Source organism: Molothrus aeneus, unplaced genomic scaffold (genome assembly GCF_037042795.1).
Source record: "Molothrus aeneus isolate 106 unplaced genomic scaffold, BPBGC_Maene_1.0 scaffold_30, whole genome shotgun sequence".
In the NCBI taxonomy this organism is placed as follows: domain Eukaryota; kingdom Metazoa; phylum Chordata; class Aves; order Passeriformes; family Icteridae; genus Molothrus; species Molothrus aeneus.
In genome coordinates this window covers 2546639-2799335 of record NW_027098964.1, presented here as the reverse complement: position 1 = coordinate 2799335, position 252697 = coordinate 2546639, and the positions used below count along the sequence as shown (strand labels likewise).

Here is a 252697-nt window from a genome sequence, read left to right as displayed (position 1 = left end):
GGGCGGCCAATGGGGCGCGGGGGGCGTGGCCGCAGGGTTCTAGCAGCTTCCAGAGGGCGGCGCGGGAGCGGCGGGAGCGGAGCCGCGGCCATGGAGGAGGTGGGGGGGGGGAGCGGCCCTGAGGGGGTCCCGGGGCGGGCGGAGCGGCCCTGAGGGGGTCCCGGGGCGGGCGGAGGGGCCTGAGGGGAACCGGGACCGGGGCAGCTCCGGGGGCAGGGCTGGGGATCGGCGCTGGGTTTTATGGCGATCCCGAACGGGGCTCGGGGGTCGCTGCCGGGGTCAGAGCGCTCTGAGGGGAGCGCGGGGCCCTGAGGGGGCTCGGGGTGGTTTGGGCTCGTCTGGGGGTCCCTGAGGGAGCTGAGGGGGAACTGACGGGGCCCTGAGAGGGCTCAGGGCGGCTTGGGCTTGTTTGGGGGTCCCTGAGGGGGCTCAGGGCGGTTTGGGTTTGTCTGGGAGTCCCTGAGGGGGCTCAGGGCGGTTTGGGTTTGTCTGGGGGTCCCTGAGGGGGCTCAGGGAGGTTTGGGTTTGTCTGGGGGTCCCTGAGGGGTCCCCGGGAGGTTCAGGGTCCTTGAGGGGGCGAGGGGGTCCTGGAGGGGTTTGGGGTCTCCGGGAAGCGCCTCCTTGCTCACGTTCTTGTTCTTTTTCCTTCCCTCCTCTTCTTCTTCGCTTCTCCTTCATCTTCACCGCCCTCGTCTTCATCCTTCCGGCCTTGCTCACGCTCTTCTGTCTGCCTGTCACTTGCCCTCCCTTGCTTCTTCATCCTTCTCATCTTCCTCGCACCTTCGTTATCTTCATCTTCCTCGCCCCTTTCATCCTCGTTTCTTTTGCGCCTTCATCCTCCTTGTCTTCCTGACACCTTCATCCTCCTCATCTTCCTCGCCCCTTGCTGCTCCCGGCCCTTCGCTGTTTTCCCTCCGTCCCTTTCCCTTCCTCTCCCTCATCCTCTTCCCTTCTCCTTCCCGTGCCTCCTCTTCCTCACCCTCTCCCCGTTCTCCTACTTGCTCTTCTCCCCGTTCCCCTGCCTGCTCTTCCTCCTCTCTTCCCTTTCCCGTGCCTTCTCTTCCTCTCCCCCTCTCCTCATTTCCGTGCCCCTTCTCCCGCTCCCCGTTCCTCCTCTCCCTCTCCCCATTCCCCTGCCTCTTCTTCCTCTCCCTCTCCCGTTCCTCCTTTCCTGCTCCCGTGCCTCCTCTTCCTCTCCTCCTCTCCGGTTCCGTGTGCCCCTCTCCGGTTCCCCTGCCCCTCTCCCGTTCCGTGTGCCCCTCTCCGGTTCCCGGTGCGGCTCGGGCAGGCTCAGGAGCTGAAGGAGCGGGGGAACCGGGCGCTGGCGGCGGGGGACGTGGGGGCGGCCGTGGGGCACTACTCGGCCGCCATCGCCCGGGACCCCAACAACCACGTCCTGTTCAGCAACCGCTCGGCCGCCTACGCGCGGCTCGGCGACTACGGGCGGGCCCTGGCCGATGCGTGCCGCACGCTGGAGCTGCGCCCCGACTGGGCCAAGGTGGGCACGGGGGGCACCGGGGGGCTTGGGGGACTCGGGGGGTGTGGGGAGGATGGGGGGAATGGGGGCTCAGCAATGCCTGGGCACGCTGGAGCTGCGCCCCGACCGGGCCAAGGTGGGCACGGGGGGCACCGGGGGGGTCTGGGGGGGTGAGAGGGGCTCGGGGGGTCTGGGGGAGGGGATGAGGGTGAGGGGTGTGTGCGGAGCTTGGAGGAATGGGGTGGGGGGGGGGGTGGTGTGTGCAGCCCCTATTGGGTCATGGGGGGGTGATCTGGGGGGTACAGCCCCTATAGGATCATGGGGGGCTGATTTTGGGGTGTGTGCAGCCCCTATTGGGTCATGGGGGATGATCTGGGGGGTACAGCCCCTATAGGATCACGAGGAGCTGATTTTGGGGTGTGTGCAGCCCCTATTGGGTCATGGGGGATGATCTGGGGGGTACAGCCCCTATGGGGTTATGGGGGGCTCATCTTGGGGGGGTCTGTACAGCCCCTATGGGGTCATGGGGGGATGATTTGGGGGGGGTCTCAGGGGGTCTGACCATGGGGGATCCCATGGAGGGTCAGGGTGGGGGATCCTAGGGGGACAGAGCAGGGGGAACACCCTGTCCCCATGGGGTCCTTTAGGGGTCAGGGTGGGCTCTGACCATGGAGGGGGGGTCAGGGTGGGGATTAACCATAATGGGGGGGGTCAAGGTTGGGGTCTGACCATGGGTGTGGGGGGGCCAGGGTGGGGTCTGTCCATAATGGGGGGGTCAGGGTGGGGGTCTCTCCTTAGTGGGGGGGTCTGTCCATGAATGTGGGGTGGTCGGGGTGGGGTCTGTCCATAATGGGGGGGTCAGGGTGGGGGTCCCGGGCCCCCCAGAGGCCAGGCCAGGGCTGTGACCCCGCGTCCCCCCCGTGTCCCCCCCGTGTCCCCCAGGGGTACTCGCGCAAGGCGGCGGCTCTGGAGTTCCTGCAGCGCCTGGAGGAGGCCAAGGCCACCTACGAGGAGGGGCTGGCCCGGGAGCCGGGCAATGAGCAGCTCCTGCAGGGCCTGCGCGGGGTGGAGGCCAGGCTGGCGGGTAGGGGGGCCTGGGGGAGCTCCCTGGGACGGGTTTGGGTGGTCTGGGGAGGTTTTGGGTGGCCCTGGAAGGTTTTGGGTGACCTAGAGAGTTTCAGGGTCCTGGGGTGGTTTTGGGTGGCCCTGGAAGGTTTTGGGTGGCCCTGAAAGGTTTTGAGTCGCTCAGAGAAGTTTTAGGGGGCACAGAAATGTTTTAGGTGGTCTGAAGAGGTTTTGGGTGGCCCTGGAGAAGTTTTAGGTGGCCCTGGAGAAGTTTTGGGTGGCCCTGGAGAGGTTTTGGGTGACCCACAGAGGTTTTGGGTGGTCCTGAAAGGTTTTGAGTGACCTTGAAAGGTTTTGGGTGGCCCAGAGAGGTTTTGAGAGGCCCTGGAAGGTTTTGGGTGGCCTTGAAAGTTTTTGGGTAGCCCAGAGAGTTTCAGGGGTCCTGGGGAATGGGAAGGGGTGAGTGTGGGGTGTCAAGAGCAGGATTTGAGCCTCCCTGAGATGATTTTTGGGGTGCCTGAAAGGTTTTGGGTGGCCCTGAAGGATTTTGAGTGACCTGGAGAAGTTTTGGGTGGCTCTGGAGAGATTTTTGGTCTCCCAGAGAGTTTCAGAGTCCTGGGGAGATTTTGGGTGGCCTGGGGAAATCTTGGGTGGCCCTGAAGGATTTTCGACGGCCCTGGAAGGTTTTGGGTGTCCCTGAAAGGTTTTTGGGTAGCCCAGAGAGTTTCAGGGGTCCTGGGGAGGTTTTAAGTGACCTGGAGAAGTTTTGGGTGGCCCTGGAGAGGTTTTGTGAGACTCTGAAAGTTTTTGGGTAGCCCAGAGAGTTTCAGGGGTCCTGGGGAATGGGGAGAGGTGAGTTTGGGGTGTCGAGGGCAGGATTTGAGCCTCCCTGAGATGATTTTTGGGGCGCCTGAGAAGTTTTAGGTGTCCCTGGAAGTTTCTGGGTGTCCCTGAAGGATTTTGAGTGACCTGGAGAGATTTTGGGTGGCCCTGGAGAGGTTTTTGGTCTCCCAGAGAGTTTCAGAGTCCTGGGGAGATTTTGGGTGGCTTGGAGAAATCTTGGGTGGCCCTGAAAGGTTTTGGGTGGCCCTGGAAGTTTTTGGGTAGCCCAGAGAGTTTCAGGGTCCTGGGGAATGGGGAGGGGTGAGTGTGGGGTGTCGAGAGCAGGATTTGAGCCCCCCTGAGATGGTTTCAGCCCCCCTGAGAGGGTTTCAGCCCCCCTGAGAGGGTTTCAGCCCCCCTGAGATGGTTTCAGCCCCCCTGAGATGGTTTCAGCCCCCCTGAGATGGTTTTTGGGGCGCCTGCCCCGCTGTGCCCCCGCTGCAGAGCGGAAGCTGCTGAACCCCTTCAGTGCCCCTGACCTGCTGGCCCGGCTGGAGGCCGATCCCCGCACCCGGGGGCTGCTGGGGGACCCCGAGTACCGGCGGCTGCTGGAGACGCTGCGCAGCGACCCCGGGCAGCTGGGGGCGTCAGTGAGGGGTTTGGGGGGCTCTGGGGGGCTGGGGAGGGGGTTTGGGGGTGTCAGTGAGGGGCTTGGGGGGCTCTGGGGGGCTGGGGAGGGGGTTTGGGGAGCTGGGGAGGGGGTTTGGGGGTGTCAGTGAGGGGTTTGGGGGTGTCAGTGAGGGGGCTCGAGGGCTGGAGAGGGGGTTTGGGTGTGTTAGTGAGGGGTTTGGGGGTGTCAGTGAGGGGTTTGGGGGGCTCTGGGGGGCTGGGGAGGGGGTTTGGGGGGCTGGGGAGGGGGTTTGGGGGCATCACTGAGGGGTTTGGGGGGCTCTGGGGGGCTGGGGAGGGGGTTTGGGGGTGTCAGTGAGGGGGTTTGGGGGCATCACTGAGGGGTTTGGGGGGCTCTGGGGGGCTGGGAGGGGGTTTGGGGGGCTGGGGAGGGGGTTTGGGGGCGTCAGTGAGGGGCTGGGGGGCTCTGGGGGCCTGGGAGGGGGTTTGGGGGTGTCACTGAGGGGTTTGGGGGCATCAGTGAGGGGTTTGGGGGTGTCAGTGAGGGGGTTTGGGGGGCTGGGGAGGGGGTTTGGGGGTGTCAGGGGTTTGAGGGGCTGAGAGGGGGGTTTGGGGGCCTGGGAGCATCAGTGGGGGGCTGGGGAGGGGGTTTGGGGCCTGGGGGCTTTGGGGAGGGGCTCTGGGGGTCTGGGGAGGGGGTTTGGGGGGGTTTTGAGGGGCTGGGACGGGGATTTTGGGGTGCAGGCCCCTCGGGGGAATTTTGGGACAGGAATTTTGGGGTGCAGCCCCCTCGGGACAGTTCTGGGATGGGGATTTCGGGGTGCAGCCCCGTCGGGACAGTTCTGGGATGGGATTTTTGGGGTGCAGCCCCCTCGGGACAGTTCTGGGATGGGAATTTCGGGATGGGGAATTTTGGGACGGGAATTTTGGGGTGCAGCCCCCTCGGGACAGTTCTGGGATGGGGATTTCGGGGTGCAGCCCCCTCGGGACAGTTCTGGGATGGGGATTTCGGGGTGCAGCTCTCTCGGGACAGTTCTGGGATGGGATTTCGGGGTGCAGCCCCCCCAAAGCCCTGGTTCCCCCTGCCAGGAAGCTGCAGGACCCGCGGGTGATGACGACGCTGAGCGTGCTGCTGGGGGTGGAGCTGAGCGGGGCTGAGGAAGAGGAGGAGGCGCCTTCCCCACCCCCCCCGCCCCCACCACCCCCCTCGCAGCCCCCCCCGACCGAGGAGCTCCCCCAGAACAAGCAGGAGGTGAGGGGGGGGGGGGTCCCCAAAATGGGGCTGGGGGGGGGAGGAAGGGGGAATTGGGGAGGGTCTCACCTGGGTTTTGGGGTGAGGGGCTGGTTTTGGGGGATCTCCACAGTGGGAGGAGGAGCTGGGTGTGAAACTTGGGGGGATTTCAGCCGATTTTGGGGTTCCCCCCAGGCCCAGAAGGAGAAGGAGCTGGGCCATGGCAGGAGAAGGATCTGGGTGTGGAATTTGGGGTGATTTAAGCCGATTTTGGGGCGTCCTCCTGCATCAGTCACTGGAGTACAAGGAGTTGGGTCATGGGGGCATTTAGAGGGCAGATTTGGGGGTGTCCCAGCCCAGTTTTTGGGGCTCCCCTCAGGCCCAGAAGGAGAAGGAGCTGGGCCATGGTGGGGATGATCTGGGTGTGGAATTTGGGGCGATTTCAGCCGATTTTGGGGTTCCCCGCAGGCCCAGAAGGAGAAGGAGCTGGGCCATGGCAGGAGAAGGATCTGGGTGTGGAATTTGGGGTGATTTCAGCCGATTTTGGGGTTCCCCCCAGGCCCAGAAGGAGAAGGAGCTGGGTCATGGTGGGGGTGATCTGGGTGTGGAATTTGGGGTGATTTCAGCCGATTTTGGGGTTCCCCCCAGGCCCAGAAGGAGAAGGAGCTGGGTCATGGTGGGGATGATCTGGGTGTGGAGTTTGGGGTGATTTCAGCCGATTTTGGGGCTCCCCCCAGGCCCAGAAGGAGAAGGAGCTGGGCAACGCCGCCTACAAGCGCAAGGAGTTCCCGGCGGCGCTGGAGCACTACACCCGCGCCGAGCAGCTGGACCCCACCAACATGACCTACGTCACCAACCAAGCAGGTTTGTCACCCTAAACCCCTCCCGAACCCCAAACTCCCCTCCCGAACCCCAAATCTCCCCCCCTGAACCCCAAATCTCCCCCAATGCCAGCCGTGTACTTCGAGACGGGCGAGTACGAGCGGTGCCGGGCGCTGTGCGAGCGCGCCATCGAGGTGGGCCGGGAGAACCGCGAGGATTACAGGCAGATTGCCAAGTGAGCTCGGCAGCTTTTGGGGTCTCTGCCGTCCCCCCCAAACCGTCCCTGTCGCCCCCAAACCGTCCCTGTGTCCCCCCCCCAGGGCCTATGCGAGGATTGGGAACTCGTATTTCCGCGAGGAGCGCTACAAGGACGCCGTGCACTTCTACAACAAATCCCTGGCCGAGCACCGCACGCCCGACGTGCTCAAGAAGTGTCAGCAGGTGACTGGGGGGGCTTTGGGAATGGTTTGGAGGGTCCTGGGGGCTGGTTTGGGGGGTTTAGGACTGGTTTGAGGGTCCTGGGGGCTGGTTTGGGGGGTTTAGGACTGGTTTGAGGGTCCTGGGGGCTGGTTTGGGGGGTTTAGGACTGGTTTGAGGATCCTGGGGGTTGGTTTGGGGGCTTTGGGACTGGTTTGGAGGGTTCGGGGGGGTTTGGGACTGGTTTGGGGAGTCCTGGGGCGTTTGGGATGGGTTTGAGTGTCCTGGGGGTGTTTGGGACTTGTTTGAGTGTCCTGGGGGTTGGTTTGGGATTCTGGGCGCTGATTTGGGAGCTTTGGGCCTGGTTTGAGGGGACTGAGGGTGGGTTTGGGACTTTGGGCCTGGTTTGAAGGGTCCTGGGGGGTTTGGGACTGGTTTGAAGGGTCCTGGGGGTTTTGGGACTGGTTTGGAGGGTCCTGGGGGGTTTGGGACTGGTTTGGAGGGTCCTGGGGGGTTTGGGACTGGTTTGGAGGGTTCTGGGGGTTGGTCTGGGGATTTTGGGCTTGGTTTGGAGGGTCCTGGGGGGGTTGGGGCTGGTTTGGGGGGTTTGGGCCTTGTTTGGAGGGTCCTGGGGACTTTGGGCCTGGTTTGAAGGGTCCTGGGGGGTTTGGAACTGGTTTGGAGGGTCCTGGGGACTTTGGGACTGGTTTGGAGGGTCCTGGGGACTTCGGGACTGGTTTGGAGGGTTCTGGGGACTTCGGGACTGGTTTGGAGGGTCCTGGGGTGTTTGGGACTGGTTTGAAGGGTCCTGGGGACTTTGGGACTGGTTTGGAGGGTCCTGGGGGGTTTGGGCCTGGTTTGGGGGGTTTGGGGTGACCCCCTGGCCCCCTCCTGAGCCCCCCAAACCCCTGCAGGCTGAGAAGATCCTGAAGGAGCAGGAGCGCTTGGCCTACATCGACCCCGACCTGGCGCTGGAGGAGAAGAACAAAGGCAACGAGTGCTTCCAGCGAGGTCCGAGGGGCTTTGGGGGCGCTTCCAGGGGACTCGGAGGGGTTTGGGGGCACCCCCTGAGAGCGAGGGGGGCTCTTTTTGTAGGGGATTACCCGCAGGCCATGAAGCACTACAGCGAGGCCATCCGGCGCAACCCGCACGAGGCGCGGCTCTACAGCAACCGCGCCGCCTGCTACACCAAACTGCTCGAGTTCCCCCTGGCCCTCAAGGTCTGGCACCGCTTTGGGGGGTCCTGGGGGCTGCTCTGGGGGGTTTGGGAATGGTTTGGGGGATTTTGGGGGGTTTGGGAATGGTTTGGGGGCTTTGGGGATGGTTTGGGAAGGGTTTGGGGGGTTTGGGACTGGTTTGGAGGGTCCTGGGGGTTGGTTTGGGGGGTTTGGAACTGGTTTGGGGGGTTTGGGAATGGTTTGGGGGGTTTGGGAATGGTTTGGGGGATTTTGGGGGGTTTGGGACTGGTTTGGGGGGTCCTGGGGGGGTTGGGACTGGTTTGGGGGGTCCTGGGTGGTTTAGGAATGGTTTGGGGGGTTTGGGGATGGTTTGGGAAGGGTTTGGGGGGTTTGGGACTGGTTTGGAGGGTCCTGGGGGTTGGTTTGGGGGGTTTGGAACTGGTTTGGGGGGTTTGGGAATGGTTTGGGGGGTTTGGGAATGGTTTGGGGGATTTTGGGGGGTTTGGGACTGGTTTGGGGGGTCCTGGGGGGGTTGGGACTGGTTTGGGGGGTCCTGGGTGGTTTAGGAATGGTTTGGGGGGTTTGGGGATGGTTTGGGAATGGTTTGGAGGGTTTGGGAATGGTTTGGAGGGTCCTGGGGGTTGGTTTGGGGGGTTTGGAACTGGTTTGGGGGGTTTGGAACTGGTTTGGGGGGTTTGGGAATGGTTTGGGGGGTTTGGGGATGGTTTGGGGGATTTTGGGGGGTTTGGGGGATTTTGGAGGGTTCTGGGGGTTGGTTTGGGGGGTTTGGAACTGGTTTGGGGGGTTTGGGAATGGTTTGGGGGGTTTGGGAGGTTTGGGAATGGTTTGGGGTGGTTTGGGGGATTTGGGAATGGTTTGGGGGGTTTGGGACTGGTTTGGAGGATTTTGGGGTGGTTTGGGACTGGTTTGGGGGGTTTGGGACTGGTTTGGGGGATTTGGGACTGGTTTGGGGGGTTTGGGACTGGTTTGGGGGATTTGGGACTGGTTTGGGGGTCCTGGGGGTTGGTTTGGGGGGTTTGGGACTGGTGTGAGGGTCTGGAGATGCTTTGAGGGGTGTAAGAGGGTTCTGGTGGTAGATTTGGGGGTCTGGGGGCTGATTTGGGATTGGTTTGAGGGGTGTGAGAGGGTCCTGAGGGTTGGTTTGGGATTCTGGGGCGGTTTGGGGGCACAGAGGAGGTGCTGGGGTTGTCTGTGGGGTGCAAGGGGCACTTTGGGACCCTCCTGACCCCCCCTTTTTCCCCAGGACTGTGAGGAGTGCATCCGGCTGGAGCCCACCTTCAGTGAGTGGGGACACGAGGGGACAGCAGGGGACAGGCCCTGCCCTTCCTCTGCTGCGCCCTCATCATCCTCACCCTCCTCCTTCTCTGCCTGTGCCTTCCTCGTCCTGTTCTACCTGTCCCTCCACGTGTCCCTGTGTCCCCTCCTGTCCCTGTGTCCCCTCCTGTCCCTGTGTCCATCCTCCTCAACCTGTGTGTCCCTGTGTCCTTCTGCCTGTCCCTTTGTCCCCCATCTGTGCCCACGTCCTCCCTGTCCCTGTGGCCCCACTGTACCAATGTCCCCCGTTGTCCCTGTGTCCCCTTTGTCCCCCTGTCCCCCTCTGTCCCCTCCATGTCCCCCCCATGTCCCCCTGTCCCCTCCATGTCCCCTCTGTCCCCCGCTGTCCCCAGTCAAGGGTTACACGCGGAAGGCGGCGGCGCTCGAGGCCATGCGCGATTACACCAAGGCCATGGAGGTTTATCAGCGCGCCCTGGACCTCGACCCCTCCTGCAAGGTGGGGCTGGCACCCCCGGGACCCCCCCTGTGCCCCCCCTGTGTCCCCCAGGGGGCTGCAGAGGGACAGCGGCACTGAGAGCCCCCTGACCCCTGTGACACCCCAATCCCTGTGACACCCCCTGATCCCTGTGACACCCCAATCCCTGTGACACCCCCTGATCCCTGTGACACCTGTGACACCCCAATCCCTGTGACACCCCAATCCCTGTGACACCCCCTGATCCCTGTGACACCCCAATCCCTGTGACACCCCAATCCCTGTGACACCCCAATTCCTGTGACACCTGTGACACCCCCAATCCCTGTGACCCCTGTGACACCCCAATCCCTGTGACACCCCAATCCCTGTGACACCCCCAATCCCTGTGACACCCCAATCCTTGTGACACCCCCTGATCCCTGCGACACCCCAATCCCTGTGACACCTGTGACACCCCAATCCCTGTGACCCCTGTGACACCCCAATCCCTGTGACACCTGTGACACCCCAATCCCTGTGACACCCCAATCCCTGTGACACCCCGATCCCTGTGACACCCCGATCCCTGTGACACCCGTGTCACCCTGTGACCCCTGTGTCCCCTGTGTCCCCAGGAGGCTGCGGAGGGGCTGCGTCGCTGCGTGCGGGGGCAGCAGCAGCGCTCGGAGCCCCCCGAGGAGCTGCGGCGCCGGGCCCTGGCCGACCCCGAGGTGCAGCAGATCATGGGGGACCCGGCCATGAGGCTGATCCTGGAGCAGATGCAGAAGGACCCGCAGGCCCTGAGCGAGTCAGTGACACCGGGGGGTGGCACCGAGGGTCCCCAAGGGTCACCAGGGCAGGGCAGGGGTGACACTGAGGGTCTCTAAAGGTGGTGGGGGTGGCACTGAGGGTCCCCAAGGGTCACCAGGGCAGGGCAGGGGTGGCACCGAGGGTCCCCAAGGGTCACCAGGGCATGGGGGGAGGTGACACTGAGGGTCTCTGAGGTGGTGGGGGTGGCACTGAGGGTCCCCAAGCCAGTGGCAGCGAGTGTCCCCAAGGTGGGTGGGGATAGCACTGAGGGTCCCCAAGGTGGTGGGGGTGGTACCGAGGGCACTCAGTGTCCCCAGCTGTCCCCAAAGTGTCCCCAACTGTCCCAGAGTGTCCCCACTGTGTCCCCAACATGTCCCCAACTACCCCAGGGTGTCCCCAAAGTATCCCCAAAGTGTCCCCACACTCCCCACACTGTCGCCAACTGTCCCAGAGTGTCCCCAGTGTTCCACGGTGCCCCCAAAGCGTCCCCATGCTGTCCCCACAGTGTTCCCATTGTCCCCACACTGTCCCCAACTGTCCCAGAGTGTCCCCAAACTGTCCCCAGTGTGTCCCCAACTCTCCCATGGTGTCTCCACAGTGTCCCCAACCACCCCAGGGTGTCCCCACAGTGTCCCCAACCATCCCGCGGTGTCCCCAGCTGTCCCCAAAGTGTCCCCAAAATGTCCCCAGCTGGTCCCAAACTGTCCCCAGTGTGTCCCCAACCATCCCAGGGTGTCCCCGAGGTGTCCCCGAGGTGTCCCCGCTGTCCCCACCCCCTGACCCCGCCGTGTCCCCAACCAGGCACCTCAAGAACCCCCTGATAGCGCAGAAGATCCAGAAGCTGATGGACGTGGGGCTCATCGCCATCCGGTGACCCCCCCAAAGCCCCCGGGGACCCCCCTGGGCCCCCCCCGGGGACACCCCCAGCCCTTGGGGGGGGGGGTCTGGGGGTGCCGCCCCTCCCCCCCCCCCCCCCGCACCCCCCGTCGGTTCTGGGGCGCTGCCACCCCCAATAAAGAGCGGAGCAGAGACCGGGCTGGGGGTCTGGGGGTGCTTTGGGGGCGCTTGGGGACATTTTGTGACGGGTTTGGGGACATTTTGTGACGGGTTTGGGGACATTTTGGGGGGGGTTGGGGACATTTTGGGGGGGGTTTGGGGACATTTTGGGGGGGTTTCGGGACGTTTTGGGGGGGTTTCGGGACGTTTTCAGAGGGATTTGGGGACATTTTGGGAGGGATTTGGGGACATTTTGGGGGGGGGTTGGGGAGGCTGGGGAGAGATTTAAGGGCATTTTGAGGGGATTTGGGGGGATTTGGGACATTTTAGGGGGATTTTGGGGGGGATTTGGAGACATTTTGGGGGCATTTAGGGACATTTTTGGGGGCATTTTGGGGGGGATTTGGGGACATTTTTGGGGGCTTTGGGGGTATTTTGGGAGGAATTTCAGACATTTTGGGGGGGGGGTTTGGGGTCCCACTGTGTGAGAGCCCCCCTCGAGGATGGGGTGGGACCCCCATGGGTGGGATTGGGGGGGGGGGCTGAGCCCCTCCCACAATAATTTAGGGACTCCAAACCCCTCCCACAAGGATTTGGGAGACCCCAAACCCCTCCCCACAAATATTTTGGGGCTCCAAGCGCCCCTCCCCAAAAAATTGTGGGGGTCCAAACCCCTCCCAAAAGCATTTGGGGGATTCCAAACACTTCTCCAAAGGATTTGGGGGGGGTCCAGACCCCTTCCACAAAAATTTGGGGGGGTTTAAACCCCTCCCATAAGAATTTGGGGACTCCAAGCCCCTCCCACGAGGATTTGGGGGTTTTTAAGACCCCTCCCATGAGGATTCATGGGGCTCCAAACCCTCCCAAAAAAATTTGGGGACTCCAAGCCCCTCCCACAAAGATTTTGGGGTGTCCGAGCCCCCTCCCCACAATAATTTTGGGGGCTCCAAGCCCCCCCCCCCCCAATCAAAGGCCGATCACCGGGCGCTGTTGAGTTTTTGTGTGTGGGGGGGGGTCGGGGGTGACAATTCGGGGACAGTGACGGTGACAAATGGCGGGTGCCAGCCCCGGGGGGGTCTCAGGGGTCGAGCCCCCCCTCCAGGAGCCGCTGCAGCTCGCGGGGGTCGCGGGGGGGCCCCCCCAGGGCCAGGGCCCCCCCCAGGAACTGGTGCAGGACGCGGGGGGGGGCGGAGAGCACGCGCAGCCCCAGCGTGACGTCACCGCTGAGCCACAGCCGCACCTGGGGAGGGGGCGGGGCAAGGGGCGGGGCGTGAGACCCCGAGACCCCGCCCCCACAATCCCCGAGACCCCGCCCCCAAAATCCTAATGGGGCTGAGACCCCTCCTCAAATCCCAGACAGGGGCTGAGACCCCTCCCCGAGACCCCAGAGGGACCAAGGCCCCTCCCCAAAATCCCGATGGGCTGAGACCCCTCCCCAGAATCCCAGAGGGGCTGCCCGGGGCCTCCCAGTCCCTCCCAGTGCTCCCAGTTCCCATTCCCAGTCCATCCCAGTTACCTGCCCGCTGTCCCAGTCCATTCCCAGTCCATCCCAGTCCATTCCCAGTCCATCCCAGTTACCTGCCCGCTGTCCCAGTCCATTCCCAGTCCATTCCCAGTGTTCCCAGTTACCTGCCCGCTGTCCCAGTCCATCCCAGTCCATTCCCAGTCCATCCCAGTCCATTCCCAGTCCATTCCCAGTGTTCCCAGTTACCTGCCCGCTGTCCCAGTTCACGTCCCACTGTCTCAGCTCCCTCTGGCTCCAGCTCCGGGCGGCGCCGCCCGAGCCCAGCGGGAGCCGCAGCAGCCGCGAGAGCCCCACGGCGAGAGCCTCGTCCCGGGGGGCGCCCCGGAACCTGGGACCCCCAAAAACGGGGATGTGACCCCAAAACCAGCGATGGGAACCCCCCCAAAACCACCCGAGAGCGCCTCGGAACCTGGGACCCCAAATATAACAATGGGAACCCCAAAAACAGCGATGGGAACCCCAAAAACAGCGATGGGAACACCTCAAATACACCTGAGAGCCCCCCGGAACCTGGGACCCCCAAAACCAACAATGGGAACCCCAAAAACACCAATGGGAACCCCCAAAATACCAGAACCGGGGATGGGAACTGCCCGGAACATGCAGGACCCTCCCAAATTCCCGCCCCCAGTCCCTCCCAGTCCATCCCAGTCCCCCCAGTTTGATCCCAGTGCCCCCCAGTTTCCCCCAGTTTGATCCCAGTCGATCCCAGTCCATCCCAGTGCCCCCAGTTTGATCCCAGTCCCTCCCAGTTTGACCCCAGTCCCTCCCAGTTGCCCCAGTACCGCACGATGAAGACTCCGAGGCCGAAGTCGGGCAGGGCCCTCCAGGCCTGCAGGAAGCGCAGCCGGGCCTGGGGGGGGCTCAGGGGCCCCTCCCGGAGCAAAACCCGGAGGAGGAGCTGGGGGAACTGGGGGGGGGGGGGCAAAAATATCGGGGGGGGGGGCAAAAATGGGAGGAGGTTTGAAATGGGGGGGCAAAATATGGGGGGGCAAAAAATGGGGGGGGCAAAATGTAGGGGGGCAAAATGGGGGGGTTAAAATGGGGAGGTAAAATACGGGGGGGTTAAAATGTGGGGAAGGGTCCCTGGGAGGAGCTAAAATATGGGGAGGGGTCCCTTGGTGGGGGGGGGGGGGGGTTAAATGGAGGAGGGAGAGGTTAAAATGTGGGGAGGGGTCTCTGGGGGAAGTTAAAATGGGAGGGGGCTCTGAGAGGTCGAATTGGGGGGGGCTGGGGGGGAGTTTAAATATGAGGAGGGGTCTCTGGATGGGTTTAAATATGAGGAGGGGTCTCTGGATGGGGTTAAATATGAGGAGGGGTCTCTGGATGGGGTCAAATATGAGGAGGGGTCTCTGGATGGGGTTAAATATGAGGAGGGGTCTCCGGGGGGGGGTCCCGTTACCTCCTTGCCTTTGATCCTGCGCTGGAGCCGGGGGGGCAGCAGCAGCCGCGGGTCCGGGGGGGCCCGGGCGGGGGTCCCGGGGGGGTCCCCCCCGTCCGGCTGCACCCCCAGGACCCCCAGGACCCCCCGGAACTGCGCCCGCAGCGCCGCGGGTGATGGGGACCCCCCCCCCGATGATGGGGACCCCCACCCCGAGGCCGCCTGGAGGCTGCAGAGCCAGCGGGAGAATTGGGGGGCCTGCGGAATTGGGGGGGAACAGTGAGGACCCCCCCCAAAAATTCCCATAGAGACCCCCCCCCCATAGGACCCCCTCCCCCCAAAACTCCCTGAAATCCCCAAAATTCCCCCCAAAATCCCCCCTGGATTAATCAACTCCCCCCCCCCCCTCCAAAATTCCCACAGAATTCCCCCAGATCAACCAAAACTGAAATCCCCAAAATCCCCTGGGTTCGTCAAACCTCCCCAGAATTCCCATAGAGAACCCCCCAAAACTCCCTGAAATCCCCAAAATCTCACAGGAATTCTCGAGCCACCCCCCCCCCCCCCCCAAATAAAAAAAAAATTCCCCCAAATTCCCCCAAACCTCCCCAGGACCCTCAAATCCCCATGGGACCCCCCCCAATTCCCAATTCCCCTCCACCCCAGAGTCCCCAGACCCCTCCAGGACCCCCCAGGACCCCTCCCAAACCCCCCCAAACACCCCAGGACCCCCCCCAGAACACCCAAAAATCCACCAAGACCCCCCAGGATCCCCCCAGAACCTCCCAAAAACCCCCAGGACCCCCGAGAATCCCCCCCAAAACCCCCCAGGACCCCCCCAAACCCCCTGTGATCCCCCCAAAAACACCCCAGGACCCCTTCAGGACCCTCCCAGAGCCCCCAAAAACCCCCCCAGGAACCCCCCAAAATCCCCCAAGACCCCTCAGGACCCTCCAGTTCCCCCCCAGGAACCCCCCAAAATCCCCCAAGACCCCCCCGAGACCCCCACCCACATCACGGCAGCGCAGCAGGGTCTCGCTGGCCCCCCCCGGGGAGGGCACCCCGAGTTTGATGTGGAATTTCTGCGCCCCCAAATCCACCTGGGGGATCACCTCACATCCTGGGGGGGGGAAATGGGGGGGTCAGGGGGGGTCCCCGAGGGGTTTGGGGGGGAAAAGGGGGCACAGGAAGGGAAATGGGGGCGCCCCAAATGGGTCTGGGGGGGCTTAAAGGGAGCCCAGGGGGGATTTGGGGGCTCTTGGGGGGGGGGTCCCAGAGGGGATTTGGGGGCCCTGAGGGAGATCCTGGGGGGATTTGGGGGTGCTGAGGGGTCTGGGGGTGATTTGGGGGTCCCTGAGATTCCCAACTGGGGATTTGGGGGTGCTGGGAAGGGTCTGAGGATGATTTGGGGGGGGGGGGTCCTGGGTGGGATCTGGGGGGTCCCGGGGAGGTTTTGGGGGTCAAGGGGGGATTTTTGGGGTCTCTGGGGGGTTTTGGGGGTCTCTGGGGCGGTTTTGGGGGTCTCACCTCGCAGGTTCAGCTGCTGTTGGGGTCCCCCCGAGCCTGGGGGGCTCCAGAGCGACAGCGACGACCCCGAGAGCGCGGCCCGGGCGGGGCGGGACCCCCGGAACGGCCACGGGGACCCCCTGGACACCCCAAAAATGTCAGGGGGGACCCCAGAAATGGGCACAGGGGCCCCAAAATCGGGGAGGGGAGTTTAATGGGGATCCCAAAATTGGGGAGGGGTCGAAGGGAGACCCCAAATTTGGGCCCGGGGAGGGGTCTGGGGGTCCCCAGTTCGGGGGTCCGGGGGTACCTGTGGATCTCCAGCTCCTCGTCCAGCTCGGGGGGGGCTCCGGGCTCCTCCTGGGGACCCCCAGACCCCTCAGTGCCCCCCCAGTGCCCCCAGTCCCATCCCAGTGCCCCCCCCAGTGCCCCCAGTCCCATCCCAGTGCCCCCAGTCCTGCCCTCAGTGTCCCCCAGTTCCTTCCAGTGCCCCCCAGTACCCCCCAGTTCCCCTCCCAGTATCCCCAGTTCCCCTCCCAGTGCCCCCCAATCCCCTTCCCAGGACCCCCAGTGCCCCAGTACCCCCCAGTTCCCCTCCCAGTCCCTCCCAGTATCCCCAATTCCCCTCCCAGTGCTCCCAGTGCTCCCAGTACCCCCCAGTTCCCCTCCCAGTCCCTCCCAGTCCCCCCAGTTCCCCTCCCAGTCCCTCCCAGTATCCCCAATTCCCCTCCCAGTCCCCCCCAGTCCCTCCCAGTCCCTCCCAGTCCCCCCCAGTCCCTCCCAGTCCCCCCCAGTCCCCCCCAGTCCCCCCCAGTCCCCCCCAGTCTCACCCCCTGCCCGGGGGTCTCGGGGCTCGCGCCCCCCCCCAGGCTCAGCTCCAGTTTCTCCAGGGCCTCCTCCAGGTCCGGGGGGGGCTCGGGGGGGTCCTGGGGGTCGCGCCCCTCCCCCCACTCCGGCCCCTCGATCAGGTACTGGGGGGGGGGGGGAGGGGCACGGGGGATTTGGGGAGGGGTCCCGGGGGGATTTGGGTGGATTGGGGGGGGGGTTCCTGGGGCATTTCAGGAGGGGTCCCGGGGGAATTTTGGGGAGGGATTTGGGGGTGTCCTGGGGGGTCCCGGGGGGATTTTGGGGGCTTCAAGGGGGTCCTGGGGATGTTTTGGGGTGATCCCAGGGGGATTTGGGGGGGGGATTTGGGGTCCTGGGGGGGTCCCAAGGGGGGATTTTGGGGGTCCCGGGGGGATTTTGGGGCATTTTTGGGGTTCTCGGGGGGGTTTTGGGGGTTTTTGAGGGGGTCCCGGGGGATCCAGGGAGGGGCTTTGGGAGATTTTTGGGTACTGGGAGATTTTGGGGAGGTTTGGGTGTTCTGGGGTGTTTTGAGATGTTTTGGGGGCGGTTTGGGGTTTTTGCTTTTGGGGTGTTTTGGGGCAGTTTTGGGCTGGTTTGGGGAGTGGTTTTGGGGTATTTTTGGGGTGGTTTTGGTGTGTTCAGTTTTGGTTTTTTGGGAGTGTTTTTGGGCTGGGTTTGGGGATGGTTTTGGGGTGGTTTTGGGTGTTTCTGAGGTGTTTTTAGGGTGTTTGTTTTAGGGGTGTTTTTGGGCTGGTTTTGGGGGCGCTTTGGGGCTGGTTTTGGGGTGTTTTGTGATGTTTCTGGGCTGGTTTTGGGGTGTTTTTAGGGTGGTTGTTTCTGGGCTGGTTTCGGGCTGTTTTAGGAGGGTTTGTTTTTGGGGTGTTTATTTTTGGGTTTTTTAAAAATGTTTTTGGGGTGGTTTTGGGCTGGTTTTTGGGGTGTTTATTTTCATGGTTTTGGGGTGGTTTTTTGGGTATTTTCGGAGCGGTTTTGGGGTGGTTTTGAGCTGCTTTGTGGGTGCTTTTGGGGTGTTTATTTTTGGGGTTTTTTTTGGGGGTGTTTTTGGGCTGGTTTTGGGGGTATTTTTGGGTTATTTTGTGGGGTTTTTTGGGGTACCTGCAGGGCAGCAAAGCGCAGCCCCTGCTCCTCGCTGCACTCGATCTCCTCGGCCAGGATGGACCCCAGCGCCTGCGCCTGCAGCAGCTGCGAGTGCAGCCCCGGCTGGGGGCACCAAGGGGGTTCGGGGGGGCTGAGACTCACAGAGACCCCCAAAACCCACCCAAGAGACCCCCAAAGGGTTCGGGGGGGGCTGAGACCCCCGGGGACCCCAAACCCCTCCCAAGAGACCCCCAAACCCCACCCAGGGACCCCCAAAATATCTGCGGGCGCCGCAACCCCCACGGACCAGCCCCAGGGGGGTTTTGGGGTACCTGGGGTGATTTTGGGGTCCCCTAGGTGGATTTTGGGGTGGTTTTTGGGGTACCTGTGGCTCCCCCATAGCGCAGGGGTATTTGGGGGGTCCCCAGGTGTGTTTTTGGGGTGCCCAGGTGGATTTTGGGGTGTTTTGGGGTGTTTTTGGGGTGTTTTTGGGGTACCTGTGGCTCCCCCATAGCGCAGGGGTATTTGGGGGGTCCCCAGGTGTGTTTTTGGGGTCCCCAGGTGGATTTTGGGGTGTTTTGGGGTGTTTTTGGGGTACCTGTGGCTCCCCCATAGCGCAGGGGTATTTGGGGGGTCCCCAGGTGTGTTTTTGGGGTCCCCAGGTGGATTTTGGGGTGTTTTGGGGTGTTTTTGGGGTGGTTTTGGGGTACCTGTGGCTCCCCCATAGCGCAGGGGTATTTGAAGCGCAGCTCCAGCTCCTGCTCGGCGGCCACGCCCTGCTCCAGCAGGGACCGCCCCACGTCCAACCAGCTGAGGGGGCGGGGCCTGCGCTCGGACACGCCCCGACCACACCCAAACAACAAACCACGCCCCCCCAGCCACACCCAAACAGCAAACCACGCCCCCAAACAACACCCAAACAGCAAACCACGCCCCCAAACAACACCCAAACACCAGACCCTGCCCAGAACCTCAACCCACGCCCCCCAAACCACACCCAAACCCTAAACCACGCCCTTAAACCACACCCTGAACCCCACCCAAACACAAACCACACCCTCAAACCGCAAAAGCCACGCCCCCAAACACAAACCACGCCCCGACCACACCCAACCTACAAACCACCCCCTGCACCACACCCACAGCCAAACCACGCCCCCAGCCACACCCAAATTCAAGCCACGTCCCCAAACTGCATCCAAACCACGCCCCAAGCCCCCGCCCCGGTCAAGCCCCGCCCCCGTCCAGCCCCGCCCCGCCAAGCCCCGCCCCTCACCGCGCGTGCAGCCGCGCCCGTCGCTCCAGGGGGGTCCCGGGGGGGCTCCGGGGGGGTCCTGTGGGGCCCCGCCCCCCAATCCTGAGACTGCACAGGGGGCGGAGCAACTCGGGGGGAGGGGCGGAGCCTGGGGGAGGAGCCAGAGTGCTGGGGGAGGGGCCAGAGGGATGAGGGGGCGGGGCAGGCGCACTGGGGGGGGTCCGGCGCCCTCTCCCCTCCCCCCCCCGCCCCTCCCCCCTCTCACCTGGTCTCAGGTGGGTCAGGTCCAGGTCGGGGGGGGGCGGGGGGGGGGCGCGCCCCTCCCCCACCCGCTCCGGCCACAGCAGCGAGAGCTCCTCGGGGTGGGGGAGCCCTGCGGGACCCCAGACCCAAATCACACCCGGAACCCCCCCCCAGGGACACCCCCCGACCCAAATCACACCCCAGGGACCCCTCCCGAGCCCCCAGACCCAAATCATCCCTGAGACACCCCCAGGGACACCCCCAGACCCCATTGAAGCCCCCAGAACCAAATGTCGGCCCCAGACACTCCGAGGAGCCAGCAGACCCCCAATGGAAGCCCCCAGACCCCCCGAGCAGCCCCCAGACCCCCAATGGAAGCCCATAGACCCCCCCGAGCAGCCCCCAGACCCCCAAATCCCGCCCCCAGACCCCCCGAGCAGCCCCCAGACCCCCAAATCCCGCCCCCAGACCCCCCGAGCAGCCCCCAGACCCCCAATGGAAGCCCCCAGACCCCCCGAGCAGCCCCCAGACCCCCAATGGAAGCCCCCAGACCCCCCGAGCAGCCCCCAGACCCCCAATGGAAGCCCCCAGACCCCCAATGGAAGCCCCCAGACCCCCAAATCCCGCCCCCAGACCCCCCGAGCAGCCCCCAGACCCCCAATGGAAGCCCCCAGACCCACCGAGCAGCGCGCAGAGCGCAGCCACGGCCCGGCCGGGGGTCTCGGCGCAGTCCAGGCGCGTCCTGAGGACCCCCCCGGGGGGGAGGCGCAGGCGCAGGGGGCGGAGCCGGGGGGCGAAGCGGAGCCGGGACCCCCCCCCCACCCCCAGCGCGTCCAGCGTGGGGGAGGGGCTGAGCAGCCACCGGCGCCGCTGCTCCCACCAGAGAGCGCGGCCCGAGCGGGGCCCGGCCCGGGGCGCTGCGGGTACCGGGGTCAGGGGGGGCTCTGGGGAGGGTCCTCATGGGCTTTGGGGGGGTTTGAGGGGTTCCGGGGGGCTTTAATGGGGTTTTGGAGGGGATTTGAGAGGAGTTTATTGGGGTTCTGGGGGTGTCGGGGGGGCTGGGGGGGGCTGGGGGGGGCTGGGGGGGGGCTGGGTGTACCCCTAAAATACAGCGGGGGGGCTGTAATGGGGTTTGGGGGGGCTGTAATGGGGTTCTGGGGGGCTTTAATGGGGTTTTGGAGGGGATTTGAGAGGAGTTTATTGCGGTTCTGGGGGTGTTTGGGGGGGGCTGTAATGGGGTTCCGGGGGTCTCGGGGTGAACTTTTAATGGGGTTTGGCGGGGGGGGGAGTTTGAGGGGGCTGGGGGAGTCTTTAATGGGGTTTGGGGGGATTTGGGGGGCTGTAATAGGGTTTGGGAGGGGTTGGGGAGGTTTGGGGCGGGCCTTTAATGGGGTTCCGGGGGTTTGGAGGGGTCTTGGGAGGCTGTAATGGGATTTGGGGGGGGCTTTGTTGGGGCTCTGGGGGGTATGGGGGGGCTTTAAAGGTGTTTTGGGGGGGTTTTGGGGGGGCTCTAATGGGTTCAGGGGTGTTAGAGGGGGTGGGGGGGGGGTCTTTAATGGGGTTCTGGGGGCACCTCTGAGGGCCCAGGGTGGGTCTGGGGGCTCGGGGGGGGCCCCAAGGGTCTCACCCTGCCCCCCCCCCACCCCCCCCAACCCCACATCCCGGGGGGGGAGGGGCGGTCCCTGAGCTATTTTTAGCCCGCGGGTCCCTTATCAGCCCGGCCTGGGGGGAGGGGGGGAAGTGGGGGCACCCCCGGGACCCCCCGATAAGCGCTGCCCCTCCCCCACCCCCCCCGGGCCGGATTTCCCCCCCTCCCCCCTCAAACCCCAAACCCCAAACGCCGCCCGGGGGGGACGGGGGGGGACAATGACAATTGTCCTGAGGGTCACTGCGGGGGGGGGTCGGGGGTGTGGGGCCGGCCACGGCTCCGGCCAGGGGTCAGGGCTATGGGTCAGTTCCAGGGGTCAGTTCTATTGGTCAGGGCTATTGGTCAGTGGTGTGGCTCCGGCCACTGGTCAGTTCCAGGGGTCAGTTCCAGGGGTCAGTTCTATTGGTCAGTGGTGTGGCTCCGGCCACTGGTCAGTTCCAGGGGTCAGTTCCATGGGTCAGTTCTATTGGTCAGGGCTATTGGTCAGTGGTGTGGCTCCGGCCACAGCTCCAGCCACGGGTCAGGGCTATTGGTCAGTGCTGTGGGTCAGTGGTGTGGTCCAGCCATGGGTCAGTGCTGTGGGTCAGTGGTGTGGCTCTGGCCATGGGTGAGTTCTATTGGTCAGTTCTGTGGGTCAGGGCTATTGGTCAGTGGTGTGGCTCCGGCCATTGGTCAGTTCCAGGGGTCAGTTCTAAGGGTCAGTTCCAGGGGTCAGTTCCAGGGCTCAGTTGCATTGGTCAGTTCTGTGGGTCAGGGCTATGGGTCAGTTCTGTGGCTCCGGCCCTCTCTGGCCATGGGTCAGTTGCATTGGTCAGTCCTATGGGTCATTTCTAGGGGTCAGTGCCATGAGTCAGTGCTGTGGTTCTGGCCACTGGTCAGTTCTATTGGTCAGTCCTGTGGTCAATCCTATGGGTCAGTCCTGTGTATGGGTCACTCCTATGGTCAGTTCTGTGTATGGGTCACTCCTATGGTCAGTTCCGTGTCTCCGGCCATGGTCACTCCTATGGTCAGTCCTGTGTATGGGTCAGTTCTGTGTCTCCGGCCATGGGTCAATCCTATGGGTCAGTCCTCTGGTCACTCCTATGGTCAGTCCTGCGTATGGGTCAGTCCTATGGTCAGTTCCCTGTATGGGTCACTCTTATGGCCACTCCTATGGTCAGTTCTGTGTCTCCGGCCATGGTCACTCCTATGGGTCAGTTCTGTGGTCACTCCTATGGTCACTCCTATGGTCACTCCTGTGGTCAGTCCCGTCTCTCCGGCCATGGTCACTCCTATGGTCACTCCTATGGTCACTCCTATGGTCACTCCTGTGGTCAGTCCCGTCTCTCCGGCCATGGTCACTCCTATGGTCACTCCTATGGTCACTCCTATGGTCACTCCTGTGGTCAGTCCCGTCTCTCCGGCCATGGTCACTCACCGAGCGCGTCCTGGATGCGGCGCAGGAGCTCCCCGATGGTCACGTCCCCGGTCACGCACAGCGCGAGCACGCGCGGCTCCCCTGGCTCCTGTCCCTGTCCCTGTCCCCAATCCTGGCCCTGTCCCTGTCCCCCACATTCCCCGTGTCCCCCATCCCCTCCCTGTCCCTGGCCCTGGCCCTGGCCCTGTCCCCACTCCCGTTCCTCCTCCACCTCCACCCGCAGCTCGAAGGATCCGTCGATCTCCTCGCCCGTGGCCGTTTTCAGCCCCGCCATGGCCCCGAGTGCCACCAAGTGTCCCCTGAATGTCCCTGAGTGTCCTCGAGTGTCTCCAAGTGCCACCAAGTGTCCCCAAATGTCCCCAAGTGTCTCCAAGTGCCCCCAAGTGTCTCCGCGTGGCCGGAGTGTCTGGAGTGTCCTCAAGTGTCCCCGAGTGTCTCTGAGTGTCACCGAGTGTCCCTGAATGTTCCCCAAGTGTCCCCGAGTGTCACCGAGTGTCCGGAGTGTCCTGGAATGTCCCTGAGTGTCCCCAAGTGTCCGGAATGTCCCCAAGGCCACCCCCCGGGGGAGGTCACCCATGGGGAGGAGCCACCAGGGCTGGCCCTGCCCGGCCAGGGGGGTGGGGCTGGGAATTTGGGGCGTCCCCCCCACGTGGGACAATCCCATTGTCACCCCCTGGGTCCCAGTGTCACCTCCCAATCCCATTGTCCCCCATTGTCACCTCCTGTGTCCCGGTATCACCGCCCAGTTCCGGTGTCTCCCATTGTCCCCCACTGTCCACCATTGTCACTCATTGTCCCCCACTGTCCCCCATTGACCCCATTGTCCCCCACTGTCCCCCATTGTCCCCCATTGTCACTCATTGTCACTCATTGTCCCCCATTGTCCCCCATTGACCCCCATTGTCCCCCACTGTCCCCCATTGTCCCTCACTGTCCCCCATTGTCCCCCATTGTCACTCATTGTCCCCCATTGACCCCCACTGTCCCCCACTGTCCCCCATTGTCACTCATTGTCCCCCACTGTCCCCCATTGTCCCCCACTGTCCCCCATTGCCACTCATTGTCCCCCATTGTCCCCCACTGTCCCCCACTGTCCCCCACTGTCCCCCGCAGTCACTGCTGGCGCTGCCGAGGCCGAAGGGTTTTTATTGGGGGGAGGGGTCCAGTGTCACTTTTGGGGTGGGGGGGACACACGGGAGGGGGGGGGTCCAGTGTCACATTGTCACATTGGGGGGGGACATGGGGGTCTTCCAGTGTCACTTTGGAGGGGGGAACGACACATGGGGGGTGGTCCCAGGGTCACAAGGGGGGGGGGGTCCCAGTGTCACTTTTGGGGGGGGTCCCAGTGTCACTTTTGGGGGGGGGGTCCCAGTGTCACTTTTGGGGGGGTCCCAGTGTCACTTTTGGGGAGGGGTCCCAGTGTCACTTTTGGCGGGGGGGGGGACACACATGGGGGTTGGTCCCAGGGTCACACGGGGGGGGGTCCCAGTGTCACTTTTGGGGGGGGTCCCAGTGTCACTTTTGGGGGGGTCCCAGGGTCACACGGGGGGGGGTCCCAGTGTCACTTTTGGGGGGGTCCCAGTGTCACTTTTGGGGAGGGGTCCCAGTGTCACTTTTGGGGGGGGGGTCCCAGTGTCACTTTTGGGGGGGTCCCAGTGTCACTTTTGGGGAGGGGTCCCAGTGTCACTTTTGGGGGGGGTCCCAGTGTCACATCGTCACATTTGAGGGGGGGCCCTGAGGGTGTTCCAGTGTCACATGGAGGGGGAGGGGACACGGGGGGGGTGTCACAGCTTCAGTTTCACAGTTAGCGGGGGGGGGGGGATGGGGAGGGCGTCCCCGAGTCCTGCGGGGTCCCACAGCCCTCGGGGGGGGGGGTTTGGGGGGCACCTCTGGGGGTCCCCAAGGGGGGGGGGGTCTGGGGGTCCTGAGAGATGTCAGGGGGTCCTTGGGGGGGGTTTCAAGGGGTCCTGGGGGGGATCTCAGGGGGCTCTGGGGGGTCAGGGTGGGTTCCCCAAGGGGGGGTGGTCTGGGGGTCGCGGGGATGGGTCAGGGGGGTTCAGGGGGGGCTCTCGGGGGTCCCCGGGGGTCGCAACAACCGCCGGGCGCCGCCACAGAGCCCCCGGAGCCGCTGCTGAGGGTCCTGACCTTGGGGGGAGAGAGAGAGAGAGAGACCCCTGTGAGACCCCCGTGAGACCCCCAAAGCACAGAGACCCCCACCCAGAGACCCCCGTGAGACCCCAACCCAGAGACCCCAACCCAGAGAGACCCCCGTGAGACCCCCTCAGATCAGCCCCCTCTGTTTTCCCTCCCAGTCCCCCCCCCCCAATCCCTCCCAGTTCCCCCCATTTCCCTCCCAGTTCCCCCCAGTCCCTCCCAATCCCTCCCAGTCCCTCCCATTTCCCTCCCAGTCCCCCCCATTTCCCTCCCAGTTCCCCCCAGTTCCCCCCATTTCCCTCCCAGTCCCTCCCAGTCCCTCCCAGTCCCCCCCAGTTCCCCCCATTTCCCCCCCCAGTTCCCCCCACCTCCTGCAGCCGTTTCAGGGCCGTTTCCAGCTGCGCCACCTTCTCCGAGAGCCTCTGGGACCTGCGGGGGCGGGGGGGGTCAGGAGGGGGTGGGACCCTCATGGCGACCCCCCCAGACCCCCCCCCAAATCCCCCCCATTCCCTCCATACTCATCCTCAGCCGGGCTCGGGCTCTGCTGGGGGAGCTCCCGGAGTTGGTGCCCTGGGGAGGGGGAATTTGGGGAGGGGTCCCAAATTAGGGGGTGCCGAGACCCCTCCTCATTGTCACCACACCCCCGGCGACCCCCCCCCCCCAAAAAATACCACAAATCCACCCAAAACCCCCCGAGCTCCAAAAATCCCTCCCGGCGATGGCTCCAGGACCCCCAAATCCCCCCCCCCCCCAAAAATCCCCCCCCAACCCCTCCCAGCCCCCCAAAAGCCCTGGATCCCCCCAAATTCCCCCTCAGCCCCCCAAAATCCCCCCAAATTCCTCCCAAATCCCCCTGAAGCCGCCCCCAAATGCCCCCCTAAACCCCCGAATCCCCCCCAAATGATCTCAAAACCCCCCAAAATCCCCCAAAGCCCCCAAATCCCCTCACCCCCATGGGCGATGGCCTCCAGGACCCTCAAAATCCTCCCCAAAACCCCTTAAAGCCCCCCAAAGTCCCCCAAAACCCCCTCGAAGCTCCCCCAATCCCCTCCAAACCCCCCTAGGACCCCCCAAAACTCTCCCAGCTTCCAGAATCCTCCCCAAATCCCCCCAGATCCCCTCACCCCTGTGGGCGATGGCCTCCAGGACCCTCAAAACCCTCCCAAACCCTCCCAAAACCTCCTCAAATCCCCCCCAAACTCCCTTAAATCCCCCCCAAAGCCCCCGAACCCCCTCACCCCCGCGGGCGATGGCCTCCAGGACCCCGCTGCAGGCCGTGGCCAGGTGCCCGATCAGGTCCCACTCCTCATCCTGGGGGTCCCCGGAGCCCGAGAGCACTGGGGGGGGGAGGGGGGGGGGGGACAGCAGTGGGGACCCCCCCTCTCCTGGGGGGGGTGGAGGGGACAGGGACAACCCCGGTGGGGGGGATGGGAAACAGCCCCAGGGGGTTTGGGGACATCCTGGGGGGGTTTGGGGACATTCCCAGGGGGACACCGGGGGGGAAAAAGGGGGAGAGAAAGGGGGGGACATGGGGGGGACAAAGAGGGCACATGGGGGGCAAAGGGGGGGACAAAAGGGAGGGGACACAGGGGGGGACAAAGGGGGGACAAAAAGGGGACAAAGGGGGATGAAGAGGGGACATGGGAGGGGCAACAAAGGGGGGACATGGGGGGACACTGGGGGACAAAATGGGGGGAGAAAAGGGGGACAAAGAGGGGACATGGGGGGGCACAGAGGGGGAAAAGGGGGGGACATGGGGGGATAAAAAGGAGGAACAAAGAGGGGGACACAGGAGGGGACATAGGGGGGACAAAGCGGGGGACACAGAGGGGTCATGGAGGGGGACAAAGTGGGGACACAGAGGGGACACAGGGGGGACACTGGGGGACAAAAGGGGGACAAAGAGGGGCATGGGGGGATATGGGGGGGACACAAGGGGGACAGAAAGGGGGGGACACGGTGGGGACAAAGGGGGGGTCGGTGCCACTCACGCCTGCCCAGCGACTGCCGCAGAGAGGGGCCCGGGGGGGCCACAGGAGCTCCGGGATCCGGGGGGGGACCCTGGGGACACCACGGGGGGGGGTCAGAGGGGACATCGCAGGGGGGACATTGGGGGACACAGGGGGACACGAGGTGGGGACATTGGGGGATCTTGGGGGACATGGGGGGACACACGGGGACTCACCGGGTCCCCGGATGGGGGGGGGCTGTGGTGTGGCAGCAGCAGGTCCGGGGTGGGGTCAGCCAGGGGGGGGGACCTGGGGTGTCAGAGCGGGTGAGGTGACAATTCTGGGGGTCCCCAGGGGGGGTTTGGGGGTCCCCGAGGCGATTTGGGGGTTCCCGGGTGGGATTAGGGGGTTCCTGGGGGGGATTTTGGGGTTCCCAGACAGGATTTGGGTGTTTCCAGGGGGGATCTGGGGCTTCCAGAAGGGATTTGGGGGTTCCAGAGGGAATTTGGGAGTTCCAAGGGGAACCGGGGGGGGGGGGGGTTCCCAGGGTGGGATTTTGAGGGTTCCCAGGAGGATTTGGGGGTCCCCAGGGTGGGATTTTGAGGGTTCCCAGGGTGGGATTTTGAGGGTTCCCAGGAGGATTTGGGGGCTCTCAGGGTGGGATTTTGGGGGTTCCCAGGAGGATTTGGGGGTTCTGGGCTCACTCACGGGCTGGGGGGGGCTCCGTGGGTGTTTTTGGGGCCGGGGGGGGGTGGGGTTCTCTGCTCATCCAGGGCCAGCAGGGGGTCGGGGCAGAGCCCCCCCAGGCCCCCCCCGCCGTCGCTGTCCCCCCCCCCCGAGTCGCTGTCGCTGTCCCCGATGTCCCCGGGGGGGTCCCCAGGAGGGCCGGGGTCCCCCCCCGAGCCCCCGCCCCGCTCCAGGGCGAGAGCGTAGAGCTCCGAGAAACTCCTGGGGGGGGACAGGTCCTGTCTGTACCCCCAAACCCCCCAAATTCCCCCCTTGGCCCCCATTCCCCCCAAAACCCTCCAGAGCCCTCCCCCAACCCCCCCCCGAGCCCCTAAAACCCCCCCAAACCTCCCCCAAATTCCCCCCATTTTCAAACCCTCCAAACCTCCACAAATTCCCCCCATTTTGAAACCCCCCCTTGTCCCCTCGACACCAGACCCCCATAAATTCCCCCTATTTCCAACTCCCCTTTGCTGCCCATTCCCCCCAAATTCCCCCCAGCCCCCCCCACGCCCCTCCAGCCCCCTCTTGTTTCCCCAACCCCCCTGAGCCCCTAAAACCCCCCAAACTCCCCCAAAATTCCCCCCATTTTCAAACCGCCCAAACTCTCCCAAAATTCCCCCCATATCAAACACCCCTTGTCCCCCCCCAAATCCCCCCATATCAAACCCCCCTTATCCCCCCAAATCCCCCCATTTTCAAACCCCCCCAAATTCCCCCCATTTTCAAACCACCCCAAATCCCCCCCTTTTCAAACCCCCCCAAATTCCCCCCATTTTCAAACCCTCCCAAACCCCCCCCAAATTCCCCCCATATCAAACCCCCCTTGTCCCCCCAAATCCCCCCCTTTTCAAATCCCCCCTTGTCCCCACGACCCCAGACCCCCTCCATTTCCCCCTCCCTCACCGCCGGGGCCGCCCGTCGCGGTCGGGGGGCAGCAGGGTCAGGGGTCCCGAGGGTCTCCGGAGCAGCTCCCGCAGCTTGCGGGGGTCTCCGCGGGGCAGGGGGCGGCGCCCCACGCGCAGCAGCCGCGCCCCCGGCCGCAGCCCCGCGATCTCGGCGAACGAGAACCGGGTCACGGCCGAGACCACCCCCAGAGGGTCCACACGGAACCCGCGGCGACCCCCGGCCCCCCTGGGCAGCGACAGCTCCTGAGCCTCGCAGCCCCTGGTGACTGCCTGGGGACGGGGCGGAAAGGGTTAATGAGACCCCCCCCCACCCACCTTCCCTCCCGGAGACCCCCAAAGATCCCCATGGAGACCCCCAGAGTTCCCCCAAAGATCCCCAGGGAACCCCCAGAGACCCCCGGGTCAGGGACAGAGACCCCCCCCCATGGAGACCCTCAGAGCCCCTCAGAGTCCCCCGGGTCACCGCCTGAGGGGGGGACAGGGACACTGAGACCCCCATGGAGACCCCCATGGAGACCCCCGGCTCAGGGACACCGGGACACCCCCATGGAGATCCCCCCCCAAAACCCCCCAGTGCTGCTCCCCGCTCCCTCCCAGTCCTCCCAGTCCCTCCCAGTGTCCTGTCCCCAGTGTCCCCAACTGTCCCCAGTGTCCCCAGTTGTTCCCCAGTACCTCCCAGTGCTCCCAGTACCTCTCAGTGTCCCTGTCCCCAGGACCCCAATTGTCCCCATTCCCTCCCAATCCCCTCCCAGTCCCCCCCAGTGTCCTGTCCCCAGTGTCCCCAGAGACCCCCGGGTTGTTCCCCAGTCCCTCCCACTCCCTCCCAGTCGCTCCCATTCACCCCCAGTCCCCTCCCAGTCCCCTCCCAGTCGCTCCCAGTCCCTCCCACTCCCTCCCAGTCGCTCCCAGTCCCTCCCAGTCCCTCCCAGTCGCTCCCATTCACCCCCAGTCCCCTCCCAGTCGCTCCCAGTCGCTCCCAGTCTCACCTGCAGCCTCGCCACCACCTGCGTGGCGCTGCCCCGGGGCAGCCTCAGCCCGATCCACTCCCCCCGGCCGTGGAAAATCTCCAGGCGCCCCTCGCTGAAGCCCCAGCCCAGCACGTCCCGGCAGGCGCAGCTGAACAGGGGGCTCGGGGGGGCGACCCCCGACTCGCATTTTGGCGCGGGTGGGGTCTCCTCCCCCCCCACCCCTTGGTTGTTTTGAGGAGGGGGCTGCTCCGAGTTCACCCCACAAGGATTCGAGACCCCCCCTGTTTGGCGGTGGGCGGGGGGCGCCGCGACCACCGCCACCACCACGATGCGTTCGGCGGCCACTCCGAGCAGGCAGGGCAGCTCGGGACCCCCGCCCATTTCAACGCGAGCCCCCCACACCAACGCCCCCGCCACGCCGCCGCCGCCCCCCCCCAACAATTCCGGATTTCCGCAGGGGGAGCCCCCCCCACCCCCACCACCACCGCCGCCACCCCCCCCGCCGCCCCCCACCACCCCCCGGCGGAGCCCCCCGAGGGTGGGGAGGCCCCTGGGGGTCGCGGGGAGCGCGGGACCCCCGGCGTGGGCTCGCAGCAGCTCCTGCAGGTACTGGCGGCGGGTGCGGGCGGCCATGGCCCCCAGGCGCCCCCCCCGCGCCGCCGCGTTCTCGCCGTTGATGGCTTTGGCCAGGAGGAAGGGGCGCAGCCCCAGGCCCCCCAAAAATCGCTGCCCCTCGGCCAGGGGGGGCCCGAACGGGGGGGTGTCATCGGGACGGACCACGGCCACGCTGTGGAGGGGGGGGGGGAAAATGGGGGGGGTTAAAGGATTTAAGGGAGGGCAAAAAAATGCGTGGGGGAGACCCCAAAAATCCAGGAGAGACCCCCCCTAAAATCTGTGGGAGACCCCCCCAGAGAGACCCCAAAAATCCAGGAGAGACCCCAAAGACCCCCCCCCCCCCCCAGAGTGCACAGAAAGCCCCCCCAGCCCTTCAGGAGCCCTTGGGGACCCCCAGACCCCCCCGGAGACCTCCAGACTCCCCCCCCCCAGGGACCCCCAAAACCCCTCGAGGGCGCCCCCCCCCCCATTTGAGACCCTTGGGGACCCCCAGAACCCCCCCAGGGACCTCTCCCCCTCCTGTTTGAGACCCCAGACCCCCCAGGGACCCCCAGAACCCCTCTTGGAAGCCCCCCCTACCCCCATCTGATACCCTCGGGGACCCCCCCCAGCCCCATTTGAGACCCCGGAACCCCTCAGAGACCCCCAAAACCCCATCAGGGACCCCCAAAACCCCTCTTGGAAGCCCCCCCCCACCCCACCTGTAAGCGGTGCGGGGGGTGCCGGGCTCGTGCACGCGCACCACCAGGAACACGTGCTGGAAGTGGCTGCGGAGCGCGCGCGGCGAGAACGGGAGCGCGCCCGGCTCCTGGAACACGATTGTCACGATATCGTTGCCGATATGGCGCTTCCGGAGCAGCTGCGGAGGGGGAAAGGGGGGTCAGAGACCCCAAAATTGGCATTAAATCGTCCCAGGGGGGTCTCCAGAGGGACCCCCAGCTCCCACAACCTCCCTGAGCTCCTGCTGGGGGTGAAGGGCAGCACTGGGGGGACCCCAGACCCTACAGACCCCCCCCTTACCCTCTGGGACCCCTCCCCACGACCCTCAGAACCCCGGACCTGCTGGGGGTTATGGGGGGTGAAGGGCAGCACAAGGACCCCCCTCACCCTCTGTGACCCCTCTGTGACCCCTCTGTGACCCCTCTGTGACCCCGTGACCTCTCTGGGACCCCTCCCACGACCCCTCCTCCCCGCGGTACCTGCTGGGGGTTGCGGGGGGTGAAGGGCAGCATGGTGCTGACGTGGAACATCACCTCGTAGCCGTGGTAGGTGGTGTAGAGCGAGTGCGTGCCCGTGGAGTCGGCTGGGGGGGGGCACGGCCTGAGACCCCTCCCCAAACGGGAGACCCCGACCCGCCGGGGAGACCCCGACCCACCAGGGAGCCCCCTCCCCCTGGCCCTGTGTCCCTGAGGGTCCCCAGGTCCCCCACATCCCCATGTCCCCCCCATGTCCCTGTGTCCCACCATGTCCCCCCCACGTCCCCCATATCCCCATGTCCCCTCCATGTCCCCCTATCCCCGTGTCCTGCCATGTCCCCTCTCTGTCCCCCCCATGTCCCCCACATCCCCATGTGCCTCCATGTCCCTGTGTCCCACCATGTCCCCTCCATATCCCCACATGTCCCCGTGTTCCTCCTGTCCCCGCACTGTCCCCCTGTCCCGGTGTCCCTGTGTGTCCTCATGTCCCCAGGTCCCTTCCATGTCCCCCCGGTTCCTGACACCTCCATGTCCCCCTGTCCCTGTGTCCCCTTGTCCTTGTGTGTCCCCCTGTCCCTGTGTCCCCCCCATGTCCCCCTGTCCCGCTCACTGCGTGTGTCCAGCTGTGCCCGGTAGCCGCTGAAGCCGCGCAGCCTCACGCGGGTGCCCAGCAGGGCCAGGAACTGCTCGAAGGCCGGCCCGGCGCCCTCGTTGTTGTACATCTGCTCCTCGGAGCCCTGCCCCGCCCGGCAGTACAGCACCCCCACCTTGCGCTGACGGCTCACCTGGGGGCGGGGGGCACAGGGACCCCGTGTGGGGGCACAGGGGCCGCACACGGGGGTCCCCGTTCCGTTCCATCCCATCCCCATTATCCCATCCCATCCCCATTATCCCATCCCATCCCCATTATCCCGTTCCCATGGATCCCATCCCATCCCCATTATCCCATTCCCATCCCATGGATCCCATTATTCCATCCTATCCATCCCATTATCCCATCATCTCATTACCCCATCCCATTCCATCCCATCCCATCTCATGGATCCTATGGGTCCCATTATCCCATCCCATTCCCATCCCATCCTATCCCATCCCATGGATCCCATTATCTCATTATCCCATTGATCCCAACACATCGATCCCATTGATCCCATGGATTCCATTCCCATCCCACCCTCTTGATCCAATCTCACTCATCCCATCCCATCCCATCCATTCCATTCCTTCCCATCCCATCGATCCCATTATCCCATCGTTCCCATCCCATTGATCCCAACACATCGATCCCATTGATCCCATCCCATCGATTCCATCCCATCCCATCGATTCCATCCCATTGATCCCAAGGATCCCATGGATCCCATTCACATCCCATGGATCCCCTTATCCCATTGATCCTCTTCCATGGATCCCATCCCATTGATCCCAACACATCGATCCCATTGATCCCATTACATCGATCCCATTGATCCCATCCCATCCCATCCATCCCATCCCATTGATCCCAACACATCGATCCCATTGATCCCATCCCATCCATCCCATCCCATTGATCCCATTACATTGATCCCATTGATCCCATCGATCCCAAGGATCCCATTCCCATCCCATGGATCCCATTGATCCCAAGGATCCCATTCCCATCCCATGGATCCCATTGATCCCATGGATCCCCCTCCCCAAACACACCCCCCCCCCCGTTCCCCCCCTCCCCAGCCCCCTCCTCACCCCCTGCTCGTCCAGTTTGAGGAGGGTCTCCTGCACGGCGGGGGAGGGGGCGAGCCGCAGCCCCCCCACGGCCAGCCCGGGCAGCAGAACTTCCAGAAGCTTCCGCGGGGGCACCGCCCGTGCCCCGGGGGGGCGGCAGCCGGGGGGCAGCGCCTCCTCCAGCACCGATGCCCGCAGCGTCCGCAGCTGGGGAGGGGTTAATTTGGGGTGGGGGGGTTAATCTGGGGAGGGGTCTCATGGTACACCCCCCACTGATGGAGGGGGGGGGTCTCTATGGGGGCTTTTTGGGGTGGGGGCGCTGATTTCGCCTCTCCTCCCCCCCCATCCCCGCCGACCCCTGACCCTCCTCACTCCCTCCCCCCCCCCCCCCGTGACTCCCCTCCCCCCTGAGGCGCCCCCTCCCCACCTGGCCCCCCCAGGACCCCCCCCCCCCCGCTCACCTGGCAGCTGCGCAGGATGATTCTGTGCAGCACCTGCGGCCGCGCCCCCTCCTTCTCCTCCCGCCGCAGGGACACGGCCACGGGCCCCAGCCGGGGGTCCTCGCCCAGCAGGTTGTGGTGCTCTGGGGAGGGGGGGTCGGGATCCTCAGAGCCGCCCCAGAACTGCCCAAACCCCTTCAGAGCCCCCCCAAACCCCCCAGACCCTCCCGGTCCCACCGGAGCTCTCTGGGCGTCCTCACCCGCCAAGTTCCGATGCTTTGGGGCTGGGATCGGGGGTCGGGATCCCCACAGCCCCCCGAGACCCCCCCCCCCCAAACCCCCTAAAGCCCCCCCAGAAAACCCCCCAGGCCCCCCCAGAACCCCCCGATCCCAGCAGAGCTCTGGGCGCCCTCACCCGGCACCTTCTGCTGCTCTGGGGAGGGGTCAGGACCCTCCCGACCCCCCCCAGAACCACTCCCCCGCCCCCTCCCCACCTCTCCCTCGCTGTCCCAGTTGTGCTCCCCGCCTCTGACGCCCCCAGACCCCCTTTTCCCCCCCCCCCCCTCCCCAGCCTCACCTTTCCCATAGAAGTACTTGCGGTAATACTCGGCTCCCTCATCGCTGTGCTCGATGGGGTGCGGGGGTCTCGCCCCCGCCGGGGGCTCCTCCAGCACCGCCACCGCCGCATTCGGCAGCTGCCCCGGCCCGGGGGGGTCCCGGGGGGGTCCCAACCCCGGCTCCAGCTGCTCCCCGCCCGTCTCGCAGCAGAAGCGGGGGCAGCTCAGCACCAGCGCCTCGGGCCCGGCGGCGCAGGGGGACCCGGGGGTCTCCTCGGGTTCCAGGTGCGCGGCCGAAGCCCCCGAGATCAGGCTGGGGGGGCCCGGGGGGGGCTCGTTGGGATCGAACAGGATGCTCTGAACGTCGTAATGGGCGAGGAGGGGGCTCCAGGGTGGGCGGGGGAAGAAATCGGGGTCGGCGCCCCCGGCCTCCGCCAGCCCCAGCAGCAGCAGAGGGTCGCGGAATCGGGGGGACGTGGGGCTGCCCCACACGGCTCCCGCGGCCTCCTCGTGGCTTTGGGCGCGGCTGCGGGGGGGCGCCAACACCGGGGACCCCCCCCCATCTTCCGGGGGTCTCCCTGGGGTGGCCTCGCTGCTGCTGCGCTGCCGGGGGGGGGCGGCGGAGCCCCCCGGGGAAGGGGGAGGAGAGGGGGGGACCCCCCCAACGGCCGGGGAGGGGGGCGGCCGGGCCAAGGGACCCCGCATTTTGCGGAGGAAGAGATCGTCGGACTGCATGGCTCCCCCGACCCCCCGAAAAGCCCCTCCGAAAATCCCTAGGACCCCTCAATCAACCCCTCCGCGACCCCCAAGGGCCGCCCTGAGACACTTCGGGACCCCCAGGGCCCCCCCAGGATCCTCAGGGAACCCCAAGGGACCCTCAGGGACTCCTCAGGGCCCACCCGGGGGTCTCAGCCCCCCCCCGGCCCGCCCCGGTTGTAACGGGGATCCCTCAGGCAGGGATTTTTTTCTCAATGGGAAGAACGTGGGAACGAGCGGCGCGCTCCGATTGGCTGCCCGCGAATTCCCGCCTGCGGGAGGCCCCGCCCCTTTTCCCACGCGCCCCTCTCCGGGCCGGGTCAATGGGGGGGTCCCGGGGTGGGGAGGGGGCTCCGGCCGCGGGGTTCGCTGGGGTGGGGGGCGCCGGTGACACCTGGGGAGGGACACGGGGGGGGTCAGGGGGTTCCGCCCCTTTCTCCGTGTCCGTCTGTCCCTCCGTGTCCGTCCCTCCATCCCAGACACCCCCAGACCCCGTCCCCACCTCCCCCCGACACTTCAGGGACCCCAAAAAGCTCCGGGGGGGGGGGGGGGAGGCACTTGGGACCGACCCCCCCAACCCCGAACACGCGGGTCCTGAAGCCGCGGTGTCCCCAAATGTCCCCAGCAGCTCCGGGGAGGGGGGGGTCCAGGCGGGTCTGGGGGGGTCCGGGGGGTTTGGGGGTGTCCGGGGGGGGTCCTGGGGGAAGTTGCGGACCCGGGGGATGTTTGGGGGGGGCCCGGACGCGCCGCCGCCGGCGGTTTCCTGCCATCCAGGAAGTGTCGGCAGCCGCCAGCCCCCGAAATTCTGCCCCCCAAGAGCTCCCCCCAGTGACCCCCCCCACAGCGAGGGTCTCCCGAACCCCCAGAGACCCCCCCGGACCCCCCCCCGACCACGCCGAGCCCCCGTTGCTGACCTTGCCCCCGCCGTGAACTCGGGCGTCAGTTCCCCCCCCTCCCATCCCCCCCCCAACTTCCCTTCTCCGGCGTCCGGCTCCCCCCCGCCCCCCCCCCACGAAGGAAGCAGCGTCCGGGCCCCCCCGCCCCCCCCCAAATCCTCCCCGCCCCCCCTGACCCCTCCCCAGCTGTTTGAGCCCCGTTAATTTTGGGGAGGGGGTGCGAGATGGGTGAATCCCCTCCCCCCCAGGGACAGGTGGATCGGGGGGGGGGGGGGTCCCCCAAATCTCCTGGGACCCCCCCCATGAAAAGGGGGGACCCTGGGGAAAGGGGTGGTGGGAGTGGGGGGGGCGGTCGGGGACAAAATTTCGGGGTGGTCGCGGGGTTGTGGGGGGACAAGAGACGCCTGAGAAACGCCCCCAACCGAGGGTGAGACCCCCCCCTCAATACAAACCCCCCCAGTTCCTACCTGCGGCCCCTCCCGTCACTGTCACCGTCCCGGGGGGGGTCCCGGGGGGGTCCCGGCCGTGCCGGACCCCCCGTTCCGAGCGGCTCCAGCGGCTCCGAGCGGCCGCGCCCCCCCCGCCCCGCCCCCACCCTTCCCTTCTGCCGCTTCCTCCCAACCGGGGGGGGGGGGGGGGGGCTCAAAGAGTCCCTCAGACCCCCCCCCTCCCCCCCCAGAATCCATTGCAGCCCCCTCCCCATTTTAGGGTCAGGTGTTTGTGTGCCCCCCCCCCGGTTCTGAGAGTGGCGGGAAAAGCAAAAAAATAAAAAATAAAACCAAAAACACCGAAAAAAAGGTTGGAACCGTTAGGAACTTTATTAATTAATTAATTAATTAATTGATTGCTCTTTTATCGCAGCCAGGACTCGGCCCAAAAAAAACGGCCAAAAACGAGGTGGGGAACCCCCAAAATGGCACCCAAAACCCCGCCCCCCTCCGCCCCAACATCCCCGGGTTTAGGGCAGGACCCCTCACCCCCAGCACCCGGGACCCCCCCCAAATCCCAGGGACCCCCCCCAACCTCAGGGAACCCCCCCCCAAGCCCAGCCCCCCTCATTTCTGGGGGATCCGCCCTCCCCAGCCCCCCATTACGGGGCTGGACCCCCCCAAAATGCCCCAGTGACCCCCCCCATTACAGGGCTGGACCCCCCCCTCCCATTTTAGGGTCCCCCCACTGAAATTCCACCGCGGGGGGGGATGGGGGTGTGGGGGTCTCACCTGCCTCACCCTCAGAGCCCCCCCCCAACTCAAGGGGGGGTCCTGGGGGGGTCCCCGGGGAGGGGGGGGGATGGGGGGGGGCTGCCAGGCGGGACCCCCAGCCCCGCAGGAGGGGGGAGGGGGCTCAGTGGGGGGGTCCTGGCATCGCCCCCAGCCCCATCATTGGAGACCCCCCCTTGGGACGCCCCCCCCGAGCGGAGCCAGTCCCGGTCAGCGGCCGTGAGGATGCCCTGGAGCTCTGGGGGGGGACACAGAGGGGGTTTGGGGGGGTCCTGAGGCCCTGGGGGGGTCCCAGAGCCGGGGGGGGGTCCCCGTTGTCGCTCACCCCCAGCCCCATTGGTGGCCGTGTCCAGGTGTGGCAGCAGCTCCTGGGGACAGGTGACACCAGGTGGGTGAAGGGGGGGGGGTCTCTGTGTTTTTGGGGGGGGGGGGGTGTCCCTGTGCCCCCCCCCCACTCACCGAGAGTTGGTTGAAGCCGCAGAGTTGAGGGGGGGTCGCGCTCGGCCACCGCAGCACCGAGAGCTCCAGAGCCCCCCCGGGGGGGCTGTGAGGGGGGGACAGAGGTCGGGGGGGGGACACACACGAGGTGACCCCCAAATCCCCCCAGATCCCTCCCCCAACCCCATCACCACCCCCCAGACCCCTCCCCAAAAAAAGAAGGGGGGGACCCCCAACCCCTCAGACTAACCCGGGGGTCCCTGGAGGCGGGGGGGGAGCACCAAGTGACCCCCAGACCCCTCCCCAGCCTCCCCCAAACACCCTCAGAACCCCCAGAAAAAGGGCCGGGAGACCCTCCCCAACCCCCCCAGCCCCTCAGACTCACGCGGGGGTCCCTGGGGGCTGCCGGGGGCTGCGGGGGGGCAGCAGCGCCGCCGCCCCCCCCTCGGGGTCTCCCCCCCGGTGCTGGTCCCGGTCCCGGTCGAGGCGGGCGTGCAGCCGGAACGTCACGGCCTTGACGGCCCCGAAGAACGCGGCCACCAGGGCACAGTACAGGGCGGGCACGGCCCGGGACGGGGGCAGCGCCTGATCTCGGGCAGGGGGGGGTCAGCAGCACTCAAAGAGCCCCCAGAGAGCCCCCAAGAGCCCCCCAAAGAGCCCCAAATACCCCACCTAAAGATACCCATTAATGCTCCTAAAGACCCCTGTAAAGACCCTCGAGGAACTCCTGAAGACTTCTCTAAAGAACCCCGTAAAGATCCCTCTAAATTCCCCCCAAAGATCCGTCTAAAGACCCCCAAAGAGCTCCCAAAGAGCCCTCCTAAAGTCCCCTCTAAAGACATCCCTAAAGACACCCATAAATACCCCTAAAGACCCTCTAAAGTCCCCTATAAGGACTCCCTAAAGTCTCAATAAACATCCTCTAAAGACCCCTTTAAAGACCCTCAAAGACCTCCTAAAGACTCCCCTAAAGATCCCCCGAAGACGCCCATAAAGGCCCCCAAAGACCCCCATAAACACCCAAAGAGTCCTCCTAAAGTCCCCTCTAATGACACCCATAAAGACCCCTAAATACCCTCTAAAGTCCCCTGTAAAGACTCCCTAAAGTCCCCATAAACATCCTCTAAAGACCCCCCTAACGACCCCTCAAAGATCTCCTCTAAAGACCCTTAAAGATCCTTCTAAAGACCCTTTAAAGACCCCCTAAAATCTCTCCTAAAGACCCCCATAAAGACCCTCAAAGACTCTCCTAAAGACCCCCATAAAGACCCTCAAAGACTCTCCTAAAGACCCCCCTGAATACCCTCAAAGACCCCCCTAAAACCTCCTCCAAAGACTCCCCTAAATACCCTCAAAGACCCCAAATCCCGCCATTTCCACAGAACCCCCCCTCAACTCCTCCCCCTCGCCTCAGAGCCCCCCTGATCCCCCCGAACCCCCTCCCGGACCCCCCGGTGGCCCCGTTCTCACCGAGTAGAGCCCGAGGGGCAGCCCCAGCAGGAAGAGCCACACGTAGAGCCGCACGCAGTTGGCGAACGCTCCCAGCTGCGGCTCCAGGAAGCAGCCGCCGGTCAGCGAGGCCCACACGCCCTGCCGGAGCACCTGCAGCACCGCCTCCCCCGCCATGGCGGCGCCGGGACCCCGCCGGGACCCCCCGAGCCCTCCCCGGGACCCCCCGAGCCCTCCCCGGGACCCCCCGAGCCCTCCCCGGGCTCCCGGCGCCGCTTCCGGGTGCGCGCGATTTTTACGTCACAGAGACAAACCGCGCCCCCTCGCTGTGGACACGCCCCTTTTGTTACCCCGCCCTTTCGGGGATAAGCCACGCCTCTTTCCGGGTGTGGGCGTGGCCAAGCCCCGCCGTGCCCCCGGAGCGCGGAGGGCGCCCCCCAGCGGCTGCGGGCGGCGCCGCACCCCGGCCTTGGTGGAGAGCGGGGAAGGGCGGGGGGCGCGCACGGGACCCCTCCCCACCCCGGGACCCCTCCCCACCCCGGTATCCGGGCCCGGACCCGCCCCTCCGCCCCGCTCACGGTGTCCCGTGAGCCCACCGGGGGCAGCAGCGCCTCCCCCAGCCCCGTGCGGGGGTCCCGGGCTCAGCGCCGCTCCCCCCTCCCCGCTCCGGCCTCTCTCGTCCGGTCCTTCCCCCCCCCACCCCTGCCCCCCACCCACGGCGTCCGGTGCCCCCGGCCCGCCCCGTCCGGCGCTGGTTCCTTTTCCTTTGTCCCGGTGACAATGTCCCGGCTCCGCCTTCCCGGGGCCGCCTCAGCCAGCGCGGGGATCCGCCGGACCCCCGGGAGCCCAGAGCGGCCGGGCCGCCCCCTGCCCCCCCCCCGGGGACGCCGCCGGACGCCGCTTCCTCCTCCCCCCCCCCCGCCCCGGGCCGCGGGGGCTCCGGCGGGACCAGGCGGGGACGGGACGGGGCGAGGGGGGCCCCGGGGGACGGGACGGGGAGGAGGGGACGGGGCACGGGGAGGGAAGGGACCGGGGGGGCTGCGGGGGGTTGTGGTGGGTGGGGAGGGGGCGCGGGGACTCCCGGGGGGGCTGCGGGGACCCTTTGGAGCCACCGGGATCGGGGAGATCCCCGGGGAGCGATAGGAACCGCGAGGAGTAACCGGGACCGCGGGGAGCCCCGGGATCTGTAGGGACCCCCAGGGACCACCGGGATCCATAGGGACCCCCAGGGATCCCGCAGGGACCCCCGGGATCTATAGGGACCCCCAGGATCTATAGGGACCTACCGGGACCCCCAGGGACCACCGGGACCATCGGGATCTATAGGGACCCCCGGGATCTATAGGGACCCCCAGGAATCCATAGGGACCCCCAGGATCTATAGGGACCCCCAGGATCTATAGGGACCTACTGGGACCCCCGGGATCTATAGGGACCCCCAGGAATCCATAGGGACCCCAGGGGATCCATTGGGACCCCCAGGATCTATAGGGAGCCCCGGAATCCATAGGGACCCCCTGGACCCCCCGAGGGGGCTGCACGGGGACCCCCAGAACTGTCAGACCCCACAGGCAGCACCTGCAGGGCTCAGGTGACCCCAGTGACCCCCCCAGGATATAAAAAGGGACCCCATGGGGACCCCCTGGCACCCATAGGACCCCTCTGGGCACCCAGAGACCTCCCCCGGGCACCCCCAGGGGCTCCCTAAGCCCCCCGAGCAGCTTCAGGACCCCCCCCAAGCCCCCCCCAGCGAGCCGGGGCTGGGGGGGGGTCGCACCCCATGGAGTGGGGTCGGGCATCGCCCCCCTCCCCATCCCCCCCGGCGGGGTCTCACTCCCCCTCCCCTCCCCTCTCCCCGTCCCCCTTTTCCCTGTCCCCCCTTTTCCCGCAGCGCTCCCCTTTCCCCCCCTTCCCAAGGGGGGGGTCCCGTTCCCCCTCCCCCGAGGGGGGGTCCCGCTCCCCTTTTCCCCTCTCCCCCCAGGGGTCCCGCTCCCCCTCCCCATCCCCGGGGGGCTCCCGTTCCCCGTCCCCTCCATCCCCGGGGGGCTCCCGTTCCCCGTCCCCTCCCTCCCCGGCCGGTTCCCGTTCCCCGTCGCCACCGGGCGGTTGGGAACCGGCCCGGGCGGCCTTCGGGGAGCTGCGGCTGGAGGAGGTGATCGGTGCCGGGGGTTTCGGCCGCGTTTTCCGGGGTACCTGGCGGGGCCAGGTGGTCGCGGTGAAGGCGGCGAGGGGCGACGCGGGGGCGGCGGGGGCGGCGAGCCTGCGGCGGGAGGCGCGGCTCTACGCCCGCCTGCGACACCCCAACGTGGTGGCGCTGAGAGCCGTGTGCCTGGAGCCCCCCCACCTGTGCCTGGTGATGGAGTTTGCGGCGGGGGGGCCGCTCTCCAGGGCCCTGGCCGGCCGGAGGGTCCCCCCCGCCGTCCTGCTGGACTGGGCTCGCCAGGTGGCTCGGGGGATGCGGTACCTGCACTCCGGGACCCCCGTGCCCCTCATTCACCGAGACCTCAAGTCCAGCAATGGTGAGGTTTGGGGGTGGGGGTGGTTGGGGGTAGCGGGGTGGGAGAGCGGTTATCAGGGTCCTCAAGGGTGGGGGATCCCAGATATTGGGGTCCCCACTGTCTCCAAGGGTGGGGTATCCCAGATGATGGGGTCCACAGGGTAGGGGATCACAGATATTGGGGTCCCCAATGGTGGCAGATCCCAGATATTGGGGTCCCCACAGTGAGGAATCCCAGATATTGGGGTCCTCAAAGGTGGGGGATCTCAGATATTGGGGTCCTCTAAGGTGGGGGATCTCAGATATTGGGGTCCTCAAGGTGGAGAGATCCCAGACATTGGGGTCACCAGGGTGGGGAATCTCAGATATTGGGGTCTCCAGAGGGAGGAATCTCAGACATTGGGGTCGTCAAGGGTGAGGAATCTCAGATATTGGGGTCTCCAAGGTGGGGGATCCCAGATATTGGGGTCCTCAAGGGTGAGGAATCTCAGATAATGGGGTCTCCAAGGTGAGGAATCCCGGATATTGGGGTCCCCAGGGTAGGGAATCCCGGATATTGGGGTCCCCAGAACGAGGAATCCCAAATATTGGTGTCCCCACATCCCCGGGATGGGGCTCCCGCCTGTCCCCACCAGTACAGGGCTGCAGACCCCGCGGTTTCCAGGCTGGGAAGGAGACCCCATATGTGTGGGGGGGTCGGGTCGCACTTTGGGGGTGTCCCTGACCCCGTTCCCCCCCAGTTCTGCTGGCCCAGCCCGTGGTGGGGGACGATGTGAGCGGGAAGACGCTGAAAATCACCGATTTCGGGCTGGCCCGCGAGTGGCAGCGAACGACCAAGATGAGCGCGGCCGGCACCTACGCCTGGATGGCCCCCGAGGTGATCCGGGCATCCACCTTCTCCAAGGGCAGCGACGTCTGGAGGTGGGCAGGGGTCCTGGGGGGTCGTGGGGGGGGGCGGAACTCGGGGTTCGGGGTGGATTTTGGGGTGCCCATAAGGACCCCATAGAGACCTCATGGAGATCCCATAGGTACCCCCTAGGGACCTTATAGAGACCCCACAGGGACCCCATAGAAACCCCATAGAGACCCCACAGGTACCCCCTAGGGACCCTATAGAGACCCCACAGGGACCCCATAGAGATCCCACAGGTACCCCCTAGGGACCCTATAGAGACCCCACAGGGACCCCATAGAAACCCCATAGAGACCCCACAGGTACCCCCTAGGGACCCTATAGAGATCCCACAGGGACCCATAGAAACCCCATAGGGACCCCATAGAAACCCCATAGAGACCCCACAGGGACCCCATAAAAACCCCATAGGGACCCCATAGGTACCCTGCCCCACAGGGACCCCATAGGGACCCTATAGAGACCCCACAGCGATGCCCCAGGTAACTTTAGGGTATCCCTGGCAGCTTTAGGGTGCTGTGGCAGTTTTGGGGATGCCCATGGATGATTTAGGGTGCCCATTTGTGGGGTCACGGAGATGCAGGTTTGGGTACTTTACGGGGGGCACCTGGAGAGTTGTGGGGTGGTTTTAGGGGGTCTGACCCCTTTCTCCTGCCCCCCTAAAGTTATGGGGTGCTGCTGTGGGAGCTGCTGACCGGGGAGGTGCCGTACCGGGGCATTGACGGCTTGGCCGTGGCTTATGGGGTGGCCGTCAACAAACTGACCCTGCCCATCCCGACCACCTGCCCCCCGCCCTTCGCCCAGCTCATGGCAGGTACGGGGGGTCCTGGGGGGCTTGGGGGGGCTGGGGGGGGCTGGGGGGTTCTGTGGGGCCGGGGGGGTTTGGGGTGTCGTGGGCAATCAGAGGGGTTGGGGGGTTGTGGGTCTGCAGGAGTTTGGGGGTGCTGGGATCCCTGGGGTTCTGGGGGTACCTGGGGGGTACCTGTGGGGTACCTGTGGGGTATGGGGGTCCCTCAGGAGCCCCCCCAAGCCCCCCGGTTGCCCCCCCAGCCTGCTGGGAGCAGGACCCCCACCGGCGGCCGGGCTTCGGGACCATCCTGCGGCGCCTGGGGGGGCTGGAGCCGGCCGGGCTGGGGCCCCCCGAGTCCTTCCACTCCCTGCAGGAGTCCTGGCGCCGCGAGATCCAGGGGCTCTTCGACGAGCTCAGGGCCAGGGAGAAGGTGGGGACCCCCCAAAAAACTCCTGGGACCCCCCCAAACTCCTGGGGCACCCCCCTGAGAAGCTGGGACCCATCCTCGACAGCTGGGACCCCACAAACACCTGGGGCACCCCCCCAAAAACTCCTGGGGCACCCCCTTGAGAAGCTGGGACCTGTCCCCAAACTCCTGGGACCCCTCCATGAATATCTGGGAACCCCCCCCTCAACATCTGGGACCCCTCCCCAAATACCTGGGACCCCCCCAAACTCCTGGGGCACCCCTGTTTGCACCTGGGACCCCTCCCCAACACCTGGGACCCCTCCCCAACTCTCAGAGTACCCCCTAAAACCTGCAACACCCCCCAAGCCTTAGCACCCCCCAGAGACGCCCCCAGACCCCCTTGGACCCCTTCACCATCCCAGGACCCCCCAAAACCCCTCTGAGACCCCCAAACCCCTCCCCATTGGCCCTGCCCTGCTTTGCTGCCACTCGGCGCCCCCATGACCCCATTGTCCCCATTGTCCCCATTGTCCCCATGACCCCATTGCCCCCATTGTCCCCATTGTCCCCATTGTCCCCATGACCCCATCGTCCTCATCGTCCCCATTGTCCCCATTGTCCCCATGACCCCATTGTCCCCATTGTCCCCATTGTCCCCATGACCACATTGTCCTCATGACCCCACTGTCCTCATCATCCCCATGACCCCATTGTCCCACTGCCCCCATTGTCCCCATTGTCCCCATTGTCCTCATCGTCCCCATTGTCCCCATTGACCCCATTGCCCCCATGGCCCCCATGACCCCCACGCCCCCGCAGCCCCCACAGCCCCCCGACCCCCCCGGTGTGCGGTGCCCCCCAGGAGCTGCGCAGCCGGGAGGAGGCCGTGGCCAGGGCCTCGCGGGCCCAGCGCTCCCAGGCCGAGGCGCTGCGGCAGCGCGAGGCCGCCGTGGCCCGCAGGGAGCTCGAGGTGCTGGAGCGGGAGCTCAGCCTCATGCTCAGGGGACCCCCCCGGCCCCCCCCGGCCCCCAAGAGACGCAGACCCCCCTTCAGGAGGCCGCGGAAACCGGCGGATCTCATCGGAATGCCCCAGGGTGGGGAAATGGGGCTGGGGGCTTCGGGATGGGGGGAAAGGGAGGGTGGGGAGGATTTGGTGGTGCTGGGGTTTTGGGGGGGGTTTGGGGGAGAAGGGGGGATTTGGGGTTTGGAAGGATGGGGGGTTCTAGGGGGTCTTAGGGGAGATGGAGTGGGCTTGGGGGATTTGGGGGTCTGGAGGAGCTTTGGGGGTGTTTGGGACTTTAGGAGTGTTGCGGGCTTTGGGGGCCCAGGGGATTTGGGGGGTCCTGAGGGAGCCAGGGGGCTTTTGGGGCTCTGGGGATTTTGGGGTGCTGAAGGGTGTGTGGGTGCCTTTTGGGGTGTTTTTTTGGGGGGGGTTTTGGGGCTCTGCTGACCGCGGCGCTCCCCCCTCCCCAGATTTCAAGCACCGCCTGACTGTCCAGGCATCCCCTGGGGGGGACCCCCGGAGCCACGACCCCGAGGATGGGCCGGGGGAATCCCCGCCCTTCCCCCGCCTGCGCGCCATCCAGCGTGAGTGACGTCATCCCCGGGGGGGTGGGGGTGGTGACATCCCCTGTGTGACCCCTCCCCTGTGTGTCCCCCCCCCGTGTGTCCCCAGTGGAGCCCGAGGAGGAGGAGGAGCCGCCGCGGGGCCGCGGGGGGCGGGGCGGTGCCCCCAATGGCAGGTGAGTGTCGTCCCCCCCCACCCCCCGTCCCCCAATCCCTCGTGGGGGTCTGGGGAGGGGTCTCTGAACACCGGAACCCCCCCCCCCTCCCCATCCTCCGGACCCTCGGGTGTTCCCCCCCAGGCGCCGCCTCCGGCCGGACGAGACCACCTGGTACCTGGACACGGAGGAGCTGAGCCCGGGGGACGCCTCCCCCAACGGTGGGTCCGGGTGGGCTCGGGGCTGGGGGGGGGGTCCCACCCCTGAGCACCCTTCCCCCAACACCTGGGACCCCTTGTCAACACCTGGGACCCATCCCCAACACCTGGGACCCATCCCCAAACATCTGGGACCCCCCAAACTCCCCGAGAACCCCACCATGAACACCTGGGATCCCACCAAACACTTGGGACCCCTCCCCACAAACTCCTGGGACCCCTCCCCAACCACCCTGGGAACCCCCCTAAACACCTGGAACATCCCCTATGCACACCTGGGACCCCTCCCCGAGCACCTGGGGCGCCCCCCTGCGCACCCTTCCCCAACACCTCCACCCCCCACCCTCCTCCCGCCCCCTCCCCACGCTGACCCCGCCGTGTCCCGCAGGCGAGGCCGGGCCCCCGGAGGCTGAGGAGGGTCGGGGGTCTCGGGGAGGGACCCCCCGGCTGCTGCGGCGGGCGCTGCTCAAGGGCTCGGCCCTGCTGGCGTCGCTGGGGCTGGGCCGGGAGTTGGCGCCCCCCGAATCCCCCCGAAGCCCCCCGCCCTCCCCCGGCCTCCTGCGCCTCTCCCCCCGCCGCTGGGAGCGCACCCTGGGGTCCCCCGAGTCACCCGGGACCCCCGAGACCGGGCGTGCCTGGAGCCCCGGGACCCCCGAGCCGAGCCAAGCCCGGAGCCCCGGATCCCCCGATCCCAGCGGGCTCCGGACCCCCGGGACCCCCAGGACCCCTGAGCCGAGCCGAGCACGGAGCCCCGGATCCCCCGATCCCAGCGGGCTCCGGACCCCCGGGACCCCCAGGACCCCTGAGCCGAGCCGAGCACGGAGCCCCGGATCCCCCGATCCCAGCGGGCTCCGGACCCCCGGGACCCCCGGGACCCCCGAGCAGGGGCGAGCCCGGATCCCCGGGACCCCGGATCCGAGTGGAGTCCGGACCCCCGGGACCCCCAGGACCCCCGGGACTCCCGAGCAGAGGCCAGCCCGGACCCCCAGGACCCTGGAGCTGAATTGGTCGTGGACCCCCGATCAAGGGGGAGCCAGGACCCCCGGGACCCCCGGGACCCCCGAGCAGGGCCGAGCCCGGACCCCCGGGACCCCCGGGACCCCCGGGACCCCTGAGCCACGTCGTGCCCGGACCCCTGGGACCCCCGAGCTGGGGCTGCAGCCGTCACCCCGGGGGGCTCGGAGACCCCGAGAGCTGAGCCCAGCCGGGACCCCCGAGTGGGGTAAATGGGACTGGGGGGGTGGGGGTCTGGGGGGGATTTGGGGCAGTTCTGGGGGGTCGTGGGGCAGATTTGGGGTTCTGGTGGGCAGTGGGGGCACTGATGGGGTGTTCTGGGGGAGTTTGGGGCAGTTCTGGGGGGGTCGCGGGGCAGTTTTGGGGGGTCTCAGGGGAGTTTTGGGGGTCGCGGGGCAGTTTTGGGGTTCGGGGGTGATCGCCCCGCCCCCAAGCCCCGCCCTTCTCCGCAGGCCCCGCCCGGCCCCGCCCCTCCCCGCTCCGCCCCCGCATCGATCCCTGGAGCTTCGTGTCCGCGGGGCCGCGCCGGGCCCCGGCTCCCTCCGAGCCCCGCCCCCGAGACCCCTTCACCGACCAATGAGAGCGCCCACCGCGCTTTGGACCCGCCCCCGCCACCCTCCGCTGACCAATGAGCGGCCGCGAGGGACGGATTGACAGCAGCAAGCCCCGCCCGCACCGCAGGCTACTCCCCGCCGGGTTGTGATTGACAGCTACGAGGCGGAAGCCCCGCCCACGCCGGCGCGCCATTGGTCAAAGCAAAGGGCATTACAAAAGCCCCGCCCCATCTGGGCGGGGCCTTACGGCAGGAAACCACGCCCCCTCCTGGGGCAAACCAGGAAGCTCCGCCCTGATTGGTGGGCGCGCTGCGGCCCCGCCCCCTGGGCGGAAGCCCCGCCCCCGGGCGGTCCCGACACTGGACGGGGGTCCCGGGAGCTTCGGGGGGCGCCTGTGACCAAATAAAACTCCCGAGACCCCAAAACTGCCGGGGCCGCCTCGTCCTGCCCTGGGGGGCCGAAAATGGGGGGGGTCGCTGTGTTTGGGGGTCCCACCCCCCCTTGGAGGGGCACTCTGGGCGTGGGGGGGGTCCCATCTGCCGCCCCCACCCCATCCTGGGGGTCCCAGCGCTTTTTGGGGGGGGCGGCGGGTCCTTTCCACCCTGGGGGGGTCCCAGTTTGGGGGATCCCATCTCCCCGCCCCCCCCCGTGCGGGGGTTTTGGAGTTTGGGGGGAATTCAGGGGTTTGGGGGGGCTCCATCTTCCCCCAGCAGTTTGAGGGGGGAGTGCCCGTTTCCCTTTTTTGGGGGGGGGGTCTCAGGCGTTCCAGCGGGCCGCACCCCCCGCACGCACGGGTGGGCTCAAGGAGTTTGGGGGGGCCCAGCACCTCCATACCCTATCTCGGGGAGGGGGGGGGGGGCTCCAGGGAATTCCCACCCTCCCCCCCACACGGGACAAACCCCGAGAGTTTTTGTTGGGGGGGGGGGGTCCCGAGAGAGTTTTTGGGGGGGTCCCACCGCTCCCGTCCCGCCGCGCGCCCGACGCTGGAACCGGCGCGGCCATCCGGGCTCCTCCCCTCCCCCCACCTCCCCGCCCCCCCCCCCCCCAATTCCTGGAGCGGCCCCAGGGCCCGGCCCCCGACCCCCCCCCCCCCAATCCAACCCCATCCCATCCCAGCGCCATCCCAGGCGGCCGCGGGACCGCGCGAGCCCGGCGGGATCTCCCCCCCCACCCACCCACCCGGGACACCCCCGCCGAGGGGACCCCGCAACCCGCGACACCCCTGGGCGGGGACCCCCGCGCCCGCCCCCAAAAGGGGAACCCCCCCAAAAGGGACCCCTCGGCCTCTCCGGGCTGGGCGGCGCTGCCGTGGGGGGGGGGGGGGGGAGCGGGGTTTGAGAGGGGACAGACAGACAGACAGACAGACAGACGGGATCCCCCCGCCCCCTCCCCATCCCGAGGGGCGGCCGGGACCCTTGCAAGGCTCCGGGAGCCCCCCCCGAGGGGTCGGCAGCGGCCGGGACCCCCCCGTGCCCCGCGCCGAGGGGTTCGCAGCGGCCGGGCCGGAGCTCGCGGCGGGCGCGGGGTCGGGGCGGGGGGCGCGGGGGTCGCGGGGCTGCGGGGGCAGAATGTGGCGCTGGGGGGGGCTCTGGGCGGCGCTGGCGGCGCTGGCGGCGCTGGGGGGGCGCGGGGGGGGCGCGGCCGTGGCCCGGGAGCGGTTCAAGGTGGTCTTCGCCCCCCTGATCTGCCGGAGGACGTGTCTGAAGGGGCTGTGCCGGGACTCGTGCCAGCCCGGCTCCAACATGACCCTGATCGGAGAGAACGGGCACGCGGCCGACACCCTGACCGGCTCCGGCTTCCGAGTGGGTGAGTGGCACCGGGGGACAGGGACAGGGACATGGGGACAGCCATGGGGACAAGGGGATAGCCATGGGGACACCGGGACAGCCAGGGGGACACCAGGACAGCCAGGGGGACAGGGACACCCTGACCGGCTCCGGCTTCCGAGTGGGTGAGTGGCACTGGGACACGGGGACAGAGACGGGGACACGGGGACAGGGACAGGGACGGGGACAGGGATGGGGACACTGGGACAGGGATGGGGACAGGGACGGGGACACGGGGACAGGGACGGGGACACGGGGACAGGGATGGGGACACAGGGACAGGGATGGCTCAGGTGTGGGGACAGCGCCAGAGCTGTGATGAGGGTGGGACAGGGTTGGGGACAGGGCCAAGGTGGGGACAGCAATGGGGACAGTGGGGACACGGGGGCTGTGATGGCACCGGGGCCGGGCTGGGGAAAAGGGGACAGAGGGACCTGGGGGGGGCGGTGTTTGGGGTGGTCTCGGGGGATTTGGGGGTGCTCCGGGTGACTCGGAGGATTTGGGGACGCTCCGAGGGTCCCCGGGGGAATTTGGGGATGCTCTGGGGGTCTCAGGGGATCTGGGGGCGCTGCGGGGCTCTCAGGGGGGGTCTGGGGGAATTTGGGGACACTCCGGGGGTCTCAGGTGTCTCTCCCCCCACAGTTGTGTGCCCCCTGCCCTGCATGAACGGCGGCCAGTGCAGCTCCCGCTCTCACTGCCTGTGCCCCCCCAACTTCACCGGCCGCTTCTGCCAGGTCCCCGCGGGGGGGGCGCGAACGGGAGGGGCCGGACCCCCCCCTCCGCCCCCCCCCGCGCCCCCCGACGCCCCCCCCGAGCCCGCCCCGGGCTCCAAGGTCGCCGTTTACGCCGTCCAGGTCATCGCCGATGGCCCCGGGGGGGCGGCGGCGCCCCCCGAGCCCCCCCCGCTCGGGGGGGCAGCTCACGGTGGGGGGGGGCACGGGGGGGGGCACGGGGGGGGGCACGTCAGCCACGCCACCTTCGTCGTGCCCCTGGGGCCGGGGCACCACTCGGCTGAAGGTACCGGGGGTTTGGGGAGTTCGGGGATTTGGGGGGCTCGGGGGGTTTGGGGGGCTCGGGGGGTTTGGGGACCATGCGGGGCAGAGAGTTCTGGGGGTGTCCATAATGGCGGGGGGGGGTCCCAGGGGGTTCTACTGGGGTTGGGGGGCTCCCACGTGGCCGTGCTGGGTTTGGAGGGGGGTCCCAGTTCTGGGTCTGGGGGCTCGGGGGGATCCCGGATTTTGGGGTTTTGGGGAGTCCCGGGTTTTGGGGGGTCTCGTGTTTTGGGTTCGGGGGGGGGTCCCTGGTCCCGGATTTTGGGGTTCAGGGGGGTCCCGGGGTGCGGGATTTTGTGGGTGACGGGTTTTGGGGCTCTGGGAGGGTCCCGGATTTTGGGCTTCGGGTGGTCCCTGGTGCTGGGGTTTGGGGTTTGAAGGGGTCCCGGATTTTGTGGGTGCCGGGTTTGGGGGCTCGGGGGGGTCCCGGATTTTGGGTTTTTGGGGTTCGGGAGGTCCCGGATTTCGGGGCTCTGGGGGGGTCCCGGATTTCGTGGTTCGGGGGGGGGTCCCAGGTGCCGCTGCCCCCCCAGCGCAGGTGCCCCCTCCCCTGGTGAACGTGCGAGTCCATCACCCCCCCGAGGCCTCGGTCCAGGTCCATCGCATCGAGCCGCGCCCCCCCGAGGGCGCCCCCCGGGCCGGGGGGGGGCTCCTGGCGCACCCCGCGCAGCCCCCGGCCGGCAGCAAACCCCCCGCGCCCCCCCGGCCCCACACCCACAAACCCCTGGGCCGCTGCTTCCAGGACACCCTGCCCAAGCACTCGGTGAGAGGGGGCGGAAATCTGGGGGCGTCCCGGGACCTTTAGGGGTTCGGGGAGGGCCGGACCCCCCGAGTTTTGGGGGGTTTTAGGGGTGTTTTGGGGGATTTAGGGGTGGAATTTGGGGTCGCTGGGGTGTTTTGGGATGGGGTTTGGGGTTTCGGGGTTGTTTTGGGGTGGTTTTTGGTTCCCTGGGATATTTTGGGATGGATTTGGGTTCCCGGGGGGATTTGGGGAGGGTTTGGGTTCTCAGGGGTATTTTGGGGAGGGTTTGGGTTCCCGGGGATATTTTGGAGTAGGATTTGGGTTCTCAGGGGTATTTTGGGGAGGGTGTGGGTTCCCGGGGATATTTTGGGGTGGATTTGGGTTCTCAGGGGTATTTTGGGGTGGGATTTGGGTTCTCAGGGGTGTTTTGGGATGGATTTGGGTTCTCAGGGGTATTTTGGAGTAGGATTTGGGTTCCCAGGGGTATCTGGGGAGGGATTTGGGTTCTCAGGGGTATTTTGGGGAGGGTTTGAGTTCTCAGGGGTATTTTGGGGTAGGATTTGGGTTCTCAGGGGTATTTTGGGGAGGGATTTGGGTTCCCAGGGGTATTTTGGGGTGGGATTTGGGTTCTCAGGGGTATTTTGGGGAGGGTTTGGGTTCTCAGGGGTATTTTGGGGTGCTGACCCCCCCGTGCCCCCCCAGTGTGGCAGTAACCCCCTGCCCGGGCTCACCAAGCTCGAGGATTGCTGCGGCAGCATCGGCAGCGCCTGGGGACAGAGCAAGTGCCACAAGTGTCCCCACCTGCAGCAGGGTGAGAGGAGACCCCCACCCTGTGACCCCCCCTTGGTCAGGGACACCCCCAGAACCCCTCCAGGAACGCCCCAGAACCCCAAGAATCCACCCCGAATACCCCAGAACCCCCCAAAACTCCCCCAAAACCCTCCCAGATCCCCCCAAAACCTCTCCAAGCACCCCCTAAACCCCCCCAGACTCCTCGAGGATCCCCCAGGAACCTCCCAGGAACTCCCCCCAAAACGCCCCAGAACCCCCCTAAAACCCCTCTAGGACCCCCCCAGAACGCCCCAAGAACCTCCCAACCCCGCCCCAAAAGCCCCCCAGACCCCTCCAGGACCCCCCCCCACAAAACCCACCCTGAACCCCCAAGAATCCCCCAGACCCCCCCCCACCCTTAAACTGGGACCCCCCCTCCCAAAGGGTCCCCTCCCCCCTGAGACCCCCCTGGCCCCTGCTGCCCCCCCCGGTTCTGGGGGTGACCTGGGGGGGTCTCGGGGCTGTTTCAGGGTCGGGGTCCCCGAAGGCGTCGCGGGGGGAGCGCGGGGGGGGCGACTGCCCCCAGGGCTACAAACGCCTCAACAGCTCCCACTGCCAGGGTAGGGGGCTCGGGGGGGTTTTGGGGGGGCTCGGGGGGGTTTTGGGGGGCTCGGGGGGGCTCGGGGGGCTCTGGGGGGGGCTCTGGGGGGTTTTGGGGGGGCTCTGGGGGGCTCTGGGGCATTTTGGGGGGGTCCTAAGAGGGTTCCTGGGGGTTCTTGTGGGGGTCCTGGGGGGTTTGTGTGGGGCTGTGGGGGAATGAGGGGTGGGGGGCATGGGGGGGTACAGGGGGTGTGGGGGCACACGGGTGTGAGTGTGAGTGTGCAACAGGTGTGTGAGGGGCGGGCCCGTGGCCAGGTGTGTGTGTGTGTGGGGGGGTTAAGTGTGTTCTACCTGTGTGAGACCTGCACGCCTGTGTCACACCCATACACCTGTGTCACACCTGTGTCACACCCGTACACCTGTGTCACACCTGTGCCACACCTGTGTCACACCCGTACACCTGTGTCACACCCATACACCTGTGTCACACCTGTGTCACACCTGTGCCACACCTGTGTCACACCCGTACACCTGTGCCAGGTGTGTTCTACCTGTGTCACACCTGTGTCACACCCGTACACCTGTGTCACACCCATACACCTGTGTCACACCCGTACACCTGTGTCACACCTGTGTCACACCTGTGCCAGGTGTGTGCTATCTGTGCCACACCTGTCACAGACATCGAGTGCTCAGGTGTGCCATACCCATCTCAGGTGTGCCATACCCAGCCCAGGTGTGCCATGCCCATCTCAGGTGTGCCATGCCTGGCTCAGGTGTGCCATACCTGGCTCAGGTGTGCCATGCCCAGCCCAGGTGTGCCATGCCCATCCCAGGTGTGCCATACCCAGCCCGGGTGTGCCATACCCATCTCAGGTGTGCCATGCCCAGCCCAGGTGTGCCATGCCCATCTCAGGTGTGCCATGCCTGGCTCAGGTGTGCCATACCTGGCTCAGGTGTGCCATACCAAGCCCGGGTGTGCCATGCCCAGCCCAGGTGTGCCATGCCCATCTCAGGTGTGCCATGCCCAGCCCAGGTGTGCCATGCCCAGCCCAGGTGTGCCATGCCCATCTCAGGTGTGCCATACCCAGCCCGGGTGTGCCATGCCTGGCTCAGGTGTGCCATACCCATACCAGGTGTGCCATACCCAGCCCGGGTGTGCCATCCCCGTGCCACACCCGGCTCAGGTGTGCCCTTACCTGTCGCAGACATTAACGAGTGTGCCCTGCCCGGCGTGTGCCAGCCCGGCGAGTGCCGCAACACCCAGGGCAGCTTCCGCTGCTCCTGCTCGGCCGGGCACGTCCTGGGGCCCTCCCGGAGCCAGTGCCTGCGTACGGGGGGTCCTGGGGGGTCCTGGGGGTCCTGGGGGTCCTGGGGGTCCTGGGGGTCCTGGGCGGGCACGGGGGTGTTGGAAATCCTGGGGGGTTCTGGGGGTCCTGAGGGGTCTGGGCGTCTTGGGGGTCCTGGGGGGTCCTGGGGGTCTTGGGAGTTCTGGGGGGTTTCTGGGGGTCTTGTGGGGGTGTTGGAAATCCTGGGGGATCCTGGAGGGTCCTGGGGGGTTTCTGGAAATCCTGGGGGGTTCTGGGCTTTTGGGGGTCCTGGGGGGTTCTGGGGCTCTTGGGACCCTCGTAGAGGCAGTGCCCGCGTATGGGGATGGCTGAAGGGGGAGGGAGAGGGGGGGTCTCTGGGGTTTTGGGGGTCCCTGGGGAGGGGTCTCTGAGGGTTCTGTCCCCACCCCATGAGAGCAGAGTCTGGGGGTCTCTGTGGGGTTTATGGGGTCTTGGTGAGGTCTGGGAGTTTGGGGTTCTATGGGGGGGTTCTGGGGGATTTTGGGGAGGGGTCTCTGAGGGTCCTGGGGTATTTTGGGGAGGGGTCTCTGGGTATTTTGGGGAGGGGTCTCTGGGTGAGTGTCCCGTGTTGCCCCCAGCGGAGCCGGGCGAGGAGCGGGGTCTGTGTTTCCGGCTGGTTTCGGGCTCCCAGCAGTGCCAGCACCCCCTGCCCACCCGCCTGACGCGCCGCACCTGCTGCTGCAGCGTGGGCAAGGCCTGGGGGGGGCGCTGCCAGCGCTGCCCCCCCGACGGCACCGGTACGGGGGGGTTTGGGGGGGTCTGGGGGGGCTGCAGCCCCCGACAGAACCGGTATGGGGGGGTTTGGGGGGGCTGCACCCCCCAATGGAACCGGTATGGGGGGTTTGGGGGGGCTGCACCCCCCGATGGAACCGGTACGGGGGGTTTGGGGGGGTCTGGGGGGCTGCACCCCGCGATGGAACCGGTCTGGGGGGGTCTGGGGGCGTTTTGGGGGTCGCTGCTGCCCTGACAGTGCTGACCTGTGGGTTTGGGGGGTTTCAGGGTCGCTGGTTTGGGGGTCTGGGGAATTTTTTGGGGGGGGTCACTGCCACCCCGACAGCGCCGTTTTGTGGGGGCGGGAGCAGTTTGGGACCCCCCGCCCCCCCAAATCCTCCCGGTGGGTCGGGGGTCTCTGGGCCCTCCCCACACAGGGGACACGTTCAGGGATTGGGGGGAGCTGGGAGGGTCCCAGCCCGGTTTTGGGGGGTCCCAGCTCGGTCCGGGGGTGCCCCATGACCCCCCCCCCCCCCGTGTCCCCCCAAATCCTCCCGGTGGGTCTGGGGTCTCTGGGCCCTCCCCACGCAGGGAGAGCCGCGGCCACGTTTGGGGGATTGGGGAGAGCTGGGGGGGTCCCAGGGCTGTTTGGGGGGTCCCAACCCGGTTTGGGGGTGGCCCCTCAGCCCCCCCGTGTCCCCCCAAATCCCCTCGATGGGTCTGGGGATGCATTGTGGGGCTGGGGGAAGTCGAGGGGTCCTAGGGCGGTTTAGGGGGGTCCCAACCCGGTTCGGGGGGGTCCAGCTCAGTCTGGGGGTGTCCCCTGACCCCCCCCATTTCCCTCCAAATCCCCTCGATGGGTCTGGGGTCTCTGGGCCCTCCCCACCCCGGGGATGCATTGTGGGGCTGGGGGGAGCTGGGGGTGTCCCAGGGCGGTTTGGGGGGGTCCCAGCCCGGTCCGGGGGTGCCCCCTGACCCCCCCCGTGCCCCCCCAGCCGCGTTCAAGGCCATCTGCCCGGCGGGGAAGGGCTACCACGTGCTGACCTCGCACCAGACGCTGACCATCCAGGGCGAGAGCGACTTCACGCTGCACATCCACCCCGACGGGACCCCCCCCCGGCCGCCCCCGCCCGCCCCCAGCCCCGCGCCGCCCGAGGCGCCCCCGCCGCCAGGTCGGGCACGGCCCCCTCCCCACGCCCGCACCCCAGAATGTGCCCCCTGTGCCCCCTTGGATCCCAAAATGTCCCCAACCCCGAACCCCAAAATGTCCCCCGTCCCCACCCTTGGATCCCAAAATGTGCCCAACCCCGGACCCCAAAATGTCCCCACCCCCGCACCCCAAAATGTCCCCCCTGTCCCCACCCTTGGATCCCAAAATGTCCCCTACCCCGGACCCCAAAATGTCCCCCCTGTCCCCAACCCCGGACCCCAAAATGTCCCCACCCCCGCACCCCAAAATGTCCCCCCTGTCCCCACCCCTGGACCCCAAAATGTCCCCCCGGTCCCCACCCCCGCACCCCAAAATGTGCCCCCTGTCCCCACCCCCGGACCCCAAAATGTGCCCAACCCCGCACCCCAAAATGTGCCCCCCCCCGCACCCCAAAATGTGCCCCCTGTCCCCACCCTTGGACCCCAAAATGTGCCCCCTGTCCCCACCCCCGCACCCCAAAATGTCCCCAACCTCAGGACCCCAAAATGTCCCCCCTGTCCCTACCCTTGGACCCCAAAATGTGCCCAACCCCGCACCCCAAAATGTGCCCCCTGTCCCCACCCCCGGACCCCAAAATGTGCCCCCTTCCCTCCCTCACCCGGTCCTTGTCCCCTTTTTGCCATGTCGTTGTGACCCCCCCTATGTCCCTGTGACCCCACCCTATCCTCTGGGGTCCCCCCCAATGTCCCTGTGCCCCCCCAGTGTCCCTATGACCCCCCCATGTTCCCTGTGCCCCCCCAATGTCCCCAGCCCCCCCTGACCCCCCTGTTTTGTGTGTCCCCCCCCCGCCCCACGGTGGGGGGGTCAGTTTGGGGTCTCAGCGCCCCCTCCCCCCGCAGCTGTGACCCCCCCGGCCATGGTGAGTGGGGAGGGGACATTGGGGGGGGGACATTGGGGGGGACATTGGGGTGGGGACAAGCATGATGGGGAGGGGGCTCAGGGGGGGATGGAGGGGCTGGGGGGGGTTATGGGGGGATGGGAGAGGGGGCACGGGGGGGACAGAGGGAATGGGGGGACAGGGGGACAGAGGGACAGGGGGGACAGACAGACAGAGAGGGACAGAGGGACACGGTGCCCCCCCCCCAGCTGCCGGCGTTCGGGAGCCCCTCGGAGGAGCAGGGCCTGGAGCAGCCCCCGGGGAGCAGCGACCCCCCCCGGTACCCTGGTAAGGGGGGGATAGGGGGGGGACAGGGCGGGGACAGGGGGGGGACAGGGAGGGGACACGTGGCGGGGAGGGGGAGGGCGTTGGGGACATTTTGGGGACAGTTTGGGGATAGTTCGGGGACCATTTGGGGACATTTTGGGAATTATTTGGGAACACTTTGGGGACAGTTTGGGGACACGCACCACTATGAAGAGGGGGACATGCCCATGGTGGCCAGAAGGGGTTGGGGACAGTTTGGGGACAGGACCGGGAGCAGAGATGGGGACAGGGACAGGACGGGGCTGGGCCGGGGGGGGGGCTGTCCCCAACCTGTCCCCATCCCATGCCCCGCTGTCCCCACGCTGTCCCCGCACTGTCCCCGTCCCACTCCCCGCTGTCCCCGCCCTGTCCCTGTCCTGTCCCTGTCCTGTCCCCGCGCTGTCCCCACCCCACGCTCGCTGTCCCCGCTCTGTCCCCGCGCTGTCCCCTCGCTGTCCCCGCTCTGTCCCCGCTCTGTCCCCACCCCACTCCCCGCTGTCCCCGCTCTGTCCCCGCCCTGTCCCTGCCCTGTCCCTGCCCTGTCCCCGCACTGTCCCCGTCCCACTCCCCGCTGTCCCCAGCGCTCCTGGCCCGCCCCACGCCGGCCCCGCTCTGGCAGCTGCCCCCGGAGCAGCTGACGCGCAGCGCCGCCGAGATCGCGCCCACCCAGGTCACCGGTGAGCGACCCCCGGGAGCCCCCCAGGCACCCCCGGGATCCCCCAGCACCCCCAGGACCCCCCAGCACTCCCGGGACCCCCAACATTCCCCGGGACCCTCTTGGGAACCCCCACCCCCCGCCCCCCAGGACCCCCGGGGACCCCCAAAAACCCCCTGGGACTCCCAAACCCCCCTCTGGGACCCTCCTGGGATCCCCCAACTCTGCCTGGGACCCCAAACACTCCCCAGGACCCTCCTGAGATCCCCCCGGGACCCCTGGGACCCCCAAGACCACCCCGAGGCTCCCCTGGCGATCCCTCCCAATGTCCCAGGACTCCCTCAAGACTCCCTGAGACCCCTGGGACCCCCAAATCCCGTTGGGACCCCTCAGATCCCATTGGGACCCCCTCCAGCAGCCCCAAATCCCATTGGGACCCCCAAGATCCCATTGGGACCCCCAAATACCATTGAGGATCCCCAAATCCCATTGGGACCTCCTCCAGCACCCCTAAATCCCATTGGGACCCCCCAAATTCCAGTGGGACCCCCTCCAGCACCCTCGAATCCCATTGGGACCCCCCAAATCCCCTTTGGGACCCCTGAGGGCTCCCGGGGTGACCCCAAAATCCCCCCCAGAGACGGACGAGTGCAAACTGAACCGGAACATCTGCGGGCCCGGGGAGTGCGTGATGGGCCCGGGGGGGTACAGCTGCCTCTGCTTCCCGGGGTACCGCTGGCACCCCCAGCGCCGCTACTGCACCGGTACGGACACACGGACACGGGGACGGACACACGGACACGGGGACAGACACACGGACACATGGACATGGGACGGACAGGGGGACACCGGGACAGACACGAGGACATGGGAGACACTGGGGACACCGGGACACTGGGGACAGGGGGGAGGGGGGTCAGAGGGTCACACACACAGTGACACACCTGTGACACACCTGTGACACACCTGCGCACACCTGTACACACCTGTACACACCTGTACACACCTGTGACACACCTGTACACACCTGTACACACCTGCGCACACCTGCGCACACCTGTACACATCTGTACACTCCTGTACACACCTGTGACACACCTGTGACACACCTGCACACACCTGCGCACACCTGTACACATCTGTACACTCCTGTGACACACCTGTACACTCCTGTACACACCTGTACACACCTGCGCACACCTGTACACATCTGTATACACCTGCACACACCTGTACACACCTGCACACACCTGTACACCCCTGTACACCCCTGCACACACCTGCACACACCTGCACACACCTGTGCACACCTGCACACACCTGCACACACCTGCGCACACCTGTGCACACCTGCACACACCTGTACACCCCTGTACACACCTGTACACACCTGCACACACCCGTACACACCTGCACACACCTGCACACACCCGTACACACCTGTGCACACCTGTACACACCCGTACACACCTGCACACACCTGTACACACCTGTACACACCTGTACACCCCTGTACACACCTGTACACACCTGCACACACCCGTACACACCTGCACACACCTGTACACACCTGTACACACCTGTGCACACCTGTACACACCCGTACACACCTGCACACACCTGTACACACCTGTACACACCTGTACACACCCGTACACACCTGCACACACCTGTACACACCTGCACAAACCTGTACACACCTGCACACACCTGTACACACCTGTACACACCTGTGCACACCTGTACACACCCGTACACACCTGCACACACCTGTACACAACTGTACACACCTGTACATACCTGCGCACACCTGTACACACCTGTACACACCTGCACACACCTGCACACACCTGTACACCCCTGTACACACCTGCACACACCTGTACACCCCTGTACACACCTGTACACCCCTGTGCACACCTGTACACACCTGCACACCCCTGTGCACACCCGTACACACCTGTACACACCTGCACACACCCGTACACACCTGCACACACCTGTACACACCTGCACACACCTGTACACACCTGTACACACCTGTACACCCCTGTGCACACCTGTACACACCTGTACACACCTGTACATACCTGCACACCCCTGTACACACCTGTGCACACCTGCGCAGACGTGAACGAGTGCGAGGCGGAGCCGTGCGGGGCCGGGCGCGGGGTGTGCATGAACACCGGGGGCTCCTACACCTGTCACTGTCACCGCGGCTTCCAGCTGCGCCTGCACAAGGGACTGCGCACCTGCGCAGGTACCGGGGGACAGGGGGACAGGGGGACAGGGGGGGGACACGAGGATGGGGGCACGGGGGACATGGGGAGGGCGTGGGGACGAGGGACACGGCCCGGGGCGGGGGGACATAGAATGGGAGGTTGGGGACAGGGGACACGGCTGGGGACGGGGCTGGGGACAGTGCCCAGGATGGTGGACAGGGGACACGCTTGGGGACAGGGTTGGGGACGAGTTTGGGGAGAGGGGACAGGGCTGGGGACGTGAGATGGGTTTGGAGATGCAGGACAGGCTTGGGGACAAGGGACAGGCTTGGGGATGGGGTTGGGGACAGGGGACAGGCTTGGGGATGGGGTTGGGGACAGGGCTGGGGACAGGGGACGGGGTTGGGGACATAGGATGGGGTTGGGGACGAGTTTGTGAATGTAGGACAGGGCTGGGGACACTGCCCGGGGTTGGGGATGGGGTTGGGGACATGGGATGGGTTTGGAGATGCAGGACAGGGCTGGGGACACTGCCCGGGGTTGGGGACAGGGCCGGTGACCCCCGCGTGTCCCCGCAGACATCGACGAGTGCGCCAAGGGTGACGTGTGCGGGGACGGTGGCACCTGCTCCAATGTGCCCGGCCACTACAAGTGCGAGTGTCACCCGGGCTACCGGCGCAAGGGCTCCCGGCCACCGCTCTGCGAAGGTGACACCGGGGCGGGGACACCGGGGCCAGGACAGGGATGGGGACAGGGATGGGGACAGGACACCCTGGAGGGGGTGGGGACACCAGGGAGCGGACACAAAGCCACCAGGGATGGGGACACGGGGATGGGGACACGAAGCCACCAGGGATGGGGACAGGACACCTTGGAGGGGCCAGGGGGTGCTGTGGGGTGTCCCCCTGATGTCCCCAATGTCCCCAATGTCCCCGATGTCCCCGTGCCACCCTCCCCAGACATCAACGAGTGCCTGGACGTGGGGACGTGCCCCGACTCCAAGTGTGAGAATCAGCCCGGGGGCTTCGTGTGCACCCCCTGCCCCCCCGGCTACCGCGGCCTCAACGGCGCCTGCATCGGTCAGCACCCCAAAAACCCCCCCGGGACACCCCAAAACCACCCCAAAACCCCCCCGGGACACCCCAACCCCCCCCCGGGACACCCCAAAAACCCCCAGGACACCCCAAAACCCCCCCAAAAACCCCCGGAACACCTCAAAAACACTGGGACCCCCAAAAAAATCCTCCGGGATCCCCCAAACTCCTCCAGGACCCCTCAAATCCCCCCCGGGACCCCCCCGCGATCCCCCCAAAACCCTTGGGACACCCAAAACCCCCCTGGGACCTCCCCCCCCAAACTCCTCTGGGATCCCCCAAAACGGCTGGGACACCCCAAAAATCCCCGAGATCCCCCCAGACTCCTCCGGGATACCCCAAAACCCCCCTGGGATACCCCAAACCTCTGTGACCCCCCCGGAACCCCCCCAAAATTCCCACCCAGGGCCCCCTCCCCCATACTCCAAACCCCCCCTTGGGCCCCCCAGATGTGAACGAGTGCGAGGCCGGGGGGCTCTGTCCCGGGGGGGGCTGCGTGAACACCCCCGGATCCTACAAGTGCCAGTGCCCCCCCGGGCTGCAGCCGGCGCGGGACCCCCCCCGCTGCCAAGGTACCCCAAAAACGGGGGGGTCTGGGGGGGCTCAGGGGGTTGGGGGTCGGTGGGGTCTGGGGGGGTAAATCTGGGGGGGGGTTATGGGGGTTTGGGGGGTGAATCTGGGGGGGTTATGGGGGTTTGGGGGGTGAATCTGGGGGGGTTATTGGGGTTTGGGGGGGCTCTGGGGGTCTCAGGGGGTTGGGGGTCGGTGGGGTCTGGGGGGTTTTGGGAGGGTATTGGGGTCTAGGGGGCTCTGGGGGGTTTTATGGGTTGGGGGTCGGTGGGGTCTGGGGGGTTCTGGAGGTTTCTGGGTCTGGGGGGCTCTGGGGGGGTTATTGGGGTCTGGGGGTGGATCTGGGGGGGTTTGTGTGGGTTTGGGGGGCTCTGGGGAGGTTGTGGAGTTTGGGGGGGCTCTGGGGGGTTTCTGGCTCTGGGGGAGCTCAGAGGGTTGGGGCTCAGTGGGGTCTGGGGGGCTCTGGGGGTTTATCGGGATTTGGGGGGGGCTCTGAAGGTTTTCAGGTCTGGGGATGGATCTGGGGGGGGTTATGGGGGTTTGGGGGTGTCCCACACACGGGGGTCTCCTCGTGTCCCCCCCCAGACATCGACGAGTGCGAGTTCGCGGCCGCCTGCGTTGGGGGCGACTGCGTGAACACGGCGGGGTCCTACCGGTGCCTGTGCCCGCCCGGGTACGCGCTGCAGCACGGCCGCCGCTGCCAGGGTGAGACCCCCGCCCCAAATAAACCCCAAAAACTCCAAAAACCCACCCCTAAAACAGCCCGAGACCCCCGAGAGACCCCTGCCCCAAATAAACCCCAAAAACCCCCCCAAACCCACCCCAAAACAGCCCGAGACCCCCGAGAGACCACCGCCCCAAATAAACCCCAAAACCCCCCCAAAACGCCCCCAAAACAGCCCGAGACCCCCGAGAGACCCTGCCCCAAATAAACCCCAAAACCCACCCCAAAACAGCCCCCCTCGGGGTATGCGCTGCCAGGGGACCCTCCCCAAAACAAACCCCCCGAAACAACCCCAAAAAAAGCCGCAAAAAAGCCGCAAAAAAGCTGCAAAAAAGCCGCAAAAAAAGCCCTAAAAAAGCCCCAAACAACCCCAAAAAAGCCCCAAAACAGCCCCATAACCCCCCCCCCTCCCCCAGATACGGGGAGCCCCCTCCCCACGGTGCCGGGGGGGTCCTTGGGGGGGTTTTTGAGGGGGTTTCTGAATTTCCCCCCCCATCCCCATCCCCAGACATCGACGAGTGCGCGCTGGACCCGGGGCTGTGCCCCCCCCCCGGCACCTGCACCAACCTCGAGGGCTCCTTCAGCTGCCGCTGCCCCCCCGGGCTCGCCCCCAGCCCCGACGGGCGCCGCTGCCTCCGTGAGGCCCGGGGGGGGCACGGGGGGGGCCCCGGGAAAAATAGAAAAATGGGGGGGGGGGAGAAATGAGGGGGTTTGGGGGATTCGTGGGGATTTGGGGGGTTCTGGGGGGGTTTGGGGGGGTTCTGAGAGGGTTTTGGGGGGTTCTGGGGGGAATTGGGGGGGTTCTGAGAGGGTTTTGGGGGGTTCTGGGGGGGTTTGGGGGGATCTGGGGGGTTCCTGGAGGGTTTAAGGGGGGGGGGGTCTGGGGGGTTTGGGGGGTTCCTGGAGGGGTTCTGGGGGGATTTGGGGGGGTTCTGAGAGGGTTTTGGGGGGCTCTGGGGGGGTTTGGGGGGTTCCTGGAGGGTTTAAGGGGGGCGGGTTCTGAGGGGGTTTTGGGGCATTCCTGGAGATTTGCGGGGTTCCTGGGGGGGTTTTGGGGGGGTTCTGGGGGGTTTGGGGGGTTCCTGAAGGGGGTTTTGGGGCATCCCTGGAGATTTTTGGGGGATTCCTGGGGGGGTTCTGGGTTTTTGAGCTGTTCCCGAGGGGGGGTGTTAGGGAATCCTTGGGGTTCTGGGGGGTTTGGGGGGGGGTTCCTGGGAAGGGTTTTGGGGGGTTCATGGGGGGTTCCTGGGCTTTTGGGGGCTTCCGGGGGGTTTCGGGGGGTGGTCCTGGGGGTGTTTTGGGGGGTTCCTGGAGGGTTCTGGGGTTTTGGGGTGGTCCTGGGGGTGTTTTGGGGGGTTCCTGGAGGGTTTTGGGGTTTCGGGGTGGTCCTGGGGGTGTTTTGGGGGGTTCCTGGAGGGTTTTGAGGTTTTGGGAGGATTCCTGGAGGGTTTTCAGGGATTCTTGGGGGGTTCTGGGGTTTTGGGGGGTTCTCGGGGGGTTTTGAAGGTTTTGAGGGCTTCCTGGGGACTTCTGGGATTTTGGGGGGTGGTCCTGGTTGGGGGTTTCGGGGATTCCTGGAGGGTTCTGGGGTTTTGAGGGGATTCCTGGGGGGTTTTCGGGGATTCTTGGGGGGTTCTGGGGTTTTGCGGGGTTCCTGGAGGGTTTTGAGGTTTTGGGAGGGTTCCTGGGGGGTTCTGGGGGATTCCTGGGGGTGTTTTGGGGGGTTCCTGGAGGGTTTTGAGGTTTTGGGAGGGTTCCTGTGGTGGTTCCTAAGGGGGGGGGGGCGGTTTCCGGGACATCCCCGGAACTTTGTGGGATTTGGGGGTGGTGGGGGGGCTCCGAGGGATCCCCTTTGACGCCCCCTCCCCTTTTCGCAGCCCGGGAGCCCCCCGCCCCACGGAAGGAGTGTTACCTGAGCCTGGAGCTGCCCGCGTTCTGCGACGCCGTGCTGGGCACCAACGTGACGCGGGGCGAGTGCTGCTGCTCCGTGGGCGCGGGCTGGGGGGACCTGTGCGAGGTGTACCCCTGCCCCCTGCCCTCCTCGGGTACGCCCGGGGGTCCCCAGCCCCCCTGAGACCCCCACGGGCTGCTCAGGTTGGGGGAGTTCCGGGGAGGGGCTGGAGCGACCCTTCCCCACCACATCCCCAGCAGAAAAGGGGGGGAACCGGGGGTGGGTCGGGGTCACCAGGGGTGGGTGGGGGTCCCAAGGGTGATCTGGGGGTCCCCAGGGTGGTCTGGGGGTTCAGGACCGCCCGAGACCCCATTTCCAGCCTGTTTTTGGGGGGGTTTGGGGAGATCTGAGGGGGCTGGAGCGACCCTTCCCCACCACATCCCCATAGGGTTTGTGGGGCGCTGATGGGAAAAGGGGGGACACCAGGAGTGAGTGGGGGTCCCGAGGGTGCTCTGGGGGTTCAGGACCCCCCCCTTTGATGGTTTTTTGCCGTCCCCCAGCCGAGTTTGTGGCGCTCTGTCCTGGGAAAAAGGGGGGACACCGGGGGCGACTTGGGGACACCAGGGGTGGTTTGGGAACATTGGGGTGGTTTGGGGTCACCGGGAGCAGTTTGGGGTCACCAGGGGGGTCCCCGGGGATGCTTTGGGGGTCCCGAGGGTGCTCTGGGGTTCGGGACCCCCCTCCTTTGATGCTTTTTGCCCCCCAGCCGAGTTCGTGGCGCTCTGCCCCGACGGGAGGGGCTTCATCCAGGACGACAACGGCCTCGACTACGGGGGGATCCCCGCGCACCGCGGTGAGACCCGGCCCCCGTGTCCCCCCCGTGTCCCTCCGTGTCCCCCCCGTGTCCCCTTGTGTCCCCCCGTGTCCCCCCATGTCCCCCCGTGTCCCTCCGTGTCCCCCCCGTGTCCCCCCCGTGTCCCTCCGTGTCCCCCCCGTGTCCCCTTGTGTCCCCCCATGTCCCCCCCGTGTCCCCTTGTGTCCCCCATGTCCCCCCGTGTCCCCCCCGTGTCCCCCCATGTCCCCCCGTGTCCCCCCGTGTCCCCTCGGTGTCCCCCCGTGTCCCCTTGTGTCCCCCTCGTGTCCCCTTGTGTCCCCCCGTGTCCCCCCGTGTCCCCCCCGTGTCCCCCCGTGTCCCCCCGTGTCCCCTCCGTCCCCCAGGGGGGTTTCTGTCCCCTGCCGCACCCCCTGTCCTGAAGCTCCCCGTTTTTCCAAGGAAAACCCTTTTTTCCCCACTTTTTCCCCCATTTTCCCCCCCATTTCCCCCCTTTTTTCCTCCCGTTTTCCCCCATTTTCCCCCCTTTTTTCCCCATTTTCCCCCCCTTTTTTCCCCCCTTTATTCCCCATTTTTCCCCAATTCTTCCCCCATTTTCCCCCTTGTTTCTCCCCGTTTTTCCCCCTTTCTTCCCCCATTTTCCCCCTCGTTTCTCCCTGTTTTTCCCCCTTTCTTCCCCCATTTTCCCCCTTCCCCCCATTTTTTCCTTGTCTCCCATTTTTTTCCTGTTTCCCCTCCCCTCGATTCCCCCCCGTTTTCCCCCATTTTTCTCCCCATTCTTTCCCTGTTCCCCCCCCATTTCTCCCCCTTTTTTTCCCCATTCCCCCCGTTTTTTTCCTGTTTTCCCCCCATTTCTCCCCCATTTTTTCCCCATTTTTTTCCCAATTTCCCCATTCCCCCCCCATTTCTCCCCCGTTTTTTCCCCTCATTTTCCCCCCATTTTCCCTTATCCCCTTCCCTCCCCTCCCTCCCGTGGGGGGCTCTCCCCGTTCCCTGGGGGTCTCCCTGGCCCTGAGCCCCCTCCCCACCCCGCAGACATCGACGAGTGCAGCCTGGTTTTTTCCCTATTCCCTCCCCCGTGTTTTTCCCCTTTTTCCTCCCTTTTTTCCCCCTTTTTTCCCCATTCCCCACCCATTTTTCCCCTTTTTCCTCCCTTTTCCCCCCCATTTTCCCCCTTTTTTCCCCATTCCCCACCCATTTTTCCCCTTTTTCCTCCCTTTTTTTCCCCCCATTTTCCCCCTTTTTTCCCTATTCCCTCCCCCGTGCTTTTCCCCTTTTTCCTCCCTTTTTTCCCCCCATTTTCCCCCTTTTTTCCCCATTCCCCACCCATTTTTCCCATTTTTCCTCCCTTTTTTCCTCCCGTTTCCCCTCTCTTTTCCCCCTCATTTTCCCCCCATTTTCCCCCCATTTTCCCCCTTTTTTCCCCATCCCTCCCCCGCTTTTCCCCTTTTTTCTCCCTTTTTTGCTCCCATTTCCCCTCTGTTTTTCCCCATTCCTCCCCCCCCCATTTTCCCCCTTTTTTCCCCTTTTTTCTCCCTTTTTTCCTCCCGTTTCCCCTCTCTTTTTCCCCCCATTTTCCCTTATCCCCTTCCCTCCCCTCTCTCCTCTGGGGGGCTCTCCCCGGCCCTGAGCCCCCTCCCCACCCCGCAGACATCGACGAGTGCGGCCTCTTTGGGGACGAGATCTGCAAGGGCGGCAAATGCGTCAACACCCAGCCGGGCTACGAGTGCTACTGCAAGGCGGGCTTCGACTACGACAGCGCCCTGCGCCAGTGCCTGGGTCAGGGGAGGGGGCCCGGGGGTCCCCGGGGCGTGACCGGGGGGTCCCGGGGTCGGGGGGTGCCGGGGGGATCGGGGGGAGCCAAGGGGAGAGAGCGGCCAAGGGGTCCTGGAGCAGCCTGGGGGTGTTTGGGGGGGATTCTGGGGGGTTTTGGGGTCCCTGGGGGGTTTTGGGGGGATTCTGGGGGGTTTGGGGGTCCCTGGGGTGTTGAGGAGGGGGAGCTGGGAGTGCTGGGGGGTCCCTGGGATGTTTGGGGGGGTCTCTGTGTGTGTTCGGGAGTCTGTGGGATGTTTGGGGGGTCTCTGTGTGTATTTAGGGGATCCCTATGTGTGTTTGGGGGTCCCTGTGTATGTTCGGGGGTCTCTGTGTGTGTTTGGGGGTCTCTGTGTGTATTTAGGGTCCCTTTGTATGTTCAGGGGTCTCTGTGTGTATTTAGGGGTTCCCTATGTGTGTTTGGGGGTCTCTGTGTGTATTTAGGGGGTCCCTTTGTATGTTCAGGGGTCTCTGTGTGTATTTAGGGGTTCCCTATGTGTATTTGGGGTTCCCTATGTGTGTTTGGGGGTCCCTGTGTGTACTTAGGGGGTCTCTGGGGTGTTTGGGGGTCCCTGTGTTTGTTCAGGGGTCCCCGGGGTGTTTGGGATCCCCACAATCCCGATGGAATCCCAGGGAGTCCCCGCAGCTCCTGGTGCTGTTGGGGGGTCCCAGGGTTTTTTTGGGGGGTATCTGGGGGTCCCCACCTTGCCGGGGAGTCCCCAGAATCCCCCCCTGGCCCCTCCCCAGACGTGGACGAGTGTCTGGACGAGTCCAACTGCGTGGACGGAGCGTGCGAGAACACGCGCGGCTCCTTCCGCTGCACCTGCGGGCCCGGGGCCCGGTACCACCCCGGGCTGCGGCGCTGCCTGCCCGGCCCCGAGCACGGTGAGGGACCCCCGGGATGGGGAGAGACCCCCAAAGAGGGGAGAGACCCCTGGGGATGGGGAGGGGCTCCTGGGAATGGGGAGAGACCCCTGGGGATGAGGAGAGACCCCTGGGGATGGGGAGAGACCCCTGGAGATGGGGAGAGACCCCCGGGAACAGGAGAGACCCCCGGGGATGGGGAGAGACCCCCGGGAATGGGGAGAGACCCCCGGGAATGGGGAGAGACCCCCGGGATGGGGAGAGACCCCTGGGGATGGGGAGAGACCCCCGGGAATGGGGAGAGACCCCCGGGATGGGGAGAGACCCCTGGGGATGGGGAGAGACCCCCGGGAATGGGGAGAGACCCCCAAAGAGGGGAGAGACCCCCGGGGATGGGGAGAGACCCCCAAAGAGGGGAGAGACCCCCGGGGATGGGAGAGACCCCCGGGATGGGGAGAGACCCCCAGGAATGGGAGAGACCCCCAAAGAGGGGAGAGACCCCTGGGGATGGGGAGAGAACCTGGAATGGGGAGACCCCCAAAGAGGGGAGAGACCCCCGGGAATGGGGAGAGACCCCCAAAGAGGGGAGAGACCCCCGGGAATGGGGAAAGACCCCCGGGAATGGGGAGAGACCCCTGGGAATGGGGGGAGACCCCTGGGGATGGGGAGAGACCCCCAAAGAGGGGAGAGACCCCCGGGGATGGGGAGAGACCCCTGGGAATGGGGGGAGACCCCCGGGGATGGGGAGAGACCCCTGGGGATGGGGAGAGACCCCCGGGAATGGGGAGAGACCCCCGGGATGGGGAGAGACCCCTGGGGATGGGGAGAGACCCCCGGGAATGGGGAGAGACCCCCAAAGAGGGGAGAGACCCCCGGGGATGGGGAGAGACCCCCAAAGAGGGGAGAGACCCCCGGGGATGGGAGAGACCCCCGGGATGGGGAGAGACCCCCAGGAATGGGAGAGACCCCCAAAGAGGGGAGAGACCCCTGGGGATGGGGAGAGAACCTGGAATGGGGAGACCCCCAAAGAGGGGAGAGACCCCCGGGAATGGGGAGAGACCCCCAAAGAGGGGAGAGACCCCCGGGAATGGGGAAAGACCCCCGGGAATGGGGAGAGACCCCTGGGAATGGGGGGAGACCCCTGGGGATGGGGAGAGACCCCCAAAGAGGGGAGAGACCCCCGGGGATGGGGAGAGACCCCTGGGAATGGGGGGAGACCCCCGGGGATGGGGAGAGACCCCCGCATGCTGAGACCCCCCCCACAAAGTGAGACCCCCCCCCCCCACAAGGTGGGACCCCCGGGGGGGACACAGATCCATGCGGGGGGGGTGGGGGTTGTGCAAATGGAGCCCCCCCCCAACCATTACCGGGGGTTTTGGGGTGGATGGGGGGAATTTTGGGGTTTCTTTGGGGTCGGGGGGGGGGTTCGGAGCTCCCTGACCCCCCCCAACCATTACCGGGGTTTTTTGGGGGTGGATGGGGGGAATTTTGGGGTTTCTTTGGGGAAGGATCCGGAGCTCCCTGACCCCCCCCCCCAACCATTACCGGGGTTTTTTTGGGGTGGGTGGGGGGAATTTTGGGGTTTCTTTTGAGGGGGTTCGGAGCTCCCTGACCCCCCCCAACCATTACCGGGGTTTTTTTGGGGTGGGTGGGGAGAATTTTGGGGTTTCTTTTGGGGGGGTTCGGAGCTCCCTGACCCCTCCCCCCTCTCCCATCCCCCCCCCCCCCCAGAGCGCCCCCCCCCGGCGGAGCGCGCCCCCCCCCCGGAGCGCAGGGACGTTTGCTGGCAGCGCCGGGGGGACGAGGGCGTGTGCGGGGCGCCCCTCGGGGGGGGACCCCTGAGCATGGACGAGTGCTGCTGCCGGGGGGGGGCGGGGTGGGGCCCCCACTGCCGGCCCTGCCCCCCCCGGCCGCCAGGTCAGCAAAGGGGGGGCGAGGGAGGGGCTGGGGGGGGGCTTGGGGGGGTTTGAGGGGGGTTTGGGGGGGGCTGTAGGGTCCTAAGGGGGATTTGGGGGGTCCTAAGGGGGGTTTGGGGGGCGGTGGGGGGGGTTCCTAAAGGGGGTTTGGGGGGGATTTGGGAGGATTTGAGGCGGATTTGGGGGTGTTTAGGGGGACTATAGGGTCTTGGGGGGGATTTGGGGGGGCTGTGGGGTCCTAGGGGGTGTTTGGGGGGGGGGGATTTTGGGGGGATCTGGGGGGATTTGAGGGGGATTTGGGAGTGGCTGGGGGGTCCCCTAAGGGAGATTTAGGGGGGATTTGAGGGGGGCTGTAGGATCCTAAGTGGGATTTGGGGGGGCTATAGGGTCCTAGGGGAGATTTGGTGGGGTCCCTATGGGGTCTGGGGTCTCTGTGGGGTCTGGGGGGGTCTCTATGGGATCTGGGGGGGTCCCTATGGGGACTGGGGTCCCTGTGGGGTCTGCAGGAGCTGCCGGGGGTCCGGGGGGGGTTGGGAGGGGCTGATTTTGGGGATTCCCCCCCCCCCCCCCAGGCCTGCCGTGCCCCCCCGTGCAGAGCGAGAGCAATTCCTTCTGGGACACCAGCGCCCTCAGCCTGGGGGGGCCCCGCAGAGGTGGGACCCCAAAACTGACCCCAACCTCAACCCCGGACCCCCAAAACTGACCCCAACCTCAACCCCCAAAACTGACCCCAACCTCAACCCCAACCCCCAAAACTGACCCCAACCTCAACCCCACACCCCCAAAACTGACCCCAACCCCAATCCCAGACCCCCAAAACTGACCCCAACCCCAACCCCCAAAACTGACCCCAACCCCAACCCTGCACCCCCAAAACTGACCCCAACCTCAACCCCAGACCCCCAAAACTGACCCCAACCCCAACCCCCAAAACTGACCCCAACCCCAACCCCAGACCCCCAAAACTGACCCCAACCTCAACCCAGACCCCCAAAACTGACCCCAACCCCAACCTCAGACCCCCAAAACTGACCCCAACCTCAACCCCCAAAACTGACCCCAACCCCAACCCCAGACCCCCCAAACTGACCCCAACCCCAACCTCAGACCCCCAAAACTGACCCCAACCTCAACCCCCCCAAAACCCCTGGGACCCCCAAACCCGCCCCCACCCCCAAATCCCCCTCCCCAAACCCCCTGGGACCCCCCAAATTCACAACTGAGCCCCCAAACCTGGACCTTGAGCCCCTCCAATCTCAACCCCCCCCCCCCCACCAGTTTAGGACCCCGGACCCCTCTGAGCCGGGGTCCCCGTGCCCCCCCAGACCCCTCTGAGCCGGGGTCCCCGTGCCCCCCCAGGTGAGGACAGCTCTGAGGAAGACTCTGCTGAGTGTCCCTGTCCCGGGGGGGTCCCCGGCCGCTGCCTCCGCTCCCCCCGCGGGGGCTGCGAGTGCCCCCCCGGCTTCCAACCAGACCCCACCCGCACCCGCTGCCTCGGTGAGACCCCCCCCGGGGAAAACGGGGACCCCGAAACCCCCTAGGACCCCCAAACCCCCCTGGGACCCCCGAATCCCCCTGGGACCCCCGAATCCCCCTGGGACCCCCCAAACCCCTCTGGGACCCCCCCCAAACACCCCTGGAACCTCACAAGTGACCCCAAATCCCCCGGAACCCCCCCCAGGGACCCCCAAACCCCCTGGGACCCCCCGAGTGACCCCAAACCCCTCTGAGACCCCCAAGGGACCCCCCCAGGGACCCCTGTGTGACCCCAAACCCCAGACCTGGTTCCCCCCGAGGGACCCCCAAATCCCCCCTCGCCTGGACCAAGGGTTTTGGAGCAGTGGGAGGTGGGGATGGGGTCAGGACCCCCTAAATTTTGGGGAGCCCTGGCGGGGTCTGGGGGTCCAGAGCTTTGTAGGAGGGGGCATTTTGGGGGTCCCAGGGGATATTTTTGCCCCCTATTTCTCCCCCCCCACCCATATATCGAGATCCCTGGGCTGGGAATTTTGGGGGTTCCTTTAGGGAATATTGGGGGTTATTTTGGGGCTCCCTGACCTGTTTGTGTGTGTGTGTCCCCCCCTTCCCCAGATATCGACGAGTGTCGGGACCCCCGGGGGGGTCCCCGCTGCCCCCGCGAGCGCTGCATCAACACCAGCGGCTCCTTCCGCTGCGCCTGCAAAGCCGGGACCAGCCGGGCCCGCCCGGGGGGGCTCTGCCTGCCCCAGCGCCGCTGAACCCCCTGGAACCCCCTGGGACCCCCTGGGATCCAGTGGGATCACCCAGGGGGGCTCTGCCTGCCCCAGCGCCGCTGAACCCCCCGGGACCCCCCGGGACCCCCTGGGATCCAATGGGATCCACTGGGACCAGCCGGGGGGGCTCTGCCTGCCCAGGACCACCTGGAACCATCTGGGACCCGCGGGATCCCCCCAGGATCTTCTGGAATCCCCGGGACCGGCCCCAGCCCCACTGAACCCCCCCCGGGATCCTCTGGGACCTCCTGGGATTCACCAGAACCCCCGGGACCACCCAGAATCCACCGGGAACCCCCGGGTCCAGCCCCAGCGCCGCTGAACCCCCCTGGGACCCCCGGGACCACCCTGGGACCACTCAGGCCCAGCCCCAGCCCCATTGAAACCTCCCCCGGGACCCACTGGGATCCCCTGGGACCGCCCGAGACTCACCGGGATCCTCCAGAATCGCCCGGGACCCTCCAGAACCCGCCAGGACCATTCGGGATCCCCCAGGACCCTCTGGGATCTCGTGGGATCGTCTGGGACCCTCCAGAATTCCCCAGAACCCTCCAGGACCCTCCGGGATCCCCCGGGACCCACCGGGACCGGCCCCAGCGTCGCTGAAACCCCCCCGGGAACCCCCCGGACCTCCGGGACCCTTTGGGACCCCCCCGGACCCCAATAAAGGACGTGGGGGAACAGCTCCAGTGGCGCTGCCTGGATGGAGGGAGCTGGACGGGATTTTGGGGTGGGATTTTGGAGGTTTGGGCACTTGGGAGGATTCGGGGGGAATTGTGGCAGTTTGGAGTGCGAGGGAGAGGATTTGGGGGGGATGTGGGGGGATTCGGGGGGAAATCAAGGGACTTTTTAGGTGAAATCGGGGAAAATTTGGGGTGAAATCGGAGTGAATTTGGAGGTGAAAGCTGAGGGCATTTGGGGGTGAAATCAGAGGAGATTTTGGGGGTGAAATCAGAAAGATTTTGGGGTAAAATCAAGGGGATTTTGAGGTGAAATCGGAGGAAATTTGGGGTGAAATCGGGAGGATTTTGGGTGAAATCGGCGGGATTTCGATGAAATTGCGGCGATTCGGAAGGAAGCCGTGACCACGCCTATATCACAAACCACGCCCCCCACCACCACACCCGCAGACACCACGCCCTCAAAGCCACACCCTCCGCGCTCAGCCAATCGTGTGCGGCAGCGCGCGCAGGCCCCGCCCACTCCCGTCGTGCCCCGCGCCGCCCGCGCCGGCGGCGGCCCCGGTGAGGGGAGGGGGGGCCGGTGCCGGGACCGGGTCCGGAGGGGTCAGGACCGGGTTTGAGGGGGGGTCTGGGGGTCCTGGGGGGGCTCCGGCACGGGGGGATTCGTGGGGAGGGTCCCGGATGGTCCCTGAGCGTTTCCGCGGTTTTGGGGGTGCCGGGAAGGGGCGGGTCCGTCCCGGGGGTTTCCTCCAATCCCCCTCGGAGCCCCCCGGGCTTGAGCCCCTCTGTGCCCCCCATAACCCCCCCAGGACCCCCAACCCCTCATTTCCACCCCCTCAGTCCCTCCCGTGGGCTCCGGCCCCGCCTGATGCCGCTGTTCCCCCTCCTCGCTCTATCCCGGCTCTGAGACACCCCCCATAAACCCCAATTGTTCCCCTATAAATTCCCCCTGTAACCCCCTCCCCATTTCCCCTGAGGCCCCACCACCATTTCCCCCCATTTCCCCACCGTGGGGCTGAAACCGCTGCTCCTGCTCCCCTCTGTGGGCAGCTCCCCCGGCCCCTGAGACCCCCAGAACTCCTCCTGAGACCCCCAGAACCCTTCCTGAGACCCCCAGAACCCTTCCTGAGACCCCCATTTCCCCCTGATTCCCCACAAGCCCCAGCACGGGGCTGAGACCTCTGCTCTTGCTCCCCTCTGTGCCTGCTGTGGGCAGCTCCTTCAGCCCCTGAGACGCCCAGAACTCCTTCCAGGACCCCCAAAAGTCCCCTCAAGCCCCTGTTCCCTGACCCCTGGCTCTCCACAGGCCCCAGCATGGGGCTGAAGCCCTGGCAGAAGGCTCTGTTCCCCCTGAGACCCCCAGAACTTCCCCCAAGACCCCCAGAACTCCTCCTGAGACCCCCAGAACCCTTCCTGAGACCCCCAGAACCCTTCCTGAGACCCCCAAAACTCCTCCTGAGACCCCCAGAACTCCTTCTGAGACCCCCAGAACTCCCCCTAACCCCCCATTCCCCTCTGACCCCTGGTTCCCCAGCACAGGACTGAAACTGCTGCTCCTGTTCCTCTTCTGTGGGCAGCTCCCCCAGCCCCTGAGACCCCCAGAACTCCCCACAAGACCCCCCAAAACTCCTCCTGAGACCCCCAGAACTCCTCCTGAGACCCCCAGAACTCCTCCTGAGCCCCTGGCTCCCCACAGGCCGCAGCATGGGGCTGAAGCCCTGGCAGAAGGCTCTGTTCCTCTTCTGTGGGCAGCTCCCCCAGCCCCTGGGACCCCCAAAACTCTTCCTGAGACCCCCAGAACTCCCCCTAACCCCCGTTCCCTGTCCCCTGGCTCCCCACAGGCCGCAGCATGGGGCTGAAGCCCTGGCAGAAGGCTCTGTTCCCCCTGCGCTCCGTGGCCGCCGTGGTTCGGCTCTTCGAGGCCGAGCTGCGGCAGCCCGAGCCCGACCTGGTGCTGCTCTCCTTGGTGCTGGGCTTCGTGGAACATTTCCTGGCCGTCAACCGAGTGCTGCCCACCAACGTGCCCGGGCTCACCTTCGAGTCCCGCCCGGGGCCGGACCCCCAGACCCGGCTGTACTTCCCGGTGGCCGAGCTGTCCATCGTGGCCGCGCTCTACGCCCGCTTCACGGCGCAGATCCGGGGAGCCGTGGACCTGTCCCTGTACCCCCGGCCCGACGGCTGCTCCTCGCGGGAGCTGGTGAGGAAAGTGTCAGATGTCATCTGGAACAGCCTCAGCCGCTCCTACTTCAAGGACAGGGCTCACATCCAGTCCCTCTTCAGCTTCATCACGGGTGAGGAAGGGTCCTGAGGGGGTGAGGAGGGGTCTTGAAGGGGTGAGGAGGGGTCCTGAGGGGGTTGGTGGGGCTGGGGTCTCACCTGGAGCAACCTCAGCTGCTCTTGCTTCAAGGGCAGGGCTCACATCCAGTCCCTGTTCAGCTTCATCACGGGTGAGGAAGGATCCTGAGGGGGTGAGGAGGGGTCCTGAGGGGGTGAGGAGGGGTCTTGAAGGGGTGAGGAGGGGTCCTGAGGGGGTTAGGAGGGGTCCTGAGGGGATAAGAGGGGTCTCATAGGGAGTTGGTGGGGCTGGGGTCTCACCCGGAGCAGCCTCAGTGCTCAGTGGATGTTGTGTCCTTATTCTGGGGGGGTCCCTTGTTTCTGTGTCCCCCCTCCCTTGGGGACAGCTCAGGTGTGGATGGGGGGTTTGGGGGGGTCTCTGTGTGTCCCTGACCCCCCTGTCCCCCCCAGGTACCAAGCTGGACAGCTCAGGCGTGGCCTTTGCCGTGGTTGGCGCCTGCCAGGTGCTGGGGCTCCCCGATGTTCACCTGGCCCTGAGCGAGGACCACGCCTGGGTGGCCTTTGGGGCCGGGGGGTCCCAAACGGCCGAGGTCACCTGGCACGGCAAGGGCAACGAGGACAGGAGGGGACAGCCCGTGCAGGCCGGGGTGGCCGAGAGGGTAGGGGGGACACGGGGGGGTGGGGGGCTCAAAGGGGCAGGAGGGGACATTAGGAGGGGTCATGGGGACAGTGGGGACATGGGGGTGGGGGGGGGTCAAAGTGACAGGGGGAACATTGGGGTGGGCGGGGGGCACAGGTGGATGTGTCCCCATGTGCCCTGTGTCACCTGTGCCCATGTCCCCAGAGCTGTACCTGGGTAGGGAGCACAGGTGGATGTGTCCCCTGTGTGTCCCCATGTCCCCTGTGTCCCTGTGTCCCCAGAGCTGGCTGTACCTGGGCAGGGGGCACAGGTGGATGTGTCCCTGTGTCCCCATGTCCCCTGTGTCCCCAGAGCTGGCTGTACCTGGGCAGGGAGCACAGGTGGGTGTGTCCCTGTGTCCCCATGTCCCCTGTGTCCCCAGAGCTGGCTGTACCTGGGCAGGGAGCACAGGTGGGTGTGTCCCCTGTGTGTCCCCATGTCCCCTGTGTCCCTGTGTCCCCAGAGCTGGCTGTACCTGGGCAGGGAGCACAGGTGGATGTGTCCCTGTGTCCCCTGTGTGTCCCCATGTCCCCTGTGTCCCCAGAGCTGGCTGTACCTGGGCAGGGAGCACAGGTGGATGTGTCCCTGTGTCCCCAGAGCTGGCTGTACCTGGGCAGGGAGCACAGGTGGATGTGTCCCTGTGTCCCCAGAGCTGGCTGTACCTGGGCAGGGAGCACAGGTGGATGTGTCCCTGTGTCCCCATGTCCCCTGTGTCCCCAGAGCTGGCTGTACCTGAAGGGCTCCTACCTGCGCTGCACGCGGCACATGGAGGTGGCGTTCATGGTGTGCGCCATCAACCCCTCCATCGACGGCCACACCGACAGCCTGGAGCTGCTGCAGCTGCAGCAGGTGAGGGACACCTGGGGGGCAGGTGAGGGACAGGTGTGGGACAGGGGAGGCCCAGGTGTGCCCCAGGTGTGCCCCAGGTGTGCCCCAGGTGTGGTGGCCCAGCTGTGCCCCTCCTCCCATCTCTCCCTCCTCTCCCCCCAGCGCCTGCTGTGGCTGCTCTATGACATGGGACACCTGGACAGGTGAGAGGGACCCCCCACCCCAGCACGGGGCTGCCCCCCAAGCTGCCCTGGGACCCCCCCAAACCCACCCCCACCTGCCCCACAGGTACCCCATGGCCCTGGGCAACCTGGCTGACCTGGAGGAGCTGGAGCCCACCCCCGGCAGACCCGACCCCCTCACCCTGTACCACCAGGTGAGCACGGGGGGGCGTTTGGGGTGTGCCCAGGTGTGCCCAGGTGTGCCCAGGTGTGCCCAGGTGTGCGCTGACCCCTCCCTGCCCCCCCCAGGGCATCCATTCTGCCCGCACCTATTACAACAACGAGCACATCTACCCCTACCTGTACCTGGCCGGCTTCCACTGCCGCAACAAGAACGTCAAGGAGGCCCTGCAGGCCTGGGCTGACACGGCCACCGTCATCCAGGAGTGAGTGGGGGGCACGGGGGGCGACCTTGGGGCTCCTGGGGGGTCCTAGGGGGTACCTGGGGTTACCTGTGGGACCCTGGGCTGGGCTGGGCTGGGCTGGGCTGGGCTGGGGGAGCTCCCTCCCTCCCTTCTGTGGGCTGGGGGGGGTCCTTGGGGGTGCCCACCCCCCCCCCCTTTTTATGGGGTCCATATCACCCCTGTGCCCCCCCCACGCCCAGGGTTGGGTTCTTGGGGTCTCCCCTGTCCTTTGTGGGTTCTGTGTCCTCTTTAGGGGTCCCCACATCTGTGGGGCAGCCCCCCCAAGCCCCCCCGTGCCCCCCCAGCTACAATTACTGCCGTGAGGATGAGGAGATCTACAAGGAATTCTTTGACGTGGCCAACGACGTCATCCCCAACCTGCTCAAGGAGGCGGCGGCCGAGCCCCCCCCGGGGGCTGAGGTGGGACCTGGAGCTGGGCACCCCCAAATCTGGGGGCTCCTGGGTGGGCATCCCCAAATCTGGGGGCTCCTGGAGCTGGGCACCCCCAAATTTGGAGGTTCCTGGAGCTGGGCACCCCCAAATCTGGGGGCTCCTGGGTGGGCATCCCCAAATCTGGGGGCTCCTGGAGCTGGGCACCCCCAAATTTGGAGGTTCCTGGAGCTGGGCACCCCCAAATTTGGGGGCTCCTGGAGATGGGGACCCTCAATTCTGGGGGCTCCTGGAGATGGGGACCCCCAAATTTGGAGGCTCCTGGGTGGGGGACCCTCAAATTTGAGAGATCCTGGAGCTATGCACCCCTAAATTTGGAGGTTCCTGCAACTGGGGACCTCCAAATTTGGGGGCTCCTGGGTGGGTTTGTGTGTGGGAGGGGCTCTGTGGGTCCTACCTTGGGGGGAGATTTTGGCTCTAAATTTGGGGCTCCCCACTGGCAAACCCCCCCCCCCCCCATCTCCCCGTACCCCCTTTTATGGGGTTCCCCTCCACTTTTGGGGATCCCTTCTGACTCGGGGGGGTTCTCAGGGGGCCCCCGGGGGTCTCCCAGCCCTGCAGGACCCCGAGTGCTTCGCTCACCTGCTGCGATTCTACGACGGCATCTGCAGGTGGGAGGAGGGGAGCCCCACGCCGGTGCTGCACGTGGGCTGGGCCACCTTCCTCGTGCAGTCCCTGGGCCGCTTCGACGGCCAGGTGAGCTTTTGGGGCGTCCCCAATGCTCTTTTTGGGGTATCCTTGGGGCTTTGAAGGATTCCTGAGTGGGTTCTGGAGTCCCCATGTCCTCTTTGGGGGGTCCTGAGTAGGTTCTGGGTTCCCCCACCTCTTTTTTGGGGCATCCATGGGGGTCTGGGGGGGTCTTGAGTTGGGTCTGGGGTCTCCAATGTTCTTTTTGGGGCATCTCTTGGGGTTTGGGGGATTCCTGAGTGGGGTCTGGGGTCCCCCTTGGGGGGTCCTGAGCAGCTTCTGTGGTCCCCCATCTCTTTTTTGGGACATCTCCAGAGATTTGGGGGATTCCTGGGTGGGTTCTGGAGTCCCCATGTCCTCTTTGGGGGGGTCCTGAGCAGGTTCTGGGGTCCCCATCTCTTTTTTGAGACATCTCCAGAGATTTGGGGGGGTCTGAATGGGGTCTGGGGTCCCCCTTGGGGGGGTCCTGAGCAGATTCTGGAGTCTCCCATCTCTTTTTTGGGTCATCCCTGGGGGTTTGGGGGTGTCCTGACTGGAGTCTGGAGTCTCCCTTGGAGAGTCCTGAGCAGATCCTGGGTTCCCCCATCTCTTTTCTGGGACGTCCCCAGAGATTCGGGGGGGTCCTGAATATGCTCTGGGACCCCAAAAAATCTCTTGGTGCGGGTCTCTAAATCCCCTCCGTGTCCCCCCCAGGTGCGCCAACAGGTGACCCTCCTCTCCGAGGACCCCACCCCTCCCGAGGCAGATCTGGGGGGTCCCGAAGACCCCCGCGATTGCCGCCGCCGGGGTCCCCGCCGCGAATCCAAACCCGAGGAGCCCCCGACCCCCAAAAAACCCTCGGAGCGCCGCCCCCCTCCCCGCGCCCCCCGGGCCGAGGAGACCCCGCCGCCCCCTCCCCCTGTCCCTGCCCCTCCCCCTGCCCCCCCCACCGCCCCTCCCCCGGCCCCCCCCGCGACCCCCGCGACCCCCGGGCCGGGCCCGGCCGCGCCCCCCGCGCCCCCGGGGCCGGTGCTGCGGTTCAGGTCCCAGAAGATGAGGGGGATGAAGGAGCTGCTGAGGGCGGCCAAGGTGAACTCGAGCGCCATCAAACTGCAGCTCACGGCCCAGAGCCAGGTGCAGCCGCGGCGGCCCCGAGCCCCGCCCGGCGCGTACCCCCTGCCCTTCCTCAAGAGACCCCGGAAAGGCTCCTAGGGAGCCCAGAAAACCCCGAAAAGGATCCTAGGGAGACACAAAAGCCCTCAAAAATGGTCCTAGGGAGCCCCAAAAACCTCAGGGAGGTGCAGCCGCGCCGGCCCTGAGCTCCACCCAGAGCCTACGCCTTGTCCTTGCTCAAGAGACCCCTAAAAGGCTCCTAGGGAGCCCAAAAAACCACAAACGGACCCAAAAATGGTCCTAGGGAGCCCCAAAAACCCCAGGGAGGTGCAGTGCCCCCCCTGCCCTTCCTAAAGAGACCCCTAAAAGGCTTCTAGGGAGCCCTAAAAACCCCAAAATTCCAGTCTGGGCCTGCCCCAACCCTTTCTCAACAGGTTCCAGAAAAAAAATCTCTCCCCAGAATGGGGGTGGAGGAATTTGGGGTTCAATTTGTGGAGAAATTTGAGGTGGAATTTTTGGAGAAATTTGAGGCGGAATTTATGAAGAAATTTGTGGAGGAGGGGCTGGGGTGTCCAATGGGCTGGGGATGGAATGTTTGAAGGGGTTTGGATTTGGGGGTGCAGGGGCTTTAAAGGTGGATTTGGGGAGCAGGGGAGGAGTTCAGGCTGAGCATTTTTTGGGGGGGGGGGCACAGGTCAGTTTTGGGGTGCACAACACGAGGCCTCTGGGGGGCCCGGATCTGGGGAAACCGGGGGGGATTCCAAGAGCCCGGGTGAGGGGGAGGCCATGGAATAATTGATAATAACATCAAATAAAAGTGCCGCTGTTTCACCGAGCGCCTCCGTCTCCGTTTCTGGGGGGCGCGGGGGGAGCGGACCCTCATGAGGGGGCGGCTCCCATGATCCTCCGCGCGCGGGCGAGCTCCCACCATACTTCGCGAGAGGTTTTGGCGGGCCGCTCTCTCGCCCGCCCTCCACCCATGTTTCCACCAATCAGCGCGCAGTTTCGCTGAGCGACAAAGGAAGCAGCCAATCAACTGCGCCCGGCCAAAGTCTGCTGCGCACGTCACTCATGCTCGGCACGGGGTTTCCCGCCGTCCCCGTCCGGGGGTGCGGGGCGGGGCGTGGCGCTGCCAATGGTGGCAGAGTCTCCGCGGTGGGTCCCGCCCTCCGCCACGCCACCCAATCACTGCTCGTCCTTCTGGCCCCCCCTCCCCCACGCTCCGTCTGAGTGACAGCCCCACCGACCAATCCCCGCCGCCAGCGCCTCAGCGTCCACCTCCGCCCCCCCGTCCGCCTGCCGGCCAATCCCCGCAGGCTTCTCCTTGACAGACATCTCCTTCAACCAATCGCGGTGTGCTCTCTCGTTGATCGACGCGTGGCGCGGCCAATCACGGCGGCGCGCGCGGCGCGGCGGCGTGGAAGGTTCGCGAAGGCCGCGCGGGGGCCGTTCTATGGCGACCGGGGCGAGCGCGGCCCAGCCCGGCCCCGCTCCCGGCCCCGCCGCCCCCCGCGCCCCCATGGCCGCCGCCGCTTTCCCTTTCGCGGCTCTGCCGCCTCCTCCGCCTCCTCCTCCGCCGCCTCCGCCACCTCCGCAGCCGCAGCCACCGGCGCAGCCGCCGCCGCCGCCGCCTCCGCCTTCGCAGGCCCCAGGCGGCCCCGCGGCCCCGCAGCCTCCGGGCGGCCCCGCGGCCCCTCAGCCGCCGCCCGCCGCTCCCTACGGGCAATTCCGCTTCCCGTCGCCGCCGCCCGGCCATGACCCGCCCGCGGCCCCCGCGGGGGCTCCGCCGGCCGCCCCCGCCGCTCCCCCCCAGCCCGCGGGGGCTCCGCAGCAGCCGCGGCCCGAGGAGGGCGCGGGGGGCGCGGGCACCGGGCCGGGAGATGCGGGCGGACGGGCGGGAGCCGCGCACAAGCCCCGGAGGGCAGGTACGGCCCGGGGCAGGGGAATACCGGGAGGTGGGGGTGGTTTTTGGGACCCCCGGGAGGGGTCGTGGGGAGCTTCTGGGGGGCGTCCCCGGGTATAACCCCCCAACTCTGGGGGTCTCCGGGACTTTAATCCTCCCGACTTGTGTGTCCCCGGGTTGTAGTCCCCGGGTTTGGGGGTCCCCGGGTTATAACATCTCGGTTTGGGGGTCCTGGGCTCTGATACCCCCGATTTGGGGTTTTCCGGGCTCTGATCCCCTTGATTTGGGGGTTTCCGGGAGTTGTAACCCCCCGATTTGGGGGTCCCTGGGCTCTGATTCTCCCAGTTTGAGGGTGTCTGGCATCTGATCCCCCCAATTCGGGGGTCCCCGGGAACTGATCCCCCCCATTTTGGGGGTTTCCGGAGGTTGTAACTCCCCAATTTGTGGGTCCCTGGGCTCTGATCCTCCCAGTTTGAAGGTCCCTGGGATCTGATCCCCCCATTTGGGGGTTTCCGGGGGTTGGAGCCCCCGAATTCAGGGGTCCCGGGCTCCGATCCCCCCATTTTGGGGGTTCTGGGCTCTGATCCTCCCGATTCGGGGGTCCCTGTGCTCTGATCCCCCAATTTGAGGATCCCTGCGATCTGATCCCAGTCGGTTTGGGGGTCCCCAAGCTCTGATCCCCCCATTTCGAGGATCCTCAGGCTCTGATCCCCACCATTTGGAGCTTTCCGGGGGTTGTAACCCCCCCAATTTGGGGTTCCCCGGGCTCTGATCCCCCCCAATTTGGGGGTCCCTCCACCCCACCTTGTCCCCCCTTGCCAGGACACGTGTCAGGCCAAGGTGGAACCCTCAGAACGGGACCCCCGTAAAACCCCATAAAAAGTCCTTTTATCCCCCAAAACTCCCGCACCCCCCCAGAACGCACCCCCTGTGCCCCAGGGAGGCTCAGCCCGGCGGGTTTGCCCGAATCGCGGCCTTTTCCCCCCAGACTTCCCGCGGAAGCGGAAGCGCAGCCGCTGGAACCAGGACTCGCTGGAGCAGAAGACGGTGATCCCGGGGATGCCCACGGTGATCCCGCCCGGGCTGACGCGCGAGCAGGAGCGCGCCTACATCGGTAACGCTTTGGGGCCAGAAAGCGCGGCTTTGGGGTCACCGGCCTGCGGGCGGGCTCTGAGCTCGGGTTTAGGGGCCAAGTTTGAGGTTTGGGGTCAGAACTCAAAATGTGGGCTCAGAGTTTTGGGTTTAGGGTCAGAGCTGTGGGTTTAGGGCCAGAGTTTGAGGTTTAGGGGCAGAGTTTGGGGTCAGAACTCAAAATGTGGGCTCAGAGCTCAGAGGGGTTTAGGGTCAGAGCTTTGGGTTCAGGGGCAGAGTTTGGGGTTTGGGGTCAGAGTTTGGGGTCAGAACTCAAAATGTGGGCTCTAAACTCAGGTTTAGGGGCAGAGCTTTGGGTTTGGGGTCAGAACTCAAAATGTGGGCTCTGAGCTCAGGGTTTAGGGTCAGAGCTCAGGGTTTAGGGTCAGAGTTTGGGGTTTGGGGTCAGAACTCAAAATGTGGGCTCAGAGCTTTGGGTTTTAGGGTCAGAGCTTTGGGTTTGGGGTCAGAGTTCAGGATGGGGGCTCAGCTCGCGGTGTGGGCTCAGAGCTTTGGGTTTAGGGTCAGAACTCAGGATGTGGGCTCACAATTTAGGGTGTGGGGTCAGAACTCAGGGTTTAGGGTCAGAGCTCAGTGTTTGGGCTCAGAGCTTTGGGTTTAGGGTCAGAGCTCAGGATTTAGGATTAGATCTTGGGGTTTGGCGTTAGAACTTCAAATGTGGGGTCAGAATTTAGGGTTTAGGGTCAGAGTTTGGGGTTCAGGCTCAGAACTCAGGATTTAGAGTCAGAACTGAGAGTTTGGGCTCAGAGCTCTGGGTTTAGGGTCAGAGCTTGGTATTTAGGGTCAGATCCCTGGGTTTGGGCTCAGAGCTCTGGGTTTAGGGTCAGAATTTGGGGTGTGGGCTCTGAACTTGGGGTTTAGTGTCAGAGCTCAGGATTTGGGGTCAGAACTCAGGGTTTAGGGTCAGAGTTTGGGGTTTAGGGTCAGAGTTTGGGGTTTAGGGTCAGAATTTGGGGTTTGGGCTCAGATTTCTGTGCCCACCCCCCCGAGGCTGAGGTGTGAGTAAGAGCACACCCACATTGGTAAAGATTTGGGGGAAAAAAATAGGATTTTAGGGTCAGAACCTAGAGGTTTTTGGGTTCAAATCCCCCTGGAATTGGGGTTAGAACCCCCTGAGATTCTGGGGCTAAACCAGAAATAGCCTCCAAATTTCGGATTAAATCTGGGGAATTTGGGGTCAGAACCCCTCAGGATCTGGGATCAGAGCCCCCCTGGGACATGGGGGAAATGAATTACCCCAAAACTTGCAATTTTGGGCAATAATGTGGGGTTTAGGTGAAAATGTGTCATTAATGCAACAATCTCTTGGTTAACCACGTTCATTTGTTGACAATAACGCATTTTGAGCTGGTTTTGTGTGTTTTAAGGTAACAATCTTCCTCTGATAACCTTTATCTTTAGTGACAATCAGGTCTTTTAGGCAATAATGACTGTGTTTAATTACATCTCCTGTTCTAGGTAATAACAGTTGCTTTTTTTAGTAGTAGTCATGTGTTTTGGGTTAATAATGTGGTTATTTTAGGCAATGTGTATTTTTTTAGGAATAATCTCTCGTTTTAGGTAAAATTGTGGTTGTTTTAGATAAAACTGTGGTTGTTTTAGGTAATAACTTTTACCTTCCGTAGTAATAATCTCACATTTTAGGTAACAGTGTGCTATTTTAGGAAATAATGTCTTTTTTTTTGACTGATAATCTTCTATTTTAGGTAATAATCTCTGGTTTTATGATAACAATCTCTAGATTTTCCATAAGAATGCAGGAGGTTTGGTAATAATGTGCTTTTTTTGGGTAATCCTGTGAAGTTTTTGATAACAATGTGATTATTTTTCTTTTGTGATAACCTGCTTTTTTTGGTAATAACACGTTTTTTGGGATAACAATGTGGTTTTTGGGGTAATAACCTGCTGTTATCGTTAAGAAGGTGTATTTTTCTGCTAATAATGTCAATTTTAGGTAACAACACCTGCTTTTTCTCACCCTAACCATTTGGTTTTAGGGCATTAATGCCTGGTTTTGGTGCCATGGAGCCGGTGTAGGTAGAAAAAAAAAAAAAAATTAAAAAAAAATTAAATTCAAACCCAGCCAAGAGCTGGCTTGGGACAGGATAATTTTGGGGGAGGAATGTTTTTATTTTTATTTTTATTTTTTTTCTGGGGGGGTAAAATGTGGGTGTTTTGTAACTGTGTCTCTCTCACCTCTCCGGGACCGGGTTCCTTCCAGTGCAACTGCAGATCGAAGACCTGACCCGCAAACTGCGCACGGGAGACCTGGGCATCCCCCCTAACCCCGAGGACAGGTCGGGACCTCCCCCCCCTGCCCCCCCAGACCTGGGCACCCCCCCCGGGGCCCCCCCAGACCTGGGCACCCCCCCCCGGGCCCCCCCCGTGAGCCGCAAGCAGCGCACGGGAGACCCTCGGCTGTGCCCCCTCCCCTAAGCCAGGACAGGTCGGGACCCCCCCCCCCCCTCCCCATTTCCCTCCTGGATTTGGGGGTGCTGACCCCCCCCCCACACACCCCCCCTGCGCTGATCCAGGGCCCCCCCAGTCTGGGGTGTTCCCCCTGAGTTTGGGGGTGCTGCTCTGGAACCCCCCCAGTTTGGGGTCTTGTTCCCCCTGAGCCCGGCCTGGGGCTCGTTAGGTGCGGATTAATGACCTGCAGTGGTGGCTTAATGAGCTCTGGGGGCTTAACGAGGCCCCAGCCCCACTGCACCCCCTTTTCCCTCTCCTTTCCCCCCCTTTTCACCCCAATTTTTCTCTGGGGGGTGGGGGCAGAGCTGCCGTTGCCCCTGCAAAGAGCCAAATTCCCCCCTCCACTCCCTCTCTTCACCTTTTCCTCCTGTTTTGGCCCCATTTTTCTGTGGCAGGGCAGGACGGGGGTCCCTCACCCCTTAGGGACCCCTGCTCTGGGGGGGTCCCCAGCTCTGTGGGGGTCCCCAACCCCGGGGGGGGGTCCCTGTGTCCTCAGGGATCCCTCACCTTTCGGGGGTCCCTCACCTTTGGGGGTCCCTCACCCCGTGGTGGCCGGGGGGGCTCTCCTGAGTCCCAGGACCGGGGGGAGGGGGACCCCCTCTGCCCCACCCCCCCAGGTTTTGGGGGGGGGGTCTCACCCCCCCCCAGCACACACAGCCCCAGGTTTTGGGGGTCTCCCAGGTTTGGGGGGGCGCAGGCCCCCCGCGCTAACCCAGCCTTGCTCCTGCAGCGCCCCGGGCCGAGGCCGCTCCCCCGCTGCGGCGTCGTTAGCGCTGGTTGGGGGGGGAATTAATTAATGAATTAACGATTAATCACGAGCGGGGACAGTGACGTCGCAGTTCCACCGAGGACCCGGCTGCTGCCAACCCCGAAAAGTCGCTTTTTCCCCCCAAACCGGGGGCAGGTTCGACTGTCGCCCGCGCCGGCTGTTTTTGGAGGATCCGCCTTAATCTCTTCCCTTCTTGCAGCCGCTGCCAAAATTCGCTATTTTGGGGGGGGAGGGGAGCCAAGATTTAACCAAACCCGAGCGATTCTGACTCTTTTTTTTATTTTTTATTTTTTTTTCCTTCCTCGCTGATAATTCTGATTTTTAATCATAATCTGATTTTCTCACCCCGACACGGCTCAGCTCAAGCGACCTTGACTCTTCCCTCCGGGGCTGCCAAAGCCGCGCGGCCCCCCCAGACAGGGACCTTTTCCTCCTAGAAACTGGGAAATTGGGCAAAAAAAAAAAAAACAAACAAAAAACGGGGAGAACTGGGCACAACCTGGGAGAAAAGGAGCAGGAATGGGGCAAAGCCAGGGAAAAACAACAAAACCGGACACAAAAGGGCCAAACCCTGACCCAGCAAAGGCCAAAGCGCAGAGAAACGGGCAGAGAGGGGCCGCTGGTTTGGGGAGTGGGAGGGCTGTGCTCTGCTGGCCTTAATTGGGCGCTAATTAATGCTCCCCCCCCCAATTATCCCCTCCTGGGGGTGGGTGGGGGCAGTGGCACAGGGTGGCCATGGGGGGGGGGGGGGTTTGTGGTGGTTTGAGGAGGGGGGGTCCTGACCCCTCCCCACCCCTCCACGTCCCCCTCCCCATCGCCAACAGCGAGGGGAGGGAAGAGCCCCCACACCCGGGGGTTGGGAGGGTTGGGGAGGGGGTTCTGGGGGTACAGCCCCTCCCCCCCCGAGGGGTCTGGGGGCCTCCCAGTGACCCCCCCACCCCCCGGAGCAGGTCCCCCTCCCCGGAGCCCATCTACAACAGCGAGGGGAAGCGCCTGAACACGCGGGAGTTCCGCACGCGCAAGAAGCTGGAGGAGGAGAGGCACAACCTCATCACTGAGATGGTGGCCCTGAACCCCGACTTCAAGCCCCCAGCTGACTACAAGTGAGGAGGGACCTCCCCCCCACACCCCGATTTGGGGCTGGTTCTGCCCACTTTGGGGGTTCCCCCAAGGGTTTGAGCCCTGATTTTTGTCCTTCCCCCAGGCCACCGGCGACGCGGGTGAGCGACAAGGTGATGATCCCGCAGGATGAGTACCCCGAGATCAACTTCGTGGGGCTCCTCATCGGGCCCAGGTGGGCACCCCGAGATCCTGGGGGGGGTGGGAGGGCTCTGGGGCTGGGGGCTTCACCCCAGGAATGTGGGGAGTTCCTGCAAACACTGAGGTGCTGCTGGGTCCCCGTCCCAACACCTGCAGAGTCCCGGTATGGGTGACCCCCCTCACTCCCCTCTAATTAACACAGGGTTAGTTAATGTTTAATGACAGACCCATGTCCATAACGAGCCTGAGCTCCTGATGAGCCCGTTCCCCACTCCCCCCAGTGTGGCTGCCCTGAGGGACCTGTGGGGTCCCCCAAAATTCCCAAGCAGAGCACAGAGAGGGAACCCAACCCAGGGCAAGGGTGAAGGAGGACGGGTGGGCTCTGAGAGTGTCCCCCAGCCAACCCCTGTGTGACCTGCGTGTCCTGGCGGCCCGTTCTCAGGGGGAACACTCTGAAGAACATCGAGAAGGAGTGCAATGCCAAGATCATGATCAGGGGCAAGGGCTCGGTCAAGGAGGGCAAGGTCGGCCGCAAGGACGGGCAGATGCTGCCGGGCGAGGACGAGCCCCTGCACGCCCTCGTCACCGCCAACACCATGGAGAACGTCAAGAAAGCCGTGGAGCAGGTTTGGGGGCGTCCCCGAGGGGCTTTGGGGGTGGTTTGGAGGTGCAGCCCCCCCATCTGACACCCTCTGTGCCCCCTCCCCAGATCAGGAACATCCTGAAGCAGGGCATCGAGACCCCCGAGGACCAGAACGATCTGCGCAAGATGCAGCTGCGGGAGCTGGCGCGGCTCAACGGGACCCTGCGGGAGGATGACAATCGGTCAGAGGGGTCCCACCACCCCTAATTCCTTTTAAATTAACCCCTCAGAGTCCCTGAATAAACCCTCGTTCCCTCCCCAGCATCCTGAGGCCGTGGCAGAGCACTGAGACTCGCAGCATCACCAACACCACGGTGTGCACCAAGTGCGGCGGGGCCGGGCACATCGCCTCCGACTGCAAGTTTGCCAGGTGACCCCCAAAATAAACCCCCAGATCCTTGTGGGAGTCCATAAATGTCCCCCAAAAGCCCACCAGATCCTCCTGAGATCCTCCCAAACTTCTTGAGATCTCCTTGAGATTCCCCCTGAACTCTCTGCAAATGCTCCTTAAATCTCTGAGAGCTCAATTATTCCCAAGCCTTGAGATTGCCTAAATCAGCCTCGAGATCTTCTCAAATCCTCCCCAGATCCCTCAAAATCCCCTCTAAACTTCACTGGGATTCCACCAAGTCCTCAGAACCCCTTTGGGATCCATCTCCCTGAGATCTCCCCAAAACCCCACCAAATACCCTTAAATCCTCTCCATCCCCTCTGAAATCCCCCAGAGCTTTTCCTTGGCCGTGCACGGGGGACACCCCTGCGCCCAGAGTTGGGCTGGGGGGGGATTTGGGGGTGCAGCACCCCCAGGCTCACCATCCCACCATGCCTGCCAGGCCTGGGGACCCCCAGTCTGCACAGGACAAGGCTCGGATGGACAAGGAGTACCTGTCCCTGATGGCCGAGCTGGGCGAGGCCCCGGTGTCCGTGAGCTCCAACGCCGCCCACAACAACAGCCCCTTGTCCAGCAGCCACCGTGCAGCCAGCCAGGCTGGGGGGCAGCCCCCCCCGGTGAGTGACCCCCAAAAACCCCCTGTGAGCCCCCAGAGCCCCCTAACCCACCCCTGAACTGCTGCCCCAAAACCAGACCCTGGTTGGGTGCGGGAGCAGGGAGTGACCCCCCAAAAATCCCTATGGGAACCCCCGGAGCCCCCTAACCCCACCCCTGAACTGCTGCCCCAAAAGCAGCCCCATGTCAGGTGTGGGATCAGTGAGTGACCCCCCAAAAATCCCTCTGGGAACCCCCAGAATCCTCACACCCACCCCTGAACTGCTGCCTCAAAAGCAGCCCCTGCTCAGGTGTGGGATCAGTGAGTGACCCCCCAAAACCCCTATAACTCCCCCCAAAACACCCCTGACACAGCCCAAAACCCCTATAACTCCCCCAAAACCCCTATAACCCCCCCAAAAACCCCTATAACCCCCCCAAACCCCTATAACCGCCCCCAATACCCTTATAGCCCCCCCAAAACCCCCCTATAACTGCCCCCCCAAAACCCCCCTGACCACCCCCAAAACCCTTATAACCCCCCTAAAACTTTTATAACTCCCCCCAAACCCCCCCTATAACTCCCCCCAAACCCCTATAACCCCCCCCAAACCCCCCTATAACTCCCCCAAACCCCCCCTGACCCCCCATTTTCCCCCCCAGAGCCGCCCCCCCTGGATGAGCTCAGCGCCCTCCGAGAACCGTCCCTACCATGGGCTGCACGGGGGGGGCCCGGGGGGGCCCGGGGGTCCCCACAGCTTCCCCCACCCCATGGCTGGCATGGGGGGGGGGCACGGGGGGCACCCCCTGCAGCACACCCCGAACGGGCCCCCCCCGTGGATGCAGCCCCACCACCCCCCCATGGGGGGGGGGCCGCACCCCCCCGGCCACCCCGGCCCCCACCACATGGGTACGGACGATCCTGGCTGGGGAGGGGGGAAAAAAGGGGGGAAAAAAGGGTTTTTTTGGGGTGAAAAAAGGGGGATTTGAGAGTTTATTTGGGGTGGGAAAAATGGGAGGGTTTGGGAGTTTATTTGGGGTGAAAAAAGGGATTTTTTGGGTGAAAAAGGGGGTTTTGGGGGGTTTATTTGGGGTGTAAGAAGGGATTTTTTTGGGGTGAAAAAATGGAGGGGTTTGGGTTTTTTTTTTTTTGGGGGGTGAAAAAAGGAAATTTTGGGGGTGAGAAAAGGGGTTTTTGGGGGTGAAAAAAGGGGGTTTTAGGGTTTTTTTGGGGGGTGAAAAATGGGGTTTTGGGGTGAAAAAACGGGGTGTTTGGGAGTTTATTTGGGTGAAAAAATGGATTTTTTTGGGTGAAAAAATGGGGGGTTTGGGGGTTTTTTGGGGGATGAAAAGGGGTTTTGGGGTGAAAAGGGGTTTTTTGGGGGGTGAAAAATAGGGGTTTTTGGGGTGAAAAAAGGGACTTTTTCAGGGGAAAAAAGGGGATTTTTTGGGGTGAAAAGGGGTTTTTGGGGTGAAAAAAGAGGGTTTTGGGGGTTTTTTTTGGTGAAAAAACGGGGGGCTTGGGGTTTTTGGGGGGGTGAAAAAAGGGATTTTTTGGTGAAAGGGGGTTTTTGGGGTGAAAAAAGGTCATTTTAGGGTTTTTTTTGAGGGGTGAAAAATAGGGGTTTTGGGGGTGAAAAAAGGGATTTTTTCGGGTGAATAAAGGGGTTTTGGGGGTGAAAAAGGATTTTTTCGGGGGTGAAAAAGGGGGTTTTGGGGTGGAAAAAGGGGTTGTTTGGGGGATTTTTTGGGGTGAAAAAAGGGGGGTTTGGGGTTTTTTTGGGGGGTGAAAAAAGGAAAATTTTGGGGTGAGAAAAGGGATTTTTTTTTGGTGAATAAAAGGGATTTTGGGGTGAAAAGGGGGGAGTTGGGTACTCCCACCCTCCCCTTACGTGGGGAGCTGAGTGAGAAATTGGGGTGGGGGGGGTTGGGGGTGCTCGGGGAATTTTGGGGCTGAAAAAGAGGATTTGGCCACCTTTGTTCATTTTTAAAACTTTTGGGGTGGTGGGGGGAGGATTTTGGGGTGAGAAGTGGGAATTTATGTTGTGGGGGGGGAATTGGGGATTGGGAGGATTTTGGGGTTAAACCAGGGAGTTTAACCCTTCTTTTCCCAAGCATGATTTTGGATGTGAACCTGGGGGAGGAAAGGGGGGTTTTGGGGAGCTGATTTTTGGGGGGTGTGGGTGTTTTTGGGGGGTTGGGGGTGTTTTTTTGGGGGGTGGGAGGGGGTCCCCCCCATCCCTAAGGCCACGGTCTCTCATTCCCTCAAGATCAGTACCTGGGAAATGCGCCGGTGGGCTCTGGGGTCTATCGCCTGCACCAGGGAAAAGGTGAGACCCTCACCCCAAAAAAACCCCCCCCAAAACCCCTCCCCACATCTCCCTGAGCCCCCCAGTTCCCCTTGACACCCCCCCCCCATAAAGTACTGCTGTCACTGGGGGGCTTGGGACCCCCAAATCCTTCTGACCCCCCTCAATTTCCCCCTCCCCAATACAATCCCAGTACCCCTGGCTGTCCTGACACCCCAATTTCCCCCTCCCCAATATCTCTGGCTGTCCTGACACCCCAATTTCCCCCTGAACCCCCCAATTTCCCCCTCCTCAATACAATCCCAGTACCCCTGGCTGTCCTGGCACCCCCAATTTCCCCCTCCCCAATACTGACACCCCCTGACACCCCCAATTTCCTCCACCTTTAAGGATATCTCTGTCACTGCTCGTCCTGACACCCCAATTTCCCCCTGAACCCCCCAATTTCCCCTTTCCTCAATATGATCCCAATACCCCTGGCTGTCCTGACACCCCCAATTTCCCCCTCCCCAATATCTCTGGCTGTCCTGACACCCCCAATTTCCCCCTCCCCCATAAGGATATCTCTCTCAATGGCTCTCCTGACACCCCAAATTCCCCCTGAATCCCCCCAATTTCCCCCTCCCCAATACCCCTGGCTGTCCTTACACCCCCCCTGACACCCCAGTTTCCCCCTCCCCAATACAATCCCAGTACCCCTGGCTGTCCTGGCACCCCAATTTCCCCCTGAACCCCCCAATTTCCCCCTCCTCAATATGATCCCAATACCCCTGACACCCCCAATTTCCCCCTCCCCAATATGATATCTCTATTACTGCCTGTCCTGCCACCCCAAATTCCCCCTGACCCCCTCAATTTCCCCCTCCCCAGTACCCCTGGCTTTCCTTACACCCCCGTGACACCCCCAATTTCCCCCTCCCCTATAAGGATATCTCTCTGAATGGCTCTCCTGACACCCCAGATTCTCCATGACCCCCCCAATTTCCCCCTCCCCAGTACAATCCCAGTCCCCCTGTCTCTCCTGGCACCCCCTGACCCCCCAATTTCCCCCTCCCCAGTACAATCCCAGTGCCCCTGTCTCTCCTGACCCCCCAATTTCCCCCTCCCCAATATCTCTGTCTCTCCTGACCCCCCAATTTCCCCTTCCCCATCACAATCCCAGTGCCCCTGTCTCTCCTGACCCCCCAATTTCCCCTTCCCCATCACAATCCCAGTGCCCCTGTCTCTCCCAACACCCCCTGACCCCCCAATTTCCCCCTCCCCATCACAATCCCAGTGCCCCTGTCTCTCCTGACCCCCCAATTTCCCCTTCCCCAATACAATCCCAGTGCCCCTGTCTGTCCTGGCGCCCCCTGACCCCCCCATTTCGTGCCCCCCCCAGGTATGATGCCACCACCGCTGGGTATGCTGCCCCCGCCGCCCCCCCCGCCCGGTGGGCAGCCGCCCCCCCCCTCCGGGCCCCTCCCTCCCTGGCAGCAGCAGCCGCCGCCGCCCCCCAGCAGCAGCAGCACCCCCTTGCCCTGGCAGCAAAGTGAGTCTGGGGGGGCCCCGGTGGGGCAGGGGGGGGCGATTTTGGGGTTATTTCCTGGCTTTGGGTCAGTTCCCGTTATCCTGAGGGATGGGGGGGGGTGGGGTTGTGTCCCCCAGAAATGAGTTTTTCCTTTAATTAACACCCCACTAATTAACCCAAATCCCAAATGAGTGCTCTGGGGCTGGGCTGTGGTGATGGTGGGGGGGGGGTCTTGTTCCTTTTGGGGGTTCCGTGTCCCCCAATTACCCCTCTACCCTTAATTAACCCCCACCATTAATTACCCCAGCCTACTCAGGCTCCCTTAGCATGATTTACCCCCTCCTCCAATTAACCCCCAGCGCTAATTAACCCTAATCCCAATGAGCCTCTCTGGAGTGTGGGATGTCTTGTTCCTTTTGGGGGTTCCCTGTCCCCCAATTACCCCTCTCCCCTCAATTAACCCCCACCTTTAATTACCCCAGCCTACTCAGGCTCCCTTAGCATGACTTACCCCCTCCTTTAATTAACCCCCAGCGCTAATTAACCCTTTCTTTCCCCCCCATAAAACAGATACGACGACCACCACGAGCGCTGGCAGCGCCTCCCTCCCTCCCTGGCAGCAGCAGGCGGGGGGGGGTGCGGCGGGGGGGGGGGCGGCTTCTTCGGGGGCCCCCCCGCTCCCCGGCAGCCCCTCCATGGTGCCTTTGCCCCCCGGGGTTCAGCCCCCGCTGCCCCCCGGGGCCCCCCCGCCCCCCCCGCCCCCTCCTGGCTCCGGGGGCCTGATGTACGCGCCCCCCCCCCCCCCCGCCGCCCCCCCCCATGGACCCTTCTAATTTCGTCACCATGATGGGCATGGGGGTGCCCGCCCTGCCCCCCTTCGGCATGCCCCCCGCGCCCCCCCCGCCGCCCCCCCAGAACTGAGCCTCGGACACTGCCGCTGCGGGGACCCCCCCCCAAAAAACACAACATCGGGGGATCCCCCCCTCATAAAACACCATGGGGATCCCCCCGTCAAGGACTGATCCATTGTGGGGACCCCCCCTCAAAAAACACATCAGGGGATCCCCCCCTCAAAAAACACAACATCGGGGACCCCCCCCTCAAAACACACCATGGGGATCCCCCTGTCAAGGACTGATCCATTGTGGGGACCCCCCCTCAAAAAACACCATGGGGATCCCCCCCTCAAAAAACACCATGGGGATCCCCCCCAGGACTGATCCATTGTGGGGACTCCCCCTCAAAAACGCCATCAGGGGATCCCCCCCAGGACTGATTCGTTGTGGGGACCCCCCCCCTCAAAAAACACAACATCAGGGGTTCCCCCCCCTCGAGGACTGATCCATCATAAGGAGCTCCCCCTCCCCAAAAGTCGATCAGGAGCCCCCCCACGACTGATGGATTGTGGGGACCCCCCGTCCCCAAAAGACCAGGGTGCCCCCCCCCCCATGGGCTGTTCCATAGCAGGGAGCCCCCTCCCCTCCACCCTTCTTGAACTGAGGAATTTTGGGGTGCCCCCCCCCCCCCCGGTCCCACATCCATGGGACCCCCCCAAACGCCCCCGGGACCACCTTGTGAACTGGTTTACCCTCCCCCCCCCCCAAAAAAAACACCCCAAAATCAGGGGCGGCCCTGAATTGAGGGGGGGGGTCGGGGGACAGGGATGGGATGGGGGGCGGGGTCTGCAAAAGGGGGGGGGGGGCACTGCAGCGACACAAACCTGAGCCCCCTCCCCCCCCAAAAAAAATCTCGGGGTCCCCCTCTCTTGTGTTTCTTCCTCTTCGTTCTGGGCCCTCCCACCCCCCCCCCAAAAAAAATTCCCCTTGTAGAGCCCCCCCCCCCCAGCCCCTCCCCCGCGCTTTTTTTGTGTATGAATAAAGGAGCGGGACCCCCGTTGGGCCCCCCCCTCATTTCGTGTCCCGTTTTCCCCCCTCCCCTCCCCGCGTCACCGGGCTCGGGTTTCGCCGTGCGCCCCCCCCCGCCTCCCCCCCCGCCATGAAACCGGAGCCGGTGTCGCGGGGGTCGCGCCCCCCCCACCCCCTGCGGCCGTCACTCAGCGCCGAGGTCACCGCGAATGTCGCGACCTTCATGGGGGGGGGATCCGGTTACCGCGGGGGGGGGGGGGGGCGAAAAGGGGGGGGGCAGCACATCCTGACCCCCCCCCCCCCCCCCCGGAGCGGGGACACACCCAGGGACCCCCCCCGGGACATTCGGGACCCCCCGGGTTTGGGGAGGGGTCGCAGGGGGCGCGCGGCCCGCAGGGGGCGCTGTGGGACCAGGAAGGGCTCAAGCTCCGCCCCTTCATGAATATTAACGAGCAGTGGGCATTGCCCGCCTTGAGCTCCGCCTCTTTATGAATAATTAGCGGATCATTACCCTGAATGCCGGGATGGGGGCGTGGCACCATTCAGGCTCCTCCCCCCTCATGAATATTGAAGCAGCCGCGCGCTCAAAGCGGCCGGGGCGCCGCTGCTGCCGCCGCCCCCGGCCCGGAGCCCCCCAAGTCCTAAACCCCCAAAACCCGGAGCCCTCCGGACCCCCCCCCAAAATTCCGAGCCCTCCGGACCCCTCCAAAACCCCGAATACCCCAGGACCCCCCAAAACGCGGAGCCCTCCGGAGCTCTCCCAACCCGGATTCCTGCGGACCCCCCAAAGCCGGACCCCTCGGAGGTTCTCATCCCTTCAAGCCCCCCTGACTCTCCAGAGACCCCCACCCCCATTTCTGTCGCCATGTCGCGACCGCTGACGGACGCGGATCGGCGGCGGCAAATCAGCGTGCGGGGCCTGGCGGGGCCCGAGAACGTGGGGGAGCTGAAGAAAAACTTCAACCGGCACCTGCACTTCACCCTCGTCAAGGATCGCAATGTCGCGACATCGCGCGACTACTACATGGCGCTGGCACACACCGTGCGCGACCACCTGGTGGGGCGCTGGCTGCGGACACAGCAGTACTACTACGAGAAAGACCCCAAGGTGGGCGTTTGGGGGGTCCTGGGGGGCTTTGGGGGGTCCTAGAGGGGTCTGGGGGCTTCAGAACCAACAGTGCCACCGTGAGGAAGAGGCCAAAGTGGGGGTTTGGGGGGTTTGGGGGAGTCCTGGGAGGGTCTGGGGGCTGCACAGGCAGCAGTGCCACCATGAGAAGACCCCAAGGTGGGGGTTTGGGGGGTCCTGAGGGGTTTGGGGGTCCTCAGAGGGGTCTGGGGGCTGCAGTTCCATGATGAAGAAGAGGCCAAAGTGGGGATTTGGGGGGGTCCGGGGGCGTTTGGGGGTCCTGGAGGGGTTTGGGGGTCCTAGAGGGGTCTGGGGGCTGCACACGCAGCAGGGCTATAAAGAGAAGAAACCCAAAGTGGGGGTTTGGGGGGTCCTGGGGGGGTTTGGGGGTCCTCGAGGGGTTTGGGGGCTGCAGATCCAGCAATGCTATAACAGAAGAACCCCAAAGTGGGGGAAAATGGGGTCCTGGAGGCATTTGGGGGGTCTTGAGGGTCCCCATGCCCACCCATGCTACTGTGACAACCCCAGTGAGGGGGAGATTGTGGGGGTCTCAGCTCTGGGAGGGGGAGATTTTGGGGGTGCATTTCGGGGAGGATCAGGACTGAGGGGGGGTCCTGGGGGTGCATTTCGGGGGGGATCAGGACTGGGGGGGAGATTTTGGGGGTGCATTTTGGGGGGGGATCAGGAGTGAGGGGGGGTTCTGGGGGTGCATTTCGGGGGGGGGTTCTGGGGGTGCATTTCGGGGGGGATCAGGACTGGGGGGGGTTTTGGGGGGGACCAGGACTGGGGGGGTTCCTTTCCCCCCCCATACCCGGTTAAATTTATCCTGACCTTTCCCGCTACCCCGGGCGCTGCCATTTAATCCCGACACCGGATAGCGGGGGGGCGGCGGGGCCAGGGGGAGGAACCCGGGGGCGCGGGGGTGTCCGTGACCCCCCAGTGACCCCCCAGTGACCCCCCCTGACCCCCCCTGACCCCCCGAACCCCCTTTTAGCGCATCTATTACCTGTCCCTGGAGTTCTACATGGGGCGCACCTTGACCAACACCATGGTGAATCTGGGGCTCCAGAGCGGCTGCGACGAGGCGCTCTACCAGGTGAGGGGGGGGCACGGGGGGTTTGGGGGGGTTTGGGGGGGCTGGGGGGGGCTGGGGAGGGGTCGCGGGGGGCCGCAGAGGGGCCGCAATGCGGGGCTGTCCCCGGGATTTGGGGAGGTGGGATTGGGGGGACACGGGAAGGGCAGGGAGGGAACAGCGGGGGGAGGGAGGGAGGAGGATGGGGACATTTTGAGGTGTCCCCCCACAAGTTTTGGGGTGTCCCCTCCAAGTTTTGGGGTCCCTCCCCAAGTTCTGGGGTCCTTCCCCAACCCCTGCTCTGTTGTCCCCGTCCCCAGCTCGGGCTGGACATGGAGGAGCTGCAGGAGATCGAGGAGGACGCGGGGCTGGGCAATGGTGGCCTGGGGCGGCTGGCAGGTGCGGGGGGGTCCCCGAGGGGCTGGAGGGGACCCCACAATGTCCCCGTTGTCCTCCCCGACCCCCGGGATGTCTCTGATTGTCCCCAGAATTGTCCCCCGTGTCCCACTCCCCCCTCGGTGACAGCCCCGGTCACCGGGATCCCCCCAGGATGCTCCTGTCCCCCCGCCCATGTCCCCGTGGTGTCCCCAATGTCCCTGCGTCATCCCAGTGTCCCCCCAGTGTCGCTGACCCCCACTGTCCCTGTGTCCCCACAGTGTCCCCCGTGTCCCTGTGTCCCCAATCCGTGTCCCCGTGTCCCCCCAGTATCCCAGTGTCCCCAACCCGTGTCCCCATGTCCCTGTGTCCCCAGTGTCCCTGACCCTGTCCGTGTCCCCAGCCCCTGTCCCCAATGTCCCCAGTGTCCCTGACCCTGACCCTGTCCCCAGCCCCTGCCCCCCGTGTCCCCAATGTCCCTGACTGTGTCCCCGTGTCCCCGTGTCCCCAGCCCCTGTCCCTGATGTCCCCAATGTCCCTGACCCTGTCCCCAGCCCCTGTCCCCAATGTCCCCAATGTCCCTGACCGTGTCCCCGACCGTGTCCCTGTGTCCCCAGCCCCTGTCCCCAATGTCCCCAATGTCCCTGACCCTGTCCCCAGCCCCTGTCCCCAATGTCCCTGACCGTGTCCCCAATGTCCCCAGCCCCTGTCCCCAATGTCCCCAATGTCCCTGACCCTGTCCCCAATGTCCCCAGCCCCTGTCCCCCGTGTCCCCAATGTCCCTGACCGTGTCCCCGATGTCCCCAATGTCCCTGACCATGTCCCCGTGTCCCTGACCGTGTCCCCGTGTCCCCAGCCTGTTTCCTGGACTCCATGGCCACCCTGGGTCTCGCCGCCTACGGTTACGGGATCCGCTACGAGTTCGGCATCTTCAACCAGCGCATCGCGGGGGGGTGGCAGGTGCGGGGGGGTCCCGGGGGGGGGTCCTGGGGAACCCCAGGGGTCGTCAAATCCCCCCGGGGATTTTGGGGGGTGGCGCTTTTGGGGTTCCCTCCCTGTGCTTGAGAACAAAGAGGGGAGGGGGTGGAACTTGGGGGGGGGGGGGGTCTCTCTGTGGGTTTTGGGGGGGGGTCTCTGTGTGGGTTTGGGGAGGGCGGTCTCTGTGTGTTTTGGGGTTTTGGGGGGGGTCTGTGTGGTTTTGGGGTTTTGGAGGGGGGGGTCTCTGTGTGGGTTTGGGGTTTGGGGGGGTCTCTGTGTGGGTTTGGGGTTTTGGGGTGGGGGTCCCTGTGTGGGTTTTGGGCGGGGTCTCTGTGTGGGTTTGGGGTTTTGGGCGGGTCTCTTTGTGGGTTTGGGGTTTTGGGGGGGTCTCTTTGTGGGTTTGGGGTTTTGGGGGGGTCTCAGGTGTCTTGGCCCCCCCAGGTGGAGGAAGCCGATGATTGGCTGCGCTTCGGGAACCCCTGGGAGAAGGCCCGGCCCGAGTACACGATCCCCGTGCACTTCTACGGGCGCGTGGAGCACGGCCCTGAGGGGGCCCGGTGGCTGGACACGCAGGTGAGGGCACACCTGGGCACACCTGGGCACACCTGGGCATGGGGGGCACACCTGGGCACACCTGGGCACACCTGGGCACACCTGGCCATGGGGGGCACACCTGGGCACACCTGGGCACGGGTGACAGTTCCAGGTGTGTGAGGGGACAGGGAGAGCACAGAGCAGGTGGCTGCACGCTCAGGTGAGGGTGATGAGGAGGTGCCGAGGTGTCAGGGGCCTTGCACAGGTGTCACACACGCACAGGTGTCACACACACACAGATGTCACACAGGTGTCACACACGCACAGGTGTCACACACACACACACAGGTGTCACACACACACACAGGTGTCACACAGGTGTCACACACACACAGGTGTCACACACACACAGGTGTCACACAGATGTCACACAGGTGTCACACACAGGTGTCACACACACACACAGGTGTCACACACACACAGGTGTCACACACACAGGTGTCACACACAGGTGTCACACACAGGTGTCACACAGATGTCACACAGGTGTCACACACACAGGTGTCACACACACACACAGGTGTCACACACACACAGGTGTCACACAGGTGTCACACACACACAGGTGTCACACAGGTGTCACACAGGTGTCACACACAGGTGTCACACACACACAGGTGTCACACAGGTGTCACACACACACACAGGTGTCACACAGGTGTCACACAGGTGTCACACACACAGGTGTCACACAGGTGTCACACACAGGTGTCACACACACACACAGGTGTCACACACACACAGATGTCACACAGGTGTCACACACACACAGGTGTCACACACACATAGGTGTCACACAGATGTCACACAGGTGTCACACACAGGTGTCACACACACACACAGGTGTCACACACACACAGGTGTCACACACACAGGTGTCACACACACACACAGGTGTCACACACACACAGGTGTCACACAGGTGTCACACACACACACAGGTGTCACACAGGTGTCACACAGGTGTCACACACAGGTGTCACACACACAGGTGTCACACACACAGACAGGTGTCACACAGATGTCACACAGGTGTCACACACACAGGTGTCACACAGATGTCACACACAGGTGTCACACACAGGTGTCACACACACACAGGTGTCACACACACAGACAGGTGTCACACACACACAGGTGTCACACACACAGGTGTCACACAGATGTCACACAGGTGTCACACACAGGTGTCACACACACATAGGTGTCACACAGGTGTCACACAGGTGTCACACAGGTGTCACACCTGAGCCCAGGTGAGGATGTGCTGAGGTGCTGCCGCTCAGGGGGGGTCTCTCGGTGTTCGGGGGGTCCCTTGCACACGCGCGTGTCACACGCAGGTGGTGCTGGCCCTGCCCTATGACACACCTGTCCCCGGCTACCGCAACAACACCGTCAACACCCTGCGCCTGTGGTCAGCGCGCGCCCCCAACGACTTCAACCTCAAGGACTGTGAGTGCCCCGACCCCAAATCCACCCCCGAACCCCAAAATCCACCCCAAAATCCACCCCAAACCCCAAATCCACCCCCGAACCCCAAACCCACCCCCTGAGCTGCTCTGTCCCCCCCAGTCAATGTCGGGGGCTACGTCCAGGCCGTGCTGGACCGAAACCTGGCCGAGAACATCTCCCGAGTGCTGTACCCCAATGACAACGTGAGAAATGGGGGGGCTGGGGGGTCCTGGGGGGTCCTGAGGGGGTCTTGAGGGGGCCTGGGGGTGCTGGGAATCCCAGGGGACCCCAAACCTGGCCGAGAACATCTCCCGAGTGCTGTACCCCAATGACAACGTGAGAAATGGGGGGGCTGGGGAGGTCCTGGGGGGGTCAGGGGGAGCTGGGAACCCCGGGGCACCCCCAAATCTGGCTGAGAACATTAAAAATATCCCCAAAAATAACATAGGGAGGGTCCTGGGGATCCCTAGGGGGGGTCTCATGGGGGGGTTACCCCCAGTTTCTCGAGGGGTCTGGGGGGGCTGTTCAGGGGTCTCATGGGGGGACACCCCCAGTTTTTCGAGGGGAAGGTGGGGGGGCTGTTTTGGGGACACCCCCAGTTTCTCGAGGGTTTGGGGGTGCTGTTTCGGGGTCTCACGGCGGGGACACCCCCAGTTTTTCGAGGGCAAGGAGCTGCGGCTGAAGCAGGAATATTTCGTGGTGGCGGCCACGCTCCACGACATCATCCGGCGCTTCAAATCCGCCAAGTTCGGCAGCCGCGACCCCGTGCGCAAATCCTTCGAGAGCTTCCCCGACAAGGTGAACCCCGAAACCCCCCGGGGACCCCCCCAAAACCCCCCGGGGACCCCCCAAATCCCCTTCTCAGACCCCATCTGACCCCTGCCCTCTGCACAGGTGGCGATCCAGCTGAACGACACCCACCCCTCTCTGGCCATCCCGGAGCTGATGCGGATCCTGGTGGACGAGGAGCACCTGGGATGGGACCAGGTGGGTGCAGGGGGGGTCCCCAAAACCTTTCCTCCCCCCCTGCTCACATTGAGCTCCGTGTTCTGTGTCCCATGGGTTCCGTGTCCCGCGGGTTCCGTGTTCCGTGTCCCGTGGGTTCCGTGTTCCGTGTCCCCTGGGTTCCGTGTCCCGTGGGTTCCGTGTCCCGCGGGTTCTGTGTTCCGTGTCCCGTGGGTTCTGTGTTCTGTGTCCCATGGGTTCCATGTCCCATGGGTTCCGTGTCCCGTGGGTTCCGTGTTCCGTGTCCCCTGGGTTCCGTGTCCCATGGGTTCCGTGTCCCATGGGTTCCGTGTTCCGTGTCCCGTGGGTTCCGTGTCCCGTGGGTTCCGTGTTCCATGTCCCGTGAGTTCCGTGTTCCGTGTCCCGTGGGTTCCGTGTCCCATGGGTTCCGTGTTCCGTGTCCCGTGGGTTCCGTGTTCTGTGTCCCCGATGGGAGCAGGGATGGGGGGGGTGGTCCTGGTGACCCTGGGGGGCTGCGGGGTCACTCTGGGGGTGTCCCCTGGTGTCCCCCCCCCCGTTTGCGTTCAGGAACACAAAATCACGGGAACGATTCTGTGCCGGTGCTTTTATTGAAGAGCTCTGCGTGTCAGGGGTGCCAACCCAAATCTGACTCTGCCATGGGCTCGGGGTGAACGTGTTTTTAAATTCTATCCTTATATAACCTTCATGTTAATTATTAAACTTATATTGTTCTATTGTATACATAAATTTCATCCAAGCATGGGCTCCTTGTGGTCCCCCTCAAACTTCTAGCATGGTTCCTCATGATTAAACAATAATTATATTTAATTCCTAAACAATCATCCTATCTAACAATTGTATCATTTATCACACGCCGCTTACGCCGGTGCAATTTCACACGATCCGGCAAACACAACACCGAACATTTTCAGGGTCTATTCCTAACGTTTTTCCAGGGCCCCACTAAGCCTAGCCTCTTCCTAATTCCCCGAATTTCATGAATTTCGTGAATTTTAAACCTTTACTGTCACGGGTGTCCCCCCGCCGCAGGCCTGGGACATCACGGTGCGCACCTGCGCCTACACCAACCACACGGTGCTGCCCGAGGCGCTGGAGCGCTGGCCCGTTCACCTGCTCGAGTCGCTGCTGCCGCGGCACCTGCAGCTCATCTACGAGATCAACCAGCGCTTCCTCGATGTGAGCTGGGCTGGGCACGGGGGGCAGCAAAATGGGGGGGGGCCCGGGGGTCGTGAAGGGTGGGGGACCCCCGGGGTTTGGGGATAGAGAGAGCGCGGATAGGCGGGATGGCTGGGGGGGGTGCTGGGGATAACATGGGGACAACATGGGGATAACATGGGGACAACATGGGGACAACATGGGGACACCTGGGGGGCGTCTGGGGGGAAATTCCTGCGTGGTTTGGGGGTGGGGGGGGGGGAGGATCGGGGGTCCCCCCCAACAGCCTGTGCCCCCTTCCCCCCCCATTCTCCTCCAGCAGGGTGATTTTTGGGGGGGTCTCAGGGGGGTTTCTGGGGGTCTGGTGACCCTGCGGTGGCACTGGCGGGGTTGCTGTGGTGTCCCTGGGGGTGTCCTTGGGGGGGTCTCAGGGGTCCCAATATCCCCGAGGGGGGGTCTCAAGGGGTCTGATGTCTCTGGGGGGGGAGTCCCAGGGGTCCCAATATCCCTGAGGCGGGGGGGGGGGGTCTCAGGGGTCCCGATGTCCCTGAGGGTGTCCCAGAGGTTCCCATATCCCTGAGGGGGGGGGGGTGGTGTCTCAGGGGTCCCGGTGTCCCTGGGGGGGTCCCAGGGGTCCCGGTGTCCCTGGGGGGGTCCCAGGGGTCCCGGTGTCCCTGAGGGGGGGTCTCAGGGACGTCCCCCCGCCCCCCCAGCGCGTGTACTCCCTGTTCCCCGGGGACCTGGACCGGCTCCGCCGGATGTCGCTGGTGGAGGAGGGCGCGGTCAAGCGCATCAACATGGCGCACCTGTGCATCGTGGGCGCGCACGCCGTCAACGGCGTGGCCGAGATCCACTCCCAGATCCTCAAGGACAGCGTGTACGACCCCACCCGGGCCGCCCCTCAACCCCCCACATCCCCCCAGACACGTCCTGGCCACCCCCAGGACCCCAAATCCATCCCAGTCCCCCCAGACCCCCAAATCTCTCTTGGCTCCCCCAGACCCCAAATCCCTCCTGTCCCCAAATTCTCCTCCTGTCTCCCCAGACCCCAAAATCCACTCCCAGATCCTCAAGGACAGCGTGTACGACCCCCCTGGGCCGCCCCAAATCTCCCCAAATCTCCCCAAATCACCCCAACCACGTCCTGGCCACCCCCAGGACCCCAAATCTCCCTTGGCTCCCCCAGACCCCAAATCCCTCCTGTCCCCAAATTCCCCCCCCTGTCCCTCCAGACCCCAAAAATCCCTCTGGTCCCAGCTGGTCCCCAAATCCCCCCAGCCTCCCCGGGTGTCCCCACCCCTGGCTGTCCCCGTGTCCCCCAGGTGTCCCCCAGGTGTCCCCATGCCCCCCCCCCCCCCATGTCCCTGTGTCCCCCCGGTGTCCCCGTGTCCCCATCCCTGGGTGTCCCCATGTCCCCCAGTGTCCCCCTGGTGTCCCCCAGGTGTCCCCATGGCCCCTCCCCATGTCCCTGTGTCCCCCCGGTGTCCCCGTGTCCCCGTCCCTGGGTGTCCCCATGTCCCCCAGTGTCCCCCTGGTGTCCCCCAGGTGTCCCCATGTCCCCCCCGGTGTCCCCCCCCAGGTTTAAGGATTTCTATGAGCTGGAGCCGCACAAGTTCCAGAACAAAACCAACGGCATCACCCCGAGGCGCTGGCTGGTGATGTGCAACCCCGGCCTGGCCGAGGTCATCGCGCAGGTGAGCTCACCTGGGCGGACTGGGACGGACTGGGATGGACTGGGATGGACTGGGATGGACTGGGACGGACTGGGACGGACTGGGATGGACTGGGATGGACTGGGACGGACTGGGATGGACTGGGATAGACTGGGATGGACTGGGATGGACTGGGATGGACTGGGACAGATTGGGGCTCACCTGGGACAGACTGGGACCACTGGTGTCACCTGCTCTCACCTGCTCTCACCTGTTCTCACCTGTACTCACCTGTGCTCACCTGTACTCACCTGTACTCACCTGCTCTCCCCTGTACTCACCTGTACTCACCTGCTCTCACTTGCTCTCACCTGTGCTCACCTGCTCTCCCCTGTACTCACCTGTACTCACCTGCTCTCACCTGCTCTCACCTGTACTCACCTGTGCTCACCTGCTCTCCCCTGTACTCACCTGTACTCACCTGCCCTCTCCAGCGCATCGGGGAGGATTTCGTGTCCGACCTGGACCAGCTCCAGCGGCTCCGCGACTTCGTGGACGACGAGAGCTTCATCCGGGACGTGGCCAACGTCAAGCAGGTATGGGGGGGGCGGGCTTGGGGGGTCCCGGGGGGTCCTGAGGGCTGGGGTGGGGGGTCCGGGGGTGGGGGTGTCCCAAGGGGCTCGGGGGGGTCTCAGCAGCCCCTCCCTCTCTCAGCTGACCAAGGAGACGCTCAGGGCACACCTGGACCAGGTGTGGGGGGGGGGGGTGCGGCCGGAGCCGCTCGTGGGGGGAGTTTGGGGGCGGGGAGGGGGCTCTGGGGGTCCCGGCTGCGCCCCCAGCCCCTCTTTGCCCCCTCCCCAAACGCCAGGAGAACAAGGTGAAGTTCGCGGCGTACCTGGAGAAGATGTCGGGGGTGCGGGTGAACCCCGCCTCGCTCTTCGACGTGCAGGTGAAGCGGATCCACGAGTACAAGCGGCAGCTGCTCAACTGCCTGCACATCATCACCCTCTACAACCGTGAGTGGGGGTCCCCAAAACCCCCCCGGACCCCTCCCCATTCTGGGAGGGTCCCCCAAAATCCCCTGACCACCCAAAATCCACCAAACCCCCCAAATTCCCCAAAAAACCTGCACTGGGACCCCCCAGAACCCCCAAATTCCTGCACATCATCACCCTCTGCAACCGTGAGTGGGGGTCCCTGAACCCCCCCGGACCCCTCCCCATTTGGAGAGATCCCCCCAAAATCCCCCAAATCCCCAAAATTCCCCAATCCCGCCTGAGAAAACTCAGACTGGGATCCCTAAAAATCCCTCAAATCCCGCTGGGACCCCCCAAAATCCCCCAAATCCCCCTGGGACCCCCTCAAATCAGCCTGGGACCCCCTAAAAATCCGTCTGGGACCCCCCCCCCCCAAAATCCCTGGATCACCCTGGGACCCCCCCCCCCAAAATCCCCTAAACCCCCCAAAACCCCCAATTTCCCCCAAGAAAACCCACACTGGGATCCCCTAAAATCCCCCAAATCCCCCTGGGACCCCCCCAAATCCCCTTTGGCCCCCCAAAAATCCTCCTGGGACCCCCCAAAAATCCCCAGTTCACTCTGGGACCCCCCCAAAAACCCCACAATCCTCCTCCCCCACCATGTACAACCCTCCTGGACCCTCCCCCAAACTTCCCCCAAACCCCTCGGGGACCCCTCCCCGATTTTGGGGGATCTCCCTTGACTCGTGGCCTCCCCATTTTGGGGTCCCCCCCCCACAATTTCAGGAATCAAGAAGGACCCCGGGAAACCTTTCGTGCCCCGAACCATCATGATCGGGGGCAAGGTCAGGGGGATTTGGGGTTTTTGGGGTTTTAGGATTTTGTGATTTGGGGTTTTTTAGATTTTGGGGTTTTGGGTTTTTGGAGGATTTTGGGGTTTTTGGGATTTTGGGGGTTTGAGGGTTTTGGGGTTTTAGGAGTTTGGGGATTTGGGGGTTTTTGTGATTTTGGGGTTTGGAGTTCGGGGTTTTTGGGATTTTGGGGGTTTTGGGGTTTAGAGTTTTTTGGGTTTCGGGGGCTCCATTTGTGCTCAGAGTGAGAATTTGAGGGGCTCCTAAGGGGGCTCCATTTGGGTTTGGGGTTTTGGGGTTCCTGGTGGGTGCAAGAGCTCTCTGGGGGGGGGGTCCCTGAAGGTTTTTAGGGTCACTGAGAGTTGTTTTAGGGTCGCTGAGAGTTGTTTTGGGGTCGCTGAGTGTGGTTTTGGGGTCGCTGAGTGTTTTGGGGTCGCTGAGAGTTGTTTTGGGGTTGCTGAGTGTTGTTTTGGGGTCGCTGAGAGTTGTTTTGGGGTCGCTGAGTGTTGTTTTGGGGTCGCTGAGTGTGGTTTTGGGGTCGCTGAGTGTTGTTTTGGGGTCGCTGAGTGTTTTGGGGTGCCCCCAGGCTGCCCCCGGGTACCACATGGCCAAGATGATCATCAGGCTGGTGACGGCCATCGGGGACGTGGTCAACCAGGACCCGGCCGTGGGCGACCGGCTGCGGGTGCTGTTCCTGGAGAATTACCGGGTGTCGCTGGCCGAGAAGGGTGGGCACCCCAAAATAACCCCAAACCCCCCCGGAATCACCCCAAAAACCTCCCTGAACCAACCCCAAAAACCCTGAAATCACCCCAAAATCCGCCACCCCCCCCGCGGGTGCTGTTCCTGGAGAAATACCGGGCACCCCAAAGAAACCCCCCTGAACCCACCCCAAAACCTCCTGAACCCACCCCAAAAACATCCCCTGAACCCCAAAACCTCCTGAACCCACGCCAAAAACATCCCCTGAACCCCAAAACCTCCTGAACCCACCCCAAAAACATCCCCTGAACCCCAAAACCTCCTGAACCCACCCCAAAAACATCCCCTGAACCCCAAAACCTCATGAATCCACCCCAAAAACATCCCCTGAACCCCAAAACCTCCTGAACCCACCCCAAAAACATCCCCTGAACCCCAAAACCTCCTGAACCCACCCCAAAAACATCCCCTGAACCCCAAAACCTCCTGAACCCACCCCAAAAGCCCTGACCCCACCCCAAAATCCCCAATCCCTCCTGCAGAATCCCCAGCATCCCCTGATATCACCTCAATGTCACCAAATATCCCGATTGTCACCTGGTGTCACCCCAATATCCCCCAATATCCCCCGATAACCCCGATATCCCCTCAATATCCCACAATATAACCCAAATAAACCCCAGTACCCCCTGATATAACCCCAATATCCCCCGAAATAACCCCAATGCACCCCGATATCCCCCGGTAACCCTGATACCCCCGATATAACCCCAATACCCCCCAATATAACCCCAATACCCCCCAATATCACCCCAATATCACCCCAATATCCCCCAATATAACCCAAATTCACTCCAATATCCCCCAATATTCCCTGATATAACCCAAATACACCCCAATACCCCCTGATATAACCCCAATATCCCCCGAAATCCCGATATTCCCTTCTATCACCCCAATATCGCCCAATATCCCCTGATATAACCCCAATATCACCCGATATCCTCCGCTATCACCCCGATATCCCCCGATATCTCCTGATATCCCCCGATATAAACCTGGTATCACCCCAATATCCCCTGATACCCCCTGATACAACCCGATATAACCCCAATATCCGCCGGTATCACCCCATATAACCCCGATATCCCCCGATATCACCCCAATATAACCTGAATATCCCCCGTTATCACCCAATATCCCCCGTTATCACCCAATATCCCCCGATATCACCCCAATGTAACTTGAATATCTCCCGATACCTCCCGATATAACCCCGATAGCCCCCGATATCACCCCAATATCCCCCCAATACCCCTCAATATCCCCCGATATAACTGCGATATCCCCCGATATCACCCCAATATAACCTGAATATCCCCCGTTATCACCCAATATCCCCCGGTATAACCCCGATATCCCCCGACATCGCCCACTATCGCCCCGCTGACCCCCCTGCCGGCGCCCCCGCAGTGATCCCGGCCGCGGACCTGTCGGAGCAGATCTCCACGGCGGGCACGGAGGCCTCGGGCACCGGGAACATGAAGTTCATGCTGAACGGGGCGCTGACCATCGGCACCATGGACGGCGCCAACGTGGAGATGGCGGAGGAGGCGGGCGAGCAGAACCTCTTCATCTTCGGCATGAGGGTGCCCGACGTGGAGGAGCTCGACAGGAAGGGGTGCGGGCCTGGGGGGACCCGGGCTGTGCCCCCAGAGTGACCACGGCAGAGTGACCACTGCAGGGTGACCGGTGCAGGGTGACCAGTGCAGGGTGACCGGTGCACAGAGTGACCAGTGCAGGGTGACCGGTGCAGGGTGACCAGTGTAGGGTGACCAGTGCCCCCAGAGTGACCACGGCAGAGTGACCACTGCAGTGACCAGTGCAGGGTGACCGGTGCAGGGTGACCAGTGCAGGGTGACCAGTGCCCCCAGAGTGACCACGGCAGAGTGACCAGTGCAGGGTGACCAGTGCAGGGTGACCAGTGCAGGGTGACCAGTACAGAGTGACCGGTGCACAGAGTGACCAGTGCAGGGTGACCGGTGCAGGGTGACCAGTGTAGGGTGACCAGTGCAGAGTGACCAGTGCAGGGTGACCAGTGCAGGGTGACCAGTGCCCCCAGAGTGACCAGTGCACAGAGTGACCAGTGCAGAGTGACCAGTGCAGGGTGACCACTGCACAGACTGACCAGTGCAGAGTGACCAGTGCAGGGTGACCAGTGCAGGGTGACCACTGCACAGAGTGACCAGTGCAGGGTGACCGGTGCAGGGTGACCACTGCAGTGACCAGTGCAGGGTGACCAGTGCAGGGTGACCAGTGCAGGGTGACCAGTGTCCCCAGAGTGACCAGTGCAGAGTGACCAGTGCAGGGTGACCAGTGCAGGGTGACCAGTGCCCCCAGAGTGACCAGAGCAGAGTGACCAGTGCACAGGGTGACCAGTGCAGAGTGACCGGTGCAGAGTGACCAGTGCACAGAGTGACCAGTGCACAGGGTGACCAGTGCAGAGTGACCAGTGCAGAGTGACCAGTGCACAGAGTGACCAGTGCAGGGTGACCAGTGCAGAGTGACCAGTGCACAGAGTGACCAGTGCACAGAGTGACCAGTGCAGAGTGACCAGTGCAGGGTGACCAGTGCACAGAGTGACCAGTGCCCCCAGAGTGACCAGTGCAGAGTGACCACCCCATGGCATACAATGACCAACCCATGGTGACCCACTGACCACCCCGTGGCACAGAGTGACAACTGCAGAGTGACCAGTGCACAGAGTGACCGGTGCAGAGTGACCACTGCAGGGTGACCAGTGCAGAGTGACCAGTGCCCCCAGAGTGACCAGTGCAGGGTGACCACTGCAGAGTGACCACTACACAGAGTGGCCACTGCACAAGTGACCACCCTGTGGCACAGAGTGACCACCTCGTGGTGACCCACTGACCACCCCCATGGTCACTCAGGACACCCAGAGACCCCATGGGCACAAAGCTGAGCAGGGAGGGAAGTCCAGAGGATTTGGGGGAGACCCCCTGAACCTCCAAAACCCCCCCAAAACCTCCCCTGAAACCCCCCAGGACCCCCCCAAAACCTCCTGAAGAACACCTGAAGACCCCCCCCCCAAAACTTTCTCATATCCCCCCAAGACCCCCAAAAACCTCCTCAAACCCCCCAGAACCTCCCCAAAACCTCCCTCAAACCTCCCTAAAGTCTCCCCAAGACCCCCCAAAACCTCCCCAAAAATCTCCCCATAAACCCCCAAGACTCCCCAAAACCTCCCCAAGCCTCCCTGAACTTCCTCAAACCTCCCAAAACCTCCCCAAAACTTCCTCATAATCCCCCAAGACCCCCTAAAACCTCCCCAAAATCCCTCCAAAACCTCCCCAAAACCCCCCAGGACCACCCCCAAACCTCCCCAAAACCCCCCAAAATCCCCCAAAATCACACCTGCCCCCCAGGTACCGGGCTCAGGAGTACTATGACCGCCTGCCCGAGCTCCGCCAGGCCGTGGACCAGCTCAGCTCCGGCTTCTTCAGCCCCCGGCAGCCCGACCTGTTCCGCGACATCGTCAACATGCTGATGAATCACGACAGGTCGCGACAGGAGCCCTGCGGGGCCGGGGAATCGCGATTGGGGGTGGGGAGGAGAGGGGAGGGGGCGGCACCAAGGAAGGGGGTGGGGGTCAGCAGGGAGGGGGGATTGGGGTTGGGGGCGGGGTTTGATGGGGGATGTCGGGGTTTATATCGCGATAGGGGGGGCTCACGGACACCATTCCCCCCCCCCCCTCAGGTTTAAGGTGTTCGCGGATTACGAGGCCTACGTGAAGTGCCAGGAGAAAGTCAGCGCCCTCTACAAGGTGGGGACCCCTCCCCTCCCCAAAAGCCACGCGACCCCCTCCCCTCAAAAAACACCCCCAAAGTGACCCCCAAAGGGACCCCCCAACAAAGGGACACCCCCCAAAACGGGACCCCCCCCCAAAACCCCGGTGAGGTTTGGGGGGTCCCAAAAACCCCCGAGGGGGCACAGAGGGGTTGGGGAGGGGCGGGGGTCGCTAAACCCAAGGGAGGTCCTGGGGGGGTTCCCCAAAACTCCGTGAGGAGGAAAGGGGGGGGCACTGAGAGGGTCCCCAAATGTTCATGGGGGGGTGAACAGGCGGGGGGACCCCAAAACCCCATGGGGACACACAAGGAGTGGGGGGGGTCTGGGTGGGGGTGTCTGGGAGAGAACGGGCGGGGCTCTGGGGGTGCATTTGGGGGTCCCCCCGCCCCCCTGATCCCCCCCCCCCCTTCCCCTCGGGACACCCCAGAACCAACGCGAGTGGACCCGGACCGTGATCCGGAACGTGGCGGCCGCGGGGAAGTTCTCCAGTGACCGCACGATCGCTCAGTACGCGCGGGAGATCTGGGGCTGCGAGCCCAGCCGGCAGCGCATCCCCGCCCCCGACGACCCCCGAGAATAACGGGGACCCCCCCCCCACTTGGAACCCCCCCCCCCACACACACACCTCGGAACCCCCCCTTTGGAATCCCCCCCCCCCGAATCCCGCACCCAAAATCCCCCAAATTCACCCCAGAGCAAGCCCGGGAATTGTCGGGAACCACCCCCCCCCCCTCTCCGGGGACCCCCCAAAATGCGGACCCCAAACCCCCCCCCTCCAGCCCCCCAAATCCTCCCCCAAATGATAATAGTTGGGGGGGGGGGGGGTCCCAACTGTCCCGACCACCTGGGACCCCCCCCAAAATCTCCCCCCGGGGGGTTCAGAGGAGCCCCCGAGATTTGGGGCAGTTTCGGGGCAGTTTCGGGGCAGTTTTGGGGCAGTTTCAGTGCGAATTTGGGGCAGTTTTGAGGCTCCTTTTGTTGTTTTCGATTGGGTTTTGTGGGGGGGTCTCCCCTCTCCCTCCCCAGCGCTGCGGGATTTGGGGTGGGGGCTCTGCGGCATCACTGAGGTGGGAGGGGGGGGGGGGAAATGGGGGATCCCCCCCGAAAAGGAATTTAAAAAAGAATTAAAGGAAATTAAATGAAGGGACAAAAAACAGAAATAACGGCAGAAATTCGGTGTTTGTCGTGTTGTGGGTTTTTTTGGGGGGTCGGGGGCGAATTTGGGGTGCCCGAGGAGGTTGAGGAGGGGTTTTGGGGGGGGTTGGGGGTCCAGAGGGTCTGGGGGCGCCTTTGCGGCCTCGCCCCCTCCCCAGGGCGGTGCCGCCGTTCTGTTGAACCACAAACCACTTCCCCCCTCCCCCCCAGCCCCGCCCAGGAACCCCCAAAACCGCCCGGATCCGCCCCAAACCCCGGCTCCGCCCCCCCTCCCCACCATTCCCCTGGGGCACCCCAAAAAACTCCCCCCGACCCCCAAATTCCGGCCCCGCCCCTCGCCGTGTCCGGCCCGGCAGAACCGCGGCCGCCGGAGCAGGTGGGGCTGGAATGGGGGGTCCGGGGGGTCCCGAGGGGTCCTGGGGGCTCCTGGGGGGGTCCTGGGGGGTCCTGGGGGGTCTCGGGGTCGGGGGCAGTCGGAGGGAGGTGTGGGAGAGCGCGGGACCCCCCGAGTGTCCCCCAGAGCCCCATCCCAGTGCTCCCAGTTGCTCCCAGTTTCTCCACACCCCGCATTCCAACGCTCCCAGTTCCCCTCAGGCCAGGAGCAGCTCGCTCCCAGTATCCCCCAGTCCCTCCCAGTATCCCCCAGTATCCCCCAGTCCCTCCCAGTATCCCCCAGTATCCCCCAGTATCCCCCAGTATCCCCCAGTCCCTCCCAGTATCCCCCAGTCCCTCCCAGTATCCCCCAGTATCCCCCAGTCCCTCCCAGTATCCCCCAGTATCCCCCAGTATCCCCCAGTATCACCCAGTCCCTCCCAGTATCACCCAGTATCCCCCAGCCCCCCAGCCCCAGTATCCCCCAGTATCCCCCAGTATCCTCCAGTATCCCCAGCCCCAGTATCCCACAGTATCCCCAGTCCCTATCAGTATCCCCCAGTATCTCCCAGTATCCCCCAGTCCCTCCCAGTATCCCCCAGTATCCCCAGTCCCTCCCAGTCCTGGGGCGCTCCGGAACTGGGGCTCAGGAAGCGCCGCTCCCTTATCGGGGTGTGCAGCACCCGGGGGGGGGAATTTGGGGGGTCCGGGGGGGCTTTGAGGCCCCCAACCCCCCAAAAATTGCCCTAAAGGAGACCCCTGGGACCCCCAGTCCCCAAATGAGACCCCCCAGACCCGCCCCCCCCCAAACTGGGACCCCCTGACCCCTCCAGGACCCCCAGACCCCTCCAGGACCCCCCAGGACCCTCCAGCCCCCCCAAACTGGGACCCCCTGACCCCTCCCAGCCCCCTCAACTCCCCCCCAAAGGGACCCTCAGGACTTGGGGACCCCCCCCAGCTCCACTTTGGGGGGGGGGCTCCCGGCCGGTCTCTGGTGCTGACCCCCCCCCCCCAAATTCCCCCCCCAGTTTTGGGGTCCCACCATGAGCAGCTCCCTGGATCTGGACCGAGCCCCCACCCTGGACGAGCTCCTGAGGGGCTGCGTCGATGCCTTCGGTGGGGGGGAGACACCCCAAATTTGGGGGGGTCTGGGGGGGGGGTCCGGGGGTTTTGGTGAGTCCCTGAGCTCTGGGAGGGGGGGGAGTCTGGGGTTTGGGGACCCCTCGGATTTTGGGGCGTTCCTGAAGTTTTGGGGTTCTTGGGTTTGTGGGGGGGAAGGTTTGGGGGAGGCTGGAGGGGATTTGGGGGGATTTGGGGGGGATTTGGGGAGGATTGGGGGGGATTTGGGGGGGGTTCAGAGCTCTGAGGTGTCCCTGAATTCTGGGGAGCCCCAGAGGGGAGGGGTCGATGTTTTGGGGGGACGTTGGGGCTCTCAGGGAGGGTTTTGGGGGGGGGTCTCTCTCTCTGTGTTTTTGGGGTGACCCCCCCCCCCCCCCTCCCCAGACGCACAGGGGAAGGTTCGGGACCCCCAACTCGTCCGACTCTTCCTGGCCACGCACCCCTGGTACCTGCCCCAGGCCGAGGTGGCCGGGAAGCTGCTGACCCTGTATCCTTGGGGACCCCCCCGCGACCACCCCAAAACCCCGCGGGACCCCCAAAACCCCGCGGGACTCCCCAAAACCCCGCGGGACTCCCCAAAACCCCCCGGGTCCCCCAAATCCCTTCCACTGACCCCTTGGGACCCCCTGAACTTTTGGGGACTCCCTGGAACGCCCCCAACACTCCAGACCCTCCCTCCCCCAAATCCCCCCAAATCCCAGGACCCCCCCGAAATCCCAGGACCCCCCCAAAGCCCCGCGCAGGCTCCTTGACCCCCCCGCAGGGTGCAGGAGTCGGGGGGCTCGGCCGAGGGTCCCTCCCTGCGCCTCAAGATCGGACACTTGGTCCGGTGAGTGACCCCAAAACCCCCCTGGGACCCCAAAACCTCCCTGGGATCCCCGGATCCCACTGGGGACCCCCCAATCTCCAGGGACCCCCCAAACCTTTCCTGAGGACCCCCAGATCCCCCTGAGGACCCCCAGACCCCCTTAGGGACCCCTGGATCCCACTGGGGACCCCCCAATCTCCAGGGACCCCCCAAACCTTTCCTGGGGACCCCTTGGGGACCCCAAGATCCTTTCTGGGGACCCCCCCGAGTTTTGGGGTCCCCCCTGAGTCCCCCCATTTCCCCTCCCCCCCACAGGTACTGGGTCCGGGCGTTCCCGCGGGAGCTCTCGGGGGACCCCCAAGTTTTGGGGCGGCTGCGGGAATTGGGGGCGGCGCTGGGGGGGGACCCCCAAAACGCCCCCCTGGGGCTCGAGAGCCTGTAGGTGAAATGGGGGGGGGGGGCACGGGGGGGGTTGGGGGGCTCCGGGGGGTGAAATGGGGGGGTCACGGGGTTTTGGGGGTCACAGGGGGATTTTGGGGGGGTCACAGGGTTTGGGGGGAGGCACGGGGGGTTTGGGGGGCTCCAGAAGGTGAAATGGGGGGGTCACAGGGTTTGGGGGCACACAGGGAGGGAAATTTGGGGTGGGGGGGGTACAGTGACACATGGGGGGGACACATGGGGGGTCCCAGCGTGTCCCCCTTTGCACACACGTGTGTGTCCCCCCACCCCCGGCACTGCACAGCCCGGAGGAAGGTGACGATGAGGCCGAAGGTGACGATGACGATGATGAGGCCGGAGGTGTCCCCAGGGGGGGTCCCCCCGGGGGGGTCGTGGCCCCCCCCCGCCCGCGGTTCTCGATGCTCCTGGAGCCGCTGGAGCCGCCCGAGCTGGCGCTGCTGCTGACGCACCTGGAGCACCGCGGGTTCGGGCGGCTGCGCGTGAGTCACACCTGGGGACACCTGGGGACAGATGGGGACACACCTGGGGACACACCTGGGGACAGATGGGGACACACCTGGGGACAGATGGGGACACCTGGGGACACCTGGGTACACACCTGGGGACACACCTGGGGACACCTGGGTACACACCTGGGGACACACCTGGGAACACACCTGGGGACAGATGGGGACACACCTGGGGACAGAAGGGGACACACCTGGGGACAGATGGGGACAGATGGGGACACACCTGGGGACAGATGGGGACAGATGGGGACACACCTGTGTAAAACACACCTGTGGGACACCCGCCCCCCCTCGGCCCCTGCACCTCTGGAGCACAATGTCCCCACTGTCCCCAATGTCTCCAATGTCCCCGCTGTTCCCAATGTCCCCGGTGTCCCTAAATGTCCCCAAATGTCCCTGCTCTCACTGATATCTCCAATGTCCCTGATGTCCCCCAATGTTCCCCATGTCCCGATGTCCCTGCTTTCCCCAATCTCCCACGTGACCCCCAATGTCCCCACTGTCCCCAAATGTCCCTCAATGTCCCCAATGTCCCCAGTGTCCCAAATCCCTCCGATATCCCCAATGTCCCCATGTGCCAAATCCCCCCGCTGTCCCCAGTCCCCCAATCTCCCTGCTGTCCCCAATGTCCCTGATGTCCCTCAATGTCCCCCAATGTCCCCGCTGTCCCCTCAGCTCCGGGACATTCGCGTCTTCGCGCGCTCCGCGGGCACCTCGAGCTCTCCCGCTCTCCGCCGCTTGGTGGCGCTGTCCAACGGCCTCTCGCGCTGGGTGCAGCTGCGCGTGCTGCGCCCCCTGGCGGCGCCGCAGAGAGCGGCAGCGCTGGGGCAGTGCCTGCACCTGGCCCAGGTGAGAGCCGGGAATGACCCCGGAACTGACCCCCGACCCCTGAACTGACCCCCGGAAATGACCCCTGAACTGACCCCTAAACCTGAACTGACCCCTGAACTGACCCCTGACCCCCAGAACTGACCCCCTGACCCATAGCCCTGGGGCAGTGCCTGCACCTGGCCCAGGTGAGAGCCCTGGGAATGACCCCTGAACTGACCCCCTGACCCCTGAACTGACCCCCCTAAACCTGAACTGACCCCCTGACCCACAGCCCTGGGGCAGTGCCCACACCTGGCCCAGGTGAGACCCCCAACCCATAAACCCGAACTAACCCCCAGAACTGACCCCCAGACCCACAAAACTGTTCCACAGCCCCCAACCCTGCACCGAGGCCCCAGAACCCCACCCCATGGACCCCCCCCCCCCATAGCCCTGCCCCCCCTCAGCAACGCCCCCCCCACCCACCCCACATCTCCCCCTCCCTCCCCCAGAGCCTCCTGGAGCTCCGCAATTTCAATTCCCTCCTGGCCGTGGTCGGGGGGCTCGGCCATGGCTCCATCGCGCGCCTGCGCCGGACCCTGGCGCTGCTGGACCCCCCCCTCATCCAGGTGGGGGTCCTGGGGGGGTCCCCAAGGGGGTCACATGGGGGTACAAAGGAGTTTTGGGGCATTTGTGGGTTCTGAGGTGTCTTGGGGGTGTCCTGGGGGTGTTCTGGGGCACCTGGGGGTGTTGAGGAGCATTTGGGGGGTACTGGGGGATCCTGGGGGGGTCCTGGGGGTGTTTTGGGTCACCTGGGGGTGTTGAGGGATATTTTGGGTGTCCTGGGGGTGTCATAGGGGGCACAGGAAGGTCTGGGAGGGTCCTTGTGGGGTTTTGAGGGGGCACAGGGGGGACATCACCCCCTGGCTCTGCTCAGTTCTAAAATCTCCCCCCCTCCCTGTGTCTCCCCCCCCATTCTTGTGTCCCCGCTCTGTCCCTGTGTCCCCTTTGTACCCCCCCGGTGTCCCCCCCCCCAGCTGTGGGCACAGCTGGCCGAGGCCGTGGGCTCGGGGGGGAATTACCGGGGCTACCGGGCGCTGCTGGGGGGCGCGGGGGGCGCGGGGGGGTTCCGGGTGCCGGCGCTCGGGGTTCACCTGCGGGACCTGGTGTCGCTGGAGGCGGCGCTGCCCGACTGGGGGGGCCCGGGACGCCCCCACCCCAACAAACTGCGAGCCCGATTCGCCCTGCAAGGGGCGCTGCTGGCGGGGCGGGAGCAGGGACCCCCCGGGACCCCCCACCCCGACCTGCTCCGGCTGCTGGAGGTGAGGCCCCAGAATCCCTCCGGGGACCCCCAAAATCCCTCCTGAGACCCCAAAGCCCCTCCTGGGACCCCCAAAATCCCTCCCTGGACCCCCAAACCCCCTCCTGGGACCCCCCACCCCAGTCTGCTCTGGCTGCTGGAGGTCAAACCCCACTGCACAGACCCGAATCACCCTCAACCCTCCCCAAAACCCCTCTCAGAACCCCCAGACTCCCTCCTGGGACCCTCCAGGATCCCCCACCCTGACCTGCTCCACTCCGCACCCCCAAACTCCCCTCAACCCCCCCCCCAAAACCCCCTAAACCCCAAAACATTCATGAACTCCCCTTCCCCTCCCAAACCTCCCCTGCTCCCCCATACCTCCCCAAGCCCCCCAATCCCCCCCAAAGGCCTCTGAGCCGCGAGCGCCCCATCCCAAACCCCCCTGAACGCTCCCGAACGCCCCCAAATCCCCCCCGAGCCCCCCCTGCAGTTCCGCCGCCGTCCCGCAGGTGTCGCTGGCGCTCGGGCCCAGCGAGGAGCAGCTCCACCAGATGTCGCTGCAGCGCGAGCCCCGCGAGAGCGCCCCCGTGAGGCCGGGCGGGGAATAACGGGAACGGCGGGGAATAACGGGAACGGGGAATAACGGGAACGGGGAGGGAATAATGGGAACGGGGAATAACGGGAACGGGGAATAACGGGAACGGGGAACGGGGGACAGGGGGGAATAACGGGAACGGGGGGGAATAACGGGAACGGGGAATAACGGGAACGGGGGACAGGGGGGAATAACGGGAACGGGGAATAACGGGAACGGGGAGGGAATAACGGGAACAGGGAGGGAATAACGGGAACGGGGAATAACGGGAACGGGGAACGGGGGAACGGGGGGGAATAACGGGAACGGCGGGGAATAATGGGAACGGGGAATAACGGGAACGGGGGGGAATAACGGGAACGGGGAATAACGGGGACGGGGGGGAATAACGGGAACGGGGAATAACGGGGACGGGGGGGAATAACGGGAACGGCGGGGAATAACGGGAACGGGGAATAACGGGAACGGGGAGGGAATAACGGGAACGGGGAATAACGGGAACGGGGGGGGGGATAACGGGAACGGCGGGGAATAACGGGAACGGGGAATAACGGGAACGGGGGGGGGAATAACGGGAACGGGGAGGGAATAACGGGAACGGGGGCGAGCGCGGGGAACGGGGGGGGAATGCAGGCAGTTGGGGGGGAGTGTGGGAAATGGGGGGGGGGAGTTGGGGAATTGGGCGAGTGGGAAATGGGGCAAGTGTGGAAAAAGGGGGGCAAGTGTGGGAAAATGTGGGGCGAGTGGGAAAATGGGGGGCGAGTGTGGGGAAGAGGCGGGTGGGAAATGGGGGGGGTGAGTGTGGGGAATTGGGGCGAGTGTGGGGAAGGGGAGTGGGTGTGAAAAAGGGGGGGACGAATGTGGAAAGTGAGGGGCGAGTTTGTAAAGGGGAATGAGTGTGGAAGGGGGGCGAGTGTGCGAGAGGCGGTGGGGACAACGGGAGGGCAAGTGTGGAAGGGGGGATCGAGCGTGGAACGGGTGTGGAACGGGTGTGGAACGGATGGCGAGTGAGAAAAAGAGCGGGGCGAGTGTGAAACAGGAGCGTGGAGTGGGGCCGAGTGTGCAAATGGGGCGCCCCCAGGTGTGTGTGCAATGACCGGGGGCTGTGAGTGTGCAAGGGAGGATTTCCCTATGGGGGGGGGGTCTGAGGGGGTCTGACCCCCCCCTCCCCTCCCCCCCAGGCCGGGCCCCCCCCGGAGCTGCCCCCCGCCCTCCCCCCCGAGCGCTGGGTCCTGCCCGAGCCCCCCCGGCCCGACCCCGAGGGGCTCCGGCCCCGCCTCGAGCAGCTCGTGGAGGTGCGGGGGGGGGGCCTGGGGGGGTCGTGGGGGTGACTCTGGGGGGGCTCGGGGGGGTTGGGGGGATCAGGGGAGGGGGGACTTGGAGGAATTGAGGGGTTCGAGGGGCTGGGGGGGTGTGGGGAGGGGGCCCTGGGGGGAGTTTTGGGGTTCGAGGGGTCCGGGGGGGTGAGGGGTGGGGGGGTTTTGAGGGGGGGTCTTGGAGGGCTCCGCGGTGATTTTTGGTTTTTTTGGGCGGGTGGGGGTCCTCAGTCCATTTTCCGGAATTTCGACGTGGACGGGGACGGGCGGATCTCGGTGGAGGAATTTGGGATCGTGAGGGAAAATTTCCCCCACCTGCCCCCCCTGGGGGAGCTGGACACCGACATGTGAGACCCCCAAAACCCGCAAATCCCCCCCGGGACACCCCCAAAACACCCCTGGGACCCCCAAACCCTCCCTGGATCCCCCAAAACCCCTCAGTGACCCCCAAACCCCCCCAGAATCCCCAAATCCCCCCTGAGCCCCCACCTGCCCCTCCTGGTCGGGGGATCTGAGACCCCCCCCCCACCCCCCCGAGGACCCCCAAAATGGGGGGGACCCCCACCCCCCCCTCCCCTCCGTGACCCCTTTGTGACCCCCCCAGGGACGGGGGGCTCAGCCGGGGGGAGGTCCTGGATTATTTCCTGCGCTGCAGCCAAGGACCCCCCCCGGAACCCCCCCATAATTTTCGGGGGCTGCGGGGGCTTCGCACGGGGCCCTGCGAGACCTGCGGGAAACTGGTGAGTGCGGGGGGGGGGGGCGTGACCCCAAAATCTCCCCCAAAATCCCCCCCAAAATCCCCCCAAAATCCCCCCCCAAAATCTCCCCCAAAATCCCCCCCAAAATCCCCCCCCAAAATCCCCCCCAAAATCCCCCCAAAATCCTCCCAAAATCCTCCCAAAATCTCCCCCAAAATCCCCCCCAAAATCCCCCCCAAAATCCCCCCCAAAATCCCCCCAAAATCCTCCCAAAATCTCCCCCAAAATCCCCCCCAAAATCCCCCCCAAAATCCTCCCAAAATCCCCCCCAAAATCCTCCCAAAGCCCCCCCCAAAATCCCCCAGATTCACCCATAACCACCCCAGGTCCCTTCAAAGCCCCCCAAAGTCCCCCAGACCCCCCCAGATCCTCCCAAAACTCCCCTAAATCTCCCCAAACCCCCCTCAAACCACCCCGGATCCCCCCAAAATCTCCCAGCTTCCCCCACCCCTACCAAGCACAGCTCGGGGGGGGCACCGGGACCCCCCCTGAGCCTCCCCCCCCTGCCCCCCCCCCAGATTTGGGGTCTGCACAAGGATGGGATCGAGTGCAGCGGTGAGTGGGGGGGCTGGGGGGTCCTGGGGGAGGTTTTAGGGGGGATTTTGGGGGGTTTTGGGGGGGTCTCTGGTGTTGGGGGAGTTTTGGGGGAGCATTTGGGGGATTTTGGGGGTGGTCTCTGGGTGCGATTCAGTTTTAGGGGGGTTTTTGGAGGGGGGGTCTCGGTGTGAGGTGGTTTTGGGGGGGTCTCTGGGTATGAGGGGGTTTTTGGGGGGGGGGTCTCTGTGTGTGATGTGGTTTTTTGGGGGGCGTCACGATGTGAGGTGGTTTTGGGGGGTCTTTGGGTATGAGGGGGTTTTTGGGGGAGCATTTTGGGGTTTTTGGGGGGTCTCTGGGTGTGATGGGCTTTTTGGAGGGGGGGGTCTCTGGGTATGAGGGGTTTTTGGGGAGGTCTCTGTGTGTGATGGGGATTTTGGGGAGGGGTCTCTGTGTATGAGGGGTTTTTGGGGGGGGTCTCTGGGTATGATGAGGTTTTTGGGGGGGTCTCTGGGTATGAGGGGGTTTTTTGGGGGGGTCTCTATGTGTGACGGGGATTTTGGGGGTGGTCTCGATGTGAGGAGGTTTTGGGGGGAGTCTCTGGGTATGAGGGGGTTTTTGGGGGGGGTCTCTGTGTGTGACGGGGATTTTGGGGAGGGGTCTCTGTGTATGAGGGGATTTTGGGGGTGGTCTCGATGTGAGGAGGTTTTGGGGGGAGTCTCTGGATATGAGGGGTTTTTCGGGGGGGGGTTTCTGTGTGTGACGGGGATTTTGGGGAGGGGTCTCTGTGTGTGACGGGGATTTTGGGGAGGGGTCTCGGTGCGAGGGGGTCCCCGTGCCGCCCCCCAGGCTGCGGCCTGCGCTGTCACATCGCCTGTCGGGGGCGCCTCCGTCCCGAGTGTCGCCGCCGCCGGGCCCAAAGCGTCGCCTCCGCCGCGCCCCCCCCGGAGCCCCCCGGGCCCCCCAAATCCCGGCCCCGCTCCTTCAGCCTCTCCCTGCCCTGGCCCCGCCGCCCCTCGCTGCGCCCCTCAGGTGGGACCCCCAAAAATCGCCCCCCTTCCCCATCCCCCCCACTCGGGACCCCCACGGATGGGGACCCTCAGGTGGTCGAGACCCCAAAAATGACCCCAAAAATGACCCCAAAAATGACCCCAAAAATGACCCCCCCAGGCCCCCCCGAGGAGAATGACGAGGATGATGATGGAGTTTTTGACACCCACCTGTGACAGGTGACCCCCCCCGAAAGGGCTGGGCACCCCCAAATTGGGTGTCCTGGTTGTTGGGGACCCTCAAATTTGGGGGGTTCAGACACCTGGGACCCCCACGTCTCCCCCAGTTTGGGGGTCCTGGACATTGGGGTCTCATATTGAACCCCCCCCAATTTCCACAGGGTCCTGAAGGCTCCGGACCCCCCTGACCCCCCCTGACCCCGAGGATTTGGGGGGTCCTGACCCCCCTCCGGGATTTTAGGGGGGATTTGGGCGACCCCGACCCCCGCCGGGATTTTGGGGAAGGTTTGGGGGCACCCCGACCCCCCCTCCCCCGGGATTTTGGGGGGTTTTGGGGGGCTCAGAGTTGGAATAAACTCAATAAACTCCGTGTCCGACTGTGGGGTCTCTGTGGGGTCTTTGGGGGAAAGGACCCTCGAGGGTCTCTGGGGGGTCCCTGGGGGTCCCTGTGGGGTCTTTGTGGGGTCTTTGGGGATGTTTTGGGGGGGGGGGGGGTTGGGGCGATTTTGGGGTTTGGGGGATGTTTTAGGGAGGTTTTGGATGATGTTTTTGGGGGGGTTTGGGTGATGGTTTTGTGGGGGGCTTGGAGCGATTTTTTGGGGGGAGTTTGGGGGATGTTTTGGGGGGGTTTGGATGATGTTTTTGGGGGGAGTTTGGGGCGATATTTTGGGGGATTTGGGGTGATATTTTGGGGGGGTTTGGGGTGATATTTTGGGGGGGTTGGGGGGATGTTTTAGGGGGGTTTGGGGTGATATTTTGGGGGGATTTGGGGCGATATTTGGGGGGATTTGGGGCGATATTTGGGGGGATTTGGGGTGATATTTGGGGGGATTTGGGGTGATATTTTGGGGGGGTTTGGGGCGATATTTGGGGGGATTTGGGGCGATATTTTGGGGGGATTTGGGGTGATATTTGGGGGCGTTTGGGGCGATATTTGGGGGGATTTGGGGTGATATTTTGGGGGGGTTTGGGGCGATATTTGGGGGGATTTGGGGTGATATTTTGGGGGGGTTTGGGGCGATATTTGGGGGGATTTGGGGTGATATTTTGGGGGGATTTGAGGTGATATTTTGGGGGGGTTTGGGGCGATATTTGGGGGGATTTGGGGCGATATTTTGGGGGGATTTGGGGTGATATTTTGGGGGGGTTTGGGGCGATATTTAGGGGGATTTGGGGCGATATTTAGGGGGATTTGGGGTGATATTTTGGGGGGGTTTGGGGCGATATTTGGGGGGATTTGGGGTGATATTTTGGGGGGATTTGAGGTGATATTTTGGGGGGGTTTGGGGCGATATTTGGGGGGATTTGGGGTGATATTTTGGGGGGGGTTGGGGCGATCGCGGAGCCGGTACCGAAGGGCGGGGGTTGGGCTGGGGGGGGGTTTGTGTGTGCGTGTAAGGTTTTTGGGGGGGCGGAGGGGTCGATGCGGGGCTGAGGGGGGGGGGTTGCAGGGGGGGTTGCGGGGAGGATGATCCGGGGGGGGTTGGGGGGGGGGGGGTTGCGGGCGCGCGCCGCTCCGGAGCCGTGCGCGTGCCCGGGGCGGGCGGGGGCTGCGGGAGCGGCGGGAGCGGCGGGAGCGGGGCCGCGGCCGGGACCGCCCGGGGCAGGTACCGGAGATCGGGGGGGGAGGGAGGGAGCGGGGGGGGGGCGCAGAACCGGGGGAGGGGGCGGCGGGGGTGGGGGGGGGACAGGGAGGGGACATTGAGGGGTTTGGGGGGCGCGGGGAGTGAGCAGGGAGGGGGGTGCGGGTGCGGGGATGGGGGGGGTGGGGGGGATGCGGGGGGGGTTTGGGGGGTTCAGGGATGGGGGGGATGTGGGGAGGGGGGAGGTTGGGGGGGAGAGGGGCAGGGGGGATGCGGGGGGGGTACGGAGATGTGGGGGGAGGGGGAGGATGATGAGGGGTCTGGAGGAGGGGGAGGGGGGGTTAGGAATGGGGGGGGAATTTTGGGGGGCTCAGGGAAGGATTGGGGGGGGATGGGGGGTGCGGGGTTGGGGGGACAGGAGGGGTCACATCCCTTCCCCCCCCCCTCCCCTCCCCATCGCCGGGCGGGGTTTTGGGGGGCTCTGGAGATGGGGGGGAGGGGAAGAGCCGGGGCTCCCCCACCCTGGGGAGGGGCCGCATCGCCCCTCCCCCACTGCAGGGTCTGGGGGCCGCATCCCCCCCTCCCCTCCCCCTCCCTTCCCCCCCACCCCTTTGCGCGTCCTCCGAGCCCCCCCCGGAATTTCGGGGCGCTCATCCCGCCCCTCCCCCACTGCGGGGGGCTCACCCAACCCCCCCAAAACCCCCCCAAAACCCCCCCGGGCCCCCCCCGGCCGCGGGGCCTGCGCTGCACACGCGTGTGAACCGGGCCCGGCCCCACGGGCGGCGTCACGCGGGGCACACGCGTGTGAAACGGGGGGGGGGGGGGGGTCCGGGGCCATCTGGGGGTGCAAAGGGTCTGGGGGGGCCCGTGCTGAGGGGGGGCGGCGGGGTCCGGGGTGAGAAAATGGGGGGGGGACGTGGGGGTCTGAGGGGTTTGGGGTGCGCACGGGTGTGGAAGGGGCGTGTGTGGAATTTTGGGGTGCACACGAGCGTGCAGAGTGTGTGTGAGCAATTTTGGGGGGCACAGGAGTGTGGAAAGGGGGTGTGTGTGGTTTTGGGGTGCACACGGGTGTGTAAGGGGCGTGTGTGGTTTTGGGGTGCACACGAGCGTGCAGAGTGTGTGTGAGCAATTTTGGGGGGCAACAGGAGTGTGGAAAGGGGTGTGTGTGGTTTTGGGGTGCACACCGGGTGTGTAAGGCTGTGTCCGTGCAGTTTTGGGTGTGTGTGTAGGGAGGGGTGTTAAACTGGGGGCACACGAGCGTGCAGGGGGGTGTGTGAGGTTTGGGGGTGCAAACCAGGGTGTGAGGGAGCTGTACCCACTTTTGTGGTGCACACGAGCGTGCAGGGGGTGTGCGTGTTTAATTTTGGGGGCACACGAGTGTGGACCGGGGGTGTGTGAGGTTTGGGGGTGCACAGGTGTGCAAGGGCTGCGTGGGTGCGGTTTTTGGGACGCAAAACCGATGTGTGAGGGAGCTGTGCCCACTTTTGGGGTGCACACGAGCGCGCAGGGTGTGTGTGAGCAATCTTGGGGTGCACACGAGTGTGGAAGGGGGAGGTGTGTGATTTTGGGGTGCACACGAGCGTGCAAGGGCTGTGTCCGTGCAGCTTTGGGGTGTGTGTGTAGGGAGGGGTGTTAAACTGGGGGCACACGAGTGTGCGGAGGAATTTTGGGGTGCACACACGTGTGGAAGGGCGTGGGTGTGGTTTTGGGGTGCAAAGCCGTGTGTGAGGGAGTTGTGCCAAATTTTGGGTGCACACGAGCGTGCAGTGTGTGTGTGTGCAGATTTGGGGTGTGCACGAGTGTGCAAGGCGGGGTGTGTGTGGAATTTTGGGGTGCACACGAGCGTGCAGGGTGTGTGTGTGTGTGTGCAGATTTGGGGTGCACACGAGCCTGGCCGTGGTTTGGGGTGCGCGTGTGCAAACCCGGGGCGCACACGCGTGTGCAAGGTGTGTGTGTGTGTGTGTGGGTGGGGGGGTTCCGGCCAGGCTGGGGTGTTTTGTGGGGGGCACCTGAGCGCGTTCAGGCTGCGGGGGGTGCGGGTGAGCGTGCAAGGTGTGCACACCTGGGCGGGGGTGGGGGGGCCGCGTGTGCAAGGCGGGTGCACGTGGGGAGGGGCGGGGGCGCGTGCCCAGGCGCGAGGGGCCGCTCACACCTGTGGGGGGGGGGGGGAAGGGGGGGTTGGGGCACGCGCGTGTGCAAGGGGGGCGTGTCCGTCACCTGCGCGAGGCCGCGCTCACACCGGGGGGGAAGGGGGGGGTTTGAGGGGGTCCTTTTGAGGGGGGGGGGGCTGGGGAGTCCCCGCACCCCTGGGTGCCCCCCCGGCCCCGCCCTGCCACGCCCCCCGCCCGTCTCCTCCCCGTGACCTTCAGGGGGACACGGGGGGGGGACACACGTGCCCCTCCCCCACCCACAGCCCCCCCCCGGGGGGGGTCTCAGAGGGTGGGGGGGAGGGGATCCCTCTGTAACCCCCCCCCCCATAGACCCCTCTGACCCCGTCCGGGGTGTCCCATGGGTCTGGGGGCTCCTCAGTTCTCCCAGAGCCCCCCCAAGTCCCCCCCCAGACCCCTCCCCCCCTTTATCAACAATCAGCGATCGATAATTGATTAATTAATTAATTAATGACCCCCCGGGGGGTACGGACACCCGTGGAGGGGGAGGGGGCGCTCCCGGGCCCGGGTCCCTCCCCCTGAGGGTCCCTGGGGGTCTCTGGGGTTCCCCCCCCCAGCCTGGGCCCCCCCACGGGATGGGGGTGGGGGGGGTCGCTGTCATTCCCCCCCCCCTTCCAGGTGCAGCAGTTAATGTGATTGGCTAATTATGCGCTGCATGTTAATGAGCCCCATTAGCCAACAAGGGGGGGGTGGTTATAAATAACCTGGGGGCTCATTTGCATAATGCCAGGGCCGGGGTTGCCGCGGTGACCGACCCCCCCCCTTCCCCCCCCCCCCATCACGGGGTTAATTAACGTGCTGATAACGAAGGGGGGGGGGGGGCCCTGCTTGCCCATCCCCCCATACCTGCCTGTCACCCCCCCTCCCCCCCTCCTTCCAGAGCCCCCCCTGATTGTGTTCCCCCCCCCCCACAGGTGCCTCCGGACCCCCCCGGCCAGGCCGACGCCGCCCGCTGGGGCCACCCATGTGGCTGTGAGAGGACGGGGGGTGGCCGGGCCCCCCAGGGCCCCCCCAGGGCCCCCCCAAAGCGCCCAGGCTCCGCAGCCAGCCCAGGCACCATGACCTGTCCGGCCGCCGAGGGACACCCGGCTCCCGGGGGCCGCCAAGAGACCAAAGCCCACCTGGGCTCCGTGGCCCACCCGGGCCCCCAGCACGGCTCCATGGCTCCTCAAGGCTCTGAGGGCCACCAAGAGACCAAAGCCCACCCGGGCTCCGTGGCCACCAGAGGATCCGTGGCCAGCTGGACCTCTGCGGTCAGCCAGGACCACCGAGAGACTAAGGCCCACCTGGGCTCTGTCACCCACCTGGGCTCTGTCGCCCACCTGGGCTCTGTCACCCACCTGGGCTTTGTGGCCGACCAAAACTTTGTGGGCAACCAGGACCACCCCCGAGCCCGGTGCTGGTGGTGGCTCCGTGGTGCTGTTGGACTCCAAGATCTCCCAAGGCTCTGAGGAGCACCTGGGGACTCGGGTCAGCCAGGCCTCTGTGACCCACCTGGCGTCTGTGGCCACCCAGGACCGCCTGGAGATGGAGGTGCATCAGGAATCCGTGGCCAACCGAGGTTCTGGGGGCAGCCAGGAGCACCCAGAGCCCGACATCAACGTCTCCTTGGACTCCAAGGTCAATCAGGGCTCCGTGGGTCATTTAAACCTGAAGGGCCACCAAGACCCTGCCCCCTCCCAGGCCTCCGAGGACCCCCAAGAGCCCAAGGTCACCCAGGGTCCTGTGGCCAACCAAAAGACCAAGGTCAACCAAAGCCCCATGGCCCCTCTAGAGGCCAAGGTCAACGAAGACCCCGTGGTGCGTTTAGACTTGGGGGTCCACCAAGCCCCTGTGGCCACCCTAGCCCCCGAGGACCCCCGAGCCCCCCTGGCCCACCCGGACAGCCAGGCTGACCAGGCCCTGGTGGCTCTCACAGACTGGGACGTCCACCAAGCCCCCGTGGCCAAGCACAGCCCCACGGACCCCCAAGAGACCGAGGTCAAGCCTGGCCCTCCGGACCCGAGGGTCCCCCTGGAGACCACGACCGAGGGACGCTGCCTGGGCGCCGAGTGCCACCAACCCCACGTGCCCACCTGGGCTGCCCCGGCCCCCCGCCCGTGCGCCCAAATCCCCTCGGGCGCCCGCCTGGGCCTCGTGCTGCTGACGCTGGGCTCCCTCCTGCTGCCCTGCGCCCGGGGCTCGGCGCTGGAGTTCGGGGGCGCGCCGGGGCAGTGGGCGCGCTACGGGCGGTGGGCGCCGGGCGCGGGGGGCCAGCTCAGCTTCCGCTTCAAGACCAACGTGACGCGGGCGCTGCTGCTCTACCTGGACGACGGCGGCAACTGTGACTTCCTGGAGCTGCTGGTGGCCGAGGGGCGGCTGCGGCTGCGCTTCGCCATCGCCTGCGCCGAGCCCGCCACGCTGGAGCCGCCGGCGCCGGTCAGCGACGGCCGCTGGCACGCGGTGCTGCTGACGCGGCAGGCGCGGCACGCGGCGCTGGCCGTGGACGGCGAGGCGCGGGCGGCCGCCGTGCGCTCCAAGCGGCCCGACATGGCCGTGGCCAGCGACCTCTTCGTCGGGGGGATCCCGCCCGACGTGCGGCTCTCGGCGCTGACGCTCAGCACCGTCAAGTACGAGCCGCCCTTCCGCGGGTGGGTGGCCGACCTGCGGGTGGGCGACGCGCCGGCCGCGCTGCTGGGCGCCCAGGGGGTCCGGGGTGACGGGGACGAGCGCTGCGCCCACCACCCGCCCTGCGCCCACGGCGGCCGCTGCACCCTGCGCCGTGGGGAGCCCCGCTGCGACTGCGCCGGCACCGGCCACCGCGGGCCCTTCTGCGAGGAAGGTGAGGGCGCAGCGAGGAAGGAGGGCAGGGGGTGAGGGAGGGGTGGGGTGGGCACAGAATCAGCTCGGGGGTCTCTCGCGCGTCCTTGTGTTTCTCCATGGTGTCACGGCGTTGGGCGCCTCCGTGTCTTGGGGTCATCGTGTCCTTGAGGGTTTCTCCATCTCTGTGGCATTGCTTGTCCTTCTGTTGTCACCTCCTTGTGTCTCTCCGTGGAGTGTTCATCCTCGTGGCTGTGTTTCTCCGTGTCCCCATGTCCTCGTGTCCTCCTTTATGGTGCTGGGTGGCTTTGTGTTTCTCCATCTCTGGTTTTGGGTGTCCTTGTGCTTCTCCGTGTCCTCTTGGCCTTGCACGTCCTCGTGTCATCGTGTCCTTCACATCCCCATGTCCTTCTGTCATCATGTCCCCCCATCCTCGTGTCATCGTGTCCTCCACATCCCCGTGTCCTCCTGGCATTCGGCCTTGGGTGCTCCTTGTCCCTCCATGACTTCCTGGTGTCCTCGTGTCATTTTGTCCTTGATCTCCTCCGTGGCTTTGTGTCCTCGTGGTGTTTGTTGTGTGTCCTTGTATCCTTCCAGTCCTCGTGGCACTGGACACACCCATGGCGTCTAACTGGTCATTGTCACAGTGTCCCCGTGTCACGGTGTCCTTATAGCACAGTGTCCTCGTGCCACTGTGCTCCCGTGTTCTTCCACCCTCGTGGGTTTCTGTGTCCCCTCTGTGTCCTCCTGGCATTGTGTCCTTGAGTTGCTCCGTGTCCTCATGTCCTCCTCATGTCACCCATCCTCGTGTCCCTCGATGTCCTCGTGTCCTCCTGGTGTCACGCGTCCCTCTGTCCTCTTGCCCTTGTGTCACCCCGTGTCCTTTCACACCACTGTGCATGTGCTTCTCCAGGTCATCGTGTCCTCCTCGTGTCACTCGTCCTCGTGTCCCCTGGTGTCCTCGTGTCCTCCTGCCATTTCTTGTGTCCTGGTGCCTCTCCTCACCCTTGAGATGTTGCACATCCACGCATGTCCCCCATGTCCCCCATGTCCTCTTGTCCCCGTGTCCTCACGTCCCTCCATGTCCTCTTGTCCCCCCCGGTGTCCTCAGTGTCCTCCCCCACCCCCATTTTGCACATCCCCGTGCCCTTGTGTGTCCTCGTGTGACACAGGTGACCCTCTGGGGGTGACAGGAGGGTTTGGGGACCCCCACCCATGGTGTCACCGGCCATGTTTACCCCTCCCGGTGTCCCCGCACGCCCCGGTGTCCCTGCCTGTCCCCACCCCCTGGCACGCCCCTGTGTGATGGCACGCCCTGCCGTGGGCTGGGTGTCCCCACAGTGACGGTGACAGCGCCAGCCGGGCGCGGCCCCGGGGGTCTCTTGTGCCATCCCGCCCTCGCACACGGGACCCGGGGACAACCACCAGTGTCACCGTGGTGACAGCATCCCCTGGTGTCACCGTGGTGACAGCATCCTCCGGGCGCGTTGCCAGTGCTGGTTGCCATGGCGCCGCCGGGGCTGGGTACCCGTTGCCATGGAGACGCCCGGGCCTGTCTCCCTGGCGACGGTTGTCACGGCACTGCCGGATGCTCCCGCCACGTCCTTGAGGGGGGACAGGAATGGGGGGGGCTGGAGGGGGACTGGGAGGGCCCTGGGGTGCTGTGGGGTGCCCCATGGGGTGCAGGGGCCCTATAAGGTGCCCTATGGGGTGCAGGGGATCTATAGGGTGCCCTTTTGGGTGCAGGGTCCCTATAGGGTGCCCTGTGGGGTCCATGGTGCCTGTGGGGTGCAGGCAGACCACTACCGGGCGTGCCATGGGGTGCTGGGTCCCTTTGGGGTTCTATGGGGCACCCTGTGGAGTGCTGAGTACCTGTGGGGTGCCCTATAGGGTGTAGGGTCCCTTTGGAGTGCCCTATAAGGTGCTGGGGTGCTATGGGGTGCCCTATAAGATGCTGGGTACCTGTGGGGTGCATTATAAGGTGCTGGGGTGCTATAGGGTGCTGTGGGGTGCCCTATAGGGTGCTGGGGTGCTATGGGGTGCCCTATAGGGTGCAGGGTCCCTTTGGGGTGCCCTATAAGGTGCTGAGGTTCTATGGGATGCCCTATAGGGTGCTGAGGTTCTATGGGATGCCCTATAGGGTGTGGGGTGCTATGGGGTGCCCTATGGGGTGCAGAGACCCTGTGGGGCACCATGAGGGATGCCAGGTGTGCACAGGGTGTGTAAATCCCCCCTCGGGGCGTGCAAACCCCTCCCCCCCCACCCCTCCCCCATTGTGCCCCGCCCCCAAGGTCAACCCGAGGTCACGGGGTGGGGTCACACTGGCGCGGTGGGGGGAGGGGCTTGGGGACACACCTGGGGGGTCCTGGGCACTAATGGCTCTGCCCCTCCCCCCCTGCTGCCCCCCCCGGGACCCCCAGAGGAAGAACCCGCGGTGGAAGGTGAGTGGGGGAGGGGATTTTGGGGGGAGGGGGATTTGGGGGAGGGGATTTGGGGGCGTGGCCGTGCAAAGCCCCGTGTGACGCCTGGGCTGGGCGGGGCCTGCCTCAGGTGTTGTGCAAAGGGGCGTGCCCGGATCCAGGTGTGCAAATCCCGGGGAAATCGGTTCACAGGGGGCGTGGCCTGTGCGGCAGAGGGCGCGGTTTATGCAAAATAGTGGCGAGGGGCGGGGCTTGGCGCTCGTGCGGAGCACGTGGCTCCCGTGACGCTCGCGCAGGGGGCGGAGCCAAGCGAGGGGCGGCACCCCGCAGCTCCCCGGCCATGACGTCACTCCCCTGGGGGCCCAATAGGATGGCGATATGCAAATGAAACCGGCACGGCCGAGCCAATGAAGCGTGTGTGACGGGGTGGGGGGGGGGGGGAGATATGCAAATTATAGCGGCGCCGGCAGCCAATGGGAAGAGGGAGCCATGAGGTTGCCGTGGATTGGCTGAGCTCAGTCCAAGGGGCGGGGCTTGCACGAGGGCTTGAAAGGGGCGGAGCGTTGTGTATTGGAGGGGGCGTGGCCAGCTCGAGGGGCGGGGCTTGCCCCCCACGTGCCCCGCACGAGGCTCCCGGGGTGGGGGAGGGTCCCCGCGCCAGGGGCGGCCCCGCCCCCCCGTGTCTCATCCCCTCCCCCACCCCCGGCTTTTCCCCGAAAAACCTCGGAAAAAGGGGAAAAACCCGCGGGAAAGCGGCGGGGGGGGAAAAAACCGGCAGGGGCGGCGCTTCCCGCGTGGCCCCGCCCCCCCCGCGCTTGTCCCCGCCCCCCGCCCCTCCCCCCCCGGCATCGCCCGATGCCGTCACAAGTTAAAGGAGGTTTAAGTTGTGACGGGGCCCCTCCCCCACCCGGGGCCCCTCCCCCTCCCCTCCCAACCCCCCCGGGGCCGCTCGGGCCTTTCGGTCATTTTGGGTTTTTTGGTTAAGTTTTAATTTTTTTAATTCTGATTTTTTTTTATGTTTGTATTTTTTAAATTAATTTCTCTTTCATTCCCATTTCCCCCTGTTTTTCCCATTTTGCCGCTTTTCCTTTACTATTTCCTTTTTTCCCCCCTTTTTTCTTTCACATTTCCCGTTACTTTGGCTTCTTCATGGTTTTTTAGTTTATTAGATTATTTTCCCTTTTTTATTAATAATTTTTCTTTTAATATTTTTCCTTTTCTCGTGATTTTCCCTTTTTTTTTATCATTTCCCCTTTTTTATGGATTTTCTACTCTTTAAGGTATTTCCCCTTTTTAAGTTATTTCCCAGTTCATTATTTTCCCTTTTTTTATTCTTCTCCATGTTAATTAATATCTTTCTCCTTTTATATCATTATCTCCTTCTAGAATTATTTTTCCTTTTAAAATTATTTTCCCTCTTTCAATAAATTTGGATATTTCCCCCTTTTATATCAGAGTTCTTTTTTCGCCTTCATTTTTTCCCTTCCCTTTGTTGGTCTTTTTCTTCTTTATTTTCCCTCTTTGATAATTTTCCCTTTTAGAATTATTTTAATTTCCCCCACTTTTTCCCCTTTATTTTTTTTTCCTTTTCTCTTTTCCCTTGTGCTGCTGACTTCCCCTTTTTATCAATTTCCTCCTTTCCCTTGCTTTGACCCTTTTCACTTTTTTCCTCTTTTTCCTCCCTTTCCCCGCTTTCATCCCTTTCCCTCCTTTCCTTCCTTTTCCTTTCTTCCTTTTTTCTATTTTTTCTATTTTCCCCCATTTCCCCCCTTTCTCTCATCCCCCTCCCTTTCATTTCCTTTCATTATTTTTATTTCCTCCCCCAATTTCCCATTTCCCTCTCCCCCCCCACCCCGAGTTTTACCACTTTCCCGTTTTTTCCCCCCAAAACTTTCCCTTTTCCCGCCACTTTTGCTTTCGTTCTCCCGCCCCTCCCCCACCTTTCCCACGCCCCTCCCCCTCCCCTCCCCTCCCCCCCAGGTCCCGCCCACCTGCGAGTCACCGGCCAAGGTAAAGACGCGCCCTCGGGCCCCTCCCCCACCCTCATCACCCTCATCATCCTCGCCCCTCCCCCACCCCCCCTCCCCCCATCCCCCCCCCCCATCGTGTCTGTGGCTCGTGCGACACGGGGGGAGGGGCGGCCGCCTCGCACGGGGACTGGGGGGGAGGGGAGGGGGGAGGGGGCGGGGCGGCCCCTCGTGCAAGGGGGGGGGGATGGGGGAGGGGCTGTGACCCCTTGCACGAGGGCCGGGGGGAGGGGTCCGGACCCCTCCCCCCACAGGAGGAGGGGCCAGGGGGTCCCTGCACGGGGTGGGGGAGGGGTCCTTGCACGAGGACCCAGGGTCCCCTTGCACCAACATGGGGGGGGGGTTGGGGAGTGCCTCCCCCTCAGGGGACACACCTGGGCACACCTGGGCACACCTGGGCCCTGCCCTGACACGCCCCTCCCCCAGGGCCCGCTGAGGTCGCCGAGGGGGGGCCCGGCCGCGGCGCCGGTGAGATCCAGCAAGCAGCGAAAGGTCAGTGAGGGTCAGCGGGACCCCCCCACCTGGGCACACCTGGGACCCCCAGAGTCACCTGGGACACCCCAGAACCTCCTAGGAACCCCCAGACCCCGCAACGCACACCTGGAACTCCCAAACCCCACACCTGGGCACACCTGAGACACCTCAGAACCTCCCAGGACCCCCAAACCCACAACGCACACCTGGGACTCCCCCCGAACCTCCCAGGAACCCCCAAACCCCACACCTGTGCACACCTGGGACACCCCAGGACTCAGGAACCTCAAACTCCACACCTGTGCACACCTGGGACACCCCAGGACTCAGGAACCTCAAACTCCACACCTGGGCACACCTGGGACACCCCAGAACCTCCCAGGAACCCCAAAACCCCACACCTATGCACACCTGGAACACCCCAGAACCTCCCATCACGACATCCCCACCACGATGTCCCCATGTAAGGTCTGCTACACGACCCCGCAGTGATGTCCCCACGGTGATGTCCCCACAGCAATGTCCCCATGGTGATGTCCTGGTGCCAGGTCCCTTGTGCAAGGTCCCCATCACAGTGTCCTCATGCTGAAGTCCCCATGGGCGTGTCCTCATTGCAATGTCCCCATGATGACGTCCTCATTGGAAAGTCCCCATTGATGTGTCCCTCGTGCCAGGTGCCCTCTGGGGTGTCCCTACCGCAATGTCCCCATCACAAGGTCCTTTTTGCGATGTCCCCATGATGATGTCCTCGTTGGAAAGTCCCCATGACAACATCCCTGGTTCATGGTCCCCATGATGATGTCCCCATGACGAGGTCCCCATCACAACATCCCCATCACAATGTCCCCATGGCAACATCTCCATGGCAACATCCTCATCACACCCCATCACAACATCCCTATGACAACATCCCCATGACAACGTTCCCATGACAGCGTCCCCACGACGTCCCCATCATAACATCCTCCTCATGACAATGTCCCCATGATAATGTCCCCATCACCATATCCCCATCACAACATCTCCATCACAATGTCCCCTTGACAATGTCTCCATGACAACGTCCCCAAACATAACATCTCCATGACAATGTTCCCATGACAAGGTCCCCATGACGTCCTCATCACAACATCCTCCCAATGACAACGTCCCCATCACAACGTCCCCATCACAATGTCCCCATCACAATGTCCCCATGACAAACATCCTCTTGACAACGTCCCCATCACAACGTCCCTGGGACAACATCCCCATGACACCGTCCCCATGTCAATGTCCCCACCACAACATCCCCATGACAATGACCCCATGACAATGTCCCCATCACAACCTCCCCATGCCCCCTCCTCATCACAGTCCCCCCACCCCCTTGCGCCATCTCCCACCAACCCCCCCCACACACACACCACACCCCCTTTGCCAACCTCCCCATCCAAGGTCCCCACACGGCGTCCCCGCTGTCCCCACCGCCAGGCCGCGCCGAGTATGTGGCCACGTTCCGGGGCAGCGAGTTCTTCTGCTACGACGTGTCGCGGTCGCCGGTGCAGAGCAGCGCGGACGAGCTGGCGCTGGCGTTCCGCACGCGGCAGCGCCACGGGCTCCTGCTGCACACCGGCCGTGCCGCCGACTTCCTCAACCTGTCGCTCAAGGCCGGCGCCGTGTGGCTCGTCATCAACCTGGGCGCCGGCGCCTTCGAGGCGCTGGTGGAGCCCGTCAACGGCAAGTTCCACGACGGCGGCTGGCACCACGTGCGCGTCACGCGCAACCTGCGGCAGGTACGGCGGGGAGGGCGCGGGAGGGGAGGGATGGACGGGGTGGGCGATCGCTCGAGGGGTCAGCTCGGGCAGCTCCCCAACTAGGAGTGATAGTTGGTTTGATCAGCTCCCCAACTGGGAGCACTGGGAGCACTGGGTGGCTCGGGCAGCTCCCCAACTGGGAGCACTGGGAGCCTTGGTCAACTCCCCAGCTGGGAGCACTGGGAGCACTGGGAGCCTTCAGCAGGTCCCCAGCTGGGAGTGATGGTTGGTTTGATCAGGTCCCCAACAGGGAGCACTGGGATCCTTGGTCAACTCCCCAATTGGGAGCACTGGGAGCACTGGGAGCAACGGTTGGCTTGGTCAACTCCCCAACTGGGAGCACTGGGAGCAATGGTTGGTTTCATCAGCTCCCCAACGGGGAGTGATGGTTGGCTTGATCAGCTCCCCAACTGGGAGCACTGGTTGCCTTGGTCAGCTCCCCAACTGGGAGCACTGGGATGGGACTCTTGGCCAACCACCCCAACTGGCACCACCGAGCATTTTGCTGAGCTCCCCAACTGGGAGCACTGGGAGCAATGGGCATCTTGGTCAACTGCCCAACTGGGAGCACTGGTTGTCTTGGCCAACCACCCGACCAGGAAATCCAGTTACCTTGATCAGCTCCCCAACTGGGAGCACTGGGAGCACTGGGCGTCTTCATCAACCACCCAACTGGGAGCACCAGTACCTTGACCAGCTCCCCAACTGGGAGCACTGGGTGTTTGGTTAAACTCGACAACTGGGCATACTGGGATCAATGGGTTCCTCAATCTCCTCCCCAACTGGGAGCACTGGTTGTGCTGGTCAACCACCCAGCTGGGGGTGATGGACACATTGGCCAACCACCCAACTGGGAGCACTGGGTGTCTTTATCAACCACCCAACTGGGAGCACTGGGTGTCTTTATCAACCACCCAACTGGGAGCACTGGGAGCACTGGGTGTCTTCATCAACCACCCAACTGGGAGCACCAGTACCTTGACCACCTCCCCAACTGGGAGCACTGGGAGCACTGGGTGTTTTGCTGGAACACTCAACTGGGAGCACTGGGTGTCTTGCTCGAGCACCCAACTGGGAGCACTGGGAGCACTGGAGATGCTGCTCCACCACCCCGCCGGCAGCACCGACCGCAGGACCTCTCTGTCCCCAACTGGGAGCACTGGTTCCATGGACCCTCCCAAACTGGGAGCACTGGACACACGACTGGGGGAGGGGTCTCTGCCCAACCCCCACAAGGGGGGTGACCGGTGGAGTTTCGGGGGTTCCCCCCCAACCCACCCCCCCCCTTTTTACTGACAACTTTCTGCTTCTCTCCCCCTCCCCTCCCCCAAGGTGGGCGCCGCCCCTCCCCCACCCCCACCCCCCCTCCTCGTGCCACGCCCCTCCCCCCTGTGTGTGCGCGTGCCACTAACACGCTTCCCCCTCCCCCCACCCCTCGGGGCCCCCCCCCACTAACCTCCCGCCCCCCACTAATCCTGGGGGGGCCCCCCCCTTTTAACAAAAACAACCCCAAACCACCCCCCAAGAAAAAAAAACCAAAAAAACCCAAAAACAACCCCAAAACCACCCCCAAAAATAATCCAAAAACAAAAACAAGAACGACCCCAAAAAAAAAAACCCCAAAAAAACCCCAAAAACAACCCCCCCCCAAAACGTCACGTTTGTGTTTTGTCCTTCTCTCGCCGCCAGCACGCAGGGATCGGACACGCTATGGTAAACAAACTGCATTACCTGGTAGTTATCACTCTATTGTTACTCCTTGGCTTCGCCGTGTGGCCCCGACTCCCAACCTTTTGGGGCCGATCCGGGGGATTTTGGGCAAAAAAAAAAAAAAAAAAATTTTCATCCGCCATCTCTGCAGGCCGAGCTTCGGCTGCGCCCCCTCCCGTCATGGCAAAATAAACGAGAGCTGGTTCTACCCCCCACCCTCCTCTTCCTCCCATCCCACCAAAAATCCTTCCTGAGGGGGCGGGTGGTGCTCGATGGGGGCAGAACCCATCTGCCGCCCCGTTTTTGGGGTGAGTTTTAGTGGTTTTGGGCAATTTTCGGCCGTCCGCCATCTTGTGGCTCCCTCGTGCCAAAATGAGCCGATTTCCCCCCCCAAAAAAATCCTTATCCGGGGTCAGGACAGTGATATTTTTTCTCAAGAGGGTTCAACTCCCGCTGTTTTGGGGTGAATTTGAGGGATTTAGGGCAATCTTCACCCGTCCGCCATCTTGTGGCGGAGCATCGCCTCCCCCATGCCAAAAATAGCTGATTTTCCCCCCAAAAAAATCCTTTTTGAGGGTGTGGTTTTGTCCATGAGGACAGTGTGGGGTCGCCCACCCGTTTTGGTGTGAATTAGGGAATTTTTTGGATTTTGGGTGATTGGATAAACCCAACACCTGCACATCCCCAGTGCCAAAACCGACTGATTTCCACTCAAAAAGGTCAGGCCAAGCTCAGAAGTTGCTGATTTTCCCCAAGGGGACGATGTGGGCTCCCACTCCACCATTTTGGGTTGAATTTTAGAAATTTTGGACATTTTTTTGCCCCAGACACCATCCAGGGCACAGCTGGAGCTCCCTGGTCCCCAAACCAGCCGTTTTCACCCCAAAACCCAGCCCGGGGTGGGCTCCTTTTCCCCCAGAAACTTTTATGGAGTCCCAGACCAAATTTTTGGGGTGATTTTCAGGGATTTGGAGCAATTTGATACCAATCCCACCCCCTGAAACAGCCAAGGCTCAGATTCTCCATCACTTCCCCCCAAAAACCCCAGCGTGGGTCAGGACGGAGCCCCCAGACGCCTCATTTTGGGGTGAATTCCTGGAATTTTGAACAATTTGCTCCCATCCTCTCCCTCGTGGCCAAGCACGGCTCCACAAGCCCCAAAACCACCCCAAAATTTGGGCTTCCCCCCAAAATGCACCTGTCACTCCCAGAGGGGCCGTGGGACCCCCACCCCCCTCCCCATTTTGGGGCGATTCCTTTGGATTTTTCCCCATTTTTGCCAAAACCAGCCGCTTTCACCCCAAACCCCGCCCCAGGGGATTTAAAAAGGGGGGGGGGATGGGTGAATTTTTTTTTTGGGGGGGGGTGTTGCCCCCTCCCCAAATCGAGGATGGAAACGGCGTTTTCAGGACAAGCTGCCGCCCCTCCCCCATCCCCGCCCCCTCCCCGCCCCCTCTCCCCCCCCCCGCGCAGGCAGCGGGGCCGCCCCTCCCCCCCCGCCCCCGCCAAAGCCCCTCCCCCCCGGGCTGGGGGCGGGCCCCGCTGCCTGCGCCCCGCCCCCCGCACGCGCCCGGCCACGCCCCCTGCACGGCCTGACTAACACTGACCCCTCCCCCACCCTACCCCAGACCGCCGACCCCCCTCAATCCCCCCCCTCCCCTCCCCCAACCCACCCAGGGGGGCACCGGGGCCGCCCCCGCCGCGGGGGGAGGGGATGGGGGGCGTGAGAGGGTGTGAGGCGCGTGCACAGGTGTGCAAAGGAGTGCACAGGTGTGCAAAGGTGTGCACAGGTGTGCACAGGTGTGTGCAGGTGTGTACAGGTGAGTGTAAGTGCGTGCAGGTGTGTAGGGGTGTGTACAGGTGTGCGCATGTGTGTGCAGGTGTGTGCAGGTGTGTACAGGCGTGCATAGGTGTGCACACGTGTGTTCCGCTGTGCACAGGTGTGTACAAGTGTGTACAGGTGTGCACAGGTGTGTACAGATGTGGACAGGTGTGTGCAGGTGTGTAAAAGTGTTTGCAAGTGTGCACAGGTGTGTACAGGTGTGCACAGGTGTGCAAAGGTGTGCGCAGGTGTGTGCAGGTTTGTACAGGTGTGCACAGTTGTGCAAAGGGTCCATAGGTGTGCACAGGTGTGTACGGGTGTGTGCAGGTGTGTACGGGTGTGTACGGGTGTGTACAGGTGTGTGCAGCTGTGAGCAGGTGTGCAAAGGTGTGCAAAGGTGTGTACAGGTGTGCACGGGTGTGCGCAGGTGTGTACAGGTGTATCACAGGAGTGTACAGGTGTGTACAGGCGTGCACAGGTGTGCACAGGTGTGTACAGGTGTGTACAGGCGTGCACAGGTGTGTACAGGTGTGCGCAGGTGTGTATAGGTGTGTACAGGTGTGCACAGGTGTGTTCAGGTGTGTACAGGTGTGCCCAGGTGTGTACAGGTGTGTTACAGGTGTGTCACAGGTGTGTTCAGGTGTGTACAGGTGTGCGTGCTCACACACGTTCAAGTGGCCGCGGGGCTGCCCCCATCCCCCCAGGGTCCCCCGTTCCCCTGCACGCCCCCCGCCCTGCACGTCCCCCCCACTCCCCTTTGCACGTGCTTGCACACCTGTGCACGCCCCCTGCACACCTGTGCACGCCCCCCGCACACCTGTGCACGCCCCTGGCACACCTGTGCACGCCGCCCCGCCCCCCGCGCGCTGCCCCCACTAACGACCGCGTTTGTGTCTGAGCTTTCTTCTGCCCCGGGACCCCCCAAAACTCGTTACTAACCCCCCCCCTCCCCCCCGTGTCACCCCAGTGTCACCCCCGTGTCACCTCCCCCTCCCCCCTTTGTCACCCCCCCGTGTCACTCCCGTGTCCCCCCGTGTCACCCCCCCTTCCCCATGTCCCACCCCTGTCACCCCCTCATCCTCTCATCACCCGCCCCCTTCTCACCTGGGGGGGCTCCTTGGGGGTCTCACCTGGAGATATGGGGGGGGCTTCACCCCCTCCTTCCACCCCTTGTGACCTCCCCCCCCCAATTTCATATCACCCCCCTCACGTGACCCCAAACCCCACCCACGCCTCACCTCCATCCCCCCATCACCCTCCCAGGTGACCCCAGCCCCACCCAAGTGACCCCAAACCCTTCCAGGTGACCCCAACCCCACCCAAGTGACCCCAAACCCCTCCAGGTGACCCCAGCCCCACCCACCCACCCCTCACCTTCATCCCGCCCCATCACCCCTCACCTTCATCCCCACCCATCACCCCCCACCCCCTCCCCCTTTGTCCCCTTTGTCCCCCCGTGTCCCCCCGTCCCCTCCCCGTCCCCCCTGCCCAGTTTTGGGGTGCCCCGGCCTGGGGGGGTCCCGGCTGAGCGCGGCCGCTCTCCTGCCCAGGTGACCATCTCGGTGGACGGCATCCTGACCACCACGGGCTACACGCAGGAGGATTTCACCATGCTGGGCTCCGACGACTTCTTCTACGTGGGGGGGTCCCCCAACACCGCCGACCTGCCGGGGTCCCCCGTCAGCAACAACTTCATGGGCTGCCTCAAGGACGTGAGTCTGGGGGCTCGGGACCACCCCCCTGCCCTCACCTGGGGAGGGGTGAGCGTGATTGGGATGAGGGGGGGCTCGGGTAGGGGCTCCCCGATTCACCTGTGTGTGTCATGTGGGTGGGGGTGACATTTTGGGGACCCCTGACTCACCTGTGTGTGTCCCCGGGGGTGGGGGTGACATTTTGGGGACCCCCGTCTCACCCGTGGGTGTCTACGTGGGTCACATTTTGGGGACACCTGACTCACCTGTGTGTGTCTCCAGGGACCATGGATCACATTTTGGGGACCCCCCAACTCACCTGTGCGTGTCCACAAGGGCGGGGGTCACATTTTAGGGACCCCAGACTCACCTGTGCGTGTCCCCAGGGCTGCTCCAGGTGACACCTCAGTACAGCAGCATCGGGGGTCCCACCGGGATGTCGAACACCCCCAAACCCCCCCAACCTCACCTGTCCGTCCCCCCCAGGTGGTTTACAAGAACAACGACTTCAAGCTGGAGCTGTCGCGGCTGGCGCAGGAGGGGGACGCGCGGGTGACGCTGCACGGGGCGCTGCTCTTCCACTGCGACCCCCCCCCGGCGCTGGACCCCGTCACCTTCACCACCCCCCAGGCCCACCTGGCGCTGCCCACCTGGCGCCCGGCCCGCGCCGGCTCCGTCTCCTTCGATTTCCGCACCACGGAGCCCAACGGGGTCCTGCTCTTCGGGCAGGGCCCCCCCCGCGACCCCCCGGCCGCAGCCCCCCGGGGGCCGCCCCCGCCGCCCCCCGATTTCCTGGCGCTGGAGCTGCTGGACGGGCACCTGTACCTGCTGCTGGGCATGGGCGCGGCCGGGCTGCGGCTCCGCGCCAGCGCCCGCAAGGTCACCGACGGAGAGTGGTGCCACGTGGACGTGCAGCGCGACGGGCGCAAAGGTGAGGGGGCTCAGGTGTGCAAAGGGTGTGCGGGTGTGCAGAGGTGTGAGGGGAGGGGCAGAAAGGTGTGCACTGGGTGTGCAGGGGGTGTGCAAGTGTGCACTGGGAGTGAAGGGAGGGGTGTACAGGTGTGCAAAGGGCGTGCAGGGAGTGTGCAGGTGTGCACTGGGTGTGCAGGTGTGTGCAAGGGCTGTGTGGGGCAGGGTGTCCCCGTTATTCTCCCCTTTGCCATGCGGCTGCTGTCCCCTGATGTCCCTACGCTGTCCCCTCATTCTCACCCCGCTGCCTCCCCCACTGTCCCCGCTGTCCCCCCATTATCCCCCCCACTGTCCCCCCACTCTCCCCCAGCTGTCCCCGCTGTCCCCTGGTGTCCCCTCGCTGTCCCCCTGATATTCCCCCATTGTCTCCCCCTCTCCCCCCCCGTCCCCTCGCTGTCCCCTCGCTGTCACCGCTGTCCCCTGGTGTCCCCTCACTCTCCCCCCTCTGCCCTCCCCGCCGCTGTCCCCTGAGGTCCCCGCCCGCTGTCCCCAGGCTCGGTGTCGGTGAACAGCCGCAGCACGCCCTTCCTGGCCAGCGGTGACCGGGACGTCCTGGACGTGGGGGCCGAGCTGTACCTGGGGGGGCTCCCCGAGGCCCGGCCGGGCCCCCCCGCGCCCCCCGAGCTCTGGGCCGCGGGGCTGCGCCTCGGCTTCGTGGGCTGCGTGCGGGACCTGTTCGTGGACGGGCGGAGCCGCGACGTGCGGGCGCTCCTGGCCACGGGGGGGGCTCCGGGGGTGGCCCCGCTCTGTGCCAGGGACCCCCCCCGGCTGTGCGCCAGCGCCCCCTGTCGCAACGGGGGCACGTGTCGCGAGGGATGGAACCGATTCGTGTGCGACTGCCGCGGCACCGGGTACCTGGGGCCGCGCTGCGAGACAGGTGAGGGGACACGGGGACGGCGGGGACAGAGGGGGTGGCACCTCCTGAGCACCTCGGAGAGCCGGGGAAGGGGGATGGGGGGGATTTAGGGGATCCCTACCTGGGGCCGCGCTGTGAGACAGGTGAGGGGACACGGGGACGGCGGGGACAGAGGGGGTGGCACCTCCTGAGCACCTCGGAGAGCCGGGGAAGGGGGATGGGGGGGATTTAGGGGATCCCTACCTGGGGCCGCGCTGTGAGACAGGTGAGGGGACACGGGGACGGCGGGGACAGAGGGGGTGGCACCTCCTGAGCACCTGGGTGAGCCGGGGAGGGAGGGCTGGGGGGGACTGAGGGGACCCCGAGGTGACACGGGTGGGACTGGGGGGGGCATGGGGTACCTGGGCCAGCACTGTGGGACAGGTGAGGGGACAGGGGGACAGCAGGGACAGAGGGGGTGGCACCTCCTGAGCACCTGGGAGAGCTGGGGAAGGGGGATGGGGGGGACTGAGGGTGACACTGGACCCCGAGGTGACACGGGGGGGACTTAGGGGGACATGGGGTACCTGGGCCAGCGCTGTGGGACAGGTGAGGAGAGGGGATGGGGGGATTGGGACACCTGGGTCCCCTCTGGGGGGGGAGGGAGGGGTCACACCTGGGGAGGACGTGACTGGATGTCCCCAAGGACACCTGGGAGCACCTGAGCCCCCCCGGGACACCTGGGTGTCCCCTGCACGGGTGACTCCCCCAGAGCTGGGGGTCCCCAGCCACCTCCAGTCCCGGGCGGTGGCACCTGGTGGCAACGTCCCTTGTCCCCCGCACGCTGCGGTGCTCACCTGGGGCGGGGCTCACCTGGCTGCGGGGTCCCAGCTCACTGGGGACACCCTGGGGACACCCTGGGGACACTGGAGGTGGCCGTGCCGAGGGTGACAGCGGCGTCCCCGTCCCCGCAGAGGCGGCGGTGCTGAGCTATGATGGCAGCATGTACCTGAAGGTGCAGGTGCCGGGCGAGCAGACGGAGGCCGAGGACGTGTCCCTGCGCTTCATGTCCCCCCGAGCCTTCGGCCTCGTCCTGGCCACCACCTCGCGCCACTCGGCCGACACCCTGCGCCTCGAGCTGGACGGGGGGCGCATGAAGCTCACCCTCAACCTGGGTGAGCCCCCCGAGACCCCACAGAGACCCCCCAGATAAACCCCGGAACGTCCCTGAAACGTCCCTGAAATCTCCTCGAAATCCTCCCCAAAACGGGGCCCGAGTTGGGTCTGGTCATGCCAGGAGGGCCAAAATAGGGCCTGGGACCCTAAAATGGTTCCTGGGACCCCAAAATGGTGCCTGGGGCCCCAAAATAGAGCCTGGGACCCCAGAATGGTGTCTGGGATCCTAAAATGGTGTCTGGGACCCCAAAATGGTGTCTAAGACCCCAAAATGGTTCCTGGGACTCTAAAATGGTGTCTGGGAACCCCAAAATGGTCAAATTGGTGCCTGGGATGCCACAGTGATGCTCAGGACCCCAGGTTGGTGCCCAAGCCGGTTCTTATGACCCCAAAAATGATTCTTGGGATCTCTAAACATCCCCAAAAATGCTTTTGGCCTCAAAATGGCCCAAAGTTGTTGCCTGGGAGCCCAGAATGATGGTCAGGACCCCAAAGTGGTGCCCAGGTCTGTTCTCCTGTCCCTAAAATCGTCAAGTTCATGCCTGGGACCCCAAAAAGAGTGTTCAGGTCCCAAAATGATGTCGGGGTTAGTTCTTACAATCCCAAAATGGTCAAGTTGGTGCCTGGGTCCCCAAAAACTTCCCCCAGAGGTGCCCAGGACCCAAGAAAGGTGCCCGGGCACCTCCAGAATTGCACCTGTGACCCCCAAACCGGCCCTGGAGCGTCACCAGAGCCACCTCGGTGTCCCCAACTCCCCCCGTGGGATCGGGGCCTTCGTGACCCCCCCGCTGCCACTTAGGGCACAGCGCCGGGACCCCCCCAGGGGCTGAGGGTCCCCCCCAGAGGATTGGGGACCCCCCAGGGTTGGGGACCCCTCCTGCAGCCCCTTCCATTGGGGGGACCCCCTGAGGGGCTGCAGGTCCTCTGTGGGTCGGGGACGCCCCCGTGGAATTGGGGACCCCCCATGGGATTGGGGACCCCCCCCGGGTCCCGGCGTTTGCGCCCCCCCCGCCCCGCAGCGGTTGACGAGGGGGGGCCCAGCCCTGGGTGGGATCCCCCTGGATCCCCCCCGGATCCCCCCAGGCTGGGCCCTCAGGGCGGCCGTGACCCCCACGAGGCGCCAGAGACCCCCGAAACCAGTCCCCCCCAGTCCATCCCAGTCACTTCCAATCACCCCCAGTCTCCTCCCAGTTCCCCTCAGTCCCTCCCATCCCATTCCCAGTTCATTCCCAGTCCCTCCCAGTCCATCCCAGTCCCTCCCAGTTCCCCCTCTCTGGCGCCTCGCCCCCCCCGGCCGCCCCCCCCCGTCCCCGGGGCGCCCCCTGGCGGCGGCTGCGAAGGGCCTGACCCGTGTCTTCTCTCCCCAGACTGTGTCCGCGTGGGCTGTCACCCCAGTAAGTGCCACCCCCGCCCCGGGACACCCCCGGGGACACCCCCGGGACACGCCCAAAACCCCCCAACCCCCCTGGGATATCCAGCCCACAAAACCCCCCCATGAACACCCCCAAAACCCCCCCATGAACACCCCCAAAACTGCCCCAAACATCCCCAAAACTGCCCCAACCCCCCCCGGGGACACCCCCTGGGGACACTCCCAGACCCTCTGGATCACCCCGAAACCTCCACAGGGACCCCCAAACCCCTCCTGACCCCCCCGAAAGGCTGGGACCCCCCCCATGTGTGTATTTGGGATGCACAGGTGGGTTCAGGGGGTCACACCTGGGCCGAGCCCCCGGATTCTCTGCTGGACACTTCCAGCTGTGAACATCTGGTGCCACCCAGTGTGTCCCAGTGCCACCCAGTGCCACCCAGTGCCACCAGCTGCTACGGTGTCACCCGTACTGGTGGCCCAGTGTCCCCAGCACAGTGCTATCCCCCAGTGTCACTGGTGTCACTGGTGTCCCCAAATGCCATGGTGTCCCCAGCACAGCAGTGTCCCCTGGTGTCACTGGTGTCTCTTTGTCCCTGGTGCAGTGATGTCCCCTGGTATCCTCCAGTGTCCCTGATGCCCCCAGTATCCCTGGTGTCCCCGGTGTCCCTGCTGACCTGGTGTCCCTGGTGTCCCCAATGTCACCGGTTGTCTCTAGTGTCACCGCTGTCCCTGGTGTCCTGGTGCCACTGGTTGTCCCTGGTGTCCCTGGTGTCCCCAGTGTCCCCGGTGTCACCACTGTCCCTGGCACCCTCGGTGCCCCTGTATCCCTGGTGTCCCCAATGTCACCAGTGTCCCTGGTGTCCCCGGTGTCACCGCTGTCCCTGGTGCCACCGGTTGTCCCTGGTGTCCCAGTATCCCTGGTGTCCCTGGTGTCCCCAATGTCCCCGGTGTCCCGGTATCCCTGGTGTCCCCGGTGTCCCCAATGTCACCGGTTGTCCCCGGTGTCACCGCTGTCCCCGCTGCCCCCAGGCAAGGGCCCCGAGACGCTGTTTGCGGGGCAGCGGCTGGATGACAACGAGTGGCACTCGGTGCGGGTGGCCCGGCGCGGGCGCAGCCTCCAGCTCGCCGTGGACAACGTCACCGTCGAAGGTGACACCGCAGGGACGGGGCGGGGGGACCTTGGCTTGGGCTCTTGGGGTCACCGGGGTGCTCAGGCCTGTGGGGACGTGGTCAGTGGGGCTGCAGGTCCGTGGGACAGGGATGAAGGTCCATGGGGACAGTGGGGCTTGGGGACATGGTGACCGGGGACATGGGGACAGGGATGAAGGTCCAGGGGACAGGGATGAAGGTCCAGGGGACATGGAACCGTGGGGACAGGGATGAAGGTCCATGAGAACATGGATGAAGGTCCATGGGATGGGGATGAGGGATGAAGGTCCATGGGGACATGTGGTGATGGGTGCACAGATTCTTGGGACATGATGACCATGTCCATGGGGACATGGACAGTGGGGTTGCTAGTCCATGGCAACATGGATGAAGGTCCATGGGGACAGGGATGAAGGTCCATGAGGACAGGGATGAAGGTCCTTGGGGACATGGATGAAGTTCCATAGAAACATGGATGAAGGTCCATTGGGACAGGGCTGAAGGTCTATGGGGACAGGGATGAAGGTCCATGGGAACATGGATGAAGGTCCATGGGGACAGGGATGAAGGTCCATGGGGACAGGGATGAAGGTCCATGGGAACATGGATGAAGGTCCATGGGACAGGGCTGAAGGTCTATGGGGACAGGGATGAAGGTCCTTGGGGACAAGGATGAAGGTCCATGGGAACATGGATGAAGGTCCATGAGAACATGGATGAAGGTCCATGAGACAGGGATGAAGGTCCATGGGACAGGGATCCATGGGGACTGGGATGAAGGTCCATGGGACAGGGATGAAGGTCCATGAGAACACGGATGAAGGTCTTTGGGGACATGGGTGCACAGGGACGAGGTCACCAGCCCTGTGAGGACACCGCCCACAGCCTGGAGGCCCATGAGACCAACAGGCCCACGGCACGGTGGCACCCGCCAGCCCTTGTGCTCCCGGTGCCACCCCCGTGTCCCCCACGCCCCCCAGGACAGCTGTCGGGCTCTCACACCCGCCTGGAGTTCCACAACATCGAGACCGGCATCGTCACCGAGCGCCGCTTCCTGGCCGTGGTCCCGTCCAACTTCCTGGGCCACCTGAGCGGGCTGGTCTTCAACGGGCTGCCCTACCTGGACCTGTGCCGCGACGGCGACATCAGCTCCTGCGAGCTCAACGCCCGCTTCGGCCGCCGCGCCATCGTGGCCGACCCGGTGGCCTTCGGGGGCCGCGGCTCCTACGTGGCGCTGGCCACGCTCCAGGCCTTCTCCTCCTTCCACCTCTTCTTCCAGTTCAAGACCACGGCGCCCGACGGCCTCATCCTCTTCAACGGTGGCAGCGGCTCCGACTTCCTGGTGGTCGAGCTGGTCAAGGGGTGAGGGGACACCGGGGGGACACCACGGGGACGTCCTGGGGAGCTCAGGGACCCTGGGGACATCACAGCCCTGCTGGGGAGCTCAGGGATCTTCCCAGATCTTGGGGACACCTGTGGGGTCCTTGGGGGTCTCAGGGAGCACCTGGGGAGCTCAGAGGCCACTTGGGGGTCCTGGGGATTTTGGGGACATCCTGGGGACCTCCAGGGGATGTCAGAGACCACCTGGGACATGTGGGAGGTCCTGGGGACTTTGGGGACCTCCTGAACCTCCTGGGGACCTCCTGGATGCCCTGGGAGCCCTGGGGACACCAGGAGGGCCCTGGGGACCTTGGGGACCTTCCGAGCCTTTTCAGACCTTGGGACCTGCTCAGCCCTCCCTTAGGCTGACCTCCCGCCACCCACCCTTAGGCTCCACCCCCATGACACAAGCTCCTCCTCCTGGCTCAGGCCACGCCCATAGCGACCACACCCAACCGTGGCCACACCTCCACCATTGGCCCCGCCCCCGGCCCAGTTACACTCCCTGTATTTGGGGGGAGGGGGTTCCCTTTGTCCCTTCCCCAGGTGAGTCCCCCCCCCTCCACCTTCCCCGAGGCCACGCCCAACGAGGCCACGCCCCCTTTTCCAGGTATATCCACTACGTGTTCGACCTGGGCGAGGGCCCCTCGCTCATGAAGGGCAACTCGGAGCAGCCGCTGCACGACGGGCACTGGCACGAGGTGGCCGTGGCACGGGAGGGGGGGGCCCTGCACGGGCTGCGCGTGGACGGGAGACCCGTGACCCAGCACGGGCAGGGCGCCCGCGGGCTGCAGCTCAAGGGTGAGACCTGGGGGACACCTGGGAGACACCTGGGGACACCTGGGACACACCTGAGGGAGGGTACAGGTGTGTGGGTACCCACCTGGGACACACCTGGGGATACACCTGGGGCACACCTGGGATCACCTGAGACACACCTTGGACATACCTGGGACACATCTGGGACACACCTGGGATCACCTGGGACACACCTGGGACACACCTGCGACATACCTGGGATCACCTGGGGCACACCTGGGACACACCTGGGATCACCTGGGACACACCTGCGACATACCTGGGACACACCTGGGGACACCTGGGACACACCTGAGGGAGGGTACAGGAGTGTGGGTACCCACCTGGGGATACACCTGGGGCACACCTGGGATCACCTGAGACACACCTTGGGCATACCTGGGACACATCTGGGACACACCTGGGATCACCTGGGACACACCTGCGACATACCTGGGATCACCTGGGACACACCTGGGATACACCTGGGACACATCTGGGACACACCTGGGACACACCTGCGACATACCTGGGATCACCTGGGACACATCTGGGACACACCTGGGATCACCTGGGACACACCTGCGACATACCTGGGATCACCTGGGACACACCTGGGATACACCTGGGACACATCTGGGACACACCTGGGACACACCTGCGACATACCTGGGATCACCTGGGACACATCTGGGACACACCTGGGATCACCTGGGACACACCTGCGACATACCTGGGATCACCTGGGACACACCTGGGACACACCTGGGACACACCTGGGACACACCTGGGATCACCCGGGACACACCTGGGTGACATCTGGGGAAGGGCAGAGGTGTGGGGATGGTTCCGGGGTGGATGGGAGGGGTCACCCCAGTGGGGTACCCACAGCAGGGCGTCCCCTCAACCCTTTGAATGCCCCCCAGGTGTCCCCCAGGTGCACCTGGACACCGGGCAGGGGTGAGGGACAATGAGATATGGAGGGCGGGGTGGGAGGGGGTCTCCAATGGGTGACCCCCACCAGGCTGGGGGGGCTGTCCCGAGGTGCACAGAGCGCTCGGTGCCCCCCAGGTGACTCCCCCGTGCCCCCCCCCCAGGTGAGCTGTACGTCGGGGGGGTCAGCCCGGGGCTCCTGGGGCGCCTCCCGCGCCTCGTGGCCTCCCGGGGGGGCTTCCGGGGCTGCTTGGCCTCGCTGGACCTGAACGGGCGCCTGCCCGACCTGCTGGGGGACGCCCTGAGACGCGTGGGGGACGTGAGGAGGGGCTGCGACGGTGAGAAATGGGGGGGGGGGGCACTGGGGCTGGGGGGTCTGGGGGCTTTGGGATGTGGGGGACGTGAGGAGGGGTGGGATGGTGACAAGGGGGGGGTCTGGGGGCTTTGGGATATGGGGGACATGAGGAGGGGCGGTGACAGTGAGAAATGGGGGGCGGGTCTGGGGGCTGCAGAGTGGGGGAGATGTACAGGGGGGCTGGAATGGTGAGAATTGGAGAATTGGGGGGCACCTGGGGGGGGCTGAGGGGGCACAGGGGTCTGGGGGTATCCGGGGCTTTTTTTTGGGGGTGTCTGGGACTTTTCCAAAGGGTTGGGGAGGGGGCGCACGGGTGGGCAGGGGGCTCGGGGGGGGGGGGGGCACAATGAGGTGTCCAGGGGGGGCTTTGGGGGACTGGAGGGCACACAAAGGCAGGGGGAGGGAGGGGATTTAGGGCCACAAAAACCCATTGAGAGCCCCCCTCGGGATTTGGGGGAGCTGGGGGGGGTCCCCACGAGCCCGGTGCCCCCCCAGGCCCCAGCACGACGTGCGCCGAGGACTCGTGTGCCCACGGGGGCGTTTGCCTACAGCAGTGGGACGGCTTCACCTGCGACTGCAGCATGACGGCCTTCGGGGGGGCCGGCTGTGCCGAGCGTGAGTGGGGGGCCAGGGAGGGTTTGGGGGGCTCAAGGGGGCATTGGGGGGCTTGGGGGAGTGGCTGTGCCAAGTTTGAGTGGGGGGCCAGGGAGGGCTTGAGGGTCTTGGAGGGCTGGTGGGCTCAGGAGAACTTAGGGGGGGCAACTGTGCCGAGTGTGAGTGGGGGGCTCAGGGAGATTTGGGAGGTTCGGGGGCCTCAGGAAGGCTCGGGGGGGCTCGGAGGAATGGCTGTGCCCAGTTTGAGTGGGGGGCACGAGGGGATTTGGGGGGCTCAGGAGCCTTGGAGGAGCAGCTGTGGCCAGTCTGAGTGGGGGGCTCAGGGGGATTTGGGGGCACAGAGAGGATTTGGGGGGCTCAGGAAGCTCAGAGAGGCAGCTCTGCCCAATTTGAGTGGGGGGCACGAGGGGATTTGGGGGGCTCAGGAGCCTTGGAGGAGCGGCTGTGGCCAGTCTGAGTGGGGGGCACGAGGGGATTTGGGGGCACAGAGAGGATTTGGGGGGCTCAGGAAGGCTCGGGGAGCTCAGAGGGGCAGCTGTGCCCAGTTTGAGTGGGGGGCATGAGGTGATTTGGGGGCACAGAGTGGCACGGGTGGCACAGGGGGACACAAGGGGACACACAAGGAGCTCAGGGCTCCCAGGGTGGGTGGGGGACACCCCACACCGGGGGGAGCCCCCAGGAGCGAGCAGGGGGGGCAGGTGGCCCTTGTCCCCTCGGTGTGTGGCCCTGTGACCCTGGCACGGGCCGTGGTGTCCCCAAACGGGACAAGTGTCCCTGGCTGAGGTGGCTCCGTCACTTCCTTGGTGCCCCCATGGTGGCCCTTAAGGAGGGCAGGTGGCAGCGCGGGTGCCACCTGTGCCACCCCTGTGCCACCTGTGCCTGGCACGAGGGCTCCGGGTCCCCCCAGGGCTCTCGCACCAGGGACACGAGGGACACGAGGGACACGAGGGACACACGTGTCCCTGCCCAGAGGTGGCTCTGTCCCCTGCCCGTGTCCCCACGGGCCCTAACGAGGGGCAGGTGACAGCACGTGCCACACCTGTGTCCCTTTAGGGGGGGAATGAGGACCCCCCCATGTCCCCCCCCATGTTCAAGTTTCCCCATGTCCGGGTGTCCCCCCCATATCCCACTGTCCCCCTTTGTCCCCTGTCCCCCCTGTCGCCCCCTGTCCCCTCCCTCCATGTGAGTCCCAGGCAGCGCCGCCCTCTGCCCCACACCTGGGTGGGGCTCCCGGGGGTGGCTTTGGGGCCGCTCCGTGGGGCAGGACCTGATCCCGGGGTCCCCGTGGGGCTGTGGGGACCCCGGCACGCGGGGGGGTGGCGCTGCCCTGGGTTGCTGTGGGGCTCGCCCGCCGTGGGGCACGGGGACAGCCCCGTGTGGGGCTCTGGGTGTCCCGGGGGGGTTCCCTGAGGCCCCCCCGACCCCCGATTGTCCCCGGTTGTCCCCACGGGCGGCTCCGTGGGTCCGGCGACACCTCCGGGGCTCGCGGTGGGGCTGCGGGGGTGCCCTGGGGGGGCTCTGTGGGGCTCCCCCCGCCTTCCCCACACCGTGGGGTGGGGGGGGTTCGGTCCGTGGGTTCCCCCTCGTGGGTCGCGCGTGGCCCCTCCCCCCCGGCCCCTCCCCCCGCCCCTCCCCCGCCCCCGCCCCTCCCGCTGCAGCAGCCGCCGCCGCCGCCGCCCCACGGCCGCCCGCGCCCACCGCCCCACGGCCCCAGCGGCGCCCCCCGGCCCCGCCGCCCCACGGCCCCAGCGGGCCCCGAGAGCCTCCGGCCCCACCGCGCCGCCGCCGCCGCCGCCGCCGCCCAGGCCAGAGCCCCCCCCGCCCCACGGCACAGCCCCCGCTTCATCCCCACCGCCATCCTCATCCTCATCCTCATCCTCATCCCCCCGTCCTCATCCTCAGCCTCCCGCAGCCCCCGCCCCACATCTCCCATTTCCCCCCCCCATCGCCCCACATCGCCCCCCCCCCACCTCAATCCGCTCCATCTCCCCCCGATCCCGCATCTTCCTCTCCCTCCCCCCCCCGATTTCCCGGCCCCACATCGCCCCCACCCCCGATCCCGCATCCCCCCCCCCCCATTTCCCACCCCCCCAATCGCTCCTGCCCCACATCCCGCACCCCCATCCCCCCCCCATCGCTCCCACCCCACATCCCGCATCCCCCCGCTCCCCCCCCCTCATTTCCCAGCCCCACATCCCCCCCCCCCCCACCCCGAGCCCCCCCCCCGGACCATGCTCGACCCCCTCTGAGCTCCCCCCGCGCCCCCCCCGCCCTGGCCCCCCCCGCCCCGGGGCCCCCCCGCGCCCCCCCCCGCATGCGCTGAGCCCCGGGGGGGGGATCAGAGCCCCCCGCGGGGGGGGCGCTCGGGACCCCCCGGCCCCGCAGCCCAGGGGGGGTCGGGACCCCCGGGGGCCCTTTGGGGGCGCCGCCGCTTTTTTAAGGGGGGGAGCCGCCCCCCCCCCTCCCCCCAGCCCTGATCTAGAGGGAGATTCGGGCCATCCCCCCCCCCCAGCCCCATTTTGGGGGGGATTTGGGTCCCCCCCGGCCTCATTTTAGGGGGTTCAGCCCCCCCTCAGCCCCTCTTGGGGTGATTGCCCCCCCCCCCCCGGTTCTATTTTAGGGGATTTGCCTCCCCCAGCCCCATTTAAGGGGGGTTTGCCCCCCCCGGCGCTATTTTGGGGGGATTTGGGGTTTCTCAGGGCCTCCCCCAGCCCCATTTTAGGGGTGATCGGCCCCCCCCCCCCCCCCCCAGCCCCGTGGGTGGATTTTGGGCTCATTGAGCTCCAAGGGTGGGGGAGATTCGGGGACCCCCCCGGCCCTTTTGGGGTGACCCAGGGCCCAGGTCTAGGGGGGATTTGGGGTTTCCCCAACTTCAGGTTGGGTTGAACTGGGACTGCCCCCCCCTCCCCATTTTTGAGCTGATTTGAAGCCCCCCTCATCCCAGTTTTGGGCTCGCCGTCCCCCCCAGCCCCATTTCGGGGTTCAGCACCCCCCAGACCCTCTTTTGGGGCACAACCCCCCCTCAAACCCCATTTTAGGGTTCAAGAACCCCCCCCGGGGCCTCATTTTGGGGCACAACCCCTCCCCTCACCGCCTGCCCCCCATTTTGGGGTTCAGTCCTTCCCAGACCCCCCTTTTGGGGTTCTCAATCCCCCCACCCCCCTTTTGGGGGCTCCCCCTCTCCCTTCTCCCCCCATTTTGGGGTCTCACCCTCCTCCCTCCCCCCTTTTGGGGACGCCCCCCTCCCTTCACCCCCAGCCCCTCATTTTGGGGTCCCCCCCTGCTCTCACCCCCCTCTTTAACTGGGGGCTCCCCCTCTCCTTCTCCCACCCCCCAATTTGGGAGCCCCCCACCTCCTCCCTCCCCATTTTGGGGTTCAATCCCCCCTAGACCCCATTTGGGGGCTCTCACCCTCTCTCTTCACCCCCTCCCCTCATTTGGAGTCTCCCCCCCTCCTTTCAACCCCCCCCCCCTTTTTTGGGGGTCTCCCCCCCCCCACCTCCACCCCCTCATTTGGGAACCGCCCCCTTCATTTGGGGGCTCCCCCCCCCTCATTTGGGGACTCCCCCATCCCCTCCTCCATCCATTTCAGGGGTCCCCTTTCCCTCCCCACCCTCACCCCCCCAGTTTGGGGTTCCTCTCTCTTCTCCCCCCGCCAATTTGGGCGCTCTCCCCTCTCTTTCCACCCCCCCAATTTGGGGTTCCCCCCTCTTTTCACCCCCCCCGAATTTGGGGGTTCCCCCCTCTCCTTCCCCCCCCCAAATTCGGGGGCTGCCCCCTCTCTCCCCCTCCCCTCCATCTCCATCCGGGGGCTCCTCCCCCCATTTGGGGTCCCCCTCGCTGGGGTCCCCCCGGCGCTGCCGGATGGGGGGGGGTCGCTGAGGGGCCGATGGGGGGCCGGGGGGGCCCCGGGGCGCTGGGGGTGCTGGCGCTGGGGGCGCTGGGGGTGCTGGGGGTGCTGGGGGTGCTGGTGCCCCCCGCCCGCCCCGCCCGCGTCTCCTCCAGCCTCTCGACCACCCACCACGTGCACCACTTCCACGGGCGGCACGGCACGGCGCCCATCGCCATCAACCGCGCGCCCTTCCTCACCCGCGGCCACCACGGTGAGCCTTCCTCACCATCATCATCATCATCATCATCATCATCATCATCATCATCATCATCATCATCATCATCATCTTCACCTTCCTCATCATCCTTATCATCCTTATCATCCTCATCATCCTCCCCATCGCCATCAACCGCGCGCCCTTCCTCACCCGCGGCCACCACGGTGAGCCTTCCTCCTCACCCTCACCATCACCTTCATCATCATCATCATCATCAGCACCTTCCTCATCATCCTTATCATCCTTATCATCCTCCTCATCCTCCCCATCGCCATCAACCGCACGCCCTTCCTCACCCGCGGCCACCACGGTGAGCCTTCCTCACCATCATCATCATCATCATCTTCACCTTCCTCATCATCCTTATCATCCTTATCATCCTCCTCATCCTCCCCATTGCCTTCAACCGCGCGCCCTTCCTCACCCGCGGCCACCACGGTGAGCCTTCCTCACCATCATCATCATCATCATCATCATCATCATCATCATCATCATCATCATCATCATCTTCACCTTCCTCATCATCCTTATCATCCTTATCATCCTCCTCATCCTCCCCATTGCCTTCAACCGCGCGCCCTTCCTCACCCGCGGCCACCACGGTGAGCCCTCCTCACCCTCACCATCACCTTCATCATCATCATCATCATCATCATCTTCACCTTCCTCATCATCCTTATCATCCTTATCATCCTCCTCATCCTCCCCATCGCCATGAACCGCGCGCCCTTCCTCACCCGCAGCCACCACGGTGAGCCCTCCTCACCCTCACCATCATCATCCTCACCCTCATCATCACCTTCATCATCATCCTCATCATCATCCCCATCGCCATCAACCGCGTGCCTTTCCTCACCCGCGGCCACCACGGTGAGCCTTCCTCATCATCCTCACCATCATCATCATCATCATCATCTTCACCTTCATCATCATCCTCATCATCATCATCATCCTCATTCTCCTCATCCTCCCCATCGCCATCAACCGCGCGCCCTTCCTCACCCGCAGCCACCACGGTGAGCCTTCCTCATCATCATCATCACCTTCATCATCATCATCATCATCATCTTCATCCTCACCTTCCTTATCATCCTCACCTTCCTTATCATCACCTTCCTCATCATCTTCCTCATCCTCCCCATGGCCATCAACCGCACGCCCTTCCTCACCCGTGGCCACCACAATGAGCCTTCCTCATCATCATCATCATCATCACCTTCATCATCATCATCATCACCTTCATCATCATCATCATCTTCATCCTCACCTTCCTTATCATCCTCACCTTCCTTATCATCACCTTCCTCATCATCCTCCTCATCCTCCCCATCATCGTCAACCGTGCGCCCTTCCTCACCTGCGGCCAACATGGCGAGCCTTCATCGTCCCCGTCATCATCCTCACCATCATCCTCACCTTCCTTATCATTCTCAACATCCCCATCCTCATCCTCCTCATCCTCGCCTTCCTTATCCTCATCTTCACCTTCCTCATCATCCTCATCCTCATCCTTTTTTACCCCCCCATTGCCACCAACCACGTGCGCCATGGTGAGCCTTCATCGTCACCCACATCATTGTCCACATCATCCTCTTCATCCTCCTCATCATTCTCATCTTCATCCTCATCCCACTCACCATCATCCTCCTCATCCTCCCCATCGCCATCACCTGTGCGCCCTTCTTCACCCATGGGCACCACGATGAGCCTTCATCACCCTCGCCACCATCACCTTCATCCTCCTCCTCCTCCCCATGGCCATCCTCCGGCCCTTCCTCACCCACAGCCAGCTCAGTGAGCCTTCATCACCCTCCTCATCAGCCTTCATCCTCCTCCTCCTCACAGGGACCCCAAAACCCTCATCAGCATCATCAGCATCATCATCCTCTTCCTCAGCCTCAGGCTCCCTCAACTTCCTCTTCACCATGACAGGGACACAGATGGCCTTCCTCCCCCTCTTCCTCCTCCTTCTCCTTCACCTCCTCCTCCTCCTCCCCCTCTTTCCTCTTCCTCCTCCCCCTCCTCCTCCTCACTGCCTTGGGAAGGTGGGACAGCCTTCATCCTCCTCCTCCCCCTCCTCCTCCTCCTCCTCTTCCTCCTTCTCCTCCTCCTGTTTCTCACCCTCCTCCTCCTCCCCAGCTGCTCGCGGGTACTTCAGCCTGGCCTTCCTCCCCCTCCTCCTCCTCCTCCCCTGTCACCGCCTCTTCCTCCTCTTCCTCCTCCTCCTTGCTGCCTTGGGAACCTGGAACAGCCTTCCTCCCCCTCTTCCTCTTCCTCCTCCTCCTCCTCCTCTTCCTCCTGCCAGGCCCGGGTCAGGGTTTAGGGGGGCCCTGTGGGGTCTGTGCCCCCCCCATGTGTCCATGCTGTGTCACGCGTGGGTTTTGGGTGGTTTTGGGTGTTTTGCGATGGTTTTGGGGTGCGTTCAGGTGATTTTGAGGTGTTTGGGTGGTTTTGCCCTATTTTGGGGTGGTTTGGAGGTTTTTGGGTGTGTTTGGGTGTTTTGCGGTGGTTTCGGGTGTGTTTGGCGTTTTTTGGGGTGTGTTTGGCTGTTTTGGGGTGTGTTTGGCGTTTTTTGGGGTGTGTTTGGCTGTTTTGGGGTGTGTTTGGCTGGTTTTGGCTGGTTTTGGGGTGTTTTGGGCGGTTTTGTCTATTTTTCGATGTATTCTGGATGTATTTGTGCATCCTGAGCCCTCCTGCAAGGCCATGGAGGGAGGGGGGGCACAAGAGCGACCCCCAGACATTGGGGGGGGTCCTGATGGCCCCACAGCCCCTCCCCCAAATTCAGACGTTCTCCCCCCCCCCAGCTCTCAGACCCCTCCCCATTCCTCAGGGCCTCCCCTGGATGTCATGGACCCCCCAAATCCAGGGTTCCCCATAAACCCTGGGGTCCCCCCCCCCCAAAAAAAAATTCCAGTTCACCCCAAACTCCGAGGGTCCCTCCTGCAGTGCCCAAATTCCAGGGGGTCCCCCTGCACTCAGGGACCCCCAAATCCCCCAACCCCCTGAGCCCCCCTGCCCTGAGCTCCCCCCAGACCTGGCTCCCCCCAGCCCCCCCTTTTCTTTCCCCCATGACCCCCCCGTTTTTCTCTCTCCCCCCCCCCAGCGGGCACCACGTACATTTTCGGCAAGGGGGGGGCCCTGATCACCTACACGTGGCCCCCCAATGACCGGCCCAGCACCCGCGCTGACCGCCTGGCCCTGGGCTTCAGCACCCGGCAGCGCGACGCGGTGCTGCTGCGCGTGGAGAGCGCGGCCGGCCTCGGCGACTTCCTGCAGCTCCACATTGTAAGGGGGGCTCAGAAACTGGGGTACGGGGGTGCTGGGGGGGCTGGGAGGGGCTGGAGGTATAGAGGAGTTTAGGGGTCTGGGGGTGCCGGGGGTTTTAGGGGGGTCTGGGGGTGCTGCTGTGCATGGAGAGCATGGCCAGGCTTGGTGACTTCCAAAATTGAGGTCTGGGGGTGCTGGGAGGGTCTGGGAGGGTCTCCTCAGGGAATCTTGAGGAGATCTCCAGGGTTTTTTCCTGGACTTGGTGATTTCCTGCAGTTCTGCATCATAAATGAGGGGTTGGGGGGTTTCATGGGGGTCCTGGGGGGATTTAGGGGCTCTGGGGACTCCTGGTCAAGGCTGGGTTTGGTAACTTCCCTCAGCTCCACAGCATAAGAGGGGACAAATTTGGGGTGCAGGGGGCTTAATGGGGGTCCTGGGGGGCTCCAGGGCTTCCTGCTGGATTTGGTGACATCCTGGAGCTCCACGTGAAGTGAAAAGAAATGGGGGTCTGGGGGTCCTGTGGGGGTTTTGGGGGGGCTCTGTGGGTTCTTGTTAAAAGCCAGCTTTGGCGATTTCCTGCATCATAAAAGCGGCCAAAACTGGGGTGCGGGGGGGGGGGGCTGGGGGGAAGTGGGACAGGCACCCACCGGTGCCCCCGTGCCCACCCCGCAGGTGCAGGGGGCCGTGGGGGTCCTGTTCAACGTGGGCACCGAGGACATCGCGCTGGAGGAGCGGGGGGCGGCCGTCAGCGATGGGCGCTTCCACGTCGTCCGCTTCACGCGCAGCGGCGGCAACGCCACGCTCCAGGTGGACGGCGGCCCCCTGCACGAGCGCTACCCGCCAGGTACCCCCCGCCGCGCCCCGGGCACCCCAGGGCCCCTAGAGACACCCCCAGGTACGGCCCAGGTGTTCCCCAGGGCTCCTACAGACACTACAGGTGTTCCCCCAGGTACCCTCCAGGGCTCTTACAGACCCCACAGGTACCTCCCAGGTACCCCCAGGTACCCCCCAGGTACCCTCCAGGGCTCTTACAGACCCCACAGGTACCTCCCAGGTACCCCCAGGTACCCCCCAGGTACCCTCCAGGGCTCTTACAGACCCCACAGGTATGCCCCAGGTACCCCCAGGTGTGTTACAGATCCTACAGGTGTTCCCCAGGGCTCCTACAGGTACCTCCCAGGTACCCCCAGGTACCCCTTGGTCTCCTAGAGACCCCCCAGGTACCCCCAGGTACCACTCAGGGCTCCCCCAGACACCCAAGGGACACCCCAGGTGCTTGGGGACACCCCTATGGCATCTTGAGACACCACAGGGACACCCTGGGACACCCCAAGGCACCTCAGGGTGCTCAGGGACACCCCTGGGACACCCCTATGGCACCTGTAGGGACCCCAGGGCACCCCCAGAGCCCCTTCAAGCCCCCCATGGCACCTTCGGACACTCCAGGGTCACCCCAGGTGCTTGGGGACACCCCAGGGCCCCCCCTAACGAGGGCACTAACGAGGCAGCGCTAACGAGGGGTCCCACCCCCCCGCCCCTCCCCCGCTAATGCCCCCCTAAAGGCCACATAAACCCCCCGAGGGCCAACCCCACCCCCCCACCCCGGTGACACCGCGGCCAGGGCTGGGGACATCAGCAGGGGCGTCATGGCTGTGGGGACACCGATGGTCACACCGTGGTCACAGCGTGGTGGCACCACCGGTGACACCTGTGGTGGCACTAAAGGTGACGTGATGGTTGTGCCACCGTCCCACCATGGTGGCACAGGTGGTGACATCTTGATCCCATCATGGTTGACACTGATGGTGACGCCGATGGTGCCACCAGTGATGAGATCATGGTCACATCATGGTGACACTGATGGTGACACCAATGGTGCTACTAATGATGATACCACGGTCCCACCATGGTAACATTGATGGTGACACCAGTGGCAAGGTCACGATCCTACAGTGGTGACACCAATGATCCCACTAACAATGAGACCATGGTCCCACTATGGTGACATTGATGGTGACACCAATGGCCAGGCCAGTGCCATCATGGTGACACTGATGGTCACACCAATGGCAGGCCCACGGTCCCATAATGGTGACATTGATGGTGACACCAAGAGTGCCGCTAATGATGACACCATGGTCCCATCTTGGTGACACTAATGATGCCACTAATGATGAGGCCACAGTCCCACCATGGTGACGCTGATGGTGACACCAATGGCAAGGCCATGGTCCCACAGTGGTGACACCAACGATGCCACTTAGACCACGGTCCCATCATTGTGACACCAATGATGCCATTGGGACCACGGTCCCATCTTGGTGACACCAATGATGCCCTGAGACCACGTTCCCCTCTTGGTGACATTGATGGCGACACCAGCGATGACACTAACAGTGAGATCGTGGTCCCATCATGGTGACATCAATGACAAGGCCATAGTCCCACCATGGTGACACCAAGAGTGCCACTAACAATGAGACCATGGTCCCATCAGGGTGACATTGATGGTGACATCAAGAGTGCCACTAACTGGTCACTAACCGATGACACCATGGTGCCATCTTGGTGACACTAAAAATGTCACTGAGACCACGGTCCCATCTTGGTGACACCAACGATGCCATTGGGACCACGGTCCCATCATGGTGACATTGATGGTGACACCAAGAGTGCCACTAACTGGTCACTACCGATGACACCATGGTGCCATCTTGGTGACACTAAAAATGTCACTGAGACCACGGTCCCATCTTGGTGACACCAACGATGCCATTGGGACCACGGTCCCATCATGGTGACATTGATGGTGACACCAAGAGTGCCACTAACTGGTCATTAACTGATGACACCACGGTCCCATCTTAGTGACACCAATGATGCCACTGAGACCATTGTCCCATCTTGGTGGGATGCCATTGGGAACACAGTCCCATCATGGTGACATCAATGGTGACACCAACGATGCCACTGACAATGACACCACGGTCCCATCTTGGTGACACCAATGCCACTGACACCACGGTCCCATCTTGGTGACACCAACAATGCCACTGACACCACGGTCCCACCACAGCGCCGCCGCCGATGCCGCGGTGCCACCGTGCCATGACACGGTGACACGGCCGTGATGCCACCGCCGATGCCCCCGCCGGTGCCACCCCGTGCCGGTGTCCCCGTGCCCTGCCCCGTGTCCCCGTAACGCTCTTCTCCTCCCTCCGAAGGCAGCGGGGACAGCGAGCGGCTGGCGCTGGCGCGGCAGCGCATCCCCTTCCGCCTGGGGCGGGTGGTCGATGAGTGGCTGCTCGACAAAGGTAACGGCAGCGAGCGCCCCCCACACCTGGGCACCCCCCACACCTGGGCACCCCCCCACACCTGGGCGCTCCCCACACCTGGGCACACCCGCTTGTGGCCGGGACCCAGAGATTTTGGGGTCCCAGGTGTCTGGAAGCCACTGATTTGGGGAGTGTCTGGGATCCCCCAACACCTGGAGGCTCCCACACCTGGGCACCGCCACACCTGGGCACCCCAGAATGTGGGGACTCAGGTGGGCGGGGCCCACCTGTTTGGGGTCCCAGGTGTTCGGGGATCCCGGCATTTTGGACCCCGATATTTGGGGGTCGCAGCACCTGGGCCCCACAGGTGTCCAGGAGCCACGTCCCAGAGGACCCCGTTGTCCAGGGACCCCCCCAGGTGTTCGGGGAGGGAGCCCAGGTGTTGGGGGAGGGGCCAGCCCCTGCCCCGCCCCCTCATTACCTGGTTAAAGGGATGCTAACGCACCTAACGGCCCCCCTAAACCGCGCTGAGCCCAGAGCCCCCCTAAAGCCACATAAACCCGCTAAACCCCCTAACCCACACCTGCCCAGCACTGCCCGGGGCCGGGGCTGCGCCAGGTGTGCGCAGGACAGGCGTGCGCCAGGTGTGCACCACGGCTGGGGCGTGCTCCAGGTGTGCGCCAGGTGTGCACCAGGTGTGCGCAGGACAGGTGTGCACCAGGTGTGCGCCAGGTGTGCACCATAGCTGGGTCGAGCACCAGGTGTGTGCCGTGACTGGGATGTGCACCAGGTGTGCCCCAGGTGCGCACCAGGTGTGTGCCAGGTGTGCACAGGACAGGTGTGCATGAGGACAGGTGCGCACCAGAGCAGGTGTGTACCAGGTGTGCACCAGGTGTGCAGCAAGGCCAGGTGTGCGTGAGGAAGGTGCACAGGTGTGTCCGCCCTGCAGCCCCAGGTGTGCACAGGAGCCGCCCCAGCCTCGCACGCCCCGGCCCCGCCCAGGCAGGGCCCCTGCCCCTCCCCCCCGCCCCAAATGACCCAAAATTGGCCGAATTGAGCCCGAGCGGAGCCGGGGGCCGGGGGGGGCGTTGGGGTCCCTTTAACTGCCCGAGGGGGGAGGGGGGTGGGGGTGGAAGGGGGGGCGGGGCTGCTCCTCGTGCGAGGCACACCCAGGTGTGCCCAGGTGTGCGGTGCAGGGGATGGGGGACGGGGGACGGGGGTGGCAGGGAGGGGCAGTGTGGGGACGTGCCAGGTGTGGGGTAAGGCCATGCCAGGTGTGCCAGGTGTGGGGATAAGGCTGTGCCAGGTGTGGGGGGAGGCTGTGCCAGGTGTGCCAGCTGTGAGATAAGGCCATGCCAGGTGTGCCAGGTGTGGGGATAAGGCAGTGCCAGGTGTGCAGCTGCCGTGTCCATCCATGGGACAGTGTCAGGCTGAGCCAGGTGAGCCGGTACCTGGTGTTCCAGGTGTGCCAGGTGTGCAAGCCCCCCCTCTCCATCCATGGCGGGGGGGGTGTGTGAGTGTGGGGTGACAGTGTCAGGGTGATGGCATTGAGGTCACAGTGTTGGGGTGACATTGTTGGGGTAGCACAGGTGACCCAGGTGACACAGGTGCGCCGCTGCCAGGTGTGCCAGGTGTGCGAGCCCCCCCTCTCCCCCCCAGGCCGGCAGCTGACCATCTTCAACAGCCAGGCGCGCGTGCGGGTGGGGGGCCGGGACCGCGGCCGCCCCTTCCAGGGGCAGCTCTCGGGGCTCTACTACAACGGGCTGAAGCTGCTGGCGCTGGCGGCCGAGGGACACCCCCGCGTGCGGCTTGAGGGGGACCTGCGGCTCGTGGGGGACCCCCCCCCGCCCCCCGCGCCCCCCGGCGCCACCCCCGCGCCCCCCGACATGGCCACCACCATCATGGAGACCACCACCACCATGGCCACGACCACCACCCGCCGCGGGCGCTCGCCCACCCTGCGCGACACCGTCGCCCAGGTAAAGCGGGGAGGGGGCAAAATGGGGGGCTGGGGTCTGGGGAGGGGGTAGGGAGGGGGGTTTAGGGGAGGGGGGAGCAGTGGGACAGGTAAATGGGGAGTGGGGAATTGGGGGGGGGGGGCTATGGATTAAGGGAGGGTCCTACCAAGGTCAGGGTATGGGGGGTAAAGGGGGAAGGGTCTGCAGGGAATTTGGGGGAGGATGGGGGGTCCCAAGGGCTGGATGGGGGGCAGGGGCGCTGTGGGAGGGGCAGGTATGGGGAGACCCCAGAAAGGGGCTGGATCCCGCACACCTGGGTGCGCTCAGGTGACCCCTGACACCCCTCCCTGGATCCTGGGGGGGCTCTGGGGCGGTTTGGGGGTCCCCGGGCTGACCCCCTCCCCAATGTCCCCCCAGAACACGGACGATCTCCTGGTGGCCTCGGCCGAGTGTCCGAGCGATGACGAGGACCTGGAGGAGTGTGAGCCGGGCACAGGTGGGTGCTGCTCCGGGGCCCCGGGCACACGCGTGTGGCACGGCCTGGCACGCACGTGTGGCACGGCCGCAGAGCCCGGGGCTCTTCCCCAACCCCCCGGCGGGGCTGAGACCCCCACACAGGTGTCGGGGTGTGCACACGCACAGGTGTGGGAGGCTGGGGGTGTTGCACACGCGTGTGAGCAGGGAACGAGCCAGGCTGTTCACTGCAGGGAACACGCGGGTACGGGAGCTGCTCACACACCTGGACAGGTGCACACAGACACCTGGACAGGTGTGCACACACAGATACACACACACCTGGACAGGTGCACACAGACACCTGGACAGGTGTGCACACACAGATACACACACACCTGGACAGGTGCACACAGACACCTGGACAGGTGTGCACACACAGATACACACACACCTGGACAGGTGCACACGCACACACCTGGACAGGTGTGCACACACAGATACACACACACGTGGACAGGTGCACACGCACACACCTGGACAGGTGTGCACACACAGCTACACACACACGTGGACAGGTGTGCACACACCTGAACTATTCACACACATCTGCACAGGTGTGCACATACACACACACACACACACACACCTGCACAGGTGTAGACATGTGAACTGTGCACACACACCTGGACAGGAGCTGCTCACACACACACAGACACAGGTGTGCATACACACCTGAGCTCACATGCACCTGAGCTCACACGCACCTGAGCTCACACCTGCCCCACAAACTCAGCCCCCCCGCACACCAAGGTGCCCACCTTTGCACACTCAGGTGCCCCCCCTTTGCACACTCAGGTGCCTCCCTTTGCACATGCCCTCCCACCTGTGGCCCCGCCCCCCACCTGCACAGGTGTTCCCGCCCATTCCGAGCACACACCTGAGCCCAGGGGCTGTGCAAGCCCCGCCCCTACCTCCTGCTTCCCCTGACGGACGGACACTTGGACACTTGGACACTTGGACACTTGGACATTCGGACACTTGGACAGACAGGGAGGACCCCCCAGTCTGGGGTCAGCCCATGTGACACCTGCGCTGTCACACCTGCACTGTCACACCTGTGCTGCCACCAGGACCTCAGTGAGGACCCTCCCCCACCCCCAGTGTCACACAGTGACACCCCCTGGACACCCCCGGGTGTCACCTGGACACTGGAGACCCCCCCGGACACCTGGGGCCTCAGCTGGTACCCACAGGTGTCACCTGGACAGCCGGGTGTGTCCCACACAGGTGTCCCCAGGACACTCTGGTCCCCCAAAACCCCACTTGTGGGGGAGGGGTGGCAGCAGTCAGGGGAAGGGAGGAGGAGTGGGGGACAGACAGATGGACAGTGGACGGACAGTGGACAGACAATGGATGGACAATGGATGGACAATTGACCGTGGATGGATGATGGACAGTGGTCCGTGGATGGATAGGATGGACGGACGGATGGACGGACGGACGGACGGACGGACGGACGGACGGACGGATGGATGGATGGATGGATGGATGGACAGATGGATGGACGGATGGATGGGTTGAAGGATGGATGGACGGACAGGGGGACAGATGGATGGATGGACGGACACAGAGATGGATGGATGGGTTGAAGGATGGATGGATGGACAGCGGGGCAGATGGATGGACACATGGATGGATGGATGGATGGATGGATGGATGGATGGATGGATGGATGGATGGATGGATGGATGGACACATGGATGGACGGATGGATGGATGGATGGATGGATGGATGGATGGATGGATGGATGGATGGATGGATGGATGGATGGATGGATGGATGGACGGACACAAGGATGGATGGATGGACAGGGGGGCAGATGGATGGACACATGGATGGATGGATGGATGGATGGATGGATGGATGGATGGATGGATGGATGGATGGATGGATGGATGGATGGATGGATGGATGGTCACACAGATGGATAGATGGACATACAGATGGATGGACAGACACAAGGATGGATGGATGAGCAGATTTGATGTCAGATGCTGGATTTGAGTGTGGACAGACATGTGGCCAGGTGGCTGCAGGGGTGGATTTAGGGATGGATGGATGGATGGATGGATGGATGGATGGATGGATGGAATCAAAGACAGATGGACACATGGATCAGGATTGGATGGACACAGCTGGGTTTAGGGATGGCTGGATGGACTCAAGGATGGATTCAAGGATCCATGAATGGATTTAGGGGTGGACAGATGGTTCATGGATGGATGGATGGATGGACAGATGGATGGGTGGATGGATTCAAGGATGGACTCAGGGATCCATGGATGGATTTAGGGATGGACAGATGGTTCATGGACGGATGGATGGATGGATTCAAGGATGGATTCAGGAATCCATGGATGGATTTCGGGGTGACAGATGGTTCACAGATGGATGGACGGATGGATGGACGGATGGATCCGAGGCTGATGGTCAATGGCCGGTGGCTGATGGCCGGGGGCCGGTGGCCAGTGGTGGCCGGCGGTGGCCGGGGCCGGCCGGGGCCGGGCGCTGGCGCCGCAGGGGTGGCCGCGGCACCTTCTCACCGAGTGTCTCTTCTCTTCTTTTCTTTTTGTTCTTTTTTTCTCTTTTTTCTCTTTCTCTCGTTTTTTGTGTGCTTTCCCTTCCTTCCTGCAATTTCTTTTTCCTCCACGCTAAAATCACCCGGCCCCATCCCGCGATGTAAGTTGACGGCAGCGCCGCGGTTTGCTCTTAAAAAAAAAAAAAAAAAACAAAAAACCGAGAAAAAAAAAAAAGTAGAGGAATTAGCTAAAAACGCAAAAAAAAAAAAAAAAAAAAAAGAAATAAGTAACCTAGAGCGGAGCTGGCGCGGAGGCGGCCGGAGGCGGCGGGGGGGGGTCGGGGGGCGCAGCGGGGCGCGGCGGCGGGGGCTGACGGGGGTCTCCCCGTCCCCTTTCTGTCTCCGCAGGCGGGGAGCTGGTGCTGCCGGCGTCCCCGGGCCCCCCCGCGCCCCCCGCCGCCCCCCGCGCCCCCCCGGGCTGCGGCCCCGACTGCGACGAGCCCTCGGGCTTCGCCTCGGGGGAGGCGGCGGACCCCGACCCCGACCCCGGCCACGCTCCCGGCCCCGAGCAGCCGCCGGCCGACGACGAGGACTTCGCGGGGCTGGGGGGCGGGGGGAGCCCCGAGGCCGCCGCCCCCCCGGCGGCCACGGCCGCGCCCCGCGGCGCCGGGACCGAGCCCACGGTGGCGGGCGCGGCTCCGCCCGGGCTGGTGCCGGCGGGCGAGCGGCACCCGCGGGAGGGCGGCGCGGGCGGGGGGCGGCGCGGGGGGGGTTCGGCTCCTCCCGTGACCCGGCGCCCCCCCGTGCCCCCCACAGCCGCGCCCGGAGCGGTGGAGGTGGTGCGGGAGGCGGGCGGCACCACCGGCATGGTGGTGGGCATCGTGGCGGCCGCCGCGCTCTGCATCCTCATCCTCCTCTACGCCATGTACAAGTACCGCAACCGCGACGAGGGCTCCTACCAGGTGGACCAGAGCCGCCACTACATCGGGGCCGCCCCCGCCGCGCCCGGGGGGGGCCCGGGAGGGGCTCCCGGGGCCGCGTCCCCGACCCCGCCCGCCGGGACCCCCAAGGAGAAGGCGGCGGCCGCGCCCCCCAAGGCGCCGGGCAAAGGGCGGCGCAACAAGGACAAGGAGTATTACGTGTGAGGGGGGGGGGTCTCCACGCGTGTCCCCCGACCCCCCCCCGGCCCCCGCCGCCATCCCCGGGGGGATGTCACCTGCCCGCCCCCCCGACCCCGCCGCAGCGGGGGCGCCTCTGTGGTCTCTCTCTCTGTGTGTGTGTCCCCCCTCCCGCCCCCGACCCCGCCGCGGGAACCGGGGAGCGGCGCGCGTGGGGGGGGGCGCGGGGGGCGCGCGGGACCCCCCCCCTCCCTCCCGAGAGGGGCGCGGGAACCCCCCCCCTCAAACCGCTCCCCTTCCCAACCTCGGATCGGTTTTTTACCGCCCCCCCCCCCTCGCCCCCCTTCCCCGGGTATTTCTTTGGGTTTATTTTTTAATTTCGAGAGCCCCGATTGGCGTCGGGACCCTCCGGGGTCCTGCCGGGACCCCCCAAAAGCCGCCCCGAATCCCTCCGAGCCCCCCCGGGCCGCCCCCCCCGCCGCGCACAGAGGAATACACGGTTCTATACTTCGTACAGCGGCTCCGCCTCTTCCTGCGCCGCCCCCGGGACCCCCCGAATGCGCCGGGACCCCCCAACCTCCCCCCAGGGAGGGGTCCCAGTCCTCCCCTCCGCCAGGGGGCGCCTCCCCGCCTCTCCCGGGGCCCCGCCCTCACAATGACGTCATCCTGTCGGCCCCGCCCCCTCCGCCCACCCGTGGCGCTTCCGCCCCGCGCGCGGGACCGGCGCGAGGAGCGCGCGGAGCCGTGACCCCACGGTGACCCCACGGTGACCCCTCCGTGACCCCGCTCATGGACGGGGAGGGGGAGGCGGAGGGGGAGGGCGCGTCCGCCCCGCCGGGCGCCGCCGGTGAGGGGGCGGGGCCACGGGAGGGGGCGGGGCCGCGAGTCCGGGTATGGGCGTGGCCGTGGGACCCCCATGGGTGGGGGTCGTGGGGAGCTTTGGGGGCCGTGAGACCCCCGGGGCACCGTGGGACACTTTGGGGGGGGTGGTCTGGGGGAGGGCGTGGCCGTGGGACCCCCGTGCGTCCTTTGGGCGTGTCCCGGGGGTGTGTCAGTCTGGGGGGTGGGGGGTCCCGAGTGGGTTTGGGGTTCCCTGGGTGGGGGTCTCAAGGGCCTCGGCGCCCCCAGCCCTGCTGCACCTGCCGGACGGGTCGGGGCTGTGTCAGTGCGGCGGGGGTGCTTGTTGGGAGTTGTGGGGGTCCCGGGGGATGTGCGGGGGTCCCGGGGGATCCCGTGGGTTATGTGGGGGTCCCGACGGGGTCTGACGCCCCCCGGCGCCCCCAGCCCTGCTGTACCTGCCGGACGGGTCGGCGCTGCCGCTGCCGCTGGAGCCGCCCCCGGGCCCCACGGCCGCGGAGCTGCTGCGCCGCCTGCAGGGGGCGCTGCGCCTCCCGCCCGCCGCCGGCGACGCCCTCGCGCTGTGGTTGGGGTCGGAGCTGCTCGGTGAGGGGGGGACAGGGGGACATGGGGGGACATGGGGACATTGGGGGGCCAGGGGGACATGGGGGGACAGGGGGACATGGGGGGGCCAGGGGGACATGGGGGGACATGGGGACATGGAGGGATAGGGGGACATGGGGGAGAGGGGGACACATGGGGACATGGGGGGACACAGGGACATTGCGAGACACGGGGACATGAACATGGCGTGGTCACAGCTCGCGCTGTGGTTGGGGTTGGAACTGCTCGGTGAGGGGGGACAGAGGGACATTGGGGGCCCAGGGGGACATGAGGGGCCAGGGGACATGGGGGGACACGGGGACATTGCGGGGACAGGAGGACACAGAGGGGAAGTGGGACCATGGGGATATGGGGAGGTCGTGGGGTTGCAGCTCGGTTCTGAGCAGAGCTGCTCGCTGAGGAGGGGACATTGGAGGGTCCCATGAGGGACAGGGAGACGGGAGGATCCCTCTGGAGGATGGGGGGGGGGGGTCCCTATGCCCGCGAGGGTCCCTGTGGGGGTCTCTGGGGGTCCCCAGGTGGGTGCCAGCCCTGCGTCCCCCCCCAGAGGTGCAGCTGAAGCCGCGGCACCGACCCCTGCGCCTGGTCCGGCACTGGCCGGAGCTGCTGCTGCGCTTCAGCCTCGGCTCGCCCGCGGCCATCGCCCAAGGTGAGGGCTGGGGGGTCAGGGGAGGACCCTTTGGGGACGGGAGGGTCCCCTCGAGGGTCCCACTGACCCCCTGCCCCCCCAGATGAGCCGTGTCTGCAGCTACGCAGGAACGTGTTCTTCCCTAAGAGCCGTGAGCTGGAGGTGAGGGGGGACAGGGGGGTCCCCGGTGTGGGGGGATCTATGGCGGGGGACACGGGGGAGTTCAGGGAGGGGTCTGCGGTGGTTCAGGGGTCTCTCTGGGTGACCTGGGGGTGTCTGTGGCTCCCAGCTGCAGGAGGAGGAGCTGCTGCGGTTGCTCTATGAGGAGGCGCGGGAGCAGCTGAAGGGGGGGCGCTACCCCGTGGACCCCCCCGAGGCGGCCGAGCTGGGGGGGCTCAGCTGCCGCCTGCGCCTGGGGCCCTTCGAGCCCGACCGGCACACGGAGCTCAGCCTGCGGTCAGCACCGGCCGGACCCTGCCCATGGGACCCCCACCCATGGGAACCCCTGGCACTCCCTTTGGGTCCCCACCCAGGACCACCCCCGTGATCCCCCACCTGGGACGCGACCACCCACGGGATCCCCTCCACCTGGGACCCCCCACACCTGGGACCCACCCATGGGATCCCCTCCGGGACCTCCCCACCCCACGGGACCTCCATCCCCCGGCCACACGGTACCCCCTGACCCACATGTTCCGCCCGTGCCCCTCCCGGTCCCCTCCTGAGCCCCCGGTGTCCCCCCAGGCCGCTGCTGGGGGAGCTGCTGCCGCCGGGTCCTCCTGCCCGCTGGGGGGCGCTGTTCCGGCGCTCGCGGGAGCCGGGCCCCGCCCAGCGGCTGCTCGAGGCGTTCGCGCGTGCGCCGGGCCCCGAGGCGCCCCCTGCCGGATTGTACCGGGACTTCCTGCGCCGCTGCCACGCCCTGCCCGGCTACGGGTGAGGGGGGGGACCCCGATTAGAGACCCCCAGGGGACACCCCCCAGTTAGAGACCCCCAGAGGACATCCCAAATGAGACACATCAATGGGACACCCCCCATGGGACACCCCCCACTGATGCCCCCAAGACCCTCAGGGAACCTCACCAAGACCCCTGCCAGGGACCCCTGAAGATCCCAGGGACACCCCCAGATTGACGGGGACCCCCCCAGATCAGCAGGGAACCCCAAAAGAACCCCCCCTCCACCCGCCCTGCCCCCCAGAGACATCCAATGTGCCCCACAGACCCCCAGGGAGCTCTCCCAGGGACCCCCCCAATATCTGAGCCCCACAGACTCCCCCAGACCCACAGTGACCCCCCCCAGGACTCCTTCTAGACTCCCAAGTTCCTCCATATCCAGGCCCTCAGGTATCCCCCCCCAGCATCTTCACCCCAAACTGCACCTGGGGACCCCATGAATTTGGGGGGGACCCAGAATTTGGGGTTTGGGGGTGACCCAGGTATGTGTCCCCCCCCGCTCCAGGTGTGCCTTTTTCCCAGGAGCCATTGAGCGGCCGTCGGGGGGGCTGCTGGCCCGGGGGGGGTTGCGCCCCGTCAGCGTGGCCGTGGGGCTCGAGGGGGTCACCATCATTGACCCCCGCCAGAAGGTATTGGGGGGGTCTGGGGGGCGCAGGATGGGGCTCAGGGGGGCTCTGTGGGGGCAGGATGGGGGTCAGGGGGGCTCTGTGGGTGACCCCCCCCCCCGTGCACCCCCCAGCATGTGCTGCTTTCCCTGACGTACCCCGAGCTGTGCTGGGAGCTGGTGGGGGCCGTGGGGCAGGACGGGGACCCCGTGGGGCAGGAGGGGGACCCCACGGAGCCCCCCCAGCTGTGGTTGGAGTTCGATGGGGACCACGAGGGAGCCCCCGTGAACCGACTGCTGCGCGTGTTCTCCCCACAGGTGCGAGTGGGGGGCTCTGGGGAGGAATTTGGGGGGAGCAGGGGGAGGGTTTGGGAGTGCTTTAGGGGCAGCTGGGTGGGGTCCCTGGGGGATCAGTTTGGGGGTGTTTGGGGATCCTGGGAGGGTCGGTTTGGGGGTGTTGAGGGATAGTTTGGAGGCCCCAGGTGTGGGTTTGGGGGTCCTGAGATGATCCCAGGGGTGTGCTTGGGGTTCCCAAGGGGGTCGTGTTGGGGGTCCCGCGGGGGTTCTGGGGGTCCCCGGGGGGGGTTCCCAGAGGGGTTTGGGGTGCCTGGGGTGGGTTTGTGAGTCCCGGGGGGTCTCTAGGGGGGCATCCCGGGGGGGGGGGGAAGGTTGGGGGGTTCCCTGGCGGGTCCCGGGGGGTCTCGGTCTGGTGCTGACAGCGCCCCCAGGCGGAGCTGATGAGCGCCCTCATCGAGTGCTGCATCGAGCTGGGCGGGGCGGCCCCGCCCCCCGAGGAACAGGCCCCGCCCCCCGCTGGCGCTGCGGCCACGCCCCCCGAGGAGGCCGGCGCGCGTGGCGCCCCCTTGCGGCGGCAGGAGAGCGTGACACGGCCCCGCCTGCAGCGCCTCGCGACCATCGACTACGTGCGGGAGGGTGCGACAGGCGACAGCGGGACATGGGGGACAGCAGGGACTTGGGGGGCATTCGGGACATGGGGGACATCGGGGACATTGGGGACATCCGGGATATGGGGGGCATTCAGGACATGGAGGGCATTCGGGACATGGGGGACAGCGAGGACATCGGGGACATCTGAGACATGAGGGGCATTGGGACGGCAGGGACATGGGGGACAGCGGGGACATGGGGGGCGTTCGGAACTTTAGGGACATGGGGTACGTCCGGGACATGGGGGGGGGGACATGGGGGACAAAAGGGAACATGCTGGACATGGGGGACATGGAGACAAGGGGGTATCAGGGACATAGGGGACATCTGGAACATGGGGGACATCAAGAACAGTGGGGGGACATAGGGGGACATGGGGACACACACACATGGGGTGACGCCAGCTTCTGGGGGGGATAGGGGGCATAGAGTTGAGGAGGGGAACACAGGAGCTTCCAGGGGAAAGGGAGGGCAGTCACAGGGACATGGGAAACACAGGGGGGGGACAGGGACCTTGGGGGGAACCTGACAAGCAGGGGACACAGGGTACAGGGTGGTCTGAGGGAACATGGCAGGGAGGGAATTGGGACACTCGGGGGTGGCACAGGGGACCCCGAGGCGATTCCTGCCCTAAATCCCACCCCAATGTCCCCCCCCAGGGCAGGAGCTGCGGCGGGTGAAGCCCCCCCGGCGCTCGGCGTCCTTCTTCAGCCGGGGGGGGGCCGGGGGCGGCTCCTACACCCCCGTGGCGGGGGGCACAGGGGGGGCCGGCTCCGAGCAGGGCTGAGCCCCCCCCGAGCCCCCCAAACCCCTCCCAGTTCAGACTGGGAGCACTGGAAGCGCCCCCCCCCCCTTTGTACTCAACACCCGCCAATAAACTGCACTGCCCCCCCCCGCCCCCTCTCCCCAGGCAGGGTTTGGTGGAATCTGGGGCAAATCGGGATCGATTTGGGGCCAATCCAGAGCAGTTTGAGGCAGTTTGGTTCCAGTTTGGGGATGATTCTGGGTGGTTTGGGGCAGATCAAAACTGATTCAAGGTGGTTTGCAACCTATTTGGGGTGTTTGGGGTTGATTCGTGACAGGTTTGATCTAGTTTGGGATATTTGGAGCTGATTCTGGATCATGCAGAGCATTTTCCAGCCAGTTCCTGGGGGGTCTGGGGCTACTTTCAGTGGAGTTGGGACATTTTGGGGCCAGTTCTGGGGGGTTTGGGGCCTATTCCAGGCAGCTTGGGGTCCATTTAGGGGGGTTTGGGACAAGCTGCAGCGGTTTGGGGCCAATTCTGGGGGGTTTGTGGCCAACGTAGCCAAATGGCTGCCCCACGTGACAGCAGCGGCCATTTCGGGCTGGGGACTCAGGGACACGCGTGTGTCACACTTGTCACGCATGTCACACCTGTCACCTGTGTCAGGGGCTTCTGTGTGAGGGAGGCTTTTCCCTCTCATTAGCACTAACGAGACCTTTGAGACCTTTGGGACAAATTCCACCATTTTTGGGGCAAGTCCTTCTGATTTTGGGGCATCACTCATTGTCAATTTGGGACCTTCACAAATCCACCCAAAATCCCCCTATTTCACTATGTAACCCCATTTTCCTCCCTTTTCCCACCCAGCAGGGCTGCGTTTATCCAAAATATCACATTTTCTACCCTTAAACCCCACACGCCTCCACTCTGCGGCAAAACTGCCTCAGTCCCGAATAATTTCATTTTCTTAAGGTGCTTTTTAGAAATTTAAGGATTTTTTAAGGGAGAACCGGTGAGTTTTGTGCTGTGGGAGGGGTAAGCGTTACCGGGGCCTAAAGAACACAAAGAAACTGCTCTGAAATCCAACATTTAGAAACTAAAAAATGAAGAAAATATAAATATTTGATAGGATAAAGAAATGTTTTGGAATAAATGTTATCTGAGGGAAATCGTGAAGGACGCGGATCCCCCCCCACCCCGCCTCACGGAGCTGTTCCTGTGGGAAAGCGCCATTTTGGTGGGGGGAGCGGGTTATGGCTGAATAAAAATTATATTTTTCTGAGAAAAATAGGACATTTCTGAGGTAAAACTTGACGTTTCTGAGGTAAAATTTGACATTTCTGAGGCAAATCGGGAACTTTCTGAGGGAAATGAGGCATTTTTGATACAAATCAGATACTTGTGAGGGAAGTAAGACACTTTCAAAGTAAATAGGACATTTCTGAAGCAAAACGGACACTTCTTGAGGGAAATCAAATGTTTTTGAGACAAACCAGACGTCTCAAGAGGGAAGCGAGACACTGATGAGGTAAAATCAAACGTTCCTGAGGAAAACCGGACATTTTCTCGGGGAAACCGATCATTTTCTGACGGAAGTCGGCCATTTCTGAGGCAAATGATATTTTCCTGAAGGAACTCGGGCTTTTCTGAGGTAAAACCAAGGAGAAAAGGGTAATTTTTTTTAACCGTTCGGCCTCTGCGGACGCGGCAGAGGTGACTCGGCGCTTCCCCCGCCCAATGCGGAGTGCACGGAGCGATGACGCCGCACTCCCACACCCGGCGCCGCCCCCGCGGCGACTGCGGCAAAGCCAAGGGAGGGGCCTGGTGAGGGGGCGGGGTCTCCGTGTGGACCCGCCCACTGACGCATCACTCTCGGATCCCTCCGCGCGCGGATCCCTCCGCCGGCCACATGGTCGGAGGTCACTTCACACCGGCTCCTCCCCGCGGATCCTTCCGCCGGATCCTTCCGCCGGATCCTTCCGCGGCCGTTCCCGCCCCCAATTTTCTTTTTATTTGCCTGTAAAATGGGCGTGGAGGAGGGGCAGAATGAAAGTCGGGGCTGTGGGGGAGGGGAGGAGCGGGGGGGAGGGGGTTTGTGACCATTTAGCGGCGGCTTGAGGGGCCCCGCGGAGGAGGGGACGCGATGAAGTTCCCCCCCTGTACGTGCCCCTTTTCGTGAGGTAATTTTTGTGCGAAAAGTCGCTAAAAAGGGTCGGGTTTTAAAAAGCTGGGAAGCCTCAAGGAAATGGTGGATTTAGAGTGAAGAATTGAGGTGGTTTTGCATCAAAAACCTACTAAGAAAAGGGGCTAAGGAGACTGGAGGGGCAGCCTCCCGCTTTGGGTTAAAAAGCGGCCATTTGGGTTTAAAAAGCAGCTGAAAAGCTGCAGAGTTTGGTTTAGTGGTGATTTTTGAGAGCAAAACCTGTGTCCTGTGCCCCAAAAATGGCTTAAACTCAACTTAAAGTGATATTGAGGCTCTTTAGAAGCTTTAGTGCTATCCCAGCTTTAAAAAAAATCTGAACCTGATTTTTAGTCTCTTTTTTTTCCTAAGAAACACCCAAGATTTGGTGAAGAGCATCTTTCTAGAGAGAAATGTTTTAAAATGTCCTCTCCAGGCTCAGCTCCTGAGGAAAAAGCAGCTTTTGGAGTATTTTCACGCAGAAAACTTGAAATTTGACTGTGCCAAGAGTTGTGAAAATGATTTAAAATTTTAAATTATGGCTTAAACCAGCTGGAAATGGGCAGATTATTGCTGTAAAAATGATCATTGAGATAAACCTTGCCTAAAATCAGGGTATTTCTGGGGGAGGCCTTTTCCAGCACCTGAAATGGGGGGGGAAATTTACATTTCAGAGCCTTAATGGTGGAATAGCCCAGAAAATAATTAATAACAATAAGGAAATTTTTTCTCCTGCAGGAAACGCCCCAAAAATGTCGGAACAGCTCCTCCCACACCCCCAAAATGCCTCATTGTTTTCGTCAGCAGCTTTAATTAGCCCCAGAACAGCTTTAATAAATGATAATTAAAAGGTTGGGGAGGGGGGTTGTCCCCTCCCTGCCAGCATTCTCGGGGTGTCATTTCCTGCCTGGAAACGCCTCAAAAAGCAAAAAAAAGTGCTTTAAATTGCCTAAAAAATGCCTTAAAATGCCTCAAAATAGTGAGGGTTTATTCCCCTTATTGAAAACAGGGACTTCCATGACTCAGCATGGCCTGAAATGGGGTGAAACACAAAGATTTTGATGCATTTCTGTCGTAGAAAAGGAAATTAAAATGGTGGTTAGGGCTGTGCTGGATCAGGGTAGAAAAAAGGGTTGTTCGGCCTTTTTGGGGAACAAAAACTGGTGAAAATTTGGGCTTTGGGGTCTGTGTTCCCTCAAGAACTTTTTTTTCCTCAAGATTTGTGACCCTTTTGAGGAGAAACGGCGCCTTTTTGGCAGCGGCCCAGCCCCGTGACGCAGCAAAAAAAAAAAAAAAAAAAAAAAAAAAACAGAGTAAAATGAATGAATAAAAAAGAAAATAAAAAACCTCTAAAGCCACCCGGGAAGGTCGAAGCGAGGGATTTTAGGGCAGAATTGGCCAAACCGAACAAAAAAAATCTCTGTTAAATTTAACCATTTTCGTACTGGACCGCGTGGGCCGGCCGAAGGCCCACGGCCTCGGGGGGAGGGGAGGGGGCACAGTTTGTGAGGGGAAAAAATCGAAGAAAATGGTAAAAACAGTGAAATAATAAAAAAGAAGCTTTTTCACACTGCGGGCGGTAGATTTTGGGGGGGATTTTGGGGGTTGCTGTCCTTTTTTGGCGATTTTAGGGACTATTTTGTCGCCCCCGCGGGGGCGGTGCTGGGCCGCTTATAAGGGAGGGCCCCGCGCTAGCTGCGCCCGGCCGAGAACCAGCCCCGATACGGCCCAAATTCGGCTCAAAATCGCTTAGAGCTGCTCGATTTTACACAAAAAAGCTCCTAAAATGGCTTTATTTCTTACCGAGGGCTCCAAAAATGGCTTTATTGCCTACGAGAAGCTCTTAAAGCTGCGATATTTTATAGAAAAAGCTCCTAAGACTGCTTTATTTCATAAAAGCAGCTCTTAAATCTTTATTTAAAGAAAAGCGACAAAAGCTGTTTCCTTTAAGGACAACTGAGCTCTTAAAGCTGCTTGGTTTCTATATAAATCCTTAAATTGCGGCGATTCCACTAATGGGAAAAGCCGGGGCGAGCCGGGGCACTTTTAATTGAAAAAAATGAATTAAAAACCTTAAAAAAGCTCTTAAAGCTGGTTTTTATTCAAACCGAAGCTTCTAGTGCTGGTTTTTAAGAAATCGCTGCTTTCAAAGCCGATTTCTGGGAGAAAATGCAGCTCTCGCAGCTCTTTAATTCTTAAAATATCCTAATGTGATATTTTCAAAAAGCCGGAGCAAAGCTGGGGCGATTTTACTTAAAAAAAGAGCTTTTTAAGCTTCTTTAATTTAAAGAAAGAAAAAGCGCTTGATACGCTGTTTTCTGCTAAAAAAGCTCCTAAATTGAATTTTATTTTTCAAAGCTCCTAAAGCTTTTTAAAAATGTAGATTTGTCCCCAAGTGGGGCCGGGCCGGGCAGCGCAGGCGGGGGCGGCCGGTTTGGGGTGAAATGCGGCATTTTCAGGATCAGGATGGATTGAGAGGAGCCAATTTTGAGGGAAGAGCAGGAAAACTGAAGAGTGAAGATGGAGTCGGCAGGGAAAGGAAAAGTTTTTCTTCGCAGTGGCCCCATCTGGAGGGAAAAAAGGACTTTTTGGTAAAATGGCGGCAGTTGAGCAGGGGAGGAGCAGAGACAAGAGAGGAAAAAAAGGAAAGACAGAAAATAGAACAAAAGAGAGAGAAAATAGAAGAAAATCAGAAAAAAAAGAAAATAGAAAAACTTAGAAAAAAAGAAAACAGAAACAAAACTGAAAAAATAGAAATTGGAAAAAAGAAAATCGAAAAAGCATAGAAAAAATGGAAAAAGAAAATAGAAAATTATAGGAAAAAAAAGAGAAGAAAATTGGAGAATAGAAGAAACTAGAAAAATAATTAGAAAATTTGAGAAAATAGAAGAAATTAGAAAAATGAAAATCGAACAAATAGAAGAATATAGAAAAATAATAGAAAAATGAAAATAGACTGTAAATAAATAGAAAAAATGCAATTAGAAAAATGAAACTAGAAAAAAAGAAAATAGAAAATTGTAGAAAAAAAAAGAAAAACCCAAGTGCTGAAAATTTGAGAAGATGGAAGTGAAAGAAAACAGGGAAAAAATCAGAAGAGAGAAAATAGAAGAGAATAGAAGAGAGGAAAAAGAAAATCAAAGAGGATTTAGAGGAGAAAATAGAAGCGAAAAATAATGAAAAAAAGAAGGATAAAGGGAGAAAAAGGAAGAAAAATCCCGATTTGGGTCCCGGAGCCAGGAAAATTGAGGAATTTGAGGAAAATGCCCCAAACGGAGCCGGAGGCAGCGGCCGGGTGAGGCCCCACCCCCCTCCAGGGGTTTGGGAATTTTGGGGGGATTTGGGGGGTTTTGGGGTTCTGTCGTTTCAGGCGCCGCCGCCGTCGCCCCTTCCCCTTCCCCCTTTTTCTATTAAACTCCCCAGAAATGGGGAAAACCCCCCAAATTCCTCCAGCGCCCTCCGGCTCCGCCGCTCCCGCCGGCGCCGCTCAGTAAGTGTCCAAAATCTTTTGTTTTTATCCCAAAGGCGTCGCGCGGGAGGGGCCGGTGATAAAAAAAAAAAAAAAAGGGAGAGAAATGATCAAAGAAATGTTTTGTATTTTTGTTTTTTGGGAGGGGGTGGGGAAAGAGGGAGGGGGTGTCTCGAGTTTTTTTCCCCCCTCAGGGAAGCAGCAAAACGCAGGGAAAAAAAGGCAAAAAAACGGTGAGAGAAAGCCGAGGAAAGGGAAAGAAAGAAAAAAAAAAAAAAAAAGAGGATTTAACCAGGAAAGGCCAGTCTGCACTCAAAACGCGCTCAGGAGATTCCGGCAGGGATTTGAGGAGAAAACCCCCAGATCTGGGGAATGCAGAGAAGTAAGAGTCGATTTAATTTCATTTTTTGGGGAGGTCGGTTTATTGGTGGGTAGGGGGCGGTTTTGGGGTGTTTTCCGCCCTTTCCGCAGCCGCAAGTGAGAGGAGTCAGCAGCATCAAAAAGAAGCTTTTTTGCCCCAAAGTGAAGCTGGAAGAGCAGGAATGAGGCTCCGGGAGCTTTCCTTAGGAAAACAAAAGTAAAACCCCCCCAAAAACCCCGCGGAGGGAGGGGCTGGAGCAGGCGTGGGGGGAGGGGACAATAATCATGTTTTCAGGTTTTTTCTCCAAAACCAGCAGCAGGAATGCTTAAATTTAGACTTTTGTCCCCAAAACGAGTAAGTGTAGGAGCGAGCAAGGGGCGGGGGAGCCTCAAATTTGAGGCAAAACCCCCCCCCAAAATCGGCGGTGGCAGGTACCGGGTGCGCCCCTCCCCCACCCTGAGCCCCCCCGGGACCCGCGCGGGTGGGGTGGGGGGAGGGGCGGCGGATTTGGGGCGATTTCGGCCGGTTTGGGGCGTCGGGAGGCGGGGGGAGCGCGGGGACCCCCCCCCGGACGTGGCATGCGGGCACCTCCCGACCCCAAATCCCCCCGAAACCGGCGGAAAACCGCGACCTTCGGGCGGTTTGACCGATTCGGCCGCTTTTCCCCCCAAAAATGGATTGTGCTGACAGGGTGTGTGTATGTGGGGGGGGTCTCGTGGGTGTTTTTTGCAGCCCCGCCGGCCCTGCCCCCGCCTGAGGAGCCTCCAAGAGCCAGAATGGGGCAAAAAAACCCCAAATCAGGGTCTGCAGGAACAGTAGGGAGCCAGAAATTGGTATTTGTGCCGCTTTCACCCCAAAATGGGCCACTCCAGGGATGGAAGGGGAGGAGGGGGAGCTTTGGGTTTGGCTGCTTTGCCCCCTCCCCATTAAAAAAATCCAAAATTGCTAAAATTGCCTCAGAATGCGCTGCTCGTAGGGCCTGCCCCCAAGCTGGGAATTTTAACCAAAACCAGGGGTTTTTCCACCCAAAAAAAATGCTTAGTCAGCGCCTTCGCATGGTGCCTTGGGAGGGGGAGGAGCTTTTGAACCTTTTTCCCTGGATTTTCCCCCAAAGCAAAGGGATGGAGGAGCAGGTGTTGGGGACGGGGGGTTGGGTGTTGTCTCTCTCCCCTCCCCACAGTGACAGTGCCAAAACCGCCTTGATTCGCCCTAAAATGGACAAATTGCTCCAAAAAAAGGCTTAAAAACTAGAAATCCCCCCCAAAATAAGAGGCAGGAAAAGGTGAGCCAGCAGAGTAAGTACCGGCGGGGCCCCGGGACGCGCCGACCCCAAAATCCCCCGTTCTCGGCCCAAGCTGCGAGGGGGGCGTGTGATTAACCCCAAAATCCCCGTTTCGGAGCTAATTCTGCGCCGGGGATGCCCGTGGGACCCGAAGTGGCCCTTTCTGAGCCCATTTTGCGCCCGGATCGCGCGTCCGACCCCAAATCCCCGTTCTGACCTCGTTGTGCTCTGGGGGCGCGGGATTAACCCCAAATCCCCCGAGCTGAGCTCATTTTGCGCCCTAAATTCCCCTTTCCAGCCCAATTTTGCGACCGGGACGCGCCTGTGACCCCAAATCCCCGTTTCTGAGTCTCTTTTGCGTCTGGGCCGTGACTCTGACCCAAAATCCCCGTTACTCTGCCCAAATTGCGCTGGGGGCACATGCTGGGCCCCAAACCCCCCAAACCACCCATTTTTGGGTGTGCTCTGGCCCCAAATTCCCCACATTTTGCCCCATATCGCATGGGGCGGGGCCAGAGATGATTTGGGGAGGTTTTTTTGGTTTTTTATTTTTCCCGTTTCGGGAGGTTTTTTCTTTTCCTGAGAAAACTTTTCCTGGTTTTCTCAGGTTTTGCTTTTTCTCCTCTGGACCCAAAAAGGCCGAAAAAAAAGCAAAAGGCGCCGGTGGTGGCACCCCCGGGACCCCCCGGGGCGGGGTTCGACCCCTCGCGGCGCCGCTGCTGCTGGCCTGGGGCCCTATCGTGACAGAGACCCCCTGATATCACAACAGAGAGCCCCATGTCCTGGTGGATACCCCCCCATTTCTCCTCCTTGACTTGGGCATCTCACAATCCACAGAAAAGGGTGACCCCTGTATCCCGACAGGGATCTTACATTGCGACAGGAGCCCCCATATTGTGATAAGGACCTATTATCGTGATGGGAACCCTCCCTTCATTTATTCACATGGCTTTGGGTGACCCATGGTACAGGGAGGTGGTGATTCCATGTCGTGACAGGGACCCCTCTTGGTAACAGGGCCCCTCATATCGTGACAGGGACCCCCTGTTCCCCATTTTCCCAGAGCCGCACACTGGGTGACCCACAGTACCTGGACAGGGGGTGCCCCATATCACGACAGGGATTGTCTATCGCGATAAGAACTCACGTTCTGCAAGGGCTTTGTATCCTGACAGGATCCTGCATCGCTCTGAAGAGGAGTATGGAGACAGGAACCCCCTGTCGTGACAGTGCTCCTGGATCACGACAGGGCCCCTGTGCCAAGGACCCAGGACCATGAGGGGGCGCTGTATCGCTGGGAATCCCCAGTATCGTGACAGGACCCCCCTATCAATAGGGACTTTCAATAAACTGCAGAGTCCTGACCGGCCTTGTGTCGTCATTGGGGCTGGGGGGGGGGGGGCGGGGGGCGGTGACTGTGCATATGACGTCATTGCCTGTTCCCCCTGACATAGCAACGCGGCCTGGGTCCACTTGGTGACGTCACCGCCGCTTCCTGCCGCGTGTCCTTTGCAAGCCCCTCTCCTCCCGCTGGTTTTGGCCTCGCCTCTTTTTCGCCCCGCCCCTCCCTCGGTCCTGGTCCCTCATTGGTTCTTTTAGCCTCTCCCCAGCCCCTTATTGGCTCTTCCATGCCCCGCCCTTCGCTCCTCCCATTTTCCACCCCCGCCCTTTCATTGGCTCATCCAGACCCCACCTTTGGCCTTTCATTGGCTCATTGAGGCCCCGCCCCCCCAGGTCCGTCACCGGATCCTCCCGCCCGGCGCCGCCGCTGCTTCCTCCGGGCCCGCTCCGGCCCCGGGACCCGCTCGGAGCCCCGGGAGCCGCCGGGAGCGCGGCCCCGGCCCCGGCCCCGCCATGTGGCTCTTCTCCCGGGACCCGGTGCGGGACTTCCCCTTCGAGCTGGGCCCTCCTGATGCGGATCCCGAGGCGGAGCCGCTCCCGGACCCAGCGGCCCCGGCCCCGCTCTGGCGGCTGCTGCGGGGCCGTCGCAAGGTGGGGGGGTTGTGTGTGGCGGGGGGGGAGGTCCCCTCGTGTGTCCCCTCCCTGTCCCCTGCATGGCCACGGCCCCGCCATCCCTGCCCCGAGCCCCTCCCCATGTCCCCGCGACCCCCATCCTTGTCCCCCGGTGTCCCCATCCCTTTGTGCCCCAGCTCTCGCTGTCACCTGTCCCACGTCACCGTATGTCCCCCCATGCCCCCCCCCCCCGTGTCCCCCATCGCCAGGTCCCAGGTGTCTCTATCCCCGCTGTCCCCACATCCCCATTTGTCCCCTCGTGTCCCCCTGTCCTGTCGTTACTCCGCCCCCGCGTGTCCCCACAGTGTCCCCCCCTTTTCCCCCTGTGCTGTTCCCCGCGCTGTCCCCTGCCTGTCGCGGTGTCCCCTGACTGTCGCCGTGTCCCCAGGCCGATGGCGCTCCGGTGTCGGTGTTTGCCCACAGCCTGGGCCCGGGGGTGGATCCCGGTGCCACCGCGCTGGCCCGGGCGGGGCTGAAGCGGCTCCGCAGCCTCCGGCACCCCAACATCCTGGGCTACCTGGACAGCCTGGAGGTGACAGGACCGGGGACACCGCGGGGACAATGTGGGGGGGTCATGGACACATGGGAGGACATTGGGGGAGTGAGGAGATGGGAGTGAGTGGGGGGACATGAAGGGATGGGGACATGAAGGGATGGGGACATTGAGGGGGGACATGGGGGGGCATGAAGAGATGGGGACATTGTGGGGGGACAGGGGACAATGGGAGGACAATGGTGACAGGGGGAATGAGCGGTCAGGAGGGGACAGGAGGACACTGGGGGGACACTGGGGGACAGGAATGGTGGGGACAGCGAGGGGACAAAGGAGGGACACAAACAAGGACTTGGGGGGACACGGGGGGTGACAGGGTGAGGTGGGGGTGACCCCGAGTGTCCCCCCCAGACGGAGCAGTGCCTGTACCTGGTGACAGAGGCTGTGACCCCCCTGCGGCGGCACCTGAGGCTGCACCCCCCGAGCGGGGACTCGGGCGAGCAGGAGGTGGCCTGGGGGCTGCAGCGGCTGCTGGTGAGGGGGGGTCTGGGAACAATCTGGGGGGGGGGGGTCCCCTGAGACCTTTGTGGGGACCCTGCAATCAGGGGGTGTGAGGGGGACCCCAATATCTGGATGGGCCCAGGTGTGTGAGGGGATGGATCCCCGGGATTTTGTGGGGGAGGGGGTCTCCAGGATCTTGGGGGATTCTGGGATCCAGGGGAGGTTTCTGAGACGTTTTTGGCTCCTGGGTGGGAGGGGTTCCTTCTGTGAGGGGGGGGTTACCGATTTTGGGGTTCTTTTGCCCCCCCCAGACGGCGCTGGCGTTCCTGGGGGTCTCGGGGCTCGTTCACCACGCGCTGGGACTCGACGCCATCTTCGTGGACCCCGGGGGCGAGTGGAAGCTGGGGGGGCTCGAGAGGGTGGCGGCCACCAGTGAGGGGACCCCCACCCGCCCCCCCAGTGACCCCCCCCGGCCCCAGGACCCCCCCGAGCTCAGCGACCCCTCCCGAGGGAAGGGGGACCCCTGGTGAGTTGGGGAGGGGGGTGGCATTGGGGGGGTTCAGGGGACCACGGGGGTCCCCTGTGCCCCCTCCCCACTGTCACGGCCCCCCCAGGGCAGGGGACATGTGGCGCCTGGGCTGCCTCATCTGGGAGGTCTTCAATGGACCCCTCCCCCGGCCGGGGGCTCTGCGCAGCTTTGGCAAGGTCAGGGACCCCCCACCAAAATCCTGGGGACCCCCTGGGCACCCCCAAACACCTGGGATGCCCCAGGAATTGGGTGGATCCACCCAATTCCTGCTCACCCTCAGAACCTCCCCCAGGCTCAGGGCTTCCCCTGTCCCCCCCAGCCCTTGGGGTGCCCCTGACCCCGTGTCCCCCCTGTGTCCCCCCTGTCCCCCCCAGCCCTTGGGGTGCCCCTGACCCCGTGTCCCCCGTGTCCCCCCAGCTGCCCCCCGGGCTCATCCCGCCCTTCTCCGAGCTGGTGGCAGCGGATCCGGGGGCCCGGCCGGGCCCGGGGCCGCTCCTGGAGCAGCTGCAGCGCCCTGGAGCCTTCCTGGCCTGTGCCCTGGTGCGCACTGGGCTCTTCCTCGAGCACTTCCAGGTGTGGCTTCAGCCTCACTTCCTCCCTGTTCCACCATCCTCACCCTCACGTTCATTCCTGTGCTTTTATCCTCGTCCCTGTCTCCTCATCAATGTGCTCAGTCCTGTTCCTTCTTCCCATCCTCATCATCATCCTCATCCCTATCGCTGTCTCCTGATCCATTCCTTCATCCTCATCCTCATCCTCATCCTCATTCCCATGTTCATTCCTGTTCCTTTATCCTCATCCTTTGATCCCTACTCTTTCATCCTCTTCCCATCCCTGTCCCCTCATCATCATCCTCTTCACTCCTATTCCTTCATCCTCTTCCTCATCTTCATCCCCATCATCCTCCCCATCCTGTGCTGTCCCCCCTGACCCCTCTGGGTGTTTCTGGGACCCCGTGGCAGGTCCGGGACCCCTCGGAGCGCCGGACGTTCCTGCAGGAGCTGCCCCCTCTCCTGGAGTCCCTCCCGGGGCCCTTCCGGAGGCACAAACTGCTCCCGAGGCTGCTCGAGGCCCTGGAGCTGGGCAGTGCCGATGCCAGCGCCCTGCCCCCCCTGCTGCAGGTGGGACCCCCTCAAAACGCCCCCCTAAAACATCCCTGAAACCCAAAATCCCACCCACAACCTCCCCTGCCCCCCCTGCTGCAGGTGGGACCCCCCAAAATCCCCCCCAGTAACCCCCATAGCCCCCTGGTGTCCCCCCTGCCCCTCCAGGTGGCGAAGGTCCTGGACCCCCCCGAGTACCAGGAGCGAATCGTCCCCGTCCTCGTCCGGCTCTTCTCGTCCCCTGAGCGGGGCCTGCGCCTGCGCCTGCTGCAGCTGGTGACTGGGAGCACTGGGATGGGACTGGGATGGGAATGGGATGGGACTGGGAAGGACTGGGAGGGACTGGGATGGGACTGGGATGGGAATGGGATGGGACTGGGAAGGACTGGGAGGGACTGGAGCACTGGGAGGCAGTGGGAAGGACTGGGAGAGTCTGGGATCAGACTGGAAGGGATTGAGGGGGGGCTCTATGGGGTTTGGGGGGTCCATGGGGGGGTGATCCATGGTTTTTGGGGGTGTTCAGGGGGCTCTCACAATCCCCCAGCTCGAGGAGTACATTGAGTTCCTGCCTGAGGCCACGGTGGATTCCCAAATTTTCCCCCACGTTGCCCACGGATTCCTGGACTCCAACCCGGCCATCCGCGAGCAGACGGTCAAGGTGGGCCCCCAAAATCATCTCGGACCCCCCAAATCTCCTGGGAACTCCCCCCAAAAATAGCCCAGGACCCACAGAATCTCCTGGACCCAAATCACCCAGGCCCTCCAGACTTCCTGGGACTCTCCCAAAAGTTACCTGGGGATCCCTCAAAACCACCTGGAAACTTTTCTAAAAATCAAATAACAAACCCCAAACTCACCTGGGGACACCCCCAAATCACCTTGGTAGTCCCTAAATGGGTAGGACTGAGTGGGGACCCCCCAAAAATGGGTGGGACTCAGTGGGGACGCCCCCAAATGGGCAGAACTTTTCAATCACCTGGAGCCCCCTCCCCCAATAACCTGGGAACTTCCTTCCAAATCCACCAAGACGGGTGGGACTCCCCCAACCACCTGGGCACCCCCACATGGGTTGGATTCCCCCCGAAATCCCATCTGGGGGTGCTCCCTGACCCCCCCTCTCTTTCTCTCCCCCCTCCCCCCCAGTCCATGGTGCTGCTGGCGCCCAAGCTGGGGGAGGGGCGCAGGGGGGGGGAGCTGCCCCGGCTGCTGCTGCGGGTGCAGGGGGGGGACGCGCTGGGACCCCTGCGCTGCAACGCCACGCTGTGCCTGGGGCGCCTGGCCCCCCACCTGCCCGCCCAGGTGAGCTCTGAGACCCCCTGAACCCCCCCTGAACCCCCCCTGCTGTGCCTGGGGCGCCTGGCCCCCCACCTGCCCGCCCAGGTGAGCTCTGAGACCCCCTGAACCCCCCCCAAAACCCCTCTATAGTGGACCAGTACCTATTTTCCCCTGTGCCCCCCTCCCACCCCCAGACTCCCTACCTTGGTTTGGGCCACCTGGGACCCCTTTCCCCTGTCCCCTCCCCTCACTGTTCCACCTCACTGTCCCCCTGTCACGCCCCAGATCCTGTCCCCTGTCCCCTCTCACTGAACCCTATTCCATTCCCCCTCTGTGTCCCCCTGACTGTCCCCTTGTACCCCCTCACCCTCCCCTGTCCCCCCTCTCGCTGTCCCCCTGTCCCCCCCTCACCGTTCCCCTGTCCCCCCTCTCTCTGTGTCCCCCTGACTGTCCCCATGTCCCCCCAGACCCGCCGGCGGGTTTTGGCCCCCGCCCTGGCCAGGGCCACCCGGGATCCCTTCCCCCCGGCCCGGGCCGCGGCCGTCGCCGCCTTCGCCGCCACCCACGGCTTCTACCCCCCCCCCGAGGTGGCGGCCCGGGTGCTGCCCCCCCTGTGCGCCCTCACCGTGGACCCCCACCCCGGGGTTCGGCAGCAGGTGAGGGCGGGGAGGGGGCTGGAGGAATTTGGGGAGGGGTCTGGGTGTGGGGGATGGACCCAGAGGAACAGGGGAGGGGGTGGGAGGGACACAGAGGAATTGGGGAGGGGGTGGGAGGGACACAGAGGAATTGGGGAGGGGGTTTGGGTGCTGCAGCTCGCATTGAAATGGGTTGGGGGTCTCACTGAGGGGGGGTCTCAAAGCAGGGGGTGCTGAGGAGGCTCCCACAGCAATTAGGGGGGAGTGCTCATGGTGCTGAGGGGGGGTCCCAGAGCAATTTGAGGGGGGGTCCCGGAGAAATTGAGAGACTCCTCGGTGGGGGCAGGGTGCTATGAAGCAGGGGGGGGGTCCAGGGGGTCTCTCACTGTTGGGGTCCCCCTGCCCCCCCCCCCCAGGCGTTCCGGGCCATTCGCAGCTTCCTGGAGCAGCTGGAGGCAGCGGCCGAGGCCGGGGGGGTCCAGGAGGGCGGTGAGAAACTGCGGGGGGGGGGGGGGGCACAAATTGTGGGGAGGGGGGAAAAAACTGGGGACGGGAGAGACAAAAATTGTGGGGAGGGGGCCTAAAATTGTGGGGAGGGGAAGAAATGAAGGCCTGGGGGAAAGGGAAGGAATTGGGATGGGGTGGAGGAAATGGGGGCGGGGGGGACACAGGGGTGGTTTTGGGGTGTCCCCCCCACCCCGTGACCCCCTCCCCTCCCTCCCGCAGACACCCCCAGCACAGCCGCCGTGCCGGGGGGGGGCGCGGGGGGGCTGGGGGCAGCCGTGTCCTGGGCTGTCACCGGTGTCACCTCCCTGACCGCCCGGCTGATGGGGGGCGAGGGGGGGGCGGCTCCTGCACAGCCCCCCCCCACCCTGGGACCCCCACAGAGCCCGGCCGAGAGCCCTGCGGCCCCCCCAAAAGGTGAGTGACCCGCCCCCTTTAATCCCCCTCCCAAAATTCCTGAAATCCCCAGCCTTGGGGACCCCCCCCAGCCTTGGGGACCCCCCCTGAGTCCCCATTTTGCCCCCCAAGAGCCCCCCAGCGAGGAGACGCCCCCCGAGGAGCCCCCCCTGGAAGACGCCGATGGGTGGGATGATGACTGGGGGAGTCTGGAGGTGAGTTTTGAGGGGATGGGGGTCACATTTTGGCGGGGGGGGGTACAGTGTGACCCCTCCCCATCTCATCACCTCTGTACCCCCTCCCCTCCCTCCCAGGACATGGAGCTGCCCCGGAGCCCCCCCGCCAGCAGCCCAGAGGAATTGGGGACCCCCCCGCAGCCCCCCACCCCCACAGAGCCCCCCCCCAGCGCCCCTCCCCCAGCCGGGGGGGGTGATGAGGGTGAGGGGGGGTGGGGGGTGGGGGGCGAGTGGGGCACTGAGGACGCCTGGGAGGCGCTGCCCAGCCAGCACGGTGAGACCCCCCCCGGGACACCCCCGACCCACTCCAGACTCCCTCTGGAACCCCCAGACCCACCCGGGACACCCAGACCCACCTGGGACCCCCCCCCGAACACCCCCAGACACCCCCTGGAACCTCCAGACCCACCAGGATCCCCACGACATCCCCAGGACCCACCCTGGTCACCCCCAGTCTCCCTCGACCCCCCAGACACCCCCAGAGATCTCCCCAAATCCCCCCCAGGACTGCCTGGGGGTGCCCCCACCACCCCCCGGGACCCCCAAAAACCCCTTGGGATCCTTCCCCAGAACCCCTCAATGCCCCTGAGGGGCTCCCCAGCCTCCCAGGACCCCTCCCCAATGTCCTTGGGACCCCAGACCCCCCCTAAATGGCTCCCCCAACACCCCCTGAACCCCCAGACCCCTCCATCCCCCTGAATCCCCATTCCCTGGGACCCCCTCAGGGCCTCACGCTCCCTGTCCCCCCTTGTGACACACCAGTCCCCCCACTCGTCCCTGCGATCCCCCTGACCCCCGTTTTTCCCTGTCCCCCTCCCCCGGTGACCTCCGTGTCCCCTCAGGGCCCCCCCCGGGCCGGCGGCAGCGGGAGCAGCAGCGGCGCCGGGAGCTCGAGGCCAAGCGCCGGGCGGGTCCCCGGGGCCCCCAAAAACTGGGGGCTCGGAAACTCGACTGAGGGGTGGGGAGGGGGCCCTGGAGGAGGGGACGGGGGCAAAAATCCCCTTTGGGTTTTTTTTTTGTGGGGAGGGGGATCGATAATAAAAACCCCCAAACCCGCAACGACCGCGCTTGGTGAAGTCGGGAATCCGTGAGGGGGACACGTGACAGCGCCGGCACGTGGCGCGGGGGGGGGGAGGAGTCACGCGGCGCGGGAGGGGCGGGGTCATGCGGGGGCGGGGCCGGGAGGTCACGTGGCGCGGGAGCCGCGCGGTCACGTGGCCCGGCATGGCAGGCGGGGAGGGCGCGAGCGCCGCCCAGCGGCGGCGGCGGCGGAAGGAGGAGGTGGGGAGGGGGCGGGGGGACCCCGAAATTTGGGGAGGGGACCCCAGATTTGGGTTGGGGACACTTCACAGGGGGTGGGGACATGGGGGGGGATCGGGGGGGGACACGGGGGAGAGGTGACAAGGACACCACAAGGAGGGGGGAGACACCACGAGGAGGGGGGACATGGGAAGGGGAGAGGGCAAGAATCCCAAAAATGGGGGGGGACACGAATTCTGGGAGGGGAGGTGACAAGGACACCGAGCGGGAGGGGGGACCCAAGGGAAGGACACCCCATGGGTGAGGGGGGGACACGGGGCGGGGGACATCAAAGTGGGGAGGGGGGAACAACACGTTGGGGACCCAGAAATGCGCGGGGGGGATTTAGGGGGGGTCCAGGAATTGGGGAAGGGGGAGGTACTGAAGGGGGAGGGCCATTTGAAGCTTAATTTGGGGAGGGGGTCTAAGATTGGGGGTCTAAGATTGGTGGGGGGGCTGTGGGCTATGCCTAGGGGTGGGTTGGGGTCACCCAGGATGGGTTGGGGGTCTCCAAGGAGGGGTTGGGGTCACCTTTGGGCCCCCCCAGGACCCCGGGGTGCGGCTGTCCAAGGCCCTGAGCTACGTCCTGCGCCACGGGGCCGAGGCCGAGGGGCTGCCCATGGGCCCGGGTGCGTGAGACCCCAAAATCCCCCAAAACTCAGCCCAAAATACCCCAAAACGTTCCTTAAGACACCCCACGAGTCTGGGGGACCCCCAAAACACCCCCTGGGATACCCCAAATACTCTTTTGGACCCCCCAAAATCCCCAAAATGCCCCATGGAACACCCCAAATGCCCCTTGGGACACCCCAAATGCCCCTGGGACCCTCCAAATACCTTTTGGGACCCCAAAACACCCCCTGAGACCCCTAAAACACCCCCTGGAACCCCCCAAACACCCCCAGGGACGCCCCAAACACCCCCAGGGACGCCCTAAATCCCCCCTGAGACCCCCCCAAAGGCCCTGACGGGGGTCCCGGGGGGGATTTTGGGCTCAGATGGATTTGTTGAGGTGGGGGCTCTGCTGCGGCTGCGGCGCTTCGCGGGGGTCTCGGAGAGCGACGTGCGCAGGGTGGTGGCCGCTGACCCCAAGGGTCGCTTCACCCTCCGGCCGGACCCCCTGAGGGTCAGGGCCAACCAGGGGCACTCCCTGCCGGTGAGGGGGGGTCCCCGAGGGGTGTGGGGGGGTCCCCGAGGGGTTTGGGGGGGCTGGAGAGGGCATTTGGGGGGGTTTATGCGGGATTTTGGGGAGTCCCGAGGGGTCTAGGGGGTCCCCGAGGGGTCTGGAGGGGTCCCCGAGGGGTTTGGGGGGCCTGGAGAGGGGATTTTGGGGGGTTTATGGGGGATTTTGGGGAGTCCCGAGGGGTCTAGGGGGTCCCCGAGGGGTCTGGAGGGGTCCCCGAGGGGTTTGGGGGGGCTGGAGAGGGGATTTTGGGGGGTTTATGGGGGATTTGGGGGGGGGGTTATGGGGGATTTTGGGGGACTGGAAAAGGGATTTGAGGAATTTATGGGGGATTTTGGGGGACTGGAGAGGGGATTTGGCGGGAGGTTATGGGGGATTTTGGATTTTGGGGGGTTTATGGGGGACTCGAGGGACTGGAAAAGGGATTTGAGGAATTTATGGGGGATTTTGGGGGTCTCAGAGAGGGCTGGGGGATCTGGAGAGGAGTTTCGGGCATCCCGGGTGGGATTTGTGGAATTTTGGGTGGGATTTTGGGTGTCTCGAGCGAAATTTTGGGAAGCCTGGGTTGGATTTTGAGGATCTGGGAGGGATTTTGGAGGTCCCGGGTTGGATTTTGGAGGTCCCGGGTTGGATTTTAGAGATCTGGGTGGGATTTTGGAGATCCGGGGTTGGATTTTGGAGATCCGGGGTTGGATTTTGGGGATCCGGGGTTGGATTTTGGGGGTCTCAGCTGCTCCGGGGGGCGTGTCCGGGGCTCGCAGGTGCCGGATCTGGAGCTGACCCCCCTGCGCACCCCCGAGGCGCTGCCCCCGACCCTCGCCCACGGCACCCGGCGCCGCCTGTGGGGCCCGATCCGGGCGGGGGGGCTGCGCCCCATGGGGCGGCAACACCTGCACCTGGCGGGGGGGCTGCCGGGGGACCCCGGTGTGCGCAGCGGTGAGTGACCCCCCCCCAAAAAACCTCCCCCGGGACACCCCAAAAACCCCCGAGACCCCCAAACCCCGCAGAGACCCCGCACTCACCTGGCGGGGTGGACCCTGATGTGCGACCCCTCCCCAAAAAGAACCCGCGGCACCCCCAAAAATTCCCCAAAACTCAGCAAGGCCCCCCTAAACCCCCCCAAGGACCCCCCCCCGCCCCAAAGCTCCCAAACTTCTTTGGCACCCCCAAATCCTTCCTGAAGCCTCCCCAAATCCCTTTCTAGGACCCCGCAAACACCTCAAATCCTCCTCGAGATCCCCAAACCTCCCCCCTGAAGCCCCCCAGATCCTCACAAAGCCCCTCAGGACCCCCCAAAACCTCTCAAGACCCCCCAAAACCCCTCAGGACCCCCCAAAACCGCCCAGGAGCCCCCAAAATCCCCCTCCCCACAGGGATGAGGTCGGACTCCGAGATCGCCATCATCATCGACGGCCCCCGGGCGCTGGCGGGTGAGGGAGGGTCCGGATTTTTGGGGGTGTTCCCGATATCTGGGGGGGTCCCCGATGTTTGGGGGACCCCCCGATGTCCGTGTGACCCCCCCCGACCCCTCCCCACAGACGGGATCCCCTTTTTCCGCTCGGTCAATGGGGTGATCCTGACGCCGGGGGACGCCCAGGGCCGGATCCCCCCCAAATATTTCCTGCGTGTTCTGCAGCTGCGGCCGCACCGTGAGAGAGGGGGGGGACCCCAAAATTAGGGGGTGGGGGGGGCTCGGGGGGAGACCCCAAAATTTGGGGGTCAAAGGGTTTGGGGGGATTATTCAGGAATTTGGGGAGGGATCCCTAAATTGGGGGTCTGGGGAGGTCGGGGAGTTTGGGGGGACCCCAAAACTGGGGGGGTCGGGGGGACTCGGAGATTTCAGGAGGACCCCAAAATTGAGGGGGGGGACACAACTCGGGGATTTGAGGGGGACCCCAAAACTGGGGGGAATTGGGGGGGCTGAGGGGGTTTTGGGTGGAGTCAGGGTTTTGGGGGGGGGGGGTTTGGGGGGTCTGGGGTTGGGAGTGGGGGGGTCAGGGGTTTGGGGGGGGGGGGGGGGTATCCCGTTGCCATGGCAACAGCTCCTCTATTCCCCCCCCCCCCCAGGGTGTGAACTGCCCCTGGACGGACCCTGGGACGAGGGAGGGGGAGAGACCCCCGGATGAGGATTTGGGGGGGGTCTGAGCCCCTTCCCCCCCCTCCACGAGGATTTGGGGGTCTGACCTCTCCCCCCATAAGGATTTGGGGGGGGGTCTGAGCCCCCCAGACCCCCCAGACCCAAATAAAACCCCCCTGAGCACCACGAGCGTCTCATGGAGGGGTCAGAGCTCAAACCCCCCCCCCCCAAAATAACACCCGGGGGGACCCAGGACCCCCCAGTCCATCCCAGTCCTCCCCAGTCCATCCCAGTTTCCCAAATCGGATTTCACACAGAAATTCTCCTTTATTGCTGCATCCACCCGGATCTGGGGGGTCCCGGGGGAGGAAGGGGGGGTCCCGGCGGATTTTGGGGGTCCCGGCGGATTTTGGGGGTTCCCGGGGGAGTCCCTCAGCAGATCCCGCACGTTTCCCTGCGGCCGAAGCGGCGCCGCCGGGGCTCGAGGCTCCGCCGCAGCTCCTCATCCTCCTCCAGCGCCCTGCGGGGGTCGGGGGGCGTCGGGCAGGGCGGGACCCCCAAAAAACCCCCAGGACCCCCCCCAGGATCCCCCCGACCCCTCCCCATCCACTCCAAGACCCCCGGACAATCCCAAAGCCCCCCCAGGAGCTCCCCGTGCCACCCATGAACCCCCCAAACCCCTCCCAAACCCGCCGAGACCCCTCCCCGCTGTCCCCACACTGTCCCCCTGGTGTCCCCACGCTGTCCCCCCGGTGACCCCACGGTGTCCCCACACTGTCCCCACGCTGTCCCCACGCTGTCCCCACCTGCTCTCGCGGCGGTGCCGGTCCTGCACAAGCCGGTCCCGCCGGTTCACCAGTGCCACCAGTTCCTCCAGTAAGAGCTGCTCGCGCTCCCGCTGCGCCGGCGGCTTCTGCCACTCTGGGGGGGGTCCCCAAATGTCCCCCAAAAGGTCCCCAAATGTCCCCCAAAAGGTCCCCAAAAGGTCCCCAAAGCTCTTTGTCCTCCTCTCCCATTGCCTCCGTCTGTGCCAGGCACCCGCCGTGTTCATGTCCCCAGATGTCCCCAGGCGTTCCCAATGTCCCCCTGTCCCATCCGATGTCCCCACAAATGTCCTCCCCCATTGCCAGTGTCCCCAAATGTCCTCCTGTCCCCCCAAATGTCCTCCTGCCATCCCCAGTGTCCCCAAATGTCCTCCTGCCATCCCCAATGTCCCCATCCCACCCTTTGGCCCTGATGTCCCCCCATCCTTCTCCTATCCCCGATGTGTCCACAATGTCCCCCCAATGTCCCCTCGATGTCCCCAATGTTCCCCCATCCCCAATGTCCCCTCTGTCCCCAGTGTCCCCTCGATGTCCCAGTGTTCCCCTGTTCGCAGTGTCCCCCTGTTCCCCTGTCCCTCGATGTCCCCAATGTCCCCCCTGTCCCCAGTGTCCCCTCGATGTCCCAATGTCCCGATGTCCCCCCTGTCCCCATTGTCACACCCTCTGTCCCCAGCAGCCCCCGCAGCTCCCGGCTCAGCAGCTCAAAGCGCCGCTCCAGGTCCCGCTCCTGCGCCCTGGGGGTGACACGGGGGGACACAAAAAGGGACAAAAGGGGACAAGGAGGTGTCACCGGGGCTGGCAGAGCCCCCCCCCTGCAGTGTCCCGGACACGGGAGGGGGGCACAGGGAGGGGACACGGGGGGAGGGTGGTGATGTCCCCGCGGTGTCACCGCGATGTCCCCTCACAGCAGCTGCAGCTGGTCCTGGCGCCGCACCAGCAAATTCCGCTGCTGCACCAGCGAGAACCAGGCCCGGAGCAGCCGCTCCTCGCGGGCGGGGTCCGCACCTGGGGACACGGGGACAGCGGGGACGTTGGGGACATTGGGGACGTTGAGAGGACATTGGGGGCATTGGGGATATTGGGGGATACTGGGGGATATTGGGGCATTGGGGACATTGGGGGATATTGGGGCCATCAGGGTCATTGGAGACAGCGAGACATTGGGGACATCGGGGGGATTGGGGACATCGCGGGATTGGGGGATATTGGGGACATCGAGGACATTGAGGGATATTGGGGACATCAGGGCACACAGGGAAATTGGGGACATCAGGAGGACATGAGGGACATTGTGGGCCACGTGCCCCCAATGTTTTGACATCCCCATGATGTCCCCATGATGTCCCCATGATGTCCCCTGCTGTCCCTCTTTTGCCCTTTTCTCAATGCCCAGTGTCCCCAATGCCCCTTTTTTGTCCTCATAACCCCTGTCCCCCTGTCCCCAACGTCCCCCTGTCCTTGCTGTCCCCCCAATGTCCCCATTGTCCCCTCACTGTCCCCTCACCGCTGTCCATCAGCTCCCGCAGTTCCCGCTCCAGCGCCGGGGCCTGAGAGTCCAACCGGGCCTGCTCCTGCTCCAGGGCCAGCAGCTCGGCTGCCACCCACTGTCCCTGTCACCGTGGGGACACTGGGGTCACCCCTGTGCCACCCCTGTGCCACCTGTGGCTGTCCCTGCCCCTCCCGCAATGTTCCCATTGTCCCCAAGGTCCCCCCCGTGTCCCCAGTGGTGTCCCCAGTGTCCCCCTCTATTGTCCCCATGTCCCCCCCATTGTCCCCAAGGTCCCCCCCGTGTCCCCAGTGGTGTCCCCAGTGTCCCCCTCTATTGTCCCCATGTCCCCCCCATTGTCCCCAGTGTCCCCCCTCTATTGTCCCCATGTCCCCCCCATTGTCCCCAGTGTCCCCCCCCGTGTCCCTTACCCCGCTCTCCTCCTCGGGGGTCTCCGGGGGCTCCCTAGGGGTCTCCGGGGGGGGACACGGGGGTGACCCCGACTCCCCCCTGGGCTCACCGGGGGGGGGAGGGGCGGGGGGGGTCCCGATGTCACCCTGGGGACAGAGGGGGGGTCAGGGGGGGTCAGGGGGGGCATTTTGAGCCTTGTCTCTGGTGGGGGGGGAGTCTCACCTTCGGGGGGGGGTCCCGCAGGCGGGGGAAGCTCCTGGAGCGGGGGGGGGGCGTGGGGAGACCCCTCTCCACCCCCGCGGGCCGGGGGGGGCGGGGGGGGGACTCTGGCACAGGCGCCCCCTCCCCAAATGCTGGGGGGGGGTCCCGGGGGGGGCTCCCCCCGTCCTGCAGAGTCTCAGTTTGGGGGTCCCGGGGGGGGCTGGGCGGGGGCCCCCCCTCGGCTCTGGCAGGGGGGGGGTCCTGGGGGGGCTCCCCCTCCATGGGGGGGTCTGGGGGCGCTCCCCCCTCGATGGGGCCGCGCTGGGGGGGGTCTGGGGGGGTCTCCCCCTGCTCAGTGTCCGTCTGGGGGGGCTCTGGGGGGGTCTCTTGGGGCCCCCCCTCAGTGACGCTGATTTGCGGTTCCGGGAGGGGCCCGGTTGGGGTCTCTGGGGGGGTCAGGGGGTCCCGGGGGGGCTCTTGGGGCTCCTCCTCAATGGAGCTGCTCTGGGGGGGAGGGGGCGTCCCCGAGGGGGTCCTTTGGGGCCCCCCCTCGGTGACTTCACTCTGGGAATCTGGGGGGATCCCCGGAGGGCTCGTTTGGGGCCCCCCCTCTGTGACGTCACTCTGGGAATCTGGGGGGATCCCCGGGGGGCTCGTTTGGGGCCCCCCCTCTGTGACGTCACTCTGGGAATCTGGGGGGATCCCCGGGGGGGTCCTTTGGGGTCTCCCCTCGGTGACGTCACTCTGAGAGTCTGGGGGGGTCCCCGGGGGGGTCGTTTGGGGTCTCCCCTCGATGACGTCACTCTGAGAGTCTGGGGGGGTCCCCGGGGGGGTCGTTTGGGGTCCCCCCTCGGTGACGTCACTCGGTGACTCCGGAGGTCTCCCCCCCTCGATGGAGCCGCTCCGGGGGTCCGGGGGGGTCCCCGGGGGGGTCCCCAGGAGCGCTCGGACCTGGCTGAGGAAGGTCATGACCCCCAGGCTGTCGGGGGTCTCCATGTCCGAGGGGTCCAGGAGCCGCGGGACCCCCAGGGCCGCGAAGGCGTCGAAGGCCTGGGGTGGGGGGGGAGGGGGGGGGGTCAAGGTGGGGGGGGACCCCCAGGCTTGGAGCCCCCCCGGGCCCCCCAGCCCCCCCCACGCACCCGTTTGTTGTTGGCCCGGTGGTCCCGGGGGTCCAGAGCGTGGAAATCGCTGCAGGGGGAGGGCATGGAGGGGGGGGGGGGGGCTTTGGTCACTGAGGGGGTCCCCAAGTGACCCCAACCCCCCCCCCCCCCAAAGGGTCCCCCCAACATCCCAGGGGTGCTGTGACCCCCCCATCCATGGGTGCCCCCCCCAATTGCTTCTCAACCCCCCTCCCCAAATTCCCCAGGACCACCCTCAAGGACCCCCCCAAACCCCCAAAGACCCCCCCAGGACCACCCCCAAGGACCCCCCCAAACCCTCAGGACCCCCCTAGGGTCCCTCAAACCCTCCACGATCCCCCCCCCATTTCCCCCACAAACCCTCCAGGACCCACCTGTGACCCCCCCAGGACCCCCTCAGGGTCTCCCTAAACCCCCCAGGATCCAACTGTGACCCCCCCAACCCTCAGGACCCCCCCAGGACCCCCCAAAACCCCTCATGTGCCCCCCAAACCCCCTCCCGTACCCTCCTGCCCCCCCCAGGGTGCCCCCCCAGCCCCTCTCCCCCCCCCACGCCCCCCCCTCACATCTCTCGGGGTCTCAGGCGGTGCAGGAGGGCGCAGAACCCCAACCCGCTGCTCCAGGAGGCCCCGAAATCGGTGATGGAGACCCCCGGGTACCCGGCCGTGACCCCCCGGCACCAGGCCAGGAGCGCCCCGCGACCCCCGGGGGGGTCCTGGGGGGGGCACGGGGGGGGTCAGCACAGAGAGACCCCTCCCAAAACCCAGAGACCCCTCCCAATATAGAGACACCCCCCAGAACCCAGAGCCCCCCCTCCAATACAGAGAGACCCCCCAGAACCCAGAGACCCCCCCCAGCACACAGAGACCCCCCCCCAATACAGAGACCCCCCCCCAGAACCCAGAGACCCCTCCCAATACAGAGAGATCCCCCCAGACCCACAATGGGGGGAGCAGAAGAGCCCCAAACACCCCCCACCCCCATGGGACCTCCCCCCCTCCATTCAGGGGGTCCCCAAATTCCTCCCCCTCTCCCCCCAAATTCAGGGGTCCCCGCCCCCCCCCCCACTCACCGCGGTCATTTCGGGGGGGGTCTCTGGGTCCCCCCCCGGCTCTGGGGGGTCCCTCTGTGTCCCCCAATTGGGGGGGTCCCCTCTGGGGGGGCGCGCTGGGGGGGGAGAGGCCGGTCAGGGACCCCCCCCCCATCCAGGGACAGCCCCGGCATTGGGGGGGACACGGGGGGGGGTGTTGGGGACACCTTGGGAACACCTTGGGGACACATTGGGGACACCTTGGGGACACCTTGGGGACCCACCTCGGGGCGCGGGGGGGGCGCCCCCCGCCCTGTGTGCCCCCCCATCCTCGGGGTCACTCTCGAAGTCCCCCAGGTCGGCCACGTCCCCGGGGGGGCTCAGGCTGGTGACGCTCTGCATGTCCTCGTCCCTGGGGGGGGGACAGGGTCACCAGGGGCGTCCCCAAGGGGTCCCCAAGGCCCCCCCCAGCCCCCATGGGGACCCTCCCTGGACACCAAATGTCCCCAAAGTCCCTCAGTGTCCCCAAGATCACCCCCGCAATGACCCCAAAGTTACTGTGTCCTCTCAATGTCCCCGATGTCCCTTTGATGTCCCCAATGTCCTCCCAGTGTCCCCAATGTCCCCATGATGTACCAAATGTCCCCAACGTCCCTTTGATGTCCCCATTTCCCCGATGTTCCCACGATGTCCTGACTGTCCCCTCAATGTCCCAGCAGCGTCCCCTGTCCCTGATGTCCCCTCAATGTCCCCACTCCTCCCTGATGTCCCCAATGTCCCCTCAATGTCCCCACTCCTCCCTGATGTCCCCACTGTCCCCTCGATGTCTCCCATGTCCCCAGCGTCCCTTCAATGTCCCCAGTGTCCCCAATCCCCCAATGTCCCCTTAATGTCCCCAGTCTCCCCTGTCCCCATTGTCCCTTCGATGTCACCATTCCCCCAATGTCCCCTCAATGTCCCCAGTCCCCCAATGCCCCCCTGTCCCCAATGTCCCCACAATGTCCCCAGTGTCCCCCTCTCCCCAATGTCCCCACAGTGTCCCCCCTGTCCCCGCAGTGTCCCCAGAGCCGTACGTGGGGTGTCCCTCCATCAGGACGAGCCCGCGCAGCCGCAGCCTCAGCGTGGCCGTTGTCACCTTGCGGGTCCGGGGGCGCAGGGACAGGGACAGGGGGGTGTCCCCAACGCCCGCCAGGCGCCCCAGCTCCAGCGGGGCCGCGGCCACCACCGAGCGCCGGCCCCGGGACTCCTGCAGGGACACCGGGGACAGCTGGGGACAGGTGGGGGACACCTGGGGACACCGGGGACAGCTGGGGACAGCTGGGGACAGGTGGGGACAGGTGGGGGACACCTGGGGACACCGGGGACAGCTGGGGACAGCTGGGGACACCAGGGGTCAGGGGCACGGGGACACCTGGGGACACCCCGGGAACAGCCAGGGGACACCCAGAGGATGCCCAAGGACACCCAGGGGCACCCAGGGGACACCTGGGGACATCCCGGGGGACACCCAGGGGACACCGAGGGGACACCCGGGGACCCCAGTGTCAGCCACCCCAGGGGACCCTGATGCCACCCAATGTCACCCAATGACCCCCAGGGGACCCTGATGTCACTGAGGGATCCCCAGGTACCCCCAGGGCACCCCAATATCCCCCACCCAAAGGGACCCCGATGTCACCCCAGGGTCACCCAGGGGACCCACAGGGACCCCCCGGCTTCTCCCCCATTGTTCCTGTTGTGCCCCCCCCCGGCCCCGTTTTTGAGGTGCTCCCCCCGTTTTTGAGGTGCCCCCCCCCGTTTTTGGGGTGGCCCCGCCCTCCCTGACCCCATTTTTGGGGTCCCCCCCCATTTTTGGGGTGGCCCCGCCCCCCTCACGTTGACCACGAGGAAGTTCCAGGTTTTGTCATCGAAGGCGGCGGCCTGGGGGTCCTGGGGGGGGCACGGGGGGGTCACTGGGGGTCGGGGACACCCCAGGGGGGGTTGGGGACACGGGGGGGTCCGGGGGGGTCGCACGTACCCGGTACAGGGTCACGACCACCTCGAGGGTCTCGGGCACCACCCACACCACCATCCCCCGCCGCGGGTCCTGGATGCCCGGCTGCCACCTGCGGGGCTGCACCCCCTGTCAGGGACCCCAAAACCAACCCTGACCCCCCAAAACCAACCCTGATCTCCTGGGATCCCCCAAAACCAACCCTGACCCCCCCCGGGACCCCCAAACCATCCCTGACCCCCCGGCTGCCACCTGCGGGGCTGCACCCCCTGTCAGGGACCCCAAAACCAACCCTGACCCCCCAAAACCAACCCTGACCCCCCCCCCGGACCCCCAAACCAACCCTGAACCCCCAACTCCCACCTGCGGGGCTGCACCCCCTGTCAGGGACCCCCCAAAACCAACCCTGACCCCCCAAAACCAACCCTGACCCCCCCCGGACCCCCAAACCATCCCTGACCCCCCTGCTGCCACCTGCGGGGCTGCACCCCCTGTCAGGGACCCCAAAACCAACCCTGACCCCCCCGGGACCCCCCCAAACCATCCCTGACCCCCAAACTCCCATCTGCAGGGCTGCACCCCCCCATCAGAGACCCCCAAATCCCCCCGGGACCCTCCAAACCCCCCCCAAACCCCCCTAAACCCCACAAACCCACCAGGACCCCCTCAAACCCCCCAAGGACCCCCCTCGGAACCCCCAACCCCCCCTAGGACCCCCCCCTGGAACCCCTCAGGACCCCTGCAAACCCCCCCAAGGCCGCCCCAAACCCCCCCAAATCCTCCCTGGGACCCCCAAAGCCCCCCCCGGGACCCCCCCTCACCTTGGAGCAGACCCTGCGGTGCCGCCGGCTCCACACCACGGTCAGGCGGTCGGGGGTCCTGGGGGGGGGCGGGGGGCAAAGGGGGAGGGGTCAGGACCCCCCCGGGGACCCCCAAACCAACCCCCCCCCAAACCAACACCCCCCCCTCCCCAAACCCACCCCCCCCTCCCCAGGGCCCCCCCAAACTGACCCCCCCAAACCTCCCCCTCCCCCCACTCCCACACCCCCCAAACTGACGCCCCCTCCCCAAACCCCCCCCCAAAACACCCAAATCCGCCCTCCCCCCCCCCTCGGGACCCCCAAAACGCGCCCCCTCCCCTCCCCCACCCACCGAGGGGGGGTCGCGGCTAAATTTGGAATTTGGGGCCGGGGGGGGGAAACCGGACACCCCCGGGGGGGGAGGGGAGGAATGGGGAGGGGAGGGGGGGTTCGCCCCCCCCCCCCCCCCGGTTATTTTTAGCCCGGCCCCATTTATGGAGATTTTAAACTCAAAATGAACCCGCGGGGGGGAAATTTTGGGGGGGTTTTGGTGGTTTTCGGGTGTCCTGGGGGAGGGGCGGATCGTTGATTTTAGGGGTCCTGGGGGGGGGGGGGTTTAGGGTCCCTCCCCCACCTTTGGGGGGGGGTCTCAGGGGATTGGGGGGGGTCCCGTGGGGGTTTTTTTTGGGGGGGTCCCATGAATTTGGGGGGAACCTCGGAAGATTTGGGAATTCGCCGGGATTTTGGGGGGGGCTCCCGAAGGATTTGGGGACTCCCACGGACTTTGGGGGGATCAGGGGGGATCAGGGGGTGTCCCGGGGGGGTTCCCGTGGCTTTTTTGGGCGGCAATCCCACGAATTTGGGGGGAATCCCGGTAGATCTGGGAACTCCTCTGGACTTTGGGGGGGTCCCGGGAGGTCGGGGGTGTCCGGGGGGGATTTGGGGGTGTCCGGGGGGGATTTGGGGGGGGGTCACTCACCAGCTGCCCCCCCCCTCCACCAGCAGCTCCTCCAGGGTGGCCTCGAAGCGAACCTTGGCCGCTCGCTTCCCCGCGCGCTGCAGCCGCTTCCAGACGCTCCCCATGGACCCCCCCGGGACCCCCCAAAAAAACCCCAAAACAAACAACAACAAAAAAACCCAAAAAAACCCCAAAAAAAAACCAACCCGGGGGTCCCCAAAGCCGCCACGGCCCCTCCCCCTCTCGTGACACACCCCTCCCCCCCCCGGCACTGCAGGGATCGCGATCTGTCGCGACAGCTCCGCACCCCCCCCCCCCCACCGCCCCCCCCAAACCCGGCCCCGCCCGCGGGAAACCGGAGAGGGGGAGGGGGGGAGGGGCGGCCCCTCCCCCATGCGGCCCCTCCCCCCCCCGAGAGGATTTGGGGGCGGTTTTGGGGTCAGATCCGGGAGTTTGGGGGTTGGGGTTTGGGTTTGGCTCCGATTTTGGCACCGAATCGACGATTTTAGCCCAAATCCCTTTCACAGAAAATCCCTTTTATAACCAAATTTATTTTATATAAAATTTCTATTAAATCCCTTTTATACCCAATTTATTTTATACCAAATTTATATCAAATCCCTTTTTTACCCAATTTACTTTACATCAAATCCCTTTTATACAAAACTTATTTTATATCAAATTTACTATATATCAAATCCTTTTTATATTGAACTCTCTTATACCTAATTTATTTCTATCAGATCCTTTTATAGCAAATCCCTTTATACCAAATCTATTTATATCAAATTTATTTGATATCAAATCCCTTTTATACCAAATTATTTTCTAAAAAATCTGTTTTATATCAAACCCTTTATCCCAAATTCATTTTATATCAAATCCTTTTATACGAAATCCCTTTTATATCAAATCCTTTTATATAAAATTTGTTTTATACCAAACCCTTTGTCCCAAATTCACTTTATAGCAAACCCTTTAATACAAAATCCCTTTTATACCGAATAATTTTCTATAAAATCCCTTTTACACCAAAACCTTTACCCCAAATTAATTTTACACCAAACTCCATTTCACGCCAAATCCTTTTATACCATATACATCCATTTAATATCAAACCCTTTATCCCAAATCCATTTTATATCAAACCCCTTTCACACCAAACCCTTTAATATAAAATCCCTTTTATACCAAGTTCTTTTCTATAAAGCCCCTTTTACACCAAACCCTTCATCCCAAACCCCTTTCTATATCAAATTATTTTACATAAAACCCCATTTATACCGCACCCGTTTATATAAAATTTATTTTACATCCATCACTTTTAAAACTCCATTACACAGCGAACCCGGGGGTTCAATCCTGAGCCGTGTCCTGGGGGGGGTCTCAGGGTCCTGGGGGTCTCAGGGTGCCCTGGGGGAGGTCCGGGGTGGCTCCCGTGGGGTCTCAAAATGTCCCAAGGGGGGTCAGGGGGGGCTCACGGTGTCCTGGGGGTCTCAGGGTGCCCCAGGGCGGCTCCCGGGGGTCTCAGGGTGTCCCAGGGGAGTCCTGGGGTGGTTCCGGGGGTCTCAGGGTGCCCCGGGGGGGTCTCAGGGTGCCCTGGGGTGACTCGCAGGGGGCTCAGGGTGTCCTGGGGAGTGTCCGGGGTATCCTGGGGGGGGGTCCAGGGCGGCTCCCGGGGGTCTCAGGGTGCCCTGGGGTGGTTCCGGGGCTCTCAGGGTGTCCCGGGGGGGGGTCTCAGGGTGTCCCGGGGGTCTCAGGGTGCCCCAGGGCGGCTCCCGGGGGTCTCAGGGTGCCCTGGGGGAGTCCCGGGGTGGCTCCCGGGGCTCTCAGGGTGCCCTGGGGTGGTTCCGGCGGTCTCAGGGTGCCCCGGGGCGGCTCCCGGGGGTCTCAGAATGTCTCAAACTGCCCCGGAGGGGGTCCGGGGTGGCTCCCGGGGGGCTCCAGGTCCCGCAGCCCCCGCAGGGCCAGGGCGCAGTCCCGCACCAGGCGGCAGAGGCGGGCGCTGCCCTCCACGGAGCCGCTGCGGGGCAGCTCCCGAGCGGCCCAGAGCAGCTTCTGCAGCAGCGCCGCCCGCGCCGCCGCCACCGCGGCTCCGGTGCCGTCATCGGCGCCGGGATCGGCCCCGGGAGGCTCCGGGGCGGCGGGGGGGGAGCCCCGGAACGCGGCGGCCGCGCCCTCGCAGCGCTCGGGGCGGGGAGGGCCGGGGCGGGGGGCGGCAGCTGGGGAAGGGGAGGGAGGGGGTGAGGGGGGAGAGGGCACAAAGTTTGGGGTTCCCCCCCCCCAAACCCGTTCAAGTCCAAAATTCCTAAAAATTTCCAGCCCCTCCCTCAAATTCTGACACCACCGTCCTTCATTCTCAGCCCGTCCCCCCCCCCTAATTCCACATCCTCCAAAATACCCAATTTTCCCCCCAAAAATCTCCAATTCACCCCACTCAAAATCCCCAATCCTCACCCACCCAAAATCCCCAATTCCCCTCCAAAATCCCAAATCCCCTCTCCCCAAAACCCCCAATTCCTGCCCCCCATCCCCCAAAATCCCCAAATCTCCCCCTCTCAAATCCTCCCCCTTCGGTCCCAATCCCATCCCTCAAAATTCCCAATTCTCCACCATCCAATATCCCAAATCCCCCCCTCCCCAAAATCCCCAATTTCCACCCCAAAAATCCCCAGTTCCCCATCCCTCAAAATCCCAAATTCCCACCCCAAAACTCCCAAATACCTCTCCTCCAAATCCCCAAATCCCCGCTCCCCGAAATCCCCAATGCCCCCACCCCAAATTCCCCAATTTTCTCCCCCCAAATTCCCCTTTTCCTCCCAAATTTCTCTTTTTCCCCCCAAATCTCCCGTTTTTCCCCCAAATCCTCCCGCCCGTACCGTGTCCCCCCTCGGGGTCCTGGCAGCTCACGCACAGCAGCCGCTGCTCCTTGTCCTGCAGCAGAATCGTCTGGGGGGGGGGGGGGGCACGGGGGAGTCACGGGGAACCGGGACCCCTCCCCCACCCCTCTCCGGTACCCCCAATTCCCGGGGGGGTTCCGGTGCTCCCCTTCCCCCCCCCGCTCACCCCGCACTGCGGGCAGGAGCTCCCCAGCATTCGGTACCCCCGGAGCAGCAGCGCCCCCATGGCCTGGCTCGCCCGGTCCAGCCGCTCCCGCCGCGCCTCGGCCTCGTCCGTGCCTGGGGGGGGGGGGGACCCGGTTACCGGGGGGGTGGGTCTCGGTTACCGGAGGGGTCCCAAACCGCGGCTGAAGGGGGACTGAGATGAGCTGGGGGGGACTCGGAGAGGCGGAAATGGGCCCGGGGGGGGTCGCAGGGTCACAGGGCAGCCCCGGGATGGCGGGCGGGGGGTCCCCGGGAACGTCCCGGTGGTGGCGGGGGAGGTTCAAGGGAGGATCCTCAAGGCTCGAGGCGGTCCCGGTGGCGGGTGGGGGTTCCGGGGTGGCTCCCGGTGGTGAGGGAGGGTCCCGGGGGGGATCCGCGCCCCGGGGGGGGGGGGGGTCCCGCCGGTGCCTCACCCCCGTTCAGCGCCATGATGGTCACTGCGAGACGGCGTCGCGGAGGAAGTGACGTCACAGAACACACACGTTCGGGCGGAAACAGTGACACGAATTTGTGAAATAAGTTCCGGGCGACAAAATAAGACCCACGGTTCGTGACTGAAATGGGGTCGGGTCCCCCTTTCGGCGTAAATTTGCATAACCCCGCCCCTCTCTTACGGCAATGATTGGCCGCTCGCGCCCTCGATTTGCATTCACTCCGCCCGTTCGCGAACGGAGCTTATTTGCATATTTCGCGCGGGATTTCAAAAATGCCCGATGGCGCTGCGCTCTGATTGGACAGAACCGGCCTCGCCCACGTCAGACTCCGCCCCCCACGCCAGGCCCGGCCCAGGCACGGAAATTCAGTGACAGAAAGCAATCGGTGACAGAAATCGGTGAAAATGTTTATTTTGCTGGAAAAGGGGCGGGTGAGGCCGGGGGTGTCCCCGCCCGGGCAGGGTGGCGGGGGGGACCCTGGGGAAGCTCCGTACAAAAAGGGGGGGCTCAGGCGGGGGGGACACGGCTCCATCCGAGGCCACCGCACCTGGAAGAGAGCAGAGAGGTGAGGGGACATGGGGGACACGGGGACACTCAGGGAGACCTGGGGACACCGGGGACACTCGGGGACACGCGGGCGCTGGGACGTGGCGGCTCTGGCGGCTCCGGCGGGGACGGGGGGTCCCGGTGACAGGGAGGGGACGCGGCGGCAGCGGCGACCCGGGACACGTCTGACCTGGCGCGGCGGCGACATCCGGGGGCTGCAGAGCCACGGCAATGGCGGCGAGTCCCGGGGGGTCCGCAGCGATCCTGGGGGAGAGGAAAGGCCGTTACCAGGCGCTGGCAGCACGGAGACGCCCGGCAGGGCCGAGCCCCCGGCGCTCACCTCAAAAGGCGGAGTATCGCGCCCTCTCCCCGTAGGGATCCCGCTCGAAGCGCTGCAGGTCGTAGAGGGACGCCCGGGCCACCGAGGAGACGGGCGACAGCTGCCCACGCTCGTACGTGTACGCCTCTCCGACGGTGCTGGCCGCGGCGGCCGTGCGGCGCAGGGGGCTCCTGTCCCGGGTGTAATACGTGGAGGACGCGGCGGCGGCCGCGGCGGTGGCGGCGGCGGCGGCGACGGCGGCCGCCGCGCCCGGGGTGGGCAGCAGCGCTCGGTCGTACGCGTCTAAGGTGGTGGGGATGCGGCCGGCCATGGCCGTGGTGGCGGCCATGGCCGAGGACTGGACCTGGGAGTACTGGGCGTACTGGGAGTACTGGGCCATGGTCTGCTCCGCGTAGGCGTCGTACGCCGAGGCCGTGGCGTAGGAGCGGACGCGGTAGCGCTTGTAGTAGTCGGCCATCCCGCCGTAGGCCTCATCGTAATACACGGTCTCCCCATAGCCCGCGGTGTAGGGAGTGCGCACGGCTCCGTACTGCTCGTTATAGGCCTCGGCAAAGTCCGCCACTTGCCCCGGGCGATCGACCGGGCACTCCTTAGACCAGTGCCCCTCCTTCCCGCAGCGGTAGCAGCCGCTCTTGTCTCCCATCCCGGGCGCCGTCCGCAGCCGGCTGGTGGACAGCTGCACGCGCATCCGCTTGCCTTGGGGAGAGGGAGACCCGGTGTCACCCCCGGGCACCGCGCCCAGCCTGACCCGGAGCCCCGGCCATGGGGCTGTGGCTTCCCTGGAGCCACCCAGACAGTGACATCGGGCCATGGGATCCCCCACTGTCACAGGCATTGGGCCACAGGATCCCCCAGAGTCACCTCGACACCGACACTGGGCCATGGGGTCCCCCAGAATTGATCCCAGCACTGGCACAAGGCCGGGGGGACCCCCAGAGCCGCCCTCTCCTCTGGCACTGTGGGGTCACACAGGGCTGGCACCGCACTGCAGGGTCCCCAAGGACCATCCCTGGCACTGGCAATCTGTATGGGTCCCCTCAGTGTTACCCTGGCACCGTTGGCCGTGCCCAGAATCACCCCAGCACTGTGGGGTTCCCCAGAACCACCACCACCCCTTGGGGACCCCTAAGAGCCACCTGTGGCCCAGCCCTGTGAGGGACATTTGGGGACATGACAGGAGGTGATAACCCCCAGACTTTGTGCTCAGCCCTGTGAGGGACATGTGGGGACATGGAGGAGGTGACAACCTCCAAACCTTCCTGCGCGCAGACTGAGGAGATGAAAGCCCAGGAGCTGCTTTGTTTGGGGTCCCTGTCAGAGGCACAAACTCCAGCCATTGTTTTGTAATTCAGTTATTTAATTATTGCACCAAGATTAAATGATATCGAGGATCAGAACATCTGAGACCGTGGTGGGCTGGGGCTGGTGGTCCATGGGACTCCCAGAAATGGCACCAGCACCGTGGGACCCCCAAGAGGTGGCAGCAGCCATGGGGACCCCCGAGAGCCACCCCTGGCACCGATGAGGGTGGGGGGTGACAGGAGCCACCAGGGTGGGCACCAGCCCCCGCAGACAAGGGGGGGTCCCTGCGGTTCCAGGAAGGACTTGGGGACAACAGGAGCCAATGGGACAACGGGAGCCAATGGGACAACAGGAGACAGTGGGACACAGCGCTGGCTCACAGCCCTGTTTGCCCCCAAATTCCAGCAGCAAAGGGACACCACCAATCCCATGAGGTGGCCCCAGAGATGGAACTCACCCTGACCTAACAGTTTGGGGTAAATCCCCCAGAATTCCAACAAACTCCAGCGCTGTGGAGCCACTCTGCCCCAACATGAAGCCATCACGGTGTCCCCAGCCCTGACACCGGACGAGGGCACAGGGACAGCACCTGGCACCATCCCCAGATCCAAATTCCAGCACTCCAGGATGAGAAGAGGCCCCAAACGCAGCACCAACCACAGAGTGGGGCCGGTAACACCAAAAATCAGCCAAAATCCTCCTGGACCAGAACCTCCCCGTGCCCCCAGCCCCACGGCTCACCTTGGAACTCGGTGTTGTCCAGCCCCCGGATGGCCTCCACGGCATCCTCGGCCCGCTCCATGTGCACGAAGGCGTAGTCCTTGACGATGTCACATTCGATGACGGGGCCGTACTCCTCGAACTTGGCGCGCAGCTCTAGGTTGGTGCAGGCGGGGCTGATGTTGCCCACGTGCAGCTTGGTGGAGGCCTTGCTCTTGTTCTTGCTGGCCTCCACATTGATGCAGACACCGTGCAGCTTGTGGTGGTGCAGGTTGCGGATGGCGTCCTCGGCCGCCGTCTTGTCCTCGATGTGCACGAAGCCGTAGTTCTTGATGATGTCGCACTCCAGCACCTTCCCGTACTGCTCGAACAGGGAGCGGATCTCCTGCTCCGTCGCCTCCCGCGGCAGGTTCCCGATGAACAGCTTCACCATCGCGACCCGCCTGAGGGGTGCCAGGGAAGGGGAGCTCGGTGAGACCCTACCCGCAAAACCCCCGGTCCCGCTGAGAGGTCGGAGCCGCTCCGGGGAGGGGGAAGGGGAAGGTTCCCTCCACCTTTCATGGATTCTCCTCCGGCTGATTCTCGATGGGACCCCCCTCACCCCCAGGGCACCCTGAAGCAGAGACTCTCTCAGGAGAGACCCCCAGGCCCGGGCACCCCACAATGAGCCGGGAGACCTTCAAGGTCTCGAGCGGAGTCTCAGCCCCGGGTGTGCTCCGTGAGCACCCAGCCCATGGAGGGGGACCCGGGTCCCCCCCGGAACCTCATCCCGCTCCCGTCCCAGGTCTGAGCCCCTTCCTAGGCGCCTTCCCGAGGCCACGGGACCCCGTGCTATGCTCCCCCATAGACAGCAGGGCCGGGGTCCCTCGCAGCTCCTCCCCAGCCCCTCCCGGTCCCACCCGTGCCCACCCCGGGGCCCCCCGAGTCTCACCGCACCCCCCCTCACCCGGTACTCGATGACGGCAACAAAATGGCGGTAGCCGCCTTACGTGGAGCCACGCCCACCTTGCGCGCTGATTGGCCGAGAGCGGCGGAACGGTGCAACTCGATTGGTCGAGTCACTAAGAGGCCCCGCCCAGCGGCGGCCCAAACAGCGTCTGGCACAAAGCGCTCCCTCCCTCGCGGCGGCCAATGGGGAGCGGCGGCGCGCCGGAAGTGAGGGGGGGAGGCGGGGCTTTTAGGGCACGTGAAAGCAGTGCTGACCAATCAGAGCGCGGGAGAGGGGCGTGGCCTGGCAGCGCCGCCGAACTGGGATCGAGCCGGGGAACCGGGACCGGCAGGAACCGGGACCGAGGCCGGGGAACCGGGACCGAGCCGGGAAACCGGGACCGAGGCCGGGGAACCGGGACCGAACCGTGGGAACCGAGACCGACAGGAACAGGGACCGAGCCGGGGAACCGGGACCGACAGGAACAGGGACCGGCACCGGGACACGAACAGTCCGCCCGTACCGGCATCGAGATCCACCGGTACGGGGACAGGGACAGCGACCAACTGCCCCCACCGGCACCGGGACCGACTGGGACAGACCGGGACCAACCGCTCCCATCGGGATCTATCGGCACCGGGACCAGGATCGGGGCTGACCGCCCCAAGCGGCATCGACCCGTTCAGAAACAGCCACCGCCCGCTCTCACCGGGGTGTCGCGGCCACCGGGACCGGCCGGGTGTGGCTCCGCCCCTCCAGCACTAACCACGCCCCTTCCACCGTAGCCCCGCCCCCGCCATGTCCCACGCGGTGCTGCTGCTGCGGCGGCTCCGGCACCGGCACCGGGAACGGAACCGGGACAGCGACGAGGAACAGGACTGCGACCGAGAGCAGGACTGTGACAGAGATCGGGAGCAGGACTGTGACAGAGACCGGGAGCAGGGCTGTGACAGGGACCGGGAGCAGCACCGGGAGCGGGATGAACCCCACGAACGGGACAGGGATGAACTCCACGAACGGTCCCGCGATCAGTGCCGCGCTCACGACCGGCACCCCGCACCCACCCGGATCTCCCTCCCCGCTCCCTCCGCTGCTCCCCCATCCCCGATCCCCCGCCGCGGCCGCCGCCGCCGCCGCCCGTACCCAGCCCAACGCATTTACCGGGTGCGCTGCTCCTTCCTGGAGCTGAGCGACGAGCAGGCGCTGCGGCGCTGCCGCCTGGACCGTGCGGCCATCGCGGCGCTGTGCCGGGAGCTCGGTGCCGACCTTCAGAGCCTCACGGGCCGCAGCCACGCTCTGCCCGTGGCCGTCAAAGTCACCTCGGCCTTGGCCTTCCTGGCCTCGGGCTCCTTCCAGACGGCGTCGCGCCTCAGCACGGGCATCAGCCAGTCGGCCATGTCCAACTGCCTGGCGCAGTTCCTGGCGGCCTTGCAGCGGCGGGCGGGCCGCTACATCGCCTTCCCCCCGCCGCCCGCGCCTCCCGGGGACGCCCCGGCGCTGCCCGGGGTTCTGGGCTTGGTGGGCGCCATGCACGTGGCGCTGAGGGCACCGGCCGATAACGAGCCCCTGTTCCGGAACGCCGCCAACTTCCACTCCATCAACATGCAGGTGGTGTGCGACCGCCAGGGCCACATCACCAACGTGGTGGCCAAGTTCCCCGGCTCGTGCGCCAACGCCACCGTGCTGGAGAACTCGGCCCTGGCGCGCCTGATGGAGGGCAGCAGGCCCGAGGGGGTCTGGCTGCTGGGTGAGGGGGGTTTGGGGTGGGAAATGGGGAGGTGAGGGATGGGGGAGGGGGTTTGGGGGGTTTTTGGGGTGTTCCAGGGTGGGGGGATCCCAAAGATCATGGCTCATGGAAGGAGGGGGTCTAGGATGGAAGGAGAGGGTCTGGGTGCTGGGGGAGAGGGTTTGGGATGGGAAATGGGGTGGTTGTTGTTGGGTGAGGGGGGGTTGGGATGGGAAATGGGGGGCTGGGGGAGGGGTCCTGGGGATCAGGTGTATCCCTGGTTCTGTGGGCGTCACTCAGGTGTGTCCCCGATGCTGTGGGTGTAACACAGGTGTGTCCCCACCACTCCCGGTGTCACTCAGGTGTGTCCCTGGTTCTGTGGGTGTGGCTCAGGTGTGTCCCTGGTGCCCTGGGGTTTGTTTAGGGATGTCCCTGGTGCTCCAGATGTAACTCAGGTGGGTGCCTGGTGCTCTGGGCTTGGTTTAGGGGTACCCCTGATGCTCCAGGTGTCACTGAGGTGTGTCCCTGCTTCTGTGGGTGTCACTCAGGTGTGTCCCTGGTGCTCCAGGAGCGCGCCCCTGGTGCCCTGGGTGTCACTCAGGTGTGTCCCTGGTTCTGTGGGTGTCACTCAGGTGTATCCCCACCGCTCCAGGTGCAACTCAGGTGTGTCTCTGCCCCTCTCCACGCAGGTGACGGCTCGTACCCGCTGAAGCCGTGGCTGTTGACACCCATCGCGGGCCCGCGGGGCGCGGCCGAGCTGCGCTACAACGCGCTGCACTCGCGCACTCTGGCCCCGCTGCGCCGCACGCTGGGGCTGCTGCGCCGCCGCTTCCGCTGCCTGGCGGGCGGGGGGCTCCAGTACAGCCCCCCCAAGGTCTGCCAGATCTTCCTGGCCTGCTGCATCCTGCACAACATCGCCCTGCGCCGCCGCGTCCCCCTGGAGCCCCCCGAGGGGCTCCCGCCCGCCCCCGGCCACCCCGAGCCCCCCCCGCAGCCGCCGCCGCCCCCGGGGCCGGGGGCTCGAGAGGGGCGGGCGGTGAGGGCCAGGGTGGTGCAGCAGGTCAGGGAGGGGATGGGCTGAGGGGCTGTGAGGGGGGTTTGGGGTCCTAGGGGTGTCTTGAGCCCTCATTTGGGGGTGCTGAGCCCTGATTTGGGGGGTCCTGAGCCATGATTTGGGGGGCTCTGAGCACTTTGGGGGGTGCTGACCTCTAATTGGGGGCTTCTGACCCCTTATTTGGGGGGCTCTGGGTCTCTGGGAGGGGCTGATATCTGGTTTTGGGGGGCTTTGGGCCTCTGGAGGGGCTCTAACCCCTGGTAGGTGGGTCCATCATTTTGGGGGTGTCCTATTTCCACCCCCATGATCCCCAGATTTCATCCTTTAACCATGTCCGTGCTCATTTTGGGACAAATAAATGATTTTTTTCCAACTATTGCTTGACAGCGTTTTTGGGGGGGGTCGGGGGGGTAAAGTGCTGGTCATTTTGAGGACCCCCCAAGGGAATTTTGGGGGTCCTTGCTGTGTGCCCATGGGTGGGATGAGCCCCCTGACCCCTGCAGCCCCCATCCCCCCACAGAAAAACCCAAATTTCCCCCCCCCAAAACCCCCCTGCACCCCACAGGAAGCTGCCATTCCCACTGCCGCCTTCCCAGAACCCTCCTGAGCCACCAAAACCCTTCCGGAGCCCCAAAATCCCCCCCAAACCCTTCATAACCCCCCAAAACCCCGTCGGGCCCATTCCGAACCCCGCGCTGTTGCCATGGCGACAGAACGCCGGAAGTGGCGCAACCTCTAAACCCTTCCCTCATAGTTCGGCCGTATCCGGTCCGGTGCCAGAACGGGTCCGTGGTGCCGCAGTGACGCGAGAGCAGTTCCGGGGTCGGAGTCCGCGGCCATGGCGTCACCGGAGGCCGGCGGGAGCAGCTGCCGGGTCGGGACCCCCGGGACGGGCCGGGGGGTCGGGACCGGGGGCGCGGAGGGGCTCGGGGGGTGGGGGAAGGGCGGGCGGACGGGTTCGAGGGCTGGGCGAACGGAGGCCGGGCGGTTTGGGGGTGAAACGCTCCGGTTTGGGCAGATCTGGGGGTGCCGAATCCCTCCCACGGCGCTTTTGGGGTGCAGGAGCCCTGGCGAGGGGGGTCTGGAGGTTCAGGAGGGCCTGAGAAGCACTTTTGGGGGTGCAGGACCCCCTCTCCGGGGGAATTCGGGGGTTCAGAGCCTCATCCGTGGCAGTTCTGGAGTTGCAGGACCCCTCCCAGAGGGGGTTTCGGGGTTCGGGAGCCCACGAGAAACACTTTTAGGGGTGCAGGACCCCCTGGCAGGACGGGTTTGGGAGTTCAGAGCCTCCGGAACAACTTTTCGAGGTGCACAATCCCTTCCACATCATCTCAGAGCCCTTCCCTGGCAGCCGTGCGGGTTCAGGGCTCCTTTTCCCTCCACTTTTGTGGCTCCACCTCCCTTTTCACCCCCCCATTTTTGAGGTGCTGACACTCCCCCTCTCATTTTCACCCCGTTTTCCCCCTTCCCCCCCAATTTTGCGGTGCAAACCCCCCCGTTTCCCCCCCTCAGCTGGAGTTTGATGTGCAGATGAGCTGCCAGGGCTGTGCCGATGCCGTGCGGGCAGCGCTGGAGGCGGCTCCAGGTGAGACCCCCGACCTTTCCCCCAGACCCCCAAACCCCGGGGACCCCCCCCAAAGGTTTTGGGGGACCCCCCAGAGCCCCTCTGTGTCCCCCCAGAGGTGAAGCTGCTGGAGCTGCGGCTCCAGGAGCAGTCGGTGCTGGTGGAGACCACGGCGGCGGCCGAGCGCGTGCGGGAGCTGCTGGAGAATTCGGGGCGCAGGGCCGTGCTCAAGGGCATGGGGGGCTCCTCCGAGGGTCAGTCGGGGTTTTGGGGGGTCCTGAGGAGGTTTGGGGGGGTCCTGATGGGGTTTGGGGGTGTCCTGAGGGGGTTTGGGTGCTGCTGTGACCAGCACAATCAGGGATTTGGGGGTTTGGGGGTTGTGCTTGAGGCTTTGGGGGGGCTCCTCTGAGGGTGAGAGGGGTTTTGGGGGGTTCTGGAAGGGTTTGGGGGCTCATAGAGGGGTTTAGGGGGCTCACAGAGGAGTTTAGGGGGGTTATATTCGGGTTTTTGGGGGTCACAAGGGGTTTTGGGGGACCACAGTGGGGTTTGGGGGAACTGGGATGGTCTTGGGGAGGGTTTGGGGGCGTCCAGGAGGATTTGCGGGGCTCACAGTGGGTGTGGGTGGTCCTGTGGGGGTTTTTGGGGGGTCACAGGGGGGTTTTGGGGGTGTCCTGGGTGGATTTAACTCCTCCTGGACGGGTTTTGCTGTCCCTGCCTGGGGTTTAGAGTCACTTTTGGGGGGACATTTTGAGCTCCCTGAGGTGATTTTTGTACTGGGGGGGTTTTGGGGGTGCCTGACCCTGCCGTGTCCCCCCCCCCCCCCCAGCTCCCCCCGGGTGGGCGGCAGTGGCGGCGCTGGGGGGTCCCGGGGGGGTCCGGGGGCTGCTCCGGTTCCTGCAGCTCTCCCCCGAGCGCTGCCTCGTGGACGGGGCCGTGTCCGGGCTCCCCCCAGGCCCCCACGGGCTCCACATCCACGAATTCGGGGACCTCTCGGACGCCTCTAACAGGTGAGAGGGATGGGAGGGGGCGTAGGGGGGGTTCAGGGGATGGGGACCCCCAATTTCACCCCCATATCCCATCCAACCCCCCCAAAATCAGCTGTGGGGGCCACTTCAACCCTGACGGGGAGATCCATGGGGGACCCCAGGACCAGCACAGGGTGAGCTGGGGGTCGGGGGGGATTGGGGGGGTTTGGGGGGGGCAGTGAGGGGATTTAGGGGGTCTTTGGGAGGATTCTGGGAGATTTGGGGTGGTCTAGGAGGGGTTTGAGGGGGCAATGAGGGCATTTGAGGGGGTCTCTGGAGGATTTGGGGTGGTCTTAGAGGGGTTTGCAGGGCAGTGAGGGGATTTGGGGGATCTCTGGGAGAATTCTGGGGGGGGTTTGTGGGTGTGGGGGGGAATTTGGGGGGTCTCTGAAGTATTTGGGGTGGTCTTGGAGGGGTTTGGGGGGCAGTGAGGGAATTTGAGGGGTCTTTGGGAGGATTCTGGGGGATCTGGGAGGGGCTAGGGGGCAGTGAGAGGTTTGGGGGGGGGTCATTGTGGGATTTTTGGAGGTTTTTGTGGTGCAGTGAGGGCATTTGGGGGGTCTCTGTGGGGTTGGGGGCTGCTCTGTGAGTTTTGGGGGGATCCTGACCCCCCCTGCCCCCCCCAGCATGCCGGGGACCTGGGGAACATCTGGGCAGATGCCGAGGGCCAGGCCCGGTTCCGAATCGAGGACTCAAAGCTGAAGGTGGGAATTGGGGTCTGGGGGGGTTCCTGGGGGGGTATGTCCCTGTATTTGGGGGGGGGTCTCTATGGGGTTCTGACCCCCCAAATCCCCCTCCCCAGGTCTGGGACATCATCGGCCGTTCCGTGGTGGTGGCCGAGGGCGAGGACGATCTGGGCCGGGGGTCGCACCCGCTGTCTCGTGTCACCGGCAACTCAGGCCCGGGGTGAGCACTTGGGGGGGTATTTTGGGGGGGGGGGGGTCTTTGTGGGGTCACCCCCCCTGACCCTCCCGTGTCCCCAGGCTGGCCTGTGGTGTGGTGGCCCGCGCCGCCGGGCTCTTCCAGAACCCCAAACGCGTCTGTTCCTGCGATGGCGTCACCCTCTGGGAGGAGCGCGACCGCAGCCGTGGGGCTCTCCTGGAGACGCCCGACATGGAGACCCCCAGCTCCCACCTCTAGGAGCCCCCCGGGACCGAATAAAGTGTTCGAACCCCCTCGCTCTGCAGCCGCTGCGGCTCCTTTAAGGGGGCGTGGTTTAATGAGGAGGTGGGCGGGGCTAACACGGCGGGAAAACAGGGGGCGGGGCTCGCGCGCGCGCGGTGCACACGGCACGCAGGCGCGGTGAAGGAGGGCGGTGCGCACGGCACGCAGGCGTGCTGCGCACGGCACCGCCCCCGCCACCCTAAGGAACCGCCGCCATTTTGAAGCCGCCGCCGCCGCTGCCGGTTCTGTCCCCGCCGCGCTCCCCTCAGCGATCCCCGCCGCGATGCGTCCTGGCATCAAACTCTTCGTGGGCAACGTCCCCGAGGAGGCGACGGCGGAGGAGTTGAGCGAGCTGTTCGCAGGCGCCGCGGGGCCGGTGCTGGGCGTCGCCCTCATGAAACAGTTCGCTTTCGTGCACCTGCGGGACGAGGCGGCGGCCGCGCGCGCCATCTCGCAGCTCAACGGGCACCAACTGCACGGCCGCCGCATCGTGGTGGAGCCATCCCGGCCGCGGCCCACCAACACCTGCAAGATCTTCGTGGGGAATGTGTCGGCCGCGTGCACGAGCGGGGAGCTGCGCTCGCTCTTCCAGCAGTACGGCCCCGTGGTGGAGTGCGACGTGGTGAAAGGTACCGGACCCGCCGCCGGGGCCGCGCGGCCCCCGCCGCCCAGCTCGGCCCGCGCCTCCGGGTGATCCGTGGCACCCGAGTTCCGTCCGACTGCGGCGTCGCCCCCGCCCGGACCCCAGCGCGGCCCGGGCTGGTGGAGCGGGGGGATTCCTGCCGCCTCCCCCCTGCCCCGAGCGGGGCCGTGCGAGCCCGAGTGAGCTCCCGTAACCCCCCTTCTGCCAGCCATGTCCGGCTCCATGGCCTCCGCCCGCCCCGGCCGGGGCGGTGCGGGCCTGTGTGGGCGGTCCAGACCCCTTAACCCCCCCCTCTGGCAACCACGTGTCTTCGATCGCCTCCCCCAGGCTAAGGTTGGGCTGTGCCAGCCCCTGTGGGTGCCCCTGACCCCGTAACTCCTCCGATAACCCTCCTCCAGCCGGCCTCGTGCTCTGTAATCGTCTCCCCAAACCCCAGGTGGGGCCACATGAGCCCGTGTGGGCTCCCCAGCCCCCTCAATCTCCACATGATCCCTTCTCTAACCAACCTCCTCATCCTCCCTCAAGTGGCCCAGGTGGGCTCCCCACACTCCTGAACACCCCCATAACTCCTTTCCTGGCAGCTTTGTTCTGTGCCATCACCGCCCCCAGCCCTGGGGGGGCTGACCCCTGCCAGCTGCTGCCACCTCTGTGACTAAATCATCCCCAGGCCACGGTCTGGCCTCCACAGACACGCTCAGCCATGGAGCTGGGACATGCACAGAACACCCCGTGAAACCCCTGAGGGGTTCAATGGCTTCACACTGGGGACCCCCAGCACAGCCTGGTGGGGTCACCCAGCTCCCCCAATTCATTTGTCACCTGTGTCACACTGATGGACTGACAAGTGTCACTCCACATCCCTCTCCTGACCCTGCTGTCATCCTGTCCCTTCTCACCCGGCCCTGGAGTCCCGGTGATGTCCCCACAGTGCCCGCGTGCCCCTGCCCACAGGAGGGGGACGTTGTTCCTCTGGTCTCTCGTCCCAGGTCGCAGCCACCAGCACAGCCTGGCAGAACCTGCCTCGCGTCCCCTCGGGGTTGGGGGTGCCATGGCCACCTCCAGGGGGTGGCAGCAGGGCTGGGGGTGACATGGAGGGGACATGCCCTCTTTGGGCTTCCAGAGTGGGACGTGTGGATTTGGAGCCAGGGGGTGGGATGGTACTGGGGGGACAAAGGAGAGGGTGACGTGGCACTGATGCTCAGAGGTCTGGGATGGGTTTGTTTGGCCAGTGATGCTCCCAGCACACCACACACCCTTGGGTGGGTTCTCACTGGTTCCGGTGGTCTCGGTCTGTGCTGCAGGGAAACACCACGGGGTCGCTGCCCTCCTGCCCTGTGCCGGCACCGGACCCGTCATGCCACGGGGGTGACCCCCTGACCACCATGGGGGCATCCAGCCCCCAAACCTGCTGGGCCAAGAGCCACAGGCGGCCACCAGAGCTGCCACCAGGTCCTGCTTCCCTGCTCCTTGCGGTCCTCAGACGCCTCTGTGCTGCTGAGACATGGTTGTGCTGTGTGGCGCTGGCTCCTCGCCATGGCCGGGCACTCACTGGAGGGGTGCTCAGGCCCTTCCTTCCCTCCCTCCTTCCCTCTTCTCCCTCCTGTTCTTCTCTGTCTGAAGTCCCTGTTCCCTTCTCTGTCCTTGTCTTTTTCTGTCTCCTCTTCCTCTCCCCCCATCCTCTGTCCCTGTCCCGCTCTCTGTGCTGGCGCCGGTTCTCTCAGCTTTGCTCCGCTCACTGCCAGGGCGTCCCACTGAGCCCACGGTGCTGGCACTGCCAGCCCAGGCTGGGCCCTCGGTCCCCAGGTGCCAGGGAGGGGCTGGGAGGGGGCACAGGAGGCAGAGCCTGGGGGGACATGGAGAGAGCCGGGTGGGCTGGGGGAGGCTGTGACCAAACGAGCGCGGGGCAGAGCCGATGGTGGTGGTCGTGTCTCCTCCAGCGAGCGGGGCCAGCAGCGCCCGTCCCGCGCCTGTCCCGCTGCTGCCGCACGGCTCGTTAGCGCCGGCTCCTGTAACGAGTTGTGTTTTCTCCCCTCACTGCTCTCTCTGCTGCTTTGTCAGACTATGCCTTTGTGCACATGGAGAACGAAGCCGATGCTAAAGTTGCCATCGAAAACCTAAATGGGAAGGAGGTGAAGGGGCGCCGGGTGAACGTGGAGCTCTCCACCAACGTGCAGAAGAAGGGCACGGGCCAGGCGCCGCCGCCCGCCCTCGGCGTCGACAAGACCAAGCGCATCGGCCTCGAGTACCGCGAGAAGTTCCAGCCCAAGATCGAGGGCTTCGACCAGCAGCGCCGGGCGGCCGACGCCGCCTTCCCCTCGGCCACGGGCGCCGGCTACGCCGCCGCCCCCTCCCTGTACGATTACCAGCAGCGCTTCGGCGCCAAGTACGACACCTTCGATGCGCAGCCCCGGCCCGCCTCCCCCTCCTACTTTGGCAGGGACCGCAGCCCGCTGCGGCGCTCGCCCACCCGCGCTGGCTACGCAGCGGTGTCGCTCCCCATGACGGCGCAGCCGGCCGCCTACCGCGCCCAGCCCTCGGCCTCGCTGGGGGCCACGTACCGAGCCCAGCCCTCAGCCTCCCTGGGCGTGGCGTACCGCCCGCAGCCCACCACGGGCCAGGCCGCCGCCTACCGCGTGCAGCCCTCGGCCTCGCTGGGCGGCGCCTACCGCCCCCAGCCCTCGGTCGGCTCCCTGGGCGCCGCGGGCGCTCAGCCCGCTGCCGCCAACTCCCTCGGCTCCTACGGCGCCCAGCCCGCCGCTGCCGCTGCGTACGGCGCCCAGCCTGCGGCCGCCAACTCCCTCAGCTCCTACGGCGTCCAGTCCGCTGCCCTGGCCTCCTCCTACAGCACCCAGCCCGCCTCGGGCTACTCGGCCGGCTACGGCGCCCAGCCTGCCATCGCCGCCTACGGCGCCCAGCCCACTGCCGGCTCCGCCGGCTCCTACAGCACCCAGGCCGTGGCTGTGCACGTGGCATCCTACGGAACCCAGCTGGCTGCAGGCTCCTACGGCGCCCAGCCCATGGATGGCCACGCTGGCTCCTACAGTGCCCAGCCCGGTGCCGTGCTGTCTGCCGGCTACAGCGCCCAGGCCGTGGCGGTGCACGCCAGCTCTTACAGCGCCCAGGCTGTGGCAGGTCACGCCGCCGCTGCCTACCAGCCTGTGGCCGGCCACTCTGCCTCCTATGGTGCCCAACCCGCGCTGTCCACCTCGTACGGTGCCCAGCCCACCGTGGGCCACTCGGCCTCGTACGGCGCCCAGCCCGCCACGGGCCTGCCCGCGTCGTACGGCAGCCAGCCCGCGGCCGCCGCGCTCCCCGCCGGCTATGGCGCGCAGACAGGTTCCTCGTTGGCCGCGTCCTACGGCAGCCAGGCCGCCGTCGCCGCCGCTTCCTACAAGGCGCAGGCCTCTGCCCCGCTGACGGCCGCGTACCGGGCGCAGGCCTCCGGCGCCATGGCGGCCTCCTACCCGGCGCAGCAGCCGTCCTCCGCCGCGCTGGCTGCCGCGTACCGAGCCCAGCCAGGCAGCGCCTACGACGGGCCGAGCCAGCTGGGGCAGCCGGCGGGTTCCTACCTGGGCCTGGCGCAGGCCGCCGCCGCACCGCCCTACGAGCGCACCCGCCTCTCCCCGCCTCGCAGCGCCGCCTACGACGACCCGTACAAAAAATCGTCCTCTCTGGCTAAAAGGTACGGTGCCGGGCGGGGCACCGACCCCCGCCCCCGCCTCCCGCTGCTCGCCGGGCTCCGGCGCACCGCTCGCGGCTTGCCCGGCGCCGCGTGGCACCGGCGCGGCTCGCTATCGCCCGGCGCGGTGGGCGCCACGGCTCCGCTCGCGCCGCGCAGATCCCGGGGAGGGGACGGGGCCTGGTGCGGGTGAGGGGAGGTGGTGGCACACAGCGGGGCCTCCGTGGCACCCGATCCCGTCCTGCGCCGGCTTTGCCCATCACGGTGCGTCCCTAGGTGGGACACGGTGCTGCCGCGGCGGATCCGAGCCCCGTCCCCTCCTGGCTGATCCCCCTCTCTTCTCTCGCCCAGGTACGGCTCCGAGCGCCGTCTGTCCGAGCTGGCCGATTACCGGCGCTTAGCGGACTCTCCGCTGGCGTACCGCCGCTCGCCCACCAAGTCCCCGCTGGACTACCGCCGGCTGCCGGACGCGCACTCCGAGTACGCCCGCTACTCGGGCGGCTACAGCGACTACCTGCCCCCTGCCCGCATCCACTCGGGCTACCAGCGCCGCCTCTGAGCTGGCCACGGCCCCACTCGGGCACGGACGGTTCTTTTTCAGCCGATTCTTTCTGGTTTTGCTGTTTGAGTTTTTTAGAAGGTTCCGCGGTTACGGTTGGCGGTGGCCGCACGGTTCATCCCCCGCTGGCGCTCGGTGCCGGTTCATAAACCGCCAGTGGTTGCAGCCACGTGGCTCAGACTCTTTTATACCACGAGTTGTCCCATTTTTTGGGTGAATTCCCCATTTCCAGCATCAGGCCCGGCACGGTGCCGGGGGTTTTTTATGACTGTAAATAAATGCTGGGGTCTGCTCCGGTTCCCGACGCCTCCCGCCTGGTTCTTTCCCAGTCCTGGGGGTCCACTCACACCCCTGGGGACACCATCCAGCCCTGGCTGACGGTGCTGCCAATGCTGGAGCTGCTTTCCCACCACGGAGGAGTGGATTTGGAGGATGAGCAGCTGGCAGCAGGAAGGGCCAGACTCAGCCCTGTCACGACACCACCACGTGTGATCACTGGCACCGACCTGTGCCGGGGCTTGTTTTGGGTGAGAAAAGCTGGTTTTGAGGGGTGGTGCGTGCCACGTCAGGTACCACTGTCACCACCGTGAGAGGCGCTTGCTGTCCCCACCTCTCCCCAGGAACCGGTCACAGCCCAGTCTGGCTGTGCCACAGGAGGGATGGCCAAGGCTCATTAACCACCGCCGTAAAGAGCCAGGCAGGAGGATCTGGCGCTTGTCCCCTCCTTCCCAGGGTGGCCACACACCCCTGGGCCTGGCCCCAAGTCCCCAGGTGTGGCAATGGCAGCACCCGCGAGTGACCCCGGCACCGATCGGCGCTGGCAGGGCAGAACTGGCAGCATCACCAAAGGCGTGGCCTGGGCTTAATGACCTTAATTAATGAACACCGAGAGGCAGGAGCAATCTGGGGACAAACGAGCCACTTTGGGGACATAATGTACCAGTCTGGGGACAAACAAGACAGTCTGCAGATTAATTAGCCCTGGGCAGGTTAATGACAGCCCATGGGAGGAGGAAGAGCTGGGGGTTAAAGCTCCGCTGTCACCCCCGGGTGCCCCTTTGGGGGGCTCAAGGACGGTTTTGGGGGTGTTCCCATTTGCAGCAGCCCCTCACCGGGGGCTCCGGTGTGCATGGGCAGAGCCAGGCAGGGCACAGGCAGCACCGGGGAGTCCAGAAGGTTCCGTGCCGTGTTCTGAGGGGACGTGAGTGCAGAGAAAGAACCGTGGGCAGAGCCAGCGCCGTTAGTTAAAAATTTTGAGTTTTATTTTACCGGAAAGTGGGGTCGGGGGACTCTAAATCACTCGGGGGGTTCCACCCCCGCCGGCGCGGCGCGGCGGCCTCCGGTCAGCTACAGCGTTGGGCTAAAAACCTACCACTGGATTATCCACCCTCTTAAAAAATAAAGGAAAAAAAAAAAACCAAAAAAGGCAAAACGACGACTCGGGAAGAGCTCCGGGGGAGCGAGGGGGCGGCGAAGCAAAGCAAAGCTGGCGCTGGGGGACGGCTGCGGCTGCGCGCTCACACCTGAGCCTGGGGTGGGGACCCAAAACTACCTGGAAAAGCAAAATCCTGCCCAGGGGGGCGGGGGAAGCTGGGGGAGGGGCTGAGCTAATCCTGCCCGGGCTGAGGACGAGCCGCGCGTCCGTAAGGAACGGGCCCGGGAGCGGCACGCGGCGGCGGTGGCACCCGGCGCGGCCCGAGACGCGCGGCGCCGAGTCGGCGTGCGACGGGACCCCGACGTCCAGCCGCACAAATCTTACCTGTAAGAGAAAAGAGGAGTTGGCGCAGGCGCCCCCGGGGCCGATCCGGAACCGTGCCGAGCCCCGGTGCCCTGGGGAGCTGCGGCTTCCTGGCAGCAAGAGAGTCCTGATGTGGAGCAGCGGCGGGGCTCCGGCCCCCTCGGACCCTGGGCCCGCCGGGACCAGGGCACAGCCCGAGCGAGCAGGAGCTGCCCCCGGGCCGGGGGCTCTGCGGGAACCCCCCACCCCGCAGGGACTGTGCCGGGACGGCGCCCGGCCCAGCAGGAACGTGAGTTACAACCACGAGAGTGACACCGGCACCGCTCCGCTCACCGCGGCGCCTCCTCACCGTGGCCGGGCTTTAACGCCCGCGGGGCCTGTCCGTGTCACCGGGACCCGTCACCCGCCTCAACCTCAACTGGCACAACCGGGACCACCGGCAGCGGGGCCCCCCCGCAGTGCCAAGAGCTGCCAACGCGCTCACCTCCGGCTCAAAAGGCGGAGTATCGCGCCCGGTCCGCGTACGGGTCCCGCCCGAAGCGCTGCATGTCGTAGAGGGACGCCCGGGCCACCGAGGAGACGGGCGACAGCTGCCCACGCTCGTACGTGTACGCCTCTCCGACGGTGCTGGCCGCGGCGGCCGTGCGGCGCAGGGGGCTCCTGTCCCGGGTGTAATACGTGGAGGACGCGGCGGCGGCCGCGGCGGTGGCGGCGGCGGCGGCGACGGCGGCCGCCGCGCCCGGGGTGGGCAGCAGCGCTCGGTCGTACGCGTCTAAGGTGGTGGGGATGCGGCCGGCCATGGCCGTGGTGGCGGCCATGGCCGAGGACTGGACCTGGGAGTACTGGGCGTACTGGGAGTACTGGGCCATGGTCTGCTCCGCGTAGGCGTCGTACGCCGAGGCCGTGGCGTAGGAGCGGACGCGGTAGCGCTTGTAGTAGTCGGCCATCCCGCCGTAGGCCTCATCGTAATACACGGTCTCCCCATAGCCCGCGGTGTAGGGAGTGCGCACGGCTCCGTACTGCTCGTTATAGGCCTCGGCAAAGTCCGCCACTTGCCCCGGGCGATCGACCGGGCACTCCTTAGACCAGTGCCCCTCCTTCCCGCAGCGGTAGCAGCCGCTCTTGTCTCCCATCCCGGGCGCCGTCCGCAGCCGGCTGGTGGACAGCTGCACGCGCATCCGCTTGCCTTGGGGAGAGACGCGAGAGGCAGGGTCAGTGCGGCCGTGCCGGGGCACCGGCGGGACAGGACGGCACCGGCTGCCACCCCCCCCAGCCCTCCGCAGCCACCGGCGCGGGAGGAGCCGCCGCGGGACCGAGCGTGAGCCGCCAGATGGACGCTGGACAGCGGCTGACCGGGACGTGCTGCCACGGCCGAGCGCGGCCACGCCGGCCAGCCCGGCAAAGCCCCGGCAGCCCGGGGTCGGAGCCAGCACTGCCGGCCCCGTGTGACGGCAAAGCTTCGCGCCGGAAAACGCCGGAGCGGCGGAGAGAGGGATGTGACACCGGGAAACGCCCCGGAGCGAACGGGGCCTGGCCCGAGCACGGCACGAGGCAAAGCCAAGCGCGGACGCGGCCGGGACAGCTCTGGGTGCAGCTGTGCCAGCCCGGCTGGGTCGCTGTTTTTTGGGGAAGGCCCGGAATGGGGGCGGCGGGACATGTAGAGCCCCGGGAGCGCCCGGTCCGGCCCCGCCGCCACGTGGGTGAAGCGCCGGACGCCGCCCTGAGCACCCGGCCGGGAGACGCGCTCGCCATCACCGCCGCCAGCGCCGCGGCTCGAGTCCGGCCGCTCGGCCCCGTCGAGCGCCCGAGCGACGCCGGGCGCGGGGTCGGGCGCCTCCATCACCCTCTTACCAGGCTGGGCAAGGCTACAAGGGCGGGCGGCAGCCTGGCGTCACCCGCTGCTCCGGCCCGGCACAGGACGTCGCCGTCGGGGTCCTCCTGCGGGGCGGCCGTGCTGGTTAATCAGAGATGGGTCAGTCCCGTCCTCCCCGGCCCAGAGCCCCCGAGCCCGAGCCCTCGCTCCGGCCGCGCCGTGCGGGCGGCCCCGGGAGCTGCGGCGGAGCGGGCACCAACCGACACCAACCCCAGAGCCCCGAGGGCGCTGCACGGCCCCGCAGAGACGGCCGTGGTCACATCCGGGATCGACCCCGGAGCCGGGGCCGGCGGGAGCATCCACCATGGACCCCGGAGCCCTCCCACCACCCAGCCCCACGGCTCACCTTGGAACTCGGTGTTGTCCAGCCCCCGGATGGCCTCCACGGCATCCTCGGCCCGCTCCATGTGCACGAAGGCGTAGTCCTTGACGATGTCACATTCGATGACGGGGCCGTACTCCTCGAACTTGGCGCGCAGCTCTAGGTTGGTGCAGGCGGGGCTGATGTTGCCCACGTGCAGCTTGGTGGAGGCCTTGCTCTTGTTCTTGCTGGCCTCCACATTGATGCAGACGCCGTGCAGCTTGTGGTGGTGCAGGTTGCGGATGGCGTCCTCGGCCGCCGTCTTGTCCTCGATGTGCACGAAGCCGTAGTTCTTGATGATGTCGCACTCCAGCACCTTCCCGTACTGCTCGAACAGGGAGCGGATCTCCTGCTCCGTCGCCTCCCGCGGCAGGTTCCCGATGAACAGCTTCACCATCGCGACCCGCCTGCGCCGGACAGCGCCGCCGTGAGCCCCAAAACCTCCCCGAGAAACAGCCCGAGGAACAGCCCACACACAACCCCAAAACCCCCTGAGGAACAGCCTGAGGAACAGCCCACACACAACCCCAAAACCCCCCGAGCAACAGCCTGAAGAACAGCCCACACACAACCCCACAACACCCCGAGGAACAGCCCACACACAACCCCAAAACCCCCTGAGGAACAGCCTGAGGAACAGCCCACACACAACCCCACAACACCCCGAGGAACAGCCCGAGCCTCTGTGAGTGTGAATTCCCTGAGTCACCCTGAATCTCTCCCTGTGTGCCTGAGGCTGTGCCCCCCAAAACCTGCCAAGAAACAGCTCGAGCCTCTCTCTGTGTGTGCCCAAGGCTGTGCCCCCCAAAAAACAGCTTGAGCTTCTGTGACTGTGCCCACAGCTGTGCTCACAAACAGCCTCAAAACCCCCAAAAAACAGCCCAAGCCTCTGTGTGTGTGTGTCCAAAAATCCCCTAAATCACCCTGAATCTCCCTCTGTGTGCCCGAGGCTGTGCCCCTCAAAACGCCCCAAAAAACAGCTCGAGGTTCTGTGACTGTGGCCAAACCTGTGCACCCCAAAGAACAGCTCGAGCTTCTGTGAATGTGCCCGAAGCTGTGCTCAAAAACAGCCCCAAACCCCCCCAAAAAACTGTCAAAGCCTCTGTGCGTGTGCCCAAGGCTGTACCCAAAACCCCTAAATCACCCTGAACCTCTCTCTGGGTGCCCAGGGCTGTGTCCCCCAGACCCCCCCCCCCAAAAAACAGCCCAAGCCTCTGTGAGTGTGCCCTCAAACACCCTAAATCCTCCTCAAACCTCTAGGGCTGCGCCCCCTAAAACACCAAATAAACATCCTGAATCTCGGTGCGTGTGCCCAGGGTTGTGCCCCCAAAACCCCTGAAACACCCCAATCCCTGGGGCTGTGCCCCCAAACACCCTAAATCCTCCTCAAATACCCCAAACCTACTCTGTGCTCAAGGCTGGACCCCCAAACACCCCTCAAATAAAGCCCACAAACGTCTCTGTGTGTCCCTGGGGCTGTAATCCCAAAGACCCCAAATCTCCTCAAATAAACACCCCAAAACTCTGCCTCTGCTCATTCAAGGCATAGCCCCAAACACCCCAAATCTCCTCAAAAACTCTGAACCTCGTGGTAGCCCCTAAGTGCTGAGGCCTCTCTCACACGATACAGCCCCAAACACCCCAAATCCCCTCCAAATTTTGCTTCTGCTCCTTCAGGGCGGAGCCTCAAACACCTCAAAACCCCCCCAAAATAAACACCCCAAAGCTCTGCTCTCCCCCTCCTACACTGTGCCCACAAACACCCCAAAAACAACGCACCTTAAACCTCTGGCACCCCAAAAACCGCCTTAAACCTCTGAAACTCCAAAATCCACCTAAGTCTGTGACACCCCTTTTCCTGCAGGGCAGAGCCCCCAAACACCCCAAAATCTCTGCACCCCCCAGAGGGCAGAGCCACGCCCCGAATCCCAAAATCCCCCAGGCCTGAGACCCCCCCCCAAACCCCTCTTGTCCTCCCCAGGCCTCAGACCCCGGTCAGGCCTGAGACTCCTCAGATCTGAGACCCCCCCCCAAAAGCCCTCCCCTCCACAGGCCCGAGATCTCCTGCAAACCGTCCCGGATCGCATCCCCCGCGGCCTGCGGGCGCCCCAGCGGGGCGGTGGCCGGGCCTGGCCCTTGTGTCCCCCCCGGCCCCGGTTCCCGGTCCCGAAACCCCCCCAGGCACCCCCCCCGCCCCCACCTGCCCCGTCCGCCGCGCGCTGCTCACAAAATGGCGGCGGCGTCTCCCGGCCCCGCCCCGCCTCCCGCGCGCTCATTGGCCGCCGGTGCTGTCAGTCAAACGCCGCAGCGTGAGGTCATCGATCCGCTAGGTGGGCCCGCCCACAGTGCGGCCGCAGCCAATCACGGGAGGGAAGGGGCGGAGCGAAGGGAGGAGCGGTCCATGAGGCTTCTGCGGGGGCGCGGGGGCGGTCCATTCATGGCGGGGGGGGGGGTGCCAAGTACCGGATGCCGTTCTGGGAGCACTGGGAGCTGCACTGGGAGCGCTGGGAGCTGTAGTGGGAGCACTGGGAGCTGCACTGGGAGCGCTGGGAGCTGTAGTGGGAGCACTGGGAGCTGCACTGGGAGCGCTGGGAGCTGTACTGGGAGCACTGGGAGCTGCACTGGGAGCGCTGGGAGCTGTACTGGGAGCACTGGGCCTGTACTGGGAGCCGTACTGGGGGTATTGGGAGTGCAGGGATTACTGGGGGCGCTGAGGGTATTGGGAGCAGTGGAGGTCCTGGGGGCATTGGGGTCCATATGGGAACGCTGAGGTTCGTACTGCGAGCACTGGGGTGCCCTGCGCCGCCCGTTGGCAAAGCCCCTTCCCAGTCCAAAACTGGCCCAGCCTCATCTGATCCCAATCCCATCCCATCCCAATCCCATCCCATCCATTTCCACCCCAATCCCATTTCCATCTCATCCCAGCCCATTCCCATTTCCATCCCAGCCCATTCTCTCAGTCCCACCCCAATGCCTCCCACATGTGACCCCCATCCTCACCCCATCTCCACCCACACCCCAATTCCAATTTGCATCCCAAACCCACCCCTACTCAAATCCAGTCCCTCCAGTCCATCCCAGTCCCCCCCAATCTCTCCCAGTCCCTCCCAATCCCACCCGCCCCTCTCCCCAGCACACTCAGACCCCCCAGTCTCTGTTTCCAATCACTTTATTGGGGTGGGGGCTGCACGGTGACATCACCGGGACAGGGGAGGGGGACACACACTGAGTCCCCCATGTCCCCCCCGTGTCCCTCTGTGCCTGCGGGACCCCCAAACTCTCCAACTCTACTTGTTCTTCTTGAAGAAGCTGAAGCGTTTCTCCCTCTCCTTGTGCTCGCGGGCCCGGGGGGCTCCCTCGGCCGGGGGGGGCACCGGGGGCAGGCTCAGGGCCCTCGACATCCCCTTGGGGGGACCCCCGGGGACCCCCGAACTCTCCCGGGGCCCCCCCGAGCCCGGCACGGCCCCGGCGGCGGCCTCGATCCCCCGGAGCCACAGGGCCATGTCGGCCTGGGGGGGACACCAAGGGGACAATGGGGACACACGGGGGGGGCAGGGGACATCGGGGGACACCGAGGGGACAGTGGGGAGGGGGGGTCTCACCTCGTCCTTGGCCTGGAACAGGAATTCCTTCCCATCGCTCAGCCTGAGGGGGGCCGGGATCAGCCACCGGGACCCCCCCAGCCCCCCCATTAGGACCCCTTCGTGTGCCCCCATTTTTAACCATTTCCCTGCCCCATTATTCCCACTTTTTTTCCTCTTTTCTCCCCGTTTTTTTCCCATTTCCCCACATTTTTCCCTCAGTTCCCACCCCATTCTCCCCCCATTTTCCTCTGTATTATTACCCCATGTTCTCCCTATTTTTCCCATTTCCCCCCGTCTCCTCAATCTTCCCCCATATTTCCCCCCCCATTTCCTCCATCTCTTCCCCTTTTCCTCCCATTTTCCCCCCAATTTCCCCCTATTCTCCCCCAATTTCCCCCATCTCCCATTTTATTTTTCCCCCTTTTCCTCCCATTTTTTCCCCAACTTCTCCCCCTTTTTACCCCATCTCCCCCAATTTTACCTCTATTCTCCCCCAATTTCCCCCCTCATTTCCCCCCCCAATTTTTCCTCCCATTTTCCCAATTTCCCCCCTATTCTCCCCCTAATTTCCCATTTTTACCTTATGTCCCCCCCATTTTCCCCAATTTTCCCCCCCATTTTCCCCCCATTCTCTCCCCCATTTCCCCCCAATTTCCCACAATTTCCCCCACTTTTTACCTCATCTCCCCCTCAATTTCTCCCATTTTCCCTCCCCATTCTCCCCCCATTTTCCCCCAATTTCCCCCATTCTCCCCCCAATTTCCCCCCTCATTTCCCCCCTCATTTCCCCCCATTTTCCCCCATTCTTTCCCCAAATTTCCCCTCATTTTTCCCCCCAATTCCCCCGTTTCCCCCCTGCCCGTACCCCAGCCTGAAGACGTGTTTCCGTTTGCGGTAGGCGGTGGCGGGCTGGCAGCGGGCGCCGCGCAGGGGCGTGGGGGGCTCGCCGTGGTACGGGACCCCCGCCCCCGCCCCCCGCGCGTCCTTGAACACGCTCAGGACCCCCCCCCGCAGCACGCAGTACAGGCTCTGCCAGGACCTGGGGGGCACGGGGGGCTTTAGGAACGGTTATGGGGGGGGTTTAGGGGACCCCAACCCCCAGGACACAGCCCTGAGTCTGCCAGGACCTGGGGGGCACGGGGGGGTCACGGGAGGGGGTCACAGGGGCTTTTAGGGGATCCCCACATCCCCCAGACACAGCCCTGGGTCTGCCAGGACCTGGGGGGGGTCACAGGGCGGGTTTAGGGGACCCTCACCCCCCCAGACACAGCCCCGGCTCTGCCAGGACCTGGAGGCCGTTGTGACTTTAAGGGAGGGGGGCGTGGCACTTAATGGGCGTGGCCATTGCAGGGCGCAGTCGCGTGGGCGGGGTCAAGCTACCCATATAAGGCTGTGACATGTGGGTGTGCCTCAAGGGGCGTGGCTATGAATGGGGGATGTCCCCAAGGTGTCTCCAGGTGTGTCCCCAAGGCCGGGCGGTGTCCCCAGTGTGTCCCCAGCTGTCCCCAGGTGTCCCCAGGGTGTCCCCAAAGCCAGGCCATGTCCCCAAGAGTCCCCAGGGTATTCCCAAGGTGTCCCCAGGTGTCCCCAGGGTGTCCCCAGGTGTCTCCAGGTGTGTCCCCAAGGCCGGGTGGTGTCCCCAATGTGTCCCCAGCTGTCCCCAGGGTGTCCCGAGGCGTCTCCAGGAGTGTCCCCAAGGCCGGGCGGTGTCCCCAGCCTGTCCCCAAGGTGTCCCCAGGTGTCCCCTGCTCACCTGTTGGTGGCTCTCTTGCCGGGCGCCTCCAGCTCCTGTTTCCGGCACAGCGCCCCCTCCAGGGTCTCGGGCGGGGGGGGGGCGCGGGGGGGCAGCGTGGCCGCCACCCCCGCCGGGCCGGGCCCCCCCTCCTGCGCCCCTTTGGGGACCTGGGGAGGGGGACAGGGCTGAGGGGGGGTCCCACAGCGGGGTCTGGGGTGTCCCCCCCGCATTTGGGGGGGTCAGGGGGGGTTACCTGGCCCGCGGCGCCGTCGGGGCGGATCCCGTTGAGGGCCGGGGGCTCCGGGGGGCGGCTCTGGGGGGTGGGCGTGGCCCTGGGGGGGAGGTGGGGACACCCCCCTGTCACCCCCAGAACCCCCTCCCCATATCCCACACCCCCCCCCCCCCACGCCGAGGGTGTCCCCCCAAACCTGGGGCTCTCCCAACCCCCAAATCTCAATGTTGCCCCCAAATCCCCTCCCCCACCCCGCCCCCCCCTCACCTCGGCCCCTCCCCGCCCCCTCCCCCATCCTGGCTCTCGGGGGGCACCACCGGGGGGGTCCCCCCGACTTCGGCCCGCGCCGGGGGGGGCTCGGGGGGCTGCAGCTTCCTCGCCTCCTCCTCCTCCTGCTCCTGCCGCCGCCGCCGCTCCTTCTCCTCCAGCTGGGGGGGTCGGGGGAGTCAGGGACACCCCGGCAATGGGGGGGGGGACACAGGGATCCCATGGAGACCCCCCCGAGGGCGTGGGGGTGGCACAGGGACCCTCAGCTGTGTCCCCTTGGGGTCACAGTGGCTCCAGTGCCCCCCCTCCCCTTGCCCTTGCTGCGTCCCCTCCTTGTGTCCCCCATTTTCCCCCCGTGCCCCTTCCCCATTTCCCCCTCCTTCCCCCCCATATCTTCATCCCCTCATGTCCCCTCCTTGTGTCCCCTGTGCCCCCTCCCCATTTCCCCCTCCTTCCCCTCTATGTCCCCCTGATGTCCCCATCTCCCTGTGTCCTCATTTTCCCCCATGTCCCCCTACCTATTTCCCCCCCTGTCCCCCCACGTCCGTGTCTCCATTTCCACCCCATTTTTCCCCCATTTTCCCCCCATGTCCCCCTCATGTCCTCGATGTTCCCCTCCCCATTTTACCCGCATGTCCCCCCTGTCCCCCCATGTCCCCCTGTCCCCCCCGTCCACCCCATCCCCATTTTCCCCCCGTGTCCCCTTGTCCCCCCCCGTCCCCCCTGTCCCCGGTGTCCCCACCGTGGTGAGGCGGCTCAGGGCAGCGAATCTCTCCTCCCAGGCGGCCGCTGCCTTCTGGAAGCTCTGGTGCCGTTTCAGGAGGGTCTCGGCCTCGGCCAGGCTGGAGCCCAGCTCGGGGGCGCGGGCCAGGGGCTCCCTGCTGGCCAGCCAGGCCTCGGCCGTGGCCGCATCGCGCCCAAACACCAGCACCTCCAGCACTGGGGACACGGGGACAGTCACCGGGGGACAGGGACACCCCTGAGCCACCCCTGAGCCACCCCTGAGCATTGAGAGGGGACACCAGGGGGCAGGGGGGACACCCTGGAGCCACCCTGAGGCACCCCTGAGCCACCCCTGAGCCACCCCTGGGCACAGCCACCATGGCCAGCCAGGCCTCAGCCATTGTGCCTGAACACCAGCACCTCCAGCACTGGGGACACGGGGACGGTCACCAGGGGACAGGGACACCCCTGAGCCACCCCTGTGCCACCACATGGGGCACAGCCACCATGGCCAGCCAGGCCTCAGCCATCGTGCCTGAACACCAGCACCTCCAGCACTGGGGACACGGGGACAGTCACCAGGGGACAGGGACACCCCTGAGCCACCCCTGAGCCACCCCTGGGCACTGAGAGGGGACACCCAGGGGTCCTCACCAGTCTGCAGCCACTCCAGCTTGTCCTGCCAGCGCTCCCCGATGTCCCTGCGGCGCTCCTGGAGCTCGGCCAGCTCCTGGGACAGCTGGGGGGACACGGGACAGGGGTGGGGACAAAGACTGGGACACGCTGATGGGGACAGGGACAGGGACGAGCTTGGGGACAGGATGGGGACAGAGATACAGGGATGGGGTTGAGACACAGTGACAGTAGCAAGGACATGGGATGGGGACAAGGACACGGGGATAGAGATACAGGGTTGGGACACGGGGACAGTGACGGGGACATGAGGGGATATGGGATGGGGACAGAGATACAGGTGTGGGACACAGTGATGGGGACATGAGGGGATATGGGATGGGGACAGCACCCTGGAGACAAGGATTTGAACGAGGGATGTGGGGCTGGGGACTTGGGGACAGTGCCAAGGACGGGGAGGTGGGTATGGGGGCACGGTGGCAGGGTGACACAGGGATGCGGTGACACGGTGACACAGGGCTGGGGTGACACAGGGATGCGGTGACATGGTGCCAGGCGTGTCCCACCTTGTCGGCGTCATGGTGGCCCCGCTGCAGCAGCGCGGTGGCCGCGGCCACGGTGGCCCCGAAGGAGCCCTCGCGCGCCTCCAGCTCAGCCCGCAGCCCCTGGTGCTGCTGGATCAGCAGCTCGGCCGCGGTGACATCCCTGCCAGGGGACAGGGACACCACGGGGTCACCACGGGGTCACCCCGCCTCCGCCTGGGCACAGCGGGCAGGGCTGGGCCACCAGGGTGGCCGCGGTCACAGCCCCGCGCTGGGGTCACTGCAGTGTCCCTGAGGTGTCCTTGAGATGTCCCCAGGGCTGTCCCCATGTGTGTCCTCATGTCCCTGTGTGTCCCCAGGTGTCCCTGTGTCCCCCCATCCCTGCAGTGTCCCCATGTCCCCCTTGTTTCCACAGTATCCCCACGTCCCAGTGCTGTCACCCCCTATCCCCGCAGTGTCCCCATGTCCCCGCGGTGTCCCCATGTCCCCAGTCCCACCTGGGCCTCTCGCGGGCCTGCAGCTGCAGCTGCACTCCGTCCATCCAGAGCCGCAGGTCGCGGGCGGCGCGCAGGAACCGGAATTGCTCCACGCTGTCCCCGAGCAGGCGGCGCCGGCGCTGGCAGCGCCCGCGGAGCTCGGCCCAGGCCGCGGCCACCGCGCCCTCCTGCGCCCGCAGCTCCTCCGCGCGCGGGCCCGCGTACGCCGCGGCCAGGCGGGCTGCGGACTCCTGGACAGCCGTCACCTGGGGACAGGTGTGACAGGTGTGACATGGGACAGGTGGGACAGGTGGGACAGGTGGGACAGGCGTGACATGGGACAGGTGGGACAGGTGGGACAGGTGGGACAGGCAGCCTGCAGCCTCCTGGACAGCTGTCACCTGGAGACAGGTGTGACATGGTACAGGTGACATATCCCACTACACAGACACCTCCTGCACTGCAGCGTGTCCCTCACCTGCCACTTACCTGTCCCTCCTTGTTCCCTCACCTGTCCCCTCCCCATCCCCATGGCCTCCCCTGTCCCCTGGCAGTCCCTGTGCCCTCACCTGTCCCCGTTCCCTGTCCCCTCCCCATCCCCATGCCCTCAACTCTCCCCATCTCCTCCCTGTCCCCTGGTGGTCCCCATGCCCTCACCTGCACGCTCTGGGCCCTGTTTCCTCCCCTGTCCCTGTCCCCTGTCCCCTTCCCTGTTGTTGCCCTCACCTGCGCGCTCAGGGCCTGCACGTCGTGCTCGAAGGCGCGGTGCTGCCCTCACCTGTCCCTGTCCCTGTCCCTGTCCCCTGTCCCCTGTCCCCTCCCTGTCCCCTCACCTGCGCGCTCAGGGCCTGCACGTCGTGCTCGAAGGCGCGGTGCTGCCCTCACCTGTCCCTGTCCCTGTCCCCTGTCCCCTCCCTGTCCCCTCACCTGCGCGCTCAGGGCCTGCACGTCGTGCTCGAAGGCGCGGTGCTGCCTCTCCAGCCCCTCGGCCCCGCGCAGGTCCCGGCCCAGCTCCTCGGGCACCTGCCGGGCCTTGGCTCGGAGCTGCTCCAGCACCTGCCGGGCGTCGCGGCGGAAGCGCTGCAGGTCGTGGGCGGCCGCCAGCTCCTGCGCCCGCGTGGCCACCAGCTCCAGCAGCTCGGCCCAGGCCTCGTTGAGCCCTGCTTGCCACTGGGCCACGGCCGCGCGCTCGGGGTGGCCCCCGGAGATCAGCGCCGCCGCCGCTGCGTTGGCCGCGTCCACCCGCTCCTGGCCCAGCCCGCCCGTGTCCCGGGAGAACTCGCGGAACTTGTCCCGGAGCAGCTGCGGGGACAGGGGACACGGTCAGGGGACAGGGGACAGGGGACGGGGTCAGGGGGACATGGGATGGGAGTCAGGGGACAGGGGAGGGGGTCAGGGGGACACGGGACAGGGGTCAGGGCACGGGGGACACGGGGACAGGGGATGGGGGACACGGGTTGAGGGTCAGAGGACATGGGGACAGGGGATGGGGGACATAAGGACACAGGGACAAGGGACAGGGGTCAGGGCGGTCAGGGGGTCAAGGAACAGGGGTACACGGGACGGGGTCAGGGGACAGAGGGACACAGGACATGAGGACATGGGATAGGGGACACAGGACAGGGGGACACAGGACAGGGGTCAGGGGGTCAGGGGACATGGGACATGGGGACAAGGGGATGGGGTCAGGGGGACACAGGGGAGTCAGAGGGATATGGGACAGGGGGCTGGGGGGACACTCCTGGGGACAGGGACATCCTGAGGGACAGGGGACATGGGACACCCCCAGTGACAGGGACACAATCACTTATAGGGGGACACAGGACACGCTGGAGTCCGGGGCCACCTGCAGTGACAGGGACACCACTGGTGACAGGGGGACACAAGGACCCACCCCCGTGTCAAGATGACCTGGGGACCACCTGGCACTGAGGGACTCCTCAGTGTCCCCTCAGTGTCCCCTCACCGTGACGTGCTCGAAGTCCTGCCCCAGCTCCCGGGACGCCGCCACCACCTCTCGCTCCGAGATCCACTGCTCCAGGTCATCGAGGTCGCGGCGCAGCTGGCACAGCCGGTGGTGGCCCTGCAGGGTGGCCCTGCGGTCCCCGGCCAGGTGACACAGCCCCGCGTAGAGACGCTGCAGCTGCGCCGCGCGGGCACGGAGCCGCTCGCTGCACGGGACAGGGGACAGCGGTGTCACCAGGGGGGCAGTGATGTCACCTCGGGGGCAGCAGTGTCACCAGGGGGACAGCCGTGTCACCAGGGAATAGCGATGTCACCCAAGGGGCAGGGGACAGCTGTGTCACCAGGGGATAGGGGACAGCAGTGTCACTAGAGGACAGAGGTGTCACTGGGGGGCACAGGGGACAGAGATGTCACCCAGGGGACAGGTATCACCAGGGGACAGGGGACAGCAGTGTCACCAGGTTACAGCGGTGTCACCAGGGCACAGCCGTGTCACCCGGGGATCAGGGGACAGCGACGTCAGGGGACACACAGGGGACATCAGTGACAACGGACACGGTGACAGAGAACACCGGGACCTCAGGGGACAGCGAGCACTGGGACAGGGCTGTCAGGGGCCATGGTGGCCGTGCACAGAGTGGCGGGGGTGTCTCCAGGGTGTCCCCAGGGTGTCCCCAGGGTGTCCCCACCCGTCGGGGTGGCCACTGGCCGCCATGGCCCGGCCCTGCTCCGCCAGCAGCTCCACGGTGCCGCCGTAGTCGCGCAGCTCCTGCTCCAGCCCCAGGTGCCGGCTCAGCATGGCCTGGGCGCCCGGCTCGTCCTGGGGACACCAAGGGGGGGGGGGTCACAGGGGTGTCACCAGCCCCAGCAGGTCCTTTGGGTGCCCCTGGCCCCTCCAGGCCACTCGAAGACCCTTCAGACCCCACAGAGCCCCCCAGAAATCCTCACTGACCCTCCCTGACCCCACAGACCCCCACAAATCCCTCTGACCCTCCAGACCCCCAGAAATCCCCTATAGGCCCCCCATAGACCCCCCAGATCCCTCAGACCACCCTCACAGACCCCTCAACTCCCCCTCTGATCCCACATAGACCCCCCCAGACCCTCCAAAACCCCAATAAACCAATCCCAATCCCCCTGAACCCACCACAGACCCCCCCATAGACCCTCCAGACACCCCAGAGACCCCCCCACAGACACCCCAAACCCCCCACAGACCCTTAACCCCCCCCACATCCCCCCTGCCCCCCTCTCCCATTCCCTGCCCCAAACCCCCTCCCCCCCCCCAAACTGGGGGTGACTCCGCTGTCCCCGAGGGGGGGTCCCGGCCCCTGGGGGGGGTCCCGGCCCTGTCCCCCACCTTGGCCTTGTCCTGGGCCAGCATGTGCAGCTCCCTCTCTCCCAGCCAGGCCTCGGCGGCCGCGGCGTCGCGCAGGAATCGCTGGGCGGCCAGGGCGGCCTCCAGGCGCCGCTGCCTCCGCTCCACCTGCGCCCTCAGCTCCTTCCAGGCCTCCCTCAGAGCCGGGACCCCCCCGGGGACGCCCCCGGGTACCCCCGAGTCCGGGACCCCCGCGCCGGGCGCCCCCCGCTCCAGCAGCTCTGACACGCGGCGCTCGCGGCCCTGCAGCTCCTTCTGCAGCGTCTGAGGGGCCGGATGGGGGGTTATGGGGGAAACTGGGGGTCTAGGGGGGAAACTGGGGGGTCTAGGGGGGTTATGGGGGAAATTGGGGGGTTATGGGGGAAACTGGGGGTCTATGGGGGAAATTGGGGGGTCTGGGGGGGTTTATGGGGGAAATTGGGGGGTCTGGGGTCTATGGGGGAGTTTATGGGTTCATGGTGGAAAGTGTGGGGTCTAGGGGGTCTGGGGGCTTTATGGGGGAAACTGAGGGGTCAGTGGGGTCTGTGGGGGTCATGGAATGAGTCCTGGGGGGTCACAGGGGACACAGGGGGACATTTGGAGACCCTGTGACCCACCTCGTTCTTCTGGAGCAGCAGCTGCACCGAGGGCAGGTCCTTGCCGTGGTCCGTGGACATGGCCAGGGCCTGGCGCTCCTGCACCCACAGCTGGGGACAGTGGGGACATTGGGGTCAGTGGGGACATCAGGGACACTGGGGACATTGGGGTCACTGGGGGTCATTGGGGACATTGGGGCTCACAGGGGGTCCGGGACACTGTGGGGACAGGGATGGGGGAGACTCAAGGACTGGGGGTCAGGAACAGCCATGGGGGGGAGAATTTGGGATTCAGAGATTCGGGGTCCAGGATTTGGGATCAGAAATGGGGTGGGGGTCAGAGATTCGGGGTCAGAGTTTCGGGGTCAGGAATGGGGTGGGGGTCAGAGATTCGGGATCAGGAATGGGGGGGTCACGCACGGGGACCCCAGGGGTCAGCGCCAGCCCCGGGTGGGGTCCCCCCACTTACGAGCTCGTCCTCCAGGTCCCTCCGGAACTGGTGCAGTTCCCTGGCGGCCGCCAGGCTCCGCCCGCGCTCCCGCAGCGGCTCCCGCAGCTCCCGGAACTGCTGCTCCAGCTCCCGCACCTGCTCCTGCACCCCCGCGCTCCGGGGGTGCCCCGGGCTGAGCCCCCCGGCCTGAGCCCGCAGCGCCCCCACCTCCTGCTCCCGCAGCGCCGCCTGCGTCTCCAGCAGCTGAGGGGGATTTGGGGGATGAGAGACCCCCGGGGACCCCCAAAATCTGCACCCCAAAGGGCCCCCAGCTCCTGCTCCCGCAGCGCCGCCTGCGTCTCCAGCAGCTGAGGGGGATTGGGGGATGAGAGACCCCCAGGGAACCCCAAAATCTCCACCCTAAAACTGTAGCCAAATCCTGCATCACAGACTCGCACCCCCAAATCTGCATCGCAAAACCTGAACCCCAGAACCTGCACTCAAAACCTGCACCCCCAAATCTGCATGGCAAAACCTGCGCCCAAAAGCCTGAATCCCAAAACCTGAACCCAAATCCTGCATCAGAAACCTTCACCCCAAAACCTTCACACCCCAAAATCTGCACCCTAAACCTTCACTCCCAAAACCTTCACACCCCAAAATTTGCACCCTAAACCTTCACCCCCAACCTTCCCCACAGCCCCATTTCCCATTTCCCATTTCCCATTTCCCAGCCCTGACCTGGTGCCGGGTCAGCAGGACCCCGACGCTGGTCAGGTCCTGGCCGCAGTGGCCGGAGCGGAGCTGGGCGCGGACCCCGGCCAGCCACGAGCGCAGTCCGGCGCAGGCCTGGGCGCAGCTCTCGGCGCGCGCGGCCTCGGCCAAACCCCGGCCCTTGGCGGCCGCCGCCGCCTCCACCTGAGCCCACAGCGCCCGCAGCTCCTGCCGGGGGGTGGTCACTTGTCCGGCCAGCGCCGGACGTGCCCGTGCCAGCTGCTCGCCGTCCTGCGGGACACGGGAACGGTGGCACCGAGTTACGGGAGACACCCTGGGACCGTCAGGGTTGGACCCAAACACATCACAGGATGGGCAATGTCAAGGTTGGGATTGTGTGGAATTGTTGAGGTTGGACCCGTTGAGTTGTGGGGTGATGAGGAATGGACGTGTGGGGTTGTGGGATCATTGAAACCCATGGAACCATCAAGGTTGGACCCAAAAAGTCACAGAATGGGCAATGTCAAGGTTGGGATTGTGTGGAATTGTTGAGATTGGACCCGTTGAGTTGTGGGGTGATGAGGAATGGGCACGTGTGGTGGTGGGATCATTGAAACCCATGGAACCATCAAGGTTGGACCCAAAAAGACATCACAGAATGGGCAATGTCAAGGTTGGAATTGTTGAGGTTGGACCCATTGAGTTGTGGGGTGATGGGGAATGGACATGTTGGGTTGTGGGATCATTGAAACCCATGGAACCATCAAGGTTGGACCCAAAAAGTCATGTAATTGTCAATGCTACACGGGATCCTTGAGGCTGACCCAGTAAACTGTGGGATTGTGAAGATTGGGCCCATGGAATGGTGAGATCACCAAAACCAGACCCATGGAGCCGTGGAATTATTAAGGCTGGAGCCACAGAACCGTGGAATCACTAAGATTGGACCCGCGGAACCACAGAATTGCTGAGGTTGGACCCACGGAATTTTGTGACTCAACGTATCCCACCTTTCCCAAGGGCTGCCCTTTCCTGGATCCCATTTTCTCCCAGTTTTCCCCCAGTTTTTCCCCCGTTTTCCCCCGTTCCCACCTTCTCCAGCGCCTCCAGCCAGCCCCGGTTGGCCGCGAGCTCGGCGGCGAAGGCCTGGTGCTTCTGCCACTTGCCCTGCAGGTCCCGCGTGCCCTCGTAGGACACGTCCCGGGCCACCGGCAGCTTCTCGTTCAGCCACAGCGTCAGCTGGGAACGGGGACAGGAACGGGAACGGGGACGGGGACGGGGATGGGGATGGGAATGGGGATGGGAATGGGGATGGGGACAGGAACGGGAATGGGGACAGGAACGGGAATGGGAACGGGGATGGGGATGGGGATGGGGATGGGGATGGGGATGGGGACAGGAACGGGAACGGGGATGGGGATGGGAATGGTAATGGGAACGGGGATGGGGACAGGAACGGGAATGGGGATGGGGATGGGGACAGGAACGGGAATGGGAACGGGGATGGGAATGGGGATGGGAATGGGGATGGGAATGGGAATGGGGACAGGGATGGGAACAGGAACGGGGATGGGAACGGGGACAGGGACGGGAATGGGGATGGGGACAGGGACAGGAATGGGATGGCAATGGGGACAGGGATGGGAACAGGAATGGGAACAGGAATGGGAACAGAGATGGGGATGGGAACGGGAATGGGGACAGGGACGGGGATGGGAACGGGAATGGGGACAGGGACACAGATCAGGGTCTCTTCCCACAGTCCCAGCCCAGTTCTCCTCTTCACCCCATCCCCATTTTAACCCCATCCACCCTCAATCTCCACCCTAATCCCATCCCAATCCCGATCCCAATCCCATCCCAATCCCCACCCCGTCTCACCTCCTGCCCATCCTGCAGGAACTTCTGCAGCTCCCAGTTATCCCGCAGCCGCCCCAGCAGCTCCTGGGCTGATTCCCGGATCTTCTGGTGCCTGTGCCAGGGCCAGGAGGGATGAGAGACCCCATTCCCAGGGGATGGGATGGGACTGGGATGGGACTGGGATGGACTGGGACGGACTGGGACGGACTGGGACGGGTCTCTCACCTGCTCTCCACCGACTCCACCGTCTCCCGCACCTTTTCCGCGTGGACGCCGCCCTCGTCCAGCAGCTTCCTCCCGGTGTCCGTGAGCGCCCGGACGCGCTCGGTGCCGGTGTCCAGCGCGGCCAGGAACTCCTCCAGCCTCCTCACGGCCGCCTCCGCCCCCGGCACCGTGCCCGGCATCTCCGTGTGGGCCAGCGTGTGCTCCTGCGGGTCGGGACCGGAACCGGGATCGGGACCGGGATGGCACCGGAGCCCCGGGACCCCCCCCGGAACACCCCGGCTCCCCTCACCTGCTTCCCCAGCGTCCCCTCCACCTGCTTGGCGTCCCGCAGGAACACGTGGAAGGCGACAGCCTGGGCCAGGAGCCGCTGCCGCTTCTCCCAGACCCGGCCCAGCTCCTCCCAGTCCGCATCCAGCGCCTCCAGGCGCTGCAGCAGGGACAGACTCTGCGCGTCCGTCTGTCCCCGCGTCACCTCCCGGCCGGCGGCGCGGGCGCTCCGGTAATCGGCGCCGTAGTGCGAGATCTCGGTGCGGAGGCTCTCGTGCTGCCGCAGGGAGCCCTCGGCCTCGGCCAGGGACGCGGGGACATCCTCGGAGCCCGCGGCCGCGCGGGTGCGGGACAGCCAGGCCTGGAGCGCCGCCAGGTCCCGCAGGAAGCCCTGGAGCCGCCGCGCCTGCCCCAGGGACTCCTCGCGGCTCCGGTGGCACCGGCGCAGCGCCTCCCACTCGGCCTCGAGCCCCGCCAGCTCCTCGCGGATCTCGGCCGCTCGCTCCGGCTGCTCCCCCTGCAGCTTCTCGCCCTCGGCCCGCAGCTCCCGCAGCTTTCCCTGGATGGCGTCCAGGTCGCGCCCCATCCCCGACAGCTTCCCCTGCAGGGCCGTGATCCCGGCCAGGTCCCGGCCCAGCGCCCGCGTGGCCTCGATCGCCGCCGTCTTCTCCCGCATCCAGCCCCGCGTCTCGTGGCATTCCAGGCGGAAATTGTGGATGTTCAGCGCCGCGGTCAGCGCCACCTTCTTGCGCTCGGCCAGCGCCCGGAACCGCTCCCACCTGGCACGGGCGGGATCGGGGCACGGTGGGACAGAGCCCGGGGAGCGCTCGGGGCGTCCCAGCCCAAGAATCCATCCCTGGAGCGTCCCGATCCAGAGAATCCATCCCTGGAGCGTCCCAGCCCCGAGAATCCATCCCTGGAGTGTCCCGATCCAGAGAATCCATCCCTGGAGCGTCCCGGCCCCGAGAATCCATCCCTGGAGCGTCCCGACCCAGAGAATCCATCCCTGGAGCGTCTCAGCCCCGAGAATCCATCCCTGGAGCGTCCCAGCCCCGAGAATCCATCCCTTCCCAGAGCATCCCGGCCGGGAAAATCCCTCCCTGCATCCCTGGAGCATCCCTGACTGCCCGGAGAACCCAGCCCTGCCTGGAACACCTCCCTGAGCCCCTGGAAATTCCATCCCTGCCCGGATCCACCCGCAATCCCAGCCCGGAATGGCCCCGCCGGGGCCGCCCCCACCTGTCCCGGAGCTGCTCCCAGGTGTCCCGGGCGCTCTCCCGGTTCCTGTCCCCGGATCCCTGCAGCTCCTCCGTGACGCGGCCCACGGAGGCCACGCGCGCCGCCAGCGCCGCCAGCTCCGGCTCCAGCGTCTCGAACCTGCGGGAGCGCCGGGAATGACCGGGAATTCCGGGAATTCCGGGAATGCCGAGCCGGAGCCGGGAACGCTGGAAACCCCAGCGACACCGTGCCGGAGGTGGGAGTGCCAGAAATCCTGGGAATGCCACAAACTCTGGGAATACTGCGCTGGAGGTGGGAATTTGGGGAATTTTGGGAGCGCTGGGAATGCGGTGTTGGAGGTGGGAATTTTGGGAATGCTGGGAATATCTCAGGTCGAGGAGAGAATTGAGAGAGTACGGGGAATACTGTGTCGGAAGTGAAAATTCTGGGAAAACGGGAACACCTGGAACACTGGGAATGTTGTGGTGGAGGTAGGAATTCAGGGAACATTGGGAATAACGGGAATACTGGAGACATCCTGAGGAAAAACGGGAATAACGGGGCGATCCTGTGTATTCTTGGGAAAATTCCTGGGGGAATCCCAGTGGGGGCGACCACGGGCACTCCGAGACTTCCCGGGAATAACTCCGGGAATAACTCTGGGATTCGCACGGTGCAGCACGGGGAGCCCCGGGCGCTCACCGCTGCTGCACCACCTCCAGGTCCTCGATGCGCTCGGGAATCTCCATGGAGAGCAGCCACTGCTCCCTCTCGCCCACCCAGAGCGCGCAGGCATCGGCCTCGCTGCGCGCCGCGAACAATCCCAGCGCGTCCCGCAGCTCCAGGCGCCGCAGCTCCGCCCGCTCCTCCAGCTCCCGGTGCCGCCGCTCCAGCTCCGCCAGCCGCTCCGCCAGCCCCGGCACCACGTCGGGAAGGTCGGCGGCATCGCCGGGCATCGCCTGCTCCCGCAGCGCCGCCAGCGCCGGCCCTCGCCGCCGCATCTCGTCCTGCAGCTCCCGCAGACGCCGCTCCAGCATCCCCGCCGAGCGCTCGTCGTGGCCGAGCTCCGGCCCCGCCACTCGCCGGGCGGCGGCCGCCAGCCACGCCTCGGCCTCGGCCGCCTCCGCGTCCAGCTGGAAGCGCCCCGCGGCCGCGCGGAGCCGCCGCTCCCGGGCCCCGGCCAGCGCCGGCAGCGCCGCCCACAGCGACTCCAGCTCCCGGATCCGGCGGGACACGGCGGCCGCGGGGTCCGGGGAGCCGGGAGCGGGGCCCGGGGCTCCTTCGGGGGGTTCTGTGGGGCCCTCGGTGAGTTCCGTGGAGCCGTCGGGGCGTTCCGAGGGTCTGGTGGCGGGCGGCGAGGGTCCCTCCGTGGGTCCAGGGGGGGATCCCAGGGACGCGTTCTTGGATTCCGGGGGTCCCGTGGGTCTGGCGGTGGATCCGGCAGCGGATTCCGCGGGTTTGGAGCTTCCCATTGATCCGGCAGCGGATCCCGCTGATCCAGGTGTGGATTCCACAGATCCCGCGGCTCCGTCGGGGGCTCCCTGCGCCAGCAGCTCCCGGCCCCGCTCCAGCAGCTGCTGCAGCGGCCCCGCGCGTCCCCCCAGCGCCCCTCGGATGGCTTCGAGCTGGCTCAGCATCCTCAGGGCTCCCGGCAGGTCCCGGCCCAGCTCCGGGCAGCGCAGGAGCCGCTCCTGTTCCCGCATCCAGGCCTCCTCCTCGCCCGCGTCCCACAGGAACTTCCAGAGGCGCCGGGAGCGCTCCAGCCGCAGCCGCCGCTGCGCCGACAGCGCCGAGAGCCCCCGGTACCGCAGCTCCAGAGCCGCCACGCGGGACCGCAGCTGCTCCGGGGGGCACGGGCGGTACCCTGGGGGGCACGGGCGGGGGTCAGCGGGGCTTGGGGGTCCGGGGGTCCTGGGGGCTGGAATCCCCCAGGGTTCAGGGGTACGGTGTTCAGGGATGCCGATTTTTGGGGGGGTCCCGGGGTTTGGGATTCAGGGATGCTGAGGATTTGGGAGAGCCAGAGTTTGGGGGTGCTGGGAGTTTGGGATTTGGAGGTTCCCGGGTTCGGGGATTCGGTGGTTTGGGTCTCGGTTTTTGGGGGTTCATTTTGGGGTTTTGCTAGGTCCCGCTTTTGGGGGTCTCAGGTGAGTGGGGGTCCTGGGACTCAGGTGTCCCTGGGTTTGGGGCTTCCAGGGCATCCCGGGGGATCCCAATTTTGGGGTTCCCCGTTTTGGGGGTCACTCACCGCCCCCCTCCCCGAGGAAACGCTCGGCCGCCGCCCCCACACTCCGAACCCTCTCGGCCTGGGCCGCCACGTCCCCCTCGACCAGGGCGTGGATCTGCAGCAGATCGTCCACCTGGCTCAGGTGCTGCCCGAAATCCCGCGACTGCAGCCGCACCTGGGGACACCGAGGGGTCACGCGGGGGGGGGGTCCCACGAGGGGATCCCACCCCCCCGCTAAACCTCCCCTCGCAGCCCCTTCCCCACCTCCATCTCCTCCATCCAGCCCATCAGGTGCTCCAGGTCGCGCAGGAGCCGCTGCAGCTCCAGGTGCGCCCGGAGCCGCTCGCGCCGCGCCGCCACCTGAGCCCGCAGCGCCTCCCAGAGCGACACCACGTGGTCGCGCCGTGTCGCGATGCCGCCCATGTCGTGATAGCGCTCGGCCTCCAGCTCGGCGGCCACGGCGGTGACGGCGCGCACGCGGCTGCCGTAGGCGGCGATGTCGCTCTCGATGGCCTCGTGCTTGCGCAGCGCGGCCTCGACACCACCCAGGGACCCCCCGAAATTGTCCTGGGGGGGGAAAGGGGGGGGTGAGGGAGGGGACACTACAGGGACCCCCCGAATTGTCCTGGGGTGGGGAAAGGGGCAGTGAGGGAGGGGACACTCTGGGGACCCCCAAAATTGTCCTGGAGGAGAGAAAAAGGGCCTGAGAGGTGACAAAGGGTGGGGGGGACACATCCTGAAATTGTCCCGGTGGGGACAAGGGGAAGCCCCCTGGGGTGGGGGCGGTTTCAGGGTCACCTGTGCCACCAGGTTGTCCCTGCCTGGGGGTGGGTTGGGGGTCCCGGTGTCACCGGTGCCACCAGGCGCTGGTTGTCCCTGCCTGGGGGTTGTTTGGGGAGGGGTCTCGGGGGTCCCTGGGGTGTCACCTGTGCCACCAGGCGCTGGTTGTCCCCCAGCCAGGTCTCCCTGAGCGCGGCCTTGCGGTGGAACCTGGCCGCCAGCTGCTCCAGGTGCTGCTGCCGGAGCAGCTCCGAGCGCAGCGCCAGCTCCCGGCCGTGCTCCGCCTTCTCCAGCCGCTCCCACGCCTGCGGGGACAGCGCGGTGTCACCTGGGCACCTGCACACCTGGGGCACCTGGGCACCTGTCACCTGTGTCACCTGGGCACCTGCACACCTGGCACCTGGGCACCTGTCACCTGTGTCACCTGCATACCTGGGGCACCTGGGGCACCTGTCACCTGTGTCACCTGGGCACCTGCACACCTGGGGCACCTGTGTCACCTGGGCACCTGCACAGCTGGCACACCTGGGGCACCTGGGGCACTTGTCACCTGTGTCACCTGGGCACCTGCACAGCTGGCACTGCGTACCTGCACAGCTGGCACACCTGAGCACCTGTGTCACCTGGGCATCTGTGTCACCTGGGCACCTGGGGCACCTGGGCACCGGGCACACCTGGGCACCTGTCACCTGTGTCACCTGGGCACCTGCACACCTGGCACCTGGGGCACCTGGAGCACCTGTCACCTGTGTCACCTGGCACCTGGGCACCGGGCACACCTGGCACTTGTGTCACCTGGCCACTTGCACAACTGGCACCTGGGACACCTGCACACCTGCACAGCTGGCACACCTGTGTCATCTGGGCACCTGCACACCTGGCACCTGGGGCACCTGCACACCTGGTACACTTGGCACTTGTGTTACTGTGGCCTCTCCCATGTCCCCAAAGTCCCCGTGGCTGTCACCCTGTTGATGTCGGCGCTGTGGGGATCCCCTGTGTCCCCCCCATGTCCCAATGTCCCCAGTGTCCCCAGTGTCCCCGTGGCTGTCACCCTGTTGATGTCGGCGCTGTGGGTCCCCTCCCGGGGCACGAACTGTCTCTGGTTGTTGGCGCGGAGGCGGCTCCGGAGCGAGAACAGCAAAACCTCCAGGGAGCCCTTGTCCTCAAACCTGGGGGGACCCCAAAATAATTCACTGAGAGAACCCCAAAATACACTGGGGGGAACCCTAAAACCCACCCTGAGCCCCAGGGATGCCCCAAAACCCCTCAGAGGGAACCTGAAACCCACTGGGGGGACCCCAAACCCCCTCTTGGGGACCCCAAACCCCTCAGGGAGCCCCCAGACACCTCAGGGAGCCCCCGGGCCCCTCAGGTAGCCCCCAGACCCCCAGAGCCACTGGGGGGTTTCTCACCGGGGGGGTTTCTCGGTGGTGCGGTAGGCGCTGAAGGCCTGGAGCTGCCCCTGCAGGCCGGGGATGCCGCGGGGCAGGCGCCGGTCCGTGAGCAGCAGCAGCGAGCGCTGGATCCAGCCCAGCAGCTCGGCCGCCTGCGCCTCGTAGCGCCCGGCCAGGCCCTCGGCCTCGCGCGCCGCCTCCAGCACCTGCCCGGGCACGGACGGACGGACGGACAGACGGGGGCACGGCTGGCTGGCTGTGTCCTCACATCCGTCCATCATCCATCCGTCTGTCCATCCATCCGTCCGTCCGTTTGCCCTCACATCCATCATCCATCTATCCATCCAACATCCACCCATCCGTCTGACTGTCCATCTGTCCATCCATCCATCCTTCAATCCATCCGCCCATCCATCCACCCATCTGTCTGTCCATCCACCCATCCATCCATCCGTCCGTCCGTCCGTCCGTCCGTCCGTCCATCCATCCATCCATCCATCCATCCATCCATCTGCCCGTCCGTCCACCCATCTGTCCATCCATCCCTTTGTCCATCCATCCATCTGTCCCTCCATCCATTCATCCATCCCTTGTCCATCCATCCATCCATCCCCATGCCCCTCTGTCCATCCATCTGTCCATCCATCCCTTTGTCCATCCATCTCTGTGTCCGTCCATCCATCCATCCCTTGTCCATCCATCCATCCATCCATCCCCATGCCCCTCTGTCCATCCATCCCCCCCCTTCCCCGCCCCTTTCTGGTCAATCCATCCCCTCTGTCCATCCCCCACCCGTCCCTCTGTCCGTCCCCCATCTGTCCCTCCCTCCCCCCTGCCCATTCCCGCGGATTCTGTCCAGTCCCCACCCCCCCCGACACCATCTGCCCATCGTCTGTCCGTCCATCTGCCCATCGTCTGTCCGTCCATCTGCCCATCGTCCGTCTGTCCACCCCTTCCTCCTCCCCCCGTTCCCTTTCCGTCCACCTGCGTGTCCATCCCTGTGTCCCCCCATCCTGTGTCCACCCCGTGTCCGTCTGTCCACCCCGTGTCCGTCTGTCCACCCCAGACCTTCCCGACGCGTTTTCCCTCCACGGCCAGCGCCTTCATCCTGGAGAAGTGATGGTAGAGGGCGGCCACGTAGGTCAGCACTGAGCGCTCGTCCGGCTGCTCCACGGCCACATCTGGGGGGCACGGGGGGTCAGACCCCCAAATTCTCCCCAAATCCACCCCCAGGGACCCCCAAATCCCCCCAGGGACCCCCAGGCGCTCACCCTCGGGGTCCAGCAGCCGGGTGACCCCCAGCTCGCGCTCGGCCACGCCAAAGGCGCTCTGCAGGTTGTGGAGGGCGTTGGCTCCGCGCAGGGACCCCACGTCCAGCAGCTCCGGCCTGGGGGAGACCGGACAGCTGAGCACGGACCCGTGACCACTGACCACAGACCCATGACCACTGACCACGGATCCATAACCACTGACCACGGACCCATGACCACTGACCACAGACCCATAACCACTGACCACGGACCCATGACCACTGACCACAGACCCATAACCACTGACCCACAACCACTGACCATGGACCCACAACCACTGACCACGGACCCATGACCACTGACCACAGACCCATAACCACTGACCACGGACCCATGACCACTGACCCACAACCACGGACCCACAACCACTGACCCACAACCACAGACCCACAACCACTGACCCACAACCACGGACCCATGACCACTGACCACAGACCCATAACCACTGACCACAGACCCACAACCACTGACCACGGACCCATGACCACTGACCACGGACCCATGACCACTGACCACAGACCCACAACCACTGACCCACAACCACGGACCCATGACCACTGACCACAGACCCATAACCACTGACCACTGACCCAGATCACCCCATAACCCCTGCCCCTGCCCCATAACCCCACAGACTCCCACCCCATAACCGCTGCCCTAGAACCCCCACATCCCCCCCTCCCCAGCCCCTCCCCAGCCCCTCCCCAGCCCCTCCCCAGCCCCTCGGTCCCGCACCGGTGCCGGTGGATGAGGGCACAGAAGGCCAGCCCGTCCCTCCAGCTCGTGGTGAAGTTCTGCACGTTCACATTGGGGTACCTGGGGGGGGGGCAGGGGGGGTCAGAGCCCCCCCAAAACCCCCCCAGACCCAGCAGGTCCCACATGAGTCCCCTTAGAGCCCCCCCCATGGAGCCCCCAGGAGCCTCCTGAGCCACATGGAGACCACCCAGACCCCCCCCAGGACCCCCAAAACTCCCCCAGAACCCCCTCAGGACCCCCGGGACCCCTCACCCCGCGGTTTTCATCTGGCACCAGGCCAGCAGCGCGTCCTTGGCCGATTTCCTCTCCCGCGTGTCCCCGGTCTCCACGCTGATGTCCTGGATCTGGGGGGGGGCCCAAAAATGGGGTTAAGGACCCCCAAATTGGGGTCAAGGACCCCCAAAAATGGGGCCTGGGACCCTCCCAGTGGGATCAGAACCGCCAAAAGTGGGTCTGAGACCCCCCCTAAAAGGAGCCTGGGGAAGATCTGGGGATTTCTGTGACCAAACTGAGAGCCCAGGAGGGGTTTGGGACCCCCCTAAATGATTCCAAACTCCCTCAGGGCAGCTCCGGGACCCCCCAAAATGACCCCCAAATCCCCCAGGGCGGCTGCAGGACCCCCCTAAATGATCCCAAACACAATAGGGTGGGTTTGGGACCCCCCTAACTGACTCCCAAACCCCCCAGGGTGAGTTCAAGACTTCCCTAAATGACCCCGAACACCCCAGGACCCCCCCTAAATGACCCCAAACACCCCCAGGGCAGCACCAGGACCCCCCTAAATGACTCCCAAACAACCCCCGGGTGGGTCCAGGACCCCCCCTAAATGACCCCAAACACCCCAGGACCCCCCCCTAAATGACCCCAAACACCCCAGGGCAGTTCCAGGACCCCCCTTAATGACCCCAAACACCCCCAGGGTGGGTCCAGGACCCCCCTAAATGACCCCAACCCCCCCCCAGGGCAGCTCCAGCACGGGCACGCCCCCATCGGGGCGGGGTCCGGGCCGCGCCCCCCGCCCCATTTCCCTCGCTCCGGGCGGGGCCGGGGGCGCACCTGGAAGCGCAGGATGATGGTCCAGACCAGGCCGAGGGTCAGGCGGGGGTTGCCGTCCACGATGTCGTGCGAGCCCACGTTCTCCAGGTGCACGCGCTGCTCGCGCAGGAAGCGCAGCGCCTTCTCCACGTTCTCCAGGCAGTGGATCCGCATCCGGCCCCGCGTGGGGCGCGGCTGGGCGGGGGGCGGGGGGGGGCAACGTTAGAGAGACCCCCACAACCCCCCCGGGAACAGGGGCAACGTTAGAGAGACCCCCACACCCCCTCAGGGACTGGGGGTAACGTTAGAGAGACCCCCACACCCCCCCGGGACCGGGGGCAACGTTAGAGAGACCCCCACACCCCCTCAGGGACCGGGGGCAACGTTAGAGAGACCCCCACACCCCCTCAGGGACCGGGGGCAACGTTAGAGAGACCCCCACACCCCCTCAGGGACTGGGGGCAACGTTAGAGAGACCCCCACAACCCCTCAGGGACCGGGGGCAACGTTAGAGAGACCCCCACAACCACCCCCGGGACCGGGGGTAACGTTAGAGAGACCCCCACACCCCTCTCAGGGACTGGGGGTAACGTTAGAGAGACCCCACAATCCCCCCGGGACCGGGGGCAACGTTAGAGAGACCCCCACAAAACCCCCCCCAGGACCGGGGGCAACGTTAGAGAGACCCCACACCCCCCCCGGGACCGGGGGCAACGTTAGAGAGACCCCCACACCCCTCAGGGACCGGGGGCAACGTTAGAGAGACCCCCACACCCCCTCAGGGACCGGGGGCAACGTTAGAGAGACCCCACAACCCCTCAGGGACCGGGGGCAACGTTAGAGAGACCCCCACAACCCCTCAGGGACCGGGGGCAACGTTAGAGAGACCCCCACACCCCCTCAGGGACCGGGGGCAACGTTAGAGAGACCCCCACAACCCCTCAGGGACCGGGGGCAACGTTAGAGAGACCCCCACACCCCCTCAGGGACCGGGGGCAACGTTAGAGAGACCCCCACACCCCCTCAGGGACCGGGGGCAACGTTAGAGAGACCCCCACAACCCCTCAGGGACCGGGGGCAACGTTAGAGAGACCCCCACACCCCCTCAGGGACTGGGGGCAACGTTAGAGAGACCCCCGGGTACGGGGGGCACAGTCAGGGAATCACCCATGAGTTGGGGGGGCACAGTCAGGGACATCCCCAGGGGAGGGGGGCACAGTCAGGGAACCACCCCACGGGTAGGGGGGCACTGTTAGAGACCCCCCCCCAATTCGGGGGACATCGTCAGGGACCCCTCCCAGATAGGGGGGGATGGTCGGGGGACAGTCAGGGAATCACCCACGAGTCGGGGGGCACCGTCAGGGAACCCACCCTGGATAGGGGGACACGGTCAGGGAACCCCCCAGGGTAGGGGGGCGCTGTTAGAGACCCCCCCCAAGGCATGGGGGGCACAGTCAGGGAACCCCCCCAGATAGGGGGGGATCGTCAGGGGAATCACCCACGAATCGGGGGGCACAGTCAGGGACCCCTCTGGGCAGGGGGAGCACAGGCAGGGATTTCCCCAATTTGGGGAGGGTCGGTGCCCATTGGGGGGGATTCCTGTTTTTTGGGGGGGGATTCCTGTTTTTTGGGGGGGGGTTCCCCTTTGAAGGGGGGCGTCCCCAATTTGGGGAGGGGTTGCACTCACCGGGAACCCCCCCCCCCCTCGAGCAGCTGGGGGTCCCTTTTCGGGGGTCCCCACAGGGATTTCCCCATTTTGGGGAGGGTCCTCATTGGGAGGTTCCACTTTTTTAGGGGTTTCCTGTTTTTTTTGGGGGGGTTCCCCTTTGAAGGGGGGGGCGTCCCCAATTTGGGGAGGGGTCTCACTCACCAGGGTCTCCCCCGAGAGCCCCTCGAGCAGCCTCAGCAGGAGCCGCCCGTCCCTCAGGTCGCTGTAAAGGTCCCCCAGGTGCGACCCCCCCGCCAGGTGAGAATTCACCCACTTGGTGAAGGTTTTCTTCTGCACGGCCTCGCGCTCGTCTGGGGGGGCACGGGGGGGGTCAGAGACCCCCAAAACCCCCCCAAAACCCCCCCAAATCCCCCAAAAACCCCCCAGACCACCCAAACCCCACCCAGAGCTTCCAAATCCCACCCAGAGCCCCCAAACCCCACCCAGAGACCCCAAATCCCACCCGAGACCCCCCCTCATCTTTCTGCACGGCCTTGGGCTCATGGAGGGGGGCACGGGGGGGTCAGAGACCCCCAAAATTCCCCCCCAAAGCCCCCCAAGGGTCGCAGCCCCACAGGGGGGTCCCCCTGCACCAGCCGGCGCTGGATTAACGCTAAGAGGATTTGGGGGGGGGTCCCTGAGGGGGGTCCTGGGAGATTTTGGGGGTCTGGGGGCGATTGGGGGGGTTGGGAGTTTGTCCTGGGGGGGGGGTTTTGGGGTGATTGAGGGGGTTTGAGAGGGGAAATTTGGGGGGCTCCTCCCATTTTCCCATAATACGCCCCCACTTTTGGGGGGTTTTCCCCATTTTTTTGGGTTTTCCCCATTTTGGGGGGGGGGTTTCCCATTTTTTGGCTCTTCCCCTGATTTTTTTAGGGCTCATTCCCACATTTTGGGGTTCCTCGATCTCCATTTTTAGGGTCTCTCCCTATTTTTTTGGGTGTTTCCACCTCTTTTCTGGACTTTTCCTCCTGTTTTGAGGGGTTTTTTTACCCCATTTTTTTCTGGGTTTTTTCCCCATTTTTGTGCTCTCCCCTCACATTTTTGGGCTGATTTCCCCATTTTTGGGGTCCATCTCTCCAATTTTTGGATTCCCCATCCCCATTTTTGGGATCTCTCGTATTCCTGATGCACTTCCCATCATTTTCTGGGTCGTTTTCCCCGTTTTTGGGGGCTGTTCTCCCGTTTTTTCCACTTTTCCATCACTTCCTTTGTGTTTCCCTCACTTTCTTTGCCCCCTCCAACATTCCAGAGCTCCCAATTCCCATTTTTGGGATTCTCCATATTTTTGGTGAATTTTCCCCCAATTTTTTCGGGTTCCACTCCCATTTTTTATCCTTTTCCCCCATTCTTTGTGTTTTTCTCCTTTTTTTCTTTGCTTTCCCCCAAGTTTTCACACTCTCCCCCTCATTTTTTTCACTTTTCCCTTAATTCTTGCACTTTTCTCCCACTTTTTGTCTTTTCTTCACTTTTTTTTCACTTTGCCCCCAACATTTGAGCTTCTCCCCACTTTTTGTGCATTTCCCCCCATTTTTTTCACTTTTCCCTCAATTTTTTTTCCTTTTTCCTCCCATTTTTTCCACTTTCCTCCCAAATTTTTGTGCATTTCCCACAAATTTTTCCATTTCCCCCCATTTTTTACTCCCCCCCCACTTTCATCCCCTTTCCTCCCAATTTTTATACATTTCCCTCCAATTTTAGGACTTTCCCCCCACTTTTTCCTCTTTCCCCCCCATTTTCCACTTTCCCCACAGCATTCAAACTTTTCTCCTCACTTTTTGTGCATTTTACCCCAATTTTTACCCTTTCCCTCACTTTCCTCACAATCCCCCTTTTTTTAAAATATTTTTCCTCTATTTTTGTGCATTTTCCCACTTTTTTTTCCACTTTTCCCCCAAGTTTTATTTTTCATTATCCCCCCATTTTTTCACTTTTTTCCCCCACTTTTTTCACCTTTCCCCACCCCACTTTTTCCTCCCCGTTTTTCCCCATTACCCCCCCCACATTTTCCCCATTTCCCCCCCTCAATTTTCCCAATTTTCCCCCCATTTTTTCCCCATTTCCCCCCCTCAATTTTCCCAATTTCCCCCCCATTTTTTCCCCTTTTCCCCCCAATTTTTGGGGTCTCCCCGTACCTGCCAAGGCTTTGATGCGGGAGCGCTCGAAGCGCCGGGCGGAGCCTTCGTCCTCCTCCTCCTCTTCCTCCTCGGGCCCCCCCGCGCCCCCCTCCCCCTCCCAGCGGGGGTCGCTGAACCGCGGCAGCTCCAGGGGGTCGTAGGGGGGGGGGGACAACATGGTGACCTCTGGGGACCCCCAAATTTGGGGAGGGGGCGGCGCTGGGAGAGCTCAGGAGGGAGCTGGAAAAATGGGGGGGGGGGGGGGTTTGGTCACTTTGGGGGGGCGACCCCTCCTCAAAGCCCGAAATTTACGGGGACCCCCCCCCCCCAAAATCAATGGGGATCCCCCCCCAATTAACGGAGACCCCCCCCCAAATTAACGGAGACACCCCCCCCCCCCAAATTAACGGAGACCCCCCCCCCAAATTAATTAAAGCACTCCCCGAATTCGGAATTTTTCCCTAAATTAATGAAGAAACCCCCCCCAAATTAAGAGAATGCGCCCCGAATTAATGAAGAACCCTTCAAACGAAGAAAGACCCCTCCCCAAATTAATAAAAAGCCCCCCGAATTAATAAAGAGCGCTCCAATTAACAGGAATTTCACCGAATTGATCGAGACCCCCCCCCCCTCCCAAACTCTTCATAAAACTTCACCTTCAGTAGAGACCCCCCCCAGTATTAAATCGAGACCCCCCCCCCAAATCCCCTTCGGGATCCCCCAATTCCTCTGCGGGACCCCCAAAACTCCTCCAAGTTCCTCCCCCCTCCTCTTGAGACCCCTCCCCAAAACTCTCCGGGTCACCCTGAGCGCCCCCAAATCCTCTCAAACAAACCCCGAACGCCCCAAATTCCTCCCCGGGACCCCCAAAACTCCTCCGAGTTCCCTCCCCCCGCTGCCCAGAGCCCCCCCAGAGCCCCCCGCTCCCCCCGCACTCCCCCCCCCGGTTAATGCTCTTAACGGGGATCAGCGCCCGCAGCGCCGGGGGGGTCGGGGGGGGCGGGTCTGGGGACACAAACTCGCGAATTTGGGGGTGGGGGGTCCCCGAACCCCCCCGGGGCAGCGCGGGGGGGGCCCTGTCCGGGGATGCGGAGCCGCTGCCGCAGTGCCCGGGGGGGGCGCGGGGGGGATCAGCGGGGCCGGGGGGGGTTGCGGGACCCTTGGGGGGGTTCTGAGGGTGGGTTTGGGATGGTTTTGGGGGGGGGTCTCTCCCCGTTTGAGCCCCCCCCCCCCCCCAGGTGTGTCTCCCCCCCCCTTTACCTGCGCTGCGGCCGCGGCGCGCGCTGAGCCCGCGGCAGCTCATCACACCCCGGGGGGCGGGGGCCTGCGGGCCACGCCCCCTCCGCCGTCACCACGGCAACGCCTCCTGGACACGCCCCCTTCCCCGGTTGTTGCCATGGCGATGAGGGCGGAGGCCACGCCCCCAATTTTCCCGCCACCCGCGTGTCCCGCCCGCCAGGGGGCGCTCGCGGCTTGAGGGGGGCGAAGATGGCGGAGGAGGCCGTGAGGGGGGTGAGGGGGTTTTGTGGGGTTTTTGTGGGGTTTTTGTGGATTTTGGGGGTTTTGTGGGGTCAGGGATCACTAGAGAGGGTTGCGGGAGCTTTGGGGGTCCCTGGAGGTGGTTTTGGGGGTTCTGAGGGGTCACTAAGGAGGGTTGTGGGGCTTGGCGGGTATGGGGGGGCTCTCTGGGGGTCACTCTGAGGCGTCGGTGGTCACTAAAGTGGGTTGGGGGCTCCTAAGGGGTCTCTATGAGGGGCTGAGAGTCCCGAGGGAAGTTTTTGAGGGGATTTGGGGGGTCTCGGGTGGTGTCGGGAGTCCCAAGAGTATTTTGGGGGGACTTTGGGGGTCTCTGGGCTCCCTTGGAAGGAGGAAGAGTCTTAGGGAAGAGGGCCCGGGGGATTTTTGGGGTTTTTTTGGGGGAGCGTTTTGGGGTCTCCCCACCTCTTCCGGCCCTGCAGGTCCTGGAGCAGCTCCTGGTGGTTCTGGGGACCTCCAAAAATGGGGAGCCCCGACGGGGAGCGCTGCTGGTGGCCCTGACGGCGGGGGCGGCCCTGGGGGGGCCCCTCTGCACCCTCACAGGTGGGTGGGGGCTCATTTGGGGGGGGGGTCCTGAATCCCCTCAGACCCCCCTGACCCCCTCCCCTTTTCCAGTGGCAGCCACGGGACCCCTCGGCCGAGACCTCGACCCCGAAGCGCTGGGGAGGGGTAAGAGACCCCCAAAATCCCTCAGAGACCCCCCCAGACACCCCAAAACCTCCCAGAGACCCCCACAAAACCCCCCAGAGACCACCCAAAACCCCCAGAGACCCCAAAACCCCCACCCAAAACCCCCCAGAGACCCCCAAAACCCCCCAGAGACCCCCAAAACCCCTCAGAGACCCCCAAAATCCCTCAGAGACCCCCCCAAAACCTCTCTGGGACCTCTGATCCCCTCAGGGACACCCCCCCAGTCCCCAACCCCTTTATGAGCCCCCCCCAAAACCTCTCTAGGACTCCCCAAATCCTCTCAATCTCCTCCCAGCCCCACTGGGGGTCCCCTAAATCTCTAAACCCCCCCTCAAGCCCCCTAAATCCCCCCCAAAATCCCCCCAGCCCCTCGGGGGGTGCAGGAGCTGCCGGGAGCCCCCCCAAATCCTCCCCCCTGCTGCGGGCGGATCCTGGCCCGGGCTCAGGTGCAAAGGAGCTTCCAGGTGAGTTTTGGGGTTTTTGGGGGGTATTTTGGGGGTCCCCCCTCTCTCTGTTCTCTTTCCCAACCCCCCCCAAAGTCACCTTGAGGGGGAGGAATTGGGGTCGGGGGGGCCCTAAGAGCCCCTCGGGAATGGGAATTGGGGCAGGAGGATAAAAATAGTCGGGGTGGCCTGGATTTGGGGGGGTGGGGGGGAAATAATGGGGTCAGGCGGGGGGGGAGAGGGGAAATGGGGTCATGGGAGGGGGCTGGGACCCCCCCAAAATACACGGGGGAAAGGGTGGGACACCCCCAAACTGGGCCCAGTTCCTTGAGGGGGTATTGGGGTGCCCCCAGACCCCACAGATCTGCCCCTCATGAGAGTCGTGGAGGATTTTGGGGTCCTCCCCTGTGCCCCCCCCCCGGGGGTCGTGGAGGATTTTGGGGTCCCCCCTGTGCCCCCCCACCCCCAGATCTGTCACCCCCCCCTGCTGTTGCCCCCCGCCCGGGGGTCCCTGTGGCAGCTCCTGCACCGGACCAGCCTCGTGCACCCCGAGGTACCAGGGCGGGGTTTGGGGGTCCTGGGGGGGGTCCCCAAAAAGGGGAGGGGGTTCCTCAGTGACCCCCCCGTGCCCCCCTCCCAGGTCGAGTTTCATTTCTGTGTCAGCATCGATGGGAAGGTCACATCCAGGACCCTCAGGTGAGACCCCGGGACCCCCAAACTGGAGACACCCCAACATTGATCACCCAAACTGGGGTCCCCCACCCTTAACTGGGGTCACCCCACTTCTGGGCACCCCCTAACTGGGGTGTCCCCCCCCTGTGTCCCCCAGCCCAGAGCCCCCCTGGGCACAGGCGGGAATGAGGCTGAGGGTGCAGAGCCGGCACTTCAGTGGGTACGGACTGGGAGGGACTGGGGGGGACTGGGGGGGACTGGGGGGGACTGGGAGGGACTGGGGGGGACTGGGATGGATTGGGAGGGACTGGGATGGGACTGGGAGGGACTGGGAGGGACTGGGGGGGACTGGGAGGGACTGGGGGGGACTGGGATGGACTGGGATGGACTGGGATGGACTGGGAGGGATTGGGATGGACTGGGATTGGACTGGGAGGGATTGGGATGGACTG

General features: G+C 64.7%; 20 protein-coding genes across 40 annotated transcripts; 14 read left to right on the top strand and 6 right to left on the bottom strand.

Annotated features, from left to right (window-relative positions):
* The first annotated feature begins 9 nt into the window (after positions 1-9).
* Positions 10-11142, top strand: STIP1 (stress induced phosphoprotein 1). Its single transcript, XM_066570406.1, has 14 exons — positions 10-99; positions 1289-1498; positions 2420-2561; positions 3869-4010; positions 5084-5246; positions 5963-6089; positions 6180-6282; positions 6368-6488; positions 7379-7475; positions 7560-7684; positions 8907-8943; positions 9331-9434; positions 10031-10203; positions 11007-11142. The coding sequence occupies exons 1-14, from the start codon at positions 10-12 to the stop codon at positions 11077-11079; spliced, it is 1707 nt and encodes a 568-aa protein (XP_066426503.1). The 3' UTR covers positions 11080-11142.
* A 13024-nt stretch (positions 11143-24166) lies between these two features.
* Positions 24167-34075, bottom strand: LOC136569874 (signal-induced proliferation-associated protein 1-like). The gene is made up of 15 exons (XM_066570228.1): positions 33361-34075; positions 32805-32926; positions 32365-32550; positions 31247-31421; positions 30640-30743; positions 30142-30299; positions 28844-29612; positions 27856-28127; positions 26932-27171; positions 26460-26532; positions 26266-26335; positions 25513-25611; positions 24793-24844; positions 24643-24703; positions 24167-24265 (listed from the first exon to the last, which is right to left on the bottom strand). The coding sequence occupies exons 1-15, from the start codon at positions 34073-34075 to the stop codon at positions 24167-24169; spliced, it is 3195 nt and encodes a 1064-aa protein (XP_066426325.1).
* A 214-nt stretch (positions 34076-34289) lies between these two features.
* Positions 34290-38301, bottom strand: LOC136569873 (pecanex-like protein 3). Its single transcript, XM_066570227.1, has 8 exons — positions 38121-38301; positions 37036-37235; positions 36672-36756; positions 36538-36580; positions 36298-36450; positions 35460-35606; positions 34675-34793; positions 34290-34490 (listed from the first exon to the last, which is right to left on the bottom strand). Exons 1-8 carry the CDS (start codon positions 38274-38276, stop codon positions 34290-34292), a joined length of 1104 nt encoding a protein of 367 aa, XP_066426324.1. The 5' UTR covers positions 38277-38301.
* A 1578-nt stretch (positions 38302-39879) lies between these two features.
* MAP3K11 (mitogen-activated protein kinase kinase kinase 11) lies at positions 39880-46625 on the top strand. Its single transcript, XM_066570362.1, has 10 exons — positions 39880-40618; positions 41337-41517; positions 42175-42323; positions 42560-42729; positions 43571-43802; positions 44182-44295; positions 44384-44450; positions 44574-44650; positions 45036-45869; positions 46114-46625. Exons 1-10 carry the CDS (start codon positions 39880-39882, stop codon positions 46239-46241), a joined length of 2691 nt encoding a protein of 896 aa, XP_066426459.1. The 3' UTR covers positions 46242-46625.
* A 1158-nt stretch (positions 46626-47783) lies between these two features.
* LTBP3 (latent transforming growth factor beta binding protein 3) lies at positions 47784-71177 on the top strand. Its single transcript, XM_066570226.1, has 26 exons — positions 47784-48021; positions 48684-49058; positions 49627-49856; positions 50538-50646; positions 51137-51226; positions 52415-52537; positions 53134-53292; positions 54262-54438; positions 55316-55335; positions 55563-55641; positions 56241-56336; positions 56953-57078; positions 58443-58574; positions 59115-59243; positions 59496-59615; positions 60080-60202; positions 60786-60905; positions 61433-61561; positions 62802-62969; positions 63582-63668; positions 65298-65426; positions 66207-66344; positions 68055-68240; positions 68812-68892; positions 69599-69736; positions 70328-71177. The coding sequence occupies exons 1-26, from the start codon at positions 47784-47786 to the stop codon at positions 70471-70473; spliced, it is 3648 nt and encodes a 1215-aa protein (XP_066426323.1). The 3' UTR covers positions 70474-71177.
* Positions 71178-71699: 522 nt separating this feature from the next.
* On the top strand, positions 71700-78445 carry MEN1 (menin 1). Of its 2 annotated transcripts, none has more exons than XM_066570393.1 (10): positions 71700-71732; positions 73013-73462; positions 73917-74125; positions 74866-74994; positions 75136-75176; positions 75262-75349; positions 75444-75580; positions 75904-76018; positions 76580-76744; positions 77429-78445. In XM_066570393.1, the coding sequence occupies exons 2-10, from the start codon at positions 73021-73023 to the stop codon at positions 77924-77926; spliced, it is 1824 nt and encodes a 607-aa protein (XP_066426490.1). In that variant the 5' UTR covers positions 71700-71732; positions 73013-73020; the 3' UTR covers positions 77927-78445. The 2 variants fall into 2 exon arrangements, with proteins under 2 accessions (XP_066426490.1, XP_066426488.1); XM_066570391.1 differs by having other exon boundaries at positions 71710-71774.
* Positions 78446-79331: 886 nt separating this feature from the next.
* Positions 79332-92191, top strand: SF1 (splicing factor 1). Its single transcript, XM_066570375.1, is given in 14 exon segments — positions 79332-79752; positions 80719-80844; positions 83104-83179; positions 85071-85223; positions 85325-85414; positions 85823-86006; positions 86090-86205; positions 86286-86393; positions 86857-87031; positions 87672-87918; positions 89279-89338; positions 90699-90848; positions 91398-91621; positions 91623-92191. Coding segments are annotated over 14 exon segments (2241 nt in total). The 5' UTR covers positions 79332-79346; the 3' UTR covers positions 91749-92191.
* A 1254-nt stretch (positions 92192-93445) lies between these two features.
* PYGM (glycogen phosphorylase, muscle associated) lies at positions 93446-109071 on the top strand. Its single transcript, XM_066570367.1, has 20 exons — positions 93446-93800; positions 94813-94914; positions 95211-95289; positions 96122-96225; positions 96685-96816; positions 98178-98289; positions 98410-98492; positions 98944-99087; positions 99184-99276; positions 100306-100452; positions 101145-101308; positions 102011-102125; positions 102578-102679; positions 102952-103099; positions 103849-103907; positions 104500-104641; positions 106089-106296; positions 108062-108196; positions 108393-108459; positions 108910-109071. The coding sequence occupies exons 1-20, from the start codon at positions 93558-93560 to the stop codon at positions 109060-109062; spliced, it is 2532 nt and encodes an 843-aa protein (XP_066426464.1). The 5' UTR covers positions 93446-93557; the 3' UTR covers positions 109063-109071.
* Positions 109072-111052: 1981 nt separating this feature from the next.
* On the top strand, positions 111053-119719 carry RASGRP2 (RAS guanyl releasing protein 2). The gene is made up of 16 exons (XM_066570420.1): positions 111053-111125; positions 111513-111615; positions 111892-111957; positions 112252-112374; positions 112679-112874; positions 113580-113753; positions 114227-114343; positions 114752-115036; positions 115527-115604; positions 116794-116907; positions 117160-117275; positions 117533-117668; positions 118205-118241; positions 119070-119252; positions 119391-119449; positions 119611-119719. Exons 1-15 carry the CDS (start codon positions 111053-111055, stop codon positions 119444-119446), a joined length of 1857 nt encoding a protein of 618 aa, XP_066426517.1. The 3' UTR covers positions 119447-119449; positions 119611-119719.
* Positions 119720-121003: 1284 nt separating this feature from the next.
* NRXN2 (neurexin 2) lies at positions 121004-164392 on the top strand. 13 transcript variants are annotated; one of them, XM_066570300.1, is made up of 23 exons: positions 121004-121056; positions 124115-126021; positions 128420-128440; positions 130400-130429; positions 130873-130938; positions 132394-132695; positions 134406-134429; positions 137799-137960; positions 138426-138870; positions 139402-139785; positions 140718-140918; positions 142287-142313; positions 143321-143440; positions 144421-144802; positions 145431-145621; positions 146716-146889; positions 147402-147521; positions 154734-154915; positions 155570-155741; positions 158122-158211; positions 159832-160151; positions 160548-160626; positions 163982-164392. In XM_066570300.1, exons 2-23 carry the CDS (start codon positions 124728-124730, stop codon positions 164308-164310), a joined length of 5115 nt encoding a protein of 1704 aa, XP_066426397.1. In that variant the 5' UTR covers positions 121004-121056; positions 124115-124727; the 3' UTR covers positions 164311-164392. The 13 variants fall into 13 exon arrangements, with proteins under 13 accessions (XP_066426397.1, XP_066426396.1, XP_066426399.1 ...); XM_066570299.1 differs by having other exon boundaries at positions 134406-134450; XM_066570302.1 differs by lacking the exon at positions 130400-130429 and having other exon boundaries at positions 134406-134450.
* A 587-nt stretch (positions 164393-164979) lies between these two features.
* On the top strand, positions 164980-169908 carry FRMD8 (FERM domain containing 8). Its single transcript, XM_066570441.1, has 10 exons — positions 164980-165130; positions 165568-165726; positions 166292-166393; positions 166476-166534; positions 166662-166828; positions 167117-167305; positions 167831-167954; positions 168065-168247; positions 168658-168862; positions 169537-169908. Exons 1-10 carry the CDS (start codon positions 165073-165075, stop codon positions 169662-169664), a joined length of 1374 nt encoding a protein of 457 aa, XP_066426538.1. The 5' UTR covers positions 164980-165072; the 3' UTR covers positions 169665-169908.
* An 8753-nt stretch (positions 169909-178661) lies between these two features.
* Positions 178662-185578, top strand: SCYL1 (SCY1 like pseudokinase 1). Its single transcript, XM_066570374.1, has 16 exons — positions 178662-178905; positions 179315-179458; positions 179831-179953; positions 180232-180446; positions 180535-180625; positions 180867-181022; positions 181412-181570; positions 181721-181828; positions 182097-182210; positions 182696-182851; positions 183295-183483; positions 183879-183951; positions 184189-184383; positions 184495-184577; positions 184677-184872; positions 185441-185578. Exons 1-16 carry the CDS (start codon positions 178768-178770, stop codon positions 185551-185553), a joined length of 2253 nt encoding a protein of 750 aa, XP_066426471.1. The 5' UTR covers positions 178662-178767; the 3' UTR covers positions 185554-185578.
* Positions 185579-185818: 240 nt separating this feature from the next.
* On the top strand, positions 185819-189343 carry TRPT1 (tRNA phosphotransferase 1). The gene is made up of 7 exons (XM_066570531.1): positions 185819-185879; positions 186445-186526; positions 186896-187053; positions 187842-188016; positions 188454-188510; positions 188619-188729; positions 189148-189343. Exons 1-7 carry the CDS (start codon positions 185823-185825, stop codon positions 189204-189206), a joined length of 699 nt encoding a protein of 232 aa, XP_066426628.1. The 5' UTR covers positions 185819-185822; the 3' UTR covers positions 189207-189343.
* Positions 189344-199082: 9739 nt separating this feature from the next.
* Positions 199083-201550, bottom strand: ZNRD2 (zinc ribbon domain containing 2). Its single transcript, XM_066570542.1, has 4 exons — positions 201517-201550; positions 201066-201178; positions 200879-200948; positions 199083-200221 (listed from the first exon to the last, which is right to left on the bottom strand). The coding sequence occupies exons 1-4, from the start codon at positions 201530-201532 to the stop codon at positions 199890-199892; spliced, it is 531 nt and encodes a 176-aa protein (XP_066426639.1). The 5' UTR covers positions 201533-201550; the 3' UTR covers positions 199083-199889.
* A 373-nt stretch (positions 201551-201923) lies between these two features.
* LOC136570039 (RNA-binding protein 4B-like) lies at positions 201924-205439 on the bottom strand. Of its 2 annotated transcripts, XR_010785499.1 has the most exons (5): positions 205392-205439; positions 204467-204888; positions 202424-203119; positions 202274-202347; positions 201924-202084 (listed from the first exon to the last, which is right to left on the bottom strand). XR_010785499.1 is itself a non-coding variant. In XM_066570472.1 (4 exons), exons 2-3 carry the CDS (start codon positions 204876-204878, stop codon positions 202425-202427), a joined length of 1107 nt encoding a protein of 368 aa, XP_066426569.1. In that variant the 5' UTR covers positions 204879-204888; positions 205392-205439; the 3' UTR covers positions 201924-202347; position 202424. The 2 variants fall into 2 exon arrangements, 1 of the variants encoding a protein (XP_066426569.1); XM_066570472.1 differs by having other exon boundaries at positions 201924-202347.
* Positions 205440-205651: 212 nt separating this feature from the next.
* LOC136569871 (putative nuclease HARBI1) lies at positions 205652-208180 on the top strand. Its single transcript, XM_066570224.1, has 2 exons — positions 205652-207120; positions 207789-208180. The coding sequence occupies exons 1-2, from the start codon at positions 206172-206174 to the stop codon at positions 208178-208180; spliced, it is 1341 nt and encodes a 446-aa protein (XP_066426321.1). The 5' UTR covers positions 205652-206171.
* Positions 208181-208944: 764 nt separating this feature from the next.
* On the top strand, positions 208945-211917 carry CCS (copper chaperone for superoxide dismutase). Of its 3 annotated transcripts, XM_066570521.1 has the most exons (9): positions 209000-209027; positions 209341-209457; positions 209663-209735; positions 209831-209968; positions 210541-210721; positions 210813-210873; positions 211366-211443; positions 211542-211645; positions 211723-211917. In XM_066570521.1, the coding sequence occupies exons 3-9, from the start codon at positions 209681-209683 to the stop codon at positions 211877-211879; spliced, it is 774 nt and encodes a 257-aa protein (XP_066426618.1). In that variant the 5' UTR covers positions 209000-209027; positions 209341-209457; positions 209663-209680; the 3' UTR covers positions 211880-211917. The 3 variants fall into 3 exon arrangements, with proteins under 3 accessions (XP_066426616.1, XP_066426618.1, XP_066426617.1); XM_066570519.1 differs by lacking the exon at positions 209341-209457 and having other exon boundaries at positions 208945-209027; XM_066570520.1 differs by lacking the exon at positions 209000-209027 and having other exon boundaries at positions 209141-209457.
* A 192-nt stretch (positions 211918-212109) lies between these two features.
* On the top strand, positions 212110-217083 carry LOC136569980 (RNA-binding protein 14-like). 2 transcript variants are annotated; one of them, XM_066570376.1, is made up of 3 exons: positions 212110-212532; positions 214605-216228; positions 216577-217083. In XM_066570376.1, the coding sequence occupies exons 1-3, from the start codon at positions 212187-212189 to the stop codon at positions 216782-216784; spliced, it is 2178 nt and encodes a 725-aa protein (XP_066426473.1). In that variant the 5' UTR covers positions 212110-212186; the 3' UTR covers positions 216785-217083. The 2 variants fall into 2 exon arrangements, with proteins under 2 accessions (XP_066426473.1, XP_066426474.1); XM_066570377.1 differs by lacking the exon at positions 214605-216228 and having other exon boundaries at positions 216577-216745.
* Positions 217084-218024: 941 nt separating this feature from the next.
* Positions 218025-223035, bottom strand: LOC136570038 (RNA-binding protein 4B-like). Of its 4 annotated transcripts, none has more exons than XM_066570468.1 (4): positions 222957-223035; positions 220742-221163; positions 219007-219708; positions 218025-218543 (listed from the first exon to the last, which is right to left on the bottom strand). In XM_066570468.1, exons 2-3 carry the CDS (start codon positions 221151-221153, stop codon positions 219014-219016), a joined length of 1107 nt encoding a protein of 368 aa, XP_066426565.1. In that variant the 5' UTR covers positions 221154-221163; positions 222957-223035; the 3' UTR covers positions 218025-218543; positions 219007-219013. The 4 variants fall into 4 exon arrangements, with proteins under 4 accessions (XP_066426565.1, XP_066426566.1, XP_066426567.1 ...); XM_066570469.1 differs by having other exon boundaries at positions 222984-223019; XM_066570470.1 differs by lacking the exon at positions 218025-218543 and adding an exon at positions 220374-220476 and having other exon boundaries at positions 219597-219708.
* An 872-nt stretch (positions 223036-223907) lies between these two features.
* Positions 223908-249082, bottom strand: SPTBN2 (spectrin beta, non-erythrocytic 2). Its single transcript, XM_066570297.1, has 35 exons — positions 248923-249082; positions 246953-247101; positions 245104-245277; positions 244300-244391; positions 244027-244107; positions 243253-243368; positions 243050-243162; positions 242000-242187; positions 241639-241756; positions 240731-240889; positions 240069-240371; positions 239826-239979; positions 238283-239444; positions 237602-237739; positions 236385-237141; positions 236096-236298; positions 235892-235982; positions 235103-235249; positions 234038-234301; positions 233336-233560; positions 232888-232977; positions 232274-232555; positions 231603-231733; positions 230915-231119; positions 229876-230250; positions 228970-229214; positions 228497-228635; positions 227952-228036; positions 227317-227513; positions 226575-226735; positions 226329-226407; positions 226094-226242; positions 225206-225379; positions 224359-224401; positions 223908-224265 (listed from the first exon to the last, which is right to left on the bottom strand). The coding sequence occupies exons 1-35, from the start codon at positions 249080-249082 to the stop codon at positions 224044-224046; spliced, it is 7371 nt and encodes a 2456-aa protein (XP_066426394.1). The 3' UTR covers positions 223908-224043.
* Positions 249083-252697: the final 3615 nt, after the last annotated feature.

Bases quoted from the DNA above. Each gene is read 5' to 3' on its own strand.
- STIP1 (XM_066570406.1), top strand. From the start codon at position 10: ATGGGGCGCGGGGGGCGTGGCCGCAGGGTTCTAGCAGCTTCCAGAGGG. The intron at 5,247-5,962 runs GTGAGGGGGGGG...GGCTCCCCCCAG, and splicing joins TCCCCCAGAACAAGCAGGAG to GCCCAGAAGGAGAAGGAGCT. The intron at 7,476-7,559 runs GTCCGAGGGGCT...CTCTTTTTGTAG, and splicing joins CAACGAGTGCTTCCAGCGAG to GGGATTACCCGCAGGCCATG.
- LOC136569980 (XM_066570376.1), top strand. From the start codon at position 212,187: ATGCGTCCTGGCATCAAACTCTTCGTGGGCAACGTCCCCGAGGAGGCG. The intron at 212,533-214,604 runs GTACCGGACCCG...CTGCTTTGTCAG, and splicing joins GGAGTGCGACGTGGTGAAAG to ACTATGCCTTTGTGCACATG. The intron at 216,229-216,576 runs GTACGGTGCCGG...TCTCTCGCCCAG, and splicing joins TCGTCCTCTCTGGCTAAAAG to GTACGGCTCCGAGCGCCGTC.
- LOC136569874 (XM_066570228.1), bottom strand. From the start codon at position 34,075: ATGCAGTCCGACGATCTCTTCCTCCGCAAAATGCGGGGTCCCTTGGCC. The intron at 25,612-26,265 runs GTGAGTGGCACC...TCCCCCCCCCAG, and splicing joins GCGGCAGTCGCTGGGCAGGC to TGCTCTCGGGCTCCGGGGAC. The intron at 24,704-24,792 runs GTATGGAGGGAA...CCGCCCCCGCAG, and splicing joins CCGAGCCCGGCTGAGGATGA to GTCCCAGAGGCTCTCGGAGA.
- LOC136570039 (XM_066570472.1), bottom strand. From the start codon at position 204,878: ATGGTGAAGCTGTTCATCGGGAACCTGCCGCGGGAGGCGACGGAGCAG. The intron at 203,120-204,466 runs GTGAGCCGTGGG...CCTCTCCCCAAG, and splicing joins GGACAACACCGAGTTCCAAG to GCAAGCGGATGCGCGTGCAG.
- LTBP3 (XM_066570226.1), top strand. From the start codon at position 47,784: ATGTGGCGCTGGGGGGGGCTCTGGGCGGCGCTGGCGGCGCTGGCGGCG. The intron at 50,647-51,136 runs GTGAGAGGAGAC...GGGCTGTTTCAG, and splicing joins GTGTCCCCACCTGCAGCAGG to GGTCGGGGTCCCCGAAGGCG. The intron at 57,079-58,442 runs GTACGGACACAC...ACACCTGCGCAG, and splicing joins CCAGCGCCGCTACTGCACCG to ACGTGAACGAGTGCGAGGCG.
- FRMD8 (XM_066570441.1), top strand. From the start codon at position 165,073: ATGGACGGGGAGGGGGAGGCGGAGGGGGAGGGCGCGTCCGCCCCGCCG. The intron at 166,829-167,116 runs GTCAGCACCGGC...GTGTCCCCCCAG, and splicing joins CACACGGAGCTCAGCCTGCG to GCCGCTGCTGGGGGAGCTGC. The intron at 168,248-168,657 runs GTGCGAGTGGGG...CAGCGCCCCCAG, and splicing joins TGCGCGTGTTCTCCCCACAG to GCGGAGCTGATGAGCGCCCT.
- SCYL1 (XM_066570374.1), top strand. From the start codon at position 178,768: ATGTGGCTCTTCTCCCGGGACCCGGTGCGGGACTTCCCCTTCGAGCTG. The intron at 180,626-180,866 runs GTCAGGGACCCC...GTGTCCCCCCAG, and splicing joins CTCTGCGCAGCTTTGGCAAG to CTGCCCCCCGGGCTCATCCC. The intron at 181,023-181,411 runs GTGTGGCTTCAG...ACCCCGTGGCAG, and splicing joins TCTTCCTCGAGCACTTCCAG to GTCCGGGACCCCTCGGAGCG.
- RASGRP2 (XM_066570420.1), top strand. From the start codon at position 111,053: ATGAGCAGCTCCCTGGATCTGGACCGAGCCCCCACCCTGGACGAGCTC. The intron at 111,616-111,891 runs GTATCCTTGGGG...ACCCCCCCGCAG, and splicing joins GCCGGGAAGCTGCTGACCCT to GGTGCAGGAGTCGGGGGGCT. The intron at 115,037-115,526 runs GTGAGGCCCCAG...GCCGTCCCGCAG, and splicing joins ACCTGCTCCGGCTGCTGGAG to GTGTCGCTGGCGCTCGGGCC.
- LOC136569873 (XM_066570227.1), bottom strand. From the start codon at position 38,276: ATGGCGGGGGAGGCGGTGCTGCAGGTGCTCCGGCAGGGCGTGTGGGCC. The intron at 37,236-38,120 runs GTGAGAACGGGG...GCCCGAGATCAG, and splicing joins TGCCCCTCGGGCTCTACTCG to GCGCTGCCCCCGTCCCGGGC. The intron at 36,757-37,035 runs GTGAGTCTGAGG...CCCCCCTCACAG, and splicing joins CAGCCCCCAGGGACCCCCGC to CCCCCCCGGGGGGGCTCTGG.
- LOC136570038 (XM_066570468.1), bottom strand. From the start codon at position 221,153: ATGGTGAAGCTGTTCATCGGGAACCTGCCGCGGGAGGCGACGGAGCAG. The intron at 219,709-220,741 runs GTGAGCCGTGGG...TCTCTCCCCAAG, and splicing joins GGACAACACCGAGTTCCAAG to GCAAGCGGATGCGCGTGCAG.
- LOC136569871 (XM_066570224.1), top strand. From the start codon at position 206,172: ATGTCCCACGCGGTGCTGCTGCTGCGGCGGCTCCGGCACCGGCACCGG. The intron at 207,121-207,788 runs GTGAGGGGGGTT...CTCTCCACGCAG, and splicing joins CGAGGGGGTCTGGCTGCTGG to GTGACGGCTCGTACCCGCTG.
- PYGM (XM_066570367.1), top strand. From the start codon at position 93,558: ATGTCGCGACCGCTGACGGACGCGGATCGGCGGCGGCAAATCAGCGTG. The intron at 98,290-98,409 runs GTGAGTGCCCCG...TGTCCCCCCCAG, and splicing joins CGACTTCAACCTCAAGGACT to TCAATGTCGGGGGCTACGTC. The intron at 104,642-106,088 runs GTGGGCACCCCA...GCGCCCCCGCAG, and splicing joins GGTGTCGCTGGCCGAGAAGG to TGATCCCGGCCGCGGACCTG.
- TRPT1 (XM_066570531.1), top strand. From the start codon at position 185,823: ATGGCAGGCGGGGAGGGCGCGAGCGCCGCCCAGCGGCGGCGGCGGCGG. The intron at 187,054-187,841 runs GTGAGGGGGGGT...CGGGGCTCGCAG, and splicing joins ACCAGGGGCACTCCCTGCCG to GTGCCGGATCTGGAGCTGAC. The intron at 188,511-188,618 runs GTGAGGGAGGGT...CCCTCCCCACAG, and splicing joins CGGCCCCCGGGCGCTGGCGG to ACGGGATCCCCTTTTTCCGC.
- ZNRD2 (XM_066570542.1), bottom strand. The intron at 200,949-201,065 runs GTGAGCGGGGGG...CCCCCCCCCCAG, and splicing joins GCTCCTGCCCGCAGTGCGGG to ACGATTCTGCTGCAGGACAA. The intron at 200,222-200,878 runs GTACGGGCGGGA...CCCCTTCCCCAG, and splicing joins GGACCCCGAGGGGGGACACG to CTGCCGCCCCCCGCCCCGGC.
- MEN1 (XM_066570393.1), top strand. From the start codon at position 73,021: ATGGGGCTGAAGCCCTGGCAGAAGGCTCTGTTCCCCCTGCGCTCCGTG. The intron at 76,019-76,579 runs GTGGGACCTGGA...GGGGGTTCTCAG, and splicing joins AGCCCCCCCCGGGGGCTGAG to GGGGCCCCCGGGGGTCTCCC. The intron at 76,745-77,428 runs GTGAGCTTTTGG...TGTCCCCCCCAG, and splicing joins TGGGCCGCTTCGACGGCCAG to GTGCGCCAACAGGTGACCCT.
- SPTBN2 (XM_066570297.1), bottom strand. From the start codon at position 249,082: ATGTTGTCCCCCCCCCCCTACGACCCCCTGGAGCTGCCGCGGTTCAGC. The intron at 235,983-236,095 runs GTGAGAGACCCG...GCCCTGGCACAG, and splicing joins GTGGAGTCGGTGGAGAGCAG to GCACCAGAAGATCCGGGAAT. The intron at 225,380-226,093 runs GTGAGCAGGGGA...CGTGCCCCCCAG, and splicing joins GGCAAGAGAGCCACCAACAG to GTCCTGGCAGAGCCTGTACT.
- CCS (XM_066570519.1), top strand. From the start codon at position 208,992: ATGGCGTCACCGGAGGCCGGCGGGAGCAGCTGCCGG. The intron at 209,028-209,662 runs GTCGGGACCCCC...TCCCCCCCTCAG, and splicing joins CCGGCGGGAGCAGCTGCCGG to CTGGAGTTTGATGTGCAGAT. The intron at 210,722-210,812 runs GTGAGAGGGATG...CCCCAAAATCAG, and splicing joins CTCTCGGACGCCTCTAACAG to CTGTGGGGGCCACTTCAACC.
- NRXN2 (XM_066570299.1), top strand. From the start codon at position 124,728: ATGGAGGTGCATCAGGAATCCGTGGCCAACCGAGGTTCTGGGGGCAGC. The intron at 154,916-155,569 runs GTAAGGGGGGCT...CCCACCCCGCAG, and splicing joins ACTTCCTGCAGCTCCACATT to GTGCAGGGGGCCGTGGGGGT. The intron at 158,212-159,831 runs GTAACGGCAGCG...TCTCCCCCCCAG, and splicing joins TGAGTGGCTGCTCGACAAAG to GCCGGCAGCTGACCATCTTC.
- MAP3K11 (XM_066570362.1), top strand. From the start codon at position 39,880: ATGGAGTGGGGTCGGGCATCGCCCCCCTCCCCATCCCCCCCGGCGGGG. The intron at 43,803-44,181 runs GTGGGGAAATGG...CCCCCTCCCCAG, and splicing joins TCTCATCGGAATGCCCCAGG to ATTTCAAGCACCGCCTGACT. The intron at 45,870-46,113 runs GTAAATGGGACT...CCTTCTCCGCAG, and splicing joins AGCCGGGACCCCCGAGTGGG to GCCCCGCCCGGCCCCGCCCC.